Source organism: Cervus elaphus, chromosome 14 (genome assembly GCF_910594005.1).
Source record: "Cervus elaphus chromosome 14, mCerEla1.1, whole genome shotgun sequence".
NCBI lineage: Eukaryota > Metazoa > Chordata > Mammalia > Artiodactyla > Cervidae > Cervus > Cervus elaphus.
The window spans coordinates 50455106-50743463 of record NC_057828.1 but is presented as its reverse complement, the minus strand read 5'-3'; the positions used below and the strand labels follow the sequence as shown (position 1 = coordinate 50743463).

The window sequence follows — 288358 nt, the reverse complement described above, 5'->3', positions numbered from 1 at the left end:
GATGCTGAAGCTGAAACTCCAGCATTTTGGTCATCTGATTCGAACAGCTGACTCATTGAAAAAGCCCCTGATGCTGGGAAAGATTGAGGGCAAAAGGAGAAGAGGGCATCAGAGGTGAGATGGCTGGATGGCATCACTGATGCAATGGACATAAACTTGGGCAAGCTTTGGGAGATGATGAGGGACAGAGAGGTCTGGCATGCTGCCGTCCATGGGGTTGCAAAGAGTAGGGTGACTGGCCAATTGAACAACAACAACAACAATAACTGAAGCTTTGGTCTTCCCTGGTGGCTCAGTGGTAAAAAATCTGCCTACCAATGCAGGAGATGGAGGTTCAGTCTCTGTGTTGGGAAGATCTGCTGGAGAAGGAAATGGCAACCCACTCTAGTATTCTTGCCTGAGCAATCCCATGGACAGAGGAGTCTGGTGGCTACTGTCCACAGGGTCACAAATGAATTGGATACAACTGAGCGACTAAACAACAACTGAAGCTTTATATCCCTGAACTGAGGTGTCCCATTCCCTTCCCCCCAGCCCCTAAAAGCCCACCTTTCCATTCTTACTTCAATGAATTTGTTTCATTTTTAAAGCATTTATTGAATTTATTATAATATTGTTTATGTTTTTATGATTTTTTTGTTGACTACGAGACATGTGGGTTCTTAGCTCCCCAACCAGAGATAGAACCTGCACCCCCTCCATTGGAAGGTGAAGTCTTAACCAGTGGACCAGCAGGGAAATCCTATATTTGACTATTTTAGATATCTCCAATCACAACAGCCAAGACATGGAAAACAGCCTAAATGTCCACCCTCAGACGCATGAATTAAAAAAGTGCTATATCTATACAATGGAATATCACTGAGCCTGAAAAAAAGGAAGGAAATCCTGATATATGCACAGCATAGATGAGCCTTGAGGGCATCATGCTGTGAAATGCATTTATCACAGAAGGACAAATGTTGCACGATTCCATGCCTCTGGAGGAATCTGCAACCTGTCATCTCTGATTGTGAAATAATAGAAAAATTGCGTGTGTGTATGTCTGTGTGTGTGTATTGGTCTCTGCCACCAGTTTCTGGCACATGCATACATGCTAAGTTGCTTCAGTCGTGGCCCACTCTTTTCCACCCTATGAACCCTGTAGCCCTCCAGGCTCCTATGTCCATGGGATTCTCTAGGCAAGAATGCTGGAGTGGGTTGCCATGCCCTCCTCCAGGGGATCTTCCCAACCCAGGGATTGAACACGCATCTCTAATGTCTCCTGCATTGGCAAGCAGGTTCTTTACCACCACTGCCAAGGGACTAGTCAGGAGAAACACCAAGCTGTAATTAGAGACTTGAAACTTTCAGCCCTGCCTCCCATCTTCCAGAGACAGGGGAGGGGCTACAGAGTGAGTTACTGATAAATCATGCTTGTGTGATGAAGTCTCCATAAAAATCCCTGAAGTGTGGGGTTTGGGGAGATTCTGGGTTGCTGAATGTGTTCACCCTGGAGGGTGCCCTCTCCCCTACTACAGGAGGACAGAAGCTCCTGTGCTCAGGACCCTCCCAGACCTTACCCTCTGTAGCTCTTCATCTGGCTCTTCCTCTGTGTCCTTTATCACATCCTCTATGTGCTTGGCTGCTCAGTTATATCTGACTCTTCACAACCCCATAGACTGTATCCCTCCGGGCTCCTCTGTCCATGGGACTTCCCAGGCAAGAAAAATGAAGTGGATTGCCCTTTCCTTCTGCATTCTTTATAATAAATGGTAAACCTAAGTGTTTCCCTGAGTTCTGAGCTGTTTTAGCAATTTATGGAATCGGAGGAGCGGGTGGTGGTGACCTCTGATTTGTAGCAAGAATACTCCGGTATTCTTGCCTGGAGAATCCCATGGGCATAGGAGCCTGGATAGGGTCATAGGGTCGCACAGAGTGGGGCACAGCTGAAGCAACTTAGCATGTATGTATGTGCCAGAAACTGGTGGCGGAGACCAATACACACACACATATACACACCTGCGTCTCCTGCATTGCAGGTGGTTGCTTTACTGTCTGCGCTACTAGGGAAGCCAGCCCCCACACATGCAATTTTTCTGTTATGTCACCTCAGAAGTACAGGTGAGAACCTGGGACCAGGGACCAGCATCTGATGTGGGTACAGCCTACTGGGACTGAACCCTCACTTGTGGGGTCTGAGGCGGACCCCAAGTAGAGTCAGAACTACTTTGGCGAGACTTCCCTGATGGTCCAGTGGCTAAGACTCTGTGCTCCCAATGCAGGGGGCCTGGATTCCACCCCTGATTGGAGAACTAGGTGACACATGCCACAACTAAGACCTGGTGAGGCCAAATAAATAAATATTGAAACAAAGACAAAAAACTGCTTCGGAGTGTAGCACACACAGGTGATGTCACAGAACTGCTTGGTGTGGACAACCATGCATCAAGTGTCAGGAGTGCCCTGGAACCATGAGCAGACTCAGAACTCAAAGTTTCCCCATATACTGCTCATAACCATGTTGGTCCTGCATGGATGCTTGGAAGGCTAGTTTGGTTATTTCCCTATTGGTGCCAGAAAGGAAATTTTAACTTACAGAGAATGAAGGGGCCTCAAGGGGTCAGACTGTCAGGACACTGAGTGATGGACTGTTTACTAAGCCTCCAGGAAACTCTCTGATGTCCCACATACTCTGTTCAGCCATTGCTGATGGTTCTTGGTGATGTTCTTGGAGGTGTCTGTGAGTCTTTCCCCCACCAGCCTCTGCTCAGCCCGAGTCCACGTCGGCGGGGCCACCAGGCTCTGGGCGAGGGAACACAGCCTCACTGCAGGCAGTGGATTGTGGGGGCTCTGGAGCTGGAGCACCAGAGAGGCTGTTTTGAATCCTGCTTCAACTTTGCAGGGCCGAGAATGCCACTTTTCTGGGGAGGGTGCAGGGCTCCGGGCAGCAGCATCGTCCTGGCAGGAGGCGGCAGAGATACCCACACCCCAGTACAGACGGAGCAGCCTCGGAGGAGCAGCCCGGGAGATGACACCAGGGCACCGCGCTGTTTCCAATGATGTAGCTGAAATGAAAGTCACCGTAAACCGTGATGTCAGGACATTTTCCCCCAGACCAAAAAGAAAAAAGAGGGAGAAAACCATGGTTCAGCAAACTTTCTGCTTCTTGCTCTTCAGGGTGATGGTGACACAACCAGCAAGGGGTGGTGAATTAATTCAAGGAGAATTATCAGTGGAGAAGCGGAGACTGGACTCGTGGTGATAAGAGTGCACTTTTGTTTAGGAAACATTTGTCACTTTACAGCATCACCTCATCAGAGCCCCTCCCCCACCCCACGCCCTCTCCCGCCCCAGGGCAGGAAGTGAGAACAGGAGTGAGTTCTTACCCAGTTCCTGGGGAGCAGCCTGGTTCTCCCAGGGACACAGCTGGGCCACGGAAACCCTTAGGAGTGAAGTCCATTGGAGCCCCTGCAGGGAGCCTCACCCAGATCAAAAGTCAAGGCAGGCTGGTCACGAGCGGAAGGGAGGTTGGTGGGACTGAGGGTGTGGAGGTGAGACCAGCAGGACCCTGTTTAAGATGGGGTCACCTGCAGGACAGACGCAAACCCCCTCGTTTGTTTTCATAGGGCCTGCCCCCAAGAGTGGTTTTCACATTGTCAGATGGTTGAAAAAAAATATCAAAAGAAAAATCCCCTTTTATGACACATGATAACTATCTGAAATCCTCATTTCTGAGACCATGAATGTTGTTTCACTGGAACAGAGGGATGGCCACGCCCTTGGGGGTCTGGGTGGCCTTTGCCTGCAAGGGCTTTTCTGGGCGGGTGGTGCAGCAGAGACAGTCGTTTGCTCCGGGCCTTTCACAGACAGGGTTGCCACTCTGGTTTAAGGCAAATACTGGGGCCGGAAGGAGGGTGGTGAGGGGCGGGCAGGGGACAGGCAGGGAGCCGGATGGATGGCTCAGACGCTGGCCCAGGAGTCACCCAGCAGTGGCACCCCTGCAGTTTGTGCTCTGGGCGGGGGCTGGGAAAGAGTGAGGTGTTCGGAGTAAACAGATGTCTGATGGGAGCTGAGAGAGGGGTGATGGGAGCCCGTGTAGAAGGATCCGCCCTCCTCCTGTGAGCCCAGCTCACTGCCCGGCTCAGACAGCATCCAGGACAGCTGCTGACAGACACTGGACTCGGGCAGCTCAGCATCCCAGCACCTGGCGCCTGCCCAGCTCACCAGGGATGAACGAATGGGTGAGCGAGAGAGGGAGGAGGGAGCTGAGCACGTGGCCCATTTATCCTGAGATCCCCACAGATTCTGGTCTCCAGGGACAGCCTTGTCACCTCCTCTGTTGGTCCTGTGATCTTAGGTGAAGGTCAGCATGCCTGGTTGGAAGGAAGCTCCCCCCTGTCTCCTCCAGCTCAGCCCTGAGCAGATACCGCTCCCCCAACACAGCCCATATCTTCCTGCTCTCACCCTCTCTCCCCACACCCCAGCTGCTCCTCCAGCGACTGGCCTGGTTTAGTTACATCAAATAAATTAGATTTCAGGGCTGGAAAGGCGGGGCTGTAACATGGGACAGTGTCTCGCTGTGGAATTCCCACTCCTGTGATTCCTCTCTTTGTCTCCGCCCTTTCTGATAGGTTCCTGGGCAGGGAGCTCATTCAAGGCTGATGTTGTTGCAGATCTGCAGTGAAAGTCTCCATCTGCTCTGTGCCCAATGCCCCCCCCAACCCCGCCCCTTCCTGGGGGCCTGGCTGCCTTCAAGAAGAAAGCACTGGAAGCTGAGGCCTGAAGGGAGGGAGACTGGGGGCATACATTGGCTCCTCCTGTTATTTCCAGACCCTCAGAAGGAGGGGTGGCCAGGAGGACTGTTGGGAATGGGAAGAAAGAAGACTGGGACCCATCTCCCAACAATATCTCCCCAATATCCCAGCGATGCCCACCTGAAGCCTGATCCATGTCTTCAAGTTCACCCTCAGTCCCATCCAGGTGGCTGGATGACCAGGAGACAGGGCTGGGTGGGTGAACCAACAGAGGCTGGGGGAGGTTCTAGGGCCTTCAAGGTGGGAGAGAGTATAAACATCCACTTACACCAATCTTGCCTTTGAAAATGAGAAATGAGGCTACAGAGTGCTTCACCATGCCAGATGGACCGCGTGAGATCCATCTGACCCTGATTCCCAGATACGTGCTTTCCACACCACAGGGAGTCTGCAGCCCTCCTGTCTGTTCCAGTTTGCTGCCTGTGTTAGTTGGGTTCTATAGAGGAACAGAACCAACAGGATGTGGGTAGATAGACACATTCAGTTGAGTCCAGTTCAGTCACTCAGTTGTGTCTGACTCTTTGTGACCCCAATGACTACAGCACGCCAGGCTTCCCTGTCTATCACCAACTCCCAGAGCTTACTCAAATTCATGTTTATTGATTCAATGATGCCATCCAACCATCTCATCCTCTGTCGTCCCCCTCTCCTCTCACTTTCAAACTCTCCCAGCATCAGGGTCTTTTCCAATGAGTCAGTTCTTTGCATCAGGTGGCCAAAATTTTGGAGTTTCAGCTTCAGCCTCAGTGCTTCCAATGAATATTCAGGACAATTTTCCTTTAGGATTGACAGAATGGATCTCCTTGCAGTCCAAGGGACTCTCAAGAGTCTCCTCCAACACCACAGTTCAAAAGCATCAATTCTTCAGCACTCAGATTTCTTTATAGTCCAACTCTAACATCCATACATGACCACTGGAAAAACCACAGTTTTGACTAGTGGACCTTTGTCAGCAAAGTAATGTCTCTGCTTTTTAATATGCTGTCTAGGTTGGTCATAACTTTTCTTCAAAGGAGCAAGTGTCTTTTAATTTCATGGCTGCAGTCACCATCTGCAGGGATTTTGGAGCCCCCCAAAATAAAAGTCTTTCACTGTTTCCATTGTTTCACCATCTATTTGCCATGAAGTGATGGGACCAGATGCCATGATCTTAGTTTTCTGAATGTTGAGTTTTAAGCCAACATTTTCAGTCTCCCCTTTCAGTTTCATCAAGAAGCTCTTTAGTTCTTCACTTTCTGCTGTAAGGGTGGTGTCATCTGCTTATCTGAGGTTACTGATATTTCTTCCAGCAATCTTGATTCCAGCTTGTGCTTCATCTAGCCCAGTGTTTCTCATGACATACTCTGCATGTTAGTTAAATAAGCAGGATGACAACATACAGCCTTGATGTACTCCTTTCCTGATTTGGAGCCAGTCTGTTGTCCCATGCCCAGTTCTAACTGCTGTATCTTGAACTGCATACAGATTTCTCAGGAGGCAGTTCAGGTGGTCTGGTATTCCCATCTCTTGAAGAGTTTTCCACAGTTTGTTGTGATCCACACAGTCAAAGGCTTCAGTGTAGTCAATAAAGCAGAAGTAGATGTTCTTCTGGAACACTCTTGCTTTTTCGATGATCCAGCAGATGTTGGCAATTTGATCTCTGGTTCCTCTGCCTATTCTAAACCCAGCTTGAACGTTTGGAGGTTCATGGTTCACGTACTGTTGAAGCCTGGCTTGGAGAATTTTGAGCATTACTTTGCTAACGTGTGAGATGAGTGCATTGTGAGGTAGTTTGAGCATTCTTTGGCATTGCCTTTCTTTGAGATTGGAATGAAAACTGACCTTTTCCAGTCCTGTGGCCACCGCTGAGTTTTCCAAATTTGCTGGCATATTGAGTGCAGCACTTTCACAGCATCATTTTAGGATTTGGAGTACCTCAACTGGAATTCCATCACCTCCACTAGCTTTGTTTGTAGTGATGCTTCCTAAGGCCCACTGAGCTTCTCATTCTAGGATGTTTGGCTCTAGGTGAGTGATCACACCATCATGATTATCTAGGTCATGAAGATCTTTTTTGTACAGTTTTCTGGGTATTCTTGCCACCTCTTCTTAATATCTTCTGCTTCTGTTAGGTCCATACCATTTCTGTCCTTTATTGTGCCCATCTTTGCATGAAATGTTCCCTTTGTATCTCTAATTTTTTTTAAGAGATCTCTATTCTTTCCCATTATATTGTTTTCCTCTATTTCTTTTCATTGATCACTGAGGAAGATTTTCTTATCTCTCCTTGCTATTCTTTGGAACTCTGCATTCAAATGGGTCATGCTCAGTAAATCTTTAATCCAATTTTCTGCTGATGGGCAGGGCTGTGTTCCCTCACTGCTGTTTGACCTGAGGTCAAACTATGGTGGAGGTAAGGAAGATAATGGCAACCTCCTTCAAAAGGTCCTGTTTCTTGGAGGGCACAGACTAGATAGACATGCTGCTGCTGCTGCTAAGTCGCTTCAGTCGTGTCCAACTCTGTGCAACCCCATAGACGGCAGCCCACCAGGCTCCCCTGCCCCTGGGATTCTCCAGGCAAGAACACTGGAGTGGGTTGCCATTTCCTTCTCCAATGCATGAAAGTGAAAAGTGAAAGTGAAGTCGCTCAGTTGTGTCCGACTCTTAGCAACCCCATGGACCACAGCCTACCAGGCTCCTCCATCCATGGGATTTTCTGGGCAAGAGTACTGGAGTGGGGTGCCATTGCCTTCTCTGAGATAGACATGAGGGGAGGTTTATTATGTGGAGTTGACTCAAGTGATGGCAGAGCTGAGAAATCCCACAGTTTGTTGACTGCAAGCAGGAGACCCAAGAAAGTAGGAGGTCTAGGCCCAGTCTGAGTCTCAGGGCTCAAGAACTGGGAGCACAGATGCCTGAGGGAACGGGAGGGTAGACATCCCAGCTCAAGCAGGCAGAGTGAATCCACTTTCCTCCATGTTCTGGTTCTGTTCTGCCCCTAGTCCATTGGACGATGGACCTCCTGGTCTACCTCCTAACACCATCACACTGGGGATTGGGCTTGCCCATATATATGTTTAAGGTGGCTTCTCTGAGTGACTCAGCGGTAAAGAATTCTCCTGCAATGTAGGAGGCACAGGAGATGCACAATTAATCCCCCGGTCAGGAAGATCCCCTGGAGAAGATCCTCATGATCTGAGTACAGGGACCCTATACCCTGCAGGATGGTCCCCACTCCCTACTTCCACCTTCGGTTTTGTTTGTTAATTGAACTGATTTCTATTCATGCCCGACTAAAAGGGAAGTAGAATTCTATGGAAATGCAATTTGCATATAAAGCCACACGGTGAAGCAGGCGGAGTTTCTATTACCCAGCTGGTAAATGAGCTCTGTCCCAGCAAAATGGCTTTCAGCTGGAAAGCCATTGCTCCCATGGGGAGGGAGGCTTGCTCATGGCACCAGGGGAACTTTGGAAGGACCTGCCCATATGGGTCACTGCAGCCTGATGTCAGGAGCTGGTCTCACGGGTGGGGGGTGGGGAGTGGTCATTCCTGCAGAGGTGACAAAGCAGGAGCCCTCCCTGTTTGCCCCTGGGGCTCTGTCCTGAAGCCTGTGTTCTCCTCTTTGGTCTCCTCGAGTTGAAGGGCACAAGTTTCCATCCTGGGTGGGGCATTGTCTCTGGGGATGGGTCTGGGGCCAGGAGTTCCAAGACGGTGCTGGTTAAATCTTCTGTTCTTTAGACCAGGTGTTAACAGGGCTCCCAAAGTCATATGGGGGCATTTCCTGGGCCTGGGAGGCAGGTCAGGCCTCCAGAATCTTCTCAACTTTCTCCAGGATGATTCTCAGATCTGTCTGTCCCTTCAATGGCCTCAGAAGTACTCACAGAGCTGCAGGTAAAGTTCACATTGGGCTTGGAATAGTCGTGTAGCTTCTGGAAAGGCCCACCTTCCTGTGTTACAGGCCAGGAGACTCTATCCCGGGATACTGTGAGCAAGTCATTTGTCTGTGAGTGTGTTGCCTTTAAGGATTATGGGCTCTCCAGACATGGGCCATCATGGTTGGTTTTGTTTTTCACATCAGAGGTGCCTGGATCTTAGAAGAATTGTGGATCGGGGATGCCGGCTTGGCAGGTGACCCCACCGTGGAGCATGGCCTCCAGGATCGGGAGCCATGAAGAAGGTCACTGAGTGGCCCAAGGGTAGGGTCCAGGGGAGAGAGCAGTGACCAGACCATGGGGTTAAAGGACAGAGATCTCTCCACAGCCCCTGTGTGGGACCAAGCTTTCCACCCTCAGCCTCATGGTCTTTATGAGCTGTGTTCATGACCTAACTCAGAACCTGTGAAGGTGGCTTTATCTGCCCTCTGTGCAGATGGAATTAGGGTGAGGGTGTTGATGTAAGGCTTTCCTGGTAAGGAGCAAGCTCAACTGACAAAGAACCTACCTGCCAACGAGGGAGATGCAAGAGATGCAGGTTTGATCTTTGGATCAGGAAGATTCTTTGGAGGAGGAAATGACAACCTACTCCAGTATCCTTGCCTGGAGAATCCCATGGACAGAGGAGCCTGGTAGGCTATAGTCCATGGGGTCACAGAAGAGCTGGATATGACTGAGCGTGCATGCACATGTGCACTCAATGTAAGATCATCCTGGATTGAGGGTGGGTCCTGAGTCCAAGGACAAGTGTCTTTATAAGGACAGGAGGGGCTAAGGAGATACAAGGAAGCCACCTAACCACGGGGACAGAGGTGAGAGGAATACTGCCACACATCAAGGACCCCTTTAGCCCCTGGAAGCTGGCAGAGGCAGGAAGGATTTTCCCTCAGAGCTCTCAGAGGGAACTGGCCTTGCTGACACCTTGATTTCAGGCTTCTGGCCTCAGACTGAATGAGAATAAGTGATGTGCTAAGTCCCCCGCCTGTGTTGCTTTGTCACTGCAGTTGTGTGATACCCATACAGATTATAACACAAACCTGAGCTCATGGGACAGGTGTCTGAGCCTGCTGCTGCCACTAGCTACTGTCAGTCGGCATTGGGACGTTGCTCCCCTGGGCTGAGGTATAAGAGCTGTTTCACAGGTATGAGCTATTCCTTCTGTTCTCAGAGCCACTGTTTCCTCCTGGATACCAGCCAGAGTCCCCCAACCCTATCTCCATGGTCTTCTGTGTATGTCTTCCCTCCACCCCCTCAATCCCTGTCTCAGTCCTTTGGAGCTGTTAAAATATAGTCCCAAAGGTGAGGGGTTGATAAACAGCAGACATTTATTTCTCAATCTGGAGGCTGGAAGTCTAAGATTAAGGCACTGCCAGGATTAGTGTCTGATGAGGCCTGACTTTCTGGTTCACAGACAGTTTCTTCTTGCTGTGTCCTCATGTGGAAGAAGGGAGCTCTCTGGGATTCCTTTTATTAGGGCACTAAGACCATTCATGGGGGAATCTACCCTCATGACCTAATTACTCCAAAGGCCCTACCTCCTAACACCATCACACTGGGGGTTAGGCTTCCCCATATATATATTTAAGGTGGCTTCCCCGGGTGGCTCAGCTGTAAAGAATTCTCCTGCAATGTTGGAGGCACAGGAGATGCACAGTTGATTCCTGGGGCAGGAAGATCCCCTGGAGAAGGAAATGGCAACCCACTCCAGTGTTCTTGCCTGGGAAATCCCATGGACAGAGGAGCCTGGTAGGCTATAGTCCATGTGATCACAAAAAGTCAGACACGACTGAATGACTGAGCATGCACACATGAATATAGACTTGGTGTAGGGGGCACAGACATTCTATCTGTGCCCCAAACCCACATCCAACCAAACTTCAGCTAAAGTCTGCTGAAGCTCCCACTCCTCTTTCTTTCATGATCGCTATTTATCTAAAGCAGAGGTTGACACTCCTTTTCTGTAAATAGCCAGATAGGAAATACTTACTGATTGGCAGAGAAGGGGAAGTGACCAGACTCTCAGTACGTGAATAGGCGAGGCTGAAATTTGCCCTTCATGTCATTTTTGCATGACACAGACAGTATCTTTCTTTTAATGTTTTTCCCCAAGAATTTGACAATGTAAAAGCCACTCGACTCACAGGCTCCACAGACAGAGGCAGGGGCTAGATTTGGGGGCAGCTGTGGTTGGCAGACCCCTAAGCTACAGGAATCAGAAGGGGAATGTGACCACAGAGGAGGGGATAACAGGCATTATGACCTTGGGCAGAGCTCAGGTGTGACACCTCATGTCACCCCCTCGCTGGGCACAGTGCCAGGCACTGGGTGTCCACAGCCAGCTGTCCCCCTGCGAAAACCTGGTTGTTTCTGGTGGTTGAGCTCAGCGTCTCTGTCTCCACATGTGCTCACACATGCTTCAACCTTAAATACAGAACATTTTGAACATTAAAGGACTTAGTAAGAAACAGCTTGAGACAAATTTGAAAGAGCTTTGGATGGAAAAAATGGGCATATTAATTGCCTCCTCTGGTGAGCTGCTTTTTTCTCTCCATTCACAATCAAAAGCCTTGCTGTGTTGAAATGTTAAATGTTTTTCCCACACAAGGCCGTGGATACCTTCCCTGACTCCACACGCAGTCCGATGGCTGGAAGTCAAGTGTGGGCTGGTTGAAGGGGATGCCCAGGGCTCCTGCACTGCCAGCCCCATGCACCCTTTGGCTGCAGTGTGCACATCTGGAGTGATAGGGAGGGCAGTTGGTCACTGGGCACGTGGGCAGGCAGCCAGCCCTCTGCTGCCTCTGACCCAGGTGAGGACAGAGGGCAGGATGAAGGGGTGGTGGTACCCGTGGCAACATGAGATGCTGATGTGGTGCTGCTGGGGACAAGGGTTGATGATCAGAGGGAGGGTGCTCCCTGGAACAGCCCTCAGGAAACACCCTTTCTCCAGCAAAGCACAAGACTATCTGAGGCAGGGGTCTGCTGAGCCTTTTTATTTGCAAAAAGCCAGTTACAATAGTGAAACCAAATTGCCAAACATGAGACATTGCAGGCACCTGCAGCCCTCTCCAGACTGTCTCTGAAGGTGGCTGTACATCTGCTCTAAGTGAGATGGTTCGAAATAGCCAGATACACAAGGAGGGCAGATGCTAATAAAGACCGTCCAACAGGATGGAGAGAATCTGAGGCTCAAGAAAGACAAGGGTAAATATTCTAAAGGCTTTATCCAACAAGGCAATTAATCATTCATCCGGAGAAACACAGTGATTCCGTCAAGGCCAAGCGCGTGTCTCCCAAAAATGTATGAATGCATCAGACCCCCAACCCCTACTAAGTGTGGGCAAGAGGGAGCCCCATCGTGGACAGTTTGACATGTTTACAGAAGTCCTCAACTCGGAGGAGATGGTTGATCAGGCATGCAGGAAGCGAAGCCTTAATTGCTGCCGGCTGCCCGCTTGCAATTCCCTTAAATCATCACCACTTTGTGGAGTTTAACCTGGACGCAGACCCTGCCATGGCAGCTGTCTGCAGGAGCTAGGACTGGACAGGGAAAGTGCCCTGCCTGGGTCTCCTGGGAGATCCAGGGCCCGTCTCTGCCATCCAAAGCTGGGCAGCTGGAAGGGGCACGACCAGAACAGTCAGCACAGCCGACAGGTCCCTGCAGCTCTGCAAACGCTCGGGTCACAGGTGACCCCCCCAGGAGCACAGCAGCTTGCAAGGGCTCCCTGACATCTGAGGAGACAGGCAGAGGATAAACCATCCCCAGGGCAGGAGGAATGCATTTGACGTCTTTCCTCACATCAGGTAGCTCTCACAGACCGGGCGACCTTGGCTTCTGAGACCAGGATCACCCTGACCTCAGAGTAGGAAGTCCTTAAGGAATCCTCCTGGGAAGAGCCAGGAGAAGGGGAGGGGGCAGAATGTGACAGATTTCGCCAGTGTCATCTCCAAGGGTCATGGTCTCCCCAGCTGTACCTGCCTGCTGACTCTGGTTGGACTTGCCTCCTACATGGTCGCAAGCTTCTCCCATGAATTCTGACTTGGCTTCTCAACACAGCTTCCCTAGAACTTCAGAAATGCCCTCAGCTTGATACTGACCAGGATTCTTGGTCTTCCCCAATCTACAGAAACAGACAAAAATTCAGGCAAGGCTTTACTTGCCCCTGCTGCAGCAGAGGGGAGTGAGAACAAATACCAGGTTTCCTTGTTCACTCCATGAAGGGGGGCAAGCTGGTCCCTTATAAGGATGAGGGTAGGGGTGGGTCCAGAGGTCAGGCTGGAGGGGTGGCTTAGGTGGTTTGCCCACCCCTTTGGTGATGTGTGCAGGGGGCATGAACCGTACCCTGTTTTTGCTCCTGATTCTTCAAACTTGGCAGTTGGGCTTTTTTTTGTTTGTTTTTTTGGACCTTTTGTCCAAAATTTGCCCCAACCAAGCAAACATACAGTTACTTTTGGTCCCACTTTCCTTGTATTTTGCTCTAGTGGAGAGGTGTATCTAGGTATAGCACTGCAGCAGAGGCCCCAGGTCCCAGCCCATCTCAGACCCGCCTGTCTGACCTTGTGTCTGAATTCTCTGCCCGAGGGAATCGAGTCTGCACTCTCCCCTGCATGTAGATCTCTTTACCTTCGTTTCCTTTGGGTCCATTCTGCATGCTGGTCTTCCAGAAAGGCTTTCTGACCTTGCATCAAAGGCACGGTCAGCCCCTAATATCCTTAACCCAGTCTGCCACACGTCCACATACATTGACCCAACCCTCCCCTCCACAAGCCTACCTGTCTCGCCCCAACCGATACTCCACCCATCTAACCACCTCACCACAACCTGCCTTGCCACACACCTACCCATCTCACCCCATTTCTCCCCATCTGCCACTCCGAGGATGGCACAAGGTCACCAAGGCACTTTGATACCATGAGGCAAGTGGTGTCACCCTCCAGGTTCTGGAGGGGACAGGGGGCAGGGCAGGATAAAAAGTGAGAGTGTTGGTCACTCAGTCATGTCTGACTCTTTGTGACCCCATGAACTGTAGCCTGCTAGGCTCCTCTGTCCATGGGATTCTCCAGGCAAGAATACTGGAGTGCGTTGTCATTTCCTTCTCCAGGGGATCTTTCTGACTCAGGGCCTGATGTCAGGTCTCCTGCCTTGCAGGCAGACTTAAATATCTGAGCCACTAGGGAAGCCCCTGGCCAGGGGGAGGGGGAGGAGGACAGGATGGCTGCTCCTAATGATTTGAATTCTCTACCCTACGAGCTCATTAATAACTCTTCTCTTGGGTCATCACTGTGTGATGTGAACAGCCTACTCTGGGCTGAAACAAAGTGAAGTCTCTGGAAATAGAGACATAGAAGATACAGGGGAAAATGTTTCAAGATTTCCTTTTTGGAAGAAAAGATTGCAAGAAAGAACATGAAATTAATTTGGATTAATCAAGTCAGGGCACAAAAATGAGACACTGTCTGGAAAGTGCTAGGTTGTTTTCCGGAGCAGTCAGTCTGATTTCCTACCACACCTCTTGTGGTCTGGCCGGGGTTACTCCTGATGTTCTCCACACCAGGCCCTCAGATCAGGCAGCCCTGGGGGTGGGTGGTCTGGCCCTGTGGTGTCAGCACTGGGCTGGGGTTAGGTGGAAAGACCAGCCTCATCCAGGTAGCTAGTCACAGTCTTCCCAACGTGGGCTGCCCAATGAAGGCCACAGCTGTGAGTGGCAGAGATGTGGGCAGACCGTCAGTTCCATGTTTCCCATTACAAAGGCCGATCCACACAGGAATTGAGGGGCAGCCAGGTGTCTGGCTGCTCTTTGGGTTGCTTTCCAGATGCCTGAGATTCACTGAGCAGAACACATCTTTCTGGGACTGGAAGAGGGTTATGAATTGAATCATGCCCCCTAAACAGTATATGGAGGTCCCAGGTACCTCACAATATGAATCTATTTGGAGATAAAGTCTTTGAAGAGGTCATCACAATAAATGGGGTCAACTAGTCTGGACCAGGTGGCTAGTGGTAAAGATCTGCCTGCCAATATAGGAGATGCAGGAGATGTGGGTTTGATCCTTGGGTTGGGAAGATCCCCTGGAGAAGGAAATGGCAACCCACTCCAGTATTCTTGCCTGGAGAATCCCATGGACAGAGGAGCCTGGTAGGCTACAGTCCATAGGGGTAACAAAGAGTCAGACATGACTGAGCATGAGCATAATCTAGACCCTAAACCAAAATGATGGCATCTTTCTGAAAAGGGGAAATGTGGACCTGCGAGGTGGGGGAGAAGATGTGAAGACACAGAGAGAAGACGGATGTGACAGGAGTGATGCAGCCACAAGCTAAAGGATGCTGAGGATCACTTTTAACACCTGGAGGAGTCAGGAAAGATCTTCCCCTACAGCCTCCAGAGGGACTGGCCTGCCTACACCTGGATTGAAAACTTCTCATCTCAGAAACCATCAAAGAAAAATCTGTTGTTTGAACCACTCAGCTTGTGGTATTTTGTTACTACAGCTTCAGGAGATGGATACAGTTAGCTTGCAGGGTTGGATCAGATTCTGGTCCCAAATGAACAGCTGGTGTCTGGGAGAGGGTGATGATCCAGAGATCTTAGAAGGGAGGGTCTCTGTGGAGGACCTAGGGTAGAGATGGCTTGAGGATGAGCCCCAGCACTGAGATCTGTGTGCTGAGTGGAGCAGGCTTTTTCCACGGAGCCCCCAAGGCTGCTCCAGAGAGAGCCAGGCACAGGAGATGCCCCTGCACTAATGAACACCTGCTGGCATTCCCTGGGGGGGGTCAGAGGATGCTTGTCCTAACTAGCCTTCCCCGGGGCCTCGAATGGCCACGTGGCCTCTGGTTCTAACTCGCTGTTGATCTTGGCAACACCCCAAATGGCGTGCTCAGTTGTGTCTGATTCTTTGCGACCCCATGGACTATAGCCCACCAGGCTCCCCTGTCCACGGGATTCTCCAGGCAAGAATACTGGAGTGGGTTGCCATTTCCTTCCAGACTGCTCCAAATCAGAGACTGACTTTCTTTAAGTCACAATGAAATCACCAACACGTATTAAATTTAAATCTAGCACATTTTGCCCTCCTCCCTGCCTACTGCCTCTTCTCCACAATATGCTTTCCTGTGAAGTGATCTCAGTCAGAGGACCATGGACAGGTCGTTTTTAAAAAGGTCAGCATTTCCTATTAAGGCAACTTTTATCAGCTGATTTTAGGGGTGCTTTCCTCCCTCTGGAGCAGGTCAGCTGCAGGGTGGGCTTGTTCCATGAGGGGAGAGTGTGTGCCCCAGACTGAGGAATCCATTGGCTGTGAGCCCAAGGTGGTTGGGACTGTCTTGGTTCCAGGGCTAAAAGTCCTGCCTCCCAGGGAACCCTTAGAACTCAGCACACAGGGATGATTTGTCTCCCAGCTGAGGACAACCTCTGTCCTCCACCACACAGCCTCCTCCTTCTCCACCATGCGCATGAGTCCTTGCTCACCTATCTTTCTCAAAGTTTGGTGACTCAGCCCTGAAGCCATCCCCTGCCAATGGGTTTTGCAACTTGCTGGACGTGAGGAAACTCTGATCCTTTGTGCCAACACAACACAAAAGAATTCTGAAACCCATTTGTCACAAGAATTTTAAATTCGTTCGTAAATCTTCTAATCAAACCTAAACGTCAAGTGGCTTTGTATTGATGAACTCCTGAAGACCCAAGCAAAGGCTATCTAATTCTGGATCATCAGTATCCAGCCAGGCTTCTTTTGTTAGCAACTGATTTGCATTGAAAAATTGGCAGGTTTTTGGAAGGACAAGCTTCAGGAGTATATCAATGTCACTTATGGAGGGAGAAAAAAGGCTCGGGGCTTGTTTTTGCTAATCAGCTTATCTTGAGTGAGCTCAGCTATGACCTGGATCGAAAATCAGAGTTGCTTTGGGGTCTAAAGATGCCCCAAGTCTTGGTGGATACCACGGTCCACTATCCCAGGTTGCAGTGAGGTTCCTATAGGCTCTGCTGAGGAGGCTTTTTCACCTACAAGTGATAGACATCCAATTGGCTTATGCAGGAAAGAGCCATCATTGGTTCATCCATTCACTTGACATGTGATCACTGAGCTCCTACCATGTGTCGGGCTTAATTAGACACAAAAGATGAATGTAAACCAACTCTAGTCCTCCTGGAGCTTGTCTGTGATTTATTCTCATAATGGAAAGTCCAGACCCACTGGGTCAGGGGTTCAAGTAATATCAGAGCTCTCTGAAATTTTTCTTTTCTCCAAAAGGTTCACACAAAATCATTAGAATGGGGTTTCATGGGGGCTGGGCTTCCCCGGTGGCTCAGACAGTAAAAAATCTGCCAGCAATGTGGGAGACCTGGCTTTGATCCCTAGGTCAGGAAGATCCCTTGGAAAAAGGAATGGCTACTCACTCCAGTATCTTGCCTAGAGAATCCTGTGGACAGAGGAGTCTGGTGGGCTGCAGTCCATGGGGTCACAAAGAGTTGGACATGACTGAAGTGACTTAGCACACACAGACACTCATGGGGGCCACTTGGGTTTCAGGACAACTCTGCATCTATCACTGTGGCTGCGAGTGGAGTAAGTGGGCCGAATGATCTGACTGTCCAACTTGGATGATGTCCCCACTCCCAAACCAATCCTATAGCAGGTGATGAGGATGAGAGCTGCCAAAGGAATAAGTCAATTGATCAGGCCTGACTCAATTGTCTAGGCCTGAAACTCAAGGGGCACTATCTACTCAAACCCATGGATCCAAGGATTGAGTGGAGGAGAGTAGGCTCCTCAAGGAAAGTATGGGTGAGTTACCTGCAGAAGGAAGATAGTGTGCTGGCAGACAAAATCAGCAGACCACCTTTGTAATGGTTAGTTTTATGTGTTAGCTTGTCTAGAACATGGTGCCTTGATGCTTGGTCAAAACCAGTCTGGATATTGCTATGAATCTTCATCTTTTAAATAAAATTAACATTTAAATCAGACTGTAGCCCACCAGGCTCCTCTGTCCATGGAATTCTTCAGGCAAGAATACTGGAGTGGGTAGCCATTCCCTTCTCCAGGGAATCTTCCTGACCCAAGGATCAAACTAGGGTCTCCTGCATTGCAGGTCAATTTTTCACCATCTGAGCCACCACAGAAGCCCAACATTTAAATCAGTAGACTTTGAGTAAAGCAGATTATCACCATTGGGTGGGCCTCACCCCATCAGTGGAAGACCTTAAAAGGAAAGACTTAGATTCCCCCAGAGAGGAAGGGGTTCTGCAAACCTACTGCCTTTGGACTCAAGTCTGCAACATGAACTCTTCCCTGGGTCTCTATCCTCCCAGACTTGCCAACTCCTAGCAATGATGTGAGTCAATTCCTTAAAATAAATCCCTCCCTCTGTGATAGATAGGTAGATAGATAGACAGATAGATGGATAGATTAGTATGTTAGGGAACCTTTAGGATAATGATAACCAGATATATGAGTTGCCTCACAACAAGAGATCCTGATGAGGAACATGGTGCTACCACTGAATACTAAGAATTTGGGAGGGATCACAAAAAGGAGGAGACACTGGTCCACAATACATCCTACCAATCTCCCAGAATTCTTTGTGCTGAAATCCATCTTGGCTGAGTGATGAGTCTGCCACCAGGAAGGACCCTGAATCAGAGTGATTGGCCAGAGACAACCCAGAAACTAATCTCATCACCATAAAACCCCAGATTGCGAGCCATGTGACAAAGCAGTCCTCCTGGGTTCCCTTGCTCTGCTGCTCTCTGCCAGGGTGCCCTTTCCAATAAAATTTTTTGCTTTGTCAGCACATGTATCTCCTTGGACACTTCCTTTCCAGGTGTTTGGCAAGAACCTACTCTTGGCCCTGGAAGGTCTTCCCCTTTCCTGCAACAGATGACAGAGTAGATAGATAGATATATAGATGATAGGTATACCTCTATCTCAATCTATCTATCCTAATCCATATCTACACACATCCTCTGGGTTCTGTTTCTCTGGAGAACTCTGACAGTTCTACAGGGGTCATGGGGGCAGAGAAGGAGCTCACCATGTCATACGCATTCTGGCCTTTGGACACAACATTTGATGAATCTTAAATTGCTGGTTGCAGGACCACTGTATCAGGCCACTCAGGGCATAGACTGCCCAACCACACTGAGATTACAATATGAACACCGCCCCCTGGAGCTGTGCAGTGTAAACCCCCCATCTGCTTCTGACATCAAAGGCACACCTTTGTGGGTTCATGACTCTTAAGGGTCCCTTGGACTGCAAGGAGATCCAGCCAGTCCATCCTAAAGGAGATCATTCCTGGGTGTTCATTGGAAGGACTGATGTTGAAGCTGAAACTCCAATACTTTGGCGACCTGATGCGAAGAGCCGACTCATTTGAAAAGACCCTGATGCTGGGAAAGATTGAGGGCAGGAGGAGAAGGGTGTGGCAGAGGATGAGATGATTGGATGGCATCACCGACTCAATGGACATGAATTTGAGCAAACTGTGGGAGATACTGAAGGACAGGGAAACCTGGCATGCTGCAGTCCATGGGGTCGCAAAGAGTCAGACATGACTTAGCAACTGAATAACAACAACAGCATTATAACCAGTTAGAATGGAAACAATTTACTGATTAAATAATTTATCCAGATTCCACACAGAAAGTCTTTTGCTGAGATGGACCAGCTAATAAGGAACATTGATTTTATGAACCAAAGTCGATATGAGGTTAGGGAAACGTTCTGCTCTTTGCATGTTCCTGTCTCCTGAGACTTGGTGTCGCCTTGTGTGCTGAGAAATCAGCCAGGAAACTTGATTACAGTCTTCTTCCATTTGTTATTTTTCAGGATTCGTTGTAACTGTATGTCTCAAGTTGGAACGGGTAATGGTGTGGGGATTTCATTAGCAATTTATCAATAAAAATGAAAATTTCTTTCCTCAGGTGCTCATTCTAGTAGATTACTTGCTAGTTTGAGGGGGAAATGGCCTGAATAAGTGGGGTCTAAATTAGAGGGTATTTGCCCAGATCACATTCAAGGCTGAGTAATGAGCCAAATTGAGTACTCAGACTGTGTCTCAGTGTATCTTCTCCATAATCAAGACTACTCTGTAATTGGAAGCAATGATTTGCATATAGACAATTAATGTAATAAGGTATCCAAAAACAATTTTTTCCCTTTGAATAGCTCCCTTGTAATTTGGTTCATCTAATTCCTTACTTAGCCCTTTTGTTTACCTATAGTGAAAAGGTGGATTTCAGCCCATCCAGGAGGAATTTACAATATTTTGTTTACTGAGGCTTCCCCATATTGGGGTCCCCCTGACCCCAGAAAACATACAGGCATGGGTGGGTAGGTGGGGGGAGGGGTTCAACTGTTGCATCCAGAACACAGTTTCCCAAGTCTAGTGTAAAGCAGGATCTCCTGGAAGTCTGTTCAAGCAGATTGCGAGCATCCTACCCCAGGGCACCAGGGTCAGCCACTGGGGTGGAGCCCAGTGAGAATTTGCATTTCCAACAAGTGCCCAGGTGATCCAGAAACTCTGAGAACCAATGGTCTAGAACTCACAAATTCTTCAAAGATGAACTGATGAAGTCATTGCCTGAATGGGTTCAGGTTAATGAGTCACAGTGTTTGACTGAGATCTGTCTGTTCTGAACCCTGCACAGGTAAAAGGTGGTTTAGAAAAATTGTACTGATTTTTACAATTTGCTGTTTTATCTCTTGTCTTCCTTTTCCAAATCCTGGCATGTTTAGAAAAGCTGATCAGTGATTTCTTTTGCCCAGGTCCTCCATTAGGATGGGGACACAGAATTGGTTAAATGAACCTGATGTTTACCCTTCAAACCACTTCCTTTCTCCTCTGCATCCAGCTCCAATTAGGCCATTGTCAACATTCTGGAATAGAAAACAGCTGTAGAGAGCAGCTGTCGGGGCCACGGGGGTCTTGAGGACCCCAAAGGGGGGTCAGGGAGCACTTTCATGGCGGCAGAGGACAGAGAGCTAAATGCCGTCTGCTGGGGCTGGAAGTTTAGGTTGATGATGATGGTGACGATGATGATCATGATGATGGTGGTGATAATGACAGCACAAATTAAAATAGATTGGCACAGGCACCGGGGGCCCTGAGGACTGGGTTAAAATGTTTATTCTGATTGGTCTTGAACCCAAGGGGCAGGGCTTTGCCAAATGTTCTCAGAGAAAGTGATGAATTTCAAAATGAGCCTCTGTATTTATCTGGCTCTTGGTTGCACAAGTGGTGACTGGCTGTGCTGAAGTGAAGCAGCCTCATCACTCACAGGGCTGCACCGAGACTCGCAGGGGCCTGATTTTGAGGTGCATGGGTCCAAGGAGCTCCCTACCCTTCACCTGGAACAGAGCCAGAAGAGAGGAGGGCTCCAGGTGGGTGTCCTGCAAGGGGTTGCCCAGGCCTCTGCTGGGCGCTCTGCTCAGGCATAGCGAGGTGACGCGTGCCAAGGACATTCTCGCTGCTGAATCCTGGTCTCTCCCAATGCTCCTGACCATGGAGCCATGGTGTGTTGCAACCTTCCGGGTCACAGTGCCAGCATCCCCAAAGTGGGACAGGCTTGGTGCTCTCCACCCCTGGCCCATCCCCACCACCATGAGAACATGGTAAGAAATGTAGATAACTCAATTTAGACAAGGGAGTGCAGTGTAAATCTAGCTGGGTTGGGTGCACAAAGAGCTGGAGATGAAGACAAAGTGGACTTAATAAAGGCCTGAGGAAATGGACGGATCTCTGGGGCCTTGGTGGGTCACCCTGAGCCCTGTGAGGCTGTGAGGCTGCTCTAGCCTTGCTCCTCAGCTGGGGCCTCAGGCCAGCAGCATTGTATCACCTGGAATCTGGTTAGAAATGCTGATTAGGAGATCAGGACCAGGCTAGAATCTCCAGACTCAGAATCAGTATTTTTCACCAGATCCCCGTGATTCCCAGGCATGTGGAAGCCCGTGGAACTTCCAGTAAGAGCTGAGCCTTCACACCATTTGAGTCAGGTGGACTAAGGAGTTGGATTGATTGGTTGGTGACCACTCTATCGATCTCTAGTTGAGTGCTGGTCAGTGTCAAGTACTGCCCCAGTGTGGGGGATGCCAGCCCATTGTCGAGACAGTTGTGAACTATTCATAGAATATTGCTGCTGCATCAGTAAGCAAAGGATGTTGCAGCCATTAAGCCATCACATCACAGCCACCCTGACTGTGCACCCTAAGGAAGCTCAGGATGAGAAAACACAGGCTGCTGGCCCCAGAGAGCTGAGGAGCACATCAAAGGAGTGATGTCACTGAGCCTGGAATCTTGCATTGTCCCGTACATAGAAAAATGCTAAATTCCTCAAATTGAGTAATTAACAGCAATTTTTTGATGCTCCTACCTGGTCTTTGACATGAAAACTCCTATATATCCTGGTTCTTTCCTTATTGCTTCAGAGCAGGTACCCCATGCCCTGGGTCCCACAGCTCCAGGAAAGACTATTCTCTTCCTAAAGAACTGTTTGATGCTCCAGAAGGGCTCTGCAGAGACAGCCCTACTGTGTGGCTTTAAATCACCACTGTAAGGATTTAGCCCTTTTTGATGATGGAATTTGCATGAAGCCAGCACCATTGAAGCTAGGGTAATCACTAGGATTGGGTGGGGTGGGGGGAATGGAGAATTTGTCAATCCAAACCCAGGCCTTTACCTAAGAATCTGGTGACACATGATAAACAAAGCATGCCTTGGGAATTGGCAAAGAAATCAAAGATGATGAAAATATTGATGGATCTTACAGCCAACTTTCATTACTCATAGTACTTATAAAAAAAGTCACCATGAATAATGAATTGATGAATACGGGCCATGGCTCCTAGGAGAAATACAAGATTAGGTTCCTAAATGTCTCTCTTTGCAACATTTTAATCAAGCAGTCAGTATATAACCCTGTTGTATGTGTGCCTCTGTTTAAAGCTTTGTTGTTGTTCAGTTGCTAAGTCATGTCCAACTCTTTGTGACCCCATGGACTGCAGCATGCCAGGCTTCCCTGTCCTTCACCATCTCCTGGGGCTTGCTCAAACTCATGTCCATTGAGTCAGTGATGCCATCCAACCATCTCATCCTCTGCTGCCCCCTTCTCCTTTTGCCTTCAATCTTTCCCAGCATCAGGGTCTTTTCCAATAAGTCAGCTCTTTGCATTAGGTGTCCAAAGTCCTCATTTCATATATATTGTTGGTTCACTGCAGAGACAGTAGGGCAGTAGCTCATGCCTGATAAAGCTCATCTTACTCATGTTCTTTCTTCCGGAGGCACATCACACACTCCTTGTGCTTAGGACACCGGGCAGCCCTTCAGGGCTACACATGGGGGCCATTTTATACAGCAAAACCGCCAAGAAAAGCTCAAAAACGCAACAACAACAAAAAATGAGACACTGAATAGACCGCAGAAGGAATGCTTACTTAGGGTCTGAGTGCTGAAACCAGAAAGCAGAACATCCCTCCAGACACCTCAGCTGGACACGTGCATGGATTTTGTGACAATGTCTGCCTTGACATGGAAACAACATAGGTGTCCATCATAGACAGTAAAGAAGATGTGGTCCATATATTCAATGGAATATCACTCAGTCTTAGAAAGAACGAAATTTTCCATTTGCAGCAACAAGGATGAGCTTGGAGGGCATTAGGCTTCATAAAAGAAGTCAGAGAAAGACAAATGTATGACATCACTTAAATGTGGAGTATAAAAAAATGATACAAGTGAACTTATTTACAAGATAGGAGCAGACTCACAGATTTAGAAAACAAATTTTATGGTTACCAAAGGGGAAAGAAGGGATTTCCCAGGTGGCACTAGTGGTAAAGAAACTGCCTGCCAGTGCAGAAGATGTTTAGAGACGTGGGTTTGATCCCTGGCCCGGGCAGATCCCCTTGAGGAGGGCATAGCAACCCACCCTAGTATTCTTGCCTGGAGAATCCCCATGGATAGAGGAGCCTGGTGGGCCCCAGTCCATGGGGTCACAAAGAGTCAGTCATGACTGAGTGACTAAGCATAGCACAAATACAAATAGATAACCAATAAAGACCTACTGTACAGCACAGGGAACTGTACTCAATATGATGTAATAACCTAATGGTAAAAGGAGCTGGGAAAGAACAGATATCTGTATGTGTATAACTGAATCACTTTGCTGTACATCTGAAACTAATACCACACTGTAAATCAACTCTACTCCAATATAAGATAAAAAAAATAAGAAGTACAACAAACCGATAGTAAAGAACCTGCCTGCCAATGCAGGAGACACAAGGACATGAGTTCGATCCCTGGGTCTGAAGATCCCCTGGAAGAGGGCATGGAAATCCACTCCAGTATCTTGCCTGGAGAATCCCGTAGACAGAGGAGCCTGGTGGGCTACGGTCCATAGGGTCACAAAGAGTCAGACACAACTGAATTTAACACACACACACACCAAAAAAGAAGCAAACTCACAGGTATAGGAAGCAAACTGGTGGGTACCAGTTACCATTATAAGGATGGGAGCTGGGGGGATACAGTGGAGGGGATGGTGGGTGTAAGACAGGCTCAAGAATGAATTCCCCAATGTGAGAAATAAAGCCAATATTTCATAATAGTCATAAATAGAAATTAACCTTTAAAACTTATATAAAAATTGTCACAGAGCACTGGGTTTGTGTTCCCTGTGTCATCCTAGAGGGATGAGATGGGGAGAGAAGTGGGAGGGGGGTTCAAGGCGGGGGGAACATATGTATATGTATACGGCTGGTTCATGTTGATGACCATCAACAGATGAAGATGGTTTCTGATGACAGAAACCATCACAATATTGTAAAGTAATCATCTCTAATTAAAAGATTATATAACAACGTTTAAAAATTACAAAAATGTGTGCTCAGTGTCTTTGGAGAAATGTCCAGGCTCCGCAGTTAAAGCACATCTCATCCTATAAAATGAGGGTGAAGTGAGGTCACCGATCACTGTAGCTTACTTTCCAGTGACAGTTTTTAGAAACAATGACTTAAAAAACAGTGATGGCAAAGCTATTGCAAAGTAAAGGTCACAGAGCGTCACAGACGGTGATATTAGCACCTCGGTCCCGAGAGCTTGGAAGGTTGCCAACCACCTGCCTTTCAGGAGAGCAGCCACTGAGTCCTAGCTCTTGCTCCCAGTTTTTCACATGATTCAGTTGCTTATTTTTGCCCAGATTCTAGCCCCAAATCTGCCACTGGGGACCAGCTCTAGCAGCAAAATGAAGCCATGCCCAAGTGGCTCATTCCCTCCATAAGGGAATCTAGCAGTCCTGACCAAAACTACCTCGGCGGTTACCCTCTGAACCAGGAGTCCCTGTCCTAGAAACTTACCTTGAGGGTGCACCAAACAATGTCAAATAGGCCTTGTATATTGGCAGTTCTCTGTGATGGCACCGGCTGTGACTGCAAAGTGCTGGACACAACCTGAACACTTACCTGTAGGATAGGTTGGATAAACTCTGGGGCATCCACAGGACAGAGGGGCCTGCAGCTGTAACAAGGATAAAGAGGCTGCCTGTGGGTGAACACAGGGTGGTTTCCGGGATCTCTTGCTTCGTGTAAAAGAGCCAGCATTCAGCAAGAGCTTATTGTGCTGCCCTCACCTGTGTCAGTTAAAGCAAGAGGTGTAACCAGAAATGATAAAGCCACGCCCAGGTGGCAGCGGTTCCTCTCTAGGAGGACTGTGTTCTCCCTGGGCTCTCAGAGGAGATGCTCCTGACCTCAGACTGTGGATACCATGAGGCATGGCCGGTTCACCGGGGCTGTGACATGGGAAAGAAGTTGAGTTTGCAGGCGATAAAAGCTGGACCGGGGTCTTCCCTCTTCAGAGTCACGCAGGTGTCTCCCCTGCCACACCTGGGGTGCCCTGCATGCACCTACTCCAGAGGAGCATGAATAGTTAGCTTCAGACCTGACCACAGCTGGGACTCAGGCTTCTCCAGCTCCGACTCTGAAGCAGGCTTACAGCAAAGACGGAAAGCTGAAAAATTAATTAAAACTCCTGTGCCCTTTCGGCTGCCACCTCAGAGAACAGAGAGCCTCGTTTTTCTTGTTTAATAAGCAAGTGTCTAGTTTACTGCTGTCGGCCAGCTCTCTGTAAACATCTCCTCTTACTATTTCCCAAGCCTGGAGCCAGCTCTTCCCTGATTGCTGTCTGCGCAGAAACGTGGTGACAGACACCTCTGCCTGTGGGCCCCTCCCACCCCAGAGGGTCCTTTAAAGGGGAGGCCTCCAGCCCAAGGGGTCTTCGCTCCTCCTGCCTATGTTGGTGTCACACACTTAGAACTCATTCTCTGCCGGAACACCTTCCTATTAAGGACTATGGTTTTTCCAGTAGTCATGTCCAGATGTGAGAGCTGGACCATAAAGAAGGCTGAGTGTCGAAGAACGGATGCTTTCAAACTGTGATGCTGGAGAAGACTCTTGAGAGTCCCTTGGACAGCAAGGAGATCAAACCAGTCAATCCTAAAGGAAATCAACCCTGAATATTCATTGGAAGGACTGATGCTGAAGCTGAAGCTCCAATACTTGGGCCACCCGATGCGAAGAGCTGACTCATTGGAAAAGACCCTGATGCTGGGAAAGATTGAAAGCAGGAGGAGAAGGGGATAACAGAAGATGAGATGGGTGGATAGAATCACCGACTCAATGGACATGAATTTGAGAAAATTCTGGGAGATTGTGAAGGACAGAGGAGCCTGGTATGCTGCAGTCCATGGGGTGGCAGAGAGTCAGACACGACTTAGCAACTGAGCAACGATAATGACTGATTTCCTCTCTGCCTCATGCATAGGTCAGAAATGACTCCACAGCAGAGGGTGGCTAGCAGCTGGAAGAGGTTCCTGCTTTTTTCTTTCCTGTTGTAAAGTTGTCTCAAATTGGAGGAAAGAAACCCTTTGGGGGGTGAAGAGTGGAGGAGGGGGTGCAAGGGAGGTGGGGGATCCAGAGTCATCACAAGCCTCCTCTTCCTTACCTGGTAAAGAGCAAGGTTGTGGGGAGCCTAAGGGGTAGCCAGCCTTAGGCAGGCAGTGCAGCAGGAGATCCGGGCCAGGCAGAGTTCAGGGGCTTGGGTATGAGGTGATGCCACCAGAGGGCATGATGGACAGAACGGATGCCGAAGAGGGTCCTCAGGAGGGTCCTGGGCACCAGAGCCCTCATCTGAGTCTCTGAGGTGATGGACCCTTCCCATTAGAGGTCTTCAAGGAAGATGCCACTATGATTCATTTTTCCTCTTAGTAGAGTCATGGAATGCCGTGGGTCTGGAAGTGACCTCTACCTGCGTACCTGAGCCTGCTGCATATGTTGGCCTGCTTGTAACCTCAGCCCCTCCAGAGTTGTGCCCCTAGACCCTCCAGGGTTTGTGGCCCCCAGCTCCTTCAGAGTTCATTCTCATAGGAGACCTCATTCCTTGGCCTCAGGAAGTCCTCAAAGGAACATTACTGAACCCTGAATTCAGCAAGTTTTCCCAAATAAAGAGAGGTCCAGGGTCTTTTGCTGGGACAACTAAGAGAAGAGCCAGGATAAAAAGACTTCTGGAGAAATAAGAAGCTTGGAAAGATGTGCCCACAGTTGGGGGTAAAAGTAGAAGAGAGGAAGGCCCCTCCAAGCTTATCGGTGGGCGCCCTCTCACAGGGAGATGGAAACTGGTCTTGCCCTCTTGTGTTCTGTACCTCCTGGGACAAAGTCTATGGTCCTGATTTGCTTAAAGACATGAGGATCACATAGTCAGATCACCAAAGATACCCTGAGGCTCTGATGCCCACAGGACCCCTTGACTGCTGGGTGGTTTGCACGGTGTTGGGACACAGGGCACAGGCTGGCCTTCCCTCCTCCAGCCAGGATGACATACTTGTAACATCCCGCAGCCCAGCAGTATCGGATGTGAAGTTCTGGGCTCCTGATCCATCCTCAAGGGCACAGTCGAAAGCTCAGGACAGATCACAAAGAACGTCTGCAAAACTCCTAGCTGTGGTCCAGTCTTGTTAGGCTTGCACTTTTTAAGTGTATAAAGAAGATGCAGATCATTTTCCCGTAGCGAGAAAATACAGTTCTCAAAGATGCGTGGGGAAGGTTCTGTGTGATGCACAGCCTTGTTGAAACCCAGGCAAGTGTCTGCACTTCTGGTGGTTTGGAGACCAGAAAGCAATTGTGTCTGCTATTGATTTCTCCCCACGAGAGCTGCTTTGGAAAGCTGAGCGCACACAGCGAGAGTCGTCAAAGACAGGTGAGAAGGTTGAGGATTTAAACCCCGAGTAGAAAACCAACGGCAGTTCTGAGCAATTGCTGTGAAGTTTGTAAGCAACAGTTGAAAACGGGCATGTGTAAGTGTTTTTCAGATGAGGGCTGTGGGGTAACACTGAATATAAATGACCCAGCTTCACCAGACATTCTCAGGCTTTTATTAGCACCCAGCATATCTGGAAGCGATTTTTAAAAATAACCTTAAAGCTCCTAAGTTTGTTGGCTAGCAGAAGCCAGTCTTTAGTCCAAAGGTTATGATCAACCCCAGATTCAGTAGGAAGTTTGTAAAATATCCTCCTCATAAAGCAAATATTTCATCTTGACTGGGTAAATCGAGGGGAAAGATGATACTGATGAATAGAAAGGAATTGTGTGTGTGTGTGTGTTTTCTGGATTTGTTCATTAAAAGCAGATGTGTGTGAGGAAACCGGATGACATTTAAAGCAGTACTTGGAGCAATCTCGTAAACTTCTAGCATCCTGAGTGCCTGCATGCTCAGCTGTTCAGTCATGTTCGACTCTTTGTAACCCCATGACTGTCACTTGCCAGGCTCCTTGGCCCATGGGATTATCCTGGCGAGAATACTGGAGGGGGTTGCCACTCCAGGGCATCTTCCTGACCCAGAGATCGAATCTGCCTCTCCTGCATTCCCTGCATTGCTGGAGGATTCTTTACCACTGAGCCAACTGGAAAGCCTATAGGCTCCTGATGGCATCTTCATATAATAGAAACATCTAGAGCCACTCCTGGGGTCCCCTGGCAAAATCCCAGCAGAAGATAAACATTAGGAAACAGAAACTGGCTACAGGTCTCAGCTCTAAGAAGTTGCAAGAGGTCTGTCGTGACCACCCAATAGTATGACAGGCACGTTTCAAGCTGATATGTTATTCATCTGAGATGGATCAATCGGAGACCAACATCAGTTGGGCTGGGCACGGGGCAGCCCTGTGGTTTTGTAAGAAGGCTGCTCTAAGACACTGCACAAGCCTTCCTATCCACACTCCCAGGAATCATATGCCTCTAGGTTGAGGGTAAAGACAGTGATGCTTCCCAGGTGGCTCAGTGTAAAGAATCCACCTGCCAATGCAGGAGATGTGGGTTTGATCCCTGGGTTGAGAAGGTCCTCTGGAGGAGGAAATGGAAACCAACTTCAGTATTCCTGCCTGGAGAATCCCATGGACAGAGGAGCCTGGTGGACTATAGTCTGCAGGGTTGCAAAGAGTCAGTTGAGTGAGCACACACAAGAACAGTGATGAGAAAATCCCTATGATGGTTAATTTTGTGTGTCAACTGGGCTGGACTACAGTATCCAGGTTTTTGATCCAACACTACTTTAGATGGTTTGTTAAAGTATCTTGGGTGGTGAGATTAATTAACTTTAAATCATTAGACATTAAGCAGAGCAGATTATACTGTGTAATGTGGTGGTTTAGTCACTAAGTCGTGTCCGACTCCTGCGACTCCATGGACAGTAGCCTGCCAGGCTCCTCTGTCCATGGGATTCTTCAGACAAGAATGCTGGAGTGGGTTGTTATTTCCTTCTCCAGGGGATCTTCCTAACCCAGGAATCAAACCCGAGTCTCCTGCATTGCAGGCAGATTCTTTACCAACTAAACTATGAGGAAAGCCCATTCTGTAATGTCGGGGTTCTCATCTAATCTAATGATGGCCTTTACCAAGTAAACTGAGATGCCCCGCCTGATGAAAAAGGAATTCAGCCTCCAGGAAGTTTTTAGACTGGAATTGCAACTCTTCCCTGGGTCTTCAGCATCCTGGCCTGCTCCATAGATTGTAGACTATAATCTATATATGTGTCAGGATCCACAATGCTATGAGCCAATTCCTTAACGCCATGAGTCAATTCCTTAAAATAAGATTCTTTCTCTCTGTGTGTCTGTCTTTGTCTCCCTCTGTCTGTCTGTCTCTACATAGTTGTTGTTGTTGCTTAGTTGCTAAGTCATGTCCTACTCTTTTGCCTCCCCATGGACGGTAGCCCTCCAGGTTCCTCTGTCCATGGGATTTCCCAGGTAAGAATACTGGAGAGGGTTGCCATGACCTCCTCCAGGGGATCTTCCCAATCCAGGGAATGAACCTGCATCTCCTGCATTGGCAGGTGCATTCTTTACCACTGAGTCACCAGGGAAGCACCGCCCCCCATGTGCGTGTGTATGTGTATGTGTGTAATACACACATACACATACACATCCTATCAGTTTTGTTTCTCTGGACAATCCTGATCAGTAGTATTCTAAGGCTTATAGGACTTTGAACTGTGGAAACAAGCCTCTCAGGAGAACACAGGTCCTGAAATATCCTCCTTCCTGTGGATCACATACAAGGGGACACATTGAGAGCTGTGACCTGTGACATCCACGAGGGACCCCATTGGCATGCTTCATCTCAGGGCAAGGACTCTGGGGTCCACATGAGGACTTCCCACTGACTGGCTGTCCCTGGACAAGGTGCTCGACCTCACTCAGCCTTGATCGCCTTGTCAGTGGTACAGAGATGATGAGGCTTCCTTCAGGGGCCCCAGGATGTTCACCCAAGATGCTGAGCATAGCAAGCACTTTGTAACCCACACTGGTGGTGTCGTTATTTCTGCTGGGTATTATCAAATTACCTCGCTGACAACTAATCAAGTTGAATGCAATGTATCATTTCAGTTCTGTTTAAAAGAAAAATGAGGTCCTTTTAGATTAACTCCTCTGCAGGGTGTATTCGGGGGCAGCCTGGCTACTAAGGATGCCAGAGGGGCTGGCTGCTTGTGCCCAGATCATGGGTGTTAAGTGAACCCAGTCCCTGAAGAAGGCACTCATTTAAAAACATCCTCTCTGCAAGCTTTCCCAGTCTCCATCATGGAGATGCCAAAGGCATCCGCGATAAACACCAAACTGGGAAAGTAAAAAAAGAATGTGAGAGAGGAAGGTGGAGAAGCTTAGAGACAGCTATGAGCGATCCAATCTTGAAGTGCAAAATCAAACCCACAACTTTTAACTCCAGCATGTCGCAGCCAGAGCTGTCACGTGACGGGCTGCGGAAAGAAACCCACAGAAGCTGCTGCAAATTGTATTCACTCCTGCTTGAGCCAGCAGAGTCTCATCTGTGAACACAAACTCATTAGCGCAGTGATGAGCAGGGCTTGAAATGCAGGGTGTGTTCGAGCTATCTTTAACTCCTATCTTGGCCTGAAGTTGCAAGACAGACGGAAGAATCTAGCGCCTCTTCCCTTCTGCTCAACTGACCATGAGGAAAAGGGAAGGGACTTAGAGAACAGAGGCTGGGATGGGGCGGAGGATGACACAGAGAGCACTCCTGGGACTAGAGTGTGCATGTCAGCCAGAGGCTTCCCAGAATCAGAGGCCAGGAACAAGGGCAGTGTTAAAAGGACATTTAAGTAGATTTGGTGGAGGAGGAAATAGCAACCTACTTCAGTATTCTTGTCTGGAGAATCCCATGGATAGAGGAGCTTGGCGGGCTACAGTCCATGGGGTCACAAAGAGTTGGAAATGACTGAGTGACTAACAATAAGTAGATTTGGGGTCCAAAAGGCGACATCCCAAGCAACGTGTCACAGACTGAATGTTTGTCCCTCTAAAATCCATATATTGGAACCCTAACCCACATTGCGATAGAGCTGGGGCTTCTGGGAGGTCATGAAAGTGGAGCTTCATGAATGGGATTAGTGCCCTTTGAAGAGGACCGCAGAGATCTCACCTGCCCTCCCTACCACATGAGGATCCAGCTCAGTCATCTTCTTGCTGGAAGCGAGTCAGGAAGCAAGTTCCAAATCTGCCAGTGCTTTCATCTTGGACTTCAAGCCTCCAGAGCTGTGAGCAGTAAATGTCTGTTGTTCATAACCTGCCCAGCCTACGGTATAATCATTATAGCAGGCTGCGCTAAAACACAAAGATGGATGCTGCTCATACTGATCTCATCTGCGAGCTCAAGAATAATGCTCTCAAAAGTTAGAAAACCTTGAGATTAAACCTTGATGCATGCAGATACCAGTTATAGGTGCATCACTTGGCTTCTCTGAGCCTCAGTTTCCTCTTCTGGGAGAAATCAGCAGAAATGATCACTTACCCCATCAGATTGTTGAGGAGAGTCATCAGGAAGGAGCCCAGGGGAAACACCTGGTGCAGTTTGCCAAGTAGAAAACACCATTGCACATTAATACCGACTGTATTGGTGATCTAGTTTTCAAATCTGGGGCTTTTGAGCCCTGCTCTGTGCTGCCCTGAGGTTTATTCAGGGGTTGCCTGAGGTAGGAGGCAGTGGAAGCCCTCCCCCTCCAATGAATCAGGTCTCTAGGAGCTCACTGTTAACCGGCCATCTGTCTTTTTTTAAAGATAGTTTTATTTATGGTTATGCTGGGTCTTCATTGCTGCATGGGCTTTCTCTAGTTGTGGCGAGCAGGGTCTACTCTTGGTTGCGATACACAGGCTTCTCTTTGCGATGGCTTCTCTTGCTGTGGGGAACAGGCTCTAGAGAGTGGGCTTCAGTAGTTGTGATGCACAGGCTGAGCTGCCTGGTGGCATGTGGGATGTCCCCAGACCAGGGCTCAAACTCGGGTCCCCTGCATTGGCAGGTGGATTTTTTACCACTCTACCACCAGGGAAGCCCTTGTCATCTGTCTTTTATGTAAGGTTTCACTTGGGGGCACCTCTTGCGCCCACTTGGCAGCCTCTCAGCTCACACAGGTGTCCCCAGCTCTGCACAGGTGCCTACCCTCCCCTGGCAGATTGGCAGAAATATAAAACGTTGGCAGAGTTGATGTGTTTGGCTGTGGAGAAATATTGCTGGTAGAAATTCAAAATAGTAGAACTTCTATGATAGAGAATTTGGCAAAATCTAGCAAGATCTTATATTCTTGTACCTTTTGTCCAAGGAACCTACTTCTTGGGTCTATTTTCAAAGATGCACTTGGAAAATATGAAAAGATAGGTGCTTGGTCCTATCCATTGTAGCACTACTCGAAGGAGCAGAAGATGGTCACAGTTCAAATGCCCATCACTAGGAAATGACAGAGGAAACCGGTGTGTATCCATACAATGAGTTATTTTGCAGCTGTGAAAAGAAATGAGGACTATTTCTTTGGGTAGGTTTGAAGCAATTCTAGAGTATAGAGATAAGTGAAAATAGCAGGGTGGAAAAGTGAAAACAAAACAGTACATTTTTCTTGCTTAAAAAATTTATTTGTTTGCCAAAAGGAGATGGAATCAACCTGAAAGGTGACAAAGCTGGTACCATATGAGCAACAAAATAATAGTAATGATATTATATTATAGCCTAAAGAATAAAATGTTAGTATTATGAAAATTGGGATGCTGACTCAAACGACTTGTAAAAGAGGGGAAAAAATGGAGACAACTCGATAATTTGAAGAATGAGAGGATATTTTAAGATATTATGGAATTACTCTTAAATTTGAGGTATGCTGATGATACTGAAGTTTGTGTATTTTAAAAGAACCCTTATCTTTTAAAGCTACAAGGTAAAGCATTTACATAAGAAGCAATATAATGCCTAATATTTGCCTCAAAATAATCCAAGGGAGGCAGGGATCATTGTAGCTGGATGTTCATTATACAAGACTTTCTCATTTTGTACTTGCTTGCCATTTTCCACAATAAAAGGATTTTATGATTACATACATTTAAGCCACATTCAAGGCATGGAAACTTGTCCTACATATCCTGAATTTCGGCTTCTGAAGCAAACTCTTGGAAACTTTCAATTATGTTGTCAAGCAAAATGAGCCATGAGGACCCTTTGGTAGGTCCCCATCCCCTCTCCCCACATCACATGGCCGCACAGCAGTGATGGGCAAAAGCCTGGCCGAGGGTGGATGCAGGAGCTCAGGGTGTGGGTGGTACGGTCAGTCATGACTATTGTTAACAAACATGCAGAGTCCGGGCCGAGGCAGGTTGGGGGGGGGGGGGGCTTGGCCAAGCAGCAGTGCAAGAACCTGCTGTCATAGAGCTTACACAGCAGGGAGGACAAAGGCTGTGCACTTGATGCAATAAACAAAATCTCCATCTAGCCACATGTGGGGCCGTGATCATAGACTAGGCACAGGCATGGAGGTGTCCATGGTCCTGGAAGGTCTCACTGAGAAAGGGATTCTTGAATTCAGAGCAAACACAAGAAGGGACCAGCCTTGCAGAGATCTGAGGAAGGGCTCTGCCTCCTCTGGTCCAGCTCCAGGCTTCTCCTGGTTCCCTGGGCTCCAGCCATGCTGACTGCCTCCCAGGAGGCCCTTGAACAATCCTGGCAAGAGCAGGACTCCAGAGCCCTTCACCTGCTGTTCCTCTTCCCTTCAACACCCTTAGCCATCTACCTGAAAAACCCATTCTCTCCTTCCTAACTTCAGTTCAGTTCAATTGTTCAGTCATGTCCGACTCTTTGCGACCTCATGGACTGTAGCACACCAGGCTTCCTTGCCCATCACCAACACGTGGAGCTTGCTCAAACTCATGTCCATTGAGTCAGTGATGTCATCCAATCATCTCATCCTCTATCGCCCTCTTTTCTTGCCTTCAGTCTTTCCCAGCATCAGCGTCTTTTCTAATGAGTTGGCTCTTTGCATCAGGTGGCCAAAGTATTGGAACTTCAGCTTTAGCATCAGCATCAGTCATTCCAATGAATATTCAGAATTAATTTCCTTTAGGATTGACTGGTTTGATCTCCTTGCAGTTAGGGGACTTTCAAGAGTCTTCTCCAACACCACAATTCAAAAGCATCAGTTCTTTGGTGCTCAGCTTTATGGTCCAACTCTCACATCCATACACAACTCCTAGAAAAACCACAGCTTTGACTAGAGGGAACTTTGTTGGCAAAATAATGTCTCTGTTTTTAATATGATGTCTAGGTTTGTCATAGCTTTTCTTCCAAGGAGCAAGCATGTTTTAATTTCATGGCTGCAGTCACCATCCACAGTGATTTTGGAGCCCAAGAAAATAAAGTCTTTTACTGTTTCCATCTTCTCAAAGGCCACATCATCAGAGTAGCCTTCCTGCTGGAATTTCTTGAGATCCCATTTCCTCTTCCCTTTGCTTGGCTTTATTTTCTCCATAGCATTTGTCATTATCTGACATATCAGCTCCAGGAAGGCAGGGATTGAGTCTGCTTTGAACACTTGTGTACTCCCAGCCTCTGGAATGATATCTGGCTTAAAGTGAGTACTCAAAACATGTTTCTTGGACAAATAAACAAATACAAGAATACTGTAGAAACTTTCAATTGTGGTGCTAGAGAAGACTCTTGAGAGTCTCTTGGTATGCAAAGAGATCAAACCAGTCAATTCTAAAAGAAATCAACTTTGACTATTCATTGGAAGGACTGCTGCTTGACGCTTAAACTCTATTACTTTGGCCAACTGACTCATTGGAAAGGACCCTGATACTGGGAAAAATTGAAGGCAAGAAGAGAAGGGGGTGGTAGAGGATGAGATGGTTAGATAGCATCACCAACTGAATGGAGATGAATTTGAGCAAACTCTGGAACAGGAGAAAGAGGAGCCTGGTGTTCTGCAGTCCATGGGATCAAAAAGAGTCAAACATGACTTAGTGACTGAACAATGACAACAACAATACCATATATCAGCTCTGAAAATGAAATACAAATTGTTTTTGTTGCTTTTGTCAATGGAACCTGAAAAAAAAAAAACCCAGTAGGAATACTAATGGAAGATATGAAGGAATTTTGTGGAGAAAATTACAGAAGATTTGTTTTAAAATACTACAGAAGCATAACTAATGCATCATGTTCTATACAAATAAAAGTTATCTGCAAATTAACTCATAATGTCACACAATTTCAATAAAAATTCCAATCTTTTGTAATGAGAAAATCAACGAGCTGATTCTATAACTTAAATGTAAAAGCACAATGATAAAAATGGCCAAGAAAATTTTGAAGAAATGAAACAAGCTCCTAGTGATAACTTACAGTGAACAGTAATGGTCTCCGAAGAAGATTTAGCTTTGGTACCAAGTACCACACTTGATCTGGAGAAGGAAATGGCAACCCACTCCAGTGTTCTTGCCTGGAGAATCCCAGGGATGGCAGAGCCTGGTGGGCTGCTGTCTGTGGTGTCGCACAGAATTGGACATGACTGAAGCGACTTAGAAGCAACCACGCTTGATCACCCAAGAGCTTTTGTGTAGCAGAGTTTTATTAAAGTATAAAAGGGACAGAGAAAGCTTCTGACATAGACATCAGAAGGGGAATGCGAGTGGCCCCCTATCTAGTCTTATCAAAGCCTTATGTACATTTGTTAGACCCATTCCCACAACATACATCTTAAATTAACAAGATTAGAACTAACAATAGAAAGATCTTTCCAGACACACTCCCATAATATATATTTTAAGATAACAGGATTAGTCAGAAGCTTTTCAAGAAAGAGAAACTGTCCTCAAGCAGTATACATTGTTGCTATATAATCCTTAGATTGAACCAGTCAATCCTAAAGGAAACCAGTCCTGAATATTCATTGGAAGGACTGATGCTGAAGCTGAAGCTCCAATACTTTGGCCACCTGATGCAAAGAACTCATTGGAAAAGACCCTGATGCTGGGAAAGATTGAAGGCAGGAGGAGAAGGGGACAACAGAGGATGAGATAGTTGGAAGGCAGCACCGACTTGATGAACATGAGTTTGAGCAAGTTCCAGGAGTTGGTGATGGACAGAGAAGCCTGCTGTGCTGCAGTCCATGGGGTCGCAAAGAGCCGGACATGGCTGAGTGACTGAACTGAACTGAACTGAACAGAGTTTAAGCTGAATTGTTTTGTTGTGTAATCAACAGCTCCAGGCTTAGAGAAAATAAAAAAAAAAAAACACAAAAACATTTTATGTGACTAAGACTAAGGAATGCAGAAAAATCTTTGTCTTTTCTCCTCTTTGAGAGCCCTAGACTCCTCTCTCCTCCTTGGGGAAACTGGACTTCTTACCAACCTGCCTAGGAATTGACCCTCTCACTAGGAAATATGTTGGGGGAGTTGGCCATATAAGATACCAGAATACATCATGAAGTTATGGTGGGTAAGCAATGTGATACTAGTAAAAGGCTAGTGGAATGGAATACAATGCCCAGAATACAGATGCATGCGTGCGTAGAAAATTAAAATATAAGAAGGATGCTCTTTTAAATCAGTGGTAAAGCAGTACCTTATTCAATAAATAGTGCTGAGACAACTGACTGTCCCCTTGGGAAATAAAAATTAGCTCCCTATCTCATTATCTCATGCCACAGCCAATATTCAATCCCAGCTGCATAAAGGTCAAATCAGAAAAGCAAAAGAATTTCAATTTTAAAAATATCTTTAAACTTTCCAAATAGGGTTGTATTCTTAAGCAAGCTGTTGTTGTTCATTCTCTGAGTCGTGTTGACTCTTTGTAACTCCACGGATAGCAGCATGCCAGGCTCCTCTGTCCTTCACTATCTCCCAGAGTTTGCTCAAATTCATTTCCATTGAGTCAGTGATGCTATTTAACCATCTTATCCCTTGCCACCCGTAAGCAAGATAAACATGCAAAAACTACTGTCAATAATTGCTAATGATAAAAAAATAATTGTCAAATACATGAAATTAAAAAAAAAAACCTTTCAGTCATCAGGATGTACTATTTTGGAAAGGCAAGGATTTGAGAGAGAAGTTTACATGTAAATCAAAGCAAGACTGCCATGTGGTCCTTCTCAGATGCATCTTCCATTGCCCTCGTCTCTGCCACGGACACAGTTAAGCAGCCAGGCCAGGTCCTCCTGCTGTCTTCAGCCCAGTTGATTCAGTTTCCCCACCCTTTGCTGGCTGGTGACTATATCCTGCCCAGTTCAGCCCATAGATAAGTAGCAGCTCCCAGTTTAGTGGGAGCAAACCACAGCCACTCTAAAGTACGTTCCAGGTGGTCTGATCCAAGCTGTGGAGAAGGTCCACACATTTCTCCAAACAGAAAAGACAGGCCCTATGGTCACTTGGGGGCTTCCCAGGTGGTGCTAGTAGTAAAGAAATCACTTGCCAATGCAGGAGATGTAAGAGACAAGTGTTCAGTCCCTGAGTCGGGAAGATCTCCTGGAGGAGGGCGCAGGAACCCACTCCAGGATTCTTGCCTGGAGAATCCCATGGACAGAGGAGCCTGGCGGGCTACAGTCTATGACGTCCACAGAGCTGGACCTGACTGACGCGATTTAGCACAGAGCACAGTGGCGTGGTCACTTGCAAAAAAGACATCCTTAGAGCTGCGAGCCACTGTGCCCAGAGGCCAGGCGAAGGGAGTTACAACTGCTCTCAGCAAGGAGGCTCAGCCTTTAGGGATATCCTATTAGCAAAGCTTACCTGTGCATGTGACAAAGAATGGAAGTCACTTCTCGCTCTCTACAAATCAGAAAAGGGGGTAGTCAATTCATGTGGTCCAAGGGTGATGAGGGGAGCAGGTAGAGGGTAGATGCATCCTTTTTGTCTTGAACACTAGGGACTAAATTGGCTATAAAGAGGCCAGATCTGGAGCAAGGGAGAGGAGTCATGTGAAAGGCAAACATTTTGCCCTTGTTAGTTCAAAGGAGGCAGGAGAGGGATGAGAGGAGAAGGGCAAACTGGGTGTTAAGTCCTTAAATGCAGTTATAGTGGGTTATAGCTAAATTGGAAGGACTGATGCTGAAGCTGAAACTCCAGTGCTTTGGCCACCTGATGCAAAGTACTGACTCATTAGAAAAGATGCTGATGTTGGAAAAGATTGAAGGCAGGAGGTGAAGGGGATGACAGATGATGAGATGGTTGGATGGCATCAGTGACTCGACGGACATGAGTTTGAGCAAGCTCCAGGAGTTAGTGATGGACAGGGAAGCCTGGCGTGCTGCAGTTCATGAGGTCCCAAAGAATCGGACACAACTGAGTGACTGAGCTGAACTGAATAGCTAAATCACACACTCTTACTGTCTAAATTTCCCATCCTCTAAAGGAGGTGGTGGGGGTGCTTATTAAATGTTCTGAGAAATAAGGATAGATGCCATAAAAATCATCTGTATAACAGCTTCATTATATTAAAGCAAGTAATTGAAGGGCCTACATTACGTTACCTCCAAATATTTTGCATGCACATCTCATCTTTTATCTGTGTATCCATAAATGCCTTATGGATAATGACTGCTATAAAAATAATGAATTGCTTAGGTGAGTTCCTTTTAAAAAAAATAAAGGAAATATCATTTTCAGACATTATTTCCTTGAGGGACACCACAGCAGAAAATGAGAACTGGCTTCTCCAACTTTGTCAGCTGCTTTTTTTTTTCTATTTGGTTTTGTTGTGTTTCTGAAAGAAAACGTCCACATGCACCAACATCTCTAGATTTGCAGAAAATTAATTCTGTAGGTGATGTGGAAACGATAGCCTATAAAGTTAATGAGATATTACTGAAGGCTGGATAAACAATTAGCAGTATTAGCTGCGAAGATAAACCAAGACCTGTTGCCATCTAACAGAACTGCAACTAATTAAATCGAAAATTACAGCACAAGCGGGTGAAAACAAAAGCCAGTGGAATGGGGGTGAGAATTAACAGAGCTAATATTGCAAATGCAACAGTGTTATTAAAAATAAGAAGGAAGGTGGTGTATTAAAACCATCAATCTCCCCCTCCCCCATTCTTCCCTGGATTTTGTTTGAATCATTGCACTTCCCCATTGTCCCTGTCTTTCCAGCGTCTGTTTATGGCCACTCCTCAGGTCTCCAGAGATGCTAAGTCTGCATTTTCTCCAGTTCAAAACCTGCAGAACAGCTAGCCCACCTGAGTGAAAGAGTCCTTCCTGACCCCACAGACCATCCCCAGTTCCCTGAAGCATGAAATTGGCTTCCTTGTTTCTGAACATGAAGAACTGTAGACCTTCCTGGGGAATATCCATTGTGTTGCAAATTGCATCATTTTGCCTTAGGTTTGGGAACTTCATGGCCCATGTTCTTCATGCTCTCAGGGCCATGGAGCTGTATTTCTCACTTAAAAAAAAAAAAAAATACAGTCTTCCTCTTTCATAGCTTTGTCTCAGTTCCTCCTTGTCTTGGGGAGCCTGGAGCTTCTCAGAGAGCCTGCTGGAAATGGAGACAGAGGCGGTGCCACAGGTAGATTCTTCCATAAGACAGGGACCTGGGCAGGGTAAACGAGCTAGAGGCTGCTCTGCCTCCATGCCCCAGCTATGAAGTAGAAGGTGCAGGAGAAACAACTGTCTCTTTCTGAGACCCAAGATTGACTGCAGTCAAGATTGTCATTGTTGTTCTGTCACTCAGTCATGTCTGACTCTTTGTGACCCCATGGACTGCAGTATACCAGGCTTCCCTGTCCTTCACTATCTCCCTCAGTTTGTGCATACTCATGTCCATTGAGTTGGTGATGCCATCCAACCATCTCATCCTCTGTCATCCTCTTTTCTTGCCTTCAGTCCTTCCTAGCATCAGGGTCTTTTCCAATGAGTCGGCTCTTCCCATCAGGTGGCCAAAGTATTAAAGCTTCAGCTTCAGTCCTTCCAATGAATATTCAAGGTTGATTTCTTTTAGGACTGACTGGTTTGATCTCCTTGCAGTCCAAAGGACTCTGAAGAGTCTTCTCCAGCACCATGGTTCAAAAGCATCAATTCAAGATAGGTCAAGATAGGAATGTAAAAAAGGAACTTTGTTCAACTTTGTTGAGTATGTCCAGGCATCCTCAGGATGCTGGCATCACCTATACCTGGGTTGACTTACATGAGATTTCGCCTGTACTGTGGGATCACACGGTCACCTCACTTCCATGAGAGCCAGGCACCAAAACTCAAGAGTTTCTCTCTGAAGCTGCATAGGGTGCTCTACTGACAGACAGGGATGTCTTGGCGGGGAACAGTCATTGCACAGCTCCACCTTAGCCCACAGAAGAGGGACAGAACTACAGAGATCTCCTGAGAGGACCTCAAAAGGTTAGAATTGGGAGGGTTGTGTGCTGTCAGTACCGTTCGTCTGATGACAGCATCCAGAGAGAACCAAAGGACATTTGTCCCATCAGAGGTTAAACCTGCACAAGCCACACTGCCCAGGGGTCTGAGAAGGTCCATTCCATGGTTATGAGCATCTCTGCTTCCCATAGAACATCTCTGCTGGACCTGGAATCTTAGACCCTAACTCCCAGTGGAAGTGTTTCCCCAGTATTCCAGGCTTCCTCCTCCCATTATCTCTGGCTGGACTGATTCCTTCCCTCAGGGCTCCAGAGTCCTTTCCATGTTATTGCAAAAGGAGAGCATGTGGTGAGGACCTTCGCTGGATCATAGTGTCCTGAGCATGGACCACTTAGCTTTGCCCTTATATTCTATCTTGGGCCTTCCCAGGTGGCGCAGAAGTAAAGAAGCAGCCTGCCAATGCAGGAGACCCAAGAGACTCAGATCTGGTCCCTGGATCAGGAAATCCCCTGGAGGAGGAAATGGTAACCCACTCCAGTATTCTTGCCAGGAGAATCCCAGGGACAGAGGGGCCTGATGGGCTACAGTCATGCTGTTACAAAGAGTTGAACATGACTGAGAGACTGAGCACATATTCTGTCTCATATTCTTTTCTAGTTGATGATGGATGCAAATTTTCCCTGAGGAGTATGCTTCAGGGATTCAGAAACTATACCTTACACCTTCACCTCCACCCCCACCCCCACAGATGCACACCACCACCACCATGGCTAGTCTTGGCTGGGCGTGCCACAGGGGCTCACGGATGCTCATCATGAAATCAACACATTTTATTCTGTGACATTTGACTCTCTTTAGACCAATCTAGCCTTGCTGCCATTCTAGAAGAGAGCAAACCCAGCATCTCCTCAGAGCCTCTGCCTCCCCTCAGGGTCTTCCCTACTGCTCATGACAACCTTCTGACTTGCCACATCTTTAGATAAAGGTCAGTTATTGACAATCTGGCTGGAGAAGTAGCATTATCAAAGAACCCAGTGGATGGGGGCTGCCATGTTTGATGCATACAGTCTCTTTGATAGATCGCAACATGAAGGTTTTTTGCTCCAGGCAAAGTGCTCTAAACTCTCTGGTTTCCTGCAGGAAAGTGGAGCTTGTTTGGGAGAAAGTTGGAGAAGAGTTCACTGCTCAGCAGTGTCCCACAGATAGGCAGCTATCTCAGCCCGCGTCAAGACTGAATGACTGAGTAAAAATAGAGCAAAGCCTAATGCCAACCAGAAAAAAACTCAAAGAGCAATAGGAGTTTCTGCTTGCAATGGAGCTCTTACTGGACCCACAAAGGCCTGGGACTTGGTGTTAATTGAACCCCCACCCTAGGCTGCCTCCCACAGGAAGGGAGCTGGGGACTGAGCTTTTAAGACTTATTCTGATCCATCTCAACTTCAGAGCACGTCGGAATGGTGACCAGTTGGCCCTCATTATTTTTGCTTGTTTATTTATTTTTGGCTGCCCTGGGTCTTGGTTGCTGTGCGCAGGCTCACAGTTCTGGCGAACCAAGGCCACTCTTAGTTACAGTGCATGGGCTTCTCATTGCAGTGGCTTCTCTTGTTGCAAAGCTTGCCCTAAGGAGGGCAGGCACAGTAGCTGTAGCACATGAGCTTAGTTGCCTCATGGTATGTGGGATCACCCTGGACCAGGAATCAAACCCATGTCCTTAACACTGACAAGCAGATTCTTAACTACTGACCCATCAAGCAAGCCCATAGCCCTCATTAGTGACTTTTCTATCATCACAGACATAGATTCCAAACATGCCTATCACTTGAGAGCCGATGACTCCATTTGCTCAAAAAATTGTATTAATTCAGGCAAAAATAATGATCCAAATGAAATACCAGAAGGGACTATACTTGGAAATCTTTCAGCGATGTATCACACATGAGAATAGAGCTGCATAAAAGACTTCAGTGTAAATACTGTAATTCTGCCGATAATTAAATAACCTTAAACTGACTCGTTATCTTCAGAGCTACATGTTAATAATTTTACTGGCAAACATTTCATAAGTTAATTCTGAAAAGACTTAAGCATAGATAGATTTAATTAATTCCATATTTGCAATAGCTTTTGCGCTTTTAACTTCAAATGATTTCTTGAAAAGTCAAGGAGTGTGTAGACATGTTGCATAAGTGGTGAAATGACAACATCATCCTGAAACTATTTGGAAGAGGAGCTCTGTGTTAGAGGATGAGGCTGAAGAAAGACAGAGCTCTCAGTCCATGATTCTGACAATTGCAGGTCACACTTGGGCAAGGGAGGGGCCCCAGGATGGAAAAACTTGGTATCAGTGATTTTCCACACCCAAGGTTCTTGTAAAATACTGGGAAATGCATCATTCTATAAAGTGTCTCCCAATGCTTTTTCCATATGCCCATAGACGTGCTGTATATAGAAGGAGCTGGTGGCCAAACAGTGATTCATGGCATTTGATGTAAAAATTTAAAATGAAGCCTTAGTCCTTTTCTCAGAAAGACATTCAATATACACTCTCAAACTATCTGCTCTTCAAAGTGTCCAATTCTGGATCCTGAAGGGAGAACAAGTGCCATGAGACTGGTATTTCAAGGTGTGAAAAAGTGGAAGTGTTAGTCACTCAGTCATGTCTGACTCTTTGCAACCCATGGACTGTAACCCACTAGGCTCCTCTGTCTATGGAATACTGGAATGAATAGCCATTCCCTTCTCCAGGGCATCTTCCTGACCCAGGCATCAAACCCAGGTCTCCTGCATTGCAGGCAGATTCTTTACCATCTGAACCACCAGGAGGGTGTATCTAGTATCATTTCACTGAAATGCTTTCAGCACTGAGATCTTTGGACAGCTCCCCAGTCCCATAGATGCTCTATCCTCTCTGGGAATAGATAACACCCAGCCCCCAAACCTGCATGGACCTGATGGTGGGGTACTGTCTTTCTTCTCCTGGTTTCATCTAACCTGATGAGAAAAATCTAACCTGAGTGATGGACACACACACCCTTCATTTTGCTAAGAACTCTTGTGATCATCGCTCATTGCTCTCATCTCTTGTCTTCATTTACTTGGAGTAAAAGATAGATATTGGCTCCTAATTAACCCACCTAACCCTGCAGTTTTAAATATCTTTGCTTTTGTGAAACTCTGGATTAAGGTTAATGATTCAACTCTGCTTCTAAGCATGTTCTTTACGAAGGTAATTCACTCGTACTAGAGGAAGCATGCCAGGGCATACCATGGCTGTGCTCAGGGTCAGGGCAATTTGAAGTGACTTTTATTAAGGCAACAGGAAGAGGGCTGGAGGTTGGGTCAGATCCTCAGCTAATTACAGGCACTTTTATTCTGGGACCAATTAACATTCAGAGGCAGGGCCAGACCTGGAAGGGAGAAAGGACATGATAAGAAGTGTTTAAACCAAACCCATATATTTCTACTGTGTAGAAGGAAGATTTATCCTTGGGATGAATCTAGCCATGACTTTGTGCTTCCCTTGTGAGTTTAGGAATTAACCTTTTCACTTAGAGCCCTCAAATGAGCCTTACTGAAAGGGAAGAATGCCACTGAGCAGTGAGTGGAGGTGAAGATGGTCTGGGAATGTGGTTTAGCTGCTTTCTCTGAGAGGCTGAGGAAGTGGCAGACTCCAGACCCAAACTCCCTACAGTTATCAACAATACTGAACTCCATTATGGATAGAAACAGGCATCATTTCTTGGCTGTGTTAATTTTTAATAAGTGAGTTTCATCAAATCTAATCATGCCATGGAGGGCAGTTTTTATATTTTATAAGCAAAGATAAATCCCTTCCCAATTCACAAGCTCCTTGGTGGCAGCTTGCAGAGGCCTTTGGGGTAGCACACTTTAAACCTGCATCTCCTATTGTCATCCCCGACTTGTAAGTACCTCTGCAAGATTCATTGTTGCTTAAATAATTGAATCTATTTAAAGACATGAAGCCAATTAACTTTTCAGTTTATGACCAAGAAATAATTTCACCATGTGTGGTCAGACTCTGCTGAGTATCTGGGGATTCAATTATTGTTCACAGCTTAGAAAAATCTAAACAGGATCTTAAAGTACGTCAGACTGCCTTTTCCATGGCATTTTTCAGGGTAACCTCTGAGTCCGGATTTGGTGGGGACCTAAGCAAGCAGAACTCTATCTAACATCTGTAAATCCTATTTGGCTTTTCTACCAAAACTCTTAGGCAAGATGTGTGGATTAGGGATCCGCGTTCCCATGCTCTAGTTTTGGTGTCATTGGGTTTTTTCCTTACCTAGTGCAATTCTTTTCTTTTCATAAGACACTTAGTGCACTCCTAGGTCTCTTTCTGGTTTTCTTTTTTTTTTCTTAGGCTCTCTATGCACATGGGGCTTTCCTGGTGGCTCAGATGGTAAAGAATCCACCTGCAGTGTAGGTGGATTGATTTGATCCCTGGTTTGATCCTTGGTTCAGAAGATCCCCTGGAGAAGGGAATGGCAACCCACTCCAGTAGTCTTGCCTGGGGAATCCCAAGGACAGAGGAGCCTGGCAGGATACAGTCCATGGAGTCACAAAGAGTCGGGCACAGCTCAGAGACTAATACTATGCACATTAAGGTGTCAGTGGTGGATGAGAAGTTAAAAAAAAAAAAGGTAAACTTTTCTTGTGGGAATTTGTATTTTTAATAGGAAATGCCATCTGAAAATAAAGAGGAGAAAATGTGGGCAGTTGGATTATTAGAAATTACTGCAGGGTGAGAACCTTGAGGACATCTTGGTCCTCTGGGGGCTGGCAGCTCTCTACCATGTGGGCTGAACTCTCTGCTTTACTCCTTCCCTCCCACATGGCCCACAGCACAAAGCCACGGCCCTGGGGCAAAGAGGAAAGTTGAGATCTGCATCTGCGGTCCAGGTGCTATGGAAGTGAACAATCTCCTTCGCCTCTGAGGTTTATCCTTTTATTTCACCATCAATTCTAGACTGACTCCTAAATCTGTAACACTGGTCCAACGCTTCTCTCAAACTTCAGAGATGTCTCTAGAATTTTTTAAGTGACATCTCCACTTGCACACCCTCCTCTCTTTACAAACTAAACATGCCCAACTTAACGAATATATGGCCACCATTTACCCGGCTGTCCAAACTAGAAACCCGGGCATCACCTATATCATCTTCCTCTCATTCATTCTGTATATCCAACCGGTCACAAACAAGACCATAGTTATGACCTGAGTCTTTCCTACGTTTGACTCCTTCCATTCTTACCACCACCTCCAGGCTTACTGCAAACTATTATCTTTGCTTTCTGTCCCCTGCTTGTTGTTACATTGCTTATCTCTCAGTCATTCAACACCCTTCACAGATGGCATCTCCTCCATGAAGCCTTCCCTGAAATCTTCACTCCCAACCCCCCATCACCATAATCATTCCTTCCTTTAAACCTGTTAACCTCCTTCTGTCTTGTAGCACACATCCTTGCCTGCCTTACATAAAGGTTATTCGGGCACCTGTATCGACCCACCTACTTTTTTCTTGAGAAGGATCAGGGATTTTCATCTCTGTACTCCCTTCACTTAGAATGGCCCCTGGTATATGACTGTTAAATGAACAAAAGCAACACTCAGCTAAGACCAGAAGTTGAAGACAGTTTGGAGGAGGAAACAGGTGCCAGCTGTCTCACTGTTCTCAAGAGAGACTTACGGGGGATTTGGACATTTCTGGGGAGTTCCCTTTTGCTGCTACAACCAACTCTACAAACGAGGATTAGAGGGTGCAAGGAAAGCTGAAGACCCAGGGCCCAAATCTCTCCAGCCTATCTTAACACCAGAAGAGTCTACCATCATGGAGAACTTACTCTGGAGCATGATTGGGTTTGATGTCACCAGAGATCATCCCATAACTCGCCAAAGCCTCTACCAAGGTGAACTCTGGCTAGGAGCTGACCAAGTAAGAGCAAGACTCTTGGGAATGAGCCCTCAGGCAGGTGGCTCTGTGGGTCGGGCTGGTAACGATGGATGGAAAGACGACAACCAGGAGTACTAGAGCCATGGAGACAACGTGTGGTTCACGTTGGGGCTGCCTTCCTTCCTCTTGGCTCATTCAGGGATCTGTAGTCCAGATTGTCCACACGCAATATAACCACAGGGTCCCTTTGTCTTCCCAAATGGGCATTTCCAATGGCTTCTCTCCTGCGGGGTGCACTTGGGGAGGGGCCCTACACCAGAAATGGTTTCTACAACAATCTGTGAACAGCGGACCCTTTGGCAGGTGGGGTTGTCAAGCATCTGGTTTGTTAGTTGCTCAGTCATGTCCAACTTTGTGATTCCATGGACTATAGCCAATCAGGCTCCTCTGTCCGTGGAATTCTCCAGGCAAGAATCCTAGAGTGCATTGTCATTCCCTTCTCCAGGGCATCTTCCCAACCCAGGGATCAAACCTAGTCTCCTGCATTGCAGGCAGATTCTTTAACACCTAAGCCACCTGACTCAGTACTATTGAAGAGGAGTTCTGAAGGGTTCCCAGGAAGAACCCACACAAAAACCATAGTAACTTCTCCCTGTTTCTGGGATCCAAACAATGTGAGTTTCTGAAAGCGAAGTCTGACCACATGGCAAAATCATTTCTTGGTCATAAACTGGAAGTTAATTGGCTCCGTTTCATTAAGTGGATCTAATTATTTAAGCCCCAGCAAAGGTTGTGGTGAGAGTTACTAATGAGGGTGCTCTTAGCTGTCCCCTGCCTCGGGGACTCAGCTGGCACCCCGGTGGCCTGGATGAGTTAATGTAGCAATGACTAAGGGGCCCTGGGGGCCAGGAAGGAAGAGGTTTCACAGAACTGGGGCCTTGGGAGCCAACTGCATAGATTAAGAACTTCAAATACCCCCATGCCTGAATTGGAAATGAGTTTGGAACTTTATCCAACAGCATAAACCAGCGCAAATTGTTCTTAGAGACAGAAGAAGGCAAGGGGCTACCGAAGAAATGAGGCCATCAAACCCTGGCTGTGTGTGGATGGCAGGTCCAGGATTTCAGTCCAGAGCCGAGCTTGGCAGGTGCTCGTGAGCTTGGCCAAGCTCCAGGGCGGGTACTGAGGCGTGCCATCGCGATTATTTTCCTTTCAGCTGTGCTAGTGAAGAACCACCCGTGAGCCTTTAAATGAACACAATGACCACACAACAGGAATAAAAGATAGTGCAGAGAATCAAGCAGCGGCTCCCAAATGCCTCATATCCAGGAAAGAATTCGTTTCTTTCTAGGCATGGCTGCGTGTTGCCCACTGAAATAACGAACTGCTGTTTGCTATTCTGTTTTATAATTAGTTATTAAAATCCTAAATTTTGGTGTATTCTTAATCCCAAGTCCAGCGGATGAGGCCTACTTTAGGAAAGCATTGTAAAGCATTTTATTCTTGTGCCACTGGAAACAGACTTAGAAGCCTGTTGTTATATAGGACTTCCCTGGTGACTCAGGGGTAAAGAATCCTCCTGCCAATGCAGGAGATGCAGGAGATGTGGGTTCAATCCCTGGGTCTAGAAGATGCCCTGGAGGAGGGAATAGCAGCCCACTCCAGTATTCTAGCCTGGAGAATGCCATAGACAGAGGAGCCTGGCAGGCTATGGTCCACAGGGTCACCAAGAGTCAGGCATGCACACATATAGACTTTAGGGGGTGGTGTGTGTGCGCATGTGTGTAATTGCTTCTCAATGACCACAGTCACTATTTTTACAAAATTAAATGTCTTGAGTGTAATGAATGATGAAGATGATGTCAGCAGCCATTGGGATCTTCAGATACCCTACTGTGACTCCCTCATCCCCCCACCCACCCAAGTTCTGACCAAATAGAGAAATAAAACAAAAAGTAGCAGATGAACTCACCTGTAAACTCTCTTATTAGTGGAGGCCAGATTGGATGATCCCACTCTAGCTGTTCGTGTTACAAGCTGACAGTGGTGGGCAGTTCTGTCTGTTTCCTGTGCCCCATGTTGGACCCAAGAGGAGCAGAGACAAATGTGCACTTTTCCATGAGCATTCTAGGTTTTTCCTCCCAAATTTGCCATACAGATAAGTCACCTGTCTTCCTGGTGTAAATGAAAAGTGGTCCTGCCATATCAGTAAACAAGGGATGCTGCAGCCATCAAGCCACCACTTTACAGCTGTCCTGACTGTGAGTCCCGAGGGAACTCGGGATGGAGGCAAATGGGCTGCCCACTGCCAAGTCCTCAGCCACTGTAACTATCACCAACAGTGCGCCCTCGGGGGACTCAGGATGGAGAAAAAACAGGATACTGGCCCCAGAGAGTTAAGGTCAAAGGAGTGATTTCAATGAGCCTAGACTCTTACATCTTCCCATATATAGAAAAGCACTAAATTCCTTAACTTGAGATGTCTGGTTTTCTGTAATAAACAGTAATCTTTTGGTGTTTCAACACCGTAGTCTTTACAGTAAAAACTCCTATAAATCCTGGCTCCCCATTCGCCTCTTAGGAGCAGTTTCTCAGAGAGATCCGAGAGTCTTGTCTCCTGGGCTTGAAATCTTCAGAATGTCCACCAAATAAAACATAATTCTCAACTGCTGCATGCCTGTGTGCTAAGTTGCTTCAGCCATGTCTGACTCTCTACGACTCTATAGGCCATAGCCCACCAGACTCCTCTGTCCAGGCAAGAATACTGCAGTGGGTTGCTGTGACCTCCTCCAGGGGATCTTCCTGACCCAGATATCGAACGTCTCCTGCATGAGGAGGCAGGTTCTTTACCACCAGCACCACCTGGGACACCTTCTCAACTTTTAGGTTGTACAGCTTTTCCATTGGGCACTGGAGAAGACAGTAAAGACCCTCAGTGTGGGAGAAAGCATCCTGGTGGAGATTTTATAGAAGCCAGGGATGAGCCAGGTGTAGCACTGTACCTACAGGGAGTCTAATCTTCACAGAAACATGCATTAGGAGTCCCATCGCAGAGAGGAAGAGACTGATGTGGTCAGAAAGTCAAATGACTTGCCCAAGATCAGCTAGTTAGCAAAGTGTGTGTTCAGTCACTCAATCATGTCTGACTCTGCAGCTCTATGGACTGTAGCCCACCAGACTCCTCTGCCCATTGGATTTCCTAGGCAAGAATACTGGAGTGGGTTGCCATTTCCTCCTCCAGGGGATCTTCTCGAACCAGGGATCAAACCCGCGTCTCCTGTGTCTCCTGCCCTGGCAGGCACATTCTTTACCACTGTGCCCCCTGGGAAGCCCCAGTTAGTGATAGGATGGAGATCTAAATGCAGGGTTTTAAAGCTGTAACCATTTCAAAAGCTCAAATGTTTATACTTGAAAATTGTGCAGAATCATGGTCTTCAGAAAATGGCCCAGGACTCCTGGGAATTCCCCAGACCCTTCCAGAGTGGCTTCAGGGTCAAAACTATTTTCATCAGGGCACTAAGATATCATTTTCTGTCTTCATTCTCATTCTCTCATGGATGAACAGCAGAGTTTTCCAGAAGCTATGTGACATGTAGCATCACAGTTGATTGGAGAAACAGCAAGGGGAGTTCAGCTGTTAGCCAGAGCTTAAAGAGATTCTCAAAAATTGTGAAATGATGCCACTCTTCTCACTAACTTTTTGTTTGATGAAACATATTTCACTTTACAAAAATATTTATGTTAATATGTGGTAAACTTTTTTTAGTGAAATAAGGAATGTTTAACTTTTTTCTCAGTTTTCATTTCGAGTATGATAAATCTGAATAGATGTAAATAAAACCTCTTGGGGAGGGCAGTGGTTCCTGCATGTTTTTAAGAATGTAAAGTGTTCCAGAGGCCAAGTTTGAGAACCACTGGTATATACCCTAATTTAACTAGATAAAATGTGTGTCCCCTTTGGATTTCCATTTCTATGCACTCCAGAGGACTAGTTCAGCTAACAGCCAACTAAAAATAAACTTTGGAGCCTGGTGTCACAGGGAAGTGAAGAGATGAAGCCATCCTTTCGTATGACTTATGTATCTCAGAACTCAGGAAAATCTGAAAAACTTCTTTTTTTCTCTTAAAAACTATTATGAGCTCTTGTGAAGACACATCCAAGACCAGGAAATCCCAGCGTAGAACAGAAATACATAGTTGGAAATTTTTTTTTGTTTTCTCCACCGTTGATCAGGTAAGCAATCAGGACTCAATATTTACTCTGTTCTTTCTGCCTGAAAAGAATCAAGTAATCAATTTGTGAGCTTCTGATGAAAATCAACACTTTTTGGAGCAAAGTTCATGTATCCCACAGAACCACAGAACCAAGGTAATGGTTTGACCTTGGCAAAGACACAGCCATGTGGCCTCTCTTTACCAGCTGCTCCCTAACTTCTGAGGGGGGAGGCTGTGGGGAGTACTATAATTGTGTTGGATTTTAAGTAGCTCAAAAAACCCAAAATAAGTCTTTTATTTGTGTCAACCTTATTGTCTTCTGAAGAACTTCAGTGCCTGCAGAGTCCTCAGTTATTAGCTTGGTCCAGTCCTCTCATTTTACTAGGAAATAAACAGGATCCACAGGAGGAGAGCACCCAGCCCAAGGTCAACACCCACCACTGCTTTGGATGCCTGTTGTGGGTTCTTTAGAAAAACTTGGGGTTCCAACCCTGCTTTGGCAAATGTCCAGTGACCAGATAGCTACATGTCACTTGGATAGAGGGGCCCAGCAAGGAGCTCTCCACACTCATAGACTGTGTCCTCTGCCTGGTAAACCTTCCACCCAGACAATGGACCCGGCATCAGAGTTACGTGTTTAATCCCCTGTTCTCATATTGGTCTAGGAGGTCCTTAGTCTGTGTCTTTGGTCATTATTGTTTTCCAGCATTTGGCATAGATTCCCTAGCACACACCTGATACTTCATACATGTTTGGTGAATGAATGAATGAATGAATGCATAAACATATAACCTGATGGTTGATAGGAGCTGTCTTTTATTTAGACAGGAAAGGGCAGTGTGATTAAAACATTTGGTCCTCTTTGTTGTTTTTGCTCAGTTGCCCAGTCGTGTCTGACTCTTTGCAACCCCATAGACTGCAGCACACCAGTCCTCCCTGTCCTTCACCAACTCCCAGAGTTTGCCCAAGTTCATGTTCATTTCATCAGTGATGCCATCCAGCCATCTCATCCTCTGATGCCCTCTTCTCCTTCTGCCCTCAATCTTTCCCAGAATCAGGGACTTTTCCAATGAGTCATCTGTTTGCATCAGATGACCAAAACACTGGAGCTTCAGCTTCAGCATCAGTCCTTCCAAATATTTAGGGTTGATTTTCTTTAGGATTGACTGGTTTGATCTCCTGTCCAAGGGGCTCTCAAGAGTCTTCTCTAGCACCACAGTTCAAAAGCATCAGTTTTTGGTGTTCGGCCTTCCTTATAAACCAACTCTCACATCCGCACATGACTACTGTAAAAACCATGGCATGCTCCATAGTATTGTCAACTCTTTTGAAAATTATAAAACAGGGTAGATTGCCTTTAGGAGTTTATATTTTCACTGCTTGAAGACATGAGGAGTTGGAATCACCAAAGATTCTTTCAGGTTGTATGTTCCATGATTTTGTGCTCTGAATTCACTATATTCAACAGTATTTGGTGGGCATCCAGAGTAGGCCAAATCCTTTACCAGATATGGGAATACAACAAACCAGGTAAGGTCTTGATCTCAGAGTCTTGCCAGGAAGAAAAGAAGGCAATGGCAATTTAATGGCGTGAGGGGCTGATGGAACCACAGAGGGGAACAGCTAACCCAGCACTGGAGAGACATCCCACAGGTGGAGACATCAGCAGAAACTGGAAGGATGTGTCCAAATGAGTGAGGAGAAGGTGGCCAGAGTGAGATGGAGGCCTGAGGTTGTTCTGGGAGGTGCAAACTGCTTGTGTAAGGCTAAGAGGCAAGCAAAGTCCATGTTCAAGGACACGGTTTGGCTGGAGTGTCGCGCTTCCTGTCCACTTTGGCAGACAGCCACCTCAGCAGCCCTGCTGGCGTTTATCTGGTCTCTGAAATAATACAACAAGATAGGAATGGTGCAGAGGAATGAAATAAAACCCTCTCACCTCCATGAACTGTCCTGACCAACCTCCCCTGAGAAGAACATTTTACAACCTGTCTCCTCCTGACTTCCCCAAATTAGGGAAAATTGCTGAACAAGACAAAATATGGTCACAGGTGTGACCAAGAGGGAGATTTGACCTTGTGACTCTGTCTTTAAGGAAGGGAGGGTATTCTTTTTGTGCTGTTGTCCCAGTTTGGCAAATTGGCATTCCCATTCTTGCTACACCAGCACTTGGCCTGAAAGTTGCAGTTTCATGCAAGAGACCCATCTATCAAGGGCAGGACAGTTTTGATGGTTATGAGAATATATGAAAGTGCTGTTTGGATGATATTAAATGGAAGCAAAGTAGGTCAATATTGTCTGGAATAATGAACTTGAGTTTAATCAACATATCATAAGCAAAATTATTTGGAAAAGCCTAGCAAGTTATTGTTGCTGTATTTGGTTATTTGACTGTTTAATCTTCTAATGTATGCACATAATAATAAAATAATTTTACATGTGGATAGAGCTCATTTTTCTACAATCATACAAGTGTATTTAACAATATGTTAATAATGCATCATGCTGTATTTGTGGGGAAAGGTTTTTAACATCGTACTCATCAAGTGACATTGAATTGTTCTGCTTGTTCATACCCACAGGCAGCCTAGTGGTCTTGAATGTGTGTGTGTGTGTGTGTGTGTGTGTGTGTGTGTTAGTCACTAAGTCATGTCCAACTCTTGTGAGTCCATTGACTGTAGCCCACCAGGTTCCTCGGTCCATGGAATTTTCTAGTCAAGAATACTGGAGTGTGTAGCCATCCCCTTCTCCAAGTGATCTTCTTGACTTAGGGGTCAAACCTGGGTCTCCCACACTGCAGGCAGATTCTTTACCATCTGAGCCACCTTGGAAGCCTTGTCTTGACCATAAGTGAAGTGAAGTGAAGTGAAAGTTGTTCAGTCGTGTCCAGCTCTTTGTGACCCCACATATTGTAGCCTGCCAGGCTCCTCTGTCCATGGAATTCTTCAGGCAAGAATACTGGAATGGGTTGCTGTTTCCTTCTCTGGGGAATCTTCCCAAACCAGAGACTAAACCCAGGTCTCCTGCATTACAGGCAGATTCTTTACTGTCTGAGCCACCAGGGAAGCCCTTGAATATAAGAGGTATTTAGTATTAATAAAAATGGGTAGAATTAAGTGGAGAAGCAAGCTTGTTTCCCAGATCATCAGTTATAGCAGGACCAAGGAAAGCCTTCCTTTTGGAGTACTTTGATTGTTCCATGGTGCCTAACAACCTTCACAAGTCCAAAGACACTTCTGCCAACCTTGAGGGGAAAAAAAAGCAAGATGTGAATTATTTACCTTAAACAGGACAGTTGTTGTTGTTGTTTTTAAACCATGCTGATTCTTATCTTCGTCCCTCTAAACTCTTGCAAACCTCAGAGGAAGAATCTGAGTGAGGCAGGCAGGAACACAGAGAAAGTTTCAGGCGTTTCCACTGTTTGTTTGACCTCAGGAATAGACTGGTGCCTGAGTACCAAGACATCTCTCCTGGCTGCTCTGTCTCAGGAAATTCTCTTACCCTGGGTAAGTCTTGGCACCTCCAGTTTTGGAAAATGTGAGGTCTAAGTGGAGGTATTCCTGATAAGTAAGTACCTGGTACAGGTAAATGCCTGTACAAGAGACATTGCACCTCCTGATTGCTTTTATTATTGTCACTGTTATTGTCATTTTCATCATACTTAATCATCATCAATATCACCAAAGCTATCACCATCCTCACCATCACCATCAGCATGGTCAGAATCAGTATCATCACCATCATCTCTATCATCATGACCACCACCATCATCACCATCATCCTCACCATCATCATTATCACTAACATCACATCACTGTCTTCACCAACACCATCCTCACCACCATCACCAGCCTCACCATCAACATCATCACTATCATCACCACCATCACTATCATCACCATCATCATCACTAGAGTCAAAGAGGAGTCATCTCCATATTTAAGATGCGTTTGACCCACTGAACTTGATGCATTTCCTTTGGCCAAAACAAAACACATTGGCCAATTTATCTTTGTTCTGCCCTGTTGGCTTGAGGTCTGGCACCATTTTGCAGAGTGTTGCTATTTCTGTTGACATTTCAGATTCCCTTGGGTCTATGACTTAGGTAGCAGAAAAGGTGATAAATTAGTTTGGGAGATCAGGGCATTTATTACAGTCCTGAGGACTGACAGTTTTGAAAAAAAACTGTGCCTCTACACATGCCTGGACCCTTGACTGTAGTCAGCATCATCCATCCATTCCAGGTTAAAAGGAAAAAGGGGCTGGACCCAATGGTTGTCCAGCACCCATTGCTCTGCTCTCCTTGTGAAAGTGACCTTCACAGTTTAATCAGTTGGTAGCAGAGAACCAGATTGCCTCCTAGTAAAGCATAGTTTAAGATCAGTTTCAGGAATTTTCTGGATGTTTTTTATCTTTGCAGTGAAGCCATAACAGCCCTTGCAACAGCTGGGCAGGCTGAAAAGTTGATGCTTCCAAGCGGTTCATTAGGGTGTAATGGCATTTCTGAAAGTAGATGCTCCTGCGAGCAGCAGGCAGAAGCCTCTTGCAGCAACAGCTTGACGTATATTCCTCATCAATGAGGTTCTGGCTGATGTATGAACCGTCAGGGACTGAACTCAGGCAGCTCTGGAGTCTGAAGGGGTGCTGAGAGCTCTATTCTCGGGGATAGGGAGTGGGGACTGTTTCTGGGTGTGCAGGTGCAAATGAGGGGCGAGAGGGGCTTGGTGGGTCTGACTGGAATTATACAGTGGTGGTGGAAGGATGGGTTAGAAGCAATTTAAAGTCTTCTTCTCCAGCTTAGATTGAGCTGTAAATTCTGACTCTAACGTGGCTATTGTATTTGATGGGATTAAAGTTTGGGAGGAAAAGTGGTCTTTGAAGTCAGTTAAAATTCTGGATTCAACCTCAGTTTATTTTTTTAATAATCTTATGACCTCAGATAAATCATTTCCTCTTTCTGGGCTTCACTTTCTTTATCAGTACCACCGTTACAATTGAGCACAATTTCTTACATCTTTCGCTACACAGTAAACCACCCTAAGACAGCTTAATCGTACCTGTTACAGTTCCGTGGGTTGACAGAACTCAGCACTGTATGTTCATTTGGGAACTCTCATGGTTACATTCAGACTGTGGCTGTGTTTAGATTCATCCAAAGGTTTGGCTAGACTGGAAGGTCAAGACTGCCCACTTCACTTATGTCTTAGCATCTAAGCTGGGCTGGCTGGAAAGAATGGGGGTGGGTGGGATGGAACATCTTTCTCTCCATGACTGGCTTGAGCATGCTTGAAGTATGGCTGCCTCAGATTAGCTGAGTTCTCACATGGAAGTCAACTTTCCAAAGACTGAGAAACTAAAGCTGCCAGTCTCCAGTGGCCCTGGCCCAGACAGTGGCAGAATCAATTCTGCTGTAGAGCAGCAGGCAAGCAGTCACTGAGTCTATTCAGAGTCAAGTGGAGGAGCAAGGACACCATCTCTCCACTGGAGGATGGCAGAGAATCCTTGTGACCATCTTTAATCCTCTTCTACATTGAGAAAATTCTGTTTACCCACAAGTACCACGGAAAAGCCCTGGGTCAGGAAGATCCCCCGGAGAAGGGAATGGCCACTCCAGTATTCTTGCCTGGAAAATCCTATGGACAGAGGAGCCTGGTGGGCTATAGTTCACGGGGCCACAAAGAGTTGGACACAACTGAAATGACTTAGCATACACATGCACACCACACACACAAAAAAAAATAATAATGGAGGGAAAGAATCCTTCTGAGTGCCTGACGCAAATACTCAGTCAATAAACACCCGTTCCTTCTCTTTTCACCCTCGTCCTTTCCAGATATCTTAAAACTAAGGTTCTCACCAGCACCATGGTCCTGAGACAGGATGTCCCTCATTTTCCCTCCTTAACTGGCAATTATGGGGAAATCTGTCCTTCTGGATTTTATTAAGATGGCCATTCTCAGCCCTGGATGCACATTAGAAACACATGGGAAACTTCCGTGAAAGCCAGCTCTTGTCCTCTCCCTAGAGCTTCTATCTTGGCTGTTTGATATGGACCCCTTATGTATCAAGCCCTTCCCCCTAGTCATTTTCATGTCTGCAGTGAGAGGGTGGGTGCTGAAGTTCCAAGATTTCTGTGTGCACTTGCAGACATGTTACCACGAGAGGTAACAGGTTGACCTACCCCAAAATCTGCCAGTACTGGGTGTCAGGGTCAGCCCCAGGGAGGCAAAACTGGGCTCCAAGAGATTGGGACTCTGCAAAATGCCTTTGATAACAGGTGGTCATTGGAAAAGACCCTGATGCTGGGAAAGATTGAAGGCAAAAGGAGAAGGGGATGGTAGAGGACGAGATGGTTGGATGGCATCATCGACTCAATGAACAGGAACTTGAGCAAATCTGGAAGATAACGAAGGACAGAGGAGTCTGGCATGCTACATGACTTAGTGACTGAATAACAATTAGACACCCATTTCTAGGAGTTCTTGGAAAGGGAGGAGGAGACAGGCAAGAAAGAAGCAGACTAGTGATGAGGGCTCCAAGAGGATGTGAACTGTGCAGAAACCCAAGAGGCCACTGCTTATGATCACTGGGTGATGCCCTGCCCCCTGGTCTCTCTGGTGCCCAAAGCAAACGGAAGGTGTTGATAAAGTCACGCCAAGGTGGGCGTCTCCCCATCACCCCATCTCCTTCAGTGACTGCTTGAGCAAGCTCTCCTTCTCTCAAGGTTTAGCAGTCATATTCATAAAAACAAAATGGTGACATGAGACCCCTATTAAAGCGAACAACCACATTTGGTTTCCATCAAATCTGGAATGGCGGTGATGGATATAAATAGCTGGCTTTTTGGAGGAAAGTGCTGAGCAGGTACAAATATCACCCACACCTTGAAGGTATCTGCTGAGTCTTATTATTCTTGGGTAATTGGGGTTGTGGCCAGTTGCTCTCTCTTATCAGTCAGAGTTTCTGAAGCTGGCACCTCTAGGGTGAATTAGTGCCCCCTTCATAAGCTGCCAGGAGCCAATTAAAGCTTTCTCTGCCCAAGCAAGCAGAGTTTCTCCTAACCTCTCCAGCTTTCCCTCCTCCACGATACCCGCCCTTCCCTGCCCACCACAGCCATCCAGGAGTGGGAAGGCTCTGGACAGAAAGATGGGTACGAGTGGATTCTGCAGGTTGCAGAAGCTGGAAAGTGGACAGGGAATAGAGTGCTGCGATCAGTTTCTAAAGAGAAAATGCATAACCAGTTAAATGTTCTGACTCACCAAAAATAGCTCTTGTCAGGTGGGAGCACAGTTTGGGAGAGTCAGTTAACCTAAATGAAATGACTCAACTGTCCATGAATGCCTTGATCATCCAATATGACTGAGCAGTTGATGTATTAGGAAGAGAATGAGGCAGAAATTAGGGTACTTCTTCCTCATCTTGAGTTTTACTTTTCTCTGTGAGTTCCCCGCCTGTCTTTAGCCTCTTGGTGAATAAAACAGTCCCACGAGGACTCCATCCTGGGTGCCACCCAGCACCAGCTTGGAGGGTGACGAGGACCCCAGGGAAGAACGTATGATGAGAAGAGGCATCTCGAGACACAGAGGGGAGAATCTGCTAACATCTTTCGAAGTCGATACCATGTGCATGGTGGACTCTAATTCTTACAAAGCCTCATGAATTTATTTTATCTCTTAATGAATAATTCATTTTTGATAATACGAGGTTTTATTAACTTTGACCGTCCATGCTGTGAGCAACGGATTCGTAACCGGCTGCATGACCTTCCGTTGGCCTTAGCTGTGGGACGTGAATGCACATGTGTACCATCTGTATTAGTGTCCTGGGATGACCGGAGCAGAGCCCTACAGACTGGGTGGCTTAAACAACAGACATTTATTTTCTTGTGGTCCTGGAGGCTGCAGGTCCTAGATCAATGGGTGAGCCGGGTTGGATCCTCCTGAGGACTCTTTCCTTGGCATGTGGACACCACCCTCCCCCCATGTCCTCCTGTGGTCGTCCCCTTGTGTGTCTGTGGTCTGTGTCCTGACCTCCTCTTCTTATTAAGACACCAGTCCCATGGGATTAGGACCCACCCCCCCAATAATCTTATGCAACTTAATGATCTTTATAAAGACCCTCTCTGCAAATGTAGTCACATTTTGAGCTGTGAGGGTTAGATTTTCAGCATGAATTTGGGGAGGGGTTGGTCATGATTCAGCCCATAATGCCACCAAAAGCCAGCATAGCATCCTGCCTTGGGGTCAGCAGGGCTGGGCCTGCAGAAAGGCCCCCTCCTCTCTGTGACCAGCTGCCTTTTCTGTCCTCTCTGCAGGCTGTCAGCTGCTGCAGACTTGGTTTGGGAAGGTTATGCACCTTATAGTAACGACCTTCACCTCCTGGCCACTGGCTTATTTAATACAGCAGTTTCCTTTTCACCCTCCATGGCCATAAACAAAGACAGATTGCTCCTCTCAAGTTTAAGGCCTTTGAATATAGAACAGAACCAATTTTATAGATGGGAGAGGTCGACCTCCTCTCAGGGGAGGTTGCGTGTGATGAGAAAGCCCCTCGCTCAGCGAATTCCTCCTTGCAGGAGATCTCCTATAAACTCGCTTCCACATGCGGGTGAGTACAGCGCAGACAGCATGCTTAGCTCTTGCCCCGACGGGTCTGAGCAAAAATTTTATCTCCCTGATTGTTCACCAAGGATCTGCTGCCTCTCCAGGAAACACTATTTGACACGTCACATAAATCAAGTCCATCAGCAGATTCAAGCTCATTTGCTTCACTGTTTTCTGATGTCATGCATCTCAGTCTTCCTGGGTGAGCACCCTCCTGGTTCTAGAAATGTCAGTGGTCCCCCATTGCCCCTGCCCACCAAGCACCTGGCTGGTGCTCCTACTTGCAGATCAAAGCTTTCTTCTCTGAACAGACTGACTCCTGGCCACCCAGGCTCCTCCCAGCCACTAACTGCCCTCCAGATACCTGCATTTCCCAGTTGCTGGTGTTCTGACCTGGGAATTCAGAGCACGAAAAGTGTTACCTGGAGTGCGTTTGTTTCCTGAATATTCACCTCATTTCTCTGAAGTTGTAGAAGGCAGAGGAGAGTGAAGAAGTGGCTCTAATCTTTCTGAGTGATTACAAAGGGCCGGGCTTGGGCAGAGAGAATGCGTTTTCTGGCCATAGCACTGTTTTCCATCTTGGCAATCGGGGTTTTAGAAATAAAAGCATTGTTTATTTATTGGAATGCTCCAAGTATTTTAATCTTCAAGGTTTACTTCCAGGTGACTCAGCACAGCTCCCAGAAATAAAAGCACACAGAGGCAATCACTGTCTCCTCTCTCTGCTATACCCCCCACCCCAGGGGCAGGATGTCCAGCACTGGCGTAGAAAGGACAGGGTCCCTGTCACCCCACTTGCTGAATGATGTCCCTCTCATTTCTAATTAAACCTTGGGCTTCCTGGAAAGCTCCCCTCTCTCTACAAAGTGGCCTGGCTTCTGTTTCTCCTTTATTTGTACTTGTTTTTGCAAATGGCATTAATGTAGAGATCAAGAGCATGCTGGCCAATGTAGAGGCGTGGGTTCAGTCCGTGGATGAGGAAGTTCCCCTGGAGAAGGAAATGTCAACCCACTCCAGTATTCTTTCCTGGAGAATCCCATGGACAGAAGAGCCTGGGGGGGCTACAGTCTTTGGGGTCACAAAGAATCGAACACAACTGAAGGATTAAACAACAATACAAACAAGAGCATGGGTCTAGAGCCGAGCAGCCTGGGTTCAAATCCCAGCTCTGTCACTCACTAGCTGGTGGCTTTGGACAAGTTACTTAATATCTTTGTGCTTTATTTTCTTCAATGATTAAATGGGAGATAATCATAGTACCTACAATTGTTCAGTCGCTCAGTTGTGTCCAACTATTTGCGACCCCATGAACTTCAGCACACCAGGCTTTTCTGTCCTTCACCATCTCCTGGAGCTTGTTCAAACTCATGTACATTGAGTTAGTGATGTTATCCAACCATCTCATCTTCTGTCATCCCTTTCTCCTTTTGCCTTCAGTCTTTCCCAGCATCAGGGTCTTTTCTAATGAGTCAGCTCTTCATACCAGGTGGTCAAAGTATTGTAGCTTCAGCATTGGTCCTTCCAATGTATATTTAGGATTGATTTTCTTTAGGATTGACTGGTTTGATCTCCTTGCAGTCCAAAGGACTCTCAAATCTCCAACACCACAGTACCTACAATAGCTCCTACTGAAATGGTGCAAGACCCTACAGTCCTTGCCCCTTTCCATGTTCTCTGCCTGCCTTTTATCTGTGGAAAAATTTTAGTTGAAGAATAAGTTTAATCAGAGAAGTGAGAAAATGCAGAAACAAAGGAAAACAGCCTAAGGAAACCAAATAATAATAATGTAGTCATTAAGCATAGTCAAGGACCTTCACTTCCTTCTCAAGGGCTATAGATACTATTCTGAGCCATGTCCTGAGAGCTATCTTATAGATACTGAAACCCTAGGTGGAGAAGTTAACTACACGAGGACCAGACTGTACCAAGGACATGAGCTGCCACAATTATGAGAATTGACCACGAAGAAATGGGAACAAATGGACCTTGGAGCTGAAGATTAACTCTACCTAAAACCATCAAGATGATGCTGGTCAGACCACTGCATGACTAGTTTTAAGATGACTGTCAGAGTTGACTGTGCTGTCATGAACCTCTGTCTACAAAAGCTGTTGTCCTCTGATTGTCTGGGAGGGAGGGAGAGTCAGCCTTTGGAAAGGTGTCCATCCTTTCCCCCACTTTTTGGCATCTGAAATAAAACAAACTTTCTTTTCCACCAACCTGGCCTGTTTATTGGCTTTTAAGCAGTGGGCAGCTAGACTCTACCTTTCAGTAACACTACCACAAATGATTTGTCGTGATAGCTGAGAAGTGAGACGCTTGCAGCTTATTTAGCAGCCTCCAAACTCAGGCATTTGCCCCAATATCGCTCTTCTATTTGTTCCATGAAATTCTTGCCCAGGAAGATAAAGCTGCAAACACATAAGTCACAGAATCACCAGTCTCAGCAACATCCTGAAAATCTGTTTTTCTGAACAATAGATTGTTCAACTGGGCAAACATACTTATTCATCAAAAATTTGGTCCAAGACCCTGGCCCAGCCATGTCTGCCAGTCCTACACTATTATATCATGAACATTCTACTCAGGTCTATGCAGTGAATACCCTCAAACCCAGACCTCAAATCTTGTAAATATTCACCTTTCACCTCCTATGAATTTCTGCCAAGGTGTGTTCTCCTCCACCGTCTTAAATCATCCACTTGACTCTGTTCCATCAACGGGTCTCTGGGGGAAAAGGTGGCTAATAGGATGAACTGAGTGTCATTCATTTATAATATCTAATAAGCACTTAACACTGCTTGACACTTTTCAGGCAAGCAGGTGTTAGTTTTCCTTATTATGCTCCATTGTGAAAATAACTTTGGTGCATTCAAAACATTGATTTTTTACACTCTTTGCACATGTCCAGTGCATGCTCCAAAGGAACCCTAAGTGGACAAGTGAAAAGGACAAAGAAAACATGCCACAGGAAGGAAGTTACAGGTGGGTTTGGAGGACACTGGCAGGGCCTTTCAGGAAAGGAGAGACTCCAAGGACATTTCCCCGCCTCCCTTCTGGCTCCCTCCCGGCTGTCAGCACGAGTTGCTTTGGGCTATAATAATTGCCCTCAGATTCTCATGCGGGTGATGGAGAAGGTGGTCTTCCATGTCCGGCCATCTCAGGATTCAGGGTGGGAGGACTGTGATAAAGAACACACTCTCATCCCCATCACCTCGTGGAGATTTGAGGACCTCTGGCCCCATCGCTGCCTGATCACCTGACAATGGAAAAATCTATAGGGTGGTGGCACTTTCCTTTTTCCCTTCCTCCCCACTTTTCTGTGGGGACTTGATCTTGTGAAATTCTGTTTTGCCTCCAGGTTGGCAGGAGATGATGAAGCTCCATGGTGCCTTCCATAAGAGGAGCCCACGGGAGGGACTCACTTGCAAAGGCGGGCAGGCAAGAATTCCAGAATATTCTCTTGCCACCTTTTCTAAACTTTCATGTCTGGATGCCAAGTCTCTCCAGTGAAGGGCATCACAAGGATGTTTCCTAAGAAGTGACAAAAGGTACAAGAAGAAAACATCCTGGCACACGGGCCACTTTTCACGTTTGACCAACAGCATCGATTTTTGTCTGTGTTGCCGTTTGATGCTTTTAGATCTGACCCGGCACTGGGAAAAGTTCGAATAGGGGCAGGGAGGTGGTCCCTGTGCTGCTCACAGTCAGCTCAGGGAGTGACTGTTGACAGGGTTGCCTCAGAGATGCATTCTGTCAAGGGCTGACACCTCCGAACCAGAAACATGGAGAGAAACCTCCTCCTGATGCACAACCCAGTTTCCATTTGGAGGTGGGATTTGACACTGCTTTTCAGATTTGCCAGACTTAGTTCTTTCTTTTTCTTTCCCTTTCAGTGTCCACAACTAAATTATCTGCATTTTCTTCTGAGACAGACTTTATCAGAAAAACAGCTCCCCTCATTCCCTTACATGCCCTGTCCTAACAGACAAGTTGTTGAAATCCTTTTGAAATTCGTTTTCCAGAGTAGGACATCCCACCTTGATAAGAGATTGCAGGAAGGGCAGAAATGTCGAAGCCTCTCAACCATTTTATTGTAGACTTTCAGGCCCTGGAGGGCTGGGCTGCTTTCTCCTGCCTGCCTGCATCTGCCAGGAGGGGAGAGAACCCTCTGAGGCCACTCTGGATGTGAGCTGAGCTCCCATTTCCTCAGTGGCAAGTCTTAGCTTGTTTTGCTGGAAAACAAAAACCAAGTGAAAGACTTCTTTGTATGGATGTCACTAATATGAAATTTGGGTTTCCCCAGTGCCTCAGTGGTAAAAAAAAAAAAAAAAAATCTGCCTGACAATGCAGGAGACTCAGTTTCAATCCCTGGGCTGGGAAGATCCCCTGAAGAAGGAAATGGCAATCCACTCCAGTATTCTTGCCCAGGAAATCCCATGGACAGACGAGCCTGGTGGGCTATAGTCCATGGGGTTGCAAAAGAGTAGAATGGGACTTAGTGATAAACAACAATCGAAATTTATGATAATTTAGTTAGAAAGGAGCTGTGGTGATGGAAAGTTTAGACAAATTTATAATGCAAACAAGCCTGCAGAAGGGAGGGCTAACTGCCTCTAGCTGGCTGCCTGTCTGCAGGAACTGAGGGGACACACCATTTATTTTATCTGTAATTGATTTGCCAATGACGCATCTATCTTGTTTTCTACTAGACTGGGAGGCAGGAACCTGAGTAGGCTGGGATCAGCACAATGCTTCAGACTTAAAGTTATTTGCCGATTGAAGAAATGCATATTTTAATCAAAAGAAAGACCCAAGGGAAAATACTTAGTTTTGGTGATTCAATACATTACTTGACTAATTTGTCTCCATTTTCCTTAAAAACATTCTATAGTTCAGAATTTTCACTCATTTAGATCAATGGATCTCAACCAGGAGCAATTTTGTTTTCCAGAAGATATCTGGCTATACCTGGAGGTATTTCTGGCTGTTGTAAATTGGGAGAGGTGGGTTGGTGCTACTGGCCACCGCTGCCCCTCTCCCTCCTGCATACCGCCCCCCAACAGCAAAACGTTATCTGCTCCCCACTGTCAACAATGCTGGTGACCTTGACAGAGAGGGGCCTTCCTCTCAGTTCTTCTGGGTCAGGGAACTTGAACTCTGAGACTCTGTGTTAGGACATGTGTGGTTTTCATCGTGCCTCTTGAAGGATTTTGACATTTCTGCTTCCTGTCTACCCTCTTAGACTCAAGAGGACCTGTAAGATGGTAAGCTTACTTACGCCTCCCTTTTATTTTATACGTGAACAGGCTTGGATAGAGAAGGAAAGGGACAACCTTCACCATCAGTGAATGCGTGTGTCAGGTGAGACATCTCATTTGTGCCCTGGGAGAGTTTCTCCTGGAGAATGGTACTTGGGAATGACTGGCATTTGTCTCCCACTTTTGAACAAACCCTGGGGTGGAAGAGAGGCTGAGTGAGAGCTGGCGCCATGCAAGGATTGAAGCCCAAAGACTGAGAGAATGTTCTGGGTGGCCCCCTCATGAGTGGTATGAAACAGACTCCTGTGGTGACCCTGCCAGTTTAATAAATTAATCGCTTGGATGGGTGGGGAATTTGTCGTCTTGCCATCTCTTCCTGTCTGTTTGGCCAAGAGTTTCATAAAATGCAATTTGAGGCTGTGAGCATTTGATGGGAAGTTGTCCCATGGCCATGAGTTTGCATGGATTTTTGTCACCTCTAGGAGGCCCTGATCTTCACTGTCCCCCCATCCCCTCCACTCCCAGGCAGGTGGAGCCTGAGGTGGGAAGTCAGGCTCCGCATGGGGCAGACTTTTCCATTGGGTTCACTCAGCTGAGAAACCAAAAGCAGGGCTTAGACTGAGGCAGACATGGAGTTCCTCTTCCAGCTTCATTGTTATCCACATCAATGGGGAACCACTTCTTCCTGGCCTACCCAGTATCCTTATATTAAAAACTGGTGTAGTGATGCCCAGCTTCTCAGGTTGTCATGGAGACAGAGATAATGTGTGCACAATGCTTAGCCCAGTGTTTGCCATGAGGAAGCTCTTAGGAAGAAAGGCTGCAAATACCCAGAGGTAGCATTTCCTACCGTGGGCGTTAATAGGGTGGAATGCAAAAATGGTGTCTTGTGTTCAAAAAAGGCTGGGAAGTATGAAGTTACGTACGTTTCTTTTTTTACACTAGGACTCCTCAGCAGCATTAACATGTAATGCAAATTGTGGCACTCCAAGAGAGATAAATAGTGGGCAGCATTTTCCAAACTTGCTTTATTCATTTCACACCTAATTATTATGTTCATATATATGCAAAACACTGTTCAAGGTATTCAGGATCATGCAGGAACAAGACAGAGTGTCAGCTTCATCTCAGGGAGAAATGTGAAAGGAAGAAGGAGAAAAGCAGAATTCAAATGGCTGAGAGGGATGGTTGGTTACTTCAGATGATGGAGGGGGGCAGCAGTCAAGGTAGGGCTCCAGGAAGATTAAGTTGAGGATTCAGTGACAGAGATGCAAGTCAGGGACAGTCAGGGTAAAAGACATTCCACATGGAGGGGACAGAAAGTGCCAAGCCCAAGCCTTGAAACAAGAATGAAGTTGATGAAGGATGGAGAGATGGGAAATGGGGTCAGAAAGGCAGGAAGGACCCCATTCATATGAGATTTATGTTTTGAAGGATCAATCTGGCTTCACTGCTATGACCGACACAGCAGGAAGCAAGGCGAGAAGTAGAGAGGCTATCGCGGAAAGCCTTGGAGATGACAGGGCTGACACAGCAATGATGGGGTCGATGAGAGGTGGGTGTACTCTAGACCCATAAATGTTGTGTACTTATATGTTCATTCATACAGAATTCCTACATCACAAGCTGCAAGAAAGCAGCTCGATGCATGATTACAAACAGAACGTGTCCATGGAACGACCCCCACCTCTGGGTCTGGAGGGTCCCCCTACCACTCCCCTCAAAACACCCACTTTTCCAAGGGGAAGCCATACCCAGGGTTCTAAAGTCAAAGAGGAGCTTTTGAATGTGTACAATGGACTCATACACTATGGAGGCACTTCTGGTTAGCTCCTTTGGTTCAATATCAGGAAAGGTTCACCCACGTGTTAAGCAAGTGTTGCCTGTTGACTGCTTTATAGAACTGCATTGTTCCACTACACCAGGACACATGCGCCTTCCACCTTGGATGGTCATTTGGGCAGATTCCCCTTTTTAACTCTTATGAGTAATGCTGTTAAAACATTCTGTGGTATGTGTGTTAGTCACTGAATCATGTGTAACTCTGTGATTCCATGGACTCTAGCCCATCAGACTTCTCATTCTATGGGATTTTCCCAGCAAGAATACTGGAGTGGGTATCCACTCCTTTCTCCAGGGGATCTTTCTGATCCGGGGATTGAACCCATGTCTTATGCATTGCAGGCAGATTACCATTTAGGCCACCAGGGAAGCCCATTAAAATGTTTTATGTGTGAATTTTTGTGTGTACACTTAGTAGTGGAGTTTCTGGGTCATCAGTTCAGTTCAGTTCAGTCGCTCAGTTGTCTCCAACTTTTTGTGACCCCATGAACTGCAGCATGCCAGGCTTCCCTGTCCATCACCAACTCCCGGAGCTTGCTCAAACTCATGTCCATCACGTTGGTGATGGCATCCAACCATCTCATCCTCTGTTGTCGCCTTCTCCTCCCACCTTCAATCTTCCCCAGCATCAAGATCTTTTCAAATGAGTCAGTTCTTCACATCAGGTGGCCAAAGTATTGGAGTTTCAGCTTCAGCATCAGTCCTTCCAATGAATATTCAGGACTGATTTCCTTTAGGATTGACTGGTTGGATCTCCTTGCAGTCCAAGGGACTCACAAGAGTCTTCTCCAACACCACAGTTCAAAAGCATCAGTTCTTCTGCACTCAGCTTTCTTTATAGTCCAACTCTCACATTCATACATGACTATTGAAAAAACCATAGCTTTGACTATAGGGACATTTGTTGGCAAAGTAATGTCTCTGGTTTTTAATATGCTATCTAGATTGGTCATAGATTTTTTTCCCAAGGAGCAAGTGTCTTTTAATTTCATGGCTGCAGTTACCATCTGCAGTGATTTGGGAGCCCCAAAAATAAAGTCTCTCACTGTTTCCATCGTTTCACCATCTATTTGCCATGAAGTGATGGGACCAGATGCCATGATCTTAGTTTTCTGAATGTTGAATTTTAAGCCAACTTTTTCATCTCCTCTTTCACTTTCATCAAGAGGTTCTTTAGTTCTTCTTCACTTTCTGCCATAAGGGTGGCGTCAACTGCATATCTGAGATTACTGATATTTCTCCCAGTAATCTTGACTCCAGCTTGTGCTTCATCCAGCCTGGCATTTCGCATGATGTACTCTGCATATAAGTTAAATAAGCAGGGTGACAATATACAGCCTTGACGTACTTCTTTCCCTATTTGGAACCAGTCTATTGTTCCGTGTCTAGTTCTAACTGTTGCTTCTTGACCTGCATTCAGATTTCTCAGGAGGCAGGTAAGGTGGTCTGGTATTCCCATCTCTTTAAGAATTTTCCACAGTTTGTTGTAATCCACATAGTCAAAGGCTTTGGTATAGTCAAGCAGAAGTAGATGTTTTTCTGGAACTCCCTTGCTTTTTGGATGACCCAGTGGATGTTGGCAATTTAATGTCTTGTTCCTCTGCCTATTCTAAATCCAGCTTGGACATTTGGAGGTTCATGGTTCATGTATTGCTGAATCCTGGCTTGGAGAATTTTGAGCATTATTTTGCTATCGTGTGAGATGAGTGCAATTGTGTGGTAGTTTGAACATTCTTTGGCATTGCCTTTCTTTGGGATTGGAATGAAAACTGACCTTTTCCAGTCTTGCAGCCACTGCTGAGTTTTCCAAATGTGCTGCCATATTGAGTGCAGCACTTTCACAGCATCATCTTTTAGGCTTTGAAATAGCTCAACTGGAATCTCATCCCTTCCACTAGCTTTGTTCTTAGTGATGCTTCCTAAGCATCACTGCAAATACAGTGGTGTCACCGTTTAAAAAATAAATCAAAAAACAATTCTAGAACTGAAAAACAAACATCCATAAATTAAGCACTTAGATGTAATGGAAAGTGGGAAAATGTTTAAAGAGGTACTTTACAAACAAGAATATCCAAGTTAGCCAATTATCTGGGTCATATGCACATATTAATAGTAACTTCAGTAGATACTGGGCTTCCCTGGTAGTTCAGATGGTAAAGAATCTACCTGCAGTGTCAGAGACCTGGGTTTGATCCCTGGGTCAGGAAGAGCCCCTGGAGAAGGGAATGGTGACCCACTCCAATACTCTTGCCTGGAGAATCCCATCAACAGAGGAGCCTGGTGGGCTACAGTCTATGGGGTCTCAAATTGTCAGACACGATTGAGCAACTAACACTTTTCACTTTCAGTAGGTTTTATAGAATACTTTTCCAAAGAGGCTGTACTATTTTTTTCTCCCATCATCAGGGTTAGAGGGTTTTAATTTCTCCCCAGGTGGTGTAGTCAGATTTTTTAATTTTCACTGTTCTGGTGGGTCTGTCGTGGTACTTCTTGTAACTATAATGTTTACTCCCTTGATGATTAGTGAGTTTGAACATCTTTTTCCATTTAATAGGCTAACTTGGATATTCTTGTTTGTAAAGTACCGCTTTAAACATTTTCCCACTTACCATTACATTTGACTAACTGCTTGATTTATGGATGTTTATTTTTCAGTTCTCGAATTGCCTTTTGATTTATTTTTTCTTTTTTTAATGGTGACACCATTGTATTTGCATATAACTCTTAACTCTGAGGGGGGAGAACATTCTTCCATATTTTCTTTTTTGTTCTTTTCATGTAGCATTATTATTTTTTAATTTATTTTTTTGAGGTATAGTTGATTTACAATGTTGTGTTAATTTCTACTATGCAGAAAAGTGATTCAGCTATACACATATATATTATTTTCCATATCCTTGTCCATTATGCTTTATTGTTATTGTTCAGTTACTAAGTCATGTCCAACTCTTTATGACTCCATGGACTGCAGCATGCCAGGCTTCCTTGCCCTTAACTACCTCCCAGAGATTGCTCAAATTCATGTCCATTGAGTCAGTGATGCCATCTAACCATCTCATCCTCTCCCTCCATCTTCTCATTTACCCTCAATCTTTCCCCGCATCAGAGTCTTTTCCAAGAGTCAGCTCTTCATATCAGGTGGCCAAAGTATTGGAGCTTCAGCACCAGTCCTTCCAATGAAAATTCAAGGTTGATTTCCTTTAGGACTGACTGGTTTGATCTCCCCTCTGTCCAAGGGACTCTCGAGTCTTCTCCAGCACCGCAATTTGAAAGCACCAATTCTTCAGTGCTCAGCCTTCTATTTATGGTCCAACTCTCACATCCACAAGTGATTACTGGAAAAGCTATAGCTATGGTTTATCCCAGGATATTGAATATAGTTTTCTGTGCTGTATAGGAGGACCTTGTTGTTTATCCATTCTATTTGTAGCTGTTTGTCTGCTAATCCCAAACTCCCAATCCACCTCGCCCTCATCTGTCTTGATTTATTTTCGTGGTTTCCAGTTCTCTGCCCAAATTCTTTTATCTTTTCTTAAATTTCCTGAACATACTAATCACAGCTACTTCAAGGCCTGTATGTGAAGTCTCAACATCTGTGAATCACTGTGGGTTTGTTCCATTGTCTGCTTTCTCTTGGTTTTCCCCAACTCTTGCATTTTTTAAAGCAACAAGATGTCAGAAGCCATGTGTGTTTAAGAGGGCCTCTCAAGTTTGGAAGGCCCTGACCTTCAGTTTTACCTCCTAAGCACTGTGAAGTTGCCAAAAGCTAGACATATCTTCTTCAACATCCTTTTCTCCCTAGTGTTTTCAGCCTTGAGACTTTCGCTTAATAAATCAGCAAATTCCGTCACAGGAAAAGCAGCATCCTTCTGTTCACCTCTCTTCTCTCTGGAGTATGTGCAGGTCACCTAGTCCAGGTCATATGCAAGCTATTCGGAGTTCAAGTTTATGGTTTTGTTGGGGCTGTTTCTTCTTTCTCCTTTTTCTTTTTCTTTTTTTTTCATTTTTCCTTTTTTAGAGGGGGATAAGCTAGTCTTTGCCAACAAAGGTCCGTCTAGTCAAGGCTATGGTTTTTCCAGTGGTCATGTATGGATGTGAGAGTTGGACTGTGAAGAAAGCTGAGTGCCGAAAAATTGATACTTTTGAACTGTGGTGTTGGAGAAGACTCTTGAGAGTCCCTTGGATTGCAAGGAGATCCAACCAGTCCATCCTAAGGGAGATCAGTCCTGAATATTTATTGGAAGGACTGATGCTGAAGCTGAAACTCCAATACTTTGGCCACCTCATGCGAAGAGTTGACTCATTGGAAAAGACCCTGATGCTGGGAGGGATTGGGGGCAGGAGGAGAAGGGGACGACAGAGGATGAGATGGCTGGATGTCATCACCGACTCAATGGACATGAGTTTGAGTAAACTCCGGGGGTTTGTGATGGGCAGGGAGGCCTGGCATGCTGTGATTCATGGGGTCGCAAAGAGTCGGACATGACTGAGTGACTGAACTGAACTGAACTGAAGCTAGTCTGTTTCTGGTCTCTTCTCATTCTTGGTTACAGCCTTTCCTGGGTCTTACCTTGATGTCTGCATGTTTACTGGAACACATCATCTCTGGTAGATTGAGCATTCCTCACCCGCCCAGCCCTATGGGACTCAGAAAAGCTCTTCTCAGCTTCTTAGGTGCTCAGCCTCCTTTCATCAAATCAGCTGATGTTTCAAGTGAAAAAGTCAGACCAAATCCTTGGCTCTCCTGCCCTTACTGGCCTTCTCTAAGGGATTGTGGTTTCACACATCCCTGTTACTGTGGTGGCACTCATTTGCCTTCAAACAGCTGTTTTACTTAAAGATAATTTTCCTGAATTTTCTATACACACACGAAATTTTCATACAAAATTTGTGATCATCTGAAACAAACTCATCTGTCATATACAGATGGGAAACATCTGGATGCGTTTTGAAGAGAAGTCAATAAGATGGCCTGAGAGATTGAGGGTGTGAGAGGAAGAGAGTCTTCCTCAAGCTTAACTTTAAGGTCTATGGTGGAGAAACTGAAGAATGGAACTTACATCCTCTGGAGGAAGCTGGAGAGAGATGAAGAATTAAGTTTTGACCTGTTGGATTTGAGATATTAGATATCCATGTAGAGATGTTGATTGAGCACTCAGATACATCAATCTGGAGTTTAAGGGAAGGATTCAGGCTGAATGAGCAAATACAGTTATTGAGCAGGCAGTGGATAATAAACTTGAACTTCTGGAGATACTCTTCCTGAAGATGTAACTACAGAATCATTGGCACATACACTGATGCTATTTTAAACCACAGAATTGATCCATCACCTAGGGAATGAATGTACGTGTCAAGAGAGGAGAACAAAGATTTGAGCTCTTTGGCACAACTTTAAGAAGCTGTGGAGAAGATGAGATGAGAAGGAACCACGGCTGAGACAGGATAAAAGCCAAATAGTACATGCTGTGTTGGAAACTAGGAAGAAAGAACTACCAATGAAGAAAGAGTCATCATCAATCTTGACAAAGATGGCCTCAACAGGAAGAACGTGTAGCAATTTCTGGAACCCTTCAAAAATTTTAGGTCAATCAAAGAGTAAGGAGCTGAGAAAGAGGCTAAGAACTTCCCATTAAACAGAACAAAATCTAGCAGTGTCAAAAAATCATGAAGAGACTGACTTCAAGAGGGAGAGAGCATTGGGACTTTCTGGGTGGTTCAATGGTTAAGAATCTGGCTTGCAATCCAGGGGACACAGGTCTGATTCCTTGTTGGGGAACTAAGATACCACATGCAGTTGGGGAGCTAAGCCTATATGCCACAACTAGAGAAGCCCGCAGGCTCTGGAGCCCCAACAGCACAACAAAAGGTCCCAGATAATGCAAGGAAGACTCTGCATTCTGCTGCAACTAAGACTCAGTGCAGTCAAAACAAGTAAATAAATAGTTATTGTTGCTGCTTAGGCACTAAGCTGTGTCTGACTCTCTGCAACCCCATGGACAGTAGCCTTCCAGGCTCTTCTATCTATGGGATTTCCTAGGCAAGAATACTGGAGTGGGTTGCCATTTCCTTCTCCAGAAAATTTGCCTGACTTAGGGTTTGAACCCACATCTCTACTTGGCAGGTGGATTCTTTACCACTGAGTCATCTGGGAAGCCCAAATAAGTAAATAAATAAAAGAAGGAGGTAGCGTCAAATGAGCCAAAAACTGCTGAACGTTCAAATAAGATAAAAGCATAAAAACCTCCTTTGGTTTTGGCAATGTGGTGGTCACTGGTGAGCCTAACAAGAGCAGGTTCCATAGAACAGTAGGGATGGATGCCCAAGGCAAAGAGTTAAAGAAAATGTGTTACAAATTGTATTAGTCGGGGTTCTCCAGCGACATAGAATCATTAGGATGTGTAAGTGTGTTCATGTCTGTGTGTATGGGAGAGAGAGATGGATTTATTTTCAAGGGATTGACTTGCACAATGGTGGGGGCTGACAAGTCTAAAATTTCCAAGGCAGGCCAGCCAACTGGAGACCCAGGAAAAGCTGACGTGGCAGCTCAAGGTCAAGGCCATTTGGAGACAGAGTTTCCTCTCCCTTGAGGGAACCATAGTCTTTTGCTTAAGGCCTTCAACTGAATCAATGAGGCCCACCTACACCACGGAGGGTAATCTGCTTTACTCAGAGTCTGCCGATTTGGATCTTAATCCAAAAACACCCTTACAGAAACATCTAGAATAGTATTTGACCAAATATCTGTGGGCCATGGACAAGCTAAGTTGATGCATAAAATTAACCATAAGAGATTAAAAAAGAAACAGAGCATAGATGATTCTTTGAGCTGATTCTCTGTGAACAAGATAGAACTAGAGAAGCAGGTGGAATTTGAGCATTATTTTGTTTCTCCAGAGGAGATATTTGAATATGTTTGATCACAAAGCCTTTATCCTTGGAGTAATTATTAATATTTCCCTGATACAGTATTCTGTGAATATCAGTCTGGGAAATTCTGGCTTAAAGACTCAAAACTCAGTGTGTATCTTTTTTTCAAATAATCAGGGAATTAATCACACAACAAACAAAACCCCACACTGCTTTCCAGCTTTCTCTGTGCTCCATCTATGGATTCTATCTGATGAATTTATCCATTGATTTCTGCTAGTGGGCTGTTGTTAATCTCTTTAGGTTTACGTTATGATGGGGTTTCCTGGGAAGGAACAATACCTTTCATACTGAATGTAGTGACCTAGATATCCAATATCATGCTCCCAGACAATTGATGGGTTTGAGTGTGGGATGATCAGCTGTATCACTGGGGTACGTGGCAATGGCAGTGGAGATTGAGCAAACACACGCCCGAGTGTTAGTTGCTCAGTTGTGCCCAACTCTTTGTGATCCATGGATTGCAGTCTGCCAGGCTCCTCTGTCCATGGGATTTTCCAGGCAAGGATACTGGAGTGGGTTGCCATTTCCTTCTCTAACTGGGGTAAGAGACTATGCCAATGAGCCTACCCCACCTGGAAAGGGGCAGTCTTAGTAAATTCTCAAACACACATAGTGCTTTAAGGTTTTCATCATTCATTCCACCATCTAATTCTATATACTGGCAAGTATTTATTGTAAAAAAAAAAAATTATTGGGGAAAAAAACAAAAACAATTTGAATATCACCCGAGTCTGTGCTTAATTCCCAAAAAGAAATATTAAATTTTGACCAGAAAAAAAATTCATAGTGACCTCAAGGTCCTCAATGCTGATTTTATTATTAATGGGACAGATGTCTTTGGCCTACAGTTATGTCATTAAGGAATGGAAATTTCCATTTCCAGAAAGGGATTTCACCTGCTTCTCACTTTTGGAATTAGCCCAGACTCTTAGGTGCAAGCAACAGAAAACAGCATCATCACTGTTTAAATAGAAAAGGAGTTTATTCAATAGAGGTGGAGCAGCTCATGGAATTGTTGAGATTGGAGAGATAAACTCAAGGCTTGAGAGCCAAGGACAGCACACATGTTCATGCTGCAGAACAACCCGGGAGACATTTACTGCGCTGGCACTGGCTCTTAGCTCTCAAAGACTGCACTGCCAAGTGTCCACTAGGGTTAGATCTTGGACACAGGAGCCACAAGCTTGCAGCCCTGGTACCATAGGAATATTTTCCTCCCATAGACATCTGTACCCCTGTAACTGAGCAGGACCCTATGGGGCCTTCTGGGAACAGACCACCTCCCCCCAGTGTCCTCCACCTGCCCCTCTATAGAATAACAGCTGCCTCCTAGGCCTTCCCTGAATTCCAAAGAGTATTTAATCAGAGAAGTGACAAAATGCAAAAAAGGAAAACAGTCAAGTTAGGTAAAATAATAATAGTTCAGCCATTCAAGGTGGGGGCTTCTCTGGTGATCCAGTGATTAAGAATCTGAATTGCAATGCAAGGGACACCAGTTTGATCCCTGGTCTGGGAAGATCCCACATACTCTAGGGCCCAGGAGCTGCAACTACTGAACCCACAAGCCTAGAGCCTGTGCCCCTAAGCAAGAGAAAGCAATGAAGCAGCAGTGAAGACCCGCTGCAGCCAAAAAATAAAACAAATAAATAAATCTGTTTAAAGAAATGTCAAGGGCCTTTAGTTCCGCTCTAAGGGCTATGGAGATAATATTCTGAGCAATGTTCTTCTAGCTGTTTTGCAGATGCTGAAATCCCCACCAGGTGGAAGAAGTTAACTTTATGCTGCCCACAATCACATAGACCCCAGAAGGTTGATGATGTAGACTCCCGATTACCTCACCACCAACCAATCAGAAGAATGTTTACAAACTGATCATATACCTCACGGTTCCCCTCCCTCACCCTGCCTTTAGAGGGGAGGAGAGGGTGAGATGTATGTAAAGAGTAACATAGAAACTTATATTACCATATGTAAAATAGAGAGCCAATGGGAATTTGCTGTGTGGCTCAGGAAACTCAAACAGGGGCTCTGTGTCAACCTAGAGGGGTGGGATGGGGAGGGAGATGGGAAGGAGGTTCAAAGGGGAGGAGAGATGTGTATGCCTATGGCTGATTCATGTTGAGGTTTGACAGAAAACAACAAAATTCTGTAAAGCAATTATCCTTCAATAAAATAAATAAATTAATTAATTAAAACATAAAAAATCTTTCCCTGAAAACTTTCAGGAAGTTTGGGACTTTTAGATACTAGCTGCCTAGATTCCTTGCTTGGAGCCTGCAATAAATGCTGCACTTTTTTCACCACCTCATGTCAACAGATTGGCTTTACTGTGCTTGGGCAAGTGGACCCGAGTTTGGTTCAGCAACACCCCCTTCCCTACATCAGCAGATCCTGACTCAAGTCTGACCAGATGCCTCTGGTTGGTGGACTCTAGGTCACGAAGTGGTGCCCCAGGATGGCCAAAATTGTGAATATTTGCCTTTCTCTACTTCTATGTAAAAGGTGTCTCTGTCTCCAAGATCCCTACGGGAAAATTGCTACAAGTAGGAAGGAAGATAAAAAGCTTGGTAACAGAAAAACAAATGACAACAACTTGTTCAGCCTGCCCACCTGGCTTCTCAGCATCAACATGTACTCTCATCCCATTCTTAGATTTCTAAAGCAGTGCTCCCATCTAGCATTTATTCCTCTGACATCACTGCAAATGTACTCCTTGTAATTGAAAATAAAAGCATGACTTCAAGTTCTATTCATCATTGTGTCTACCTCCACGTACAATCATGATCTAATCTTGATGTTCTGTAACCCATGGTCCAAACCACAGAAACAACCAACAGCCATGGAAATTGTTTGTTGCCATTGTTTAGTCACTAAAGTCATATCTGATTCTTCTGTGATCCCATGGACTATAGCCTGCCAGGCTCCTCTGTCCATGGAATTCTCCAGGCAAGAATACTGGGGTGGGTTGCCATTTCCTTCTCTAAGGGATCTTTCTGACCCAGGGATCAAACCCACATCTCCTGCACTGGAAGGCAGATTCTTTACCACTAATCCACCAGGGAAGCCCACCAATAACATACCATATAGATAATGGTGGAATCAACGGAAAGAAAAGAAAGAGAAAATTCATAAAAAAAAAACCAAAACAAAACAAAAACAAAAATATATACATGACTCAGAAAGCAAGAAAACACAGAAATAAGCTACAGTCCTCCTGTCTGTAATTGATGAAGAGATAATGACTTCTAATTATGACTCCTCTCCCCCACTGTTCATCCCCTTTGCCTTCAGCCAACACTTTGGCTGGTTACATTCTTTTTAAAATAATTTTTCTTGGAGTATATTTGCTTTACAATGCTACTAGTTTCTATTGTTTAACAAAGTGGATCAGCTGGACATATACATGTATCCCCTTTTTGATCTCTTTCCCATTCAGATCCCCACAGAGCATTACGCAGAGTTCCTTGTACTATGCACTAGCTTCTCATTAGTTATCTGTTTCATCAATAGTGTCAATTGTTTATACATGTCAACCCCAATTTGCCAACTCATCCCACTCTCCTTCCCCTTTGGAGTTCATATGTTTGTTATCTACATCTGTGTCTCTATTTCTGCTTTGCAAATTGGCTCATCTGTACCATTTTTCCAGATTCTACATATAAGCATTAATATATGATATTTGTTTTTTCTTTCTGACTTACTTCACTCTATATGACAGTCTCTAGGTCCATCCATGTCTCTATAAAAGACCCAATTTTGGTCCTTTTTATGGCTGAGTAATATTCCGTTATATATATGTACATCTTCCTTACTTAAATCCTTCATTCCTGAGGTCTCTGAGCCCTTGGTGGAGCTGCCTGCAAACAGTAGCTCTAAGGTTTCATTAGATGTCAACACTGGACTTGGCAGTCCTAGGAGGCTCCCACTAACCCCCAGAATTCCCTACCCCTCCATCTTGCAATGTTTATCAACAACCTACTTCCCCTTCCTCATTTCATGGTCAAGATTCATCTTTGAGCTAATATCATATCATTTTTGTTTGTTTGTTACCTATTGGCTTTAAGATCACAGAAAGTCCTCATAAACGGTATTTGCTACCACACAGTCCTACAACTATAGCTCTTCCTTCATGGGTCAATATGCAATTTGGGAATTTCTCCTCATACTGATGTGTTTCTTGCAAGCATATGTTTAGAAACTGGATTGGTTCAGGGTTCCCTTGGACATACAGAATGGGGATTAGAGTCACTCTCTGTGTATCACTTGATCCTCTTAATTCTCCACCCACAATTAGGATGAGATTGGCCCATTTCTGGGCTTTCCTGGTGGCTCAGATAGTAAAGAATCTGGCTGTGATGCAGGAAACCTGGGTTCAATCCCTGGGTCGGGAAGATCCCCTGGAGAAGGGAATGACTACCCACTCCAATATTCTTGGCTGGAGATTCCCATGGACAGAGCAGCCTGGCAGGCTATAATCCATGGGCTTGCAAAGAGCTGGACATGACTGAAGCAGCTTAGTATGGCCCATTTCTGACAATCCCTGAAGGTCTGAGCATTTCCTTTTTTCTAGTGAATAGCTGAATAGTCAAAAAGCTGCTGGTCTTTTTTGGAGAGGATTAGGAGAAAAGTTCATAACTCTTTTTTGTAAGATTATTCCTAGATCCCTCCTCAAGGGTGTGTAGCCAACTGATCATTCAAAAGGTCCTAGGCTTGTGAACTGACTCCAGTCAGGGCCTCAGGTGAGGGGCCGAGACTCTATGTCATTATGGCTCTATTTAGGCTTTGTTCATCTGGCTTATTCAAATCAAATAGGATCTTAGGTGCTGTGTTCCATTTCTGCAGGACTCAACATGCACGAGCTACCTCTAGTGATTTATGAACAGCAGACCCTTCCAGTTACACTGCTTTGGGTCTTAGAAAGTAGCCACATTCACTTGGCCTGGATGGTGAAGTGTCACCATGCCCTTTGCCTGCCAGGCTCCTGGAATTCCTGTTTAAGTCAGGAAGCCCAATTCAATGGCAGCATCTCTGCATTGCCAGCCTAAAGACAACTGCCACTACAGTTCTTTTTAAAGTTTCAGGTCCTTCCATCATCAAAGCATTTATTAATGCATTGGTGAAGGGCGTGCTCTGAGCCTTCTGGTAGGACATAATTAAGGAACTGGAAAGCAGGTAATAAATCTGCTCCAGTATTTTAATTTTCCTCCTCATGGAGTCCTTCCTCTATGGTAAACAAAAGAAGGCTGGCATCCCAATTTCATTTAGCGTGAGCCGCTGGTGAAACGCTGGGTCCAGGTTTTGTTCAATCAACTCAGCAAATAGAACAATTTTCAGAGGTTTAACTTACCATATTGCTATACAAATCTCTGACATATACACCCATATTAGGAAAAATCTAGCCTGGTCAATATTATGTGCTTCCCTGCTTGGACCACCACTATGAAATCTAGTGCCTCCTTCCCTTCCTTCCAGACATAATTCCTATCATTAATTTTCTGGCTATCAATTTCTTACTGTTCTTTAGATATTTACCATGTTTTAAAATCACTAAGCATAAAAAAAGAAAAAAAAAAAGAAAATCACCAAACACTATATTAAACAATATATTGAATGTCTGCATGCCTTCAACCTGACACAAAATTAGTCTTATGCTTTATGTCTTTTTTGTGAATGTTGGTTTTATTAGTCAAGGTTAGAGTTGCAACATAGTCTTTTTCTGATATAAATGAACCAAATCCTGAAAGTTCTTTGGTGTTTCAGCTTATCATTGGTCCTGCTAGGTCTGGAGGAAAGAAAGGTCCATGTAGGCATGGCTTCTGCTCACTGTGGTCCTAAGGCAGGGTCGTTAGGGCATCTTCAGGCAAGTGGGGACCACTCTGTCAGAGAGGGAAGTAGAGCTTCTTCAGCTGGCAAGGAGAGTCAGTGTGGTGCAGTAACTCAGGCTCTTATGGTTCATCACACTTCCCCCAAATGTCTCCGTTCCAGGTCTTATCTCCAGGGAGGACACTGCTGCCGAACAGTCATGCCGCTGTTTGTCTCATGAATGTTACTAGACCTGTTCCAGGAACTCAGGTTTCCTACATTCACCCCACCACACCATCCTCATACCATCCTCTCTGGGCATCACTGGCTCCCAGGTTTGGTCAGGTGAGTGCATCTGATGATGGAGCTCAGGTGACATGAATACCTGGCATGTTCAGCTTTTCTAATGGGAAGTAACTCTTCTGCCCATCAAGACCCAGAAAGGTGGAGGATTCTCTGCACATGGGAAAGGGTTTAAGTGGCCAGGCAGCCAAAAAATGACAAATGCCAACCACTTCCTGGAAAAACTGAGTTTGTTTCCTTTTCTTGCTAGTGAAAATCAGCTTTCAGATTTTTATTTATTTGTTTATTTGTACTGGAGTGGGTAGTCTTTCCCTTCTCTAGAGGATCTTCCCCACACAGGGATTGAACCCAGGTCTCCCACATTGTGGGCAGATTCTTTACCAGCTGAGCCACAAGGGAAGCCCAAGAATACTGGAGTGGGTAGCCTATCCCTTTTCCAGAGGATCTTCCTGACTCAGGAATTGAACCAGGGTCTCCTGCATTGCAGGTGGATTCTTTACCAACTGAGCTATCAGGGAAGCCCTTTTATCTGTTTACCTAGTTATTTATTTTTGGTGGCACTGTGCAGCTTGGGAGATCTTAGCTCCCCAACCAGGGATCAAACCCAGTCTCTGGCAGTGAAAGCGCTGAGTCCTAACCATCAGAGCACCAGCAAGCTCCCCAAAATTTTAATTTAAAAAGAGTAAAAATGAAAATTTATTGGAAAGATCCTAACTTTTTTGATTATGATGGTGATGAGGCCCTTAGAGATTTCAAGGTTCAAATGGTTAATCCACTTAAGCACTTATTTACTGAGCGTTACCTACAAGTCATGTATTCTGCTGAGCCCAGTATAGTTAACCCAGAAATGGTCCCAGACCCACTAGATTATTCTCTAGTACCAAAGACATGGGCTTCCCAAATGGCTCAGACAGTAAAGAATCTGCCTGCCACTGCAAGAGACACAGACTCAATCCCTGGGTCTGGAAGATCCCCTGGAGGAGGGCACAGAAACCCACTCCAGTAGTCTTGCCTGGAGAATCTTATGAACAGAGGAGCCTGGTGGGCTATAGTCCATGGAGTCACAAAGAGTTGGACATGACTGAGTGATGTAGCACAGCATAAGATACTCCACTTTTGTTTTCTTGAACCATCCTCCCCAACACACATTTTTCAGATCCGCTTCTTGGGACTTGCATTAGTCAGGATTCTCCAGAGAAGCAGAACCCACAGGAAGTGTATTTATTGTTGTTTAGTTGCTCACTCATGTTCAGCCTTTTGCCACCCTGCGGACTGTTGCCTGCCAGACTCTGTCCATGGAGTTTCTCAGGTAAGAATACTGGAGTGGGTTGCCATTTCCTTCTCCAGGGGAGGTGTATATAAAGAGAAAAAGATGGAAAGGAATTGGGGTGCCTGATTGTGGAGCTCTTGGGTAGCTTGACAGGCTAGGGACTCAGGAAGGAGTTGGAGTTCAAGTCCAACACTGCCTGCTGGTGAACCTGGAAGAGTTAAAGTCGCAAAGTCTGATGACAAGTTTGCTGCAGAATTCCCTCTTGCTTGGAGGAAAGTCAGCCTTTTGTTCTATTAAGGTCTTCAACTAATTGCATGAGGCCCAGATTATAGAGGATCGTCTGCTTTACTCAAGTCCGTCGATTTAAATGTTATCCTTATCTGGGCTTCCCTTGTAACTCAGTGGTAAAGAATCTGCCTGCCAGTGCAGGAGACACAGGTTCAATCCCTGGTCCAGGAAGATTCCACATGCCATAGAGTGACTAAGCTTGTGCACCACTACTATTGGACCTGTGCTCTAGAGCCCCTGCTCTGCGACAAGAGAAACCACCACAATGTGAAACCTGAGCACCACAGCTATAGAATAAACCCTGTTCTGTGCAACTATAGAAAACCCAGTGCAGCCAATAAATAAATAGAATGATGGATTCATTATAAATTTTGATGCATTGTCTATAGATATTAAGATAAAGGCAAGCCTGTGTCTGCTGATACTTTGTAAGCTGATCTGTCTTTGTACTTAGAAAAGTCTCTTAATAGTAGGATTCCCTGGTGGCTCAGATGGTAAAGAATCTGCCTGCAATGTGGGAGACCTGTGTTTGATCCCTGGGTCGGGAAGATCCCCTGGAGGAGGAAATGGCAACACACTCCAGTATTCTTGCCTGGAGAATTCCAAGCACAGAGGAGCCTGGCAGGCTACAGTCCACTGGGTCTCAAAGATTTGGACACAAGTAGTTGTGTTGGACACAGTGGACACAGTTGGACACAGTGAGTGATAGACGGACTATCACTCACTCATTTTTAGAAAAGAAAAATAAATGTTACCCCATCCCAAAACATTCCCACATAAAATAGTACTTGACCACATTCCTGGGCACCATGGCCCAAGCATGTTGACACGTAGAGTGAACCTTACCTTAAGTGCAGATGCCTCTGAGAGCTAAGCCCTGCAGGCTCCTTGGTTCACCCTGTGTTAGGGCTTTGCCATGGCTCATGGCATCATTGACTCAATGACCAAGAGTTTGAGCAGACTCCAGGAGATAGTGAAGGACAGGGAAGCCTGGCATGCTGCAACCCACAGGGTCACAAAGAGTTGCATATGACTGAGAACCTTAACAACAACAATGGATCACTTCCAGGAATTCTCTCTCTCCACCCAAATGCTATTCCCTGAAAGCTCTTATTCTCTGTGAAAGAAAGTGTTAATTGCTCAGTCGTGTCCAGCTCTTTGTGACCCCATGGACTGTAGCCCACCAAGCTCCTCTGTCCAGGAGCTCAACTCAAACAAACTAAATGGCCAGGCAGCAGTAGGTGACCTGGGAAGGTGTGGCATCCACCTCCATGGACCTTCCTAAGAGGAACCAAATCATCTGTCCTTCTGTGCTCAGCTGGAGCCCCACAGGCTTGTGCAGGAGACAGAGCCAGATGTTCTCTTGAGACCTTTTCTTGATCAAGGATTTGATGACACCAGCCCTTCAGTTCTTCTGAACCAACAACTGCTGTTTTCATTCAAATAGTCTAATTTGAAATTCTGTTTCTGGAATGCAGACAGCATTTTCCGCCCAAGCAGAACAAAGAGAGTGGGACAGGGGGCTTTCACAGGGGATATTTTGGGTGCTTTCAGACATGGAAATCAACAATCTGTTCATTCATGGGGGCTCTGACCTCTTGTTTTGAAGGACAAGAAGAAAAACACGCTGGTTACAAAGAATGTAAATATTTTGCTTGCACCAACTCTCCAATCTGGACTGAAACAAATGTCACCACTGAACCTGCCCCCATCCTCTGCCCTCCCCCAAGACATCTTTGAAAAGCCATGATCAGATGATGAAAATAGGTTTAAAATGTAATTTACCAAGTTTGAAGAAATAGGTGAAGATGCAGCTCTTCATTTCAGGGAGGAGGAGGGCATTCTCTCAAATGCTTACAGGAGGCTTTGGAGGACAGACATAGACCTCTTCCCAAGTCAATATGAGACAGGCTGGGATCTGGGATCCTTTGCTGCAATGCTTGTACCTAGACTCACCTCTCCTTGGGCAACAAAGAAACTATAAGGGATAAAAATAACCGCTTGTATGCACAGCTGGAGCAAATTATAGACAAGATATAAAAAGACCAAAATGACCAACTGTCACTTCTGAAGAGCCAGGAGCAAAAGAAGGGGTTCGGGCCATTGGACATGCCCCTTGCATTCAGCACCACCGAAGGGGTGGGCAAACCACCTAAGCCGTCCCTTTAGCCCAACCCCTGGACCCACCCCTCCCCTCACCCCATATGTAAGGAACCAGCTTACTGTGCCCCCCAACCCCAGGGAGCCAGCAAGGGCAACTGTTACTTGTTTTCACTCTCCCTGCTGCACCACGGCCCCCAGTAAAGCCTTGCCTGGATTCCTTGTCTGGCCTCTTATCAATTTCTCTTGTTTAAGGAGTCCTACAACCCTGGTTGCTGACGTGTGCTTGGAGCTGTCCAGGAGGGAAGGAGAAACAGCTGGAGGCAGGGAGGTGGGCGGACAAGCTGTGGTCACTCCGTGTGAGGACCCAAAGTGTGAATGCATGAAGGGAACAGAATCTGAAGACTCACACACAAATGGCTACTGTATGTTTTAAATCTGTGTCTTCGTGATGGCCCTGGCCTTCTGCCTTTGGTGATGGTCAGAGGTGATGTTGATCAGGAATGCCTCTGCCTCCTGTCCTGGGTAGCTTCTCCATCACAGAAATCAGAGCTTCATCTCCTTTCTCTGCCATCTGGGATTCCTCTGGGAAATTTTCAAACAAAGGCTCTGGCTAGATCAGGGACAACTACGGAGACTGGCTGGATGAATGTTTGCCTGGGTGGGGACACTGGAACAAGGCGAGGATTGGTTGTGTGAGTTACTTACAGATATTGTAAGATTATTAAGATTCTCTTTCTAGGGAAAGAAAAAACTGAGACAGTTTTTCCTATTATCACAGAAACATACCATCAGATTGTTTTAATGAAAAAATTATTATGTTCAGATGATAGAGTATTGTGGATTTCTGCCCTTTGGGAACAAGTAATTTATGGCAAAGGGGTTCTTTGAGAAAAGTCAGCTGCTCCTGGCACATTCCCACCCACACCTCCCTCCCTCCCCTGTCTGGGGTCCAGAGAAGGGATGCCTTCCACTTGACATAGTCTTTGGGTATTCTTATCCAGGAAGCTTAACCATCCAATTAAACCAGCAAGAGTCTCAAATACCGACTGTGAACCCGACATGATGTAGGTACCGACCATGTGCTATGCTTAGTCGCTCAGTCATGTCTGACTCTTTGGGACCCCATGGACTATAGCCCGCCAGGCTGCTCTGTCCATGAAACTCTCCAGGCAAGAATACTGGAGTGGGTTGCATGCCCTCCTCCAGGAGATCTTCCCAACCCAGGGGTCGAACCCAGGTCTCCCGCATTGCAGGCGGATCCTTTACCACCTGAGCCACGAGGGAAGCCCGTGTGAGGATAATAATGTCCCTCTTTTCAAGGAGAGTAAGGCTTTGCTAAGAAACTAGATGCATGTTGTGTTGTCATTTGTAAAACAGAAAAGGAAAAATATGTTGTGTGTGAAGCATGGGGCGAGGGCACATTTGCAAGAGGGCTTCAAGGAAGGCTTTGTAGCAGAGTGAAGTTAGGACTGGATGCCAAGAGAACTGTGGGGAAAAACGGATCTAGGGGCGGGGATGAGGGCTTGCTGGTAAAGCTTCATGGAGGAGGCGGGAAGGTTGTGCTCTGACTGATGATGATTAAGGAGCTTGAAAGGGACCCAGGGGCGATGAAGGGGGAAAGGAATTGAGAGGCAGAAGTGAAACCCTCAAGTGGTCCGCTAAGACACTGGAGCAAAGGTGGATGTCCACCTTGGGGCAATGGTTTGGGCAGCTCCAAATACAGGGCTGAATTTGTGCCTAGTAAGTGACCTGTCCTGGGTACAGGGCCCACTGGCACACAAGCAAATCCCTGTCTTCCCAGCAAAAGGTGATGGATGAAGATGCCTCAAGCCAGGAGCCACCTGCCACAGATAGAGGAGTCTCAGAAGGGAGTACATGACTTCACTTATTCCTTCACCCATTCATTGATTCATTGGCATTATGATCCATGTTTCTTTACCTTCAAGGAATTCAAATAAATGTGCTCAGAGAGAGTGGGAGAAAGATAGAGAGAGAGTGCCTGCCTGACGGAGGAATGTACTTTTACTGGTAAAGAGGACCCTGTCCACAACCCCACCAAAGATGATGGGTTCCAGGAGCTGGGAGCTTGGACCTGCTGCACTCTCCAGCCATGCCACCTACACCAGCATCTCCTGTCTCACTGAGTTAGTGAGACTCACTTGTGCTAAGGTTTCTATTTGGCTTCCCAGGTGGCTCAGTGGTGAAGAACCCACCTTCTTCACCCAAGACTCAGGAGACTTGGGTTCGATCCCTGGGTTGAGAAGATCCCCTAGAGGAAGAAATGGCAACCCGCTCTAGTATTCTTGCCTGGAAAATCTCATGGACAGAGGAGCCTGGCAGGCTACACAGTCCATGGGGAAGCAAAAAAGAGTTGGACATGACTGAGCAACTAAACAAAACATATCATGGTCCTCAAGTGCATGCCATCTACTTGGTGAAAGTGAAAGTCGTTCAGTCATGTCTGACTAGTTGCAACCCCATGGACTATACAACCCTTGGAATTTTCCAGGCCAGAATACCGAAGCAGGTAGCCTTTACCTTCTCCAGGGGATCTTCCCAACCCAGAGATCGAACCCAGATCTCCCACATTGCAGGCAGATTCTTTACCAACTGAGCCACAAGGGAAGCCAAAGAATACTGGAATAGGTAGCCTATCCTTTCTCCAAGGGATCTTCCCAACCCAGGAATTGAACCAGGGTCTCCTGCATTCCAGGCAGATTCTTTACCAACTGAGCTATCAGGGAAGCCCCTGATAGCTACTGGGTGGGCAGGTGCAAACCCACAGATTCTGGGCTTTAGGGCTAATATAGATGTTCCAAGATGATCTTTACTAGTGACTGTTCTTATTCAGGCAGCTTGGGATGCCCACACTCCAGTAAGAAGTGCCCATGGAGTCCCTGGTGTGTGACCAGCCATCTGAGACACCAACCCCCCATTCACTCCGAGGGCTCTGACCACACCCACCAGATGATATCATCCAAGGGGGCTGATCTTGATCCTACAGTTTAGAAAGAGGTCATCACTGTCCAGTGACAGTCACTCTGTCCTCTCCCTGACTCTCCCTGTTCTCCAGCATCCTGCAAATACAACAGGACAGGCTCCATCGGGCCACCTGGTTGGACTGAGCATAATGGTGCAGTTTCAGAATGAATTCTGAGTCACTTTGATGAAGCTGCCACGTGCCAGGGCCTCAGGGTGGCCCCTGCCCAGATCACAGAACCCCAAACCTGTACTAAGGGTCAGATGGAGCTGTGGCCCCAAGAGGTGCTTTGAGGGCAAGGACAGACACAGGGTCCTCTAAACTCTGAAGCTCTGCAGGGCAGCACCCCATCAGAGAAGTCCCATCCTTCTCCAACCTGTGGAGGCAGTGGCAGATTTTATTTTCTTGGGCTCCAAAATCACCGTAGATGGTGACTGCAGTCATGAAATTAAAAGACACTTGCTCCTTGGAAGAAAAGCTATGACAAACCTAGACAGCATATTAAAAAGCAGAGACATCACTTTGCTGACAAGAGTCCATATAGTCACAGCTATGATTTCTCCAGTAGTCATGTATGGATGTGAGTGTTAGACTGTAAAGAGAGTTCAGCCCCATGGACCACAGCATGCCCGGCTCCTCTGTCCTTCACTGTCTTCTAGAAGATATTTGCCATGAAGTGATGGCACCAAAGAATTGATACTTTCAAATTGTGGTGCTGGAGAAGACTCTTGAGAGTCCTTTGGACAGCAAGGAGATCAAATCAGTCAATTCTAAAGGCAATCAACTCTGAAAGTTCATTGGAAGGATCCAAGTTGAAGCTCCACTATTTGGCCACCTGTTGTGAAGAGCCAACTCATTGGAAAAGACTCTGAGGCTGGGAAAGATTGAGGGCAGAAGGAGAAGGAGGCGACAGAGGATGAGATGACTGGAATCTAAGTTTATGGCCCAAGGGGAGCCCTGGTGGCCACTGACTGCACTTGTTCTCAGCACACATTCTTGAAGCATCCACAGCACCGGCCATACAGAGATAACAAGGCGGGGCTCTGCCCTCCAGAAGCTCACCCACTGCCCAGAGGAGCTGGCAAGGATGCTTCTCGCCAGCAGGAGTGGTTCCATCAGGAGCACAGAGGTGCTTCCTCCCTCCCTCTGTGTGGCTGACTAGAACCCCAAGTCCCAGGAGTGTTGGAGGATGTGTTATAATCAGGGCCCAGGGTCATCATTACTGGTCTTGAGGACCCTCCTGGATCCCCCTCAATGCTTCATCCATTTCTGAGGCCACACCACCTACAGCAGGGTTCTGGGGCTTCCTCCCACCTGTGCTAAGTGATGCGTTGCCAGCCAATCATCCCTGTGACTGTGATCTCAGGGGCTGTCCCAGACAGAGCCAAGCCAGGTCGGCTGTGGGGAATGTGTCTTTGTCAGAGTCCCAGGCTCAGAGTCCAGCAGACATGGTCACAGGCAAACCTTGAATCACCCAGATTTGTGTTAAAAAGAAGGTCACACGCAGAGGCATTAAGAGCGTTATTGTGGTGGTCTTTGCACCCTGGGCTTCCCAGGTGGCTCAGTGGGTAAAGAACCTGCCTGCAATGCAGGAGATGCTAGGGGTATGGGTTCAATTCCTGCCTTGGGAAGATCCCCTGGAGGAGGCAACCCACTCCAGTATTCTTGCCTGGAGAATCCCATGGACAGAGGAGCCTGGTGGGCTACAGTCCATAGATTGACAAGAGTCAGACATGTCTGAAGCGATTGAGCCCAGCATCTGCACTCATAGCCACAGAAGCCTGCCCCTTGCAGGACGCTGAACGAAGTCCCTCTGCAGCCCTTCAACTGGTCCTGACCTTTCCCCACCCAGCACATGGTGCCAAGTCCCAGGGCAGGGAGTCAGTGGGCGTCCCTCGGGCTCCCCTCTTCTCTTGGGGGTGTCAGACCCTGCCTCAAACAAGCCAGATGGGCCCAGATCTGGTCCAAGCATTGGAGGACCAATGGGCTCCTGGGGGCAGAACCACAGCACATCCATGTTACCAGACCTCTTCCCCAAGGTTCATATATGCCTCCCCATCGGTGTCCCAGAGGAAAGCCCAGCTGGGTGCTGAGAGCTGTGTGACCACATGTGAAGGCAGGTCCTACATGAATGGGCTCACATGAACACAGGAGATATTCAGGCCCCACAAACCTGTTCCTTCTACGTGGTTGGGTGGACATTAAGTGTCCCGTGTCAGAACTGGCCATGCTCCTGAGCAATCCAACCCCAGTGTCTCTGGAGACCCTCGCTTCAGCTAATGAAGCCCTGGACTGCTCAATGCAACCACGGTGTTCATAAATAAAACCACATTTTAGTTGTCCCTGGAGTCATATTATTTAAAGGAACTTTGCAGGAATTTTTTACCAATTCAGTCATGACATAAAAGTCTCCAGCCCTGGGCCAGGCCACAGTCCACAGATGCCAACCCCCACCCCACCTTCACAGAGTCTATGGACCCTTGGAACAGAGGGCTTGTGCCCGCACACAGCCACCCGAGGATGTCAGAAGGCATGGGTTCCCCATCCATTTAGCATCCTGACACCAGCAGCTGGCTCTCATTCCAGAGTCATTTTTCACCAAGAAATAACATTTGATCATGTCATCAGATTTTCTAGGCAACACCTAGTAAATTACTGGGTATTTACTTTCTTATTAAGTACTAAGTATTTAAATATCTGCTATTTAAGATCCACAGACATAGAAAACAAACATATGGTTATCGAAGGTAAAAGGGAAGAAGGGATAAATAGGAGTTTGGGATTAAAATATACATACTCTACATAAAATAGATAAACAAGGGCCTACTGTATATAACAGGGAACTGTAGTCAATATTTCATGATAACCTATAAGGGAAAAGAATCTGAAAAATTATTATGTATATGCATAAACATACACGGGCTAAGGCTCTTCAGTTGTGTCCGACTCTGTGCGACCCCATGGACTGTAGCCCGCCAGGCTCCTCCATCCATGGGATTCTCCAGGCAAGAATACTGGAGTGGGTTGCCATTTCCTTCTCCAGGGGATCTTCTCTACCCAGAGATCAAACCCATGAACCCCTTCTCCTACATTGGCATGTGGATTTTTTACCGCTGAACTACCAGGGAAGACCCAAGTACCTGGTGTTTAAATACCTGTAATGTAAACACCTAGTGTTTACACGGTGCCTACCAGGTGTTTACCTACCTGTTCCCTAGTAAAGTACACATCACCTAGCATGTAACACACTGCTAGGTAGTCTGTGAAAAGCAGGACACAGGTGGGTGCTTTGTGGTCTGCTAGACTCACCGCTTAGCTAAGTAACTCACTGTCCCACACCCACCTCACTGTCCATAACTTAAACCCAAATCCTAACAAAATTTCAGTGATCACTGTAGGACCAAGTCAACTATGCCTTGACTTGTTGTTGCTGTTGTTTCACCTGTTATCTGTATCTTGCGATGCCAATCACAGAGGAAGGAAAGTTACTGAGTTGGGCCAGGGGCTGTCAAGGACAGCTTTGGGACTGGAGATGTGGTCAGATACTCCTAGATGGGAGGAGACCAAAGGAGGATGGGAGGGTCCTGGTGGAGGGGGGCGTGGTCAGGCTGCAGTGAAGGAGGAAGTGTGGAGAGGCAGGCAGAGCTATGTGCTACAAGCAGGGCCTTGGAACCAAGGCAGACGCTTTGTCCTCCACTGGAAGCAGTTTCAGAAAAGATGAGATGGGAGAATCACCCCGTCCGCAGTCTGAGCTCTGGTGGGGCAGGATGAGTTTGGCTCAAGTGTAGCTGGGCCAAGACAGCAGGGAGGCTCAGCAGCTGGATAGACAGGGATTCCACCCTGAGCATCATTTATAGCCTGCTGTGTGCCCTGAACTAATGGCTTGACTTCTCTGAGCCTCAGTTTCTCCATCTGTAAGATAAGAACCATAAAGGGACAGAGCAAACTTGCAGCCAATGCTCCATCCCCTATTATTAAGTGGCTTTCTTGATGGTCTGAAAAGAGCTCGGATGGGGTGGGGGCATTGGGGTAGAGAACTGCGTCTGTGGTCACTCACACCTAACACTTCATGTACAGAGCTCACCAGCATCTCACTGGATTCTCAAGGTGCCCTTGGAAGGTTGCCAGCAGGTGTGACATTTCCCTGGGCCCAGCTGCCAGGGTTGGGTGTACAGAGTGATGTGTGAATTTAGACCCAGAACCCACTCATGCTCATCCCTGCTGAAAGCAGAGCTGTTCCGAGGGTGGGCAGGAGGGGGTTGAGACCCTTGGCCAGGACTTCAAGTGGATCCATTTGGATCTGTTGAGTGAGTCTGGGCTTCTGCATCCAGGACCGGCCTGAGACTCCCAAAACCAGCCTCCGGGTTCGAGTGATGAATTCTATCGGTGAACTAAAGATGCCTCTTTCTGAGCTTCTGCAGTTTTCTTGGAGCTTGCTGATGAGGGCAGGCTCCAAGAGGGCTTCCCAGGTGGCACTGGTGGTAAGGAACCCACCTGCCAATACAGGAGATACAGGATTCTCAGGTTCAATCCCTGGGTTGGGAAGATCCCCTGGAGAAGGAAATGACTACCCATTCCAGTACATTGCCTGGAGGATCCCATGAACAGAGGAGACTGGTGAGCTACAGTCCCTGGGGCAGCAAAGAGTCAGAGCAACTGAGCACAAGACCCAAGATGAGGGCGACGGGCACTGTGACTGAAAGCTTGTGGGTCCGCCCACAGCAGCTTTAGGAACAGCCTGGAGAAAGCAGGAGGCAAAGCCCGGCTCAGACCTGGGAGCTGGGGGACAGGATCTGGGCCCTGCCCCCTCCTCCAGCTCCCATTTCCAGAGCCAGATCCTGGAAGTGTCTCTAGTGGCCGGGACAGGCCCCCAGGCATAGTGATGATGAAACATGGGTCCAGGGAAGAGCTGTGGCCAGGCCTGGGGCACTTGGTCAACGATGATCGCCCTATGTCAGGGTCTGGAACAATCCAGTTCCACCCAGAACCCACACAAAGCCTGGCTCAGAATAGGCACCACTACTTCTGTGCTGGTGAGTGAAGGAAGTCAACAGAAGGAATGTCTACGGTTAGGTGGATCTCGCTCACGGATATGCCCAGAGAGAAAAGAAAACATCTCTGCCCCATGGGCCTGACCTGGCCCGAGGCAGTGTGACCCATCCTGGTATCTTACAGCCTGAGGTTTTGCTTGGAGACCCTGGCCCAGAGCCCCAGCCTTGGCCTGGAAAGCACACAGGGTGTTTATTGAGGATGGGCTTGATGCCAAGGCTCACAGGTCCTGTATACACGTTAACAAAGGCTCAGAGAGGTTAAGTCTTACGCCCAGGAAAACACAGCAAGCACATCAAATCCAGGTCCTTCTGATTCCATGCCCTCCAAACCCCTTGTGCCAACACCACAGGCTCTACCCAAGAGGATGGACCAGCAACTCAGACCCTCCAAGCCCTCTTCCCCAAGAGCCCCGGCCACCTGCTCTCTGCTCCACTGTGTCCCTCCCCAGGCCACACGCCTGCTGTCTCCCCCTCCACCCCCTCCAGCTGGGCTCCGGGAGGTTCTAGCCTGAGGTTCCAACCTGTGTGCCTGGACACTCACTGTCCTGGGTGGGGAGTCTGTGGCCCTTCAGAGACGGGAACTGTGATCTTCCCTGGCCTCTCTCAGGGCAAACTCAGGGCATGGTGTGAAGTGGGACTGCTCCTCTGTTGATCAAAACACCTTGCAGGAGGCAAGGAATAAAAAACACTCCTCTTTGGCTGTCGCGTTGCCCAATCCATGTTTTCTGTGAAGCAGCAGACAACTGCCAGGTTCCCAAGTCACTTTATTATTATTATTATTATTGGAGTAAAATTGCTTTACAAAGTTGTGTTAGTTTCTGTTGTACAGTGAAATGAATCAGCTATGTAAAGTGTGTTAGTCACTCAGTCATGCCCAACTCTTTGCCACCCCATGGACTCTAGCCCTCCAGGCTCCTCTGTTCATGGAATTCTCAAGGCAAGAATACTGGAGTGAGTTTCCATTTCCTTCTCCAGAGGATCTGCCCCACCCAGAGATCAAACCTGGGTCTCCTGTATTGCAGGCAGACTCATCTTTTGAGCCACCAGGGAAGCCTGAATCAGCTATCTGCATACATATATCCCCTCCCTCTTGGGCCTCCCTCCCACCCCATCCGCATCTCACCCCTCCCCAACCTCACCCCTCCAGGTCATCACACAGCGTGGGCTGAGCTCTCTTTGTTGTGCATCAGGTTCCCACCAGCTGTCTATTTACACATGGGAGTATATATATTCCAGTCCAGCTCTCCCAATCCATCCCACCATCCCCTTCCTCCCATGTCCACATGTCTGTTCTCCATATCTGTGTCTCTATTCCTGCCCTGCATATGTGTTCATCTATATCATTTTTTTCTGGGTTCTATGTATGTGCGCGTGGTTTAGATTCTCTGCATATGCATTAACATATGACCTAGGGACCGCTCCCCCATTCAAACACCTGCCTCCACCTTGTTCTTTACCCCCTCGCCTTTTCATGGTTCAAAAGTGGCTGTGTAACCCAAGTTAACCCTGAACGATGAAAAGGGGAGGGGGTGAAGAACAAGGTGGATGCAGGTGTGTGGGTGGGGGCGCGGTCCCCAGATGCAACGTCCTCCATCTCCATTTCACTTCTCCCCCCATCCCAGCCAGTGAGTGAAACAAACCAGACCCAGGGCTTGGCTCTGTTGTCTTATTCCAGAAGACTGTTCATCCCTCTTCGTCTCTCCCTTTTTGTCCTGAAACAGGAAATCACATCCTCCAATTTCTGATGCACCTGATCCCCCGGATTCCTCATCTGTTCCCCTCCTCCCGCTGCTGTCAGGAGAGTTGGCCACTGATGGAAACACGTCATGGGTGGATATTACCCTTAATGCTGAGAAAGCCAGAGAATCAAGGTCAGCATGTTTTTGTTTGTGACCAGGGGCAAGCAAAGGGGAGTCAGAATTGTTTGTGGAACCCCTCCCAATTAACCTGGCAATCCAAGGGTCTCAGTATAAACTGTACTGCTCAGGATGTGTGTGTAGACTGGGGACCCCTCCCTGATCCTCTGCTGTTGAGATACTGTCCCCATTGGGGGCTGCTTTGCCCTGGCAGGCTCAGCAATGCACCCCTGCCTGAATGAGACAGGGGACCCCTGCCATAGCCTGAACTCACGCCACCTCAATTCTCCCCAGACCCCAATGGGACCACAGTATTTTCCCCCAGAGAGTTCTAGAATTACCGCAATGTCTCATCCACTTTTTGTTTTGTTTTTTTAAATATTTATTTATTTATGGTTGCATGGGGTCTTCGTTGCTGCATGCAGGCTTTCTCTAGTTGCAGTGTGTGGGCTCCTCATTGCAGTGGCTTCTCTTGTTACAGAGCACAGGCTCTAGAGTGTGTGGGGCTCCGTGGTTGCGGCTCATGGGCCCTAGAGCATGTCACCCGCTCTCTGTAAACAAGGACTCCCAGATAACCATGGTAATAACTTTCACAGGTGTGGATTTCCACCTTAACCTTAATTCCCCTAATAGCAGAATTTCTATGGGACAAGAGGCCATAAAGCCTGGCCACAGAGGGGCAGCCTTCCCAGCTCACTCCCTTGCCCTCCCATCCATTCCTTTCCTTCTCAGAGAAAGAGAAGGAAGCGGCAGGCAGACAGCTTCCCACCCCCGCTTGCAGCCTTTGTGCTGTAACTAGGCTTTGTCCCGGATCAACCCAGGCTCTTGGGGAAAGGGCTGTCCTGAGAATGGCTTTCCTTCACTGGGGTGGATACCTGAGCTGAGGCCCAGATGAGTCATCAAAGGCCAGGCCAGGCATGTGAGCTTCCATCTGACACCCTTCTAGACCCTTCTGGTCTCGGGGGACACTTTAAGTTTCTGCCAGTACCGTCTCTGTGTTATTTGTTTTCACACTTGTCAGCCTGGTAGGTTTCCAATTGTTTTTAACAATCTTCTGTTTGAAGAGAAAGGGACTGTACCCAGTGGTGTCATAAAACCCAGCATCTCAGCTGGCAAAACACAATTCCCTTTAAAGCCTGAGAATGAAGATTGTCTCAATGGCTCAAGGCAGAACCTGCACAGACACGGGAGTGCAGACTCAGGCAGTGAGGGAGAGGTTTGTGTCATGAAAAAAAAAAAAAGGCTGTGAATGTGGATGTGGGTGCAGGAAGGGTGGATGGAGCTGACCCGGTACCTTTTTATGGCCACCCTGCATGGCATGCAGGGTCTTAGTTCCCTGACTGGGGATCAAACCCCAGTCCCCTGCAGTGGGAGCACAGAGTCTTAACCATCAGACTACCCAGCACCTTTGCAGAGAAACTACCACTAAAACTCAGATGAAGGGAACACCTTCCTTGTTAAAACCTTAGAAAAAGACCTCTCGTTTTGAATGGCACCTGTGTTCCAATAAATGGCTGGCTTCTGGGCAAGTGGGTGGGTTTGTTTAGCAAATTTTATTTGAAATAATTGAGCTATCTAATGCTGATGAACAAAGTCTCTCACATGTGAGTTTCTACACAAACCCTGAGGACCAGAGGGGTACTTGGGAGTCCTGTATTCGTGGAGCACAGCTGATGGGGACTGGGAACCCACTGGCAGGAGAGGCCCTCTCATCCTTTAGCCAGAAAAATGGGAGGAAATAGTCAGACTCAGCTTGTTTGATAAGGAGGCTCAGATTCCAACTTCTTTACGCCGTTATTCTTCACGCCCACGGGGCTGTAGGAGCTGGATGTCTGCAGAGGCAGAGAATGGGGGATGTCAGGCTATGACAAGGTGAGACCCACTCACTGTCTGCAGAGCTTCAGAGAAAAGTTCAATCCCTGATTTCATAGTTGTCTGTCCTCTGTTCTCGAAAAAACAGGGGCTTTGTGTCTTAATTGTCAGGATCGTAGGCAGTGATTTTCCAGATAGAGGTCAGGAGTATGTACACCAGCCTTATAGGTACAGTGAGCATCATTGTTTGGGGAGCAAACTGAGTCTGCTTGGTGTCAGATGTATCCTCCTGCGAATGGAATTTGGCTGCAGGCTGTGGACACTCGGGTTCAACCAAGGACAGCTCCCCATAGCCAAGTACCCCCTGGGATCTGTGAACACTGCTGTCTGGAGGGGTTCCCTTTCATGTTTATGAAAGTTCCATCATCTACCCTAGACAGGAAAGTATCAGAATTTATTGTTCAGTCCAGCTGTATTTTGGGGGCATCTGCTCAGAATGAGTTTGATATTTTCAGGTTTCAAGGGGTCATAGAAAAGAACATGAGACTGAGACCTTTGGTTCTGAAGTTACTGCACATGTGCAGAATTCAGTTTAGTCCATTTAGTTGCTCATTGGTGTCCGACTCTTTGTGACCCCATGGACTGCAGCACGCCAGGCCTCCCGATCCATCACTAACTCCTGAAGCTTGCTGAAACTGACGTCCACTGAGTCGGTGATGCCATCCAACCATCTCGTCATCTGTCGTCCCCTTCTCCTCCTGCCTTCAATCTTTCCCAGCATCAGGGTCTTTTCCAATGAGTCAGTTCTTTGCCTCAGGTGGCCAAAGTAGTAGTGGAGTTTCAGCTTCAGCGTCAGTCCTTCCAATGAATAGTCAGGACTGATTTCCTTTAGGATTGATCTCCTTGCAGTCCAAGGGACTCTCAAGAGTCTTCTCCAACACCACAGTTCAAAAGCATCAATTCTTCAGCACTCAGATTTCTTTATAGTCCAACTCTCACATCCATACATGACTACTGGAAAAACCATAGCTTCGACTAAACACAGAATTAGGAATCTGTGAATCCATATGCATATAATTATATTAACATAATTGAAGTATATGTAATATTTAATAATCATATTAAAGCAAGGCGTGAGGAATCCATTGAGCCAGGTGGTCCTTCCAACCTTAATGACCCTCAGGAACGTCCTGAAAAGGAACTTAGCAACCTTGAGTTCTTGCTTCCAGGTGTTTTGCACACCTGATCTCAGTGTCTAATCCAGCAAATGGGGGTCCAGGGGCAACTCCAGCAATCCAGCACAAGATACAGCTAGGGTATCTTTTTTTAAATATAGACTTTATTTTTCAGAGCAATTTTAGATTCACAGAAAAATTTAGCAAAAGGAAATGGCAACCCACTCCAGTATCCTTTCTGGGATAATCCCATGGACAGAGGAACCTGGTGGGCTCTAGTCCTTGGGGTCACAAAGAATTGGACATGACTGAGCACACATACACACACAGAGTTGCCATGTACCCCTGCCCCTACACACAGAGCCTCCCCCACCATCAACCCACCCACCAGAGAGATGCGTTTATGCATTTGCTATAGTCGGACATACCCGGATACCCACCTACCTGGATACCTACCTACTCGGATACCTACATACCCAGACCTAATACCCAGATGGACAGAGGAGCCTGGAATGCTACAGTCCATGAGGTTGCAAAAGAGGTGGACATGATTTAGTGACTAAACAGCAATGTCTGTCTTCTTACTGTTGAGTTTTACAAGTTCTTTGCATATTTTGGATCACAGTCCTTTATCAGTTGTGTCATCTAGGGGATATCTACAACAGGATGAGACCCTGTGATTGGAAAACAGTGACCTTGGTTATCAGAGCTCTTAATGAGTCTCTGCCCTGGGTCCAGGTGCTGACCAGGACACTGGAAAGGAAGAAATATGATGTTAATGATGTGGTTCCCATATGACCCAGCAAATTTACTGAGCAAGCACCCAGCAACTGCTGGGTAAAATTGAGGACACATGCACTTGGGGGAAGGTCCTTGTGCTCAGGCAGTACTTACAGAGACCTCAAGGCTAGAAGAATCTCAAGCGTGACTTCATAATAACTTACTCTCAGGAAGGTAGCTGATGTGACCAATGCTTTGCCAAGCTTCAGGCTAAGTGGATTCCAGGAACCGTTTCTGCTTCTCATCAGCAGCAACCTATCTGGCACATGGTCAATTCCAGCCTCACCATTAAAAACTAACCTTCCCAAGGTTGCCAAGGACTCCACATTGCTGCATATAAGAGACCTGTGTGTCCTCATCTCATTAGAGCTTTCAGCATCCTTAGCACAGCAGACCCTTCATCCTCCTTGAAACCTTCTCTTCTCCCACTCCCACCCTCTCCTGGACTCCTCTTACTTCCCCACCTACTTCTTCCCAGTATACTTCTCTGTCTCCTGTTCCTTGATCCCATCTTTAAAGGTTAGAGTCCCCCAGGTCACCATCTTACCTCTTTTAGTCTCTATCTACCCCCATCCTAGATTTCCATCAGCATTAAACAGTCCCCATAAGTGATGATTCACAAGCATTTTCTATCTTCTCTCTGGGGCTCTGGACTACACACTCAGCTGCTTGCTTGACTTTTCTACTTGAAAATATACCCTGTGCCTGAAGCTTGACCTGTCTAAACAGGGGCCCCTTTTCTGCCCATCCCTATCTCTCTACTGGTCTTCTGCACATCCGGGGTCTATTTTCCATAATCCTCCTTTCAGAGCAGGCTTGGTTGAACTTAATGCTCTTTTATGTAAATTAGACCTGACATTCCTCTCCTTAACACTTCGATTATGACCTGAGATTGGTCTTCCCTGGTGGCTCAGTGGTAAAATCCACCTGCCAATGCAGGAGACATAGGTTTGATCCCTGGTCTGGGAAGATCCCCTGGAGAAGGAAATGGCAACCTGCTCCAGTATTCTTGCCTGGAGAATTCCATAGACAGAGGGACCTGGAGTGCTACAGTCCTTGGGGTCATAGAGTCAGACACGACTTAGCTACTAAACAACAAGAACAATGTCCTGAGAGCTTAGAATATACCTAATCCCCTTGGCAAATCCAACATGATCCCCTGTGGACTGGTCTCTGCTCCTCCCCCAGACACTAGCCAGCCTTGGGGCATTTTAGGTTCCTTAAGGGGAGTGGGCTTCGCTCTGCATTTCTCTCCCTGGAAGGTGCTGCCCCAGCTTGTCTCCCCTCATCTGGCTCCCAGGACAACCCTCTCCTAAGCCTGAGTCTCGGTCTGCACCAGTGGCTGTGACAAAGTACCCCGGATGGACTTAAAACAACAGAGGCTTATCCTCCCAGAGCTCTGGAGGCCCGGTGTTGACAAGGCCATGCTCTCTCTGGAGGCTTCTGGGAGGATTCCTGGTCCATCCAGCTCCTGGGGAATCCAGAGGGTCCGTGGCTTGTGGCCACATCCTCTGATCTCTGCCTCATCTTCTGTGGCTTCTCCCCTCTCTATGTCAAACTCCCTCTGCTTCTCTCTCATGAAGACACACGCGAGTGCCTGTAGGGTTCACTGGGCCGATTTAGGACAAGCTCCTCCTCTCAGGGTCCCTCTGCCATAGAAGGTCGGGTTCACATGTTCTGTGAATAAGGATGTGGTCATACCTTGGGGCCACCATTCAACCCACTACACTCTGTCTTGTGTTTCTTAAATAAACAGGAACCACTTCCTATATGGGTCTGTTGGGGAGGGGGAAATTACCCCCTCTAACCTTTTGAGATCATGTGGCTGGACTAGTAAATAAAATTGACATGAGACAGATGAATAGGAGAATAAGAAACAAATTTTACTTCTTTCACATGGAGGTTCCACAGAGATGGGGTCTAAGAAGTGACCAGAGCAGGCAGCTTTTATACTTTTTATATGAAGAAACAATACATTTGTGTGGAATGACAGGACAGAGAAACTCAGGTTTTGGCGCTCATTTTGAGAAGAATATAAACAGCTTTAGTCCATGAAAGAGGTCACCAGGTTTGTTGACATATGTTTCTCAGCCCCAATTTCCAGATCTTTCGTGGTAAATTTGTCCTTCTACCTCCAGACTCAGGGAGAGCGCCCTTCACATGAGAGATGTATATCCTGCTTTCAGAGAGACAGAAAGAGACTCAGGGTGTTCCTCTTGGCTTGGCTGTTTCTTAAGTAATGTTAACTCAAAATAATCATGAGCCATGGAGGCACATTTAGGGGTGGGCTGCCCTGGGCCCCCGTAGGCTTTGGCACATCTTACAGGCAGGTCCAACCGCCTCTTTCGGCAGCATGACATTTGCAGTAGCTTTTCTGTGTGTGGCAGGGATATTCTCAATATGAAAAGGTAAGAATTCAGTGTTTGTCTAGAAAATAACACCCTGTCCTTCAGGGCAGGAGGGGAGGTGGTGGGGCCCTGAGGGGCTGTGGCTGCTGAAAGGGGTGAACTTTGCCTGGAAGAAGTGAGCAGGAAACTGGAGAGACACAGTTTGAAGGAGAGGATCTCAAGGAGGCCGGCCAGCAGACTTTGGATGGAAACGATGAAGCCATGAAGGGTTCCCCCCAGCAGTGGGGCCTCCTCTCCCTTCATCCAGAGTGGGTGTATGGGCCTAATTGCCAACCCGGCCCCACCAATGACAAATGCCTCCAGTTCCCCCTGGAGTGGGCAGCTGGGGACAGAGGCCAGAGAGGCTTGTCCCATCACAGTCCTCCTGGATCTGCTCCGTGGCGTGTATATCAGAACATGGCTTAGTTGTCTGCTTTCTCGGGACCCAGAGGCCCCTTCTTTCCCTCTGCAGAACCCCCTCCAGATCCAGCTGTGATGTGCATGGATTGTCCATAGGGAAAAAGCTCAGATCACAGACACTGAAAAGTGAAAGCCCGTTTTCCTGCTAGGAGTAGGAAGGACAGACCATCAGCAATGAAAACACATTTCCATCCCTCCCTTCTTGGAGCTTTGCTTCTCCGAAGATGAGACCGAGAGAATGCTCACTATTCTCTTGCTAGAAAAGCAAAATGCAAATAAGTCTTCTGAAAGTTGCTTCCATGTATAAGATTTTTGTGTGGCTTTCTGCAACATACAAGGAAGACAGAGGGACACACAGATGGTGAGTAGGAATTGACCAAGTGAGTCCTTGACTGTTCCTTCAGTTCTACCCCAGACCTTCTGCATAAACTGCAGTCAGGCTATAACCACAATGGGCCTCTTTCCTTTATGTTAAAGCATGACCTGGTAGGAAAAAACAAAGCAAACAAAAAGCCAGCATGAGTTTTCAAACCAGGCAGAACTGCATTCAAATGCTCTCTTGCCATGTCATCTTGGGAAAATTATTTGATTACTCTATTCCCTGAGCTGAAATAAACAAGTATTAGAGTCCTCATCAGATTGTTACAAAGACTGAATCTGAAAATGTACCATCCAAACTTGCACAAAAGCCCTCAAAACCAGTAGTTTTTCCTCCTTTCCTAAATGAAACCAAGAATTAAATGACAGAGTGTGTAGCCCTTTGAAAAGTGATCCTTTGCTCTTAGCAGTAAGGAGCAGAATATTTTCTTCTCCATCAATAGGAACTAATTTTTTACAAGTTTTAGTAATTTAAGTTGAAGGAATATTAAAACACATTAAAAAGCTGCTCAGAAATGGTATATTTTCCCCATTGCTTAAGAGGAGGGATTGAAATGTTTTACTTTCTAAATGTGGTGTTCAATTATCAAACCAGCCCAGGAGGGTCAAAAAAAAAAAAGTTTGTCACTCAGTTGTGTCCAATTCTTTGCAATCCCCTGGACGATAGTCCTCCAGGCTCCTCTGTCCATGGAATTCCCCAGGCAAGAACACTGGAGTGGGTAGCCATTCTCTTCTCCCGGGGATCTTCCTGATGCAGGGATTGAACCTGCATCTCCTGCATTGCAGGCAGATTCTATACCATCCGAGCCACCAAGGAAGCCCTAGAAGGGTCAAGCCATTCGTGAATTCCTGCAGTGACTTTTCTGACCGGTGTACGTGTACTGGCCTGCATTCTCATTACGTGGCCTCTCTCTCCATCCGCAACAGTGAGCTCATTGAAGGTGGCACCTTGTTCCGTCATCGTCTGGGGCCATGAGGGCTCCAGGGAAAGTGCCTGGGACTCATTTCAGTGAGTTGAAGCACACACATCTTTGCAGGAAAACACACGTATTACTTTCTCCTGCCCAGCCAGACATTAGTTAGTTCAGTTGCTCAGTCATGTCTGACTCTGCAACCCCATGGACTGCAGCACACCGGGCTTCCCTGTCCATCACCCACTCCAGCCAGATGTGGCCTTTACTAACTCTGAAGTTTGTGTTGGTTAAGAATCTTCTGGTCATAAACTGTCAAGGTGAAAGTGAAGTCGCTCAGTCATGTCCGACTTTTTGCGACCCCATGGACTATAGCCTACCAGGCTCCTCCGTCCATGGGATTCTCCAGGCAAGAGTACTAGAGTGGGTTGCCATTTCCTTCTCCAGGGGATCTTCCCGACCCAGGGATTGAACCCGGGTCTCCCGCATTGCAGGCAGATGCTTTAACCTCTGAGCCACCAGGGAAGCAAGCTGTCAAAACCCCACTTCAAACCGGCTGAATCCAGGAGGGACGTTTATGAGCCCTCCTAACCCTATGGCCAGAGGTGGAAGAGCGCCAACATCCAGCAGCACCCGATATTTTCTGACTAGTTCCTGAGAGCTGCTGTAACTAAGCACCTCAGACTGGGTGGCTTAAAGTACCACACACTTGTGCTGTCACACTTCTGGCTGCAGAAGCATCAGCAGGTCCACATGCTCATTCTGGAGGCTCCAGGGGAAACTCCTTTTGTGCATCTCTCCTGGTGGCTCCTGATGACCCTCAGTTTGCAGACCCGTCACCCAATCTCTGCCTCCGTCCTCACAAGGCCATCTTTCTTCTGTGTATGTCTCTGTGTGTCTCTCCTCTTCTTATAAGCCCCATTACATTGGATTTGGAACCCACTTTGCCCCAGTATGGATGCAATCACACCTGCAAAGATCCCACATTTGGAGGTTCCAGGTGGGCATGGATTTGGGGATCCAATTCAACCCATAGCGCCCTCCCTTGCTTGATTTCTCTTGGTCTCTCCTCACTGCTTCAGGGTCTCATTCTAAGGCTGATTCTACCCCCATCATTGCAAAATGATGCTAAGCCAATGCCGTCAGCCCTGCATCCTCCCTTAGCCAACACAAGAGTGTGTCCAGCTGCCAGGAGGAGGCCCCCCTCCCCTGGCTGAAATGCTTCTCCCTGACAATACCCAGAATCAAATGGTGCTTAAACACCTGAATAATTTAAATGGCAATTCAAGGAGCCCTGCCAGCAGAGACAACAAAATGACACTCCAGACCTCATCCAGCCACTCTGCCTCACCCCTAGGGGGCTAATCAGGGACCTGGCTTTGTCTTTCAAAGGGCCCGAGGCACTCTTATTATCAACCCTGTTTTGTTCCCTACCACATCTGAAGTGCTTTCCTTGTTTCCAAATAAATAAAACAGCAGTGATGAACTGTCATTTCACCAGCTTTCAATTAGAAGGGAAAACACACAGGAAGGTGGGAAGGTGGAAATCAACTCAGAGGTGGGGGAGGTGGCCTCACATGCTGGGTCCCTCTGACTGGGATGGGGTGGGTTAGAAAGAGAGCAGCTGTACATCCCGTTTGGGTCAAAGGTGAGACAGACAAGGCGTTCAGAGGTTCTGAAGTTCTGTGGTCTCCTCTTGGCTCTCTCCTCTGCCCCTGCCCCTCCTGTTTGCCCTGCTCTCTCGGCCTCCACCCACCCCGCCCGACCTGTCCTCTGCCTCCGCTCTGAATCTGTCTGCAGGATCAGCCCAGGACAACAGTTGCTTTGACAACCAAGGTCACAGTCTTCTCTGGGCTGTGCACAGCTGGGTCCCAGGTGGCCCCAAGCCATCAGGGGGTGTGCTTTGCAGAGAGACAGTCTGGGGTGGGGCTTGGGGTTGCTCACACTAGAAGACCACCCCTGAGAACACTGGGGTGGGGGAGCTCCTGGGCAGAACAGATAAGGCTGCATGAGGTCTCTCCACTTCTGTAGAGCAGCCCACCTCCCAGGTGCCAAGTCACCAGCATGGGGGCCTGCACGGTCCAAGTGAGGGGGACGTCGGCAGGGGCGATGCTGGGGACACGTGCATGAGGGCCTCTCCTGCTGTCCTCCTACTGCCCCCTGCCCTACCCCACCCTGGGGCCTCAGCCAGCCCTGCATTACTCCCAGGTATCCACAAGGTCCCCTGAGATAATCAGCAACACGATGAAACGTGCACCATTCACTGCCATGATGAATTCATCATTCCATGATGGCGTCAACCTCTAGAAGGGGTCTCCTGTCAGTAAACAGAAAGATAATGTTAGAACCATGCAGGGAGCAGCATGCCAAATGAAAACACATGAATTGTCAGGTGCACAAGGAGGACAGGGAGTTAGCAGTTCTGCTGTAAATCAGGTCTACGCTTTGCACTTTACATGTAATTGTTACCTTGCTCTACAAGTAACTGATAAAACAAACAGTGATCCAGTTTGTCTCACCACTCCTCCCGCCCACCTCCGCCCCCCACCCCCCCACTAGCTTCAGCTAAGAGCTGATATAGATGCTATGCTTCTTACACCCTATTAGGTAGGGGCAGAGAAAGTGCTTTTAACTCCACTCGGTCAGTTTGGGATCCACTCAGTGAAGGAGACTTAGATTCCAAAGTCTGCAGAGGCTCTAAGTGGCAACTTGTCGCCTTGGCACCATAGGGTGCTGCCTCCTTCTCCACTGTCAGCAGCCTGGACCGCCTCTCTGCACCTGCGCAGGCCTGTCCTCCTGACTCTGGTCCCTCACCAGCCATTCTTTGTACTCAACTTTCTTGCTCACCTATTAGATGGTTCCTCAGTTGAACCCAGATGGATGCAAGATATCTGGACCCAGAAGAGAAGCCCCAGCCCTCAGACAGTACCGTCAGCCTTAGGAACACATAGTCACCCTGCCTCTGAGAGGTGTAGCCTCTAGTCCACATCCCCCTCCTTGGCAGGTCCACACCTGCATCCTCACGGGGCTTCAGGATGCTGCCAAGTCAGTGGGGACATTGGGGCCTGTGAGAACAGGGGATATGGAAACCCAGCACCTCCAGGTCATGTTCCCCATCTGTAGAAAGAGACGTGAAAACTGGCCTGCAGACCGTCGTCGTGGGGATGTGGTCAGACAAAGTGTGCCCAAGGCTGCATTCGTTTAACTGGGCCTGAGTGAGACCTGCCCTGTGGCCGGAACGTGGCTGACAGCTATTATACTTCCTGTTTGAGCTCAGAGCCAGCCTGTGGAGGCTTGTGTGCATGCGTGCGTAGTCACTTCAGTCGTGTCTGATTCTTTGTGATCCTGTGGACCATAGCCCACCAGGTTCCTCTGTCCATGGGATTCTCCAGGCGAGAATACTGGAGTGGGTTGCCATGTCCTCCAGGGGATCTTCCCGATCCAGGGGTCGAAGTCACATCTCCTGCACTGGCAGGCAGGTTCTTTACCACTAGCACTGCCAGGAAAGTCTGCGGAGGCACCTGCCTATGAACGTGATGTGAAGGCAGGCCTGGCACCAGGGGTTCAAAGGTGAAGCTGTGGGGTCTTCGGCCCAGTCTAAGAGCACGCGGTCCACATCCCTGGAAGAAAGGATTCCTGCAGAAGAGTGACTCACGCCGGTGCCCTAGGAAACCACACACAACAGGAGGGCACCAGCTTTGGAAGCCTGGCCTGGGGGAGGGGCTGGATGTGGGGGCAGGAGGAGAAGGGGGTCCCCAGGAAATGGCTCCAGAGCTGAATCTTCAAGTGTGATGGGAATATAGACAAAGCAGGAACACGGGGACAGTCGGGGAGGCTGAGCATTTGGACCACAGAGGACAGCGTATGCCAAGGTCCCATCCCATGAGAAACTACAGGGTGTGTGACCATGTGGCGAGAACTCACTGTGGTGAAGTGTCACGTCTGAAGCTGGAGCAAGTAGCCTGAGCTGGAGGGGAGGCTGGATGTGACTGTGGGGGGCTCTGTGTGCTGTGAAGGAGCTCAGCCTCTACCACCCGGGCACTGGGGAGCCACAGCAGACCTAGAGAAAGAGCAGCAGTGGGCTCAGAGTGGACCCCGAGGCAGAGAGCCTTGAGGGGCAGGTCGGGGGCAGGGAGAGCGAGCGGTGGGACAGGCAGAGCTGATGAGCCCTGAACCCAGATGGAAAGGGTTGAAAACAGACAAGGGAGAAAGGCCAGAGGTACAGGGCAAGATCTGGAAAATCGACATTGATGATCAGGAGTGAGGAAGAGAAACAGAAGCAACATATATCAGGGTATATACGGTAGAACTGGTGCTACATGATCCTAACACAAGTGATGGATGTCGTAGGTTTATTACAGGATTCTGCACACCCAAGTTCCACTGCTCTTATTCCTGTGAGCCTCTTTCCTCTACCGCACACAATTCCACTACCTGGAGAATGAAGATACAGCCCATGGACCCAGAAGGTCCCTGTGCTAGCAAAGGAAACAGACAAATAGACAGGTGTCCACAGACGCAACTTTGAGTTCTGGCTCAGCTGGAGGGCAAGAGGACCCTACCTGGAGGGGGAGACGGTTTAAGCCAAATCTCGGAGGAATCAGGACAGGAGCCAGGAAAAGGAGATGCGGGGCAGTGGGGGGGTCCTGGTGGAGGGAATGAGGGGAGCGGTTCAGTTCAGTTCAGTCACTCAGTCGTGTCCGACTCTTTGTGACCCCATGAACTGCAGCACGCCAGGCTTCCCTGTCCTTCACTATCTCCCAGAGTTTGCTCAAACTCATGTCTATTGAGTCGATGATGCCAGCCTACCATCTCACCCTCTGGAAGGGTGCGCTAAGAATAGTCAGCTCACAAGGGTCGAGAAGCACATGGAGGATACTTGGTTAGACTGCACTGGTGGGAGGAGGGAGCACTCTGGGGAGATGGGGGCATCCTCCCAGTGGGCTGGCCTCAGGTGTAGACATGGACTCGGGTCATCCTCCAGGTGACATGAACCCCCTGCCCCTCTGGACCCCCTCATGATCCCGCCCTGAAGGAAGGCCCAGGGGGCTCGGCTGCTGCAGAGGGGCATCTGCACCAAGAGCCAGAACATCCCTGAACCCGTACCTGCAGGACTCAGAGGGCCAAGGCCAATTCCACCAGGACCCCCACCCCCTCCTGCCACACCTGGCTGTACAGGAAGCCATCAGGAGGCTGTTTTGATTGGCTCATTTCAGCGGGCTCATTATTTTCACAGGGAACAATTTCTAACAATTTTCCTTGTCACTCAGGGCACTTGCTGCTAGCTCAGTTTCTCGGGCCGTTATAAATACATTATCAGACATGTTCCGCAAGCACTTGCAGGTAAAAATAAACCCCCAGCATTTGCATCGCGGGGCACAGATGTGAGACGGCTTGGGTGAGACGTTCGCTCTCCGTGTCCTCCCTCCCTGGGGGGGTGAGGGGTGGAGGTCGGGAGTGAGCCACCCCAAGAGGCTGGGCCCAGGGCTCAGGGGCTTAGAAAGCTGGGTTGTGTGAGCCTCGTCCTCATTCCCCTTCATGGTGGAGGCTCAGGTGGGAACTGAGTGTTTGCGATGTGAACCATTGGACAGGGCCCCGGTGACATCAAGAACACACGGGACCCACAGGCTGATGGCACCTGCACCCTCTGCTTTAGACTCTCTCGGGAACTTCCTGACCAGCAAACCCTCAAGGCAGACCCACTGAACTTGGGGCTCTGGGAGTGGGGCCAGGAATACTCCCAGGTGGTTTTGAAGCCCAGGAAAGAGTGAAACCCAAGCAGGAGTCCACACCCACATGTCCTACGGGCCAGACAGGAAGGACAGAGTCAGATGGCAGAGCCAGAAGAATCAGCCCCAAAGCACAGTCTGGCACCATCTCACTGGGTGCTGTGGGTGGCCTGGGCTTCCCAAGCCTCAGTTTTGTCATCCATGAAATGAGCATCGTCAGGCTTACCATGTAGCACTGTCTGATGTTCAGTTTATGACACAGCCTTTCACAGTTGTTCTTAAATGTTGTAGTGTTATTGACCGCGTCACAAGGAAGGAAAGGGGCCCACTCTCATCTCTTAAGAATGTGACCGAGAGCAGATTCGGTATCTTGCTAAGGCTCATGGCTGTTGCCTGTGAATTTGTGTCTAGTGTTAAGCCCAGTGGTACTGAGTTTATCTCTATGGGGTGTCTAGAGCTGCAGGTGACTTGGGCCACAGGAAGGAGCAGGGGCCACGTATCTGGTAGGGGGGACATGGATCCCTGTTGGAGTGTCAGAGGAGTAGAGCTTCAGGGATGAGACAGAACTCCAGACAGCAGGGAGAGGTTGCAAATCTTTGCCTGAAGAAGGGAGGTTATAGGCAGGGTGGGCAGATGTAGGCAGACAGGTAGGACACCTGGACCAGAGTCGGGCCCCTGGCAGGAGGGTAAGACACCTGGTAGAGAGACAGGGTGGAGCAGGATATCTTGACAGAATTGAGTCCTTTCAGACCACCCATGGTGATGGAATTCTACACGGGTGGAAACCTCTTCTCTCGCATCCCCCTTCACCTCTGACTGTGCTCTTGTTGGCTGAGTACTAACCCCATGCCCACACTGCGCCTTATCAACTCATGGCATCTTAGCAACCCCAGACTCTGTTCCATGAATGGATGGCCAGCATTCAGGAAGCTCGAGCCACTTCCCGGGTCTGGGACCCAGATCCTTCTGAATTCAGTTAACGGGAAGCATAGTTATCTATGTGTGTGTGTGCTCAGTCATGTCCGACTCTTTGCAACCCCATGGATTGCAGCCCTCCAGGCTCCTCTGTCCATGGGATTTCCCAGGCAGGAATACTGGAGTGGGTTACCATTTCCTTCTCCAGGGGCTCTTCCCTACTCATAGATCTAACCCACGTCTCTTGTGTTTCCTGCCTTGGGAGGTAGATTCTTTACCACTGACTCCAGAATAGGGAAATAACAGCAAAGGTACAATGAACTTTCTAGAGTGATGGAGACATTCCATATCTTGGCTGGGTATTGGTCACATAGGTGTGTACATATGTCAAAGTTTATTGAAGTGTACACTTAAGAGCTTTTAATTTCAGTGTACTGTAAATTAGACCTTAATTTAGCAACAACAATGTAACTGTCAGATTGCCTGAATCAGAACAAAATAAGCAGAGCTTGGATGATGTGTGGCTGATCATTTCACCTGTCCTCCCTTCATAGTGAAAGGAGGGCATTAAAGACAATTAAAATGACGCATTTTTGAAGTATTTTTTTGATAAGTGGTTTTTCATATATGTTTGTGTGTGCTCAGTCATGTCCAACTCTTTACAGCCTCATGAACTATAGTCCTCCAGGTTCCTCTGTTTATGGAATTTTCCAGGCAAGAATACTGGAATGGGTAGCCATTTCCTCCTGCAGGGGATCTTCCCAATCCAGGGATCAAACCTAGGCTTCCTGCACTGCAGGCAGATTCTTTATCACTACACCATGGGAATTCCCTAGGTAGATCCATTGGAATTTTTCTGAAGAACAAGCATTTTTTTCAATAGACTCTTAACATCTAAAAATTTTCCGTAAAATTGCTTGGGTCTTTCATCAAAATTGAGTATTCTTTTGCTAATACATTTGAAATTGTTGACACCTTACACTGACTTCTCTCTCCTAGACCATAACATATTTAATTGAGACAATTATCTCTCTGCGGGTGCAGGGGGATGTGGTAAGCTCAGAACAAGCAAATTTTGCTCTCTACAGAGGGCAGGTTCACGGGTTTTGTTTTTCCATGGTTGAAATGTGTAAATATTTTACCCAAATGCATTTACAGAGGCTGAGAGTCTTTCTTTGACAAACAGTCTTACAAGATAAAACTCATCAAATAAGTTGTCTGTTTTGAAGTCATTTCTATATATGATTCTCTTGAATGTTTCTCCAAATTTAGATGCTGCAAACTTGTAGATCTTTTAATTTGGTTCCATTCTGGCATGGAATATAAATTTGTTTAATTAAAAATAGGGTTTCATTAAAAGATGCTTTCTACTAGTTGAGATATTCCAAAGCACAATTATGTAATTTTTAAATTAAATCTGAGGCTGTCAGGGCTCACATGGTTTCATTGGTTCTCTCCCTCCCTTGCTTGCATGGGGATAAATTTAATGTCTTCCTGTTTGCAAGCTTTGTTTTCAATAATGATAATTTTCCAAAAGCCTCAAAAGCTGAAGTTTTTGTTGTTGTTTGTGCTCTCCTCGTTGGATTATTGAATGCAGCCAAAACACAGAGGATTTGTTTACAAAAGGGTTCAGTGCTGTTATAGGACACTCGAGATTGATTTACAAAGAAGCTCTTCAAAGGCTCAAACATTTCCAGACTCTTATTCATGGCAAGTAGCAAGAGAGAACCCGTACTGCCACATTGAAGGGCTTTTTAAAATTCAATATCTGCTTCTCATAAAATGTTGCAATTCAGTTACTCTAAGTATATACAGATACACAGTTGTAAATTTCCAACAACTGTAACTTCTATCACTTGACTGTTAGATTGTCTCAACTTTTTGGACACAAGTTTGAATTACCTGTGCAGCACAACATGTTCCTCTACTTTTGTTTCATATGTTTTGTGAAATGGAGTATTTCCTGCCGTACCAGTAAACAAGGACGTCACAGCTATCAGCTATTCTGACCCTCCAAAAGTGAGTTTCTGAGCCTGGAGGATGCCCAGAAAGAACAATGCCTGCGTTCTGGCAACTGTGAGGCTGCTGCCACTCCCTATAGAGAGCGAGAAACTAAGAATGTGAAAACTCAGAAGGATGCTGGCCCCTGATAGCTGAGATGCGTATGAAAGCAATGATTTCACTGAACCCGGACCCTTACATCTTCTCATACACAGAAAAGCACTAAATTCCTTAACTTGAGATATCTGGTTTTCCTTAATTTACAATAATCTTTTGACGTTCAGACTACCTGCCTTGTTTCTAACTTCTATATAACCTGACTCTGCAACTCCACGCCAGCCCCCCCTCCCCCGTCACCTCCTTGGAGCAGTTCTGAGTTACTTGAGATGCTCTCTCCCAGGCTTGAAGTTCTAAAAATTCCCCCTGAATAAGACATAACTCTCAATTTCTAGGTTGTGACTATTTTTAAGTCAACAGTTACTTACTTTAATAAGAATGTGGCTTCCAACTTAAAACTCATATCAAATATATATTCATATTACGACCGCATCAACTAAACAATCAAACAAATTGCACAACCTAAAAGTTGAGAATTTGAAAAAACTGAGCACTCAAGCTTGGGACGCAACCTCTCAGTTCAGGGGTCCTGTTCCTAAGAGGTAAAGGTGGAGCCAGGATACACAGGGGTTTTTGCAACAAAGACCAGGGAGTCAGAACGTTAAAACCAGACATCTCAAGTCAATGAATTTAGCACTTTTCTGTAAACGGGAAGATGCAAGAGTCTGAGCTCATTGAAACCATCCTTTTGACTTGCACCTTAGCTTTCTGGGGCCAGAATGCTCTTCTTCCCCATCCTGAGTTCCCTCAGGACTCACTGTAGTGACATGGGGGCAGCTGTAGTGCCTTGATGGTTGCAAAGTCCTTTGTTTTCTGATAAGGCAGGCAGCCTTGTTTTATTCACGACATAATACAATCAATTCATTTTACCCTCAATGTGGAATTTTCAACCGATTTTGCAATAGCACTCAGCGTAGTCTCAGGTGATTTGCTTCCAACAGAATGAAACCCCTAAAGGTGTAACTTTTTTTATTATTTATTTTTGGTTGTGCTGGGTCTTTGTGGCTTTCTGGGCTTTTCTCCAGTTGTAGAGAGCAGGGGCTGCTCTCTGGTTGTGGTGCGTGGGCTTCTCATTGAGGCAGCTTCTCTTGTTGCAAAGCACGACCTCAAGGGCACACGGGCTCAGAAGTCGTGGCTTCTGAGCTCTAGAGCACAGGCTCAGTAGTTGTGGTGCACAGGCTCAGTTAGTCCGTGGCATGTGAGATCTTCCCAGATCAGGGATTGAACCCATGTCTCCTGCATTGGCAGGCAGATGCTTTACCACTGAGCTACCAGGGAAGCCCCTAAAGCTGTATTTTTAGTTTAGCAATTGAATCACGAAATACTGAGCCATTCTTGGAATTCACAGATTTTGTATCAGGAGTATCTGATGTCATGATGTCAAACTGGCTTCCTTTCCACTTCCCAAAGCCTTCTTGTGCCAGGGGCCCTGATATATTGATGGCTAACTGCTTCATCCTTCCTCCATGCCCAAGGAAACTTAAAATCTGAACTGAGCAGCCTGCGTTTGGGAATGTCGATGGAAAACCTAATGCTCAACCTAAAAGTTAGAGTTATGTTTTATTTGGCGGACTTTCTGAGGACTTCAAGCCTGGGATGCAGCATCTCAGATAACATTGAGATAACTGTTCTGAAGGGGCATGGGGAGGGGAGCCGGATATACAGGGATTTTTGCAACAAAAGACTAGGTAATCAGAACATCAAAAGATTACTGTTAATTGAAGCAGATCAGACATCTCAAGTTAATGCATTTAGAGCTTTTCTATGTATGGGAAGATGCAAGAGTCTGGGCTCACCGAAATCATTCCTTTAATGTGCACCTTAGCTATTTGGGGCCAGGAGCCTGTGCTTTCTCAAGCTTAGTCCCTTCAGGGTGCACCATCGGGAGGGTGTGGCTCTAGCAGCTGCCTGCTAAATGTGGATGGGGAGCGGGGGTCCTGCTGCCTCCATCCTGAGTTCACTCAGGGCTCACAGTCAGGGTGGTTAGAACGTGGTAACTTGATGGTTGCTACATCCTTTGCTTACTGATATGGCAGCACTATTTTTCATTCATAGGAAGAACAGTATTTGATCTAAATTAACAACAACAAAAAATCAAATCAGCATTTGATCTAAATGAAAAATCCGGCCTTACAGACACACGTGCAAGAAGCCTTCTACAGCCACACATGGTAAGTACCCATCTTAGAGCAAAATCTTCTTAAATGACCATTAAGGTAGGAAGTAGGGGCTGCCGTACAGTCAGCATCCTGCCTGTGGCCCACAGGCAGACGGGCCATGTGGAAGGGCTCCGCACCAGCTGCAGCTTCATCATAACTTTAATGATCGACAGAAGCTCAGTCCTTGTTTTCTCATTAAATGTGTACTTTCATTATTTTAGCTCACTGCTGCCCAAAGAATTCATTATGAAATTTTAAAAGCATTAGCAAATAATAAATACTTGGTAGTATATTTGCTCTGATGATAAAGAAAGGCTCGTTTGTAGCTGAGTCTATGGCTGCTCCTGTTCATTTGTTCTGAGCAGGACTGTGAGTGCATGCTAAGTCCCTTCATCCATATCGAACTCTTTGCAACCCCACTGATTGTAGCCTGACAGGCTCTTCTGTCCATGGGATTCTCCAGACAAGAAGATTGGAGTGGGTTGCCATGCCCTCCTCCGTGGGATTTTCCTGACCCAGGGATCAAAGCCCAGTCTTATGTCTCCTGCATTGGCAGGCGGGTTCTTTGCCTCTAGAGCCACCTGAAAAGCCCCTCTGAACAGGATCACTGACCTCTGATCTTTACTGGGCTTCACGCACTTCTGCTTGGAGGGTCCCTCCGGCCCCACTGGCCCCATCAGCTACCATCTGGGGGCTTTGAGGTCTTCCAGGTGGTGGTCCTAGCCACAGCACAGCTGGCCATCCACCAGGTCCGTCAAGGGAGGGCAGTAACTCAGGACACTCCTCCCTTTGCCTGAGGGAGGCCAGAGGGAGGACGTACTTCCTGCCACTCATGCCTGAGAGGTGCTCCCCGGTGGTCATCACTCAGAGGCAGGAGAAACGTCCTGGGACTGGAAAGGGTTGAAAGCAAAGCTGGTCCGTCATCATCAGTGGTCTTTCAGCTTGAGCCCCATGTTAAATGAAAACTGCTCACTGCCTGCTTCTCATGCACTAGGAGACAAGAGCATCATGGAAGCCTGGGGCCAAAAGCTGGCATCTGCTGGACCACATGGCTTATTTCAACATGAACATTCGTCATAATACTCTGTTTGAAAATGAAAAATCTGGCATAAATGCCAAACTGATGGGGTGTCTCACAACACATGAAGACTGAGACAAAGGTCACCCTTATGGACTCAATGCTTGTCCCCCCCAAATCCATATGTTGAAATCCTAACCCTTAATATGATGCTATTAAGAGGTGAAGTCTTTGGGGTTGATGAGGCCATGAGGATGGAGCCCCATGAATGGAATTTGTGATCTTCTAAAAGGGACCACTTCTTTGCCCCTTCTGCCACATGGAGACAGAGCGTGGAGACGGCCATCTATGAACCAGGAAGCTGGTCTCACCCGACACCAGGTGCCTCAGTCTCAGACATCCAGCCTCCAAAACTGTGAGCAATAAATCTGTTGTTTGTAACCCCCCAAGTCTGTTATAGCTGCCGGGATGGACGAAGACAGTCTCCCTCCTGAGGGACAGTTGACCACCCCTATCTGGGGGTGTCCATCTTCCTTGAGCAGCAGCAGCTGAAAGCCTCTCCCCTCCAGCCCCTCCGGATGGTTGAGCTGACCCTGTACCTACTATCAGCCCCTCCTGCGATGACAGACGCAGTCTTCAGTACTGCCTGTCTTTCCTTAACACACACCTCAGAACTCTGGCCAGATTTTACACATAACTTCCAACTGCAGGAATACCAGCTCTCCTGGGGTCTTCTCCATCCCAAACCCCTAAATGGGAAAGTCCAAGGCAGGGCTCATTCGGGAAGTTTGATGAGCTGGGCCTGGACTTGGGGTCCATCTCTCTGCTCTGCTGGCTGACATGTGCCTCAACTCCAGAAAAAGAGGCGGGGAAACCTGGCTCATTGGGTGGGGATGAGGTCCTGTGAATGAAGTGGCATGCACTCATGGCCTGCAGAAGTTCCACCAGCCCTGCTCCTGTTACTTCTTCTCATAGCTGGGATGCAGCTGTCTGTATCCTCTCATCAGGAACCCACGGGGCTGGGGCACATGTCTCCTCCTAGGGAGGGAGGCTGTACAAACATCGCCGCCTTTGAGCAGGTAACATCTCCCATCCTGCTAGCTTTTGCAGACGTGCAAATGAAAACCCAGTTTTCCTCTGTCTCAGCCAAAGTCACACAGCTTCTTGGCTCAGGGTGGAGGTCTGAGCTCAGGTGTGTCTGACTCCTGCATCTGTGTCCAGGTGAGCATCTAATCCTACCTGCTCTATCTCGTTAGCTCACTCGAAGGTCACCCCAAGTCTGGGGCAGCTGTTGCCTCTGCACGCGGTGTGCTGCTCTGCTCTGCTCACTAGTCTCACCTTGTGCCCCCCACTTGCCAGCATGAGCAGGGAAGGTGGGGAAGTCACCTCCAGATGTGGCTCCCTCCAGGATCCTCTCGCCCAAGCAAGAGAGACTGTTTTCAGCGCACAGGAACCCCTGTCTGGAGATGGGCTGTGTTTGGAGCTTCTCCACTGGAGCAACCCTGGGAGGAGGCTGCGGCTGGCATTCCCCAGAGCACCTCCCATGGAGGGTTAGTCTCTCTTACGACAGAAAAGAAATCAATCCTCCTGGAGCTGCTTTGCACGCGACGTGCGTTGAGAGAGGATACAGGGCAATTTGTCCAAATTACAAACAGGAAGACTTTCCAGACGGATCCATTGCAATTAATGGTGAGGCTTTAATTCTAGGCGCTTGTGTGACAAGAGTGACAGATGCAGAGGAGCCCAGCCCTCCCCTCCCTCCCCGGTTCCCAGATCTGGCAGTGAACTGAGACGCTGAAAGCTCCTGTGGGAGCCTACCCCTCCATCACCACGGATTTTGCTTTTATGGAGCACCTACTATGTGCCCAACAGAGCTGAATACAGAGCTGTTTTCAGGATCTGTCCAAGCAGGTCTGGAGCAGAAACATAAGGCTGGACCTGACCCCAGGGGTGAGGTGAGGACAAGGTGACCAGGCTTTAGAGTCTTCCTCCACGGGCTCCTGCTGCCCCAGAGCTGAGTTTGGGGTTCTTTCATTCCACCAGAGTTTACACCTCCCCCCTTGTCTGGACACCGAGCTACCTGCTGTGCTTGTAGAGACGACAGAGGTGTGAGCTGTGGCCACCCATGTGGAGGAAGCACGAGAGAGAATTATCAAGTGAGCTGCAGAGGACGCCCTGGAGTCTGCACAGGACTGGGGGCCTTGATCTGGCCAAGATGTGACTGGGCAGGGTGGGATGCAAGACTAGCCAAGCTGGGGTGGGGTTTGGGGAGGGCAGGCCCAACATGGTCACCAAGGAGAGGGGAGAAGCCTGCACAGGGGATGCCAATGCAGAGAAGGATGAAGGAGATGAGGGTCCCGCCCTCCGGAGGCAGAGATGGAGCAAACACAGCGATTCAGCTTCCACTCAACTAACTGTCCTTGTGCAGAGGGGGTTCTGAGAGCTGATGGTCGGATATTCAGGAGTTTTGTGAGCAGGTTGCTCTGTGGTTTGTGGCTTGAACTGGCTCCCATGGGAGTATTGACACCATGGAAATCGGCAAAGACAGCAAAACAAAGCGTGTCCTTTTTCCCTCCTTTTCCAGCCAATTCGCCAGCAAGGATGGGGAGGCAGCTCCCCAGGAGGAGGAGAGCAGGAGAGGCATGGGGTGCAGCAGTCCAAGGGGGTTCGCTGGGGGTGACTCTGGGGAGTGGACCTCAAGGAGAGGTGACCGGGCCAGCTCGTGGAGGAGCAGCAGCCCCGCCCAGGTACAGGCCAGCATGGCCCACGTGCAGCCATCTGGCTGTTTCCTGCAGCTTTGCAGGGACTGTGGGTCACATCTGAGAGGGCCCTTCCTTTGTGGGGACAGGAGCAGTCAGTTCCACAAAGGAGCCTGTGCCTTCATGGCTGTGCTGGGGGACAGGTCGGCTGGGAAGGCTGGACCGGCTGCACGTGGAAAGGCCACCCCTTTCCCCTGCCATGTGGACGTGAAAACACTCCCACGGTCAGCTCTGTGTCTCCAAGCAGTTAGCATGGATCCTGAGGGGGTGGGTAGAAAGTAGGGACACTGGCCCCAGGCCACACAACAGGGCCGCTCAGCGGAACAGAAACAGGTCCAGGTGAGCTGGCTCTGCACCCCCACGTGGAAGCCAAGGCCCCCCCTCTACTGAGAAGTCCAGGCCCTGGGTCCCTCCAGAACCTGCTTACTGGGTTTCGAAGCAACAAGGTTTTTATTGTGCCACTTGAAATTAAAATCTCTCCATTTTGCAGAATTGTCAGCTGCTGGAGGAAATAAAACTTCATCGTCTTAATCATTTCAAGACAACATTTCAAGGAGGGCGGTGACATGCTGGGGAGTGCAAGTTGTCCCACTTTCAGCAGAGACAGATCACGGAAAACGATTACACCCATAAGTTCCGTTTGAGGGTTTAATGGAACAAGCCTGCCCTGCATTGATAAATAGCTCAGGCAGAGAAGCAGACCATGGGGGCGAGGCTTCAGGGAGGGAGGAGGGAGGAAGAAAGGAAGAGGGAGGGGGGAGGAGGGAGGGAAACAGAGGAAGGAGGGGGTGGCCTCTGCAGGGAGGAGGGAGGAGGAAGGGAAGAGGGGAGAGAGGAAGGAGGAGGAAGGGAGGAAGGAGGGGTCATGGCCTCTGCAGGGAGGAGGGAGGAGGAAGGAAGAGGGGAAGAGGGGAATAGGGAGGGGGGAGGAGGGAGGAAGGAGTGGGTGGACTCTTCAGGGAGGTGGCGGATCTGTCTGCTGTGGCTGCCATAGCAAATACAGCAGACTAAGGGCTTAAGAGGAGAAGGCAATGGCAACCCACTCCAGTACTCTTGCCTGGAAAATCCCATGGACGGAGGAGCCTGGTAGGCTGCAGTCCATGGGGTCGCTAAGAGTCAGACACGACTGAAGTGACTTAGCAGCAGCAGCAGCAAGGGCTTAAGGCAGACACATGGTACTCACGGTTCTGGAGGTGGACACATGGTACTCACGGTTCTGGAGGCGGCACCTCCAAGGTCAAGGCCGCTGCAGACATAGTGTCTGGTGAAGAACTGCTTCCTCTCTCACAGACCTGCCTCATCTCACTATCTTCACCTGCATCTCTCCTGTCTTTCATAAAGGCACCAATCCATCAGGAGAGTCCACACTCAGGACCTCCCCTGGCCCTGTCTCCTGATAGCAGCCCATTGGGAGATAGGGTTAAAACTTTTTTTTCTTTTTAAAATGTATTTATTTACTTATTATGCTTCCCAGGTGATGCTAGTGGTAAAGAACCCACCTGCCAATGCAGGAGACATAAGAGACTTGGCTTTGATTCCTGGGTCAGGAAGATCCCCTGGAAGAGGGAATGACAACCCACTCCAGTATTCTTGCCTGGAGAATCCTCACAGACAGAGGAGCTTGGCGGGCTACAGTCCATGGGGTCGCAAAGAGTTGGACATGACAACAACAACATTCAATCTGCAGCAGGAGGTCCCCAAGACAACACTTGCCGGGAGTCATCCAATAACCCTCAGTGGCAGGGACCTGCTGGTTCATCGACTCTCCGTTGGCGCATGGCTTTGCCTCCAGGCTGCCCAGGGCTGTGGCTGCAGGCCTCACGTGCAGGGAGAGGAAGGCAGGTGGCATATGCCGACAAGTCCTGTCCTCAGGCCGAGGGGAGCTCCATCTCTGGGGGCAGGTCCCAACTCTCCTTCTGCTCCCTCATCTGTTACCAGCTGTGCAATGCAGGATGCCCAGCTGAATGTGAATTGCAGATAAACCACACGTACGCACATGCTGGTGTAGACAACCCGTGCTGAACTTGCAGTATATTCATAAAAAGTTACTGTTGTTTATCTGAAGTTCATGTTTCACCAGTGTCCTATATTCTATCCTGCGGCCATTGACCCAGGCAGGCCTCAGCTTTCCTGAACCTCAGTTTTCCTCCTCCCCAGACAGTGTCTACCTGCAGTGACAGGATGATTCCAGAAGGCAGGGGGCAGAGCCCAGGGCAAGCCTGCTTAGCCTGGTGGTGAGTAGGTCTTGGTTGTCCTTCCAGGGTCGCAGACGCCAGGTAGACCACCACATAACCAAGCAAGGTGACCACATGGGGGCAGGCTCAGGGCAATGGTGGAAGAAGTGCATTAGTTAAAGCCATGGAGCTGGGGGATGGACAGGAACAACACCACAAAGATACAGGCTTGAGAGAAGGTTCCAAGTCAAGGAAGACATGCCCTGGGGGGGGGGGGGGGCAGGGGTTGGGAGTCAGGTGTGGGAGGAGATGGAGGCCCTGGGCTGCTGGGAGAGGCTGTGAAGGCATCTGGGATGGAGGCCTGGGCAGGCTGGCTGGTGCCCTGGAGGTGGGGTGGGGTGTTGAGCTGAACTGTGTCTAGGGATTGTCCTGGGTCCAGGAGAGAAGAGGGCAGAGTAGGGGTCAGGCCACAACGTCCAGAGTTGCCAACCATGATGTAAGTTCCTAGCATGGGATGGGAAACTCCAGGTATCCCAGCAGATAACGGAATGGCTGCTGGCTGCCTTGTGAGACCTGCAGGCAGAATTCCAAAGTGGCTGAATGATTGTGGTTCACCCTGGAGCCTGGTCAGAATGGTGACTTGCCTCTCGCCCATGGACCTTTGGACTTCTGTAGATGTCATTAAGGTCCCTAGTCAGCTGATCTTGAGCTCAAGTCCATGGAATTCTCCAGGCCAGAATACTGGAATGGGTAGCCTTTCCCTCCTCCAGGGGATCTTCCCAACCCAGGGATCGAATCCAGGTTTCCCACATTGTAGACGGATTCCTTACCAGCTGAGCCACCAGGGAAGCCCAACAATGCTGGGGTGGGTAGCCTATCCCTTCTCCAGCAGATCTTTCTAACCCAGGAATCAAACTGGGGTCTCCTGCATTACAGGCAGATTCTCTACCAGCTGAGCTACCAGGGAAGCCTTGTCTAGGGTGAGACTGACCCAGCTGGGGGAAGGTTCTTACAAGAGGGACTGGGGCCCTTCCCAAGTCACAGGCTGTGTCTCCTGCTGGCTTTGAGGAAGGAAGCAACGTGAATTCTACGGCAGCAAAGAACTGAATTCTGCCAACTATGGGAGCTCAGATGAGACCCTGCCCCCATCAATACTGTGATGAAAGCCTTGTGAAACCACACCAAGGACCCAGCCTCTGACTCACAGCCATTGTGAGGTAACTGACAGGTCTTTTATTTGCTGAGCAGGTGATGATCCTGAAGCACCAGAGAGGCTGTGTGTTTCCATGCATGAGCTCAAGGAGTGGGCAGGTGGCCACCAGACAGGTGTGTTGGGCTAGGACTTTGGCCTGGGTGAAAGGGTGCACCGGACCACTTGCCCTTGGGATCCAGAACCCATTATTCCATGTCTCTGGACAGACTAAGAGATGGGCATCATTCATTCATTGCAACACATTTTATGTAAAACAGAGCAAAAACCTGGTGGTGCTGCCCTCAAGGGGCTTAGACGCAGATAGAAAGGACCAATATCAACAGGTGGGCAGGTGGCAGTTGGGGTGGGTGGTCAAGGACTTGCAGTGCAGGGAGGGTCCTGGGAAAGGGTTGACAGTGCTGGGGCCCTGGGGCCGCCTGGAGGAAGGAGTTTGGTGCGATTGATCGGGAGCTTGGTGAGTTACCCCCAGAGAAAATGGAGGTGAACCTTTCTCAGATCCACCAGGGAGGCAGGCTGGGTTGGACCCCAGGGCCTTCCCTGACCTGAGCCAGCTGCTCCCCTCACCTGGGCCTGGTACACCTCAGGGAGTGGCCTCCCAATGCTTTCATCAGGTCTCCTCCGACATGTGCTTCTACCTGGGAGTCAGAGGTTCTCCAACCGCCAATTTCTCATGAGGAGGAAAAGCAGGGGAAGGATGTGGAAGGCAGTGAATGAAGGGAATGGGCCCTTCCTCTTTCATTTAAAGAGGCCCACAGGCACAGGCTTGGCCATCGGCCCATTTCTATAACCTGAGGACCCAGGTGGTGCAGCCATGGCCACTCGTGTCCCCAGCTCTGCTTCCTTCTCTGTCCCAAATAAGCTCCGAGTTTCCACGGGGACCCAGAAAGGTCCTCCTGCCATCCGAGTCTTCTTTCTACACAAGGCACTGCTCTTTCTTGCTCTCTGCACAGCAGGAAATTTGCATTTTTAATGCTCAGTGCTGCATGTATTGATTGAAATTATACTGATTTGCATTTTCGAGGTGGTCAGCCACTGGAGCTGTTTTTTTCTGATGTACATTTCTTAGAAAATGAAGCCATAAGCCATAATCATGAGTGATAGCGGACCTGGAATGTGGAAGCAGCTTCCGGAGCCCTCCTTGGAATAGGGTGTGCTGGGTCTCCTAGGGACACCAGCTCTCGGCCAGGAGCCAACGCTTGGCGCCTGGGATAAGTGCTGAACATCCTTCCCTGAGGGGTGTCTCTTGCAGTGTTTTATAGGGAGACTGACAATTAGCCAGACTGCCAAGGTCAGAGGACTCTGGGGTCATTCACCCAAGACCACATTCACTTCTGACACCAACACCAATCAGGGAGAATCCTCAAATCACCTTTAGGTTAAGACTCACAGAACCCACTAAAGCTGTAACTCATGGTTACAGTTTCTTACGGGTCAGAACCAACCAGGGGCAGAGGCATGGGAGGGTAGAGTCTGAGTGGGCTCCAAACACAGAGCTTTCATTGTCCTTTCCACATGGGGTCAGGACATCCCCTCCTGACTGACAACACATACCAGGCATCACCCACCAGGCAAGCTCTCCTGAGCCCTGTGCCCAGAGCTTTCTCAGGGCTCCATGGTAGTCATGATTGATTGACTGACAATGGTTTGATTGGTGACTGACCCGTTGAGTGTCCACCAGGTCCATCTCAATCACCAGGTTGGCTGAGATGGCATGACCCAGAGCACCTCTACCAACTCATTTGGGTGGCCTTTCCAGCAAGGCCAGCCCCATCCTCAATGGTGGCCCTCCTGTCAGGATGACAGGCCACCTTCCAGGAGCCAAAGACAATTATCAGACCACTCTTTGTTGTCATTCAGTTGCTAAGTCATGTCCAACTCTTTGCGACCCCATGGACTGCAGCATGCCAGGCTTGCCTGTCCGTCACCATCTCCCGGAGCTTGCTCATACTCATATCCATTGAGTCAGGGATACCATCCGAGCATCTCATCCTCTGTCACCCCCAGACCACTCTTTAGGCAAGGCCAAGTTTTCCACCATGCAGAGGACTTCACTGGACTCACCCCACCCAAGGCCAGGCCACACCCCTACAGCTCCCTCTGAAGGACCCCAAGGCAAGGAGGAGTTTAAGACCATCGGATAAAGAGCCTTGAAGTTAAGTGATGCCGCTGTGGGCAGGGGCTATGGGGCTGTCTGCTGCCAAACAAGAAGGATGAATATACCCTGAACCAAGGCAGGGGGTGGAGACTGGCATCCCAGCAACATTTTCCAGCTGTGCCCCCATTCACCCACCCGCCCCAGCTCTTGCTGTCTCCATGATCAGGAGAGCCTCTGACCTTAGCTACGTTGGGCTGGCCCCTCCTCCCCAACTCAGTCTCCTGTCTGGGGTCACTTGCACAGTGAGGCTCCCTGATCACCCTGCCAAGGAAGCCACAAGCCCACCCCTTCTCCTACAGTTGCTCTCAGGCCCATTGTTATTGTTGTTGTTTAGTTCCTAGGTCATGTTCCTCTCTTTGCAACCCCATGGACTATAGCCTGCCAGGCTCCTCTGTCCATGGAATTCTCCTGGTAAGAATACTGGAGTGGGTTGCCGTTTCCTTCTCCAGGGGATCTTCCCAGACCAGGGACAGAACCCGGCTCTCCCACATTGCAGATGGATTGTTTACCACTGAGCCACCAGGTAAGCCCCTTGGGCCTATTACTTTTATTTCATTCATAGACTTGTGTGTGGAGGGTGGAGGGATATTAGTTTCCTACTGATGCTCTAGCAAAAGTTCATAAACTTGGAGACTTAAAACACTTACTATCTTATTAAATATGTAAAAATCTATTCTCTTGCAGTTCTAGATTTCATAGGTCCTGTAATCAAAGCGTCAGCAGAACTTCCTGCCTCCTGGAGGCTCTAAGAGAGAGCATTCCTTGGTTTGTGGCCCCTCCCTCCATCCTCAAAGCCAGTAGGGCAGCATCTTGCAGTCTCTGACTCTGACCCCCAGCCTCTCTCTTATGAGGACCCTGTGATGCTGCTGGGTTCTCCAGATAACAGAACAATCTCCATCTCAGGATCCTTCATTTACTCCCATCCATGAAGGTTACATACTCACAGGTGCTGGAGATGAAAATGTGGACATCATTGGGACCATTATTCAGCCTCTTATGGGACAGATTATCTATGCATTATTTATATCTACATGGGCTTCCCAGGTGGCACAGTGGTGAAGAACCCACATGCCAATGCAGGAGAATCAGGAGATGGGGTGGAGGGGGGAGGGAATTTGATCCCTGGGTCAGGAAGATCCCCTGAAGGAGGAAATGACAATCTACGCCAATACTCTGGCCTGGAAAATTCCATGGACAGAGGAGCCTGGTGGGCTACAGTCCATGGGGTTGCAGAATCAGACACGACTGAGCACTCACGCATGCATGCATATCTATACAGTGTCTACTCACTAATTATCTGCCTTCACTAACTGCCTCACACCCCACACCAGCCTAGACATCTCCTGAGGGCAGCAGCTTGTTCATCACTGCACACCCAGGTCCTGTTATGAGCTGGTACATAGTGGGGGTCCATTCAGATGCATGAAGTACAGGAGAGAATTCCGTGTGAGAGGCAATGGGGGCGCTTGCTTCCTGCATGTCACCCAGCCAGTTCAGAGGGACAGTGGAAGTGGGACCCAGAGAGGGTGGGGGTGGTCCCTGTGCTGTGAGCTGCAGAGCTTTGCCTGGGAGGCCTGCCACGGGACTGGTGGGTTGTGTACCGGAGTCTGGACACGACAACCTTGCTTCTGAGAAGTGTGGGCAAGTGGTCCAGGGGAAGGGAGGCTACAGGAGGTCACAACCCACCTCAGAGTTTGGTTCTTCCATCCTTGGCTGCACGATATGGAACATAGAGGTACCCCCTCTCTCTGGCTGTGCCCCACTCTGGGATGCTATTCAAGCAGCAGATCTGTGAGCCACAAATAATACCATGACCAGACTGGGTAACTGAACCCCAGGAAGAGCTCAGGTTTGGGGATGCCCGGTTCCCTCTTACAGCCTTGTACCAGGAAAAGAGCAGAGAGAGACTCAAATTCAACAACGTTTGGGATCAGAGGGTTTGGGGGTGCAAACCCCTCCCATCCCATCAGCCTCCTCTCAGGTTCCAGAAGGTACAGCCTCACTGCTCTCAGATCACCGGAGAGGCCGCCGGGAAGCGTGGACGGCAGTGGGTGGACTCGTGTTAATCGGAGACAAACAGCTGTCTCCACCTCCTTCTCTGTGGTCCTCCCACCAGGATCCCCATCTCTCCTCTCCTAGAAGGTGGGCTTGCTTCCCTTCTGAGTGAGTCAGACATCCTGAGCTATTGTGTTTTGCTTTTCATTTGTTTTTAAAAGTCTCCAGAGCCCAAAATAGCATAATCTTCCTTGGGCATGTAAAGATAATTTATGAGAACTTGGCCTATCTCTACAAGCATGGCTGGCAGAAAGGAGGAACCACCTGGGGACAGTGTCTGCAAGCAGCCCTCATCCAATGTCTCCTCTTGGCTAAACTAACCTCTTGTTCTCCGCCAGGTAATCCCAGAGTGCAGCAAGAGCCCGGCATCTAGCCAGATTCTTGTGTGTCATTTGCTTCTAGGAGGAATCCATCACTTACAATATTTAATGGCAATGAAAGGAGTCGTCTCCTCATTGGGGCCTCCCATCCTTTAATTTGTCAGAGTGTTTTATGTGACATAGGGGAGGGAGTGTTCCAGGTGACCCCAGGGACCTTCCTGCAGGCCAGAGTGGGTTTAAGAAAGCCTACTCCAGCCTCGTCTGGGGTGACCTGCACTGCCCACCTTCACACTACCCACCCGTTCACACTGCTCATTCACCACCCACACAATACACAGCTACTCAGCACCTGAACTGAACCAAGCAGTGAGGGAGGGGCTTTCCAGGGTAGTATCTGGGCGTTTGCAAGGGCCAGTTACTAAGAAGGTCAGTTCCAGTTCTTCCCTGGAGGAAATGATGGTCCAGCAGGAGGAACAGAATATGACAAAGGTGAAGATGAGGATGATGGAAGAAGACAGGACAAGGATGGGGAGGAGGAGGCTGGCAGTGGATTATGGCAACAAAGAGGACACATGAGGAGCTGTGGGTCCACAGAGGTGGGACACCTAATCTGACAGGTAGGCTGGGAAGGCTTCCCAGAGGAGGTGACACTGTACTGAGTCCTAAACGACCAAGACAAGCTGGCCAAGAAACAGAGGAGCAAGGAGGAGGCACTTTCCAAGAGGGTCCACTGGCTGATGCACAAGCCAAAGGGCCAGTAAGACCATGCAGAGAGTAGGACATTGGCAGTGTGGGCATGGGACAGGTGGTGTGAGGCTGAGCACCAAGGAACGTACCTATAGGGAAAGAAAGGCCAGGCCCTGACAAGCCCGCTGTTCTGCATTGTGTGGGAGAAGCTGAAATCCACTGTTGAATTGTAAGCCAGGAAGTGACTTCACCAGGGCTATCATCCACTTCACCATAGTTACTGAGTTTATTGAGTATTTATTATGTACCAAACACTTGCAAGGGTTGAATCTATGACGTCTCATACAATACTTAGAACCCTCAAGAGGTAGAAACTAGTATTTAACCTCTTTGTATGGAGCACAGAAAGGTTAAGTAACTTGCCTGAAGACAAACAGTTAAAATTTCTGATGCAAAGCCAGGGTTTGAACCCAAGTAGTCTGGCCAGCACCTACATCTTCACTGTGCTTCCTTATGACAATACTGTTCGGGTTTGCCCGTGGTCTTTGATTGATGCCATGGATCCTGGGAAGAAGGTGGGCTTGAGAGGGACAGAGTTGGCTGCAAAGGGTCTCAGAAGCTTAGACTCTCAAGGAACTGCTTTCTGTCATGTTATGGGGGGAAACCTTTTGCCCCTGATATCAGTGCCTGCACCCCACTTGGCAGACACATCTGCTCTCAGCTACCTCCTCAGCCTGTTAATCATGCCAAGTGGAAATCAGAGATTTTTCTATCAAGAGTCTATCAAAAGCCCTGGTTTCAAAGGATGCCTCTCATTGTACAAATGAATAGCCATCTCCTTATAAAGCATTCTGCTTTGAAATTCTGGGATGAAAAGACGAGCCGAAGTGATTGGAGCGATGGTGATAAGTCACACAAATCACCATCCTCGTATGGTACAGGATTCTCATTTTGAAGCTGGGGGTGGGGGGAGTGTGGCTAATTAGTGTCCTCTGACTTCATGCTCCAAACCTGAGCTGTGCCCTTCCTACAGCAGGAAGACTGTCAGCCGAGGAAAGTAGTGCATGCAGAAACAGGGCTCCGGTGAGGTGATGCTCTCACCTTAGGCTTTCTCCTCCCTGCCCCCGGGCCTTTTGAAGATCTGGCAAAGATGCTTCCGTGTCACAGCAGGAACCCCTGGGACCCCGAGGACTTCAACATATTGGAATTCAGGACAAACACTTCTCAGCAGCTCAGGCCACGTGTCGAAACTGCACTGCCGGCCTCAGGAGGCGGTGATGTCTGTTCTGCCCCAAATACGGGGAAATCCCTCACCTTGAACCAGGTGGCGCATGCGTGAAGTTGCTGATACCCAGAGCAGGGGTTGGGGAGCTGTGAGCCATCATCCCTGAGTGGAATGGTCAGGCCAGTCACTTAGGATGCCCTTGGCCCTCTGAAGTCCTCCTCCATTGCTCGCGGGGAGCACGGAAAGCTGCCAGCAGGAAGGGGAAGTCACAAGATGCTTGCGTCACCAGACCATCCCTGTCGAGCTGCAGAAAAACAAGGAAACACCAGCAAAGAGAGAAGGACAGAATCTTGGGGACTGAGATGTGACCTGCAGCCAGGAAACTCACTCAGGCATGCTCACCACAAAGACTGATCTGCAAAGAACAGGCAGGATATGGTATTTCCCAGGCAAGAATACTCGAGTGGGTTGCCATTTTCTTCTCTAGGGAATCTCCCCAAAGCAGGATTGACCCCGAGTCTCCTGGTTAGCAGGCAGATTCTTTACCACTAGCCACGAGGGAAGTAAAAGTAGCAGCATGCACCTTGCTCTCCAAGCAAAGTGAGTGCCAAGTGGTCATTCTGGTCGAGCGGGGTGACCAGAGGCTGCAGGAGGGTTTGGCTTCAGGAATAGTCTGGTTAACAGAGGAAGAGACAAAGATTCCATCTGAGTTCCAAACCTTGCAGAAAATCCTCCTGAAATGCCTTGTCGCTTGGCCTTCACTGGAAATCTTTGCATGGACACCAGAACAGGACTCTTAACTGTGGGCAGAGGCTCCTGTGGTCAGTGCTGCCATTGCTTGGATCAGAAGCAGCCGGAATGCACAGAATTTGATTGATTAGCCCTACATCTCCCTGTACAGCCTGGCATCACCATCCATGCATGGCCCCTTTTAAAAATATATATATTTTTTGAAGTATTGTTGATTTATATCATTGTCAAGTCTTATATTTAAGCCTTTAGGTTTTAAGCTTATTTTGAGTAAATTTTTAAAAATTTAATTGGAAGATAATTGCTTTTCAATGTTGTGCTTGTTTCTCTTGTACAACAATGTGACTACTATAAGTATATATATCCCCTCCCTCTTAAGCCTCCACCCCATTACGCCTTGAGTATATTTTTGTGTGTGGTGTGAGGGAGTGTTCTAACTTCATTGATTTACATGAGCTGTCCCGCTTTCCCAACACCACTTGCTGAAGAGACTGTCTTGTCCCCCATAGTATATTCTTGCCTCCTTTTGTTGAAGAGTATGATGTATGGGTTTATTTCTGGGCCCTCTATTCTGTTCCATTGATAAGTTATGTCTATTTTTGCAACAATACCATGCTGTTTTGATTACCGTAACTTTGTGGTATTATTTGAGGTCTGGGAGGTCCAACTTTGTTCTTTTACCTTAGGATTTATTTGGCAAGTTTCAGTATTTTTTGGTAATTAGTAGTTCCATATAACTTCCCTTGTCTTGAAAAAGGAAGGCCATGACGCTGAAGAACAAGGAGGTGATGGAATCCTGGACAGAAACCCAGTCGGTGGGGGTGGGGAGGGATCAGATCCACTCTGATTTCATCAGCTTCTTGTAAGGGTACCAACCCCATCATAGGGTCCCCACTCTCATCTTTATCTAAACCCAATTCCTCCCAAAGGACACACCTCCAAATACTATTGCACTGGGGGTTAGTGCTTCCACACAGGAATCTCCAGGGGACACAAATGTTTGGTTCACAACACCTCCCGACAATCAAGAGGCCAGCCGACAAGGAAGCAGGCAGGTGGGAGCCAGCAGCCATCAGGAAGTGACTTTGTAACTCTGCCCCCAGAACTAAGTCTCGGCACTGCAAGTTCCCTCTGGGAGCAGGGGGATGTCCCACACCACCTCCCAACCCATACTGATGATGGGGAACAGCCCCTGAACACTGACTCCACACCCCACTAAGAACAACTTGACTGCAGTGTGCATACCCACTTTGCCACACTGGCTGGGGGAGCTGTGTGTCAGCCACAAGGGCTGAAGGGCTATGTGTCTATGCTGCCCGCCTGCCAGCAAAAGACTGAACTAGGCTCCAGAACACACTCTGCGGCCCTGCCCCTGGGGGCCTCCCAGAGCAGCTGCCTGGGCTAATAATGTCCTCACTTTAAGGGGTGCTGTCAGGATAGATGGCCCAAATTTATCAAGCACTTGACTCATCGTTAACTAGTTTATAATGTTAGCTGGAATTACTATAAGGTTCACCATCATCGCCATCACTCACGCAAAGAGTGAGCATCTGATGAATTTTTGAATGAAGGGGTGAAGGGCTATGCTAACACTGGTCAGGTTTTACAGGCTGAGCCAGTTATTGAGTCTGCATCTCTTTCTTCACTTAAAAGCTACCATTATTAATGTAACTAACATTCTTACTAAAAACAACATTTCCAAATTAAAAGGACATTGTGTGAGACATCCGGATCGTCACATCTGAATCTCTGTTCAGTTGGTTGCAACATGCCGTTTTAGTTGACGTATCTAAGGAAAACTCAGCGTCAGACATCAGTGTAGCTAGAAAAGAGACAAATGTCTTAAGACATCAGTGTAGCTAGAAAAGAGACAAATGTCTTAATAGGTTTTTCAAATAATTGTGGGCATCTTGTTTGAAACCACATGGAAATTTGACAAGTGGTGGTTTCTTAATGGTTATTTGCAATGTGGAATTCCATATCTGTGCCTTTTGTACTGTATTACATTAAAATCCACTGGTTTATCTTACTTTGAATGGATTTTTACTCATGCATGATTTTTAAACAGCTTTTTTGAGATTTAATTTGCATACTACAAAATTCAGCCATTTAAGGTGTACAATTCAATGGTTTGGGCATATCCACAGATATGTGCAGTCATCACCTAGTCTGTTTCAGAACATTTTCCTCACTTTTAACCGTCTTAAACAGAAATTGTCCCCTTTAGTTATCACTCCCTATCCTCCCCCTGCCCCAAACCCTGAGCAAACAGTAATCTACTTCCTGTCTTTGTTGTTCAGTCACTCAGTCACGTCCAGCTCTGCGATCTCAAGGACTGCAGCATGCCAGGCTTCCCTGTCCTTCACCATCTCCTGGAGTTTGTTCCCTGTGCCGGACATTTCTCATCAATAAATCACACGTGCCCTTTGCTTAGTTTCTTTCACAAGCATCATGTTTGCAAGGATCACACATGTTGCAGCAAATGTTGGTGCCTCATTCCTTTTCAAGGTTGAACCGTCTTCCACTGTATGAGGATCCACATTTCGCCGTCCACTTGTCTGTTCATGAACATTTAGGCTGTGTCCACCTTTTGGCGATTGTAAACAAAGCTGCTCTGAGCTTGCATGCCCACATTCCTGGATGGACTTTCACTTCTCAGGCTTAAGACCCCTGTTGGCTTCAACCTCCCCGTTGTGGGCTCCGTTGCTCAGTCATGTCCAACTCTTTGCGACCCCCTGAACTGTAACCTGCCAGGTTCTTCTGTTCATGGGATTTTCTAGGCAAGGATTGTCATTTCCTCCTCCAAACTCCTAGGTGGTGTCTCTTTAATGCTCAATAGCTTTTGACAGCATATTAGAAAGCAGAGACATCACTTTGATGACAAAGGTCCGAGTCGTCAAAGTTATGGTTTTTCCAGTAGTCATGTACCAATGTGAGAGTTGGACCACAACAAAGACTAAGCCCTGGAGAACTGATGCTTTCAAATTATGGTGCTGGAGAATAGTCTTGAGAAGCCCCTGGACGGTAAGGAGATCAAACCAGTTCATCCTAAAGGAAATCAACCCTGATTATTCATTGGAAGGAATGATGCTGAAGCTGAAGCTCCAATACTTTGGCTACTGGATGCAAAGATCAGACTCGTTTGAAAAGACCCTGATGCTGGGAAATATTGAAGGCAAAATGAAAATAGGGTGGCAGGGATAGTTTGTTAGCATCACTGACTCAGTGGACATGAATTTGAGTAAACTCTGGGAGATAGTGAAGGACAGGGAAGCCTGACATGTTGCAGTCTATGGGGTCACAAAGAGTTGAACATGACTTAGCGACTGAACAACAACAAAGCTTTTGATGTGGGAGCATTTGACTGAGTCATCATAGAACTTAGAGTCCAAGCCCGGATACCTTGAGAATGAGACGAGCAGTGTGAAGAGTTACTCCAGGACAATAGTCCCAGCCTGTCTAGGTCACCCTGTGTCCTGAGAACTTCCCCTTTAGACACCTGTGTGTCCCTGGTTGGCAATTTCCTTCTTTTAATTAGTTAATTAATTTGGCTCCGTTGACTCTTAGTTGCAGCCCGTGGGATCTTTGGTTGTGGCTTGCAGGCTTCTCTAGCTGTGACCCCCAGGCTCTAGAGCATGTATGCTCAGTAGTTGTAGTATGCAAGCTTAGTTGCCCCGTGGCATGTGGGATCTTAGTTCCCTGACCAGGGATAGAACCTCTGTCCCCTGGCTTGGAATGTGGAGTCTTAACCACTGGACCCTCAGGGAAGTCTCAACAATCAACTTAGACATTATACAGATGAGGCTACTTGCCCCTCTCCCAATTTTCAAGCAAGTTTTAATAAGCCTGTGATGCCTTGATCACAGAGAGCTTACTAACCTTCCTACATGGATGTTTGGGGCTTGGAACTTGACCCAAGGAATCTGGGAATGAAGACAATCCAATCTCATCAGTCCCTTAATCCCAAATCTGGGTTCCAAAGTGAGGTCTAGCCCACATTTTCTGAAACTCACTAGGCTGAACTAGAAAACAACCTGAGAGAAGGGCTCTCATTTGTCTGGTGCAGCAGTCATGGAATACAAGTTGGCTCAATGAACATGTGAATCGAGGAATGGCTGACTCTAAGCTGCTGACTGCTCTGCCTGGAGAGAAGTTGACCCAGATCTGTTTGTTCTTGTTTTCCTACCAAGCTGCTCAGAGGCACGGGCAGCTTCAGATCCCTCACAGCACTCTGCAAAACCCTGCCTACAGCAGGTCTTACTGTTCTGTTGAGACACGTATTACTCTCATCAATATGCATGGGTGTCATCCTGGCTTTCCTATCGTGTGAATCTCTAACTCTCCTCTGAGATCCAGACACCATTATTCCACAGCCAGTCACAGGACCATTTGCTACTGTAGGAAGGAGGGCCAGGGATGTAGTTTGCAGGCTTTTAGCCCCTAAGAGCAGGAGACAGCTTAGAAGGGAGGCTACTGTGCCAAGTACCAGACAACAGCCAGTCAGTGACCTTCAGAAAGTTTCCAGTGGACAATTATGCATTTCTATCTTGTGTATCTGTTTACAGTCTGGATTCTTCTCTGAACTGTCTTATGAAGAAGGTGTGTTTAACTGATCAAAGTTTACCTGGTACCTAGAATCATGCACAATTAATCTTTAATGCATGAAGGATAAAGTAATAAGCAGCTGATATCTGTCCTCAGATGTACACCAGTTGCACTGACAGCAGCTCCTTCCTAATCATGGCAATGATTTATGAGCATCTAATGTGGCAGGAGCATCGCTCAGGTCATATGATTTAAATCCTCCCGAGGTTTGCACCTTCCTGTCTCATTTGCAAGATGTGAGAACCATGGTGAAGGAAATGACATAACCGGTCTGAGATCTGGTAAGTGGTGAAGGCAGCACTTGACATTATTTGTTTGATGTGAAAAAAAGAGGAACAAGTGGAACCCATATCCTTCTGATTACTGTAAGCGTCTTTTTTTGGATACAAATGTCGCTGCTTATTATGAGGGTGTGGGCAGTTCTAATGGTATCCGGGCTATTGCCTCAAAAAGATACCCTGGACTGCTGATGTGTTTGGGAAGTCTAAGTCCTCAAGCTCACCGGGGATGCTGTGGGCCTGATTCAGCTTTTAAACACCTGCTTCAGACACGGCAGACCAGGCTACCTTCTCTGGAGCCCTTTGCTGGCTCCTGCAACAGAGGAGAACTCTGAGCATCAGATGTGCGACCCAGATGAGCCAGGATTCACCGTATCCTTGGAGACATGCACCTCCTTACTCAGTGAAGTTTCCAGAAACATCAGAACAAAGGAATGATGGATTCCTTAGCTTTAACACTCCCATCCCCAAGGCAGAAAGAACTCAGCAAAAGAGGTGACATTGGTGAATCAGGTGTATTTCAAGATGTTGAGGGGAAAAGGTAAAGCCGATACAGGAAATGCAAGAGCCCCAGGTTTGATCCCTGGGTTGGAAAGATCCCCTGGAGAAGGGAATGGCAACCCACCTCAGTATTCTTGCCTGGAGAATCCCACGGACAGAGGAGCCTGGTGGGTTCCAGTCCACAGGGTCGCAAAGGGTCAGACATGACTGAGCAACTGAGCCCGGCACAACCGTGAAGACCCTGTGTTGTTTCTGTTTAGACTCTTGATTCTGGATTGATCTCAGTCATTCTTTTTTATCTTAACTTTTAGTGACAGCTGATAAAATTCTACCGTAGGAAATTTAGAATCTTAAAACAGTGAAGGCCTACAACTGAATAACTACCAGCCTTACGGGTAAGAACTGGCATGCTCTCAGTGAGGATTACATTTGGCAGAAATCTACAGAAAACTGGGACCAACTGAAGCTTGAACTAATGTGAGATTTATTTCCCTTGCCAAGCAGGAAGTCATTAGGCAGGTACTTTGGGATGCATGTGGCTGTCCACCATGCCCCAGTGGCCCAGACCCCTTCTGTCCCTTTACTCTGACATTTTGACATGCAGCTTCCGCTCACATACCTGTCACCTCATGGTCACAACATGGCTGCTCCTTCTCCTGCATCCTATCTGCATTCCAGGAAAAACTAAGGACAAGAAAGAAGGCAAAAACAGATGCTAAAAAGTCAGCCCCCTTCTAAAGAACTGCACTAGGTATCCCATCAAACAATTTCTTCTTACATCTCTTTGGCCAGAACTGCATCACAAGCCACCCTCAGTAAAAAGGAGGTGGGGAATACATGAACTTTCAGCCAAGCACATTTATCACTCCTCCCCTCCTCCCACCAAAGTTCTGTTAGTAAGACAGACAAGGGCAGTGATATGGGGTGGTCATCTGGCAGTGTGTAAATGCAGCCACATTCCCTAGAGGTCCAAACAAAAGTGAACCTTTTGTAAAAGCACAGTTCTAAAGGTGGAATTAGGGCCAGAGTTGATTATGCAGAGGACCAGCTCTACTGTGCATAAGAAAATCATGATCCAGGGTAGCGATTGGTAGAACTTGAGTGTTGAACTGCCTTGAACACAGGTTGCCTTCCAGGGCTTTTTAACAGACTCAGAAAGCAGGTGGTGAAATGGGTCTCCATCAAGAGTCCTTCGTGTGTGGTACTAGAGAGAGCTTCGGCATTGGACATCCCAGACTGGATCACTGAGTCATCCCTCCCCTGCAGGGGGATCCTGTACAATCAGCTTTGAAGTTCTGATGCATATGCATGTGATCAGGCCTGGCATTCAGTCAGCATGGCTGGGAGCAGCCACTCCAGATATTACAGAATTGAAATAACTTCCTACGAGCTGCAAACAGCCCCCCTACTCCCCAGCACCCCCTGACCGCCGCCTCTGGTCCTTTCCCAGAAGCCCTGCATGACCCCATGGCTGTGGACAACCTTCATCCCAGTGCCCAAGCTGCACGGTGTGAAATGCTTTCAATATAAGCCCGTGTATGATAGTATCACCAATCTCTCCGGGTTGCGGCGGCACTTAAATGAGGTCAGAAATGTAAAATTCTTCATGGTGAAGAAGAATTTAAAATTCTTCATTCATCTTCCATGCAGGGGTGACTTTCAGGCTACACTGAGATGAACCAGCTAGGCATTTGCTCTGCACCAGTGCATTCAGGAAACGACAAGTCTTCCTCCCTCCTTGGCATGTTCTGGAAACCTCTTCAAGCCGAAGATAACAGCTCCGACAAGGCACTGTTAGAGGAAGTGGCTTTTCTGCTCAATTACTTTCTAGATTGGCTGAGTGCAGCCCAGATGAGCTGCTGCTGGGGGAAGGCAGGGTCCAGTAATTACTGGCTGAGAAAGGAGGCCATGGAGGTATCTCAGAAATGATAGTGATGACGATGGTGACCATGGTGATGATGGTGATGGTGATGATGGTGATGATGATAATGATGATGGCGATGGTGATGATGAAAAAGATGGTGATGAAATGATGGTGATGGTTGCTTTTGACTAATCCCAGCTCTCTCTTCTAGATAGAAGTACATGCCCTAAAGATTCATTATCTGACCATTTGTATAGTTAGGGATAAAGCCAATCAGCTCCACCACCCAATCATTAGTGACAATGGTCTGCCTCTGAGTTTCCAGCATTAACCAGGTGCCTGACTCTTGGGTAGGGGATAATGTCTAGATGAATTTTTGCAGCCTTGAGGCTCAAAAATCCATCTAGAGTTTAGAGATAGAAAAAAAACATGCAAGCACAGCATGCTTGCCAGAAAACATGCTACCTTCCTTTGAACAAATTCTGGCATTGTCAAATTTAGGGGCTCTGTAAAAATGAAATATTAAGCCCTCTGGAATTGTTGGCACCTATCAACTCTGAGTATTCATTGGAAGGACTGTTGCTAAAGCTCCAATCTTTTGACCACCTGATGCAAAGAGTCGACTCATTGGGAAAGACCCTCATGTTGGGAAAGATTGAGGGCAGGAGGAGAAGGGGTTGACAGAGGATGAGATGGTTGGATGGCATCACTGACTCAATGGGCATGAGTTTGAGCAAACTCTGGGAGATGGTGAAGGACAGGGAAGCCTGTCTGTGGGGTCACAAAGAGTCGGACACAACTCGGCAACCGAAGGACAACAACAATAACTCATAAGTCGAGGTGTTGCCTGCCTTTCTCTGGGGGAGGTTTCCGTTTCCTCAGCCTGCTGATGCCAACCTGGCTGTGCCACCTCCTGGGGTAGCCTTCCAGGTCATGGTGAGGTTCTGCCATGACTCTGCCCCGCGCTGCATGGCGGGGTGTACAGGTAAGAGCAGCTCCTTCAGGCTGGTCCTGAGTGAGGACAATGTGCAGAAGGATGGATGGAGCGACATGGTGGTCTCGAGCATGAGTGAGAAGCCAACCTGTATCGGGTTCAGTCACCAAGCTCTGCAGGTTGTCTGTTGATGCAACATTTTGTGATCTGGGCTGAACAATGCGGTTGATGAATCGATTTGGAAGAGACAGCAAGCTCAGAATCCAGGGCCATCTAACTCGGCCCTTTCTGCTTGGAGCCAGGGGTCCCTGGACCTGCCAGGAGCAGCGACCCCTCCAGGGTCAGCCCTCCGTCCACGTGCACCCACCCCTGTTTGGGGAGCTTGTTCCCAGGGAGCCTCAGTCACTGGTATTTTTTTCCTGCACATCCTCAGGGCTCAGTCAACACAATGAGGGCATCCTCAGTCTCTCTCCTCTCCTCCTAGAAGGAGTGGGACTTCTGGGGCTAGCAAGCGACGTCCCCCAGTCCCTTACTGTATCAGTGAGTGTAACCAAGGGGCCCCTGAATTGCCCCCACCCCTGTTGATTTTCCTTAATACCCAGTTCACCCGTCTAGAGCCCCATCCTGAGAACTCAGTGAAGTTGGGCGGCCCTTCTTGCCACCACAGTCCCCATCCACCCAGGGACCAGAATCTTTTGGAATGTGAGGCAGGAAGGAATTTTCCTCACATCCCTTCTGAAATTAGTCACCATGTCCCAGTTCTTCCTCCTGGTCCCTCTGGCCACTGTGGTCTCCCCCAGGCCTCACACCCCCACAGCAGAGGTCATCCATCCATTACCCCCCAACTCCCCTCAATGCAAGCACAGTTGCAGAAACTTTGCAACACAGGACAAAAACCTCAGACTTCGCTTCATTTAAAAATTAAAAAAATAATTGTTTATGTATTTTTGGCTGCACTGGGTCTGCATTGCTGTGTGCATAGGCTTCCTCTAGTGTGGTGAGCAGGGGCCACCTTTGTAGTGGTGCAGGGCCTTCTCGCTGACGTAGCTTCTCTTGTGATGGAGCACAGGCTCTAGGGCGCTTGGGCTTCAGTAGTTGCAACTCGCTGGCTCAGGAGCTGCGGCTCATGGGCTCATGAGTGTGGGCTCAGTGATTGAGGTGCATGGGTTTAGTTGCTCCATGGCATGTGGAATCTTCCTGGACCAGGGATAGAACCCATGTCTCCTGCACTGGCAGGCTGATTCTTATCCACTGCACCACCACGGAAGTCCCAAACCCTCAAATTTCGGACTCAGTCACAGGAGAATGTGTAAGGATTCAACTGGGTAGCCCCACCCCCAGGCACCTCACTGACTGGCTTCCCTTCTCTCCAGCTTCATGCCCCAAACCTCCAGACCCTGTAATGTCAAAGGACTGCTATCAAACGGTCACTTTATATGGGAATGGATCCACTCCAGTATTCTTGCCTGGAGAATCCTGTGGACAGAGGAGCCTGGTGGGCTGCTGTCCATAGGATCGCACAGAGTCGGACACGACTGAAGAGACTTAGCAGTCTTCATCCTTGCCTATCTAAATAGAACACAAAAGTTGGTCATCACAGAGAATTTCCAAAAGGCTTGAAGTGAGGGTTTTCTTTTTCCCAGATCAAATTCTCAGACAGCAGCCCTCACAGGAGCCCATTGGTTGATCAGAGGAAGCAGAGGGACCATATTTTTCTCTCTCTGATACAGGAGTATTTGACGGGTAGTAGAGACCCAGCATTTCCTCTGGCCAGACCCGGGTTGCTGGACAGTAGTCCTCTGAGTCATTTTATCAGAGGGAATCTCAGTTCCCCCTCCCAGGCTCTGACCTGCCCAGCTGGAGTGGACAGCTGTGTGCAGCATCCCTGGGGAACAGTTCAGAGGTGGGTGGGGTCGGGGCAGGACTGCAAAGTCAGGGGCACTTAACCTCCCCCACTTAGGAGCAAAAGTGACTTGGACATCCTTTCCCAACCCTCCGACCCCTTGAAAGTTTTAATGGGTGGAGGAAGCTGGAAAAGCAGGGGGGCGGGGGCAGAGAAGACTGTGTGAAGGCTTTAAAGAAACTTATAATAATTTCAATCAGCATTTCCCTTCCATTTAAAATCACAAACATAGCCACTTAATCAAATGTCATGCTTAAGACACATTTACCTCCTTGGGAGAAAAATGAACAATGGCAGCTCAATTGGCTTTGGATGGGTTTTAAAAATAGTCAAGTCTGTGAAGGCCATTAGGTAAATGGTCTAAGAGCTTCAAAGAGGACCTCCTGCTGGGGGTCGGCCAGCTTCTTTGTTGGGAAAATAGTGCAGGGGAGAGGGGGCTCCCAGAGACTGGGGCCAGCCTGGGATTCCAGGTCCCTGGGTGCAGCCTTCTCCTGGGTGGGGGACCTGGTGATCTTTCAACAATGGGTACATCTGAAAAGTTCCCTTTTGCATTTGTTGGAGCTTGTAGGTATGTCTGTGCCTGTGTGTGTGTGCACACGCTGGTGTGCTGCGGGGGAGATGACTTATACCATCCCCTCCAAACTCCCAAGAGAGGAGAAAAATGGACTGGTCAGAAATATGAGATGCCACCCAAGCACAAGAAACCAGTTACATTAACAGTGAAATATGTCATTGCTCTTAATGTTAGTTGCTCAATCGTGTTCAACTCTTTGCGATCCCATGGACTGTAGCCCATCAGGCTCCTTCTGATTCTCCAGGCAAGAATACTGGAGTGGATAACCATTGCTTTCTCCAGGGGGTCTTCCTGACCCAGGGATTGAACCAGGGTGTCCCTCATTGCACGCAGAGATTCTTTACCGTCTGGGCCACCAGGGAAGCCCAATACAACATGATTTTATTCTTTTTCAGCACATACAAATGACTGTGTTGAGACTTCCCTGGTGTTCCAGTGGTTAGGACTTCACTTTCTACTGCAGAGGTTGTGGGTTCGATCCCTGGTCAGGGAGCAAAGATCCCAAATGCCTTGCAGCTGGAAAAAAACAAAAAACAAAAGCAAAAAACAAAACAGAAGTAATGTTGCAGCAAATTCAATAAAGACTTTTAAAAAAAATGGTCCACATTAAAAAAACCTGTTAAGAATGACAATATTTGCATCAAGAGAAAAAAAATAAAAACAAAATAAGAGTTGTTCTCTTTGGAGGATTTGCAGCGGAGTGGTCAGTGCCCCAGGGAAACAGAAACTGGTAGGTCTTCATCCTAAATCTGACTTTCCAGCCTGGGTGAGGGCAACCCCCCTCCCCCAGGGGTGGAAGGAGCCTCACCAGGTCTTGGTGATTCCCTGCTGGGTAACTTCCCCTCCTGACTGTCCCTGCCCCCAGCTCTTTCCAGAAAACACTTTCATTTACTGTCTTCTCAGCCCTGAGGTGCCTACCTGAGGTCCGGGGACCCCCTGAGTATGTGGGTAGAATGCAAGGGGTCTTTATACTTGGATGGTGAAAAAAATCACGTAAGTCCAGCATTTCTTTCTTTTATAAACATAGCAGCAGAGCAAGGCGGTATGACATACCTTCGACGATCAAACAGAAACTGCAGACATTTCTCTTGCATCACCACGACTGTGGATGGCTCAAAATATTACTGCCCATGTCCGGACACAGCCAAATCATGGCACACTTTGGATCTGCCAATTCACCCTCAGCGTAATAAAAAGAACATTCACTGCTATATGAAAAATGCATTTTAATATTTTGTGTTTCAGCACACTTGGTTTCCTAACAATCCTGTGCATTTTAGTCTATGCACTTAAAAATGTTCTGAGAGGAGGGTTTGCATAAGGGTGCTGAAGGGGTCCTTGGAGCAGAGCTGGTCAGAACCCCAGGCTCACCTGGCCTGGCAACCTCATCAAGGGTTATTCTGGCTCCTGAAGGGCCTCCCTGGTGCAGCACTCCCACTTTATCCCGCTAGGTGGCAGCAGTGAGGGCACTGCTTCTCTCCAGGCTTCAGGGGCCCAGTCCATTGTTTCAGGACCTCCCTTTGGGATCGGTCCACCCCCTTAAACCCTCAAGCGGAGAGAGGAGTCCAGCGGAAGACCCGCCAGGGGTGGTCAGGTAGGTGAAATGCTGATTCAGCCTGCCGCTTCTTCGGACAATAATAGTGAAACAGTGTGAGGCAACCTCATTTAACCCCCACAGAAATCTCTGTGTGGAAGGGAATATGAAACCCATTTCACAGATGTGAAAACTGAGGACCCAAAGAGGTTGATAATGTGCCCAGGATCCCACAGCGAGTAGACAGTGGCACCTGGGCTACCTGCGTCAAAGATTTGGGGGTGATCTGGCCACCACACCACCCTGTCCCCTGCCCTCTCCTCTAGGACCTTCTCAGAGAGGCAAGTCACCCCCTTCTGTCCTCCTGCCTGGGTAGAGGAGACCCCTATGACTCTCAAGGTCCTGGAGGCTCAGGGATAAAGTTGCCGGCCTGGGAGTCCACAGTTCCAGGGACAAGCACCGGGCCTGGCTCCACCCCACAACCATCTGCCCCCTCCCAGGGAGGCCTCTCCAGATAGAGGGGGTCTCTCACGTGGGCTGGGGGTTACAGAGCTTCACTGGGATAGGCACCTGCATAGACCACTGGTACCTTCCCCTCCCTGGACCCCCGCATCCACACTTGCCACACAGGAGCTTCACTAGCTGATTTCTAAGGCCTGGTTTGTGCACCTCTTCGGGCCGCTGAGAGTTGGAAGCAGGGCTTTGTCGCGGCTGCTCACGGAGTGAGCAGGTCTGGCCTTCAGCGCGGAGTTTCCCAGGAGTCTCTTCCCGGTGTGAGGGACCCCGCCGCGGGCCCTTTCGCCTCTGGTCAAGGCCTTGCAAGGACAACCTAACCAGGTAGGCACGGGAAACTCCGGGGACCGACAGTCCGGGACGCCGGGGTCCTGGAACTCTCCGGGGTCCTCCTCCTTCGGGGCCGGCAGAGGAGCAGCTGCAGTCGGGCGATCGGGCGCAGTCTGACTCCCAGTCCAGGGGGAGGTTGAGGTTTCGGGATTCGGGACGGGACGGGACGGGACGGGTCGGGTCGGGACGGGACGGGTGGGGGGACAGAAGATGGCTCCACGGGTGGGGGGACAGAAGATGGAGCTCCGACCAGGGACGCAGAGACTTCTCACCGGCGCCAAGACAGGGGTCCAGGCCGCGGGGAGAGACGCGTGCCTAGCAGCGGACCCTCCTACCTTCTTGACTCCCGCGGCCGCTTCCGCGCACCTCTGCCTGGAGGAAACTTTTCTCCCACTCCCCGCCCAAGGCACCCCCCACCCCCCCAAGCACTTCCTCGGGAACGTCCCCTCCCCCAAACCAGCTCTCCTGGGGCACTGGGCGCACCGGTAACCGGGTCAGAACCTCGAACCGCTTCGCGTGCCATCCGGTTACCGTGGCAACACCATCCGGCGGCGCCCGGCGGTCCAATCCGAGCCCGCGGCCTCTCTCGAGCTTTTCCCAAGGTGGGGACCGGGACGAGGCCAGAGCTGGGGAAGGGGCGGCCGGGGCCCCGCCTGCAGTGTCGCCGCGGCCGGGCACAACCCCGCGCGGAGAGGTGGGCCACCGCGAGGCGCGGCGGGCGGCAACCGGCAGCCGGGGCCGGGCAGGGGGCTCGGGCTTCAGTTCGAGGGGCGGGGGAGCGGGTGACGTGAGCCGGGCCGGGCGGGCGGAGTTGGGGCCCGCTCGGGGAGGCGGGGGCGAGCGCGCGGAGAGGCAGACGCGCGGAAGGAGGCGGCCGAGCGGCGCTGGCGGCTCTGCGGCGGGCGCGGTGGGCGCGGGCGGCGGGGCCCCGGGATCCCCGCGCGCCTCCTCGGCGCGGCGCCGCCGCCGCGCGTCCCCACGCCCCGCGCTCCACGGCGCCCTCGCCCCGCGCGCCTCCCCCGCCCGCCTCCTGCCGGCCTCCGGCGCCGCGTCCGTCTGCGGAGCGAGCGCTCAGACGGAGCCCCCGGCCAACTTGAGCGGCGCCGAGCGGCGGCGGAGTCCCCGGCAGAGCCCCCCAGTCGGTGGCGCGCGCAAGGGAAACGCGTCCGCCAGCGTCGCCGCCGCCCGCACCCCCGGACCTCGCCGCCCCCTCGGCGCGGGGCTCGGGCCGGATCGAGAACCGCGCCGCGAGACACGCACTGTGCGCGGCGGCGCCGCCCGCCTCCCTCTTCGCTGCTCCGGAGGACGAAGCCGCTGCTACCAGATCCTCGTCGCGCGGCCGCGGCGCCGGAGTGCGCCCCTCCCGGGCCGGCAGCCGGCTCCCTCACCTCACCGCTGCCTTCGCCGGGTCGCCCCCGGGGGGTCGCGAGCCCTGCACCCGGGCCAAAGGATGTGCGCCCCCGCGGGCCGCCCCGCCTGAACCATGCGCCCCAACGGCGGCGGCGCGCCGGCCGGCATGGAGCCCCGCGCGGCCGCGCTCTGACTCGCTCTGCGCCCCGCGGCCGGCGGGCGGCGGGCGGCGGGCAGCGGGCGGCGGCGGACCGAGAGCCGGAGACCGGCGCCGCGGGACGGAAGCGAGCGGGCGCGGGCGCCGCGCAGATGGCCGGGGCGAGCGAGATCTGAGGCTCTGCTCCCCGAAACGTGACCATGTGGATTCAACAGCTTTTAGGACTCAGGTGAGCGACCCGGCCAGCACCGGGGTGCGTGTGGGCGCGCGGGTGCGTGGGTACCGAGCCGGGCTGAAACGGCCCTTTCCTGTGTTGCGAATAAAGCGAACCCCTCTCTGCTCCTGCGAGCGGCCAGCCGGTGCCCCGGGATCCGGGTCGGGGCGCTGCTCCGGAGCTTGGAGCCCCGGAGCCCCGCTGCCAGCGACCGGCTGTCCCGAGTTCCGCGTGTCCGGGTCGGGGCGCCCGGCCCATTTCTCCCGGTTCTGGGGCCGGCCGGGCGCGCCCGCGGCTCCCGGCGCCAGCAGCGCAGTGTCCTGGCCGGCCGCCCCGGCGCGCCGCCTCTTCGGGGCCCAGGGGAGGCGCGGACCGCTGGGCGCGGCGGGCTGTGGACCTAGGGCGGGGGCCGGGGCTGCCAGGGAAAGCCAGGGGGCTCCGAATCTGGCGAGAGCTCGGCTGGCGGAGTTAGAAGAAACCGAAACCTGATAGCCACGCCGCCCCTCTTTTCCCCTTCCTCGGGGCCCCGGGGCTGAGCAGGGGCCTCCTGGGCTCCCAGCTGCCGATCCAGCTGTTTGCCGGTGACCTCTGGGCCCGACGGGCGCGCACAGCTGGCGGGCAGCTGGGGCCGGAGACGTTGAGGCTCTGGGGGAGCGCGGGAGGGCACCCTTTCTCCTCTAAGGGCAAACACCCTCCAGAAACGCCCTGGGGATTGCCTTTGTCCCGGATTCCAGGGCTGGTTGAAACCGGGGGTTCGAGCTCGATGCTCCCAGCAGGGGTACCCAAGAAGACCCTTTGGAGCAAACTTTGCTTGCCTGCCACGGCGCTCGGGTTTTAGCCCTGCTAGGAGCCAGTCGGACACACTTGTCCCCTTGGCGGGGCAGACGGGCTCCGATGCGTCGCCCTCCCTCCGGGGTCTCGGCGGAGCTGGTGCGTGTGGGTCCCGGGTTGCATCGGAGAACTGGAAGGACGCAGGCGGAGGCTGCAAGAGCCAGCGTGCGGTTCTCGAGTTTGTCCACTGGGATGCACTGCATTCCCGCTTTGGGGAGAAAGGGGCCCGGTCGTCGCCGGAGCCTGTGCCTGAGCCGCCCCCACCGCCAGCCGATAAAAGCTGGGGGGAGCGGGCTGAGGGGGGAATCGAGTGCGCGTCCTGATTTTGAGAAACTGGGAGAGGACGGCGTCCGCAAGGCGTCTCCTAGCTACCCTTGATTTATGAGACGATTCTCCAGTCCCGGGGCAAAGCCTGTTGGAAACATCTAGTGAGAATTGTCCAGTGTTATCCTTGGTCTTTTTCTAGAAAGCGGCGTTTCTTGTCTGGGTGGCCGGGTCGTGTTCAGCGGCCTGGGCTTTAATAGGTTAATAGTGAAGCGGGTTGCTCTGGATATTGGCTCAGCCTGAATCGATGTCCCGTGCTTAGACTAGATAAGGTTTAGGCTCAGCCGCTCTGGGACAGACTCCATGGAGCGTCAGGGCAGCTCTGCCCGAGTGACCCCTTCCAGGTGCCCTCGCCTCTGCCTGCCGGGTTTCAGCCAGACTCCAGAGCCTTCTGAAAGATCAAAGGGGTCCCCCCTCTTTGGGAGAGGGTGCTCCTTCAGCTCCCAGACACCTCCCCAGCTGCTGTCTGGCACTGCCTTCCTGATTGACTGCCTGCAAGTTATTTGAACCAACGTCTTTCTTTATTACTAACTTGCTAGATTGAAAGATTAGTATATTTTGATAAAGAGAAAAGAGAATAAATATTACGGGAAAAAAGAACCTCTCTGCTGGTTCAGAATTCACTAAAACAGTTCATCTAATGCATCCCTGAGTGAGGTCTACTTGGGATTTTGCTTTAGGAAATAGTTCTGTTGGTGATTTTGAAGTTTGACCTTTTGTTTTTTTCCCTTCAGTGTTAGCACAAGAGATTTTCTGTAAATGCGCCTCTGAGGACCGGCTGTCGCCTCTCGGGGAGGCTGGCAGGAGAGAGCTCTGTCATGTCTGAAAGCCATCCCCTGGCCGGCTGGCCAGGAGAAGGGGCCGTGCTTGGAGGGTCTGCGTTTCTGCATCTCACCAGGCACATCCTAACAGTCAGTGAAAGCCAGGGATGGCTTGCCTGGGACCTGCTAATGCGTTTTTCCTTGAAGGCAGTCCATTACCTCTGCTCCCAAGCCCCTCCATGGCTCCCCCAGGTGAGCACCAGGCATTGTGCTGCCCGGCTTCAAGCCTGGTTGGGTCAGGCAAGCGTAAGACATGGGGCCCAGGTGACGGGAGATGGCCCTGGGCGCGATCTGAGTGAAGACTCTCAGCTCTGGCTTGTGAGACAAAGTCTGGGCTAGGATTTCTGCTTCTGCAATGGAAAGGAGCTGTGCGTGGTGCCTTTTCTTCCGAGGAGGAGGAGGAGGAGGAACAGATTGAGTGTTTTGGAGCTGTTTTTATGCCTTTTTGGTGGTGGTTGTAACAGAGCTCCAAAGATACCTTCCATCCGCGCAGATAAAGGTATCTTTTGAAGGTGGCCTCGGAGCCCTGCCAGCTGCGTCCGAGCTCGATCTGGGAGCAGCTTGAAGGGGATGCTTACTCAGCAGGCGGCGCAGATTTTAGAGTTCGGCCGCCTGCTTGTGAGTGGCCTCTGAGGCCACAGCCCTCCACGCAGCAGCTCTATCAGGGGCTCGGAGCCTGCAAAGCACTTGCCAGGTGTCCTCAGGGGCGCAGTGGCTGACCAGCACCAGGCTCCTTGCAGGCCTGGTGCCTGTCCTTCTGCCTGTTCTTCCAGCCTCAGGCTCTGTTGCCCATTCTGTTCTGGAGGCCCTGGGTGTGCCTGCGGTGGGGGAGGGACTCTAGCAACATAAGATGACTCTTCTTTCATGGGGGTTCACACAGGTCCCCGCCAGCCACACGGTACCGTGTTTGGGCCTCTGTGCACGGTCCCAGTGGCTTGGTTGTCCCCATTGCTGCCTGTAAAGTCCTCCAGCAGCTGGGGCCCTGCAGCTGGGCTTTAGAAGACCAGGTCAGAGGCCCTGTCCACAGACGTCACCCTCCTGTTCAGTCTTGGTTCTCACCCACTTCCAGCTGCTGGCACCAAATCGATTACCACTGGAGCCCCTCGAGTGTCAGTGGCTGTGATACTCATCCAGGACAATATTGCTGGAATAAATCATCATTTTAGGAGACAGCTCACATCTTTTCTGCCACGTGGGTGCATCTCCCCCCACCACTCAAAGCTCCCCCACCCCCCAGGGGACTCACTGTCCAAGCAGAGGAGGGGGCAGTAGGCTTCTCCCAGCCTGATGATTGATTTATTCTTTGGTTGATTTATTCTAATCACCTGCTTCTTCTTCTTCTGTGCATCAAAGAGGCCAGTAAGTGGGGAGCAGGGCACAAGCTGAGACAGCTCCTCTCCTCCCCGAGATGTCTGTCTCCCAGTCCCTGGAGAGAGAGCCGCTGTCTTCCCCATGCATCCTGCATCCTCCTAGCCGGGTCGCTCAGGCGGCTGTGGGAACAGCGGCATCCCATCCCGCTTGTGGTCCCCAGCCCCCCAACCCAGACACCATCAAGGTGTTTGGGAGGTGTGGGCTGGGTGTGCTTCTTGAGTTCTTCATCCCCCAGCCATTGTTTGGGGAAACCGCAGGGTGCACAGGGCACGTGGGTCAAAGCTGCACCCTGGGTCACGATGAAGTGGGCAGACACCAAACCCCGACCCGGCCGACCACTGCCGAGCCTCCCAGAGGCCCGGGCTCCTGTCTGGGGTTACGTAAGAGTCATCTGCTTTCCAAACGTAGTTGCCAAGTTTTCTTCAAAGGGCTACAACTCAGTAGAGACCAAATTGATGTAGAGATTAGCTTGGAAAGCCAAATATATCCTTGATCTAGATTTTCACGTTTGAAGTCTGGCTCGAGAGGGTTTCTCCTGCCCGATGCCAGTCAGCCAGGAGGGGGAGGCAGGAGGAAGACTCACTGGGGCTACAGCAAACAGACCCTGTGGCCCCCGACTCAACTCTCTCTCAAGACCCCCCTTCCAGGAATTCAGAGGAGCTGGTGCATCAGGAGGCCACCCAGCGGGAAGTGGTGGTTACATAACTCAGATTAACTCAGTTCGTAGAAAGTCAGAGGCTGCAGTGTTCCCATGTCGGAGTTCTGGGAGCCCTTGAGTCCTGGCTTCCCCAGCGGCCATCCATATAGAGCCTGGATTGTTTCTGGCTGCTTGGAGGAGTCTGCTCTGGTCCCCTGTTGGGAGCAGCACTCTCTACCAGCAATGAGCCAGGCACAGTAGGGTGCTTCTTCAGGGCCGCTTCCAAAACCCCTTCCAGAAGAGCATGCAGGACCCATCCCCTACTGCTGCTGCTGGTGGGTGGGGGGGAGTGAGCTGGATTGTCTCCTAGCAACCTCTGAACCAGCGGAGTTAATTGGGATGTCCCAGCAGGCACAGTGAAGTAGCCAGGTGATGAGTGATGTTTCTCTGAGGATGCTAAGAGGCTAGAAGCCCCCCATTCATCTATGGGCATCTTCATGCCTCCAACATGACCCAAAGAGAGCTCGGAGTGGAGGACAGTGGGAATGGTGGCATCCATTTTGCCCTTGTTGGCCCTGACCCACTGACCTGGGCACCATCAGAGTATCATGTGCTGGCAAAGAACAGGGTCCTGCTGCTGTACCATGGGAGACTAGGGAATCGGGGGGCCAGGAGGGATCAGGGGGCCAGGGGAGATCGGGGGGGGCTAGGCTGGAGGGACTGGGGATTGTATTTGCATCTCCATCCCAGACATGCACTCTGAAAGAAGCTATTACCTTCTTTCTTTCTCCCCTCCCACCCAAGACAAGGTGGGTGGCAGCCGTGCTGGGTCCATCTGTGCATCAGCTTTCCCCATACGCCGTTCACGTGCTGATTCTGTCCACTCTCTGTGGCTTTTGTCATTGGTGCACTTTCTCTTGGGTGGTCAGCCAACAGAGCCCACTGTCTCTGCTCTCTTGCCATTTCCAGCCCAGAATGGGCAGTGGCCTGGACTATGTGTCTGCTGAGACCGCCTGCCGGAGTCCCCAGCAAGTCCATGTTTGGGCCCCATATGTGACCTCAGGGGTTTCAGCTGGCACTGGGGCCTCGGGGGGTGTGTCTGCCGGGGGTACTGGTGCACTTGTGCTCAGGCTTCCGGGGGGGTGCTGGAGAGCAACCCTGGTCTCTGGCTGTGGGTGATGAGGGCAAGGGCCGTCTCATCCTTCAGCACCTCTTGAGAAGTGTGCCACTACTGTGTAGATGCTCAGGAGCTCTCTCTTGAATGAGTAAACTTGTCCGCCTGGCCCAGTGCCCATGCTTTGTCCAAGGGTTGCCCTTGTAGTTACTCGGCCTTGACTCTAAACTAAGACCCAGGAAAGGAATGCACAGCCAGAGCCAGGCTTAGGTGGAGACTCTCTTCAACCCCACTTACTGCTGCTCACAATCCCACCATTAGAGATTCATTCCTTTGGCTGAGAACTTCATCACAATTGGAATGCAGGCATATTCAGGAAAAACTATCTGAGCTACTGATCTGATAATAACTGAAAGCACTAGTTTTCAGTTATTATCAGTTCAGTAGGAGTGAGAGCATCCAATTTTTAACTTTCTGAGAGGAAAGGTGAGTGTAGAAGAAAAGAGAACAGGAAGGCAGGCGGCACAGGCTGGCAGTGGGAGCTAAGGTGCCACAAGGGAGGTCTGAGAGACGTGGGGTACAAGTTGAGGGCAAAAGGCAGACTCACTGGCCATGCCATGGGCTGAGGTCTCCCCTCCACTGGACTGTCTTGGGGGAGTAGGGACAGTTAATGTGCCTACTAGGGATTAGTGGAAGACAGGGCCAGCGCATCTGAAAGAGAATATTCTGATCAGTATAGGAGTGCAGGTGGGCAGCTGGAGGATGTTGAGGAATGTTAGTGACACACAGACACCTTAAGCCATTTCTGTTCCTGTCTTAAATGTGAGCTGTGAAATTGTACTGTATTTGGATAAAATATGCACTCTTTTTTTTTTTTAAATTGAGGTATAATTTTCATAAACATTATATTAATTTCAGGTGTATAGCATAATGATTCCATACTTGGATACCTGTGAAATGAGCAAAAACAGTAAATCTAGTTAACATTTGTCACCATACATAGTTACAGAATTTTTTTCTTATGATAAGAACTTTGGTGGGGGGGATAAATTAAGAGGTTGGGATTAACATATATACACTACTATATAGAAAATAGATAGTCAACAAGGCCCTACTGTATAGCACGGGGAACTATACTCAGTATTTTGTATTAACCTAGAAGGGAAAAGAATCTGAAAAAGGATATAGACAGATAGATGCATAGATAGTTGTTTAGTTACTCAGTCTTGTCTGACTCTTTTGTGGCCCTGTGGACTGCAGTGTACCAGACTTCTCTGTTCATGGGATTCCTAGACAAGCATACTGGTTTGGGTTGCTGTTGTCCTTCTCCAGGGGATCTTCCTGACCCTGGGATCTCACCCACTTAGGCTGCATTAGCAGATGGATTCTTCACCATAGAGCTATTGGGGAAGCTTCCTAGATGGAACTTTATGTATATATCTTTGCTGTATACTTGAAACTAACAAGACAGGGTAAATCAACTATAATTCAATTTTAAAAAGAAATTAAAAAACAAAACAAAAAAGAACATTTAAGATCTACTCTCTCAACAACTTTCAAATATGTGATTCAGAGAACAGACTGGTGGTTGCCAGAGATGAAGGGTGAGGGGTGAGGGGTGGGGAGTAGGTGAAAGGGTGGACGGGTCAAAAGGTACAAATTCCAAGAATAAAATAAGTCCCGGGGGTGTCATGTGCAGCTTGACACTGTAGTTCAGGAAACATATCTGCTGTAAATGTCTGTATAGCACAGAAAAATGTCCTGATCTCTGTTTTCACTTGTATCTTTCATTGAGTTTGCTCCTCAGTTTCTGAGTGCCTGGGCATGCCCAAACAACCCCAAGTAGATGCCGTGCAGACCCAGAAATGAGTGGATTTCTCCTCTTCAAGACTCCTCACTCCAATAATGGGGGCGGGCAAATGAGGGGTAAAACATCCTTATTGGGGTGGAGAAGAGCACTGTCCAATAGAAATATAACACGGGCTACATTCGTATTTTGAAAATTTTCAGTAACCATATTAAAAGAAAAATGTAATAGGTGAAGTCAGCTTGAATGATATATTTAATTTTTCAGTATATGCAAAATAGCATTTCCATGTGTCATCAGTCTAAAACAGGATTAATGAGGATTCCTTTTACATTCTTACCCTGCTCTGAGTCTTGGAGATCAGGAGGGCAGTTTACTTTCGTCTCTCCCTCTGGACTGGCTGCATTTGGGGGCTCACATTGGACACTTCCGTATGGAAACTCAGAAGTGAGAAAAGCAAGTGTTTGGAGACTGCCCCCTCCCCAACCACTGTGTCATGTTGGCACCATTGCTCCATTAGTAAGAGCTCCGAGGAGGGCCAGTCTGGCCAGCAGCCCTCCTGATTCAACAGCGGGCATTTGCTGATGCCAGCTCTGTGCCGGGTTGGCGCCAGGGCCAGAGACAGAAGGATGAGCTGGAGTGGGGGCAGTGGCTGCTGCTATTAGGGGCCCTCGGCTTGGAGAGGGAGGTGGGCTGTGCTAGCAGGTCCTCCATACCTACGATACCATCAGGGGCCCCCCCACCAAGCTGTAATAAAATGCTTCTGGGGGCTTGAAGAGGGGATGGCAAAACTGTTCCTTTGTAACAGAGGTGTCAGAGGCTAGGGTCAGCTGATGCAGAGGAGAAAACCAATGAAAGAGCCTAGTGAATACAGAAGCTGTGTCGCCCGCCAGAAAGGAGAGCTGACACCCAGGAGGGGGCATTCCCCCCGCCCCTCTGCCAAGTGTGCCCCAGAGCCAGTGCCTGGAGTGAGCACACCCTGGGGGACAGACCTCCTGGTGGGCCCGTCTCACGCCAGCAGTGTACATTCACGTGATCTGTCCTGGTGGGGGCCTCCATCCTCCGCCCTGCCCCCCAGCACTTGTCAACAGTGCTGAGAGTCGTGATACCCAGGCCCATGGGAGGTCGAGAGATGGGGAATCACCAAGGCCTGGTTTCATTGAAGATTTTAGGAACATTTTTGTAGAAACAGGTGTGTGTGTGTGTGTGTGTGTGTGTGTGTGTGTATGGTGTGGGTGGTGTGTGAGTGGAGTGAGCATGTCTCTTGGGGAGTTTATGTGGGAATGTATTTGGGGAGTTTAGGGGCTAGTGGGCATCCAAGCACTTATCAGGAATTCCAGCTCCAGGTGAAGAGATTAGTTTTTAAACAAAACTCCTCCTGCAGGAGGGAATTTGGTGTGTTCACAGAACTGACGATCTGGATAAAGAAGCCTGAACAACCACATCAGAATCTGGCTTCTGACAAATGCTGAGAGAGACAGCTGACTCCAAGGGGGCTGGTGGGCAGCTGATCAGAGCTGCGCAGGTACAAGGGGGCTCTTGAGCAGTTTGGGGTCAGGGCCCTTGCAGTGACCAGCCCACCCTGGGCTTTCAGGGTACACTGATGGGGAACACGCTAAGTGTAAGACCTTGGCTCTGGGCACACTTCCGGGCAGTGGGGTGTGATCTGGGAAGGGACTGCACTTTGCTGAGGTGCCCTGAGTGGTCATTTGTAGTTACCTGTTCTTGAGTATTAAAATAAAGAGTTTGTACTGCGGGGCAATTCCACAGTATGGGAGCTCTGTCTATATTAAATGGTAAACTCTTTGAGCTCTGAGACAACTCTCTTTTTGATACATCTAGATCTTTCTTTTTCCCCACTTATTTTTATTAGTTGGAGGCTAATTACTTTACAATATTGTAGTGGTTTTTGTCATGCATTGACATGAATTAGCCATGGATTTACATGTATTCCCCATCCAGATCCCCCCTCCCACCTCCCTCTCCACCTGATCCCTCTGGGTCTTCCCAGTGTACCAGGCCCAAGCACTTGTCTCATGCATCCAACCTGGGCTGGTGATCTGTTTCACCCTAGATAATATACATGTTTCGATGTTGTTCTCTCGAAACATCCCACCCTCGCCTTCTCCCACAGAGTCCAAAAGTCTCTTCTGTACATCTGTGTCTCTTTTTCTGTTTTGCATATAGGGTTATTGTTACCATCTTTCTAAATTCCATATATATGCATTAGTATACTGTATTGGTCTTTATCTTTCTGGCTTACTTTATTCTGTATAATGGCCTCCAGTTTCATCCATCTCATTAGAACTGATTCAAATGAATTCTTTTTAATGGCTGAGTAATATTCCATGGTGTATATGTACCACAGCTTTCTTATCCATTCATCTGCTGATGGGCATCTAGGTTGCTTCCATGTCCTGGCTATTATAAACAGTGCTGTGGTGAACACTGGGGTGCACATGTCTCTTTCAGATCTGGTTTCCTCAGTGTGTATGCCCAGAAGTGGGATTGCTGGGTCATATGGCAGTTCTATTTCCAGTTTTTTAAGGAATCTCCACACTGTTCTCCATAGTGGCTGTACTAGTTTGCATTCCCACCAACAGTATAAGAGGGTTCCCTTTTCTCCACACCCTCTCCAGCATTTATTGCTTGTAGACTTCTGGATAGCAGCCATCCTGACTGGTGTGTAATGGTACCTCATTGTGGTTTTGATTTGCATTTCTCTGATAATGAGCGATGTTAAGCATCTTTTCATGTGTTTGTTAGCCATCTGTATGTCTTCTTTGGAGAAATGTCTGTTTAGTTCTTTGGCCCATTTTTTTATTGGGTCATTTATTTTTTTGGAATTGAGCTGCAGGAGTTGCTTGTATATTTTTGAGATTAATCCTTTGTCTGTTGCTTTGTTTGCTATTATTTTCTCCCAATCTGAGGGCTATCTTTTCACCTTGCTTATAGTTTCCTTTGTTGTGCAAAAGCTTTTAAGTTTAATTAGGTCCCATTTGTTTATTTTTGCTTTTATTTCCAATATTCTGGGAGGTGGGTCATAGAGGATCCTGCTGTGATTTATGTCGGAGAGTGTTTTGCCTATGTTCTCCTCTAGGAGTTTTATAGTTTCTGGTCTTACATTTAGATCTTTAATCCATTTTGAGTTTATTTTTGTGTATGGTGTTAGAAAGTGTTCTAGTTTCATTCTTTTACAAGTGGTTGACCAGTTTTCCCAGCACCACTTGTTAAAGAGGTTGTCTTTTTTCCATTGTATATTCTTGCCTCCTTTGTCGAAGATAAAGTGTCCATAGGTTCATGGATTTATCTCTGGGCTTTCTATTCTGTTCCATTGGTCTATATTTCTGTCTTTGTGCCAGTACCATACTGTCTTGATGACTGTGGCCTTGTAGTATAGTCTGAAGTCAGGCAGGTTGATTCCTCCAGTTCCATTCTTTTTCAAGATTACTTTGGCTATTCGAGGTTTTTTGTATTTCCATACAAATTGTGAAATTATTTGTTCTAGTTCTGTGAAAAATACTGTTGGTAGCTTGATAGGGATTGCATTGAATCTATAGATTGCTTTGGGTAGAATAGCCATTTTGACAATATTGATTCTTCCAGTCCATGAACACGGTATATTTCTCCATCTGTTTGTGTCCTCTTTGATTTCTTTCATCAGTGTTTAATAGTTTTCTATGTATAGGTCTTTTGTTTCTTTAGGTAGATATACTCCTAAGGATTTTATTCTTTTTGTTGCAATGGTGAATGGTATTGTTTCCTTAATTTCTCTTTCTGATTTCTCATTGTTAGTGTATAGGAATGCAAGGGATATCTGTGTGTTGATTTTATATCCTGCAACTTTACTATATTCGTTGATTAGCTCTAGTAATTTTCTGGTAGAGTCTTTAGGGTTTTCTATGTAGAGGATCATGTTATCTGCAAATAGCAAGAGTTTCACTTCTTCTTTTCCTATCTGGATTCCTTTTACTTCTTTTTCTGCTCTGATTGCTGTGGCCAAAACTTCCAAAACTATGTTGAATAGTAGTGGTGAGAGTGGGCACCCTTGTCTTGTTCCTGATTTTAGGGGAAATGCTTTCAGTTTTTCACCATTGAGGGTAATGCTTGCTGTGGGTTTGTCATATATAGCTTTTATTATGTTGAGGTATGTTCCTTCTATTCCTGCTTTCTGGAGAGTTTTAATCATAAATGGATGTTGAATTTAGTCAAAGATGTTTTCTGCACATCTAGATCTTTTTGAATGTACTGACTTAGTTAAGCAGGGCACAGGTTCACTGTTGTTCAGAATTTTGTCCTACTATTTGTGACTCCATAGCCTGCAGCACACCAGGCTCTCTGTCCTCCACTAGCACCTGGAGTTTTCTCAAATTCATGTCCATTGAGTCAGTGATGCTATGTAACCATCTCATCCTCTGCCACCCCTTTTCTCATTTTGCTTTCAATCTTTCCCAGCATCAGTGTCTTTTCCAGTGAGTTGGCTCTTCCCATCAGGTGGCCAAAGTATTAGAGCTTTAGCTTCAGCATCAGTCCTTCCAGTGAATATTCATGGTTGATTTCCTTTAGGATTGACTGGTTGGATCTTGCTGTCCAAGGGACTCTCAAGAGTCTTCTCCAGCACCACAATTCAAAAGCATCAATTCTTCATCACTCAGCCTTCTCTCTGGTCTACCTCTCACATCCGTACATGACTACTGGAAAATCATAGCTTTGACTATATGAACCTCTGTTGGCTAAGTAATGTCTCTGCTTTTTAATATAGTGTCTAGGTTTTTCATAGCTTGCCTTCCAAAGAACAAGCGTATTTAATTTAATAGCTGCATTCACTGTCCACAGTGATTTTGGAGCCCAAGAAAGTAAAATCTGTCACTGTTTCTACTTTTCCCCCTTCTATTTGCCATGGAATCATTGTAAAACCCCTAAACTCAAACTTAGGGGACTTTGGGGCAACTTAATCGAAGATTAAGTGCCTTCTTATACCCAAATCCAATGATGCAGCCTTTTCAAATTGACCTATACACACTACCAACTGTTGTGAAGATTCCAGCTTAAGAAGGGTGAGGAAGGAGTAGCCATCAGTGTCTGTAGAAGAGGGATCTCAGGAGTTCAGTACTGATTGATGGACCTCAGTGTACCAGGGCCTGCACAGACTTTTCATGCTATCTCATGGAATCCCTGGTCCTGAGAAAAGAACATTTAGGATGGAGGAATGGAAGGTCTCACAGAGAAGTTCTGACAGCAGGAAAGTGCTATTAAAAAACTAGCATTCTCAATTCTGTAGATAATATGATTTATGAAAATAAACCAAGAAAATCCTTAACAAAGTGTTAATAAATAGATAAACCTAGCAACATGGAAAAGAAGCATTTGGGGGCTTACAAGGTGCCTCAGTGGTAAAGAATCCGCCTGCCAGTGTAGGAGATGCAAGTTCGATTCCTGAATCGGGAAAATCCCCAGGAGATGGAAATGGCAACCCACTCCAGTATTCTTGCCTGGAAAATCCCACGGACGGAGGAGCCTGGTGGGCTACAGTCCATGGACTCGTAAAGAATCAGACATGGCAGAGCAACTGAGCATGCATGCAAAAAGAAGTATACACAATGACAAAGTGAAGTTTATACCGTGGATGCGAGGATGGTTCAATATTTGGAAATCAGTTAATGTAACTCAGATATGCAGATGACACCACCCTTATGGCAGAAAGTGAAGAGGAACTAAAAAGCCTCTTGATGAAAGTGAAAGAGGAGAGTGAAAAAGTTGGCTTAAAGCTCAACATTCAGAAAACTAAGATCATGGCATCTGATCCCATCACTTCATGGGAAATAGATGGGGAAACAATGGAAACAGTGTCAGACGTTATATTTTGGGGCTCCAAAATCACTGCAGATGGTGATTGCAGCCATGAAATTAAAAGATGCTTACTCCTTGGAAGGAAAGTTATGACTAAGCTAGATAATATATTAAAAAGCAGAGACATTACTTTGCCAACAAAGGTCCGTCTAGTCAAGGCTATGGTTTTTCCAGTGGTCATGTGTGGATGTGAGAGTTGGACTGTGAAGAAAGCCGAGAGCCGAAGAATTGATGCTTTTGAACTGTGATGTTGGAGAAGACTCTTGAGAGTCCCTTGGACTGCAAGGAGATCCAGCCAGTCCATCCTGAAGGAGATCAGTCCTGGGTGTTCATTGCTGAAGCTGAAACTCCAATACTTTGGCTACCTCATGGGAAGAGTTGACTCATTGGAAAAGACCCTGATGCTGGGAGGGATTGGGGGCAGGAGGAGAAGGGGACGACAGAGGATGAGATGGCTGGATGGCATCACTGCCTCGATGGGCATGAGTCTGAGTAAACTCTAGGAGTTGGTGATGGACAGGGAGGCCTGGCGTGCTGCGATTCATGGGGTCGCAAAGAATCGGACACGACTGAGCGACTGAACTTAACTTAATGTGTCATAAGAAAAGGCTAAAGGAGAAAAATCAGAGGATCATATATGTTTAATAAATTTGGCACTTATCTATGATGAGAACTCATAGAAAAAAGGACTAGGAGTGCATTGCCTCAACTTGATAAAGGACATTTATAAAAACTACCACTGAATTGATACTTAATGTTGAGAAACTTAATGTTGAGAAACTGGATGTTTTTCCCCTGAGATCAGGAAAAAGTCAAGGATATGCACTCTCACCACTACTACTCAACACAGTGATAGAAGTTCTAGCCAGTGTGCTACAGGAGAAAAGGAAATAAAAGACACACAGAAAAGGAGAAATAAAACTGTTCTTATTTGTAGATGATACAATTATCTCTATAGATATGATTATCTACATAGAAAACCTCCTGTAATCTATTTTAGAAAACTCCTAAGGTTAATAAGTGAATTTAGCAAGGTTGCAGGATATGAGATAAATTTACAAAAATGAATTATGTTTCTATTATCAGTGAACACATGGACACTGAAATTTAAAAATGCCAAACTATAAGTGGTTGCAGTTGCTAAAAAATGAAATATTTCAATGTAAATGTAATAAAACTTGTTATGCTGACAGCTTTTATGCTGGGAACTACACAATGCCAATGGAAGAGTCAAAGAAAGCCTGAATATATGAAAGACATACCAGGTTCATGTATAGGAAGATTCAACATAGTGTAAGTTGAGGATGTCACTCCTTAGATTGATATAGAGGTTTGGTTTAGCACAATTCTAATAAAAATCCCAGCAAAATATTTTAACATATAGATAATTCTAAAATTCATATATAAATGTAAAGGTACTAGAATAACTAAGCCAGTTTTTAAAAAGAATGATAAAATAAGAGGCATCAGTCTATCAGATTGTGACATTATATAACTGCTGTTATCAAAACTGTGTAATATCAATGAAGGGTTAGATTCACAGATCAGTGAAACAGAACAGAGAATCTAGACTCCCACAAATACGCACAATTGATTTTTGACAAAGGTACAGATTCAGTGGAGAAAAGACAGTCTTTTCAATAAATGATACTAGAACAAAAGGACATTTATAAGCAAAGATAAAATCCTTGCTTTATACAAAATTAACCTTGGATACAAAATTCTGGATCACAGAATTAAATATAAAACATGAAAAAACTAAAACTTTTAGGAAAAAAAAATCTACAAGATGTGAGGCTTCCCAAATAGTTCTTAGACTTGACACCAAAAGCACAATCCATAAAAGGGAAAAATGATAAATTGGACCTTGTCAAAACTTTTAAATTTTCTCTGTGAAAACTTTTTAAGAGGATGAAAAGATAGGCTGAAGAGCGGGAGAAAATATTTGCAAACCACACATCTGACAAAGGACTAATATCCAAAGTACAAAAAGACTCTCAAAACTCACAAAGACCTCTTTAAAAAAAAAAGATACAAGCTAATTAGAAACAGGTAAAGCCATGATGGGACAGTTCATCAAAGAGGATGTTTAGATGGTTTTAAAAAAAAAAGGCATGTGAAAAGATGTTCAACATCATTGGCCTTTAGAGAAATGCATTTAAAACTACAATGAGACTTCCTTATCCATCTACCAGAATGGCTAAAATAAAAAGTGCTGACACCAAATTCTGACCAGAATATGGGGGCCCTGGATCACTCGTACACTGTTGATGGGAAGGTAAAATGTTATAGCCAATCCACAGAGCACTTTGGCAGTTTTTTATTAAATTAACCATGCAACTGCCTTGAAGTTGAGCATTCCATTCTTGGGCATTTATGCCAGAGAAATGAAGATTTCTGTCCACATGAAAAATTGTATATAAATGTTTATAACAGCTTTATTTGTAAATAAAGTCTTAAATTGGAAACAACTCAGGTGCCCTTCAGTAGGTGACTGGCTAAACATATCATGGTACCTTTACACCATGGAATAGTGTTGAGCAATAAAAACAAGAAAACGCTTAGTACGCGCAGCTGCCTGCATGAACCTCCAGAGAGTTATGCTGGGTGAAAAGAGGCAACCTCAAGGGTTACACACTGTATGGTGATTCCACAGCCTTCTTGAAATGGCAACATTATAGAAATTATAGTTCCTGTAATTATAATTATAGAAACACGGTAATAATTGTCAGAGGTTAGAGAAAGAAGAGAATGGCTATAACAGGACAAACTCAGGGGCCCTCATGGTGACGGGAAGCTTTCTGTCTTGATTGCATCTGTGTCAGTATGCAACTTAATTTGTTGTTGTTCAGTCACTAAGTCGTGTCTGACTCTTTGTGACCCCATAGACTGCAACACGCCAGTCTGTCTGCAACACTATCTCTCAGAGTTCGCTCCAATTCATGTCCATTAAGTCAGTGATGCTATCTAACCATCTCATCCTCTGTCAGCCTCTTCTCCTTTTGCCTTCAGTCTTTCCAGCATGGGGGTCTTTTCCAATAAGTTGGCTCTTCCCATCAGGTGGCCAAAGTATTAGAGCTTCAGCTTCAGCATTCAGTCCTGAATATTCAGGACTGATTTCCTGTAAGATTGACTGGTTTGATCTTGCAGTCCAAGGGACTCTCAAGCATTTTACCAGCACCACAGTTCGAAAGTATCGGTTCTTTGGCACTCAGCCTTTTTTTATGGTTGAACTCTCACATCCGTGCATGACAATTGTAAAAAATCATAGTTTTGACTATATAAACCTTCATTGGTCAAGTGATGTCTCTGCTTTTTAATACACTGTCTAGGTTTGTTGTAGCTTTCCTTCCAAGGAGCAAGCGTCTTTTAATTCCATGGCTGCATTCACCATAAGCAGTGATTTTGGAGTCCAAGAAAATAAAATCTGTCACTGCTTCACTTTTTCCCCTTATATTTGCCATGAAGTGATGGGACCGGATGCCATGACCTTAGTTTATCCAGTTTATACATTGTACTGTAGTTTTGTAAGATGTTACTGCTGGGGAACTGGGTAGGGGTGCGCAGGATTTCTTCCTATCATGTCTTACAACACTTGTGAATCAGCTCAAAAAGTATCATTAAAAAAACTAGCATTCTCTACTTCATTGTCAAAGGTTAGCATCTGATTGTGTGTGTGTGTGTGTCCCCTCTTTAGGTACCATGTATTTGAGTTTAATGACAGTCATGGGTGATGTGAAAACAGGTAAAAAAAAATTACAAGATTTGCTATGTTGTGATTCTTTCACACTTTTTATCATGCTAAATACATCAGCATGTGAACGTGCAGTGTTGCTAATGTGATGAAATCTGTTAGCAGTGACAGTAATAAATGACCTGGTGCATAATTATTGGATAAGAAGAGCTGTCCAGATTCATACATAAATCAGGTCAGCTCTGAAAATAGTGCAGCCTTTCTGGGGACAGTCCTACTTGCCTGCCCTGGCACATAGGATGGTAGCAAGACCATGTTCCAAGAAAACACAAACAGTTGGTTTCCTGTTTCTAGATCAGTAAGACAAGAGCCTCAGGTTTGTGAAGGCACAGTGTTCCTTTGTGTCTTTGCTGTTTTCACTTCCTTTGGTCTTTGTGATAAAAGAACTGGTGTGTAAGTGTGTGTGTGTATGGTATGCACACATGTGCTCTATTAATACTTGTGGAATGAAGTTGGATGATGCAGTGGGAAACTCCATGTCAGATTTGGCTGTGAACTGCCGTGATTCCAAGAACTAGACCCTTGACTTCTCTTTCTCTCTCCTTTTCTGTCCAGCTAGGAGGCGCTGGAACACAGTGTTCCAGACCTTTCCATAACCTGGACTTTTGCAAATGACCAGCCAATCAGCACCATCTCAGTCTGTCCTCAGGATCCATGTGACGACCCTGCAAGGCAGGTGTTGCCACTCTGATTTTACAAAGGAGGAACCTGAAGTTCAGAGAGATGAAGTGATTTGCCCAAGGTGACTCAGCTGGCTAGTGGGGGAATGTGCTCTTCCCACTGTCTTTTATGGCTCTCATGTTTTATATAAAATCTACTTCTCACTCCCCTGATTTAAGTCACACTTTTCCGATCTAGGAAAAATAAAAATGCAAACAAAACCAAACGTAAAGTGGAGAAGGACCCAGCCACTATGGTGTCAGGTTAGCACTCTGTGGATCTAGCTAGCCCTGACTCTGAGGTTGTAAGTCCTTCCTGCACCCAGAATTTTAGGTAAAATTTGTAGTCTAAGTCAGAGGTTATTTTGCAGCAAAGAATTCATGCTGCTGCTGTGCTGCTAAGTCACTTCAATCATGTCCGACTCTGTGCGACTCCATAGATGGCAGCCCACCAGGCTCCCCCGTCCCTGGGATTCTCCAGGCAAGAACACTGGAGTGGGTTGCCATTTCTTTCTCCAATGCATGAAAGTGAAAAGTGAAAGTGAACTCTCTCAGTCGTGTCCCGACTCTCCACAACCCCATGGACTGCAGCCTACCAGACTCCTCCATCCATGGGATTTTCCAGACAAAGAATTCATAACATGTCATAAAAAGATGAAAACATACCTGTGACACAGATACAATTATCTAGTCTATTTGATAATTAAAAATAAATATGTTACCAAATTCAGGGAAGCCTCTTTTGAGAGCTCTTGTGAAATTAAACTTGAAATTAATGGATTGAGAAAGTTTGGTTTAACATAACTTGTAAATCTGGTTTAGTACCAAAAGAATTCATAATGGAAGTTGGCACATCCCATAATAATCAAAAGCTCTCAAATGCTGGATTTTCTGAATGGTTGACTCTGATTATGATGTGTGTGTATATGTACATGTAGATGTTTAGTATGTAAACCTAAATAGATGGACATAACTAAATATAGTACATTGAAGACAAAAAAAAAACAAAAAAGCTTAGTATGGATAAAAAGGATTGCCCACCATGTGTATGTTTATTGAGGTATAGTTTATGTACCATAACATTCATCCATGTTAAATGTAAAATTCAACGTCTAGTGAACTTACTGTGCGTGCAACCATCTTTGTACTTATCTTAGATCATTTCCACCACCCTCAATAAGATCCCTTGTGTTGTTTACAGTTAATCCCATTTCCATCCCCAGCCTCAAGCAACCTCTTGCCTGACTTCTGGCTCTAGATTTGCCTATTCTGGGCATTTACTATGAACAGAATCAGACTTTCTTGTCTGGTTTTCTTCACTTAACATAGGGTTCTTGGGGTCTACTTTGTGAACTTTTTTATTTCTGAGTAGCCTTCCATTTTTTGGACATACCACAGTTGGCTTATCCATTCATCTGTGGATGGATCTTTTCACTTTGCTACTTTGTGGCTAATACAAATAGTGCTGCTGTGAACATTATTTCCATTTCTCTCCTGATACCATATTCTTTGTATCCATCCATACAAATGCTTTGGCAGGGGTGGGGTTCAGAGATGCCCTTAGGGTGTTACTCATTTGGTGGAAATGCACAGGCCAGGTATCCAGGCTCCACCTCTTGGTTTGGATTTGCTCCTTCCCTTTGCTCTGAAGAGAAGATCTGACTGCGCAGAAACCTTGGTTAATTCGTTCAGTTTTCATTCGATACACATTTATTGAGTGTCGGCTGTGTCTCACCATGGTGCCACATCTTGGCGAGATAAAGACCAGGACAAAGGTTTCTGTTCTGCCTTGGTATAAAGATACTGTGAAGGGGAACATTTTGTTCGTTGGAACAAGGGCTCCTAACTGGCCTGGGGCTGGTTCCCATGGCTGGAGGGAGGCAGCCTGTGGCCTAGGGGTAGAGGTGTCCTGCAGATGGTCCTGCAAAAAGTCCCCTAGCCACAAAGCACCCTCCTGCTGCATGTGGCTGGCGTGGTCCTCGGGCCTCCCAGGGAGTCTCAGGGAGGCAGCTGTGCTTTTTTGGGGGTCCTGTGCTTCCTTCCGGGGGACAGTGGCCATTTTAAGGAAATCCACCACCATGGGACATCTTAAAACAAAAGCTATCATTTCAGGTGAAAGAGAGAGTGCGGGTCTGAAAGTTCAGAACAGAGTTTTTGGTTTGGTTTTGCTGTGTTGGCTGCAGAACCCCCAGACCGTACTCTCCTGCTGGGGGTGGGTGGGGAGCCTCATTCTCAGCAACTCAAGGTTGGCCCTGAGAGGTGGCTGTGATTCGGGAGATGGAGCTGGGCAAGTCCTCACCTGCTTCTCTTTCTGTAAGTGAATCTGTTGGTGAAGCTCCACATGGTCCCATTCGAGCATCCATGTAACCCACTTTGACAAGTCTCATCACTCCCCCTTTGGCCCGGATGTACCTGTGATCAAAAGTGAATGTTCACCCTGGGGACCCAGTCTCCCAAACTGTTGCAGAAAGCCACCTTAGGCCAGGAATTACCCAGGGATGCCCGATGGGCTTCATTTGCGCACAGCCGCTGTTTTATAAAACTGACTTTTCTAGATGATCAGTGAGCAGGCAGGGTTCGGCCTTGCAGGCTAGCACGGAACCTCCAGAAACCACGAGGCCAGGCTGTGACAGAAGCCTCAGCCTCCGGACCAGCTGAAGACCATGTTCTCATGCTTAGCAAGGAGCAGGTTGTGATGAGGAAGGATCCACCCCAGAGTTCGTTTCTCTCACTCCTCCCACCCCCTGTCTTTCGTAAAGAGAAGATTCAGGACTGTACCCAGATGCTGAAGAGAACTGTGCTTCCTGCTGAGGGACACAGTGGCTTTCAGAATGCAAGGATTCTTTAGGGAGTCAGTTATGCAAGACAAGAGTAAGCATGTTTATTTTTATGACACCACATTTCCAAACCCCAGAAAATGTCCCCGGAATGGCCCCATGAGGCGCTGGTCCCTAGAGCTGTGGCATGGCACTGCCCAGGTTTCTGGGGGTCACTGTCAGGCCCTTAATGAAAGCCCGGCCTGGGGCTAGTCGACTGCCTGTTACTGCTCTGGCCCCAAATTCCACCTTCCCTCAGCATCTGCAGGCCAATTCAAGTGTTTTCACAGAAGCCCGATGCCTTTGAAAACCCGAGCCTCAAGCTCACACGGCTGGCATCTCTTCCAGGTTCTTGTCCCCAGGGTCACGGGAGAGGTCAGGGCTGTGGCTTTGTCACACCAGCCACCAGCTGGCCCCCTGAGGGTGGGATGCCCCAGCACTGCAGCCCAGGCCGACTCTGGCCTGGTGGGGCCAAGGGAGACTTTCTCCTGCAGCTTCGTTCTGCGGTGCTGTGCTAGGCACGGAGACAGGGGACTTCCCTCAGCCCTGCAGGAACTGTCCATTAGAGTGGGAGCAGCGGTGCAGCCGGGATTGCAGGAGCTGAGAGGAAGAGGCAGAGGGCTCTGCCTGGAGCCACTGGGAGGACTTCCTGGAGGAGGTGGCACTTGGCCCTGTCTGGGAAGAGGAGGAGGAAGAGGGTGCATCTAGGCAAAGGGAAAGGGTGGCTGCTGTTGATCACTGCCAGTGCATGTGACCTTCAAAGGGTCAGTGACTTTCGGAGGACACCCCCACCCCCAGGAGTGTGGGTGCAGGAGTAGGTAGAGCCGGGTGGTCAGCCAACAGCACAGAGTCAAGGTGGAAATTTCCAGTAGGAACGGGAAGATTGGAGATTGGATCCTCCTCGAATGATGTCAGAGGTGGCTGCTTCCTCTGTCCACGTATGGGTCCAAACCTGTGTAGCAGAAAAGGTGAAGGCCTTCTTAAAGTAACTTCAGAGAGAGAGCTGGTGTGTGTGTGTGTGTGTGTGTGTGTAGGTGTGTGCATGGAGGTGTGTATATGGGGTATATTTGTGTGGGGAATATGGGTATGTAGGTGTGTGTGGGTGTCTGTGTGTTGTAGGAGGTGTGTATGTGTGTATACGCTTGTCTGTGAATGTGATGGTGTATGTAGCTTTTGTGTTTTTGTGTGTCTGTGTGTGTGGGGATTGTGTATATGTCTGTGAGTGTTTTTGTATGTGGTGTGTATGTTGTGAATGGGTGTGTATGAGGAGGTGTGCGTGTGTCTGTGTGTTGTGAAGGCTTGTGTATGTGTGTGTACGTCTATCCACAGGTATGGGAGTGTATGTAGTTTTTATGTGTCTTTCTGTGTGTCTGTGTGTATAAAGGTGTATATGTGTAGATGTGTGGATTTTTATTTCTGGGTCTGTGGGGTGTGTGTGTGTGTGTGTGTGTTGTGTAGGGGAGTGGGCGTGTGGCATCAGTGGACTTGAAAATCACCAATTAACAAATCTTTGCCCTTTTCATCCATCAGCTCTCAAGCAGTGCAGAAACTTTCACAAAATCTCTTAATAGCTCTCCAGGGTCAGGAAACATCATTAGCCTTATTTCACAGATGGGTAAACTGAGGCAGAGAAAGGGTAAGCAGTTTATCTAAGCTCACGCAGAGTCACGGAGGATCTAGACCAGACTCTCGGGCAGCCAGCTGTCCAGCCCTGGTCCTGGGAGGGGGACCCCGGGGACAGCATGGCATTTCCTTGTCTTATTCTGTGTGTCCTTGGGAGCCCCAGCCTAGGAGATGGGAGCATCAAGGGCTGATGTCTATGGAAGCTCTGAGAGATTGTGGGAAGGGTGGATTTCGAACCAGCTCCTCCCATCATCCTAAGACCCCCCTCCCTCCCACCTTGTAAAGGAATTCCAGAGTCCTTCTGAGCTACAAGCAGAAAGAATTTATGTCAGTGGCCACAGGGAATATTTGGATCTCACAGGAGGGACTCAGACTCAGCCAACGCTCCTTTTTTTTTCTTTTGTTTTTTTTAACTGATATGAAATTCAATGGTTAACAAAGTTAACCATTTAAAAATCTACTTTTCAGTGGCGTTTAGTGCATGCACAAGACTGTGCAACCATCACCTCTAGCTGGTTGCAGGCTATATTTGTCTTCCAAAGGGAAGCTTGGTACCCATTAGCTGTCACTCATTCCCTTCCCTCAGCCCCTGGCAACTACCAGTCTCCTTTCAGTCTCTAAACTATCTATTCTGGACGGTCTGTGTAAGTGAGATCATGTAGCAACTGACCTTTGGAGTCTGGCTCCTCTCACTCATCTGCACTGCAGCCTGAGTCAGAGCCTCATTCTTTATCTTGGCTGAATAATACTCCACTGTATGGGTGGACCACATCGTATTTTCCATTCATCCACTGATAGTGATTTGTGTTGCTTCACCTTTGGCTCCTGGGAATAGTGCTTCTGTGAATGTGAGTGTACAACTGTCTGTCTTAGGCCCTGCTTTTGATCCTCTGGGGTGTGTGTAGGTGTCAGCACTTCCCACACACAACGTTTATGCACACCTCCCTGGGTTGGAAGCAGCCGCACTGTTTGTGTGACCTTCAGCAGCGCCTGTGGTCCGGTCCCTCTGAGTTTCTTTGTGGGCTTGGAATGGGTTAGGGTTAGGGGGCTGGGAGGAGGGTCACTGTGTGAGAAGCACAGCCCGGGGCCTGGCTGCCCAGTGGGAGAGCCACCCCCATCCCCACGCCACTACAGAGAGCCAGGCTTTCGCTTTGCCTGTGGTCCCAGTGCTGGAGTGCCCGGCACAGAGCAGCTGTTTTCTTCTTTACTCCTGACACATCCCCAGGGAAGAGGCTCGGGTGAGAAGCAGCACTTTTTATAAGCTCTGCACTAAAGAGGGATTATGAGCCATTTTGGGAGTGGATTAAAGCAATTGCCCCTGGGATGGATCTTATTCTCGGTGACTTCTGCTTTCCCCTCTTCCTGGACCTCAGAGCTGAGTCGTTTGGTCTATTGAAAAGCACCTGAACCAACGTTTATCCTTTTAGTTGAAAAGCCAGCCTGGACCATGCAATCACCTGGGTCCTCTGTGACCCAGCCATGGGCTGTGAACTTGAAGCGTCACCGTAGTGACTTCATGAGCCTGTTGCCTTTCCTTGAGAGCTGTGTCTTACCAGCACAGAAGTTCAATGCCCACTCTGCTGCTGGCTCCTGGGACACTGCTACCCTTCGAGTCCAGGGCCTGGGTCTCCAACGAGCGAGCGGGTGGATGTCTCCCTGTCCGACCCCATTCATCTGCAGTTTTTTAAGAACCTGCTGGGCAACTTGTCCGGATAATGTGTGAGAGCAGGAGCAGTTCCAGATTAACTGGAATATGGGTTCCCAGAATGTTCTTTTGTCCTCTCCCTTTTGGAGGAGGGGGAAAGGCAAATGACTTACCCAATATGTCGACAGCAGGGTTTAAGTTTTAGGGAAATGTCTTTTAAGAGATGCCCTGGCATGGAGATGGTTTGAGAGAATATCCTGAACCTTATTCATCGTTCCCCGTCTTGGAGATGATGGTGATAGTAACACTTGCTGGTATTTTATAGAGTTTGCCTCACACTTCCCATGCATTGTTTCCCTTGTTGTTCACAGGCACGAATAGAGCTGGGTGATTTTGTTCATTTTATAGTGGAAGAAACTGAGGTCCAAAGCATAATAGTGATACTAATAATGACATGAGGATGACAGTCTTCATAAAAATAGCAATAGCAGGCAACTGTTACCAGGAGCTTACAATGTATCATAGCACAAATGCATCATCTTTCTTAAGCTTCACACAGACTGATGGGAGCATCAAAACGTGGGTCTTCTTATCTGATAGCTGTGGGACCGCGGGCTCAGGACATGCCCGCCTTTCCCAAGCACAGCCTGGGCGGTGGAAGAGATGGACCTCTCCTAGATCCTTCAGTCCCCCTCTAAATGTCTTCCTGATTCTGCGCTCACAGCATATCTCCATTCATCAAAGGATGCTGGCATGATGACATGGAAACCTCGTTAGGCATGCTTCTAATCTAAAAGATATTGGCCCATTATTTTTCCTGCTTTTGTAGAACCGGAGACTGAACAAAATTGAATCCCTGGGTAACCAGAAAATGTAATTAATGGGAACGCAGAGTTTCACAGAGAAGCTGGTTGGAGCCTGCTTTCATTGTGATGGTCTGAGCGGGGACCCACAGTGCAGACCTCCCACGTGCACTTGGGTGCCGTGGCAAGAATGAGACTTTTGGAAATGAGCATTCTCCTGAGCACTGTTCTTCCCCATTGAGTGGAGTCTTCCAGAATCCTCCCACACTTCCCTGGTTTCTGTGGTTTGAGGCTTTCTGAGCTGCCTGAGCATCACTGCAACTTGTACATTTAAGCTAAGCACTGCCTGATTCCTGGATGTGGACCCTTGGCATTGGGTGGAAGTGCATTCGAAGTCACTCAGACCTCCCGTGGCTGGACCTTTTGGTTGCTGAATGTTACCAAGGTTATTGGACCCCATATCAGTGCAGTATGAAAAGCTGCAGGCACATTGAACAAAAATGAAAGAACTGAACCTCTAGGGGCCACAGGGCTACAGGTGGTCAGATGTTCCAACCTTAGGGGCACTACAGGAATGGAAGACTGTTTCTGTGGGAGCTTCGTCCATGTGGTGTTGGGATATGGTATGGCTCTGTTTGGTACTCTGCGTTGTGCTTCTGATGAAGTCTGGGGGTCTGGGAAGCAGGATGTCTGGCAGAAGCTCCTCAGATGGCCCCAAAGCCACCATTTCTGGGGACCAGAACCCACTGTAGAGGCACTTCCATTGCAAATGCCAGCTGTCTCCAAGGCCATTTCCAGAGACTGGACCATGTCTCTCTGGTGCTCCATGGGGTCTCCAGGGGTGAGTGTCCCAGTGGGTGATGATTGAGACTTGTGGCCCCTTTGCAGGTCCTGGGCTTTGACTGTGATGTGATGCTCTGCCCTGAATCCATCACCTGACACAAAGGTGACTTTACAGAAGTAATTAAGGTCACTAATAGGTTGGTCCTATAATAAGATTTCCCTGGATTATCCAAGTGACTGTAGTGTGACTGTGCATACCCTTAGACACTGAGGCAGAAAGATGGAGAGATGCAGAAGCCAGGCAGGGAGATTCCAACCATCAGAAAGATGTGACATGGTGTGGAGTTGGAGAGAACCACCCATTGAGGAAACAGGGACTTCAGTCCTGCAACCATGGGGACTGGGTTGTGCTGGCTGTCTGCATGACCTCAGAAGAGGCTCTTTCCCCGGGGTCTCCAGAAGGGGAAGCAGCCCAACAGTGCCTTGATGGGAGCTTGCACAGCGCTGAGCAGAGGATCAGCCATGCCCCTCTGGACTTGGACCCACAGAAGTATGGGCTGGTCCCTGGCTGGTGTTTCAAGCTGCTAAATTTGTGGTGATTTGTTACACAGTGCAGCTAACTCATACAAATGACTTAGGTAAAGAGGTGTCCTTGATGTCCAGTTTTCTTACGCCTGCTCCTCCCCTCTTGCCTTCCCCGCATTGTGTTCTCTCTTCCCTTCTCTCCTAAGGCTTTATCAGAATTAGTGGTTCAGGAGAGGTGCCATTCCTGAGATTTGGGATCTCTGTAGACTGTATTGAACTGTGTTGCCACCACATACGGCTGTCAGGTAAAATACAGGATGCCTAGTTAAATTTGAATTTCAGACAAACAACAAATACATTTTTGGTAAAAGTTTGTCCCAAGTTTTGCATAAGATATCTGTATATTTAAAAAAAAAAAGCTAAAGCTGTTGTTTTTCAGAAATGCAATTTTATTTTCATTTGCTAAATCTGGCTGTCCTGGACCCCAAGATTGCACCCAAGCTGAGAGATTGGTTTGCAGCACAGGCTAGTGAGTGGAGGGAGGGCACTGGAGAGGGGATTCATGGAGAACCTCTGGGGCTTTAGAAGCTATTATGTAGGTCAGGGGTCAGCAAACTAAAGTCTGAGGGCAGTATCCCACTGCTGACTGATCTTGTAAATAAAGTTTTATTGGCACATGGCCATGCCCACTCATCTGCATATTGTGATTGTTTCGTGCTGCAAAGGACAGGATTGCATGATTGTGCTGCGAAGGACAGGATTGCATGATTGTGCCAGGGAGCCCTGCCCAGCTCAGCGGCCTGAAATACTTGCTCTCTGCACTTTTCCAGGAACAGTTTGCTCACCCTTGGTGAGTTCAGAGGTCAGAAGGAAGGCAGAGATGCTGGTAGTGAAGTGAAGGACTGAAGTCAGATACAAGGGGGGACATTCTGACACAGAGCACAGCTGGCCAGGCTTTTGCACACAGCAGGCAGAAACTCTTGGCCCCTGGGGCTCTGGTTTGATGAGAAGCTTGTCAAGCCCTGTTTTTGTTTGCACAGAGGACAGGGCAGAGTAAGCAGGCTACACTCTTCCCTGCCTCCCCTTCTCTGTATTTTGGGGTCTCTGGCAGAAAGTTCTGTGCAAACAAAAGCCTCCTTTCATCTGCATGTGCCTATTTCTGTCTCATTGCCTACTTCTGCTCTTCCTTCTTGACATTCAGCGTTTTCAAACACAGATTCTGCACAGGGCATGAATCATGTTGCCATGTGGCCATGGAGACGTTGTCTGGGGCGCTGGCTCTAGCATCTTCCTGCAGGCTGGAGAACACTCCCTTCCCCACAGGATCCAGGTGTCAGAGCCTCAGGACAGGAGGAGGGGGCAGGATCTGGGACATAGACTGTGTCCTACTCTCCAGCGCCTGTTCCTCTCTTGAGCCCCTTGAGGACCAGTGATGGGAGCTGTCCCCAGGACCACCGTCTCTTCCTACCTGGGCTCCTGTGTTTGGGAATCCCCGGACCACTCCCACTTCTGACACCAGCTGCAGCATTTGAAGGTCCTCAGTACCACCCTCAGGTTGGGTAATTTACTAGAGGGGCTCCCAGAACTCGGAAAGGCTCTTGCACTCACAGTTGAGGTTTATTACAGGGAAAGGATGCAGGTTAAAATTGGCAATGGTAAGAGATGCATGGGCAGAGCCCAGGAAGAAGCTAAACCGAGACTCCCAGCGGGCCCCTCCCCATGCAGTCAGGACATCTTCCTCTCCTGGGGACAGTGTATGACAGTGCACCTGCAGTGCTGTCCCCCAGGAAAGCTCACCTGACGCTTGGTGTCCAAAGATTTCACTGGGGCTCAATCACATACACCTGGTTGACTGCCCACGTGACTGGCCTCCATCTCCACCCTTTGAAGGTCAAACAGATACCATGTGATGCACCCCCTGAGTCATACTCTTGGACTATTTGGTGGCCAAGCCCCCCAGGAAAAAACATAGACATTCTTACCAGGCAGGTCATTCCCAGGGCCTGGTCCCACCTCCCAATAACCAAACGGGCAAAACCAGACCTCTCAGGTCAAGGTTAAATCCTTTACTGCACAATGTACTTTGCACCAGGGTCTGAGGGTCTCGCAGAGTCTCACCATGGATGGAGGCATAGCCAAAGCCAGTTAAACGCTGGTCTGGAAACCTTCAGGGCAGAGGAACTGGGAGAAGGTAGAGTGGTTTGTCCCTGAGTCAGCAGGACGTCCTGGGTGTGCAGTGGAGTTGCTTCGAGAAACATCATCAGAGCTGCCTCGTTTCCTGTGGGGACTCAGACACCTTCACTGGAGAGGAGGCTTGCGTCCTTGCCCAGGGACAGCAGCTCTTGCTGACCACTCACTGCCCCTCCTCCTGCTCTGTGGAGGTCCGGACACCAGCCTCTCTCAGAAGAGGACTGTGTTGCTTGGTTCTCGAGCTGCACAGATCGGTGGGCACCACGCGTTGGCCTCCTCGTTTCATTTTCGGTGCCTGTGTGTTAGTCACACTGCTCCGATTTCCTCATCTCTTAGGCACTCGCTCGTGGTTTTTTTTTGTTATTTTTTTTTCTTCTTCTCTTTTTTAACCAGTTCCAAAAAAAGATGATTTGTGTGAAGGGAGTGAAAATTGAGTTTATTTACGACAAACTCAAACTTCGGCGAAGAATTCCAGAAGAGGCTACTGGCTCCTGAGATGGGTCTGGTTGCGTCATCACTGTACATGATGTTTCCGGTCCAGCTGGCCGGTGAGACGCTGACCCTCACTCCTGTCCTCCTGGGGTCCCTGAGGTTGCCTTCTGCACCTCCCCTTCTCAGAGTCAGTAAAGTCTGCTTTCAAATAATGCACACATCAGAGAGAAGAGAAGGTGGTTCCTTGGGGACTCCAGCCCACAGGGTCCCTGGACATTTACCTGGGGGTGGAGGCAGACAGGCTGAGAGAGGGAGATGGGAATTTTGGGTGCCCTTCCTGTCTGTCATCCAGGCTCTGGGGCTGACAGTGCTCAGACGGGCCTTGTCTTCCAGTGTCTCACCAAGGGTCAGGCACCAGAAAAGGGCACTGTGAGGATTTCTAGATGCCAACTGGCATATGGCATTACTGAATTTGCTAAGAGTAGGGACTCTTGAGAGTCCCTTGGACAGCAAAGAGATCAAACCAGTCAATCCTAAAGGAAATCAACCCTGAATATTCACTGGAAGGACTGATACTGAAGCTCCAATACTTTGGCCACCTGATGCAAAGATCTGACTCATGGAAAAGACCCTGATGCTGGGAAAGATTGAGGGCAGGAGGAGAAGGGGGCGACAGAAGATGAGATAGTAGGATGGCATCGCCGATTCATTGGACATGAGTTTGAGCAAGCTTCAGGAGAGGGTGACGGACAGGGAAGCCAGTCGCGCTGCTGTCCATGGGGTCGGACACAGCTGAGTGACTAAACAGCAAAAGCAGGGAAAAGAGATGCAGTGGTGCTGGCTCCAGAAGTGTCTTTCAAAAAGAGCAGTGAAGACAAGACTTCCACTGATGAGTTGCTATTCACTGGGTGTGGGCAGAAGGTCGGGGCTTCACCCAGCCGTGGGTGTTGGAGCTCGATTTGTAGGTGGAGAGGGGAAGAGATAAGAGTCTCCCCTTGCAGGAGCACGAGCTCACTCCCCTTTCCTTGAGTCATCCTGACTCCTTGGGACCAACCATGATGCCCTCCCAGCCCTGCCTGTCTGGCCCAGCCCTTTGTGGAGAGGCCAGCAGCCCTGCTGGTGGTCTTGCCCACTCCCTGGGGGCAGGTCAGAAGGCAACTCAGACACCCTAACCTACATCACCATCCTCCTTCCTGTTCCCTGGCAGAGATGACCAGTCCCACTCAGAGCCATGGAGAGAACATTCCAGAAGTAGGAGTGACCATCTATAGGGCCCTGGTGCCCAGCATTTTCCTTGGCTCCTTTGTCCTCACCCTCAGACCTCTGTCTCTACATATGTCCCTGGCCATCTTGTGTTCAAGGACCCGCCCCCCAAGACAGTTCCTTGTTTGTAGGACACTGGGGACATCTGACATGGCCTCGTTGACTCTCTGGTTCCTTTCTCAGGGACAGGTAGATGTTCCAGGAGAGCAGGGCTGTCAATCTCAGTCCTGCCGGGTCCCCGAACCCAGCACAGACCTGGTGTGTCCCCAGTGGGTGTCTAACACAGGATTGATTGACTCAGGGATGGACGGGTGGGTGTTAGATGGACTGAATACACAGAGACATGGGGGATGTTTGTGCATCTAGGAGGAGGGAAGGCTTGGGAGAATCAGAGGTTAACCTGGGCCATGTGAGCTGAGGTCCCCCATCAACAGAGCTGTTTGGGAGGCAGGGTGGGGTGTGTGGACTTTGTAATGGGATGGGAAGCGTGGGCAGGACTCACAGGGTGGCTGAGATTAGTTCAGGTAAACAATGACGTCGTCATTGCAGGAGGTGTCCAGTGATGCAATGAACAGCTCATAGAGTGAGTTCCCAGACAGAAGAGGCATACAAGCCCAGGCTGAGTTATCAGGGACAGTGCAAAGGGGCACCCCTGTGGAAAGTTGGGGTGGGCTGTGATCTCTGGTGCTTTCCAGCTTATCAGGCTCCCAAAGGCTGAGGACTCTGACCTCACGACCTGCTTCTTTTAATAGAGAGGCTGCCAATGTGTGTGCAGCCCCTGCCCAGCCCGCTGCAGAGATTAATTGCGTTTTTTGGTCATAAATGAGCTGTTCAAATAGAGGAGGGTCTCCACAAGAGCTGGCCAGCGGCTTTTCTCTCCTCTTCCAGAGGGTACCCCGCTGTCTCCTGGCTTACTCTGCTATGCCAAGTGGATGGCAGAGAGGGGATTAAGAAGGAAAAGAAGGATTAAAAAGAAAAAACCCAAAACACTCTAACATTTGAAACCAAAGCTGGCCATGCAGTGGGCGTGAGGCCCTGGTTTACGGGAGACACTCTTTTCAAGTTAGTCAGCCAAGATTCACATGGGGTGGGAGAGACTTGCCTCATACAAAGGAACCAGCAAATATTCCAAATGAAAATGACATAAGTTAAAAAAAAAAAAAAGTGTATGTGAGTCTGTGTTCAGGTCATTAGGAGTCTGTAGTGAATATGTACCATAAGTGATGAAAATGAGCCACTGTATTTGTCTGTCCGTGGTGGTTTTGGAGCTAACTGTTGGTGCAAATCAGAATGTCAATTCACTTTTTTTTTTTTAATGTCTGTTTTTTATTTCGGCTGCATTGGGTGTTAGCTGTGGCCCACAGGGTCAGTAGCTGTGGTGTGCAGGCTTAGTTGCTCCGTGGTACCTGGGATCTTAGTTTCCTGGCCAGGAATCGAGCCCACATCTCCTGCACTGGAATGCAGGTACTTAACCATTGGACCACCAGGGAAGCCCCTTGATTCACTGATTTTAAGAAGAGATATTAGGAAATTCCCTGGCTCTTGCGTGGTTGGGACTCGACCTTTTCACTGCCAGAGCCACGGTTTCAGTCCCTGCTCGGGGAACTAAGATCCCACAAGCTACATGTGTCAGCTGCTTCAGTCGTGTCCAACTCTTTGTGACCCCACGGACTGTAGCCCCCCAGGCTCCTCCGTCCATGGGGTTCTCCAGGCAAGAATACTGGAGTGGGTTGCCATGCCCTTCTCCAGGGATCTTCCCAGCCCAGGGATCAAATCCACGTCTCTTAAGTCTCCTGCATTGGCAGGCAGTTTCTTTACCACTGAGCCACTGGGGAAGCTCCACAGACTGCGCAGCACAGCCACAAAAATAAACATTAACTACATATTATAAATACAATGCAGAACTATGGAGTGGGGTGCTTTTTGTTTTTGTGAATAGTGGGTTTTCTCCCTGAAGACAGCTCTTTGAGTGAGGATCAGCCTGGGGCCCAGTAAGTGGTGGGTTTAGCAGCCCCCAGTGGGACTTTAAGGCTTCCCTGGTGGCTCAGAGGTTAAAAAGCCTCTGCCAGGCATGCTTGAGACCCGGGTTCGATCCCTAGGTCGGGAAGATCCCCTGGAGGAGGAAATGGCAACCCACTCCAGTATTCTTGCCTGGAGAATCCCATGGACGGAGGAGCCTGGTGGGCTACAGTCCATGGGGTCGCAAAGAGTCGGCACAACTGAGCAACTTCACTTTCACTTTCTTTCACTTTCAATGGAACTTAAATGGAAGAAAGTAGGGAAAACCACTAGACCATTCAGGTACAACCTAAATCAAATCCCTTATGATTACACAGTGCTAGTGACAAATAGATGCAAGGGATTCGATCTGATAGAGTGTCTGAAGAACTATGGACAGAGGTTTGTGACATTGTACAGGAGGCAGTGATCAAGACCATCCCCAAGAAAAAGAAAGGCAAAAAGTCAAAATGGTTGCCTGAGGAGGACTTACAAACAGCTGTGAAAAGAAGAGAAGTGAAAAGCAAAGGAGAAAAAGAAAGATATTCCCATTTGAATGCAGAGTTCCAAAGAATAGCAAGGAGAGATAAGAAAGCCTTCCTCAGTGATCAGTACAAAAAAATAGAGGAAAACAATAGAATGGCAAAGACTAGAGATCTCTTCAAGAAAATTAGAGGTACCAAGGGAACATTTCATGCAAAGAAGGGCACAATAAAGGACAGAAATGGTATACACAGAAGAGCTATGTGAAAAAAATCTTCATGACCAACATAACCATGATGGTGTGATCACTCACCTCGAGCCAGACATCCTGGAATGTGAAGTCAAGTGGGCCTTAGGAAGCATCATGACAAACAAAGCTAGTGGAGGTGAACGAATTCCAGTTGAGCTATTTAAAATTCTGAAAGATGATGCTTTGAAAGTGCTGCACTCATTATGCCAACACATTTGGAAAGCTCAGCAGTGGCCACAGGACTGGAAAAGGTCAGTTTTCATTCCAATCCCAAAGAAAGGCAATGCCAAAGAATGTTCAAACTACCACACAATTAACACTCATCTCACACGCTAGCAAAGTAATACTCAAAAATTTCTAAGTCAGGCTTCAACAGTATGTGAACCGTGAACTTCTAGATTTGAACAAAACTGGATTTAGAAAAGGCAGAAGAATCAGAGATCAAATTGCCAACATCTGTTTGATCATCCAAAAATCAAGAGATTTCCAGAAAAACATCTGCTTTATTGACTATGCCAAAGCCTCTGACTATGTGGATCACAACAAACTGGAAAATTCTTAAAGAGATGGGAATTCCAGACCACCTTACCTGCCTCCTGAGAAATCTGTATGCAGGTCAAGAAGCAACAGAAGCAGACATGGAACAACAGAATGATTCCAAATAGGGAAAGGAGTATATCAAGGTTGTATATTGTCACTCTGCTTATTTAGCTTATATGCAGAGTACATCATGTAAAATGCTGGGCTGGATGAAGCACAAGCTGGAATCAAGATTGCCGGGAGAAATATCAACAACCTCAGATATACAGATGACACCACCCTTATGGCAGAAAGAGAAGAAGAACTAAAGAGCCTCTTGATGAAAGTGAAAAGGAGAGTGAAAAAGTTGTCTTAAAACTCAACATTCAGAAAACTAAGATCATTGCATCCAGTTCCATCACTTCATGGCAAATAGATGGTGAAACAATGGAAACAGTGAGATACTTTATTTTTTTGGGCTCCAAAATCACTGCAGATGGTGATTGCAGCCATGAAATTAAAATGCTCGCTCCTTGGAAGAAAATCTATGACCAACCTAGACAACGTATTAAAAAGCAGAGACATTACTTTGCCAACAAAGGTCCATCTAGTCAAAGCTATGGTTTTTCTAGTAGTCCTGTATGGATGTGTGAGGTGGACTATAATGAAAGCTGAGTGCCGAAGAATTGATGCTTTTAAACTGTGGTGTTGGAGAAGACTCTTGAGAGTCCCTTGGACTGCAAGGAGGTCAAACCAGTCCATCCTAAAGGAAATCAGTCCTGAATATTCATTGGAAGGACTGATGCTGAAGCTGAAGCTCCAATACTTTGGCCACCTGATGTGAAGAACTGACTCACTGGAAAAGATCCTGATTGATGCTCAGAAAGACTGAAGACAGGAGGAGAAGTGAACGACAGAGGATGAGATGGTTGGATGGCATCACTGACTCAATGGACGTGAGTTTGAGCAAGCTTCATGAGTTGGTGATGGACAGTGAAGCCTGGCATTCTGCAGTTCATGGGGTCACAAAGAGTTGGACACGACTGAGTGACTGAACCAAACTGAACTGAGTGGGACTGACTGGAGCATCTCCTACACATGTAAGGTCAGCTCTACCAGCAAGTATAAAGGGTTGACCCTTGCTTCAGTGCTAGGGGCCGTGTGTAATGTAATGACTCCCTTATGAGTCTTCCCTGTGGCCCCTAGTTCACAGCATTCTTATGGTTCCAAGTGAGGAAGAGTGTGCGTTTGTGACTCACTTAGAAATGTGCATGGGACGAAAAGTGTATGCTTCACTAGTATCAGTGACTCTGGCCCAGCATTGTGCACTGCGGGGCCTATCCTCTTTGTAAAGATGAGCAACCTTTGTGTTAGTTATCCGTGGCAGCCTAACAAAGCACCACAAAATCAGTGGCTTGAAACAATACACATACATGATTTCCCACTTTCCGTGGGTCTGGAGCCCAGCCTGGCTTAGCTGGGCTCAGGGCAAGGATGTGTCCACTGTAGGCTGGGACTGGTTCATCTGAGGCTCGGCCGGGGAAGGACACACTGCCATGCCCCTGGCCGTTGCAGCTCCTTGTAGGTTCCCTGACCAAGGGTTCCATATCTTCCTGGCTATCGCTCCTTCACCCTGCTGCCCTCTCCACATAGCAGCCTGCAACGTGGCAGCTGGCTTCTTCAAAGCCAGTGAGAGGGAGCATCTCCTAGCCAGAGGGATATTAGACTCTTGAGTGATGTCATCCCAGAAGTGACATCGCCACCTTTCCTGGTTTCTGTTGGTTAGAGGGGTGTCCCAGCTCCTGGCCATACTCGGGAGAGTGCATTATACCAGGCATAGACACCAGGAGGTGGGTAAACCACTCTGCTGGGGATTCCAAATAATCACTGACATTTATGGACACAGTAGGACCATACACCAGTCACACCTACCTTGAAAGCATCCTGTCTCTACCACAATTTAGTGAGATGATCCTATCACCATCTCCTTTCAACAGCTGAGAAAACCAGTCCTCAGGGTCTCTCTGGGGGTCCAAGGCTAAGACTCCCAGTTCCCAATGCAGGAGGCCTGGGTTTGATCCCTGGTTGGGGAACGAGATCCAACATACTGCAACTAAGACCCAGTGCAGCCAAACAAACAAATAAATAAAAATATTTAAAACAACAACAATTCTCAGAGAGGTTCTGTAACTTGCCCAAAGACACACAGCAAGTCTCTGAAGTCAGGTGTGCATGGCTATACCTCTTTGAGCCCTGAAGGTCAAGAGCAAGCTGCTGACTAGGGCCCTGGTGGGCAGCTCTGTGCCATGCACCCCCCAGCTCCTCCCCATCTTAAACATACCATCCAACTTCAGACAGCACCCTTGTGCATGTTCTGTACCCCACTTCCTGATGCAGCCATTTTTCTCGACGGCCCTCTTTGCCGTCTGGTCTGCTGTACTTTTTACTTGATTTGTGTCTTGCCTGTCTCCCCTTCCTTGAATGTAAACTCCACAAGGCAGAGGCTTGTATCTTGTGTCCCCAGATGCCAAACAGAGACGTTTAAGAGCAGGCCTTCAGTAAATATTTGATGGGTCAATGGATGAGTGAATGAAAATCCTCATGTCTTTGCCTCTTAGGTGGGGGCCACCTGAGATAATAAGTGACCCCAGCTGATTAGTTTTCTGGGACTGTCATAACAAAGGACCCCAGTGACCCAGCTCTCATGTCTTTGGATATTTACCCAGAAGAATGAAGCTTCTGCTTACACAAAACTCCAGACATTATCCTTTACCACAGCTCTATTTGCAATAGCCAAAATGTAGAAATAACCTAAATGTTCTTTGATACAAAAAAAAGAAATGTTCTTTGATAGGTGAATGGTTAAGCAGACTATGCTGTCCAAAAGTCAGCAGCCTTGAGACCCAGAGAAGAGCTAAGATTTTAGTTCAGGTCCAAAGACAGGAAATGCCTGAAGACCCAGGTCAAAGCAATCAGGTAGAAAGAGGTCCCCCCTCCGCAGCTTTTTGTCTTTTTCAAATCTTCAACTGATTGGGTGAGGCCCACCCACAGCAGGGAGGGCAATCTGCTTTACTGAGTCTTCAGATCCAAATAATGATCTCATTCAGGAACCCCCTCGCAGTCACAGTTAGGATAACATTTGGCCAGATGTCTGGGCACCTCGTGGCTGAGACAACTTGGCACATAAAATTACACATCACACCAGTCATTAGACTGGTATGACCTCTTCTTGATTACATCTTCAAAGACCCTATTTCTAAATAAGGTCACATTCTGAGATTCCAGGGGGACATGAATTTGGGAGGATGCTGTTCCCTCCCCCTACTACACACCCAGGGGACTCCTCTTGTGACTCAGCTGGTAATGAATCCATATGCAATGAGGGACACCTGAGTTTGATCCCTGGGTTGGGAAGATCCCCTGGAAAATAGAAAGGCTACCCACTCCAGTATTCTGGCCTGGAGAATTCCATGGACTGTATAGTCCATGGGGTCACAAAGAGGCGGACACAACTGAGCAACTTTCACTTTCACTATACACCCATGGGAGGCAGAGGCTTGGAAGGAGTTCAGTTGTGGGTCTGCTGGGCCCACAGCCTTCTCCTCAGTAGATGCTTGTGTGTGAGTGAATGTCATGGGACTGCACAGAAGCCTGACTCTGCTGGCCCCAGCTCTGGGCACCCTGCAGGCCATGGCTGTTGTCTTCACTCCCTTGCAAAGCCTTTCTTGAGGCTGGTACAACTGCTGGGCAGAATTACAGATGTATTTTCAGGTGTGCTGGAGTTTTTATATCTAGACAAATAAAATTTGTTTCTTCCCCAACAAGAATGGCAAAGTCACTGTAGCATTGCTACTTAGGTGCTTGGGTTTCAACACAAGCCTCTTTCCAGACTTGTTTTTATGTGGACTTTTGGCTGAAGGGGAGTCTAAATAGGCCATTTCTCTGCAGGATTATAGTCTTGTGTCTTATAACCTATACAATATACGAGCTAAATAACAGGTCTTTGACATTAGAATTCGGGTGGATTTGGAAATATTGTGAAGATAAACTTCTGAGCAAGTTCTGTTTGAAATGGAGTGCTTTCCAGCACCTGTTATTGGCTTAAAATCCTGAGGGGAAGAGTTAAATAAATCAACGAGACAGGTGCAGTTTTTAGATTAAACAGCCAAACTCGTACAAAATCCCTTTGTCTAGACTGGACAAACGTCAAGTGTTATTTCAGACGTTTTGATGAAATGCCCACTGTTAACCCGCAGCCCGCTGAATGCCCACACTGTTTGGAAAAGCCCCTTGGACGTTCGTGTTTTCAGCACCGCGGACAGTGTGCAGAATTACCGCAGACCTCGATGAAGAGGGGTATGCGCTGGGCCACGCTGGCGTCCCTGTCTGCCAACTGCAGGCCGAGGAGAGGGGCCCAAGCGCCTGCCAGAGTCAGCCTGGGATGCCAGCCACGCCTGCCCCTCCGGCCAGCCTCCAGGGAGACCCATGAGGGGCCAGTGCCTCTGGGGATGGCCCGAGGCAGGGCTGGGTGCTGTCCTTTCTGGGCCTCTCTGCTCACACTTCTAAGACGAATCATCTGGGGCAGAGGGGACTTGACTGCACAGAGGCAGTCCCAGGGCAGAAGCCAGCTCCTCATTCTGGGAATCTCTGTGCCCCTTCGTGGGTGTGGAGGAGAAGCCCTCTCTAGAAACGGTGCATCTTGAATTGTCACCTCTGGCTGTGTCCCCACACAGGAGAGGCAGGCCGTGGGTGGGAAGCTGTGTGCTTGGGATCTGATGGACCCGAAGGGGGATGTTGCTCAGCTCGTGATGCAGGCAGGCTTGTCAGGGCCTCTGCCCGAGTCTCCCCACCTGCAGAATGACGAGGGCGACGCTAGCCGTGGTGACAGCGTCTCTCAGCTTGCTTCATGCTGGACACCATGCAGTGGTCAGTCCTCAGCACCCCTGCTGTGACGTTCATGTTACTCTCTTGAGGCACAGAGAGGGTGAGTAAGTTCTTAAGGCCACACAGCCCAGAGAGCCCAAAGCTGGGATTAATCTGTGGAGTCTGGCTGAGGGTCTGTTATCAGACTATGATCTGATAACACCATAGTCCCTTGGGGCTCTGATGCTGTGGATTGGGACCTCGTAACTTCAGAGATGCTAAGTGTGCAGGCAGTTCGTGTCTTAGGATCATGGAAGCAGAGGTGTTGGTGTCATGGGGCTGTGGGGATGGTTGATGAGGGTCTCTGTGAGCGGTGACCCGTCGTCACTACTGAGGTTGTCATTGCTACAAAAGCATCTCCATGCTGGTCCAGCCTGACCACCTGTCTGGCTTCTACCTTCCCCATGTGGCTTCCTCTTCTGACCCCTCCCGGGTCCACCCACATCTGTGCCTGCACCTGGAACACTTTTCTTCTGCTCTCCTGGTGGAGACCAACCACATCAGCCCTCAGAGGCCAGCTCACGTCCCTACTGCCGCAGCCTGGGGCGTCCCAGCTCCCTGTCCCAGGCAGCTCATTGGTGCCTGCGGAGCATCTACCTGGTCTTGTACGATTTCAAACCCAAGGTGTCATCTGTGCTTCCTGTAGCCCCACCCCCATAGCACCCAGAGCCATGCTGAGCCTTCGTGGGGCTTTGGACGTGGGTGTGATGGTGATGATGATGGCGATGATGATGACTTTGTATGGAGTGAGGATGCATCATTGTCATGGCCAGGTCCCTTCTACCGCATGGAGCTCAGTGGGTGGTGTGTGGGCTCCACCTGCCCCACCTGCCAGAGCGCCAGTGCTGTGTTACTGGTGAGAGTCAGATGTCTGCGTCTCAGATCTGGACTGTTACCTGCTGTGTGGCCTTCCGTGCATTACTCACCCTCTCTTGGCCTCATGCCCATCATCTGTAGAATGAGCTAATAACAGCATCCATTCGTCAGGGGCACAGGAGAATTAAGTTAAGGCCTTTGAAGTCTGTGCAGAGTGCCTGCCGCTGGTGCTCAATCAGTGAAGGGCCACTGGCATTCCCACTCAGCCTCAGAGCCTGGAACCCCCAGCCCTGAAGAACTTGTGAAAATGCAGATTCCTGGGCCCAGGGCTTCTGATTCCGTGGGTCTGAACTGCAGTCTGAGAATGTGCATTTCTTACGAGTTCCCGGGTGATGCTGGTGCTGCTGGCCCTGGACTCATCCTGAGAACTTCAAAGCCGTCCGTTCTGCTTCAGTGGCTCTTCTGTGACCTTGGTGTGTGAAAGACAAAGGAACTCTGCAGACGTAGGGAAGCAGAGACGTGGGAGGTGCATCTCGGTGGTGTGAGGGCATGGCTTCCTGCACCGGGTGCCCTGAGCCTGGTCCTCGGGGGACTCGAGCACGTCTTCTGGCCTCAGAGCTGGAAAACTGCCCTGAGACTCAGGACAAGATGAAGTCGTCACTCACCCTTTGTGTCGTTCAGTCCGCTGTCATCTGAGGTCCCTCCTTGTGCTGGCTCCAGAGTGGGGTTTGGAGCCTTGGGGGCAGGGAAGGCCACCCCTGCCTGAGAAAACCTCGTGAGAAGGGTCAGGAGAGCGTGATGCCCAGGGCTGGGGGCCTGGGGAAGGCATCCAAGGTGGGCAGGAGGCTGAGGAGCAGCCATGAAGCCAGGGAGGGTGGGCCCCTCAGGTGTGAGAGGGCAGCAGGCCTGGCTCACTGGGCCGATCCAGTTTCCTGTCTCTGCAGAGCTCCGGTATGTACAGGGCATTGAAGGAGGGGTGCAGCCGGGCTGTTTTGGGGCATCTGTTATACAGTTGATAATTGTCCTCAGTGGAAACTGTTCTCCATTTCGTTTGCTGCTGGCTCAGCGTTTCTTGCAGGTTTAAGAGTTCACAGCACGGGTGGGCAGGAAGGAGTGGGCCAGGAGACCCCCTCGCACCTGGAGCTGCCCGCCACCTCTATGAGCGCGGCTTTCGAGCTATCAGCTTCATGAACTGCGGGAGGCAGAGTTCAGGGAAGTGAGATGAGACCCAGGGCAGCTCAGCAGCCTGGCTGCCTGGGGGAGGCGGAGGGTGGAGTGGAAGGGTGTGGAGAAGCTGTGGCGAGGGGAAGGGAGGCAGCAACCTGAGCAAATTCCCTGCACATCCTGATTCCAGGGAATGGTTTACCTCCTGCTTCTTAGACATCCCAGATCCACGGCTTTCCTGGGTGGAATCCTGGGACAAGTAGTTTTTGCAGGTCACCTAGAGGTCATCACCGGCTTTCAAATAGAGCTGCATTCTAGCCATCAGAGACAGTCTGGCATCTCTCCATTTCACAGACGGGAAGGCTGAAGCACTGGATATCGACTTGTTCAAGGGCAGCTTCCCAGTTGGCGCTAGTGGTATAGAACCTGCCTGTCAATGCAGGAGACATAAGAGATACAGGTTCAATCCCTGGGTCAGGAAGATCTCCTGGAGAAGGAAATGGCAACCCACTCCAGTATTCTTGCTTGGAGAATCCCATGGACAGAGGAGCCTGGTGGTCAACAGTCCATGAGGTTGCACAGAGTCAGACACGACTGAGTGATTTAGCAGCAAGGGCAGTTAGTAAACAGATCAGATATAGCCATTGAACAGAGATGGGATCGGACCATCTTGTGAGCTCACCCACCCCAGGAGGGCCGGCCAGGTTCTTCTGGGATAGCAGGGCCTCATGGTGGCCTCGGAGGATGGACTCAGACCTGGTCCCAGGCATTGTTCTCAGCTCTCTGTCACCATAAGTCATTGTGGCAGGTGGAAAAAGTCAGAAGGACCACTCTAGCCTCCTGCTGCTGGAGTATCCCCTCTCAGAGGCCTTCTCTGCTGGACATGATAGTGGCTGAGAGCCTGTCCACGCCGTCCCATGTCTGTGTGACAGCCAGCCTTCCAGGGCTCCAAGAGTCTGTGTTAGTCCGATTATGTCCAGAATCGGAAACTGTGAAATGCTCCCAGCCCATAAATCATGAAAAACAAGGACATAACCTTGCTTCTTTCTGTACCATCAATACATTACCTAATTCAATCATAAAATGGAAGAGCGGTTCCATTTGTATAATTTCATAGGAAACATCAGCAGATCTTTGCATTTTAAGTGCTGCTTGCACAGTCTCTCCATGGGCCATGCGGGGTCCCCTTTGATGAAATGAGTGTCGAGCAGAAAAGGGTATCAAGGAGCTGCTAAGACACTGCCTTCATGCTTATTTAGGGGATCTTTTAATGCCTCGCTGCTGGGGTTTATTTGCAAATGGTCTGCAAGCTGCTAACAATTTGTGTTTCACAATTTGTGGGGCCTGGTAGCAGCCAGGGTCCTAACTAATAACACTGATAGGTCACAAATGTGGCATCTTTGTCTTCAAACTGCTGCCGGCAGGCACTGCTTCCTGAGAGCAGGAACTTGGGGCTGCAGCCCCCTTCCCAGGCACGGGATGGGTAGGCTGGATGAAGACCATACCCTGGCTCCTTCTTAACGAGCACTGTGGGGCCTCCCCTCATCCCCCCAGAAACACCCCCGACTGCAGGGGCAGATGCTGTGGGCAGCCTGCCATCAGCCATCTGGTCAACCTGAGGCCACAGGGCTGAAGGTCTGTTTGCTTGGTTATGGCAGCCTCTACCAGGATAGGGATGATAGGAAGGGTCAGGTGACCGACACAGGGACCCATGCAGCCATTGAAACTCTCACCAAATTTGACAGAACCCCTTTCTTTAGGGATTGCCCCTTGTTTTCCCAGGCAACCCAAGCTATAGCCTGGATGTCAGGGCCTTTTCTACTTCTCTGAGAGCTTTCCCTCAAAAGCATGTGCCAGGCACAAGAGAGCTGATGGTTGATGGTTACTGAAGTGATGAGACAATTGAGCCTCCTCTTTACTTCCTCCTTAAGTTTACTTCCTCCTTGCTAAAAAGCCCGAGACATCACTTTGTCACCAAAGTCCATGTAGTCAAAGCTATGGTTCTTCCAGTAGTCATGTACGGATGTGAGAGTTGGACCATAAAGAAGGCTAAGTGCTTAATTGATGCTTTTGAATTGTGGTGCTGGAGAAGACTCTTGAAAGTTCCTTGGACCATATGGAGATGAAACCAGTCAGTCCTAAAGAAAATCAACCCTGAGCATTCATTGAAAAGGCTGATGCTGAAGCTGAAGCTCCAGTACTTTGGCCATCTGCTGCAAAGAGCCACCTCATTGGGAAAGACCCTGATGGTGGGAAAGATTAAGGACAGGAGGAGAAAGGGGCAACAGAGGATGAGATGGTTAGTTAGCATCCCTGACTCAGTGGACATGAATTTGAGCAAACTCTGGGAGATAGTAGAGGATAGAGGAGCCTGGTGTGCTGCAGTCCATGCAATCATAAAGAATCAGACACAACTTAGTGACAGAATGGCAACAACATTACTTCCTCCTGAAAGCCCTTGGTGGGGAGGGTGTCCTCCATTCAGGGCTGCCTTAGCAAATGATCACCCCTGTGCAAGTGTGCTGGGTCAGCTGTACCACTGGCCGGGAATCTCAGAACAACAGAAATACATCCTCTCCCAGTTCTGGAGGCTGGACGTCTGAAATCAAGGTGTGGGCAGGGCCGTGCTCCCCCCAGAGGCTCTGGGGGAGGGGCAGGAAGATCCTTCCCGCCTCTTCCAGCTCCTGGAGGCCCAGCATCCCTTGGCTGGTGGCTGCATCTCTCCACTCCACAGGGCCTTCTCCTCCATGTCCGAAATCCCCTTCTGCCTTCCTATTGTAAGGACACTTGTCACTGTATCATATGTCCACCCAACTAGTCCAGGATGACCTCACCTCCAGATCTTTAACTTAATCATATCTGCCAAGACCCCCTTTCCAAATAAGGCTCAAGTTCATGTGTGGTTGGAAGTGGCCGTCTCTTTTGGGGGGACACCATTCGGCCTATGTAGCAGCTCTGTAACACCAGCTCCTGCTGTGAGCTGGGACTTTGCATCCATCATCCCTGACGTTTCTGAGATCCCATCAGACACCTCTGTCCTTTGCAACTTACAGATGAGGACACCAAGGCTCACAGTGGGCCCGATGCACAAAGGTACGGCCTGGGAGTGAGTGGCTGAACTGGCCCTTGACCCAGGATGGTTGGGCTTCAAGATCCAGATTTCTACCTTGATAACCGTCTCCCTCCCCCAAGCTGGAACCTTGAGGGGGCCTGGGGTTTAAGTTTTCTTTCTTCCCTGAGAGTGTAAACCCCTGAATTCCTTTGTGCCCCCAGCAAAACCCCTTTTCCAAAAGAGTGCCCCTATTCACAGTTATTCAGTCTCAGTAAGTAAATGAAATGATAAATCCCAATCCTCCTGGATCTCTCACTGATGCTGAGGGAGCAGGTAAGCCTGGACCAGGTCCCCACTGAGCCTCTCTGGTCAGAAGGAGCCAGTAGGAATTTATCCCCTTGCAGCTATTCTGCCACCTCAAAGCCTGCAGATAAAAAAAGGAGATTAGCTGAAATGTGGATTTGGACAGGCCATCCTTCTGGAATGTTTTGTCCACTCTTCTCAGCTGTGGTCAGGACTACTGCCTGGCTCTGGGCAAGTGGACCCCTGAGCTGTGTGTCCCCTGGCCTTCCAGCAGTCCCCAGTCCCTCTGGTGCCTTGGCATGACTCTCTGGCTGTTTCAGTCCTGCTTTTAGCATTTCAGGCTCCCAGCAGAAGGTAGTCACTACTTCTGCAGAGGGCTCAGGGTGGGCAAAGTCAGTGTTCCCGAGTTGGACCAGCATCCTTGCTGCCCACACCCTGCCCCAGCTGACCAGGGGCAGCTGTCTGTCATTGTGATCCCCTGTAAGGGAACCTCCCATCCCCCCGGGAGTATCAGGACCAAGAACACAGAGGGTGACAAGAGCCAGGAGTCCTGGTCTCTCCCTCCGGAACTTTTAGCTTGGTGTCTTCTTCTCAAAAGACTGATGAAGGTCTGTCTGTCTCCCTTCTCGCTCTCTTTGTAGAATCCACTCAACAAGCATAAGAAAGTATTTGATTTTTAGAGCCATGACCATAGTGAGGATGTGGAGTAGAGGGCTTGAAAACTTCATGAGATCTTTGTGGGCAGTCACCATGTAGCACAATCCTGGGGGCATTTAGAGAAGCCATGGATGGTTTTTGCAATTTCCCAGGATCATCTGTTGTCTCAGCTGAAAATTCAGAAATAGGCTCTCCTTAAGCCCCACACAGAAAAGTATAGAAACATGGGTACTCGCTCCATTGGCCTCATCATACCAATCTAGCCATAACATTGTGTCCAGTGTGAGGTCAACCTGAGTGGGCACAGCCTGGTAGGCAGCCTCTGGACTGGGGCTGTAACCTCTGGGTTTTACGTGCTGGATGTGAGGTCCTGGTTTTCTTTTTGATTGGAAATAAAAGTGCCTGACAGCTTGTCTGCTTTCATCATCGGATGGTGGGGGTCAAGGGTTACATGGTACCAGGTGGGGCAGGGAATGGACACAGTTCAAAGGGATGGTAGCAGAAGTTTCTGCCCTCCATCACTAAGGCTTCTTTAAGAAACGAAGATGTTCACAAGGGAATTATGACCACTTGGGCCCTGGCTGCGAAACCCTGAGCTGAATTATGTGATGAACGTGGCTGTCATTTAGAGAAGGCAGAGCACCCAAGACCTCGTGGTCAGTGCAGAGAATGGAAGGAGGCACCCCACAGACGGACCAACACAGGTGTCCATCCATCCATTCACCCATCCCATGTTTGTATATGGGGTGTTACCAGGGAGACTGGGATACAGACCAGGGCAGAGCCCAGAGCCTCGGGGGCCCCCAGCCAGGAAAGGGGTGCAGCTTTAACTGGCCGTAGATACAGGCTGTGCCTCCCAGAAACTCTCTGGGCCCACCTTTTGGGGGACATAGGATGTCACTCAAGGCAGGCAGGAGCTGCAGTGAAGACGGGAAGAGGGCAGGGGGAAGGGGCACGCTGGACGGGGCCAAGACTGGCCTTGGGAGTCCCATAGGGTCAGATGTGGGATGTGGGGGGACCGTTTGGGGTCGATGGTGCCTGGCTCAGGGGTTGGCCGAGCCATGGGAGCGTGCACGTGCACTCAGAGTGACCACAGGTGCGCAGTCTGAGAGGCGGTGTGGCGGCCCATCCCCTGTCTCTCCCAGGCTCCGGGGAGGTGATTCCTCCGCCATCTGGTCAGACCTCGGGCCATCTCAGTGGGCCCAGATATCAGCTGGGGCCTGGGAGGGTCCAACAGGGAGCTGGCCTGGCCGGGGTCTGTCAGCTCTTCGGTGGGCTGTGGGTCCAAAAAGAAAGGAGGAGGGAGGGAGGGAAGGAGGGAGATAGCAGACAGAGAGGTTGGTGTCCTTAGGTGAAATGCAACATGTGAGAAATGTAAATATATATTCAAACATAGACTTATTTAGTGACAACACTCAAGGTGTAGCTTCTCACTAAAAAACAAACAAATGATTAACTTGGAAATAGAATTCTGGAAAAAAAAAAAAAAAGAGCCCTGATTCGATGTTTTCTCTCGTCATTTTCCTCGCTGTGGAGATGATACACGTACTAGAATTGAGTCAACTCACAAAATACACAGACTCCCTGAGAGTATCATCGCCCCCATGGACGGGGAGACCGAGTCCCTGAGGCACTGCAGGCCCTGAGGACCCCCGCTCAGAGCAGGCGCGTAGGCAGCACGCCCATCGAAGGAGAGACCCGTCGGGGCTCAGCCCAGGGGAGCTTAAGAGGCTCTTGGCGAGTGGCGGGGAGGCGAGGTCCCCTCCTCTGTGACCATCTGTCTGTGGGGTGGGGGGACTCGGGCTCCTGGCTGACCTGGTATGCCGGCCTTCATCCAGGACACTCTCTGTTCCCCGTGGAATGTCCCGAGGCCATGAGAGGGAACAGAGTGTCCAGAGCAGCTCCTGGCAGAGCTCAGAGAGAGACATGCCGCCATCCTTCTACCCCAGAGAGGGTTCAGACACAATTACCGATAAATCAGAACAGCGCTCCCAGTATGAATTCAACTGATTGAGGCGGTTAAATCGTTTGCCCTTGTCAAAGGGTGGCCCGATTAACAGCCAAACAAGCAATTTGATACACCTGAATTTCCTACTTTCTGAGCTGATGGCAGAGTGAGGGGAGCCTGGCGGAGCCCCCCGAGTGGGCAGAGGCTGGACCAGAGGCCTGGCCCACCCTCCCTGTGGAAGGTAGAGGGAATTTCTGGAGGATTTTATCCACACAGCAGCGTGAGGACCAGACCCTCCATTGCCCGAGACCCTCCAGTAGATTTCCGCTGGAAGGGGCGAACACGGGAAGCCTGGACCAGATGCAGGTTGAAGATGGGGTCCCGAGACCTGGGGCTTGGATTTGCTCCTTTAAGAATGGATGTGCCTGGAAGGGGCTTCTCTGGTTGCTTAGCTGTAAAGAATCAGCCTGCAATGCAGGAGACCCAGGTTTGATCCCTGGGTGGGGAAATCCCTTGGAGGAGGGAATGGCTCCCCACTCCCGTATTCTTGCCTGGAGAATCCCATGGACAGAGGAGCCTGGCGGGCTACAGTCCATAGGGTCACAAACAGTCAGACACGATTGAAATGACTTAGACATATGCACGTGCCTAGAGGAGTTTGGATTTCACCTTTGAGATGCAATAGGGCTTTGAGCGCCTGGAGTGAGCTTGAAGAACCATGTACTTTCCACTCCATGAAGAGCTAGGCTCCCGTGAAGGGCGTCTGTGAAAGGTGGGGGAGGGGTGGAGAAGCATGCTGGTGGTCAGCATCGCTGGAGGGGATGGGAGCCCCAAGTGGAGACAGGTCAGAGAAGAGCTTTCTTTTTTCTCCCCTTCAAAGGGGAAGGGGGTACCTGCCTCAGGTGGGCTGCCTGGCCGAGGGCAGCATCCCCAGGTTATAACACGGGACCTGCTCAGCTCCAGTGCATCCATGCGGACTTAATGGATATATATACAATATTTCTTGCCTCCTGACAAGACAAAGAAGACTCAGTCTTTCTTTGGAGGAGCATAGTCAAGGGTGGGGTTTCTCCACTGCCCATGCCAGACATGTGCCCAACTTTCTCGGGAGGACTGTGGAGGGGCTTCTTCCAGTGAGACTCCGCAGAAGGGTTTCCAGGTTTTAGCCCCCATCACTAACCCCTGGGCAGGGCTGGCCACTCCTCAGGGGTCTGGGATGCTGAACTGGGTCTGCAAAGGCATCCAGAGCTTTCCTCCCTTCACGATATGTGTGACTTCTTGTATTAAAGACGGGGGCCCAGAGAGTGGCCATCAAAGCCTACATGGATGCTTCTTCTTGTCCAGAGCTGCCCTGGGCTCCCCTAGGAGGCCCCTGGGAGTAGGAGCATCACTGTTGTTCTGTGTCTGCACCTCCGGGCCTGGTGGTTGCTGGATGCAGGCCTGGTTGAGAGGGGCAAGGCTCTCCCTGTTTATGGAGCATCTGCCCACGCTGGGTCCTAGATTGACCTCGTTTAATTTACTCCTTGCCCCAAGGCATCCTGTCCATTTCACAGGTGAGAATGCTGACAGCTTAAACCCCTGCTCAAGGCCACATGGTCCACAAGAAGAGACAGGCCTTTGCAAGTTCTCTGGACATTTGAGGCCCTTGAACTGATTCTGGTGGAAGGGAAGTCCCCAGGGGGTATGGGCCCCGATCCTCTACAGGGGGACACGCCCTAGGGCTGGGAGAGTCCAGCTGTTCTTGGCAGCCATGCCTCCCTTCCCCATCCCTCTCAGGCTGGAGCTGGGCAGGGCCCCCAGTCACCTCCCTTGTCCCTCTCTGGGCATTAGGGCTTAGCTTTCAGAGTCTGTGGGTGATGCAGGTCGGTCAGCAGGGACTGGGGCTGTGGGTGGGCAGCCTGGGTTTCCCATCTCAGGAGGCCTGTCCTCCACGTTATCAAGGCAACAGGCAATCGTAGGAACAACAGTATTGGTGCTCCTGGGGGCCAGCTCTGCACCTGTCACTGCATCTCCTCACCACCACCTCCCCAAGGGTTAGAGGTTGTCCTTGTCAACAGAAGAGGGTGGGGATGTTGTTTCTTTGTTTCCAGATCCCCAGAGCCCATCACTGTAGCTGTTTAATCAACATTTGTGCAGTAATTGGATTAAAAAAGAATTAGGAAGCAAAGTGTTGTCAATATTAAATAAGAATCATGTTCAATAAGCATCCATCTTAGGCTGCAGTTTTCCTCCCTCATCCCAGCTCTGGGAGTTTGGTGGGGCTGGATTCCTTTTCCGGTTCCCAGGAGAAAGCATCTGAGCAAACCCAAGAAGCCTCTGTGATGCTACCAGGATGTGGAGACATGTGTATGGGATGGGGGTGGGAGGAGAGGCAGTGGCCACCGGTGTCATGGGCAGGCGCTGGGGGAGAGGGACTCTGAGCTTCAGAGGAAACCTGGGAGAGAGAAGGGGTGGGAGGTAGTCATGGATGGCTTCCTGGAGGTGGTGAGGAGGGGATAAGGGCTAAAGCACACCTTCCTTGGAAGTGCCAGAGCTGCCATCCCCACTGGCTGTAAAGGAGCCCTTCCTTCCACAAGTGAGGCTGACCACAAGTGCGCTGGGCACCGAGAAGCTGAGAGAGAGTTGCCTGCCTGTGTTAGGTTCCTGGGCCGCAGGGCACCTGTGATCAGGGCAGGAATGTTTGTCAAGACTTGGGGATGCCATTTGCATCTTCTGTTCTGGGTGGAGGATGACAAAGCCCTCAGGTGTCCTGCAGTGCCCAGGACAGCCCATCCCGCCCCCTCCCACCCCCGCCAGCCCCAAAGAATGGGCCAACCCAGATGTCCATGTGTGGAGGCTGAGGCTGAGAACCCCAGTGTGGGAGGGAGGGAGGCATGGATGGAACTGCTATTCAGAGTGGGGATGGTGGGGAAGGAGCAGGGGGCTCCGAGGGCAGAATTCTGACTGTGCTACGTGGTAAGCGGTGGCGCCCCGTGGCTGTGCTGACGGCAGGGGTTTTGCAGGGCCCACGTTGAGTTCTGCTGTGAGCTGGCTGTGAGGGTGGTCAGGCCCGGGACGGGAGAGCTGAGTCTGGACCGGTAAGGCGGGGTCGTGCTTGTGAGTAGTGTGTGGAGCTATGGTGCCGGGTCCCAGGTGAGAGTGATGATGGGGACCTGCGGCAGTCGCTGAGCCCTGAGCCTCCCTGGTGGGGGCAGCAAGAGAGAGAGCTCCTTGTCCTGGTCAGCTGAGGCACCATAACAGCTACCGCAGACCTTTGTCCTCTCCCGGTCCTGGAGGCCAGAGTCCAAGATCAAGGTGTGGGAGGGACTGGATTTGCCTAAGGCCTCTCTCCTTGGCGTGCAGATGACTGTCTTCTTGTGTTTCTACATGGTCATCCCCCTATGTGTGTCTGTGTCCTGGTCTCTCCTCTTATAGCACATGAGTCATAGAGAATTAGGATCCCACATCTATAAGTCATTTTACCTTAATTACCTCTGTAGAGACCTCACCTCCAAACAGTCACTTTCTGAGATACTGGGGGTCATGACAACGTATGAATTTGGGGGGACACGGCGCAGTCTGTAGCAGAGCCTCAGAGGGAGGGAAGGTTGACCCCAAGAGGAGGCATTGCTTGGGGGGATGCTGCTCTCAGAACTGCCGAGGGTTTATGCCTGATGACCCCCCAGCCCATCCCCCAGGTCTGATGCTCAGCTCCGCTGGGCTCCTTCGAGAAGAATTTCCCATGTTTTGTCCCCAGGTCGGTGGTGGCCATCCCATCAGCTTTACGCCAAATTGTGTTGTGGCCAAGCTCTGGACACCCCACTTGCAGACTCTGGCAACATGGTGCCCAGGATGGTGGGCTTCATGGCACAGCCACTGGAGGGGATGCAGGGTGAACCAGAAGTGGAATGGCTGCAGCTGTGTGGGCACCTGTATCCACGTGTCCATGTGTGACCATGTGTGTGTGCACATGTAGTCCAGGCCCGTGCAGGGGGAGCACCTCTTGTGGGTTGGATGGGTCCAGAGTCCCCGCAGGATAGCTGGAGGGGTGAGGCGGAAGTGCCCCAGGGAGGCTGTCTGCCTGAGCCCCTACCCCAGACTCAGTGCTCTTTGTATGTAATGAGTTCCCCGTCAGTGTTTGTATTCAAGCTGAGGCTGGAAAGCCATGGATGGTGGTGGTTAGAGCACAGATGTCCATCAGGCAGGATGTCCCCTGGCACTGTCTGGCTGGCTGGTGGCTGGGCCCTCCTCACTCTGTACGCAGGTCCCAACACGAGATGGGACCAGGTAGCCAAAAAGTGGGATTGAGTCCTGTAGGCAGGTGTCCGGTCCCCCAAGCATCTTGCTGACATCTCTGAAACATCCATCCCCTCATTGGTAATGTGGGATGAGTGGAGTTGCCTCTCTCGGAGGGTGTGGATGGAGTAAACAGGCAGTCCAAATGGGACCTGGGGGACTGGTCGGGCAAGCGCTCAGCTCATATTTGTCTGGTGTCTTTCCCAGCATTTGGGGGCACCATTCCCTGGTCCTGTGGGACTCATGCCAGGCCCCCCCCCCACTTCAACTGGGGATGAGTGTGTTGGGATGTCAGCAGCAGAGCCTCTGTCCTCCTCACATCCCCCTGACAGCGACATGGGAACTTGCAGTCATAGAAACAGAACGGTGACCTACATTGTAGGATTTGCACAGATGACTTCACGGACTTCCGGCTATGCCAGTTTGTTTTCAAGTTGGCACTTTCTTTCTCTCCCTCATGGACACTGTGGTATTAGATGGACCAAGGAGGAGCCCCTGACCCCTCCCTGCTCCCCAGATCCCCACTCCACAGGAGCCCTGTTCCCGTGGAGGCCACTGTGTGGTCCCTCAACCACCTGCAAAGGCCCCAGTTCATCTCAGCCTCATTTATACTCAGGTACGAAAGACTGAGGTCAGTCATGTGGTTGCAGCTGGGCGTGGAGACGGCTGCCTCTGGGCTTCCGTGCTCCCTGGTCCCCTTAGGTGGGCTGAGTCTACTTTTCACTGTGAGAGGAGGACCCTCCTTTCCCCGTCTACCTGGAATCTGCCCATCACAGACTCAGGAGGACCTTCAAGGTCATCTGCCCTCCCTCCACCCCGGTTGGCTCTAGGGGCTTCTCCCCTGGTGCCTGATGAATGGTCATCCTTCTTTTGTACGATGCTCCTGGTCCAACACTGGTGCCACCCACGAGATTCGGAACCTCCCCAGGTTCCTCTGCAATTTCACCTTCATGTCGCTTGCTGTGCGCTCTTCAACTAGCGACTTTGTCTTTCTCATGGTTTATCTTGATATTCAGGGGCCCACCATGGTCAGCCACACTGAGCCCCTCTGAGCAGAGGCTCCAACTTTCCCTAAGGGATGGTCCCACGTGCCCTAGGGGTTGGGGTTGGCCTGGAGACCAGTGGAGAGAACTAGCAGGTCGCAGCCTAAGCTGGCCCTTGGGTTCCTCCGGCCGTCCACCCTTTTTGTTGCTGGACACAGAGCTACTCTGCCTTCACCGCCCGTAGCCTGAGTCTAGCCTCCTCTTCAGTCCTAAGCAGGAGTGTGCTGGGCCCTTTCCCTGGAGTTCTGCCAGTGTCTCGTCATTGTCACCCTCTCTCGCCCAAAGTGGGCACATGAACACCCCGGGAGATGGTGCATAGGGGAGGTGGAGTGACCTGCCTCAGGCTATACACCTGGTGGGCTGGTGATGGAGCTGGGCTTTCAGCCCAAGTCCGCCTGGCCCCCAAGCTTTCCCTCAGCTTTTTCACTCTTCCTTCCTCATGCCCCACCCTCGCCACCTCCACCAGTCATCCTTTTCCTGTCTCTGCAAGTCCCACGGCAGCTCTGCTTCTGTGACTCTGAGAGGCAGAGACGCCTCCACGGTTCGCCCCTGTCGTTCCTGGTTGGCTTATAAAGTATCAGGCACCTGTACTGGACTTCGTAAACACAACGTAACAATGGCAACAAAGCTGAAACAGATATTTCCCATGAGGACAGAGGAACTTCACTGGGTATTGTGGAAGCTGACATCATTTATTCTTCTGAGTCCACTCTTCGGGGACAAGACCAGCATTAAGGAGCCATCTATCGCCAGGAGCAGCATCTGGTACTCGGAATGTTCTCCACAGGGAACACGTGTGTTCCCCAGTGCCAGAGAGGTGATGGGACGGTTCTCCAAACCTGAAACCCTGGAGGAATGCATCCTTCCCAGAACCGGCTTCCCTCCGGGCTGAATATTTACCTCCTTCAGTGTCAGCTGCTTTCAGTTGTATTTTTAAGAGTCTTCTTTCCAGAGAAAAACACAGCTACTATTTTTGTGCTTTTCTTTCTTCTGCAAGATGAGAGTAACAGCCGTTCTTCTCGGAGGGTTACCGTGCGAACGGCATGAGACAATTCGTGTTGAGTGCTGAGCCCAGAGCCCCACGTGGAGCTGGTGCTGGGTCTGCGTGGGTGATGGTTCTGGCGCCTGCCCCGCCCTTTCTGTCCTCGATCAGCTCTGTTCAGTGCAGTTTTCCATAAATATGCATCTGTGCCGTGGTCCTTATCTCTTCACATGATTGCATAAGAACTTTCTTGTGAGCATCTTTCCAGCCTGATGGCCCTGACACGTGGTACCCGGGACCCCTGTGCTGAAGGGTCACTGTCCCATAGCATCCCTCCCCCCACCCAACCCCATCTTATGGAGTGTTAGTCACTCAGTCATGTCCTACTCTTTGCGACTCCATGGACTGTAGCCCGCTAGGCTGCTCTGTCCATGGGATTCTCCAGGCAAGAATACTGAAGTGGGTTGCCTTCTCCAGGGGAGAAGATCCCCTTCAGGGGATCTCCCCAACCCAGGGGTCAAACCTGAGTCTCCTGCATTGCAGGCAGATTCTTTACCATTTGAGCCACCTGGGAAGTAGCATCCTATGTCTCTTGTTGAAAATGGACATGAGGTAGAATTAAACTGAGCCCTGGGGAGGAGCAGGGCTTCCCACGTGGCTCAGTGGTAAAGAATCCGTCTGCCAATGCAGGAGACACAGGAGACACAAGAGTTGCGGGTTCGATCCCCTCGGTTGGGCAGAGCTCCCAGAGAAGGAAATTGCAACCTGCTCCAGAAATCTTGCCTGTAAAATCCCATGGACAGAGGAGCCTGTCAGGCTACATACAGTCCATGGGGTCGCAAAGAGTCTGACACGACTGATCAATGGAGAACATGGGTGAAAAGAAGGCAGCATTCCCCAGCTGTCAACCCTGGATGCCTGGGGAGTGTCCCAAAATGTTACCGTGCTGGGCTCCCTCCCCAAAGATCCTGATTGGTGAGTCTGCTGTGTTGGGACTGGAGCTCAGAGTTTTGTACCCATCCTTTCTCCCAATCATATGGTTCTCATGTGAAGCCCAGGCTCAGAACCGGTGCTAGGGGCTTGGAGAATCGACTTTGCCCTTCCTGGGTCTTCTAGTGTTTGTTCTGAGTTGGCTTTGGTGGTGGGGAAGATTTACCAGACATCAGATTCACCTCCAGCTCCTATTCAGGTTTACCTTTGCCCTGAGAGAGATGGAGAAGACAGGCTTCACCAGTGGAGTGACCAGCTCGTGACAGGGGCCCATCTCAGACCTTTGCTTCCTTCTTGCAGAGGAAGCCCGGGAGGATGGCCCAGGGTACCTGGCAAGACGGGCTGGCAGATCCGGGGCGGCTGCTCAGCTGCTGGTCACATCCTGGGTGCTGCCCAGACAGGGCGCTGACCCCATACTGGTGGGACAGTAGCTGAGCCGAGGGGACTGACCAGGCTGGGGGGCACTTGGTGGGGCCACCTCTCTCGGATGGCCTGCCTGCTGTCTGTCCACTGCACAACGGCTGCAGGAGGGCAGTGGGGGCCTGGCCGCAGCAGCAGGGTCTGTAACATGAGACACGCAGAAGCCCTGCTCACCAGTCCCAGGGAGAGAGCGTCCCGCCCACAGGGCTCCCCACCCACCGCTTGTCACCACTTCACTCCTCCAGAATGCTTGCGGGCACGTTGCCCAGGCAACCAGAATGCCAGCACGTTGCTATCCTTCAGTCTCCTCCGAGCACCTGCGAAGCCTGTCGAGCAAAAGCCCCCGTGCCTCAGAGTTTTGTAGACGCCCTGCTCTGGAGCACCCAGGGAAGGAAGATGGGTTCCTGGGTGCCGTCCCCAGCCATCGGGGGGGGGAGTGGTGGGACCACGTCTGGGAGCCGAGCCTGAAGTACTCACCTTGGGGTCCCTGTGAAACACCATGCTGTGGGTACCTGTGTTCACCCCATTTGACAGGTGGGGAAACTGTCAGAGGCTGCACTCATGGCCCACACGCACACAGCTAGGGGGTTGGAAGTCAGGTCACCAGCCCTGAGCCCCTGTGTCAGCCCCGCACCAGGCCACTTCTGGAGCTCCAGGGCTTTGTGATGGGGGCCTGTACCGTGCATGTGGAATGTCCGGCAGCCTCCCTGGCCTCTGCCCACTGGATGCCAGTAGCAGTGCCTCCCTCCCCAGCTGCTGACGCCCAGGAACGTCTCCAGACCTTGCAGGACATCCTGTGGGGGCGTGACTCCCCTGGGAGACGCACTGACAGCATGAATGCACCGAGCTATCTGGACGGCATCCCTGACACACAAGGGCTTGTTATCTTTCGTGAGAGCTTGTGAAATGATTCCCTGGAACCCTCAGGGCCCTGATGGCTGGATAAGGTTGGGGGTAGGGGTGTGGAGTCCCACCTGCCCAGGCCCAGCACCCACCCAGGCACCTCCCTATGGGTGGAGCCTCTGTGCAGATGGTCCAGTGAGTAGAGTTGCCATGGTTACAGCTTATCGTGAGTTTGTTCTTGCTCTACTTCTTCTAGTGTGTCCCCGGTCCCACAGGTCTAGGGCTGTTGGGACCTAGTTTCTGAGCACAGAGATCATGAGTCCCTGAGTCCTGGACTCATGGTGACCCCAGCCAGGCAGGCCCCTTCATTTCTGGGTCTCCTGTTGTCCACACCTGGGTAATGATGGTTTGGGGTGAGAGCACCTATGCACAGATGCTCCAGGACAAAGGGTCTATCAGGAGACTGGTTTTCCTGTGCTTCACTCACTGTGAGGCACCCAGGAGTGGGAGGGTGCCAAGTGGAGGGTGCTGAGAGGCCCGCAGACCCCAGGACTGATCCTACTCTCCAGGGAAGGGGAGTAGCCAGAGATGTCCTGTCACCTGTTGTGTTGGAGGTGTCTTTCCAGGGCTGCTCCTTCTCTGTGTCAGACACCGTGTGTGCACCCGACATCTACGGGGGCCATGCAGTACAAAAGCTTAGGCACCCTGAGTGCCTTTCCTGAAGAGAGGGAGGCTTTAATCCCCTGAGTCCTGGGGCCGAGCACGGAGCAGCTCCAACAGGACATCATGGTGACATGGGGCTGGGAGCACTGTTTGAATGAATCAAGTCTGCATTTGTTTCCTTAGGAAAACTGAACCAGTGACCCTTTCCAGAAGAGAGTGTGTGTTCCCATCTGAAGCCAGTATGGAGGGGTGGAGGTTGAGGCACCCATGTCCATGAGCAGGGAGGGTGGGTCTCTGCTCCAGTAAAATAGCCAGAAGCTGCCGCACTGTCCTGTTGCCGTTGGGGATCCAGGGAACACAGGCTGGAAGGGGGCCCCTCGAGTGCATCTGGGCACCAGAGCGTCCCGTGTGGAGGGGGGAGATGCACATATCCTGGTGCTGGAAGTCCTTGTCCTGCTTCCTCCAGGTCAGAGAACTGGGGGCAACACTGAATCGGGATGACACAGCTTTTCCTGCACTGGGTACCAAGCTCTCCCTCCTCACCTCCAACTGATGATGCTGCTTCCAAATGGGACGTATGCTCCACCAGGAGGAGAGGGTGCTGAGTCCACCTGGAGTTTCACTTTGCCCGATGGTCAGCATTGAGCGTGGCCACCCTCTCCCCTCTGTCCCAGCCTTGAGATCTGGGACATGACCTCAGAAGGCTCACTGCCACCTCCATCCACCCCAGACCCCAGCCTGCGTTCCGTGGTCTCTGGTCTTTTTCGAAGAACAGAATCATGCCATCAGGTTCTAGGAGAGGGCAGCTCTGAATGTCCTGAGAGAGAGTCTCATGACTTGTTCCTCCCAAGCCTCCCTCCAGCTCCCTGAGGGGGAGATCCCATGGCTGGGCACCCCGACTCCTTCCTGCCAGTCCACACCCCCAAAGCATGTAGAATGTAGGTTTGAAAGGAAGAGAGAGTCCTGCCTGTCACCACTGTCCTTTCTGTTTGGGACAGTGACTTCCTCAGATTTGTCCCTTTCCACAGAGTATTAATAAGCAGAGACATCACTGCTGACAAAACTCTGTATGGTCAAAGCTATGGTTTTTCCTGTAGTCATGTATGGATGTGAGAGTTGGACCATAAAGAAGGCTGAGTGCTGAAGAATTGATGCTCTCAAATTGTGATGTTGGAGAAGACTCTTGAGAGTCCCTTGGACCTCAAGGAGATCAAACCAGTCAATCCTCAAGGAAATCAGTCCTGAATATTCATTGGAAGGACTGATGCTGAAGCTCTAAAACTTTGGCCACCTGATGCGAAGAGCTGACTCATTGGAAAAGACCCTGATGCAGGGAAATATTGAAATATTTGGAATAATATGGAAATAATGAAGGCAGGAAGATAAGGGGGCAACAGAGGATGAGATGGTTGGATGGCATCACTGACTCAATGGACGTGAGTTTGAGCAAACTCCAGGAGATGGCGAAGGACAGGGAAGCCTGGCGTACTGCAGTCCAAGAGGTTGCAAAGAGTCGGACAGGACTTAGCAACTAAGCAACAACATGGCTTGGCTGCTGAATGGGTGAGGTTTGAAGAGTTAAAAACAAAGTGAGTTTCCTCCCTCCACTGTTTGCTGTGCTTGGGGTCCTGCTTCCTGAGATGAGCATGTGGAAAGGGGGCAGTTATCACTCTTCAGTGGAGACTCCTGGCAGACAGGACGTCACAGGGAGCTGAGGTCATCAGCAGTGGTGGGTTGTGCTGACAGCAGGTGCCCCCTATGTCACGTGATGAGGAGGCTGCTGCAGTTCTGTGGTTCCTCCCAAGAACCCATCAGCCCAGTCCAGCCTTGAGAGAAATACTAGACAAATCCCAGTAGAGGACCGTCCTACAAACTACCTGACCCATCCTGCTCAAAACTTTCAAGGTCGTCCAGAGAAAGAGAGTCTGAGTATCCATCACAGTCTAGAGGAGCTTGAGGAAATGTGATACTAATGTCACGTGGGGGCCTGAGCGGGATCCTGAAAGAGAAAACTCGTGAAACCCTAATACAGCATGGACTTTGATTCCTGGTCACCGGACCATGTGTTATCTTAGTTTTGACAGATTCACGTTGGTGATGTAGGATGTTCTCATTGAAGACTCTGGGGGACTACACAGGAGCTCTCTTTGTCCTTGTGCAATTTTCTGTGAATCTAAAACTGCTCTAAAAGCTACCATATGACTCTGCAATCCTGTTCCTGGGTGTATACCAGAGGAAAACATGATCCAAAAGGATACACGCACACCAGTGTTCATTGCAGCAGTGTTTACGATGGCCAAGACATGGAAGCAATCTAAATGTCCATCGACAGAGGAATGGATAAAGAAGATGTGGTCCATATATACAATGGAATATTACTCAGCCATTCAAAAGAATGAAATGATACCACTTGCAACAACATGGATGGACCTAAAGAGTGTCATAGTGAGTAAAGTAAGTCAGACAGAGAAGGAGAAATATATGACATCCCCTTTATGTGGAATCTGAAATGATACAAATGAACTTATTTACAAAATAGAAAGAGTCACAGACTTGGAGAAGGAACTTACAGTTCAGGGAGGGGGACGGACAGCAGGGGTGGGGGAGGGGTAATGAGGGAATTGGGGATGGACATGTGCACACTGCTATATTTAAAATGGGTAATCAACAACGACCTACTGTATAGCACAGGGAACTCGGCTATGTGTTATGTTGCAGCCTGGATGGGAGGGGAGTTTTGGGGAGAAGGGATACATGTATATGTATGGCTAAGTCCATTTGCTGTTCGCCTGAAGCTATCACAGCATTGTTAATTGGCTGTATACTCCAATACAAAATAAAAGCTTTTTTAAAATTTAAAGAAGATGAAACTGCTCTAAAAAGCTTATTTAAACAAACAAACCAAGAAGTGGTGTGGAATGGAGAGGCATCTGCGCGCAGGGTCATGCTGAAAGTGGGGCAGGTAGACTGAACAGGGGTCCCAGGTGAAGAGATGCTCGAGTCTGCAGGGGGTTGGGGGTGTCCACTTAGGAACACGGACTCCCCCAGAGCCAACTCTGTGCTGGAGGAAGCCCATCTGTGTCTGTCGCACATGCATCTTCGGAGTCATTTCAGGTTGTACCCTGTCAATTATTGATCACAGATGCATGGTTCTCCTTAGAAGGTATGGAGTCCTCCATGCCACTGCTCCAACCATGTCGAATAGGATGGAACCTGGGGCCTGTGAAGTGAAAGCAACAAGCCCACGCTCAGGCCGACCTCAAACAGAATGATTCCTACTGTGACTTGTCCCTCAAGCCAACTGATGACGAGCGCAAGAGCAGACATGGAAGGTGGGGGTCTCCCTCAGTCATCCGGTGCTGAGATTGCACACAGGCTGCTGGTCACTGCCTGTGGCAGGGCTGGGGCAGGCTGGCCACCCACCTGACACCTCTAGGGTCCTGTCCCATCCTGCAGATTGTGGTATGGCCTCTGAGCTGTGCAGACTCAGGGCTCCTGTGTGAACTTGTGGTCCAGCCCTGGTGCTCGAGCAAGCAGAAGTCAGCTGCTTGCAGGAGGCACCCTTGCAGACGCCTCGCTCGAGAAAGGTGCACCCTTAAATGGTAGAGACGTCTTTGTCTCCCTTAATTGACAGTGATTTTCTTCAGTGAAGAAAATATACAGAAGGTATCGAATTGAATCTCAATTTGCTGAATCTTATTAAACCATTCTTGGGGAAAAAAGATTTCAATAAAAATTTAAAAGGGAGAGAAGCAAAAAGCCTGCAAACTAGAAAGTAAAGTGAGATGGAGCCGTAGTTCCCGATTTTGAAGCAGTCAGGTGGGGGTGGTGGGGTGTTTGTTCTTCATTTGAAAGTCTGGGCTGGGATGCTACCGCGGGGGAACCGTCTGTCATGGAGTGTAGATAGGCAGCCGGACATTCAGGCAAGGATCATGAGGACGAACCTGAAGTCTCAGCCGCAAGTTTATTGCCAAGGCCGCCTCTGAACCCAGCATCCTTTCTTTCCTCCTGCCGAGCAGGACTAGGCCCCAGTGCAGTGTCCCCCAAGCCTGTCTACTCACTACCCTAGCACACATCACCTCTTCAGATCCAGGCTACACACCCTGGATCCACTCCTTTAAGGTGTAGATGTCAGTAGTTTTAATATATTCACAAGTTTGTATAACTGTTGCCACTGTAATTCTGGAACATTCTTATTGCCCCTAAAAGAAATCCTGTAATCATTAGAGTTTAGATAGTAACTCCCAACCTCCCTGCCCCCAGCTCCTGGCAACCACCAGTCTACTTTCTGTCCCTATGGGATTGATTGATTCTGGGCATTTCATATAAATGGAATCATGCAACATGTAGCCTTTTGTAACTGACTTCTTTGGGATGCCTTCAAGGTCCATCCATGTGGTAACGTGTATCAGCACTTATTTCCTTTTTAAAGAAAAAAACTCGTTGGAGTGTAGTTGCTGTACAATGATCTTCCCAGGTAGCTCAGCTGGTAAATATTGAGTTATTTTCTACTTACAGCAAAGCAAATCAACTGTGTATTTACATAGATCCCCTCTTTTTTGGATTCCTTTCCCAATTAGGTCACTATAGAGTACTGAATAGAGTTCCCTGTGCTATACATTCAGTTCTCCTTAGTTATCTCTTTTATTCATAGAATCAGTGGTGTATATATGTCAATCCCAAATCTCCCAATTCATCCCACCCCCATACTTCTTTCCATTTTATGGACAATTGATGTTCCACTGTAGGGCTGGGCCACCTTTCTTTATCCACTCATCAGTTGATGGACACTGAGGCTGTCTCCCCTTTCCTCTGTTAGAAATAATACTGCTGTGAACATTCAGGTACACATTTTTGCTCCCAGGAGTGGAATTTCTGGGTCCAGTGGTAACTCTCAGCCTTTGAGGAACTTCCAAACTGTTTAATGGCTGCACCATTTCACATTCTCACTAATGCTGCATGAGACTTCCTGTCTCCCCACATCCCTGCCAATACTTGGGATTGTCTGTCTCTTTGCTTGTAGCCATCCATGTGGGGGTGGAGTGGTGGTATTTTGTAAGGGGTCTGTGGCGGCCCCAGAGTTTAGGGGGGCTGGCCCCACCTCTGCCTGCACTGTGACCTGACCTTGGTGTGTCACCTGCCAGCCCCGATGGTTAGTGGCATCCTCAGCAGTGTTACCAGCAGTCTCAGGCCCTCCTGGCCCCCGCAGATGTGTGGGGTCCTCTCGAGCATAGTCTGATGGCACTGCAGATGCCTTCCTGAGTGACAGGATCTGTGAGTGGTGCTTCAAGAACCCCTTCATCATAAAGTGGGTGTGGTATTGGGGGCTTCCCAGCCCTGTGCTGACCATTGTCACAGCAGAGTGTTCCTGGGGTCCTGCCTGGTTTCAGGACCAGCTGAGGGATGAGGACAGAGGTTCACCTGCTGCCCCTCGCATGGTCCTTGCAGACCTGGCTGAATCCCCTCAAGCCAAGGTGCGTCTTCAGCCCAGCGTGTCCCCATACCAGTCCAGGAAGGTCCGGATAGCACATAGGGGCAGCAGGCCTGCTGATAGAGCAGGGGGTTTGGGGCCTTTGACCCCTGTAAAGGGATGAGTGATGATGGGTCCCCTGTAAAGAGGCCACAGAATTGGCCTCTGACCTCCCTGTTGGAGGGACTCTCTCTGTCCCCAGCCTGAGCCCTGTGTTTCCTGGCTGCTGGGGGCGGGGGGTGGGGTAGGGTGGGTGGAGCCTCTGTCCTGACCTGTTCACCTGGCCTCTTGTTTTCCCTATGAACAAGTCCACCAGTTCAAAAAGAAAGAGACTGAACTGGAAGAGGAAAAATACATCCAGCTCTCCCTGCCATTGTGATGGCCTGGCTTTTCTACATAACATCTGGGTGGCATGGAAAAGAGGGGTTTCCATGGTAACCAATTACAGCTCATGATTGGTGGGAAATGGCAGAAATATCCTGTGTGTGAAGTTATGCCGGGCAGGCAGGCACAGACTCAGGGGCTGCTGTTTTAATTTCCTGGGGTGATACTTCTCCAGGTAGAGGTGGCAAGTGGGCTTGTGTATAGCTGCTCTTCATTCAGCCTGGTGAGGCCCGATGTGACTCTGCTACCTGGGCATGCTTGGTGAGGTCTGCAGGTACCTGGGGAGGCCTGAGAGTTCCTGGTCGTACCTGGAGGGGCCTGTTGGTGACTGGTGGTGCCCGGTGAAGTCTAAGGTTACAAGACAAGGCCTAGTGGTACCTGGTGGCACCTACTGAGGCCTGGTGGTACCTAAGAGGACCTGATTGTACCTGGTGAGACCTGGGGGCTCCTGGTAGTACCTGGTGGAGTCTCAGGGTGCCTGATGGCATCTGGTGAGGTCTAGTGACACCTGGTAAGGTGGTGGTACTTGGTGGTGCCCAGTGATGACTGAGGTCACAAGATGAGGCATGGGGGTGCCTGGTGAGGCCTGGTGAAACCCAGGGATACCTTATAAGGTCTAGGAGTGTCTATGAGGCTGAGGGTGCTCAGCGCTGCCTTATGGTGCCTAGGGGTGATCAGTGGTATCTTCCAAGCCGATGTCACACCTGCTGGAAGCAGTGTCTCACTTCCCTGGGGGCTGGACTTGTGTCTAGATGCACAGACAGGTGGGAGAACCTGCACTTCTAAACCTCCAGAGGCCACCTGTGGCCACAGAGGGGCCGCCCTCTGTGACCTGAATCTCTGTGTGCGAGATGGTCCCTTCATCGCCCTGGGCTGGCCACGCCGCGAATGTGCACACCGGCAGCCTCTTGATGCGGAAACATTAGCATAATGAGCAGTTTCTAGTTTCTGCAGCCAAGCACTTTCTCGTTCTGATTAAAAAACCAAGGCCTTATTATTCTGGAATCTGTCCTTTTTGGCAATTAGCACTCATTAATACAAGTTTCTTTCTTTCAACACACGGATGTCTGGGGGCATAGCACCTTCCTGGGTGTTGGCGAGCATAGGTCAGCCCCGGGCACAAGGACACCCTCATACTCACTAAGGGGCTGAATTAGTCCCTTTTAAAGTCCTATGACAGCCTGGCTAAGAAATGCTGTCCAACTCCGCTTCCATAGACCTGGTTCTGAGCAGCGTTTGGGTTGGCAGCTCAGCTAGCTCACTGAACAAACTCGCCCACCCCTGCCCATCCCTAAATTTGGCTTTGTGTCAATTTTCAGATTTGACGTTGGTGATGAGCTCTGACTTTGAAGGGCACCTGTCCTCAGCCCTCGGTTATCTAACTAAGCAGGTAGGAGGACCCGGGGGCCGGGTTCCCCTGCCCTGCGTGTGGCCACGTCCTGACCTGGCTCCATCCTGCCCAGGCCCAGCGCACGCTCAGCCCTGTGCCCTGGCTGAGGGGCGTGCCCTCCCCAGCCTTCCCACGCTGAGGAGGCAGAGGACAAGGTTTGCCAGGGCCCCTGCCAGAGCAAGCACTTGGGTGGAGTTGGCGCCTTGACGAACTTTCCTCTTCCGGGCAGCACATCTTCTGAGCGAGATCCAGAGGCAGCCACAAGTCAGCAGCTTTCCTCGTGCACACATCACGGCATTTGAGGCCACAAGGCTGCTTTCAAATAGACACATCCGACTGAAATAGGGGGCGGAGGGGGTGGGGGGGCAGGGCACAGGGCTCAGCCGGAGCAGCAGGTGTGGGACTCTGTGCCCCACGGGAAGCCCCAAGGGCTGAAACCCCTATCCCTCCAGACCTCAGGACTGGCAGCCGCGGGCTTAGCATCACTCACCCTGGAGTGGGAACTTCTGTGACCCGGAGGGCCGTGCTGGGCCTTGGACACGGTGTGTGGACACATTCCCGGCCCTGCTGTCCCCCGCCTGGTTCCCTCTTGGTACCAGTGTTTTATTCTGGGTCAAAGCAAAGTGTGATGGAAGACCCCTGAGGCCATCATCTCTTTGGGGACTCAGTGTCCCTCCTGTAAGCGGATTCTTTGACACCAGCTTGTCATCAGCTGGCCATGTATGGGAGAGCTCCTGGGAGGAGAAGTGGGTCCTGACGGGTGAGGTTGGGCCTGTTCTTCTGCGGTGCTAACAACAGACATGAGTTGGCCTTTGAAGGGGACTTAATGAAGGGTTCCATTCCTCTTTGGAAGTTGGGATTAGCGCTCATTACTAGGAGAGCATCTCCTTGACCTGGAGTGGGGGTGGAGAGAGCCCCCCGGTGGAGGCCCCCACTGACCCTCTTCTCTCTTTCCCACACAGTTCCATGTTCATCCGCTGGCCCGGCTGCTCCCTAGGAAGCCATGCTTGGATCCTTATAGCCATGTTTCAGCTTGCCCTGGATCTGCCCGCGTGTGAGTCCCTGGGCCCGGGCCCCGAGTTCCGGCTACTGCCTCGGCCACCCCACCGGCCGCCTCGCTTGTGGAGTTTTAAGAGTGGACAGCCCGCCCGGATCCCCGCACCCGTGTGGAGCCCCCGGCCACCCCGCATGGAGCGCGGACACAGTCACGGACAGATGCCAAGTCCCCGGGCCCGACGGGCGCACAGACCCAGGGACCAGGAGGCCACTCTGGGGCCCAAAGGGGGGCTGGCCAAGCCCCCAGCTGCTGCCAAATCCAGCCCTTCCCTGGGCTCCTCCCCCACCTCCTCCTCCTCTGCAGGGGCCAGCGGGGCCCCCACGGACCAGCAGGCCCTCCTGCGGCGGGGGAAGAGGCACCTACAGGGGCCCGCTTTCAACAGCTTTGACTTCCGGGGCAGCAGGCCCACCACGGAGACGGAGTTCATTGCCTGGGGGCCCACCGGGGAGGAGGAGGCCCTGGAATCCAACACATTCCCGGGCTTTTACGGCCCCACCACGGTCTCCATCTTCCAAACGCGGAAGACAACTGTGGCCTCCGCCACCACCACGGCCACAGCCACCACGGCCCCCTCTGTGACACTGCAGACTCAAGGGGTCACCGAGCCCCTGGACCCCAGGAGTAGGATCCCGGTTGGGGTAAGCACAACGGAGCCTTCCACCAGTCCCAGCAGAGACAGTGGCCAAGACAGCCAGCCCCCGCGGGTTCTGGGGGAGACCTCAGGTATGCCCACCTCTTCTCTGGTTGGGTTTGGGTTGGGTGGTGCTTTGGGAGGGTGAGGCTTACAAGTGGTGCTGGGATTGTCCGTTTTCCAGCAGGAGCACCTAAAGCCATAGTACCTGAGGGAAAGACGAGGAACTTTGTGTCCATGAACCTGCCCATGTCCATGTCCTGGCAAAGATGGGTTATGCTCTATGAGGAGGGGCCAGGCTCTTCCTGTGGATTAAGTGAGAAGGGAGAGGGTCTCTCCCTAGTAGTGACCTAGAGGTGGGCATGTACCCACCCTGCCTGTGTAGGGGGTGTCTGAGCCCCACCAGACATGGAGCAGCATCTTCTCAAATGCCAGAACTTAGTCTCTTGGACCAGCCTGGGAGTCAGGTGTGAGCATATCTGCTGATGGAGGTAGGGTGTGTGGCATCTTCAGAAACCTTCCAGGATGCACTCCTCTGGAGAGGCAACTACCAGACCGACCCAGAGTTAGGAACTACCTTAAACAGCAGGAGAGATGGAGGCCAGGTTATCAGGAGGAATTCCCTTCAGTGTTAGCTGAGGCTTTGCACATTGGCTCAGGTTCTGGGTTGTCTTATCCCTGAAGTCAGGTTAGGAGGTGTTTGGAGGATGGAGATCAGATAGATGGCTTTGGTTCTTCTGCCTGTGTCATTCTAGGTGAGTGCAGACAATTAGCATTTCTTGGTTTTGAATATGCTGCATCGTCATTTTTTTCTTTCTCAACTCCTCCAATTGCTTCAAAGGGCCCTTGGAAATCTCCCAGGCCAAAGCACTTCCCTTCTTTAGTAGCCCCCAGTATATACCTGGCTTCAGGCTGGCAAAGGGACAGCCCAGAATCCTGGACCCATTTGTTCCCACCCACTGCTAGCATCCTTGGCTTCTATGAACAGGCCATGGCCCCAGGCCTCATCACGACTTTCAGGTTTAGTCTGGAACTGTCCATGCACATTCTTGACCAGTGGCAGTATTTGCTAACTTGTAATACAGGACGCAAATTCCAGGGCATAATCAGGAAGGGGATGGGGGCACTGTGCAGCCTCCCCCACCCCCGGCTTGCCTCTCCACTTCCTTGGGGTTTGGAGCTGACACGGGTCCTCTTCAGAACCCAGAGGACAGAGAGAATTGCTCCTCAGGGTCCCTGTGCAACCTGATCGCCACGCTGTCCCTTATGGTCAGTAGTTGGACAGGTTTCCATAGAGTGGGTGGCTTTTGTTCCATGACCTACTTCCTCCCTTCACCTGGACAAGAGAGCTGCAGTTTTTATTCTGAGCAATTCTTCCCTAGAGAGCACCATATCTATGGAAGCAAAGTCAAGCTCCATCTCAATGCTGGGGGCCATGGGCCAGGATGGAGGGATGGAGGCTGTGAGCTTGGGAGCATCATGGGTGAGGGTCTGCAGAACTGTGCTTCATCCATCTCCCCTGTAGCCTCCTTCTGGAATCCACAGACACACAGAGCCTGCCGTTCATTTCTGTGCCAGGCACCGAAGAGGCAGTTTACAAAGCATTAGTTTTTACCTCAATAAACTCCCAAGCCATCATCATAATAGAATTTAGTGGTGCATTCATTTATTGTCATCTCCCTGCCTACGTCACTTACTATATAGATGTGGATGAGAAAACGAGTTCCCATTTCTTCCAAATTACATTTGTTATTACTAAAGTTAAACACCCGGGACACCATTATAAGGCTTAGCAAATTAATTCACAGTACATTGGATATTGCTAATCCAACTCGACAGATGCTTATCTTGGAAAAGATTTATGGTTCTTCATAATATAATCTGGTGCTAGATTAATTTGTTTAGCACAACAAATTTAAATGGGGGAAAATATGTGTGTTTGCTTTTAATGCAGAGAAATGCTCATTCTGGGAAGTGATACTGGATGCTGAGGAGGGGCACCCCACCGTCCTCAGCTTCAAATTCAAGGCGAGAAAAGAGAGAATATGCAGAGATGATTCCCCTAACTTGGCTCCTCCGTGCTCAACTGGTCCTACAAAAGTGACCCAAGCCCCAGAGCATCAAGAGCCCAAGCAGGGGTCCTGAGAATCCCCCTAGTGGTCAGATGCAGACCCAAGCCCCCCCACATCTTTGGAGTATGACCACTACTCACACGTCTTAGCCAGGATTTAAGGCAGCAAGGGTGGCCTTGGGGATCCCAGAGCAGTGGTCTGGGGGGCTGTGCAAGCTCTAGTGAGCAGTACCTGCTTCTAAGCTGCAGATCTGCTGAATGTAGCTGGATGATTCTGGGAAAGTTCTCTTCTCTCTTCACTATATTTTCTTCATCAGCATAATTAGAGCTTCAAAATACCTCTCCTAAAAGGTTGCTGTGAGGCCTCCATAAATCAGCCCTGAGTACAAAACATGGTGCCTGGCAACCAAGAATCCTCCATCCGCACCAGTTGTTTTTATACCCAGCAGGAGTGACTCCAAGGAGAGGGTTACAGATGTTGAGGGCAAACAGGCCCAGACTTGCCCACTCACTGCACCCCGAGTCTGGAATTAAGGCTTTAAGAAGAGATACAAAGAATTTGCTAAGTAAATTCCGTTGTCCAAAGAAGTCTCTGGAATCAGACTTAGGGAGTTATTTTTTTAATAACCTTATTTATTTATTTTTGGCTGTGCTGGGTCTTTGTTACTGTGAGGGCTTTCTCTGGCTACAGAGAATAGGGGCTAGTCTTCATTGCAATGCATGGGCTTCTCATTGTAGTGGCTTCTTTTGTTGTGGAACACAGGCTCTAGAGCAAAGGCTGGGGATGGACTTAGTTGCTCTGAGGTATGTGGGATCTTCTTGGGATTGAACCTGTGTTTCCTTCAATGGCACATGGATTTTTTTACCACCAAGCCACTAGGGAAGCCCTGGGGAGTTGTTTTATTTTTCTTTCTGTAGAGAACTGTTTAGAAGGGGAATGTTATGTTTTCCTTTCTTTGTGTAGCACAGACATTGGTGGGCATAGGAAGGGCAGGTGGCTGGTGATTTGAAGCCCTGTGAAATCTGTAAGAAGGTAACATTTTATAGAAACACTACTGGAATTGTCCAAGGGCCATAAAGTGGTTGGGAGATCTCTCCTAGTTTTAGTGTGATGGTTAAGAGTGATGCAGCCTGATGCCAATTCCTGGCTTCATTTATATTAGTTGTTTGAACCAGGACAACTTGCCTCTCCTCTTTGTACATCGGTGGGAATTACATAATAAACCATCTCATAATGTTGTAAAAATTAAGTGAGATAGTATATGCCAGATGCTCAGTGCCTCTCACGGAGCTTCCCTGGTGGCTCAGCAGTTAAGAATCTGCCTGCAGTGCAGGAGAAGTAGGAGACTCGGGTTCCATCCCTGGGTTGGGAAGGTCCCCTGGAGGAGGGGGTGGCCACCCACTCCAGTATTCTTGCCTGGAGAATCCCATGGATAGAGGAGCCTGGCGGGCTACAGTCAAAATAGTTGCAAAGAGTCAGATACAACTGAAGGGGCTGAGCATGCCTGCACAATGCCTGTCACAAAACAGCTCCTCAGGACGTGTTTGTTGCTTTTACTATGAAAATGATGATGGTGGTAGTGACGATGACGATGATAGAGATAGTAATGATGATGATGGTGCTGGTGATAGATGGTGATGATGGGGATGATGGTGGTGGTAGTGACGATGATGGTGATGACAGAGATGGGGATGATGCTGCTGCTTAGGATGTGACAGTGATGCTGATGATAGGGATGATGTAGATGATGGTAATTATGATGATGGAGATGATGGTGCTGGTGGTACTGATGGTGATTGTGATGACAATGATGGTTATTATTCTTAGATGATCACTGGCTTTCTGCTCCACTTGCTCTTCTCCTGGTGAGTTCATTTGATGAGGTCATTAGATGAGTTCCCCAGGCTCTCATCACTGACCTTGGAGCTCCGAGCAAAGATGTAGATGATGCTTAGCCAGGAGCTGCTTGGGATGGAAAATCACCTGGCTCAGGTTCACGGAAGCGTTGAGCTCCAGCCTCGCATGATGCTGGCAGAGGCTGCGTGTCAGACGGTCAGAAGTTCACCTGAGGTTGGAGGGAAGGGCTCCCCACAGCAAAGTGCCTTCCTCCTGTGACAGCCCTCTTGCTGGTTGTGTTCCGAGTGTAGAATCACAGAGTCTCCTGGGGGGGAAAATGGAAAGTCATTTCCCAGGCTTTAATCTCGATCCTCAGAAAGGGAGCCATGGGGAATTTAAGGCAGCTGGTGTCGGTCCCTGCCTTTGCTCGCTGTGGGATCTCCTGGGTGCTTGGCTACGGTTATTGTTTCAGCCACTCCATCATGTCTGGCTCTCTGTGACCCTGGATTGCAACACGCCAGGCTTCCCTGTCCTTCATCATCTCCCGGAGTTTGCTCAAATTCATGGCTACAGTTAGTACTCAGTGAAGATTTCCCAGCCCTGCCAGTCCTTGACCCAGCCTGCTGGCCCCTGGCCCCCAGCCTACACAGATACAGCTGACCCTTTTCCTACCAGCCCTCATTCACAGCTCTGGGAAGGTGCACTGCCCAGGAAGCCAAGGTCCCCATCGTCATTCAAGCTTTGTCCCCATTTGGATCAATCACAGATTCGTGACGCCCGGCAGCTCAAGGATGCAGTGGCTCAGACGTCTTCCTGGCTCTGCCTGGTGATTTTTACATTGGAATCCACTCGTGCGTTTCCAAGGGTGATTTCCAGGTTGCTTTGTCCTTGTCACCAGGGGCCTTCAGTGTCCTCTTTGTGGGATGGGCTGGTGTCGTCTTCTGTCACCCTGATGGTCATCTGACTTGAACCAGGAGTGGGGAGACCTTGGGACCAAGTTGTATAACGATGGAATAGTTTCTAGATGCCAGAATTGGAGGAGAAGGGAGTGAGAGGCAGATGGAAGGGACAGAGATGTGGTCTTCCCCTTCTGTTTGAAGCTGCAATGGTGGTTTAAATGCTGAGCCCCTTTTAATTAACTTGCTGGGTGTTTGCTACCAGGGAAATGAATCCGTCCTTAATTTAAAGATATTTGAAACAAATGACTCATGAACTTCAAAAGTTTTGAGTGGCTTAATTGGTATAAAAGCACCAACGGACAAATGAGCATGTGGAGCTTTGCTAAACATGCTAAACTCTATAGATGACGAGGCTGGTCTCCAGGGTCTTCATTGGGACCTCTGGGGTAGATGGGGTGTGGCCTGTCCTATTTGAAGTGGTTCTGCAGTGACCCATCCTGGCCACAGGCAGGGAGCCAGTGTGTCTGCCGACAGTTCCTGGACCTGTCCAGCCTCCCCAGGCACTTCCTTGCTTTTGCTGAGCAAAGCTGTGTTCACACCAAGTGGATAAATGAGCTCTGACTCATTAAAGCCGACCTCGGATTCTCCTGGAGATGACTCTGTCACTGGGTTTCTTTTATGCTCTTCACATGCTTCCTGCTCCAACCTATTGCAATTAGTGCTTCTTAAGTTCTGTTTCCCTCAGGGTTTCATTCTCCTTCTAAGAGCACCTTGGGATCAGTAAGGTTCTTCAATTCTTGTGGAACCCAGGTGCCTATACTGCACTTTCTGTCTGGAAGCCAGGGCCTTCCACACCCCTGGACTGTTGTCCTCGTCAGGCTCTGGGGAGCTGCAGGAAGAGGCCTGGATTGATGCCTCCTCACCCTGGAAACCAGTGTCCTCTAAGGGTGTCCCCGGGGCTGCCGGCCACCCAGGGTCTGGGGGTTGCAGGAGACACACCCGATAGGACACATCTCTGCTCCATGGGAATTGCACTCACAGATCCATCTGATATACGGTGGACTGCTGAGTTTATGATTTCATCCACTCACAGGGGAATGATTCTAAGTATTGTGATTCAATATTAGATAGAACATCATTTTTATTTGACTATGTTAAGGGAACCAGTCTCAAGAGTTTTCTAGCTTCTGATCAATTGCTCAGGAAACTGTTCATTCCTTAGTTGACATTAAATGTTGCACCTTGGGGTGGAGAGGGGCCAGGAAATGGAAGACCCATCCCAGTGCCCTCTTTTCAAGGAGTTTAAAAATCTCTCTGGGAAAGCCAGACAGGCAAGGGCACAAGAGAGGCAAATGACAGTTAAGGACGCTAGCGGGCATGTCACAAACACCACGTAGGCTACAGCTCAGCTGTTATTCTGCAAAGGCGGATCGGGGAGGAAGCCTGCCAGCCAGGGGGCTGAGCAGTGTTCCCAGCAGTTCTCAGGTGCAGGCGAGCTCCAGGGTCAGCAGGCAGATGCTGGGAAGGGGGTTTCAGAGCCACCATTCAGGGTGAGATGTCACCCCTCCTGTTCCCTCCCTCCCCCAGCCCAGGTGTGGCCCTGGGTTATAGTAATGTGAAATGGCCCAGGTGAATACATCTGGGGAGAAACTGTGCCCTCACCTGCAGCAGGTAGGTTCCCAGTGAAGCCCAGGGCTCCCTAGAGACCCAGCTCAGATCCAGAGACCCAGTTCCAACTGCCTCGGGGTGGCGGACATGCCTTGTGGTCACCAGGCCTTCGGTCTTTGCTTTCCATGTGGTTCAGCAACTTAAGTCTGCTGCTTGTTGTTGTTTAGTTACTCAGTCACTCCGACTCTTTGCGACCCCATGGAGTGTAGCCCTTCAGGCTCCTCTGCCCGTGGAATTCTCCATTTCCTACTCCAGGTGGTCTTTCTGACCCGGGGATCGAACCCTAGTCTCCTGTGTTGGGGACCGATTATTTACCACTAAGCAACCAGGGAAGCCAAAGTCTGTTGTTAGGAGGTGATGATTGGCGGTGGTGGAGGAGGAAGCTTACTTTTCTAGAAGTTTTCTTCAGCAGCAGGGATGCTGAGTGTGTCTAGGGAGCCGCATAGGGGATGAAGCCAGAAGTGGGAGATGCTGGGGGTGTGCAGCAGAGAGAGCCCCTGCCTTGACCGGACCTGCCCCGGGCCCTGGCCGCCCGCCTGCTGGCCAGTGGTGTGTCCTCAACAGTACACGTGACCTCAGTGGGTCCTGGCTCCCCTGCCTGCAGAGCTGGGAAATGCCTTCTGCCCACCGAGGCCATCCTGAGACTTGACCATGTTGACCCTGGTGGAGCGTGGAGCTCCTGGGAGGGCCTGGGTAGTGCTGACGTGATGGAGTCCACCTCCTTTGGGGGATGGAACAGTGCCAGTGCTGGGAGAATGCTGCTTATTTTATGTCCTTCAAATGCTCCCCAAAGGTGTTGACAGGAGGAGGAGGGTGTTCAGGTGCTCGGCCAGCTCTTCAGTGACCCTTCTCTGCCCTGGAAGGGTTTCAGCAGCCGGAATTACCCCCTGCCTCCCAAAAAATCAGCAGAACCTGCCAATGAGGCACATCAGCAGCCCATGTGTGGTTTGGGGGACATCCTACCTGGGGGAGGTCACGGGCTGGACTGTCCTTTCATGATGGCAGCTTGCTTCTCTGCAGACACACCCTGCACACCTCCCCACCCCCCAGTAAATAGCCAGGAAACACTTCCCATGCTCCATGCTCAGCTTCACTCTCCTTGTTCCTTTTTTTTTAAATTTTTTTTATTAGTTGGAGGCTAATTACTTCACAACATTTCAGTGGGTTTTGTCATACATTGATACGAATCAGCCATAGATTTACACGTATTCCCCATCCCGATCCCCCCTCCCACCTCCCTCTCCACCCGATTCCTCTGGGTCTTCCCAGTGCACCAGGCCCGAGCACTTGTCTCATGCATCCCACCTGGGCTGGTGATCTGTTTCACCATAGATAGTATACATGCTGTTCTTTTGAAATATCCCACCCTCACCTTCTCCCACAGAGTTCAAAAGTCTGTTCAGTATTTCTGTGTCTCTTTTTCTGTTTTGCATATAGGGTTATCGTTGCCATCTTTCTAAATTCCATATATATGTGTCTCACTCTCCTTGTTCTTAAACTGCATGGGGGTAGGGCTGGTGGTGCTGATGTTGAAGGAGGCTGGTGGGCCTGGGCCCCGCCCTCCTCACCCCCAGGCCAGGGCCCTTTCCACGACTCTGGGGAGGCCAGGGGCCCTCACCACCACACACCCCTGTTGCCTGAAGCTTCAGGACATCCTGATTTGAGGGGTGTGTGTGCTTCGTCACTCAGTTGTGTGTGACACTTTGGGCTGTAGTTTCTCTGTCTATGGGGTTTTATGGGCAAGAATGCTGGAATGGGCTGCCGTGCCCTCCTCCAGATCTTCCCGACCCAGGGATCAAACCCTGTCTCTCGTGTCTCCTGCATTGGCAGGCAGAGATTTGGGGGAGTCGGGTCCAGAGTCCAAAAGGAAGCTGACTGCCTTATTCATTAGGATAATCTGGGCCCATGTGTGAGGTCCAGTAATAAAAGAACCTTCCGTTTCCTCTTGGGCCTTGATGAAGCTCCGTTGTGGTGGTGGGGGGTGCTTCACCAGTAGAGCCCAACCAGGGTGGATGGAAGGGTCACATGCCCACATGATGTGATCTCACACACTGTCCGGAAGGGCCAGCAGCTCAGGCCCTGGCCAGGACTCTGGGGGCGTGTCCTGGGGCTGAGAGCAGAACCCCTGAGAGGTGCACACCTGGGTCCCCTTCTGTCCCCACCTGCACATGTGGGGGGATGCCAGTGTCCTCTGTGGAGACAGGGCGGGAGGAACGACTCGGGGGGACAGTAGTGACTGGAGGAAGCTGGGCCAGGTGGAAGATGCCGGGGGCAGGAGAAGGAAAGACCAGGGCTCTAGGTCAGGATCCTTGCTCCATCCAGATAGAGCCTGGGTTCCTGCTACACATTTGCCAATGTTCCCTTAACTCACTTGCGATGTACCTTTCTATAGAAAGTACAGCCTGCCAAAACATTTGGTTCTAAAAACTCGTGCAGTGCCCTGACTGATTCAGAGGCAACACGACGGAAGGTTACTTAGAATAAACGCTGGTCTATGCACAACTGGGAGGCAGAAGGAGGGGCTCGAAGGGCCCCCCCCACCCCCCTACCCCTGGCCTCACCAGGAATGTGATGCCACATGAGCTGAGATGGGTGTGTCTTTCTGGGCCTCGAGGCCAGTGACTTTCTGAAATGGGGAGCAGCTCTCTGGGACAGATTAATATAGTTTCCTTCCGATGTGCGTGGTGGTCAAGTTCTGGAAACTTTGGTGCTTTTTAACATCGTGCAGAAACATGGTGGATCTGTGCATGGAGCTGAAGGAGGCGCTCCCGGCTCAAGTGTTCAGAGCCCAAATGTGCGGCAGGACAGGGCATCTGTAGTCACGCAGGACAGAGGGCCGTCAGGGGACACATGTCTGTCCCGCATCCTGCAGGACAGGCAGCATCTCAGCCTCAGCCAACTAATGCCCGTCGTCATGACAACCAAACATGTCCCCACATTCCAAGATGCCCCAGTCCTCTGAGAATCCTGGATATACCAGAGGTAGCCTTGCACCCCGTGAGTCCCAGGCCCCTCCCCGACCCAAGTGCTGCAGATAGATGGGCCAGCTTTCTTCTGAGCTTGAGTGTCCTGGGGCCAGAGCATTGAGTCAACCCAAACTGGGGGCAAAAACCAAGAGAAGTTCTTTCTTTCCCAGTTCTGGAGGCCAGAGGACCAAAATGGAGGTGTGGGCAGGCCGTGCTTCCTCTGGAGATTGGGGGGACCATCCTTTCTGCCTTGTCCAACTTCTGGGGGCTCCAGCATCCTTGGCTTCTGGCTGCATCCCTCCAATCTCAGCCTTGTCCTCATAAGACTTCTTCCTTCTGTGTGTGTGTCTCTGTTTATGAGGACACCTGCCATTGGATTTAGGGTCCAACCTGATAACCTAGATGGTCTCATCTTGAGACCATTAATGTAATTATACCTGCAGAGGTCCTTTTTCTAAATAAGGCCGTATTGACAGGTTCTAGGAGTTAGGCTGCCTTGGGGGCTACCAGTGGGAGGAGCTTTCGTTGGCTCTGGCTGGCGGTTGGCAGTGCCTGGGGATTTTCTCCTGTAGAAGCAAGGAAAAGGCAGCTTCTGTCCATGCTGGTCTTGGCAATGACGAGGGCCTCTCCTGTGACCCTTCACCTGGTGAGGTGAGCTTGGCATCATTGCCTGGTTAAGTAGTGGGTCAACAGACATAGAAGAATCCATTCCAGCTGCATCCCCTCTACCAGGGCTTTGCATCCACCACCTGCCCAGTCAAGCTGGTTCTTGGCTTCTGTGATGGCTTAAGTAGTAAAGAATCTGCCTGCAATGCAGAAGACGCAGGAGATGCGGGTTTGATCCCTGGGTTGGAAAGATCCCCCTGGAGAAGGAAATGGCAAATGGCAAATCACTCCAGTATTCTTGCCTGGAGAATCCCATGGACAGGGTAGCCTTGTGGTAGCCTTGTGGGCTGCAGTCCATGGGATCTCAGAGTCAGACATGACTTGAGCAACTTGAGCACACACTTGAGCACACACACACTTGCCAAATTCACAGAGCATTCCAGGCTTTTTATGCTGCCTTCTATCTGTAAGCTGATACCAATGGCAGCCCCTTCCACATATGGAAGTCAGTTTCTCCTCTGTGAGAGCCTTTGCCCGAGGCTGGAGGCAGTGCTGGGCATGCAGAACGGCCGTCTGGAGTGCCCCCTTTAACAGTCTTCTCTAAGCCACACCAGAACTGGCCCTGCTCCTGGCAGAGACTCCATCAGAAACGAGCCCCTTACTGTTTCCTATGAGATCCAGGCTTTATTGGAAATGTATATTCTGCCCCCATGGGGACTGGGTGGACATGTAGGAGGCGTGGACCCCAGCTCCAGGGCTGGCATCGCATCCAAAAATGTGGTCAGGGGTCAGCTGCCTGTTTGGCAACACTGGGACACACCTCTGGCCTGCGGAGGACTGGCAGATTAGTGGACATCAGACTGGGCACTGTTCCCAGAAGCTCAGGAGACGATGAGCTGCCATGGATGACAATGCATGACCAATAGCATGCCAGCTCTTCTGGTGTCTCAGCAGTAGCTGAGGACGGGCTGGTGCCACCAGCCCATTATTAGGAAAACTGAAGCATCCGGGCAATGAACACACTCTAGTCTGCCCTGCTGCTGCCATGAGCTTCCATGAGGTGGGGACCATGCTAGGCAGGTGGAGGGAGGAGGGCGGCTTACATCCTCAGGGTGTCCTACAGACTCGTGCCCACTGTCCTTCTGGCCAGATCCTCAGATACAGGCTACAGTCCATAGGGTCGCAAAGAGGAGGACACGCCGAAAGTGACTGAGCACACATGCTGGCCACAGAAGCAACTTTCCTGCAAATGTCAATCTTGGCCACATCTCCTCATGGAGTTTTCCACTCCACCTTGGGCCTGGGGCCCCCATACTTCCCCTAGCCCACCCTCCTGCGGGCTCTCTGTCATCAGAACCAGCCTCGCTGGACCTGTCACCTCTGTCCTGGCTGCAGACCCCCCCCAGTCTCCCCATCAACCCCTAATGGTCACGGGACCTGTGGACCCCCAAGGCTGCTGCTGCCACTCTCTTCTCACCCTGCCCAGCTCAGGGCCCATTGTTCTCTCATGTCCCAGGAAAAAAAAAAATCATTGAAATAAATTACACATCAACAGCTAGAGATGGATCATTAATTAATACACTCAGCTGTCTCGGCTTCCTACCCGTAAATAGCACCTCCAGTGAATGGATAAGTGGCCTGGCTCCTGACCCCAGTGCTGACAAGATCTCCCTTTTGTTGGTCAGAGTGAGAGGAACCCTGGACAGGGTCTGTATCCCCCTGGGGGTCACACACTCACTGGGGCACTCAGGTAGTCCAGCTGCAGCATGTGGGCTGGGCTTCTCTGTAACTCAGTGACCTCTGCAAAGATTGTATTTCCAAACAAGGGAGCAACCTGAGGTCCTAGGGGTTAGGTCTCCAACTGAGCTTTTGTGGGGAACACAAGTCAACTAGAAAAGCTTATCATTGGATTTAGGGCCACCTAGATAATCCAGGATGATCTCATCTCGAGATCTTCAACTTAATCGTATCTGCAAGGACCCTTTTCCCCAAGGAAACTCACATTCCCAGACACTGGGAGGCTAGGACTTTAGTGTGTGTGTGTGTGTGTGTGTGTGTGTGTGTTTTAATTTTTGCTTATTTTTAATTGGAGGATAATTGCCTTACAATATTGTGCTAGTTTTGTGCTATACATCAACATGAATCAGCCATAGGTATATATTATATCCCCTCCCTCTTGAACCTCCATCCCATCTCCTACCCCATCCCACCCTTTTAGGTTGTCACAGAGCACTGGTTTGAGCTCCCTGCATCTTTATAGAGGGGCAAAGTTCAACCCATAAAAATTTCCCCTTCTTCTGGCTCCTCCGTTGCCAACCAAAAACAGCTCCTCCCTCCTGTCTGTATGAGCTTCCCAAGTGGCGCTGGTGATAAAGAACCCGCCTGCCAATGCAGGAAATATAAGAGACGCGGGGTCGATCCCTGGGTCAGGAAGATCCCCTGGAGGAGGGAATGGCAGCCCACTCGAGTATTCTGGCCTGAAAGATCCCATCGACAGAGGAGCCTAGGGGGCTATAATCCATGGGGTTGCAAAGAGTCAGATGCAACTAAAGTGACTTAGCATGCACAGACATTCTTGTCTGTGTGGCCCCACTAGAGCAAATCCTTGAGGAGGTGGGTGTTTAGTAAGACTGTTGCAGAGGGAAGGGCCTCCTTATCACCAGGAACAGAAGTTTCTAGAAGTTTCCCTTGATCACACATGGATTGTTTAACAACCTGTTGGAGGAGGAGATGGGAAAGAAGAGAGGCATGTCTGCTGCATGTTTGTGGCAGAGGTTCTTGTAAAGTTTGCTGTTGTTGTTGACTTTGGCTTTGGGGAAAAAAATGACTCTGCAAGACACTGAAAGAGAATTCTAGGCTTGGCATAGCCAGTCCAGAAGCCAGGATTAATCTTGCAGCTCACCTAGCCTAGTGCCTGGAGAAGAAGTAGGGAATGGGAAGCACTTAGCTTCCTCTTGATCTCATCTCATTTTTGCACATTTTAAAGACAAGCAAAAACATGAGCCACAGCTTCTCCTACTGGATATGTCTATCCCTGGCAGGCATGCTGTGCTACCTGCTGGTCCAGACACAGGAACGATGTGGGGCCTCCTCACTCTGCAGCTGGAGAGGGTGCCATGGAACCCGAGCCCCGCCTTTTGGGCCAGAGCCAGAGCCTGAGGGGAGGACGCCTCCCCCAAGGAGGAAAACACCTTCCCTTGCTGAGGCCACACCTGTTGGATGGAGGCAGCCCTGTGCTCCTGTAGAAACAGGCATCTCTGGAGCTTCTGTCAAGTGCAGGTGGAGTTGGGCATCCAAAGTTGTGCAGAGAAGGACAAACACTGCAGCCGCCTTCCACACTCTGTCCTTGAGCAGTTCTTGTCCCTTGAGTGGCTGGATCAAACCTTGCCTGCACTCCTCTTTTTCCTCCAAGGAGAAATTATGTCCTCTTCCTTGGGTACTTCTCTTTAGTTTCACTCATAGATTCAGCTCCCAAAATTAAAAGACAATTAAAAGAACCAGAAGTGGTTCTTCTGCCACAAGAACATTTTATTGTTGTTGTTTATGGAAGTAACTGAAGAGCTAACATTTGCTCAGACTCTTTCCAGATGTCATCTCTGGGGAAGAGCTACAGCCTCCTCTTGGCATTTTAAGTGCCCCCCAAGAGCTAAGAAAAGTAAAAAAATATATCAAAGCATCCTTTTGTAGGCTTTATATTTGACTTTCTCTGTCAATGATACCTGAATAAAGCTGAAGAGAAAGCAAAGATAAGTTCACGACAAGGCAGGCAGGCAGGTGGAGGGACCGTGGGCACAGTCAGCCTGCCATCATGTCAAGTCAAAGTTGCAGGGACAGCTTGAGAAGGAGGAAGAAGCAGGTGGTTTAAGGGACCACAACCCCAGAGCTTAGCTGGCGATGTATGGAAGTTCCCGGGGCAAGCTCGTTCCAACACTGGGTGCTATTTGTATGGATTTCCGGAAGGACCAGCTCCTGCAGCGTCCCAGCCTCCCTGGGGCAGCAGAAAAGGAGCTCAGACAGTGGCCTCCTAGCCTGGAGCTTCTAGAAAAAAAGACAAAGTCACATCGGCTCTGGAATGGTGCCCTCTCCCCATTCTTTGTCTCAGGTCTGAGCCTTTCTGGAGCACTGGGGTCTCAACATCTGCTAAGGGGCTTGGGGGGGGGCATCACCAGCAGTGTCGTCTCCAAGCTGCCCATCCTCCGAGTTTCCTCCCTGGAGGCCAGCACTTCCCCGTCTAACCTCAGCTGTGACAGCAACAGAGGGGGAGCCCCCAGAGCCTTGGGGTAGCCAGGAATGGACATGCCCTCCAGTGAGAAAGGCTTCAGGGGGAGAGTGATGTGAGTGTGTTCTCCCGCCCCAGGGGTTGATGGAGTGCATTTCCACAGCCCCCCAGGGTGCATTTCAGCCATACATCTGCTCAGAGGGCCCCTGACACATGGGTCTGGGGACAGATGTGTCCCCCTCTTCCCCAGAAAGCCTGAGAAGGGGGTTGCATAGTGAGGTAGGACCCTGGGGGTGAGAGTGTACAGAAGAGGCCATTGCAGGTCCAGAGAACTCTAATGTCATCTCATCTTATTTATTTGGCTGGTCAGGGTCTTCATTGCTGCGTGGGACTTTTCTCTAGCTGGAGTGAGTGGGGGCTACTCTCTAGTTGCAGTGCACAGGTTTCTCATCGCAGTGGACTCTCTTGTTGCGGAGCACAGGCTCCAGAGCACTTGGGCTTCAGTACTTGTGGCACGTGGCTCAGTAGCTGTGACTCCCGGGTTCCAGAGCACAGGCTCAACCGTGGTGGTGCACAGGCTCAGCTCCTCCGTGGCATGAGAACTCTTCCTAGACCGGGGATCGAACCAGTGTCCCTTGATTTGCAAGGTGGATTCTTAACCACTGGACCATTAGGGAAGCCCCGGGCTCATCTTAGGACTGGGCCAGGATGCCATGTGGCTGACCTGGGCAAGTCAAGCCTCCCGGGAGAGGGTGGGGGAAGGACTGGCATGTGGATGCTGAAGGGAAGCATCTTGTCCCAAAGTTCTGCTCCCACCCCTGCTCCAGTCCACCGGCTTTCACAAGTCCTGGGAAGTTGTGTCGGGCATGGCTGGGGCTCATAAGGGAGGCCCCTCAGAACTACGCTTTGCCCACAGACAGCCTCACGAGTGCCAGCATAAACAAGAGCGTCACCCTCACTCTGGGTGGCCTGTGGTGCGTGGTGCCATCCGGTACAGAGCAGCTTAGTAGAAGCATCTCAGGAGCGAGGCAGCTCACTGCTCCCCCTGGAGGACCTGGGGTGGGCCTGGAGCCCTGGGCCTCAGTGTGCACTCCTGTAAAGTGGGGTGACCTCCCTGCCAGGTCTCCCTTGGCATGAGGGTAATGGACGCTGGAGCTCCTGGTGAGATACGCTGCATTGCCATCCTTTCCAGAGCATCCCCAGGAGATCCTCGGAGCACTTCTTTCCCCAACATCCATCTCAGCCTGGATGTCTACCTGTGGCCTCTCCGGCTCCAGTGTCCTCACGGATGAACTGAAATAGGATCCGGGACTCTTCTCTGCCCAGTGGGGTATTTCAGAGAATGTTGGCATGAAGAACAGTTGAAAAGCTATTGAAATACTTTTACCTCGGGAATCTTCATGGGATTTTCTGGCCCCCTTGCTGTGGGCTGCTCCCAACCCAGTCTTTCCCCTTCTGCTCTTGGTGAGATGAGCTCACAGGGTTTGACTCAGTTTCCCTTGATTTAGTTATTTTTGACTGTTTATTGATTTGGCTAAGCTGGGTCTCAGTTGCAGCCCTTATAGCTGGAGGATCTTTAGTTGCAGCATGTGCGATCTCTTTGGGAACTTGAAGTTACGTCATGTGGGACCTAGCTTCCCCACCAGGGATCAAACCTGGGCCCCATTGCATTGGGAGTGTGGAGTCTTAGCCACTGGACCACCATGGAAGTCACTGACATTGTTTTATAGAAATGAAATGCTCTCTTCAGACTGCATGCATGAGGGAGACTGTGGCTCTGTCTTTGCGCAAGGCCCCAGTGGCCCTGAGAACCATCATCTCCAGATCCCTGATGTAGAAGCAGGGAGGGAGACAATGTCCAGGGGAATCCCTATTGCTTGTTCTTTAATTCATTCATTCTTTCAAACCTACGGGAATATATGGAGTGCCCCAGTCTGTGATCAGAGCTGAGGCTTTAATAGTCATCGGAATAGTCTCTGCCAGGCCCTCAGGTCTTCAGGGAGTCCGTGACTAGCCCAGTGGGAACCAAATACAACTGAGCAGGTGCCTGCCCTGTTCGTAGAGGCCGTTCTGGTTGTTCTGGAAGTGCGGTGAGGAGGGCTGACCCTGCTCCCAGGCACAGGAAATCCAGTGGGTGTGACCTGCAGGGAAGGTCCAGGGTGTCCTGACCCGCTCCTGGGTGTCCCCTCCGCGGCCCAGCAGGGGCAGGACGAGGCCACTGTGACTTGTGCCACTTCCCAGATTCCAGAGAAGATTCTAGTGTTGTGATCTGCCCACAGCCATCGTCTGTGTCAGCCAGAAATAGAACGCGGAAGAGTCTTGCTCTGATTTCTGTGCTCATAATTCTAGGGCAAGCTGCCCTTACGAAATGTGGATCAAAGGAGTCAGGGTGGGAGTGGGGAGGGCAGAGCAGATCAGTTCTCTGCGAGGGCTGTGCCGTGATCGCCCGGCATCGCCGAAGCGCCAATTAGCTGCATTTATAACCCATCACGTCCAAGTATCGACTGGGTTCAGCCCAGGGAAAAAAACGGGAGCAATTTGCTAAAGGCCCTTTCAACCATGACAATGAAAATCTACATACGGACTCGCAGATCTCCGGAACCTCAGGTGCTGGTTCCGGGGGCAGGACCGGAAGGTGCCGACTGGGATGCTGCACCTTCCTGGAAGGAAGCCACACATTATGTGAGCCCCAGAAAATGGCGGGGTGTCCCGTGTACAACTCCTGCCTTCAATATTAATAATTCGGATGTACCTCGTACCCACCAAAAGCCGAGTGCTTGGCTTGAATGAAATCTTGTTGAACTCACAGCAGTTTTAGGAGACAGACATTCCTCTGATCCTTATTCAGCAGTGGCAAAACCAGAAGCCCAGAGAGGTTAAGTGACTTGCCCAAGGTCACACAGCCTACAAGGATTGAAGTCGGGATTCTGGGCTTCAGGGATTGTATTGTAATGCAATGCATTTTGTTGTCGATAAGTCATATCTGACTCTTTGCAACCCCATGGACTGTAGCCCACCAGATTCCTCTATCGATGGGATTTCCCAGGCAAGAATATTGGAATGAGTTGCTGTTTCCTTCTCCAAGGGATCTTCCCAACCCAGGGATTGAACCCGGGTCTCCTGCATTGCAGGTAGATTCTTTACCACTGAGCCACCAGGGAAGCCTAATGCACTGCACTAGCCTGGGCCTTTTCTACTTCAATCTTCTCAGCAACTCTTTGGAGTCTATAGTACAGACTAGGAAATGGAGACTAAAAGAAATTAAGGAGTCTGTGACTGTCACCAAGGTTGACCCCAGTGCTGGCCTGGCCCCAAAGGACTGCTGTTCCCAGTGCCCTGGGCCTCTGAACACACACACATAGAGTCCACCGTCCCTTGGCTATCCTTGCCTAAGCCTCCTTCCCCTGAATCCTCCCACCCTGGGGCCCTGGCCTGCCTCCTCCTCTTGGCCCAATCAGACCCATTCTCAGGGAGCCTCTGTTCTCAGCGGCTAGAGCCCAGCTTCTGTTGCTTCTCCCAGAGGTGTGGCCCCGGGAGGTCCCAGCGAAGACGCTTAGAGCATCTGAAGAATGGGAGGGGGCGACAGTGCATGAGAGGAGCAGGAAAGTCCCCACACCCCAACATTGCAGCACCCCATAGCAGCTTTGGGAAATGCAGACCCTTTCCCTAGCTGCCCAGGGATGAGCTGCACATCCTCAGGCAGACGGAACCAACGACAGCCCCATTGCACGTGATCTCATTCTCCATCTCTCTGGGCAGAGGGACTCACAGGGCTGATGCCCCGTACGATGTGTGAGCTCTCCGTGAGCATCCTTGGAAGGAAGAAGAGAGGCAGCCCCAGGGAAGGGCCAGAGTGGGGCAGCTTTCTCACCTCCTTCTGCACAGGTTCCAAGGTCCAGGGGCTTCCTCTGCTCCCAGAGCCCACGAGGGTGCCTCCCCTACCTTCCTGTGTCCCCCTCACAGGTCGACTGGTCCATATATGCTGTCTGAACCTCCACCCATCTCTGCTGGGTACATGGACAGGGGCTCAGCTAGTTAGTAGAGGTGGGGGCCTCCCCAAAGGCCTTCAGTGGGATCCAGGGATCCTCACTGCTAGACAGAGAGGCTGAGAAGAGCCATTTGGGTTCAAATCACTTCAAACTGGATGGCAGCCTGTCTCCTGTCCTGACTCTCTCTTCTGGGAGCGGGAGGGATGGCGTGAGGCACACAGGGTCCCAGGGTTGGGGCTCTGCCTTAGAGGAGTCTGTCACCCCACCACCCTGGGAGGTACTCAAGGGCAGGCGTGATGTGTTGGGGGCCACCCATCCCTGCATCTCTGGGTCAGCAGCCAGCTCTGCCCGGCTGTCTCCTGAAGGTCCTAATTCTCTGTCCTCTATCCTGGCCACCCCCGGCCAATCCAGGGGACCAGGCTTAAGAGAAGAGGGCCAAGTCTCCTCAAGTCCAAAACCCAACTCCGCCAGGTCCTTGCTGTGATCGCCTGACTGCTCTGCACCTCACCTTTCTAACCTGTGGAATGGGGATATGAAAAATGCCTGCTTCATAATGCTGTGAGGGCAAAAGGAATCAATACTTGTAAAGGACTCAGAACATGTCTGGCACATGGGAAGAACTATAAAGGGTTTCTTCCATACAGTTCATAAAATAGCTTGCATACAGTGGCATTACTACTCCCCTGCTCAAGGATCATCAATGGCTCCCCACTGCCTACGAAGAAAGAGCATGCTCCCTCACTGGGCTCAAGGTTGCAGTCACCTACACGCATGGCCTACAGGGACCCTCCTCCTTCCAGGCCTGGCCTCTGCCTGCAGGAGGTGTCCTGCTCCAGAGGCTCTGGCCACGGATGTTCCCCAGCACAAATCTCTCTCTAATCCCCTGTAGCAGGAAGTGATCTCTTCCTTCCCTTCCCTGCTGTGCTTGTCTACAGAAAGTCCTGCAAAATAAGACTGAAATGAGACCCTCCCTTCCTAGCTAGCCCCAAACCCCATCTGAGCTGAGCCCTGATAAGCTTTCTTTTTTCATCCTCCATGTAGAACATGGAGAGTAATTGTACCTGTGGTGCTCTGTGCGTGCGTGCATGCTAACTTGCTTCAGTCGTATCTGACTCTTGGCGACCCTATTGACTGTAGCCCGCCAGGCTTCTCTCTCCATGGGATTCGACACGACAGCTGGGTGACAGCTCCTGGAAGCCAGGTGACCATCCCCCCGTGTTCCCCAGGCGAGAGTGTTCACCTGAGGTCTCATTGCTGCCTGCCGAGTTTTCTGGGGAAATAAGTCAAAAAGTTAATTTGATTTTGAACAGATTCTTAAATCAGTTCCCGAGAGGCAGAGATCAATTTGCATTTTATTTTTTCCTACTGAGTCATCTTGGCTGGTATTTCACACGAGTTGTTGGTATTTTCCGTGTTCTCTCACTGCACAGAAATGACCCTCCGAGCATATTTTTAAAAGAAGAAGCCATCTGAAGATGGGAAGGAGGCAGCGGGTTCTTCTGTATGTGTATCTTCTGTTCCTGACGGCACAGAGGGTTGCAGTGGCCTTTGTCTCCGACTTTGAGTTGTGTATTTGGTCAAAGGAACATTTGCTTCTGCTTTTCCACCAGAGTTCAGCATCTCTTCCTGTATCCTTGGCCACTGAGTATCTCCTAGAGGTTGTTGTTGTTCAGTTGCTAAGTTGTGTCCAACTCTTTGTGATCAAGTGGACTGTGGCACTCTGGGCTCCTCTGTCCTTCACCATCTCCCCTGGCATTTGCTCAAATTCATGTCCGTTGAGTCAGTGATGCTGTCTATCCACTTCATCCTCTGCTGCACTGTTCTCCTTTTGCCTTCAATCTTTCCCACCATCAGGGTCGTTTCCAATGAGTCGTCTCCTCACAGAATATAGAGTGGATAGTCATTCCTTTCTCCAGGGCATCTTCCTGACCCAGGGATCAAACCCAGGTCTCCTCATTTGCTGTTGAGCTACCAGGGAATCCCCACCTACTAGCGGCAGGGATCTGCTAGTACAGATCCTCCCCCAGCTTGGGCGTCCCCATGCAGAGCTCAGATGCCCTCATCTTGGAAGGTGGACAGGATATGGTGGGCCATAGACCCCAAAGAATGGAAAGCAGGGACTCAAGAGATATTTGTCCACATATGTTCACAGCAGCGTGATTCACAACAGTTGAAAGGTGGAAGCCACTTAAGTGGCCCTGGATGGATAAACAGATACACAAACTGGTCCATCCATGCAATGGAATATAATTTAGCCTTACAGAAAGAAGAATGCTTGCTGCAATACTGATGAACCCCAAGGACACTATGCTTAATGAAACAGTTCAGTTCAGTCGCTCAGTCGTGTCCGACTCTTTGTGACCCCATGAATCACAGCACGCCAGGCTTCCCTGTCCATTACCAACTCCCAGAGTTTACTCAAACTCATGCCCATCAAGTTGGTGATGCCATCCAGCTATCTCATCCTCTGTCGTCCCCTTCTCCTGCCCCCAGTCCCTCCCAGCATCAGGGTCTTTTCCAATGAGTCAACTCTTCGCATGAGGTGGCCAAAGTGCTGGAGTGTCAGCTTCAGCATCAGTCCTTCCAGTGAAAACCCAGGACTGATCTCCTTTAGGATGACCTGGTTGAATACCCTTGCAGTTCAAGACTCTCAAGAGTCTTCTCCAACACCACAGTTCAAAAACATCAATTTTTCAGTGCTCAGCTTTCTTCACAGTCCAACTCTCACATCCATACATGACTACTGGAAAAACCATAGCCTTAATAAGCCAGTCACAAAAAGACAAATCCTATATGATTCCACTTATATGATGCCCCTATAGTCATTGAACTCAGAGAAACAGAAATTAGAAGGGTGGGAGTCAGGGGCTGTGGGGAGAGAGAAGGGGAGTTAGTGTTTAATGGGGACAGAATTTTAGTTTGAGAAGATGAGAAAGTTCTGGTGATGGATGGTGGGGATGGTTTCTGGACAGTGTGAATATGCTTAATGCTATGGAGCTGCTTGCTTAAGGAAGATGAAGATAGATTTTATGTGTATTTTTATCATATTTTTAAATTATTTCTTTTAATTGGAGGGTAATTACTTTACAGTATTAGGATGGTTTTGCCATACATCAACATGAATCGGCCATAGGTGTACATGTGTCCCCTTCATCCTGTACCCCCCTCCCACCTCCCTCCCCCACAGCATCCCTCCAGGTCATCACAGAGCACCTGGATATCTGTTTTACACTGGATATCTGTTTTATATATGGTAACTAATGTATATGTTTAGGATGTGAAAGCAACCTAGATGTCCATTAGCAGATGAATGGATAAGGAAGTTCTGGTATATATACACAATGGAATACTACTCAGCTGTAAGAAGGAACACATTTGAATCAGTTCTGTTGAGGTGGATGAACCTTGAACCTGTTATACAGAGTGGAGTGTCAGAAAGAGAAAAACAAATACCATATATTAAAACATATATATTGAATCTGAAAAGATGGTACCAATGATCCTATATGCAGGGCAACAAAGGAGACACAGACGTAAAGAACAGACGTTTGGACTCAGTGGGAGAAGGAGAGGGTTGGGTGATTTGAGACAATAGCATTGAAACATGTAAGTTTTTAAAATAAAAAAAAAAGGACTTACAGGGTGAGGACTAGGGCATCCTGCTTCTGGCCCCAAATCTTCATCAGAAGCATTGGGAGCAGAAAGGCATTCTGGGAATTCTAACTGCAGAGTCACCATCAGACTCCACAGCTTCAGAGAAGGTGTGGTCTCTCTGCCGATGCACGTGGCTGGGGCCATTCCAGGGTGTGTCAGAGAAGGGCAGTGGCTGGTGGGATTGAGAGATCAGCCTCCTGCAGGGGACAGAGCTGGGCAGACAGGCAAGGTTTCTCCTGGGGATATGAGAGTGGGAAACTGAGGATTAGCTGCAGGGGTGGGTTGCATTTGCGGGTTGTGGTGGTTTTCTGGGCCTTCTGCAACAAAATGCCACAAACTGGGGGTGGGAGGGGGACTTACAGAAGCAGACATTTATTCTCTCCCAGTTGTGGAAGCTAGAAGTCTGAAATCAAGGTGTGGGCGTGGCCGAGCTCCGCCCCCGGAGGTTCTAGGGGATGGTCCTTCTTTGCCTCATCCAGGCTCTAGGGGGTCAGGCTGTTTCTCGGCTTGTGGTCTCTTTCCTACAATCTCTGCCTCTGTCTGCATTCGGCAGCATCTCCTTGGGTGTGTTGTGTGTCTCTCTTCTTAGAAGGGTATCGTTACAGGAAGGGGGACTCCTTCAGGGGCCCAAGAGTGGATTCTTATCTAGCACTTGGAAATGAATTGTCTGAGGAGACACCTGATGACAAAGCAAGAGACTTTATTCGTGGCTCGCAGTCTCGGGTTTTATGGTAATTGGGTTCATTTCTGGATTGTCTCTGGCCAGTCATTCTGACTCGGGATCCTTCCTGAAGGCATGTGCATCACTTGCTGGTGGATTCTGGCAAGGAGGATTCTGGGAAGTTGGTAGGACATACGGACTGGCATCTCCAGTCGTTAAGTCATGTCCAACTCTTTTGTGACCCCATGGACTGTAGCCCACCAGGCTCCTCTGTCCAGACAAGAATACTGGAGTGGGTTGTCATTTCCTTCTCCAGGTGATCTTCCCTACCCAGGGATCAAACCGGCGTCTCCTTCTTGGCAGGTGGAATCTTTACCACTGAGCCACCTGGGATGCCCCTTCACTCTTTTGGGCCTTTCTCTAATTGTTCCAGTTGGTGGTAGCTTGTTAGTTCTGCATTTCTGACCAGGACCTCCTCTTATGACCCACACAAGTGGTTACTATGGTGCCTGGCCAGGGTGGGTGGTTTTGGTCAGTGGTTCCCCTAACAATACCAGTCATTGGATGTAGGGCATCCCCTTAGTCCCAGTGTGACCTCCACTTAATCACATCTTCAAAGACTCTATTCCAAATAAGGTCACATTCTGAGGTTCTGGGTAGATAGGAATGGTGGGGGCTGTTTAAACCCCTGCAGAGAGATTGGTACAGACTCAGGGTTTCCCTTGTAATCATCAAGACGTCTCCCCAGCTATGGGGCCCAGGAGCAGCAAGACTCTAGCCTGCATTCTCCACTGGGGGGCGAGGCCTCCTTGAAGAGATGCCTGATTCCAGGGCTGGGGCAGGGAAGGAACAAGCCAGACCTGGAACCCCTTGTACCTAGGGGTAAGAATGTACTTCCAGAACTGACGGGATGTGCCCCAAAGATGGAGGCCAGCTTGAAGGGACTCCCGCTGACCGAACCTCAGACAATTCCAGGTACAAAACAAGAGAGGAGGGCATAACCCGATGAATAAAGTAGGGCTGCCTGAGTGGATAAAGAAATGAAGAGATCCCATCTTTTGTTTTTTAATTTTTTAAAATTATTTGTTTGTTTGTTTATTGGCCGTGTTGCATGTGGGATCCTAGTTCCCCAACCAGGGACTGAACTCATGCTCCCTCCTCTGGAAATGAGGAGTCCTAATCACTGTACCACCAGGAAAATCCCAAGGCCCCTCTTCTTGATGGCAGGATGCCAGCTAATAAAGGCAGAAGGAACAATAGCATTAAACAGTTGCTGCCTTCACAGGTGGCTCAGTGGTAAAGAATCCGCCTGCCAAACAGGAGATGCAGGAGACTCGGGTTCGATCCCTGGGTCGGGAAGATCCCCTGGAGGAGGAAATGGCAACCCACTTCAGTATTCGTGCCGGGAGAATCCCATGGATGAAGGAGCCTGGTGGGCTACAGACCAGGGTGTCCCAAAGAACTGGATATGACTGAGGACTAGGCATGCAGTCAGCTCTCACATTCATAGTGATAATTAACTCAGACAAGAAGCATTGATGGACCATAAAAAGAGTGGGTGAAGGTTGGGAGAGCCATAGGACTTTACATCTTAGGCTGTCTCCCAGAAAATGCTGATTTTCACAAAGGTAGGGGAGTAACTTTGCAGCAGAGGTGCTCGATGGACACCACCTGGGCCCTGTGGTCCTTGCTGCCCTGCCAGGGAGGAGACACAATGCCTTCTACTCTGGCCAGGGGGAGTCACGGAGCACACAGCCTCACTTTGTGATTTCCCCTTGAATCCACAAATCGGGGGACATGTTGGTCAAATCAAAATCACATGCTACAAAATGCCTCGTTATTCTGTTTTCTTAAAAAATGCTAAGCTTGTGAAAGTCTAGGAAAGACAGGAAAATTTTTCCCAATGGAAGGAAACTAGAGACGAGTCAAAGCCAAAAGGGACGAGTGGTCCAGGACTGGATCTTGTGGCAGGACCATTGGCAAATCCCGGGGTGGCCTCTGTGTGGGCATCTGTCCTGCCCTTGCCCCTTTCCTCTTAAGTCTGAATTTGTTTCAAAATGAGAAGTGAAATAGCTAAATATAAAAACCTCTCACCTTTTGCAGCCCCTCCCTAAGCCTCTCCCTGCATATGTGCACACAGACGCGGACAAGAAAAGTGTTCCTGTTGTTGGAATCAACATAAGGCGTAAGGGGAGCATTGTGACCCGTTGTCAGTTAAAACACAGCTCAGGGACAATACTTGCACTTTTTTTTTTCCTAAAAGTCCTAGAATTCAGAGGCCATTCCTACATGAGTTGTTTCCTTGTAGAAAAAAAAGGTGAGGCAGTGATTGGAATGATGACTGTCCCTCTGAACGATATTTTAGTTTTCAGTTACCTGAACAGGTAGATCGGGTGTGCTGGCACGTTCTGGGAGATGCCCCTCAGGTCCCATGTGCCTGGAGACCCCGTACCGGTTCCATAACTGCCTCCAGAATGTGACTGCGGGGGAGGGGGTCCTGAAATGTGGCCCCAGGATGGCTGCAGTGCTCTCTCCATCCACACCGACAGCTACCCCAGGCCAGGTGTGAGAGGCTTTTGTTAAAAAGGAAATGTGTTCTCTGCTGTGGGACCCATGGGGTCATCTGGGCTCCTTATTGTTAGGTTATAAGAATATCATCAGAGGCCCTGGGGCAATAGGATGTGGGACCGAGGTCCCTCAAGCAAAGGTTGGAAACCCAGTACTGCTTAGCCAGGAACTTGTGTGCGTGCAGTGGGGAGGCAGGGGCTGGGGGAGGAGGGCCATGATGGGGTCAGGAGACAGCATCTGAGTTTGTAGAGAATAAAGGGAAGGGGGCTCTGCACGGCTGGAGAAACAGGGAAAACAAACTGTATGGAAACTGCAGGTATCTGTCTGCTCTCCTCAATTGCACACACTCCCAGGTGTCTGTATATTCGCTCATTCATTCATTCATTAGCAGTAGGTCATCAGGCAAATGCTGAGGCTTTGCAGGGAGCTCAGGCTATGTGGACAGTATGTGAACAATTCCCTCCAACTCTTCCCTCCAGCCTTCCCCAAGGAGTTTGTCTTTTAGTTTTTGACCTGAACCCTTAAGTGCTCTGGGCAGTTGGAGCGGATTTGCATAGTGAAGGTCAGGTTGGCTCAACCTTATCCACAGGAGGTCTCACCAAGAACAATTCCTGACTTACCTACTCAAAATGGATTGGGGGATAATTGGCCTCCTGACTTCGGTAATGTTCGTGGTCTGATTCAGTCTTGATGATATAATTATGGGAGAAGGCGAGGCTGCGGCATGCTGGATGGTCCCCCAGGTGCTCTGGAGGCTGGACTGCAGCTATGGATGGGCGGTGAAGTGATCGCTATCTTTCCTTGGGATCTGTATGAACAGTGTGGGAGAGAGGATAGCAGAGACTCACCGCTTCCTGTCAATGCCACTGTGACCCTCTGCAGAACAGCGGAGTGCATGGACCAAATGGGCCCTTTGAGTGCCTGAGTCACTGTGTCCAGGGCAGTCACGTGCATGCGAGTTTAGACCCAGAAGGGGCCTTGTCTCCCAAGCACTGAACTCCATGGCTCCTGTTCCCAGTTCCAGAGAGAATCCTTATGTCTGTACAATGCTTCATGAGTTTTAAAGGACCTCTCACACATTTTCTCCTCTGGCAGATGAGTCGGCTGAGGATTTAAGTGGTTTGCCCAAGGTCAATGAATCAATCAACAGAACAATTATTGAACTCTATCAGAGAGCGTGATGCTGAGGGCCTGATGAGAAGGACCAGGGCCTGCTCGAACTGCTCAGGGAAGGGGTGGATCTCAAGGCAGATGCAGGCACACATGTGCACAGGCATGCAGTGCACACAGGCACACACATGTGCACATACAACATGCCCACACAAAGATTCCAGCCTCAGACCAAGTGCAGCTGTGTGCCAGAGGGTGAGGACGCCACCTTGAAGGGGCGGGAAAGCCAAGGAGACAGAGCAGGTGGGTCATGGGGACTTGAGAGGAGGGGGACCTGAGTCCCAGGTGTTGGGCCTGGGGACCCAGACCCCATCCCCCACCTCAAGCTGATGCCACCACACCAGGAAAGAACCCTTCAAAGTCTCCTTGGAAGGAAGGAAGGAAGGAACCAAGGAGCCAATCCCGGTGGAAGTTGCAGCTGCCTGCCCCCTCTGCCAATGGAATTGAAATAATCAGAATAATCACAGGCAATCAGACTAAATAACAATGTGTAATGATAACAAATGGTCGTCGGAGCCCCTCCAAGGTCTGGAGTCGGCTGGAGAGCCTAGGATGACAATTTCTTAAATTAATTGCTCTGGGGCCTCGGCTCAGTGCTCGGGTGCAGAAGGGGCTCGGGGATGATTGCTGCTTCTTCTTCCCAGCCTGGAGCAGGTGCTCCTGCTTCTGTTTTCTCTGCTTTCTGAGGCTTTGGGGGCATTGCTGCCCCCGCCTCCCAACCTTGACAGCAGGTACAGATCTGGGTGCTTTGATTAGAAAATAATAAAGTACAGCCCTCAGAAAGGGGTACGAGGGTTCACCCCTCTGGGGGTCCCCCTCCTTCTGCTAGGACTCTCCCACTGCCAGTCAGCTGTGCACCTCGCAGTTGATTGGTGCCCAGGAATGAATTATGCATGTCTCGGAGCCTGGGGTGGAGCGCAGAGGGGGAGATGAAAGGCCGCCTCAGAAAACTGCAAAGTCTGAGCGTCCCTTCCGCTTTTGGCTCTAGCAAAAGGCGGGTCATTGGGGCATCTCAGGTGGCATCTGGGAAACTCATTCTCTTACAGAAAGTCCTGGTCCCTGCTGCTGCTGCGTTGCTTCAGTCATGTCCGACTCTGTGCGACCCCATAGACAGCAGGCTCCCCCGTCCCTAGGATTCTCCAGGCAAGAACACTGGAGTGGGTTGCCATTTCCTTCTCCAATGCATGAAATTGAAAAGTGAAAGTGAAGTCGCTCAGTCGTGTCTGACTCTTAAGCAACCCCATGGACTGCAGCCCACCAGGCTCCTCCGTCCATGGGATTTTCCAGGCAAGAGTACTGGAGTGGGGTGCCATTGCCTTCTCCAGTCCTGGTCCTAGGTGCCTCTATCTGCTGGTCGAGTGGCCTGGCTGGTGTTTGGCTGGAACTTAAGGACGAGTGGAGAGAGCATGGATTTTGGAATCAGGCTGAGCTGAATCTGAACATGGACTCTGCCACTTACCAGGCACCTGGCAGCCAGGATCAGCTCTCTTCCCTCCTTATAGAATGAGGACAGCAAAGTCTGCTGTGATAAGTCAGCACCAAGGACAGCAGATCTGCTGCGACAAGTCACCACCAGCCCAGCAGGGGTCAGTGTACCATCCCACAGCTGGTAAAGAATCAGCCTGCAATTTGAGAGACCTGGGTTCAATCCCTAGGTTGGGAAGATCCCCTGGAGAAGGGAATGGCTACCCACTCCAGTATTCTGGCCTGGAGAATTCCATGGACTATATAGTCCATGGAGTCGCAAAGAGTTGGACATGAGTGAGCGACTTTCACTTTTTGCTACAGCTCTGGAGGTCAGAAGTCCTACATCAGGGTGTGGGTGGGGATGTGCTCTCTCCAGAGGCTCCAGGGAGGATCCTTCCTGCCTCTCTCAGCTACTGGGAGCTCCAGGCATTCTCTGGCTTGTACAAGGCTGCCTCTCTCCACTCTCAGAATGCTTCTGTTTCCCCATGGCATCCCCCCCCCCCCCCCGTGCCTGTTTGTCCCAAATCTCCCTCTATTTTCTTTAAGGATACCTGTCATTGGATTTAGGGCCACCCCTAAGTCCAGAATAATGGAGATCCTTAACTAACTACATCTGCAAAGACTGTTTCCAAGCAAGATGATGTCTTTGAGCAGCGCTGTTCCACCCTCTACACCTGTTCTGTAAGATCATTGATATAAGAGTAAGCACTACTATGTGTAATGGCCTGCCAGCTCCTGACTGTGGCCACTACCCCACACATGGTAGGTAGCTCGTCACTGTCCTGCAGAAGGACCCAAACTGTTCCATGGTTACTACTCGAAGTCTGCTGTAAGCTGACGACACACCGTGACTGAAAATAGGTGTATGCCTTAGGATGACAGTCGTCATGTTTAGTACCAACTATTTTCACCGAATCCCCTTCTTTATTTTTTGTGGGTTTTTAATTTTTTTTGTTTTTAAATTAATTTTTATTGGCTTATAGTTGCTTTACAATGTTGTTAGTTTCTGTGGTCCCTCAAAGTGAATCAGCTATACATATACATGTGCGTGTGTGTGTATGCATGCTAAGTCACTTTAGTCACGTCTGACTCTCTGCGACCCCGTGGACTGTAACCCACCCGGCTCCTCTGTCTATGGGATTCTCCGGGCAAGAATACTGGAGGGGGTTGCCATGCCCTCCTCCAGGGGACCTTCCAAACCCAGGGATCAAACCCCTATCTCCTGCTTTGCAGGCAGATTCTTTACCTATGAGCCACCAGGGAGGCCTGTATGTATACATATGTCTCCTGTTTTTTTGGATTTCCTTCCCGTTTAGGTCACCACAAAGCATTGAGTAGAGTTCCCTCTGCTGAGCAGTAGGTTCTCATTAGTTACCTATTTTATACATAGTAGGGTATATATGCGTCAGTCCCGATCTCCCAATTCATCCCACCCTCTCCTTCCCCGCTTGGTGTCCATACATTGGTTCTCTACAAATTCCCTTCTTTTTCTGCTTAGTGGGCACCAGCTTGGCTGGAGGTGCTTGAGTGGAATGAACCCCAGGCTCTTTTGTTTTGCCTGTTCATTTGGTTGTTCACAGCTTGGTTTCTCAAAATGCTCCCTGATCGAGAAATTGCCTCCCTTCGTTGGGAGTTTAGTCGACAAGGCAGCTGGTGGCCTTGGGTGTCCCAGGTGAGACAGCAGTACACCAGCGGTCACCCCACGCTCCTGTGGGAGGGGCTGTGTCCCTGTGGTCACTCTGATGCTGGGATGGACGGTCTGCCCACGAAGTCAAGGATCACAGCACCAGGGCAGTCTGCCAAGAAGAGGCTTATTCCCTGCCGCCAACAAATGAGACAGGCTGTGTCACATCCATCTGGGCCTCTTTACAGAAGCCCCTTCTGTGGAGGTTCGACTGAGCCCAGAAGTTTGCCTTTTGCATTCGTGTTAGTTTCTTGTGGCTGTCGTGACAAAGCATCACAGACTAAGAGGCTTCAGGCAGCAGAGATGGACTCTCACAGCTTGGAGGCCAAGATCAAGGTCGAGGAGGCACCAGGGGTATGCTCCCGGATGACTCTGGCTCAGGACCGAATCACTCTGATCGCCGCCTCTGGGGTCACGTGGCTGTCTTCTCTCCATTTTGTGTGCCCTCTCTGTGTCCTTGCCTGTGGACACCGGTCACCCCGATCAGAGGTCACCCCGCTGAGTGTGCCTTCACAGCTGGTTACATCCGCCCTGACCCTGTTTCCCAGTAAGGTCACATTCTGCGACGTTGGGGGCTCAGACCTCACCCTGTCATTTGAGGTCACAGTTCAACCTGTAGCATAGTTTTTCAACCCAAAATCGCATTCCCGGCACACCCAACCCGCCATGCAATTCAGCCTGGAGGGCTCTGTGGTTTCAACCCTGTTAACTTTGATTCTCTGCCTGATTGTCAAGTACCCTTCAGAAGTTTAAACAGGTGATGGCACACCTCCACCCCACCCTGTCAGTTCACGTGGGACCAAAGAAGGCTTTCGGGATGAGGGCCCCATGCAGGGCATGGCATCGGGCACCACTTTCAAGCTGCGCTGAGCCTCCTGAGAAGTTGCCTTGGAGAGGCCGTCTTGTCCCCAGACAGTAGGGCTTCTTATCCACAAAAGTGAGACCACATCGCCACCCCGTGGGTCTCTACAAAGAGCCAAAGTAGGAGACGCTGCAATCCCAGGTTCTGAGCATTTCTGTCTGCCTGACTCTAGTGCAAGGTTTCAGAGGTCAGGTGGACCCTTCCACATGCATGAGAGGGGGCTATGAACTGATAAGAGGTGGACCAGAAGGAGCCAAAGTTGGGGAGTCTGTTTGATCACTAGGAGTGTGTGCACAAAGGGGCACCGTGACCCAGATGATGGATGGTTGCAGGCCACGGGTAAGCGGCTCTGTATCAGAGAGGTGTTTCAGAAAGGCATGTGCACGTGTGTGTCTGTTTGCCCATATGTAAGTGTTCACGTGGACCCACGTGCACCAGAGGGAAGCAGTTGGAGGTGTGGACCCACTTCAAGTCATCAGGGCAGGACAGCCTGGTGGCCTCACAGTCCTTCAGGCTTTTGTGCTAAAGATGGAGACAGAAGGTGACCTTGTCATCCTTGTAACTTGTAAAATAGTTTGCACCTATAAAAGTAAAAGACACTTGTTCCTTAAAAGGAAAGCAATGACAACCCTAGACAAAGTAGACACATCACTTTGCCAACAAAGGTCTGCATAGTCAAAGCTGTGGTTTTTCCAGTAGTCACATATAGATGTGAGAACTGGACAATAAAGAAGACTGAGCACCAAAGAATTTGTGCTTTTGAACTGTGGTGTTGGAGAAGACTGTTCAGAGTCCCTTGGACAACAAGGAGATCAAACCAGTCAATCCTAAAGGAACTCAACCCTGAATATTCACTGAAAGGACTGATGCTGAAGCTGAAGCTCCAAGACTTTGGCCACCTGATATGAAGAGCTGACTCGTTGGAAAAGACACTGATGCTGGAAAGATTGAGGGCAGGAGAAGAAGGGAGTGACAGAGGATGAGATGGTTGAGTATCATCACCGACTCAATAGAATCTGAGCACATTCTGGGAGATAGTGAAGGACAGAGGAGCCTAGCGTGCTACAGTCCATGGGGGCTGCAAAGAATCAAACATGACTGAGTGACTCAACAACAGCAACAAACCTGGACTGGACGGCACACGTGGCAGTCACCTCCTGAATGGACAGGAGCATTCTCCCTACCTTTGTTACAGGTTCCACAGAGTGCAGGGCTTGGGTCAGAGGAAACTCCATCAAACACACGAGAGGTAAAGCCAGAGCGCATCATTCACCAAAGGAAGGCAGGGAGGAGGAGGGGAGCAGAAGAACCTGGGGACATCCACCAACATGGATGTGTGAAAAGGGGGCAGGCTTGTTTTGTGCTTGAGGGGTGCAGAATTTCCCAAGGGAGATCCAACAGAGGCAAGAATGTAGAAGGTGAGGAGTCTCAGTGGGAGAGGATGCCATGGACAGGATCAGTGTAGAGACAGTAATTATGGGTTGAGAGCCACCAGGACCGTCCAGATAACATGATCGACTCCATACTGCTTCTTTTATACTAGTGTCTGGACATCGTAGGCTTGAAATAAAGATGCTATGCTCCATACAACGCTGTACAGTAAAGTGCACAAACACACAACCTCTGGTAGAGGAGGCACACGCTTGACCATGTACACCAGACATGTGCACTGACTTACATGATTGGACATGGGGAGGCATGTTCACGTCTTTGAAAGTTTGCAACTTGAAAGTTCGTGTGTAGGGGACGTACTTGTAAGGTATCAGGATTTAACCAACTGTCTCTTTATTGTCTGAGCCACCAGGGAAGCCCAGTAAGAGATAGGTCACCATTATTTGAAACTTGGTGCCTGATAACTATGAAACCTGGATATTCCTGGAGACTACTTTTTTCTGTCTACTTTTGTTTTTCTCTCTTGGTTTTTTTGCACTGGGTCTTGTCCCTTGGTGTGTCTGGTAATGTTGTGTTACATGCTGGATATTGTATCTGAAAACCTATGGAGATCGTTTGAGGTTGTTGACCAGAGGCTGCCAAACTATGGCCTGTTTTTTGCTTATGTACATCATGGGACCTAAGAAAAAAAATTTTTTTTACACATTTAAATGGTTGAAAAAATAAAAAGGATATTATTTCATAATATATGAGAATTCTTTGAAATTTGAATGTCAGTGTCCACTGTTTCTTTGGACACAGCCCCACATACTTACTTGTATCAGTTTCTGGCAGCTTCTGAGCCACAATTTTTTGTTGTTTAGTCACTAAGTTGTGTCCAACTCTGCGACTCCATGAACTGTAGCACACTAGGCTCCCCTGTCCTTCACTGTCTCCCAGAGTCTGCTCAGATTCATGTCCCTTCAGTCAGTGATGCTTTCTAACCATCTCATCCTCTGTTGCCCCCTTCTCCTCCTGCCCTCAATCTTTGCCACCATCAGGGTGTTTTCCAGTGAGTTGGCTCTTCGCATGAGATGGTCAAAGTATTGGAGCTTCAACTTCAGTGTCAGTTCTTCCAGTGAATATTCAGGGTTGATTTCCTTTAGGATTGACTGGTCCAAGGGACTCTCAAGAGAGTCCACAATGGCAGAGGCGAATGGACTGTTTGGGTCACAAAACCTAAATGTTAACATCTGGCCCTTTGTGGAAAGAATCTTCAGACTCCTGCTTAGAGGCTGTTCCTCAGGCAAAGAGGTTGGAATCATGAGTTTGGAAGCCAGGTTTCCATCTTTCTGGAAGGCCATCTTCCTTAGAAAGATTCAGTCCCCATTTCTGAGTCTGCAGCCCACGGATGCCTCCTTGACTCCAAAGAGCTGTGGGACGATAATACCTTTTCTGGTCTCTGAACCTGCAGGAAATTCCTGACTTCTGACTTCCCAGACTGAACTTGAACACTTTTCTGTTTCCTGCTTATTCTCTCTGACTGGGTCTCAAACCTGTGCTTGAAAATCCTGTCTGGAGAACATGGGTTTGAATATTGCAAGGACCCCAAACCAAAGTCACAAGTTGCTGTTTCCCCATTGTCTCCCTTCTTCCTCCCCTCCCCCATGCCTCCCATCCTCAAGTCTTTCTTCTGGCTCCCTTAGAGTCATGAGGACAGGTCCCAAAGCTGTCACTGCCTGGGCTCTTTATGTGTTGACTTTGTGGCAAGCTCAGGGGGCCAAGATGCAGGGGGAGGTCTAGTCTGATCCAGGCCAGGTGCTTCTCAGCTGGACAAACAGGGGGCTCTGCCTTGGGGATGTGGTTCTCTCCTGGTGCCCCTGCTGGACACTGCCTTGCACTGCCTGCTCCCATCCTGGTGGGAGGAGAGGGGATGGACCATCACCTGAGGTCAGTGGGAGGGCCAAGCAGGGCTGCTGGGTGGAGATGGTGGTACTGGAATCCTTTACATGCAGCTTTGTCTGTTTATTGTTTTTTGTTTGTTTGTTTTAATTGGAGGATAATTACTTTACAATATTGTGATGGTTTTTGCCCTAGATGAATATGAATTAGCCATCAGTATACATGTGTCCCCCTCCATCCTGAACCCCTCTTTCCCCACTCCATCCCTCCTGGTTGTTTTCTTGTTTTAACAAAATGGTAGTTAGCAGCATAAAGACCTCAGCAGTGGCTATTGGATTTACGGATATTCCCCACCAGGAAGCCTTTCAAAAGTGGGCAAATGGTGCTGGGAGTGCTTGCCTTTCTCCTGCTCTCTTAACATCTCCCCTCTCATTGCCCCCATCAAAATTGCATTGCAATTTCCCCAAACTTTCTGGCCACAGTGAGGTTTTAATGGAACGTGGGGATAACCGTCTCCCTCCTGCTGGCTCCGCTGACACTGTCAGTGGATTCTGAAGGCAGAGCTGACAGCCAGCTGTGCCTCCCGCTCTATCTGCAAACTGAGCATCTCTGCTCCGTGGAGGCTGGGCCGGAGCCCCCCACCCCACCCCTCACTCCCAGTTTAACCCTGAAGGTTTGGCTTAGACCCTCCAGAAGGCTGTTACAGAGGGGGCTCTGTTCCCTCCACCAGTGAGCCAGTGACCCTCAGTGTAGAAACAGAGCAGCAGCCAGGGGGCAAGCCAGGGCTGAAGGTGTGGCTGCCCCAGCATGGTGGGGTCACCTGGCTTGAAGGCTGGGACCAAACCCCTGCTCTGGACGCCCCAGGCGGGGTCTGTCATGGACAGGAATTCCAGGCAGCTTGTCTCTGGCTGTTTTTTAGTCTCCAAAGCAGAAACTCATCCCAGCCAAGACTAGGCAACAAGGATGGTCCCTCGGAATGAGCAGTTCCAACGCCAAGCGTCTTGTCTCCATCCACAGGCATTTGTTGAGGGCCGAGGATGCAGCAGGAAGTAAGTGGGACGTGGAGAAGCACCAGAACCTCGAGCCGGGGTGGAGGGGGCGGGGGAGGCGGGGGTCATGCTCCTCTCCTGAGCCCACATGCTGTTGAGTTCCATCCATGGACGCTCAGTTTCCCCCGAGGTTCAGGCACGTCTGTTCTGGGGGAGGAGAGAGCAGATGCCAGCGCGTCTGGGGAATGCTGGGTTAAACCAACTTCCTGAAACAGGCTTCTTTTCTGGAGGATTCTCAGACCCGTGCATCATGAATCTTTAGGAGGAGTCTAGGCTGCATGCACAGAGCTCTTGTTTTATTGGAATGCTGAGAAGGGGCTTTGGAGAAGGCAGCGTGGTCCCTCCAGGTGAGTTGCCCACAGCCCCCTCCCCAACCCTTCTCTCTCCACCAAGAAAATCAAACCCTGTCTGTCCCATGTCCCCACCTTTTATTCTGTGTGTCAAAGCCTGGCATTCCTGAAGGGAGAGCCTGAGGGTCACATGTAAGTTGTTACTGGGGACGTGATCACAGTGAGTGAGTTGGGGAGCACTGGATGTGCATCTCGGATGACTGGTACCCTGAGCTCTGGACCAGAAACCGCCACGCCTCTCAGGAGCCCTAATCCCCCTGCATCACTGTGTCTGTGGAGCCCTCCTGCCACAAGGCCTCCCAGGGAGTCCCACACTGACCTTCACCCATGCAGTTCCTCCTCTTTCCCTGGAAGAACCATCATCCCCAGCTCCCTTCATCAGGTGTACTGGTTAGCTATGGCCCTTTCGGTGCCATGTAATAAACAGCACCAAACCTCAGGGAATTCAACCGTATGAGTGAATTCCTGGGATTTGCTCACATGGCGGGGGCTGCTCTGCCTGCTGATCTGGGTTGGCTTCCATCCCATTGATTGAGGCCATCAGTTCTGCTCTACCTGCCTCCCATCCCCCAGTAGTAGCCTGGGTATGTTTCCACAGCAATAGCAACATGCAAAAGAGCCAACCTCACACACAAGCCCATGTCCAGCCTCTGCTGCATCACTGGCCCAGCCCAGAGATGAGAGCCAGGGCAGGTCACAGTATTGGGGGTGGGGATGCCAGGAGCACTCCAGGTGCCAATGGAGGGAGGGAGAGAGGGGGAACACTTGGGGTCACCATGGTGACATTACACCAGGGTGCTAGTCTGAGGGTCTCAGGGACCCTTTCCCTGCCTTCCTAGATTGGCTCATGACAGGCCTTCTCAGTCCCCCTTGTCATTGGAGCCTTTGTCACAGAGACAATGCAGTTATTTTTGAGCGTTTTTGATGGCACCTGCCCCCTAGGTCCCCAACTGCAGCTTTAGTGTCCAGCCTGGTGCCTGCACACAGTAGGTCCTCAATAAACAGCTGCTGACAGGACACGTGGCATTTTCCTATCTAGCAGGGCCCTTCCATAAAGGAGGTATTGATCTTCGTCTGGTCTTGCTGAGGGCTCTCAAGTCTGCAGGGGACCAGGGAAATGATATTGTAGCCGTTTGAGGTCCTGCCGGCACAGCATAATCATGGCCCCACCCTGGCTTACTCATCAAAGAGCACATCACATGCCTCTGTGGGATGAGAGCATGCCCCTCACCCCACGCCCCCTCAAGACATCCTGAGTGCAGAAGGCATTCTCATGAGTGACTCCCAAAGATGCAGCAGTCAGCGGGCAGCTCCCATCTGAACTCATGTTCTCAGAACTGCATCTCAGACAAGCTCTTTCTTCCTCCTGAGACCCCAAGCCAGGAGCAGTGGCTGCACCTGCTTTGCATGGGGTGCCAGGTGGAGGTGAGAACAATTTTCGGCTGGAGTTTGTTTAAACTCATGTCCACTGAGTTGGTGATGTGATCCAACCATCTCATTCTCTGTCACCCGCTTCTCCTGTATTCAATCTTTCCTGGTATCAGGGTCTTGCTGGGTCATTAACATTATTACATCTGTCACTATCCCATGATTGTATCTGTGATGCACTGACCTGCAAGGGGTATTCTGGCTGGAATGCTGAAGCCCCTCCAGTGCTTGACCGGTGTCTGAGACCCACTCACTCTGCCCTCCACCTGGTCTCTGCCTGTCGATTATGGAGTCACGATCAGGTCTGCCCCTCTCTGATGGAGCCACTGGACAGCCATGTCTATCCCGGGTCATGGTCACCATGCTGAAATGTCACTAAACGTAAGAAGAAGATGAGGGCACACGCAACAGGGAGGTAAATGCCCTACAGTCTGGGCTCCCGTCTGTCTGATTTGGAGAGGTGTCAAGGGCACAGGGAATTTTAAAAGAGTCTCAAAAGATCAGTGGAACTGAGGCCTCTGGGACTGGACTTGCATAGGAACGTGGACTTGCTTTCTTTCTTCTATTGGAGTATAATTAATGGGCAATGTGTTAATTCAGGTGTACAGCAGAGTGATTCAGTTACACATATATGCATATATATTCTTTTTCAGATTCTTTTCCCTTATAGCTTATTATAAGATATTAAGTACAGTTCTCCATGCTCTACTGTAGGTCCTTGCTGTTTATCTATTTTATATATAGTACTGTGTATATGTTAATCCTAGGCTCCTAATTTATCCATCCTCTACCTTTCCCCACTCCCTGGGGCTTTCTGAAATGGATGCAGCACTGGTCCTTCTGTCTATTGTTGTTGTTCAATTGCTAAGTTGTGTCCAACTCTTAGCAACCCCATGGACTGCAACACACCAGGCTTCCCTGTCCTTCACCATCTCCCTGAGTTTAGTCAAACTCATGTCCATTGAGTCAGTGATGCCATCCAACCATACCATCCTTTGTCATCCCCTTCTCCTCCTGCCCTCAATATTTCCCAGCATCAGGGTCTTTTCCAATGAGTTGGCTCTTTGATTCAGGTGGCCAAAGTATTGGAGCTTCAGCTTCAGCATCAGTCCATCCAATGATTTAGGGTTGACTTCCTTTAGGATTGACTGGTTTGATTTCTTTGCTGTCCAAGGGACTCTCAAGAGTCTTCTCTAGCACCACAATTGGAAAACATCAGTTCTTTGGCACTGAGCCTTCTTTATGGTCCAACTCTTACATCCTTCTGTTTACTGGGAATGTGCTACACTGTGAGTCTGCTCTGGGCCACTCCCAGCCCTGTCCTGTGCCAGGAGGGTGGCCTGAGTCTCTGCCCGATCATGATCACCTACTGGGATGGGAACTACTGTCCTCCGCAAACCTACTGTGTGCCACCTCCTGGTCTGGACCCCTGGGAGTTCCAGGCACATGGTCTACAGAACAGGAATGTGCAGGTGACCCTGTGAGGATGGTTCTGAGAGGAGAGGCAGGCAGGCCTCACTGTTTGCTTGGAGGTTTGAGCCATTCACTGTTTTATGGGCTAAATATAGACCCCATCCTGATGGTGGGCGCTGGTTCCGCTGGTGAGTAATCCGGTCACAGACTTTGCAGCTGACACGTGGGACCCAGAGAGCTCCTGCTGCGCAGTGTGCTGTCAGCAGTGCTGGCTGATGGGCGCCTAGTGTGTGGCCCTCCCCGGCCCCTCACCCCTCCTTAGTGTCAGGCAATACTGGCTGCCCGCCTACACCTCTCCCCAGCCTACCCTCCTTTGTTGGAATATTCTCATGCGGTTGGGAGTTCAGTGAAGGAAATGGGTCATTTCCATGTTGGCTACTGAGCTCCAAGCTGAATGTCAGCTGCTTCTGTTCATCAATGAGATGAGCGGTAAATTCAGCATGCGTGCGTATGTATGTGTGTGTGTGTGTGTATCCACAGAATGCCTCATGTGCTTGTACACGTATGTTGTGAGTCCACAGGTTCTGGAGGGGATTAGGGCACAGCACGGGAGAGGAGGGGACAGTGACACATTTGAGAAGCCCCAGTGTGCACACTGCCTGGAAGTTTCGGACTCCATCCCAGCTGTGTGTTTTGCCTCTCCTTTTGTTGTTGTTCAGTTGTTAAGTCATGTCTGACTCTTTGCAACTCCATAGACTGCAGAATACCTGGCTTCCCTGTCCTCCACTATCTCCCGGAGTTTGCTCAAACTAATGTTGATTGGATCAGTGATGCCATCCAACCATCCAACCTCTGTTGCCCCCTTCTCCTCCTGCTCTCAATCTTTCTCAGCACTAGGGTCCTTTCCAATGAGCTGGCTCTTCACATCAGATGGCCAAGTATTGATGCTTCAGCTTTAGCATCAGCCCTTCCAATGAATATTCAGGGTTGATTTTCTTTAGGATTGACTGGTTTGATCTCCTTTGCACTCCAAAGGTCTCTCAAGAGTCTTCTCCAACATAACAAACAGTTCAAAAACATCAGTTCTTCGTCACTCAGTCTTCTATATGGCCCAACTCTCATATCCATACGTGACTCCTGGAAAAACCATAGCTTTGACTACCTTTGTCAGCAAAATGATGTCTCTGCTTTTTAATATACTATCTAGGTTTGTCATAGCTTTTCTTCCAAGGAGCAAGCATCTTTTAATTTCTTGGCTGCAGTCACTGTCTGCAGTGATTTTGGAGCCCAAGAAAATAAAATCTGTCACTATTTCCACATTTTCCCTATTTGTCATGAAGTGATGGGACCGGATGCCATTATCTTAGTTTTCTGAATGTTGAGTTTTAAGCAGACTTTTCACTCTCCTCTTTCACCCTCATCAAGAGGTTTTTTAGTTCCTCTTCTCTTTCTACCATTAAAGTGTTGTCATCTACATATCTGAGGTTATTGATATTTCTCCCAGCAATCTTTATTCTAGCTTTTGCTTCATCCAACCTGGCATTTCGCATGATGTACTCTGCATGGAAGTTAAATAAGCAGGGTGACAATATACAGCCTTGATGTACTCTTTTCCCAATTTTGAACCAGTCTGTTTTTCCATGTCTCATTTTATCTGTTGCTTCTTGACGTGCATACAGATTTCTCAGGAGGCAAGTAAGATGGTATGGTATTCCCATCTCTTTAAGAATTTCCCACAGTTTGTATATCCCTAGGGACTGGCTTTCTGGTGGGAAATGATGCTGCCCGTGAATGAGTAAATCTGACCCCCATGTCCGGCTGGCCAGGGTCCCAGGCTGGGGGCACATTTCCTGGACCAGCAGTGACAGCATCCTGGTCACTGCTGCCCACTGAATCAAAATTTGGTTGAGCAGCCAGGTGGATAGGTCCTGGCTTCCATGGGCAACCCATGTGCATAGCCATTGAATCCAGTTCAAAACCGTCTGAAAGTGGTGACCCTATGGCTCAACCTTCCAACCCATGTGGTCATGCTGTGGGAGAGACATGTGAGAAAAGGGTATGCAGGGTTACCCCTTGCTTTCCCCAGCTATTCACCACTCCCCACCCCAGTCATGCCACATGCGCCGTGGTGCCCACTCTGGGGTTTCAGTTGTCCCCTAGGGGCACATAGAAAGTATTTTCAGATTTCAGCCACACTGCTCAACTGCACCATTGTAGCATAAAGGTAGCCCTATACAATATGTAAATGAATGGATGTGACCTTGTGCCAATAAAACTTTATTTACAATGTCAGGCAGTGGGCCAGATGTGTCCCAGTTTTCTGACCTCTGCCCTAAGGCTTTGTGCTGGGTGTGGTATCAGGGACCCCAGGAGCAGGGGCACAGGATCTCAGCTCCTCAGCAGCCAGCTGAGTCCGTCTCTGGAAGGAATTCATTTCCAGGGTGGAAGGAGGACCAGCCTCATTGTTGTCAGGAAAGACACCTGCCCTTAAGGAGAGAGCAGCTGAAGACCACCTGTGCACTGTGTGCTGTGCTGAGTCTCTTAGTCGCGTCCGACTCCTTGCGACCCCATGGACTGTGGCCCACCAGGCTCTTCTGTCCATGGGGACTCTCCAGGCAAGAGTAGTGGAGTGGGTTGCCGTGTCCTCCTGCAGGGGATCTTCCCAACCCAGGGATCAAAGCCTGGTCACCCGCATTACAGGCAGATTCTTTACCTTCTGAGCCACCAGAGAAGTAAAGACTGCCTGCATCCCCCAAATAAACCTTCCTCCTGTGATCACTTGCTCAGTCACGTCCAGCTCTTTTGCAACTCCATGGACTGTGGCCCGCCAGGCTCTTCTGTTCATGGGATTCTCCAGACAAGAATACTGGAGTGGGTTGCCATGCCCTCCTCCAGGGGATCTTTCCGACCCAGGGATCGAACCTGCGTCTCCTGCAGCTCCTGCCTTGCAGGTGGCTTCCGTACTGCTGAGCCACTGGAGAAACCCCATTTCCTCCTGCATCTTTTTGTAAATGAGGAGACTGAGGCAAAACCAGTGCATCTGTGTCCTGGGGCACAGGCTGGGGCATAAAGTAACAGAAAGGTTTTCGCAACAGCCTGGAGGTCAGGAAGCAGCGTCTGAAGGGCCCTGCTCCCTCCTCAGCTCTGGGCAGGATGCTCCTCGTCTGCTCCAGCTCCTGGTGGCTGCGGCTCCTCAGCTTGTGGCCACATCCCTCCTTCCCCTGCCCCCGGCTTCACATGGGTTTCTCCCTTGTTCCGTGTCCTCTTCTCTTGTGTGTCTTGTAAGGACACCAGCCACTGCATTGAGGGCCCATCCTGAATCTAGGGTAACATCATCTCCAGATCCTTACGTATGTAATTCATTAAATCTGTAAAGACGCGATTTCCAAACAAGGTCATATTCTGAGGTTCTGGGGGACATGAGTTCTAGGGGTTCTATTCAATAGAACATGAGTTCTATTCAAACCAATACAGAGAGACAAAGTCACCTGTCCATTGGCTGTCATGGGACTGGTGAAGATGGGAGCTTGGGAACTTCCCTGGTGGTCCAGTGGTTAAGACCTTGCACTCTCAATGTGGGGGCGAGGGGCATGGGTTCAAGTCTTTGTCAGGAAACTTAAGATCCAATGTGTCATATGGAGTGAAGAGTAAACAAAATAGATCTTTAAAAATAAATAAAATAGAAAACATTAAAAAAAAAAAAGATCATGGCTTTGGGCACATGGTCCCCTCCCTTTGTGATGGCCCTGTCAGGGGACTGACTGAAGGGCATGGAGCAGGGGAGGCAAAAAAGAAAGTGAGACTATGGCTTTGAAGTCATCTGTGAAGTGGATCATAGGGTGAGGGCTCTGGGTTTCTTGACCCTACTGACACACCCCCTCCCCAGTTTGCCTGAGTGTCACAAAGGTCAAAAGGTGCAGTCGATTCCTGGGGTCCCCATGACACAGACCCACAGATTGGGGGGAGGGGGAGGCTCACAGGGGATTCTATCCTCTCGGTGCTCTGCAGGCCCGAAGTCGAGGCCAGTGTCTGCAGGGCTGTGCTGCCTCTGAAGGCGCCATGAAAGCATCCATCACCGGCTGTCCCGGAAGCACGGTAGTGTCCGTCATGGGCTCCTTCCCAGGCTCCCTCCCAGCTCCGAGCAGACCCTTGGCTCTTGGCAGCATCACTCCAGTCTGTCCCCTGTGTGTATGTCCACATGCCCCCTGTTTATAAGGACACCAGTCACATGGGAGTAGGGGCCACCTGACTCCAGTGTGACCTCATCTTAACTAATTGCATCTCCAAGGACCCTATTTGCAAACAAGGCCATATTCTAGGGAGGTCGGGCGGGGGAGTCAGGACTTCAGCATCTGCACTTGAGGGGGACAAGCCAACTCCATAACCCAGAGCAAACCCTGCTGCCCATGAGTAGGGTCTCCTGAAGCTCGCTGTGCCCCACACTCTACTCTTGCATGGATCCCAGGTCTGGATGGGCAGAGCTGACCCTTGGGCTGAGAAGGGACTGAGCTGAGACCTGGCTGAGAAGACAGTGCTCAGAAGAGTGAAGGTGGCCGGATGTGTTCTCTGGGGTCTGGATCTGACATCCGTGTAATGGTGTTAGGCTCCAGGCTCCCTCTGTCTCCCCATCTGCACCACTGGGTTCTCTAGTTCAAGTCCAAAAGTGAAGGACGTTCTCAACTGAGAAACTTGCTCCCAGATGTGGACAATGTGGATGGAACAGCTTTAGTTGAGCCCAGTGTCAGGGGATGTCATTCAGGGTCAAGTCCCTTTTAAAGACTCTGGACTGCAGAGTGGGTGTCATCCCACGACTGTGTCTCCACAGCCACTGACCTTCCCATGCAGAGAGAGGACTGCTATTCTCCAGTGGGCTGTGCAGGGCACCAGCTAATAGTACAAGCCGAGAACAAGCCTCTTTGGGTCCGTCCCATGTTTGCTGAGTCTCTGCTGTGTGTGCAAAAAGGGTTAAGCTTGCTCAAAGGAAAGCTCTTGGTCCCACCTCCTGGGAGGTCACCCCTCAGCTCCAGGAGTGTGCTGCCTGATATGAAGGTCTTTGTTTACCTGCGGCCTTGAACTGGGCACATAGCCTATGCTAACAAGGTGATTTAGGCGGGGACTGCAGGCTGCTATGTCAGCTTGACCTCTGGATGGGCTGGAGACCACAGCCAGCCACCTGGGAGCTCAGTCTTATAGACATGACCAAGCCCCAACCAGGACTGGACACTCGGGCTTGGAGGAGCTTCAGTGGCTGAGCATACCCCATGCATGTTGTTGCCATGGTCACTGGGAAGCATCGTGCTGTCCACACCTCCAGGAGGCGCAATGGTTGCAGGCCCCTGGTCTTTCCCACACTCTTCCTATTGCTGATTTTAATCTGTAGCATTGTGCTGTCATAAACTGTAACTGGAGTTTAATAGCTTTGCTCAATGCTGTGGGTCCTTATAGGGAGTTATTGAACCTGAGAGGGGCCTTGGGGACCTCGCAGGTTGCTCTGTGCTATCTTCCCATGGAAATGGGGAGCGTCTTTGTGCCGACTTCTGCAGGGGAGGGGGTGCTGAGCTGCACAGGAATTTATTCACTGAGGGTGGTATCTCCGCCAGCATGATCACCGGGTGGATCGGCTCTGTGGCCCCCACATCAGTCCTGCACCATCACTGCCAGTCCTCTCTGCGTGGGGACAGGGCTAGGGGGAGAAGAAACTTGATGGGGAAGGACCACATTTCTCATGTTGCAGCCCCAGAGGGTGTCATCTTGGGACGCTTCTTACCTGCTAGCTGCGTGCTGCCTCAGTGATGGTGTCTCCGGGAGTCAGTTCAGATGGTCTGCTGGGGGTTTGAGAGGTGGACGCCCGTGTCTTGTTCACCCATTTCTCCTTGCAGACAGCCTCAACACAGTTGACATTTAGGTCCATTTCTTTCTTTCTCATGAGGCCATCCTGTGCATTATTGGATGTCTGCTGGCTTCTCGGTTTGTTGTCATTGTTTTTATTGGGGGATAATTGTTACTACAATGTTGTGTTGCTTTCTGCTGTACAATGAAGTGGAGTTATATGTATACATACATCCTCTCCCTCCTGAGCCTCACCCCACCCCCCCACACCCCACCTCTCTAGGTCATCACAGAGCACTGAGCTGAGCTTCCTGTGCTATGAAGCAACTTCCTACTAGCTATCTACTTTACACACGGCAGTGTATATATGGGCTTCTCCAAGGGCTCAGTGGCAAAGAATCCACCACATTGCAGGAGATACCGATTTGATCCCTGAATCAGGAAGATCCCCTGGAGGAAGGAAATGGCAGCTTGCTCCAATATTCTTGCCTGGGAAATCCCACGGACAGAGGAGCCTGGCAGTCCATAGTGTTACAAAGAGTCGGACATGATTGAAGCAACTAAGTCTGCACGCACGGTGTATATACATCAGTGCTACTCTCCCACTTTGTCCCACCCCCTCCCCCCTGCGGTGTCCATGTGTCCATTCTCCACATCTGCATCTCTGCCTGCATCTTTGATGTCTACCTCTAGATGCAAGTGGGACCACCCATGTCCCCTGCGTCTCCTGACCTAGCCTGATGTTCCCAGCCCAGGACCACTACTGCAGTCAGGCTCTGAGGTCCTCTGGGGTGATTCCTTGAGGTGTCAGCACAGCTGTTTCCTGGGTGAGCCTCTGTTCTCTCCGCTGATGTCCTGCCCCAGGCTGGAGGGACTTTGGATGGGTGGACATGTCGTCTCAACAGTCTTGTCTCTAAACCTCTCTATCACTCACTCCTTGGAAGGCTCTTCCAGGTCAGTTAGAAAATGATGTGCCTTTGTGTCTCCACCACCAAGTAGGTGGCTTTTTCTGTGAACACCCCAGTTTTAGAAGGTGCACTTTCTCATCAGCCTGCTCCCCTCCAGGTGGCCAACTGCCTCAGAAAGAGCCTCAACCTTGTGGTTACTGTTCCTCAAGAAAGTGAGGCTGGCCTCTCACCTGTCACCCCATGGATGCTGTAATTTCTGCGGTGTTGTCAGAAACCATTTGTCAAAGATGTCCTGTGTATTCAGTGCTTTGTGGTGTTTGTAGAAAAGGAATGGTCTCTTTGTGGTGGAATTGGGTATCACAGTCACCTGTCCAACCCCTGGAGACAGACATCCTTGCATCCATTTGTCACTAAGTCTTTGTTCCCATAATGTGGGTGCATGAGAGCCCTGCTGTGGAAATGAGTCAGTGTAAACCCAGAAATGCTGTCTTTTGCCTCAATTACGGGGCCCTTGTTCCTGCCTCAGGTACCCACAGGTGAGCCCCACTGCCCCTACAGGTCTGGAAGGGAGGTCCTGGAAGGGCTGGTTCCTGCCATGGACAGTTGATTCGGCTGCATTTAATAAGAAACTCACCCCGACCCAGAGATGGATTACCAATTTCCCCATCAATCTTCAGAACCTGATCTTATTACAAACCACCACAAATATATCCATAAAAGCCCTATTGATTGATGCAGCGCTTGGTAATCCATCTGTCGCCATCCATTATTCCGGGTATAATTTTTCATTATCCGGATGGCAGCTGATTCCTAGCACATTAGTATACAGTGGCAATTACCAGGAGCAGAAAGAGCCCCTAAATTAGCAGGAACAATCACACCTGTCAGGAAGAGGAAGCGAGATTCCCCACACAGCTTGCTCTGTGCACTGGGACCATGTCTGAATGGCAAAGAGTTTGAAGATGGATTCAGGATTGACCTTGGAAGATGGAGAGGAGAAAGTAAGTTGTCTTTTCCCCTTTTTCTTGAGGGTATAGAGTGTATATTCCCTTAAGGTGACATCCTTGTCAACCCAATCACAGCCCACCCAACAGCTGGCCTTGCTCAGGGTCAGTAAGGTTTATGGCATAGATGTTGCTGCTTTTGCATTATGTAATGAGTATCAGAGACCTGACCGGAGGGAACATCACTGAAGATGGAAGTGTTGAGAGAAATTATTCAGAGAGGAGAAAAGTTGGGTGAATGCTTCCCTAAGAACAGTCCCATTTGTGGCAGCGAAAACCCTGTCCACAGACCCAGGGGTAAGATCTCTCCCAATTCAAGGATTCTATGCTCTGAGCATTCTTTTATTTTTAAAAATTAATTTTTATTGGCTCTTGTTGCTGTAGTCACTAAGTCATGTCTGACTCTTTGGACCCCTGTGGTCTGTAACTCTCCGGGCTCTTTTGTCCATGCGATTTCCCAGGCAAGAATATTGGCATGGGTTGCCATTTCCACCCCCAGGGGATCTTGCCCACCCAGGGATCAAACCTGCATCTCCTGCATTTCAGGCAGATTGTTTTACTGCTGAGCCACCAGGGAAGCCCCCTAAGCTTTTTTTAGTTGGAGTATAGTTCATTTAGAGTGTTGTGTTAGTTTCTGCTGTACAGCAAAGTTAATCAACTATGTTGTTTGTGTTTTAGTTGCTCAGTCATGTCTGACTGTTTGTGACCCCATGGACTGTAGCCCTCCAGGCTACCCTGTCCATGGGATTTCCCAGGCAAGAATACTGGAGTGGGTAACCATTTCCTTCTCCAAGAATCTTCCTGACCCAGGGATTAAACCTGCATCTCCTGCTTGGCAGGTGGATTCTTTACCACTGAACCACTTGGGAATCAGTTATTGATACACATATATCCACCCTTTTCTAGATTCTTTTCCCATATAGACCATTACAGAGCACGGAGCAGAGTTCCTGTTCTATATAACATAGGTCCTTATTATCATTCACACAGTGAAGCTTCTTTTCAACCCTAAAGGAAAAATTGAGATAGACACATGGTTGAAATATTCCTGAGGGCTATTGATTCAACTGGTAAGATTCTCCTTGATCTTTAGTCTCCAAAAAATCGAGAATCCTGCTTAATTGAGTGTCACAGAGTGATCTGTTCTCAAGCCAGCTATGCATGAACGTATCCAGTAGGGCGAAGCTGCCCACTGCTGGTAGTTTTGGCCCCACTTAATAAGACAGATGCTTGACTGTCTTTAAAATCACCTTGACAGTGACAGTGAAGATCTCAGAAGACTCCAGATCTTTGATGATAGAGCAGTAAGGTTGTATAATACCAGAAGTTTGCAGTTTGAGTCCCAGCTTTAAGCAACCATTCAAAACTGATCGTATATTTCTTAGCTGATAAGCCATATCACCTTCAGCTATTCACCTAAATCAGTTGTATGTTTTTGCAAATGAAGTTTTTTTTTTTTTCAAATGAAGTTTTATTGGCACACAGCCATGCCCACTGGTTGCATATAATGCACAGCTGGGTTGAGAAGTTGCAACAGTGGTCACGCTATCTGCCAAACCTAAAGTATTTATCATCTGGCTCCTTATGTCAAACTTTGCCTATCCAGGATCTGTGCAGACGTAAGGGACTTAACAGATGAGGAAACAACTCTTGGCATTTGGGGAACCTGAATTATAAGACAGATTCTTGAAACACTACCCAGCTTCTCATGAGAAGTTCTATCATCCTTTTAGGAGTGACCTCTCAAAGAGAGGAAAAGATGAGACATCCTTACTGGGTTTACATCTTCTAATCCGCTTCCTACAAATATCGTTCTCACTACGTATCAAAAGGCCTGGTCCTTGTCAACCATCCTGACTGTGGGGTCTTCTTGTAGTCATCAGTCCCTTATGCCTGAGCCCAGTAACCCATCACAACCCATGGGACAGGCATGGAAGCACAAGGCTGTTTGCTTTGCAAATGAAATGCATGAGGAGCAGTAAGGAGGTTGCCTCTAACTACTTTTATTCCCAAGAATGTGGTTACAAATTTGTTTGTTTGGAGCTTGACGTTTGATTTTTCCAGAGTAGAGAACTGCCTACACCCGGGCTCTGCAGGATCGGCAGTGGATTAAATTGATCATGGGTGTGAAGACAGGCGTAGAGAAGTCTTTCCAAAGACCATGGCCGTGATATTATTGTTGTACTTCCACCCAGATGATCCTGACTGGTTATTAACCCACGTATCATTTTTTCCAAATTTTAACTTGGCAAGTCCTTTGGAGAAATTTCACACAGAAGGCAGGAAAAGGACCTCTAGAACAAGGCAAACATTGGAATTATGTCATTAACTTTCTCCCTGTTCCCCTGGCTTTTTGTTCTCTCCTTTTCAGTTATCAATTTCATAATATGTCACACAGTGCTGTTGCAAGGTTCTGTATCAGGCACTTTGTGCATGGTTGGGAGTAGGGGTAGACATAAAGATGATGAAGATTGGGCTTTTTCTGCAGGGGCTCAAAGACTCATGAGAACCTTAGGCAAAGGGCTGGGCTTCTGGTCTTCCTGTCATCAATGAGGGCATTCCTTGAGCCAGCTGTTTTCCCTCTGATCATCAGTTTCTTCCATTCACCAGAAGAAGAGAATGAATGCTTTTTTCCCCATCCTTAGTCACAGAGGGAGTGGGAGGGAATTAAACATCTAAGATGCAGCTGGTCATGGAGCTCTTCCCTTCCAAGGACTTTGGTCACTGCAGATGTTCAACCCAACAGAAGAATTCCCTTGGTATGTAGGGTCCAAGTCTAGCGGTGGCCTGGGCCTCTCTGGCCCTGCAGATATTGGGGCCTGGACCATAAAGTGTTCTACTCTTGTAAGGGAGCTCTCAGTGCCTCTAGCTGGGCTTGGCTTGAAGTTGAACCAAATCCCTACTACTTTTGGCTCACTCCCATTCAGTGTGCTCTTTTATACTCCATAGATGTTGAATTCTCCTAACCTAGGAGATGGCAGGTTTAGCTCAAGAAACAATGGTTCAGTTCTTGCTGTGGACTTGGGAGTATGACCTGCCAAGATGGCTGAGAGGCTCTTGACATGGGTCCAGAGCACTCCTTAAGAGATTTATCCATGGAAGAGATGATGAGGCTTAAACACCAGCATCCATAATTTAGCAGATTATTCTCCCCAGGAATGTAGAGGGTAGTGGCGCCAGCCTCTGTCTTGGAAGATGCAAGGACCCCAGATCAAAGCCAAAACAGAAACGAATAAAGTCTGAGATCAAATCCTATAATGCTACAGGTCTTAGTGTGGGTTTAGGAGCCATCAGGTTCTATGTGACTCAAGGAATTTAAACAAACTTGTCCAGATGATTTTCACTACCATATTTATTATGACAGTATGCACCTTCGAGTGTTGTTGCAAAGAATAAATGAGATAATACGCACCTGACAGTTTCTAATATTTGAGCGTGCCTGTGATCACCGTCATTATGACCAACATCATTATAATCACCATCACCTTCATTATCACTATCAGTATCACCATATCATCATTACCACCATCATCACTAACATCATCACCAGCATACCATCATCATCAATGACATCATCACCATCACCATCACCATTTTCACCATCAACAATAGCAGGAACATAATCATTACCACTGTCACCATCACATCACCATCATCACCACTTTCATCATCACCACCATCACCATCACCGCAGTCATCATCACCAGCATCATATTACCATCATCACCACTATACTGTCATCTTCACCACCATCATCACCATTTCTGTCATCAAATCACCATCAACAATAGCAACACCACAGTGGCCATCAGCAGCAACAACATCAACATTACCACCACTGTAACCATCACCGTTATCATCACCACCATTACCATTTCCATCATCAATGTCATTGATGTCATCAATGTCACTGTCAGCAATAGCACAATCACCATCATCATCATCATCATCATCACTGTCATCAGCATCAGTACCATCATAGTCACCATCGCCATCATCAACATCAGTACCATCATAGTCACCATCGCCATCATCATCAGTACCATCCTAGTCACCATTGCCATCATCAGCCTCCTTCTCTTCACAAGAAGCACAGATGCAGGATGAGCTCATACTCTTCATGACAGCATCCTCCTCTCTTGACTGAATCAGAAGGATTGTGTAGATGGAGGGTGAGGGAAGAATGAACAGCCATCTTTCCTGATCATCCATTAAACTAGACATCCATGTCAACCTCCCTCTTCCAACAAAGTCTGAGTTGGGTCTCAGGGAAGAATCTGGTGAATATATAGAGATTACTGAGACTGCTGGACACTTTGTTGGTGGTGAGATTAAGGGTGGTCCCTTACTGGCATATGTAGCTTTCAACCCCGTTGTCAGGCTGATCTGGCAGACCCAGAGGAAAGGCAAACCAGCTCAGAGCTTTACAGTACATGTCACATTTTGGGCACAGGTGTATGGGAAGCCACTGGTCAGAACCAGCAGGGAACGCTGCCACTTTTAAAAATGGGCACCACAGCAGCTGTTCCTGAGGGCAGGCACCATGACTGAGTTAGTCAAAACTGGCCCTGCTTGGCATGAAGTAGATACTTAATAGGTGATTCTTGAATCAATGGCTAAAAGAATGAGTAAAGGGAGGCCCATGACATCTCCGGTTTTCCAAGTGTTGCTTATTCTGTGGGCTCAGGAAGGGAATTCCTCGGGGCAAACAGAAATAGCCTGGAAGAAAGGCAGCCAGGAAGAGCTTGTTTTCTGGTCATGCCAGCTTTGAATAATTTATTAGCAATTCCCCCCATGAAGATCATATTCAGTGGAGAGGTAACATCTGTTTGTGAGACTGTGTCCTTCAGAGGCTGCCAGAAAAAAGTCTTGCATCTCTGAGATGCTCCACACTGGACCACGTACATGCCATGTCCTCACCCCAGGACTGGCAGGATCCTCAGGTGTGATGGGTGGGCCTTTGCACCTGGACATTAGAAGTGGAGAGAGACAGATACTCAAGTGGCAGAGATGAAAGAATGGCAGAGAGTCAGCACTCCCAGGGGCAGGGTGCTGCCACCTGCAGGGTTCTCTGCAGAGCCCCTTATGGCTGTTAGCTCCCAGTTCCTCAGTTGTGGTTCTTGCTGATGGAAGAGTGGGACCAGAGTCCTTCCAGGTGAACCTCACTGACCAGAGGATTAAACCCTAGTGTCCCAGGAAGGATGTAAAGATGAGTTACACAGGAAGGGATCAGAGGTGTTGCCAGCCTGTCTTTTTTCCCCTCCCCCTGCATCTGTGGTTGATGGAAGGTGATGCAAGGGGATGGGGGTGGATGGACAGAGGGACAGTACAGACAGAATTCTTGTCCTCTGCCATCCTGGCCCTTGTGTGTTCAGACTACTCTCATTCGGGGCTGTGGCTGCCCTGCTCCTGGAGTGGCCAGTCCTTCTGTCCCTGTCTGCTGTTTCCCCTGCCTCCTCCCCCCATGGTGTATAACACACACAAGAGGAGACAGGACCTGGAGGCCAGACTGCAGATCCTTCTCTGGGACTTAAGGAAGCATCACCCGCTGGGCCTAGATCTCTTACTCCCTGGAAGCTCATCTGGCAGTGAACTTCTTGGAGAGGAATCTGGAAAGATGAAGATGCTCTCCAGTGACCCAAGTGCCTGAATCTACAACAGTGTCACCTACCTCTCTTCCCTCCCTTTCCAATAAATCCTGGGCTGTCCCGGCTCCTCCTGGGTCCAGGTAAATCCTGCTCCCACCAGCAGGCCAGCTTCCCTGGTGCCTAGACACAAGGAACAGAACTTACCCAGGTTGGGAGGAGAGAAAGGGGTGACAGAGCTTACCTGTGCCAGGGGAAGGGCTCAGCAGGTGCAAGAAAGGCCACTGCTGTCCAAGAGCTGAGTCATTTCTCAGGGCCTGAGAGAGGACAGCCTAGGGCCTCCCTTCCCTGGCTCCAGGTGAGAACAGCCCTGGTACCCATTGCATCTGGCAGCACCTGCATGTGGGCAGGAAACCGACCTGACCTGGTCCCATGAGGCCCCATCAACGCGGGCCCCCCTGCAGGGCTTCTCAACACATGACGGGACCTTGTGTTCAGGGCTGGGTTGATGGGACAGGTCCCTACTCCCTGTCCCTTCCTGGGCCCCTTCATCTCATGCCTCTGGTTTCACGGCTCCCCTCCTCCTTCTCTGTTTCCAGGTTTGGCCGTCCATCAGATCATCACCATCACCGTCTCCCTCATCATGGTCATAGCTGCTCTGATTACAACTCTTGTCTTAAAAAACTGGTAAGGACCCTCGGCCCTTCTGGCTGGGTAACGGGGGTCAGTGGGGGTCCCTGGGGAAACACACACACAGAGAGGTTCTTGCTTCTCAACTCCATCTCAGCTCACAGCCTAGGGAATCATTTCTCTGTCTGGGATGGAGAGTGCCACGCAGCTCCTGCCCTGCTCAACCTGCTCCCCTTTGCCCAGGCAGCTCTGCCGCCCAGTGGGAGGAGTTGTTTCCTGACAGTGGTTTTCTCTGCGGGACACAAGCCCAGCCTGCTTGGCTTAATTCCTTAGGCCGGAGGTAGCCTGTTCCTGGAGCCCATCTCTTGGATCCTAGTGCCCCTCTGAATGTCCCCCTCACAACTCAGTTTGGTTTTCCTTATTTCCTACCAGCAGCCTGGCTGGGGTCCCTGCCCGCTCCTTGCTGTCCCCCGCCTTCCTCTCGCAGCCACTCTGTGTCTGCTGAACTAGGTTACTTCTTTGCTCCAGGCGACCCGTCTTCGCCTATTTCCTCCTGGAAATTGGCCTACTTTGAGCTTGGCCTTGCTGGGTGTACACACCTGCTACACCCCTGGGAGAATCGGCAGGCTGCCAGCTGACCCCACTGCCCGCACGCCTCCTGGGCCCCTGTCTGCCTGCAGTCTCTCCTCCAGCTACCGAGGCTCCTCTTAATATCAAAGCCAAAACACCTTGGATGCAAATCATCCCCCTGCCGACCTTGGTAGGGAGTCACAGGTTGGTGGGAGGGAGGTGCTCTGAGCCTCCGGATACCAGAAACTTGAGGAAATGCAAGAGAAAGCCAGCCTCTGGGTTTACAGAGGACCAACTGTGGAGAGCCCAGGGGGGTCTTGGAGCTCCTGATGGCCAGCAAACCCTGGACCTGGGGTGTTTTCTGGGGGAGATAGTGAAGATAATGGTCAGCTCTCAGCAGGGTGTCTTGGGCAGGGCTGGCTGGTTGGAGAAGGGGTGGATGCTCGGCAGGTCCGATCCCACTGGCTGTCTTGATGAGTGAAATCCCCTCCCCACCAAGGAGGTGGCAGACTGTGATGTTGTAATAGGCAACAAGCTTCCTCTTGGTTTTCCCACACTTTGGGGTTTGCAGCAGACCCTCAAAGAGTCTTTTGGGGAAGACAACCCAGCAGGGTGAATGAGTGGTTCCATGATGTTGGGTGGAGGCGGGGGTCGCCTGGCTTTCACATCCATCTTCCCACCTTCATTTATGGGCTGTCTTCCCTGCCAGCTATCGGGATATCTCTCGTTGGGAAGAGGCAGGGAATTAACACAACTTATATGGGGACAGGCTCATGAAACCTTGCCCCTTGCAGCCCACTCACTCCACAAAGGCTCTGAACTGTGGAGCAGGTAGAAAAGAAGAACTGATGAGTTGATGAGAACCACTCCCCCCGTCTCAAATCTCCTCCTCCCTGCCCTCCTTCATGGGCATGACACTTCCTTCCATCCTTGTGAACTTACCCTAGAGGTGACTCCTGGAGCCGGGAGGGGACCCTGCACACCTTCTCTTTCAAATCCCTTGGCCAACAGGGGTGCGACCCATGTATGCAGTCTACACAGTGTCTGAAAGCCTCTGTGGTCCAAAAGAACAGGGAATGAAGGCAGGTACCCATGGGCACAAACACAGTCTTCTTCATAGACTGAAACGATCTGGTTTCATTTCCAGCTTGTGAGCCTGGGCAGAGGAGAGACTGAGGATAAGAGTTCCCAGTCTTATCTCTCCCCAAAGATAATTACGTGGTCCACGCCACATGAACCACGGTAGCCCCGACCTGTGCACAGAGCTTTCCCCATGATCATCGTTTCCGTACCATCTAGGCGTTCCTGGGGAAACTGAGTCAGTACCACCGCCGGGCTGACATTCCTTGGCCAAACCAGACCTCCGCTCCCCGATAACACAACTCCACCCCTCACTCCTTAATCCTTCCTGCAATAACGGTCGCATCTAAAATTCAAATTTTGTTTTATTTTTAAAAAAGAGCCCATTGCTTGTGGTTGATCTTTCTGAAGAGGCTGGGAATTACTATTAAATGATGTGTAATTAATGCCTGGAGGTGAAGGTTCCTTAGCGTCAGTGCGGGAGATGCTGGTGGGTCTCTGCGCCTTCGAGTCCCGCACCCCCACTCCGACCCCCACCCCGACCTCTCTCTCCCCCAGCTGCGCGCAGAGTGGGAACCCACGTAGGAACAGCCACCAGCGGAAGACGAACCATCAGGAGGAGAGCTGCCAGAACCTGACAGACTTCACGCCTGCTCGGGTGCCCAGCAATCTGGACATCTTCACGGCCTACAATGAGACCCTCCAGTGTTCCCACGAGTGTGTCCGGGCATCCGTGCCCGTCTACACCGACGAGACGCTGCATCCGGCCGGGGAGTACAAGTCCACGTTTAATGGGAACCGGTAAGCGCAGGCGCGAGCCAGAGCTGGCCGCTGCCCCCTCCTGGGGATGCTGGGTCTATGGATGGGTGTCAGGCAGCCTTCTTATCTCTTTATGCAGTCAGGCCACATGCAGGCAGCTCATTTGCTGAGATGAGACAAGAGGGACAGAGTAGACGTACTAAGGTGCCAGGGTTCACATCTGGACCCCTGCACTTGGCCAGTGGTTGGACCTGTCTTGCTTGGTGCTGGATCCCACATGCTAGAAGCTGAGCAGACAGCTCAGAGCCCAGAACCAGCCTCTTAGTCTCAATCAAGCCTCCAAAATATCAATAAATTGTGATGGGTCCCTCCCTCCCCAGTCAATATCTGTGAACCCCCAACACTAAAATGTCAGCAGCAAATCTGGCAGAAATATCAAATACCAAGCAGACTCCTGGTTATTAAATGCTCTTTTTAATGAGTCATATGTAATCCCTCAAAGAAGACATGTCTCTAAAACCATCCCTGGGAATATTTAAGAAACCCTTGAGTCAGCTTCTGAAGGTTTATCCGGAATTAGATTAAAACATCAATAAGCTATTTTTTTTTCCTAAGTGAGTACACATTCATGCATCATTTTGTAAATTAAAAGAGAAACAATTCTCCAACGACTTAAAGATCTTAGGAAGAAATGAGCAGGACAGCAGGCTGACTTGAGGGGCATGGGGTCAGCGACAGGAGTGGTGACCGGGGACACTGCCCAAGGTGCCCTACTGGTCTCCTCCCAGAATCCAGGTCGAGGAGACTCAGGGAAGCCTTCAACTGCTGTGCCTGTGGCTCATGTTGGCCTTGTCCTGTCCTGGAGAGTAAAGAGGTGTTCCTTAGACACCTCCCTGCTGCTCCTCTCCTGGTATCTCCACGTCAGACTCTACTGTATGTTCTGAGATACTGCCTCCCCAGGGGAGAAGAGTGGAGAGCAGAAACCCCAGGACCCTCCCTCTGAACAACTTTGCTTTTACTCGACCACATTTGGCGAGCCAGTGGGTTGCATCCCAGCCTTTCCAAAGGCCTAGTTCACAAAGAACTGGAGAAAAAACTTTCAAACCATTTCATTGACTGTGTGCCTGTTTGGATATAAATCTTGGCCACCCAGAACCTCAGGCCTGGGGGGAGGAGGAAAAGGGAGTGGCTGGGTCCTGGAGTTTCACTGTGTCACCCTCTCTGCTCCCATGTCCTGGGAGAGCCCTGTCCATGTGCGGGGTAGGCGCAGCTGACTGGTGTGGACGCCCTGGAGGGAACAGCTTCTTGCACTGGGGCCGAAGGTGAAGTTCTGTTGGTTCTCACTGGCTCTGGGAAACATTAGCTCAGTCTCGAAGGGGACAAAAATAACTGGAGGCAGGGGGCATTTTAGACATCAGGCCCTTCCCTCTCCATAATGTGCAGTAAAGTGGGTGGAATCTCTGATCTCGGAGGCAGAGACCCTGAGCTTTGCACTCGTCCTGCAAATGAAAAACTGAAATCCAGACATAGCATCTCTGTGCATCTTCACTGGATTCATCCTAGGCACGGAACCCTTAGACTGTGTGTCCTCTTAGGCCTCCCAGAGTGGAAGGGGACTGGCCAACACAGGGACAGGTGACCAGTGGGTCCAGGCCAGGTGAAGCATCACCTTCTGGGGGTTCTTTTTCCTGGAGAAGCCAGTTTTCTGCAACAGGTCCCAACCGGCCTGCCTGTCAGGTTTTACATATGAGCCCTCGAAAGCCCATTTTTCTGCTTGCTGCAGGCCCTCTTCTTCTGATCGGCATCTTATTCCTGTGGCCTTTGTGTCTGAGAAATGGTTTGAAATCTCCTGCTGACTGGCCGAAGTCTTTTTTACCTCCTGGGGGCAGGGCAGACGCCATGTGTCTGTTTTATGGTACGTACCTCTCTTATTGGACCTTGCTTGACTTTCCCCACCCCCCATCCCCCCCTGGAATACTGGGAGCCTGTCTGGACATGGCAGGTGGGCCTCAGCAAGGGCATCATTGCCCTCGATGCAAACCAGAGGGCTGGGCGTGTGGTCTCTCTGCTGCACTCATTAGAAATGCCCCCACATCCCGGTGGGAGGGAGCAACAGACTCAGGAACCCCTGTTCTGCAATCTTGTCCAGTTCTGCCCATGCTGCTCCATCTCCCAGGAAGGCCTGTAGGGCAGGGCACCCCAGGTCTGAAAACAAGCTACAAGTACACCCCTCGCTTCCCCAAACAAGAGGAGATCAGAGCCCTAGCCCAGTGGGCAGACACCATGCCGCCATCCTGTCTTTACGTGGGGATAGGGAGAGAACACCGAGTGGAATTAAAATACAATTTTGAAATATAAAAATAAGAGATAAGAAAGAAAATGATAAAGAGAGAAAGTGAAGAGTTGAGACATCTACTAATTTGAAGCCAGGGACCAGTACCAAAACAGGGATGAATTTGCCATGCTCTGCTGGATAGGAACATTTGGTTTGCTTTCAATGATATTGACTTTAATGCTGACATTAAATTGCTTTTTTCTGTGCTGAACCTCCTGAACACGCAGGCTGCTGTGGGGGGAAGAGCATCTCGTCGCCCCCCAGTGATTGCACACTCTGGATGAACAGTCAGTTGAGGCAACCGGGGCTTTTGTTTTTGTTTTTTCATTTTTCTTGTTTGATGCTAGGGTTTTCAAAGGATGACATCTTGCTCTTTCACAGAGAACATCTTTTTTCCTCCAGATCTTCTCTCTAAGCATGATGTCACATCCCTTCCAGAAGCAGGGAATCCAGTTTCTAGGGTTATCCATATTTGAAAAAAAAATTTTTTTTTCTTTACTTTTTCTCACCTTCTGATATGGGGACTGAGTGGGAAATGTCATTGTCAGAATTGGGGCTTCTTAGGGTCTACCCCATCTTCTTAGGGAGCACCAGGACCCTCAGAGGCCTCTGCTTACAGCACCTCTGAGGGGCCAGGGGGCCCAGATGCTTGGAGAAGCAGGTATGAATCAATCAGTTCATAATCTTAGCCCTAGCGAATTGTATGTTTGTTCCACATCAAATGTCCAGCCCTCAGTTCTGTCCTGAAGCCAGAATGACCTGATTAGCACTATGTTTAGCCGATGGGTGAAGGAATATAATGAAGTTAAAATGGAAATTGACCCCCTACTCACACAGAGGCCTTTGCTGAGATGTGTGGGCCAGGCAGGTGAGATGAGCGCTGTGCCCGACATTCAAGAGCCACATGCCCTGGGCACAGCTTCTCCATCAGATGCTTGCACCTTTGTCTGCCCGGACGTGACTCATCTCATTAAGGCCTCGGACAAGCTCCCTTTGGCGTTTCAACCCAGCAAGTGATGGGGAAGCTCCCAGTTAGCCGCGGAACTCCTGCCTGCCTGATGAGGCCTCTGCAGGGCGGCCAAGTGAGCACCTGTATGTCCCTTGGGATTTCACAAATGCATACATGCGTAAGGCATTGACCTGGGAGGCCCTAGCCCTGCACATCAAAGACTTCTGCTCTCTTCCTCCAAGAGCTGTGGACCTGCAGGCCTGAGGTGGACATGCCTTCCGCTCCAAGTAGCCCCCGTCTGGAGAGGATGAGGGGAGACACTGCCCTAATGGCGCATTCACATGGCCACTCACTGCACACCTTTGACAGATGGAGACCCATTCAAACTTCTCAGCAATCCCACTTACAGATGGGAAACTGAGGTCAGATGGGGAGGTCATGTGACTTGCCTGAGGCCAGTCCTGTTGTAAGTGGTGGGGCCACGTGACCCCAGGCCACCTGACTCAGGGGCCACACTCTGCCCACCGGTCAGACTTCCTCAACTGCTATTCCCGGTGGAATGCCTCTGTGCCCCTTTCCATCCCTGACGGCACCCTAAGTGGGAAGGGAGTCAGGTAGTGGGAGAAGAGGGAGGGGTCTCCAGCTGATTTGGCATCCTTGCAAGGAACACCCAGCCTGATTCTGCAGAGCAGGGGGCCTTGTAGTTGGGAGCCTCCAAAAGTCCTGGCCAAGGATCGAACCAGGGAGCCACAGACCTGACTTTAAAAGAAAACCAGGTTGGGAGGAAAAAGTGCTTTTTATCCACACCTCTGGTCCAGAAGACCTTCCCATCCCCTTCGCCCAGTTCTCTCTAGCAGCCCGGGACACAGAAGGACCCCATGAGCTAAACGGTGGGTTCTCCCTTTGTGCCACCCCAGATGGGCCCCAGGGACCATGCTCTCCACTAGGTGTCCAGACCCCACTTCCCAACTCTGAGTGAGGATCAATTTCAGGACCAACCCATCTATAGGAAGACACCTCTGTGTCTGGAGAGCTCGACCCTCCCACCATGGATCTCAGATGGGCATTTTGGGGAGGTGAGAAGAGGCAACAGGACTCAGCTGGAGCCTGGCCACGCTCAGCCACAGCGCCTATGGACTCAGGGCAGCGGCTTCCTCCAGCCGACTCCTCCCGGGGACACAGACCAGGAGGTCCATGTGAGCAGCCTTGTTAGTCCTTGATAAACGCTTACACACCCCTTCGCGGTGGGTCAGACGGGCTGTTTGTCACTCACTGGGAGGAAAGCATTCGCATTCGAAGTGTCCCTGATGTCTACAGTTAATGCCTGGATGTGAGGATGGAGCGGTGGAGAGCCAGGAAGATGGCTCAGATTTATTGGGATTCTTATTGTCCCTTAAATAAATAGCAATTAATACTGGAACATTTAATTAAGGTTTAAGAGCCAGCAGAGATATTTATCTCTTGCATAACTGTTAGGCCTCTCCAAATGCATTTTTAATGATGCTTCCGCAGTTTGTTACAGCACCGTCTTGTGAGCTCACGCTAACCCACATGTACGTCTGCGACCCAAACCCCGCCCACCCTGCTTCCCTGCGGGCAGCTTGATGGTGATTCTGGGGCTCGTGGACACAGCTGACCCCACCTGGGCAGAAATTTGGCCCATTTCCCTAGATTCAGCCTCTGTGATAGATTCAAGCAAACTTTTTCCCTGGACCCTCCTCCTCAGTGGAGGCTGATGGAACACTGGGAAGACAAAACGAGGCGGCCTTTCCTGCTCTGAGGAAAGAGACCTTGAACACAGGCCTGTTATTGGCTCTTGGGCTAATTTCCTGTCATTTTTCATGCAGCAAGTAAACTTCAGAAAAACCTCATCAGTGTTCAGATCTTCCCGTTTGCCAAGGCCACTTCATTCTAGTCTGAGAACTCATAAAAGCTCTTGCATCCGAAGCAAGTGAGAAATAAATCATGCGTTATTATTATTTTCAAAAAAACTCACTGAAGAGATAACTAATGAAAAAAACAAGAAGTGCACCTGAGCCTTCCTGCTTTGTTCTGAAAAATGCATTAACAGAATATCCAGCTTCTGTAATTCAAAGGAACATTTTCTTCAAAGCAACATCCAGACCCTTCTGGAAGCCGTTTTCTCCCCAAGCTGAGAACCAGCACCAAGGAAACCGGTGTGCAAGGAGCTTTTTTGGGATGTGGAGAAACTAACTAGAGGCTCACTCTCCAGGAGGCCTTGCTGCCAACTGCCTAATCTCTTTGTTCCTCAGAAGCTGATGCGGATCTTGAAGCCCAGGACCCCCGTGTGGTTTGCAGCTCCAGGGGCCATGGAACCCGAGCATCCCATTCTAGGCAGCAGAGGGCACTGGTTTCTCCCAAGTCAGGATTCATCCTGGATCCCTGATCGCTCAGATCTCTCTCCAGCCACAGCTTTCCCTTCTGGCTCAGAGTCTCCCCTACCTGCCCTCACCAGCTATACGACCTCGCCAGTGTCCTTCTCCAGGCAGGATGCACCTCCCTCTCTGCCCCTCCCTGGGTGAATGCCAGGCTGAGAGCTCTTGCTCTGAGCATTTGAATCAGAAAAAACCCAGCCCTTCCCCTCAAGTTGAGTGCAAGCAGCAGGGTTTCAGCAGGAACTAGGGCAGGCCTGGAAGGTGGCCTGGCAACTGAGACCTCTCCTCCTCCTTGCAGGGGACCATCACCTCCGCAGGAAGCCAGCACTGCTCTTCCAACAGCTACTCACGGTGCAGAGTTAGAGCCATCACTCCTTCTCTATCCCACCTCGCTCTTTTTCATCCTGAAAGAGTGAAAGTGAAAGTGTTAGTCATTTGTGTCTGACTCTTTGCTACCCCATGGACTGTAGCCTTCCAGGTTCCTCTGTTCATAGGATTTCCAGGCAAGAATACTGGAGTGGGTTGCCATTCCCTTCTCCAGGGGATCTTCCCTACTCAGGGATTGAGCCTGGGTCTCCTGCATTGCAGGCAGATTCTTTAATGACTCAGCCACCAGGAAAGTGCCTGAGATGCTGATAGAAGCAGATATTGGTAAGTTTTGAAGATGCTTGGCCCCCTCAGTGGCCCAAGAGCCCCTCCAGCCATCCTCCCAGGCAGGCAGTTTGTGAAGGTCATTCCAGACAGAGAAGGGGCTGAGGACAACGCTTCTTTCACACAGATGCCTCTTCTCTGAGTTTCATCCAGTGTTGCTCTCCCTCCAGCGGGCCAGGCTCAGAGCTGGTACCCAGGCAAACCTTGGAGGACCTGGTAGGCACCCATGACACCTGGGTGACGTGTGATGTACACACACTCAGGTACAAACCAGTGCCTGAGGAGTCACAGAAACGGATGCTCTAACAGAGATGAAACAGAACATTCTTAGGAAAGGAAGGGATATCCACGAAGGTCTCCCCAGGGAGGTAACAGTCAGCAGAAACTTGGGGGTTTTCAGGTCAGAGATTTGCTATTAAAGCCAGGCACCCGCCCAGAAAGAGGAGAGGGAGAGATGGGGCACGAGGGGCCGGGCCCTTGTCCTCAAGGATCCGAGGAGCCACTGTCAGAAGCACTGGAGACTTTTCAGCCTTTTAGCAGATAATGTCTGTTTGGAAAAACCTCAGGAGACAGCTGGCCCCAGGGAAGAAGCAGTAGCAGCTCCTCCCTCATCTGTCTGGTTAAGGTTGCCAGGAAGGATCGGAGAGCAGCCCCAGGCTGCAGTTCTCCCTTCTTAGGAAAGGAGGCCCTGTGACTCCAGGTCCCACCCTGGACACATCTGAGGGAGGGGCCAGGTGGTCAACCTGATGGGGCAGTGGGCAGCAGCTCAAACTAGAGACTGTCCCAGATCTGGGCAGATGGTCACTAGGCCTGGGTTTTACTGTCCCCTTATTTTTTCATGGGTGACAGAGGATGAGATGGTTAGATAGCATCACCAACCCAATGGTCAATGGGCATGAGTTTGAGCAAACTGTGGGAGATGGTGAAGGACAGGGAAGACTGGCGTGCTGCAGTCCATGGGGTTGCAAAGAGTCGGGCACAACTTAATGACTAAACAATAGCAACAATATTTTTTCAATATGTATATATTTTAAGATTTATGTATATATGTATATATTTTAAGATGTGGACCATTGTTTAAAAGTCTTTTGTTGAATTTGTTACCATATTGCTTCTGTTTTATGTTTTGCTTTCTTGGCTATGAGGCATGTATGATCTTAGTTTCCCGATCAGGGATCAAACCCACACCCCCTGAACTGGAAGGCGAAATCTTAACCCTTGGACAGCCAGGGAAGTCCCCCAATATATTTCTTAAGTTCCTAAAATTGTAGTAAACTATATATCACATAAAAGTGACCATTTTACTTTTAACTGTTTTTAACGGAACAGTTCTGTGGCATTAAGTACATTCACAATTGTGCAGCCACCGCCACTGTCCACCTCCACAACTCTTGTTGTTTTTCCGGAACTGGTATTATGCCCCCCTTAGAAACTGACTCCCCCCAGCCCCTGGCCCTGGCACCCAGCCTTCTACTCTCTGTCCCCAGGAACTTGACAACTCTGAGGACTTCTTATAAGTGGTATCATCAAGGATTTGTCTGCACATTTTTTAACTTTCTAAAGATTAAAAAGAAGGTGGATATACAGGAGGGACATTCTGCTTTAATGATTTCACTTTTTTAACCACACTCCCTCCCTCCCTGCAAATCCTAGAGAGCCTAGGGGTCGAGGTGGTCGGCAGGGGAGGTGAGGGAGACAGCTGGAGTAACCCTGCCGAGGGTGGTCCAGCACACAGCTGACCAGATATCCATTTCATCACACTCCTGCTCACAGCAGGGTGGACCATCCCACAGGAGATGAGTAGATGCCCCATTTGGGCCTCCTGGGGTTGCCCAAACAGATGTCACTTGTTTGGGCACGGTGACGCCCTGCCTTTCTTATCCAGACTAGGAGGGGTCCCCGAGAGGGGCAGGCACTGCCACCCCACCCCGATGCAGTAGACTTTCATGTACTGAGGCCCTCGGAGAAGATGATGGATGCAGTGCTGACCAGATGCTCGCCTGCGGGCTGCAGGTGTGTCCCTGCACCTGGATGCCCTTCAGCCCTCCGTCTTGTGGAGGCTCGCCTGGGGGGCTTAATTGATGCAAGAGAAAGAACCCTACCCCAGAGTCCATTTAGAAGAAGGGTGCCATGGTATCCTCTTTGTACCATTTGAGGGTCCGATTTCCTGTCATTGTGGGAGTGCGGACGAGGACTCTGAGTGACAGCAGAGAGACACCACCCCACCCTTGTAACAGAACAGCAGCTTTGAGCCAACCCCCTCCCCCAACCCGGGGCTGAGCTATGGGGCATTCATTCTGACTTACCTGGCCATGCCCAGGACGGCTGTATCTCTCTGTCTTCCTGGGGGATGCTGACCTCAGGGTCTGTCACTGAGGCAGGATGACTTTGGGGTCCCAACTTTCTGAGGCAGCACCCTCAAACTGGGCAAAAGCCAGCTGCTTCTTTGCAGCCATCTGACCTGGCCTGCATGCAGGGCATTTCACGTTCTTCCTCTCTCCAGTGAGATCACTTCTTAGGGAGACCCAAGGGGTGGTTTTTCTGATGCAGTCCATCAGCCTCCCCAAGTTCCAGGCCTGCTCCAGCTGAGCAGGATTAAAATGGATTCCATTGCTTCCTGCAGCCCAGGACTGGAGCTGGCAGTCCCTCTGCCCTTGGCGGCAGGAGCTGGAAGGGGAGCGAGCAGGACGCTGGATGCATTCAGTAACCTGCAAGCCTGGGGTGCCATACCTGCTCATGAGTTAGTGCAGGGGTGGTCCCAGCCCCGTCTTGGGAATCCCAGGCCCCTCCCTCAAAGGCAGGAGGACCATGCTGTCAATTACTGTAATTAACACGAGGGCCCCTCAGGATTCCTAGCATTTGTAGCCGTCCTTGGTGACCAGGTCCAGCGAGATAGCTTTGGTGCCCCCAGGATGACACTTGCGTGTCACTTAGCCAGGCAGCTGTGTACCTGGGTCCCAGTGACAGAGGCTCAGAGGGGCCTCATAGACACCTACTACTTTTGGCCCACTGCCATTTAATCTCTTCTTGTTTTCTTTCCACACAGGATTCCGTTGGTGAACCTGTAAAAAAAAATTAAAAATTACAAAAAAAACACAAAACCTAAAACTAAACTATCTAAGGGGAGGGTCCCCACCCCTACCACTTCTGTTTGCCGGTGGGGAACTCTCAGAGCAGGACGCTATAGGCCAAATATATTTTTATAAAAATGCTGACGCCTATGGGGGACTGCCTTCTCCCAGAGCTCCTTTGGGAAACAGAAAGAAGACCCAGCAGAAGGACCCGGAGACAGAAAAAGGGCAGGAGGACGCACCAGAAGCTGGAGTTTGTACTTCGATTCTGAACCTGTGCCAATAATACCATTATGTGCCATGTACTGACCCGAGAGACTTGGTGACAAAGCCAAAGCCAAGCGAACCATAAGGAGTAAAACTTACAGAAAACAGGAGTGGGCATCTCTTCTGTAGAGTCACTATTTCTGGTTAATATACATATATAAATATATAAAGACACACAGATACACACACACACACACACACCCCTTTTTTGTACCGTAGCAATTTTTGAAGACCTTCAATGTTCCTTTTTAAAAAAAAAATGTGTTCTCGGTTACAAAATCTGATTTCTTTAACATGCTTAGTATGAACAGGATGAACTGGTGTTTTCTACTTTGCAGGCTCATACACAGGCACACGCGCACATACACACACACGTCCGCACATATATATGCATACACTGGAAATGCAGTTCCACGTGTGAGCATATTCTTCTGGTGACCTGGTGTCTCATCGCTGTCCAGCCTGGGGCGGTCGTGATGCGCAGACAAGACCCTCGAATGGCATGTCCTGCGTTTGCTGTGTATTTGGTGAGTGGCACCGGGTGTGTGATTTCTTATGTTGGGCCAGAATGAAGATCGCCATGGTTTTATCTACATACATACATACATACATATATATATATAATCTCTATACATATAAATACGATCTTTTTTCATTGAGTTGTTCGGAGAAGCTTCCTAATAGCCATGTGCACACGTGTGTGGCCGGCCACTTACAAACGGGCCTGAGCATCAGATTGGGGGAGGGGGGTTGGCTGGCGGATTCTTGGCCATCTTTGTGTTATACAAGCATAGACCGAATTAAAGGAATTTTCCAGTTCCCAGAATTAAAGGAATATATCCTTGTAGTGTGTGTGCGCGTATGTCAGAGCGTAACTCAGAAATACGTGATTGCCCCGTTCATCTGGGCAGGAGCACTGGGTCCCGGGCCAACTTGCTCCGGGTCTCGTTCCCGCACACTGGCACTCAAAGGTCACCCGCTCTTTCTTGAGCCTGAGAGTGACTTCGAACCTTGGTGGAGATGGTGGCAAAGATGCTGTCTCTTGTCAGCTCCCGTTGGCCAGCCTGTGAGCTTTGCTGTTAAGAATTCCACCTTGGGACCTCTGAACCCCGACCACGCACTTCAGTGGAGATCCCCATCTTTATGGCCCCAACTTTACAAAGGCACCCTGTTGCCCCTCCGACTGTCAGTGGGAGCACTGTAAAAGATGGGGATCCATCCGGGCCTCAGACAGAGGGCATGTCCTCCTCCCGGGGACCCCAGATTCCATGCACAGGGCCTGTCTCCTGTGAGTGATGACACCAGTAGGGCATGAAATGTGACAGGCTAAGCTGAAGGGTTAAAGGTCATCAGGCAGGAAGCTAACCCCTCCTACTCACTCACTGACTAGGCAGGTGACCCAGTCCTTTCACCAGACTCCCTCCGCGACACCTTGAAATGTACTTGGAAACTTGGCTTTGGTACCTTTTAATATGTGGGAGAGTCAGACGATGCCAGCAGAGGGAAAATGTCCTTTTGTCACAGTGCCCGTTAAGATCTGTTTTGGGGATACCCCCCTCCAAGAGTGGGAAAACTGTGTTTTTTGGGTTTTATTTTGTTATCCCCCTACCCTCCAAAGTTCTGCCATATTGAACAAGATGCCGCTAAAGTCCGCTCCAGGCATTCATCATCTCCAGGCTCCTGACTCCCCCGCACGGTGCTCCTGCCACGCTGCTCTCAGCCCACACCCAGCACAGTCAGCTCTCAGCCTCCAGTCACTCTCCCACCCCAGGGAGGGTGGCCCTGGGGCCTTTGTGACCCAGGCGAGCACTGTGCAGTGTGAATGACAGGTGAGGGCTATGGGAGCCACCACTGTGCGTCAGATGAGATGAAGGTGATGGCAGGGGTGTCTGTTGGAGCACTAATAGCAGAGCCTAGGGTTCCTGATGGGGACACGGCTCAGTGACCAGGGCATCACCTCTAACTGTAGCTCAGTCCTCTCCTCTGGACCTCAGGCTGCCTAACCACTGGCTGACACAGAGCTTCCAAAGGAAGCTTCAAATAGCAGCCACTTCCTCTGCCTCCAACACACACACAAACCCCTCTGGCACATCTTCAGGGCTGACCGGGGGGATGCGTGTACCACCACCAGAAAAGCCACGCCTGCATGCTCCCCACTGGAAATTCTAGCCGTATACTGACATCTGTCCAAACAAATCCACTTTGAGGAAGGCTACCATATCACGATGATGGAGGGAATGTGTGTAGAGATGTTCATTTTTTAAATGGTTACCTGGAAACATCATCTCTATACAAGAAGATGAAAGTGAATAGGCTTAGAAAATTAAGCTCCTTCCACAGCCAAGTCTGAAATGATACAGCACAGGTTTTTTCTGACTCGGGCTCCGTGTTGTCGTTCAGTTGCTAAGTTGTGTCTGACTCTTTGAGACCCCGTGGACTGCAGCATGCCAGTCTTCCCTGTGCTCCAGTATCTCCGAGTCTGCCCAAATTCATGTACATTGAGTCTGTGATGCCGTCCAACCATCTCATCGTCTGACACCCTCTTCTCCTCCTGCCCTCAATCTTTACCAGCATCAGAGTCTTTTATATTAAAAAAAAAGTCGGTTCTCCGCATCAGGTGGCCGAAGTATTGGAGCTTCAGCTTTAGCATCAGTCCTTCTAATGTACATGTGTATATTTGTCTGAACATGTATGTATCTGTGTGTGATGAGTTTGGCCTGGCCATGCTTGCATAGACCCAGGGGTGACGCTCTGGGCCAGCCAGTGATCCCTCTTCTCAGCTCTTTGGATTTCAGAGTCCCAACAGTTACCCAGTTGTATCTTCTTAGGGCCCAGGGCCCCAGTTCTTACATTTCCTTCAGCTTTTTTCTCTTCTTCAAAAAACATAACTCAAAGGAAGCCTTCATCTTATTGTTTGGTGAGGCTGCCATCTTGGTGAGGTACTGCCCTCATGGGGTTTACTTTCTGTGACAGGCAAAGGCAAGCAATTAACACAGATGCAAACAAAATAATTTTCAGAGAGAGGGATGAAGGAAAAATTAAATAAGTTTATAAATAAAAAAAAATAAATTTCAGAGAGAGATGGTAGGAAAGCAACAGAGTAGGATGACAGGAAAGAGAGAAAAGTGGGAGCTGTCTGGGTTTCTTCACCTGGCCATCATCTCCAACTGGGAAGTCATCTCCACTTGCTTCCTGAAGGTTGGTCTGGGAATGAAGGATAAAAGTGAAGTGCCAAGAAATAAGATGTTCCAGTCGTTACAACTCTTCTACCCCCCACCCCAAGTATTCTAGCTAGGAGAAACATCCAAGGAAGCAGAGAGATGGGACCAAGAAGAGGCATATCACCCTGATGATGGACTTGATCTCTGCCTGGGGTGCTGTCTCCCCCCGACCCGGGTCCCCTCCCTACTCACATCCCTAGGTTGTCAAGTCACCATTAGGTCAACCAGATCTCAAAGAGGACACAGAAACTCAAGGAGAGCTAGGAAGCCCACAGGACACCGGGGGCCCCAGGGAGAGCCAGCCTCCCTTCGTGAGAGAAGTCAGCTGCCTTTCCCAGTGCTCAACCTCAACACAGATCATACTCAGTAACGTGGTTCTTAAACAACATCTGCTTTTATTCCAAAACATGCTGTGATTCATGTATTTCTGGAGTGGTTACTTTGGTACAGTTTGTCAATTTGCTATGCCATACTGTTTTTTGATCGTTTGTTTGTTTTCCGATGTAAATAGCACAGCCCACATAAACGAGCCAGACTCTCACCATCTGAGAATCTTTGATTATTCTTCCCAACTTGTTCTTCTTCGCCTGCTCTGAGCCAAGATGTGTGTGTTAGCTGCACTCAGCACTATTCCTGGGGCTCCCATCCAGGTCTCAAATGATCCGTTGATGTTTTGAAATATGCTCCCAGCCCTTCATTCCAAAAAATGTGAGGCCTGGGTGGGCAGTTTTGCATTTCTAGGTTTTGAGTTTGCACTTAAATGCAAAGAATGGGATAAACAGAGGCGTAGGCAGAGGATCAATCTTTTTATATCACCCCACCCATTAAACAAGGGCTTCCCAGGTGGCACTTGTGGTAAAGAATCTGCCTGCCAGTGCAGGAGAGATAAGAGAAACAGGTGATCCCTGGATGGGGAAGGTCCCCTGGAGTAGGAAAAGGCAACCCTTTCCAGTATTCTTGCCAGAAGAATCCTTTGGACAGAGGAGCCTGGTGGACTACAGTCCACGGGATTGCAAAAACTTGGACACGACTAAAGCAACTTAGCAAAACATTAAACAAACAGGAAAATTGAATTTCTTTGGACTTCAAATGATTTTAAGAAGAGCTCAGCCATCAAGCCCACAATAGACAAACTCCAGAGTTCAGAACGGTCACCACGTGAGCAAGTAGGAAATTTAACTCTGGGCACAGTCTCTCTTTATGCCAAAGGGCCAGCTGTAGCATTTGCCCTTCGTCAGGGGAGCAGTGTTACTGGAGCAACCAGCCTCTGGTAGGTGGGGCTTGCATGTACCCCCTCCTTTCTACTTCACTTTGGTTAGGGAGGTTCAGCACCTAGGCTGTACTGATGAGAAAGCTGTGAACACACGGGGCCAAGAATAGAAAAGGATGAGGAGGAAGAGGCAGGCAAGATGCTATATGGGCTCTTGAAGGCAGTAGTGCTTGGATGGGGGAGGGGGTGGCGATGTGGGTGAGGGGCTTCTCTCCATGGATTCCCAGACATTTCAGCAGTGACAGGTCCACAGTTCACACTTAACAGACGCACGGCCCACACCCGAGTGTAAAGGCAGCTGAAGAGAGTGGTCAGCTAAGTTATAATGTGTGTCTGCGTTGGAGCTGGAAGGCTAAAATCCATCCTTCCAGAAGCCCCGTTCCATTTCCCACTTGATAGATTCCCTGCTAAATGCTCCAAGAGTTACACAGCATAGAATCAAGAGAGAATCAGAGCAGTTTTTAATGAATCCATAAATCTAAGTCATATATGGAACAGCCTCAGCATAAGAGGCTGGTATCAACTGGGCCAGCCCTGCCCTCTGGGACAGCAGAGGTTTATAAGCACATAGATAGGGGTAGGGTAAACAGAGAGTGAGCAGTAGGGGAAGGAGCCAGTGAGCCTATCAATGGCCCTGCTGTCTCTTCTGTGTAGGTTGAAATCAGAACATACATGTACCATGGAGAGTATAAATGAAATAGCTTCATAGAATAAGCCAGGAGAGTTGCTAAGACGTCCCTTGGGGCTGAATTAACTTGCTCAAATCTCGAATTTCAAAGTAAAACAACTGCTGATCATATATACAGAAATGGATGCAGAGAGGGTCAGATTGTAGGAAATCCTTCTTTATAAAGTTGATTAGTTTTGTCCCATGTAGTCTCTCTTAAAAATAGAATCCCCTGGAGACCTAGGTGCTTATCAACACCCAAATACTTGCAACACCAAATAACTCCCCAGAAACTTCTTTCGTGTGTGAACCCAAACTCAGCTGTTCACACTGGTTAGGTTTTCTTGGATTTCTGAAATTCTGCAATAAATTCTTTAGTGTTGATATTTATAGATTTTGGATTGGTGAACTGGCAGCTCATGCCAGTCTTCCTGAATGTAGCAAGTTATTGCTGCCAGAGAAGCGGGGAGAACTTTTTTCAAAGGAGAAACAAGCCCTAAGTTCTACTTTTTGACATCATCTTGTACCACGAAGACTTGTTGCTAAAATGGTGGGAGACCCTTTGAAGACCCCCAGTACATTTTGTGTATAATAGTTAATGCAGGAAACTATACGAGCAAAGACTGTTGTATTAACCTTCCAGAACAATGATTCATCTTCCAAGAGAACCACGTCATCCTTCTCCACTCTGCAATCATGCCAGGCCAGAAGGGACACATTCAAAGCCATTGTGACACTCTAGATTCAATTTCCAACCTTTGGGGGACTAAATGGAGTAGGAGAGAAGGGCTTCACTGAAGTCTCAGGCTGTAGGAATCCACATGGCAGTAGAATAGTGAACCAATAGTGTTGTTCTTGACAAGGTTTTTGTGATAGCAGTGACCACCAGAAAGAACTCTCTCCCTCTGCCTCCAATGTCTATTTTGGGCTGGACACTCCACCCTGTGTCATCTCTCCCTTATGTGTATGGATTTCTAACATCAAGTGTTGTGATTGCTGATACCTTAAGGTCTACAAGGCAACATGAGTATTTTTTTCATGGACTTACAGCAAGCAGACATGAACTGACATGAAAGTTCTGGAAAGGAGAGATTTCTAAGGTGCTGTCAAGTATTGTGCTACTTCTGGCCCTAAGCACAACTGGATGGCCAGTGAAGGGCCTCAAAGATGAAGATGGACAACTGGTTTTGAAAAGTCAGCAGGAGTTACAGAACCCACCTAAAGCCACACAGTCCTTGAGTCGAACCGCCGTGACCTACAGAAAACATTTGGTTTTATCATTTTTGTTCGTTTGTTTTTCACGTGCGTTTGGGTTGCTTCCTCTGAAGCCAGAAGTGCAAAAGGACTTGAACAAAATCAGTTCTCAATTGACTCACCATGAATTTGATCCTTAAAGATGGATCCTCAGCACAAGATGACACAGAATGACTTGAGGTTCAGCAGAGCTTTCAAAGATGCTCACGTGTTTTCCTTGGCTGGAAGATGAGCACCATCTGAAGTGTTTGCTGCTCCCTGAAACATTCTCCTGTCATGGGGAGAGAGGATGTGGGGACTTAACAAAGTCTGGGAATAAAACATTGAGACTGAGGGAAAGACTGTAGTCAGTTTTGGGTTCCAGATCATTGTTTTCTTAAAAACTAGAGAGTTTGTGGGTTTTTCTAATTTCCTTTTCTTCTGGCAGCCCCATTGGAATCCTTCCTCTTGTCTCACTTGGAGAAACAAGATGGCAGGCGATGGAGCCCAGAACACAGTTATTCTTCAGTAAAAATTATTTAAGGGAAAAGCAGAACAACCAAGCCTCACCTGACCATGAAAAACTTTGCTGATTAAGTTTTACTTAACTCATGATTCATATATGGATTGACAAGAGATTCATTGATTTTCTGTCTCTCTATATGTGTGCTACTGAACTTGAGTTAAACCCTTGAACGTGAGTTAGACCCAGAAAGTATTAAACTGGATGTTGGAGGGAATAGAAGACCACACATTGACTGTATTTTCAAAGTCTTTTACATTTTTTTCTAAAGGAGTAAATGTTTACCACAAAACGTTTAGAACATAAATAGAACCAGAAAGAAGGGCAACATCGGAAACCCTTCAGTTCTTATTTAATTCAGTGGTAACTGTTCATTAAGATCTGGGGAGTGAGGACAAATCAGAGATCTCTTCATGGTAAGCATGGTTGACCCATCTTTTTCCAACATACATTTTCTGAAAAGTTAGTCTAATGTTTGAATGCATCCTTGTTGTGGACTACAGTCTTCGCTGATCACGAGAGCGTCTCCATGACCAAGTGGAAAAGGCAGTCAATCATTTGGATGTTTTGCTTTCACATCCATCATCACACGTGAGCATATCTGGCTGTTATGGTGGGCAGCAGGTATACACAGGATACTCAGAGAAACATCCAAACTCTTGGCTGAGTTTTTCACGTGGGCCATCTATCTGGGGGTCACAGATCTGATAACCAGAAGGCTCCATGCCCTTGTAAGACCCTCATGTACTTGAATCACACCCGAATTTACCAGGTCTAATCACATACATTTAAACACAGACCCATTCCGCCCTCCTCTCCCCAGCTCACCCGTGGAACTAGGAAACTCACAAGCCATGAACCTGAACCACAGGACAAGAAGGTCAAAGGTGATGGCCACACAGGCCCATTTCACAGCTAAGTCGATGTTTCAGAACTTTATTTTTCTCCCATCCCCCACTCATGTATAGCAACAATGGGTTTATTTTGATTTTCCTAAATTATTTTCTGATACAATAAACTGTTTACTGTTTATTTATACTTTTACATGGAGCACTGGTTATTTTTCCATAGAAAAACAGAAGCTTCTCTGTTTACGTGTTATGCATATATATCTACCCCACAGCTGTCCTTACAGACATATGGATATATCATCTTCCTGAAAGAGCTCAATTATTGTAGTTTATTGTTGTGTTTTTCTTTGAATGCATCTCATAATCATGTTAATAAACAGACATGACACAAGCTACGGGGGCAGGGGTGGGGGGCTGGGTGTAATTTCCATACAGGTGAAATTTTATTCCAGATTTTTTAAGTTGTTTCTGTATTTCAAAGCTATGTAATTTGAAAAACTATTGTCAATGCAGCAGCTATATCAACTTTGCTGTATATTTAGTACTCTGATGTTGCTATTAAAAAAAAACATAATATGAAAAAAAGAGACAAAAGAATCACCATTAGTTCAGGTCATGACCTCAACATGATGTTTTCAAAATGTTATATGTATATTTATTTCCTTTACCAGTATTATCTGAAACCTCCTCGAAGACTATGAGTATTCATGTCTGTATCATGGTTCACAGATTCTAAGATTTCCTCCTGGATCTTCATTGTTTCCAAATCAATTCTTTCCCAGTTCAACCATGAAGAAAATATTTCCAGGTCTCTGGTGTGGGTCCTGGGGTTGTTTGTAGCCAAGTCTGTGCTACCTGGGACAGTCCCATAATACTTTAGCTGAGATCATGAGGGCCCACAAGAGCAGGCTGGGGGCTTTCTGGGAGGTTTTCTGTGGACCATCTGAGCCCAGGTCACATCTGTGGAGATTTCCCTGCAGAGGAAACTGCCCCTGGGAGGAACAGAGACCCAAAGCTCTGATATCTGTGCTGAGGTGGGACATTCCAAAGGGCCCCCTTCCTTGGAGTTGATGGATTCATGGAATAGCAGGGTTTAAAGAGGCAGAAGATGGGCTCAGGTCAGGCCGATGGTGTGTCAGTGGCCCTGCCCCCAGTCCAGCCGTTCTTAACCAGGGACAGTTTTATTCCCCAGGGAACATCTGGCCTTGTCTGGAGACATTTGAGGGGTCACACTGGGAGGGGGTGCTCCTGGGTACTGTGGGTAGAAGCTGGGATGCTGTAAGCATCATAAAATGCACACGATGGCCCCCAAAGCAATGGCCAGACCCAGATGTTGACAGCGCCTAGAGAGCAAAGCCAGCCCTTATCTTCAGGGATTTAGGCTGAACTTTGCCCTGGTAGTGGGCAGGGGTCTTGCTCCCCTGATGTGGATTTAAAGGGAATGCCTTTGCCTCAGAGAAAGTTTCCCGGCCCCCAGGCCTGTGGGCTCTCTGGTCGAGTCTGAGACAGCAGAGACTCTCAGGCTGTCTTCTTTTTCAGCAAAGTCACGCCCTTGGCCCTCAGCCCTCAGCCCAGTGAATTGCTCTTCTGATAGTGCCTCTCCACATACCTGCTGTGGTCTCCCGTGTTGGGGATCCCTTGACCGCGAAAGTCCTACACATCATCAGCTGCCCCAAGATACCACGAGCACCCCTGACTTCTGAAGGGCCCCTAGCCCATGGAGTGGACCCAGAACCTCACCCCATCCTCCCACATCCAACAGACCTCCAGAAAAGTCTCTGCAGCACAGTTCACCTGCTGCCAAGTTTCCTGGCCCCTCTTTGTGGTTCAGTAGCTAAGATCTGTCTGTCTGACTCTTTATGATCCCATGGATGGCAGCACACCAGGCTTCCCTGTCCTTTGCTATTTCCCAGAGTATGCTCAAACTCATGTCCATTGAGTCAGTGATACCATCCAACCATCTCATCCTCTGTTGTCTGCTTCTCCTCCTGCCTTCAATCTTTCCCAGCAACAGGGTCTTTTCCAATGAGTCGGCTCTTCAAATCAGGTGGCCAAAGTATTGGAGCTTCAGCTTCAGCATGAGTCCTCCAATGATATTCAGGATTGATTTCCTTTAGGATTGACTGGTTTATCTCCTTGCTGTCCAAGTGGTGCATCCATTGCCAAGGCCACTGACTGGCATCAGAAAGACAGGAGGGAAGAGGGCAGGGAACTGTGATCCCAGGGATCAGGTAGCACACAAGAGCTGACCTGCACCCCGGGATCCCAACAAAGGTCTGCGAAGTTAGAGAAGCGAGGTGTTTTCCTAAAAGGAGAACAAGTTTTAAAATGCAGAGAAGTGAAAGTGAAATTGCTCAGTCATTTCTAACTCTCTGTGACCCCATGGACTGTAGCCTACTAGCCTCCTCCGTCCATGGGATTTTCCAGGCAAGAGTATTGGAGTGGGTTGCCATTTCCTTCTCCAGGGGATCCTCCCAACCCAGGGATCTCCCGAACCCAGGGAACCTGGGTCTCCCGAGTTGTAGGCAGACACTTTACCGTCTGAACCACAAGGGAAGTCCAGAGATGCCAACAACTGGAAGCAGGGGGTAGAGGATTCTTTTTAAGCCTGAATGAACATTCCTCCTTAATTAGCCCAGGAGAGCAGGTGGCACCCCGCCCAGCCCCCACCCCATGCCCCTACAGGACCCACAGGATATGTGAGTATCCCCTAGTTCAGCACAGGACGCATGCAGAGAGACACTTTTCTGTTCCCTCTTAGCCTGGAATGCTGCCTTGGCCTCATCTCCTCAGCGCCTGGGAGCCCCCACTGGCGTCTGAGGTTGTAAGCCGGCAGATGGCTGCAGTGACCACTGGCTCCCCAGGGAGAGCTTCTCCTCAATCAGTGAGGGGTTTAATGCCCTGAGACACATTGATGAATGGGATACATAACCGTCTTTAACAAGCAGAAAAAAAAACAATACCACTTTGGTCATTTAACTGATTTAAACAAATCAACAGCCTGGATGCCATTAAAATAAACTCAATTTGCTCACCAGTGAGAGATTCTAGGATCTATTTGCTAGTGCATAGAGCCCTTGCCTCTGAACTAAAGCCAAGAACATAAATACGGGGGCCCGGGATGGCTGGATACATTTGGCAGAGCTGACCGTGACGGGTGTCCGAATGTGCAAGCCCAGCAGAAACCTTTTGGCTCTGGAGGGCGGCTGGAGGAGTGTCCCCATCCCTGAGCTTATTGTAGGGGTGTTGCCTGTGACACAGGGTTTCTTCGGTGAGTGTCCCACCAATGGTAAGAGGGGAGAGAACGCAGGAGAAGATGTTTGCAAGGAACTAAAGGTCCACATCACTTCCCTCAAGAGGAAGTCAGGTCAGCAGTCTAGTTACCAAAGATGCACACCGGTCCCTCACAAAAGCAACTCAACAGACCACTCGGGCTGGGAAAGACCACAGGATTCCAGATCCTATGGGTCTCCCCATCTACAGGGACACTGCCTGGTTGTCATGATTAAGGAAGGGTGCCACTGGTGCGTGGAGGTCAGGGATGCTGACATATTTCTGGTTTGCACAAGACAGCCCCCCACAGCAAAGAATGATCCCACCCAAGTGACATCAGGGGAAGAATCCACCTGCAATGCAGGAGATGCAGAAGACATGGGTTCAATGCCTGGGTCAGGAAGAGCCTCTGGAGGAGGGCATGCCAACCCACTCCAGTATTCTTACCTGGAGAATTCCACAGACAAAGGAGCCTGGCAGGCTACAGTCCACAGCGAAGTAAAGAGTCAGACACGAATAAGGGACTGAGGACACAAATGTTGACAGTGTCAACATGGAGAAACCCTGCTTTAGGGAAGTTAAAAGTTGACCTTCTTTCCATGGGGAGTAATTTCGAATAGACCAGGTGTTGGTCCCCCAACCTATCCAGGCTGCCCCTGGTTGGTTCCCAGGACTTCCCTAAAACATCAGCTGTGTAGAGACACAGAAGGTGTGCCCCAGCAGCATCCCACATAGTAAGGTGTGTGCTCCCCTTTCCTGTTGTAGTATTTTTCATATATATATGCTTTTTGCTTTTTAACCTGGATTTTTGGCTGCTGGAACAAAGTACCATAAACAAAGTGGCCTGGAAGAAAAGAAATGCTTTGTCTCACTTTGCCAACAAAGGTCCATATAGTCAAAGTTATGATTTTTCCAGTAGTCATGTAGGGATGTGAGAGTTGGACTATAAAGAAGGCTGAGCAATGAAGAATTGATGCTTCTGAATCATGGTGCTGGAAAAGACTCTTGAGAGTCTTGGACTGCAAGGAGATCAAACCAGTCAATTCTAAAGGAAATCAACTCTGAATATTCACTGGAAGGACTGATGCTGAAGCTGAAGCTCCAATACTTTGGCCACTTGACTCAAAGAACTGACTCATTAGAAAAGACTCTTATGCTAGGAAAGATTGAGGGCAAGAGGAGAAGAGAGGAACAGAGGATGAGATGGTTGGATGACATCACCTACTCAATGGACAAGAGTTGAGCAAGCTCTGGGAGATAGCAAAGGACAGGGAAGCCTGGCGTGCTGCAGCTAATGCAGTGGTAAAGAGTTGGATATGTTTTAGGGAATGAACAACAACTATTTGCTGCTGGAACAAAGTATCACCAAAGGAGTGGCCTGGAACAAAAGAAATGTACTGTCTCACCACTCTGGAGGTTGAAAGTCCAAAATTAAGCTGTGGTCAGGGCCATGGTCCTTCTGAAGGCTCGGGGGAAGGACATCCCAGGCCTTTGTCCTGACTTCTGATGGCTCCTTGGCTTGTGCAGCATCACCCCAATCCCTGTGTATGATTCTGTGTCCAAATTGCCCCTTTTTATAAAGACACAAGTCCTATTGGATTAGGGCCCTATCCTTTTCTAGGATGACATCATTTTAACTTACCATGGTTTCAGTGACCATATTTTCCAATAAGGTATTGTCCAGAGGTCTGGTCTTGGAGGTTACTTAGGACTACAGCATGCTAATTTGAGAGACATAATTCAGCCCAGAGTGAAACCAACTGGGGTCATGTTGGGCTTCCCTCCTGCAATGCAGGAGACCTGGATTCGATCCCTAGGAGAGGAAGATCCCCTGGAGAAGGAAATGGCAACCCACTTCAGTACTCTTGCCTGGAAAATTCTGTGGACGGAGGAGCCTGGTAGGCTACAGTCCATGGGATCACAAATAGTCAGACACAACTGAGCAACTTCACTTCACTTCACTGGGGGCTCTGAGGAGCTGCGGTACCACTGTCCTTTATGTTTCAGTGCAGAAGAGAATTCAACCAGAGCAGAGTGATAGATAAGAAGTGATTATTAGGCTGAGATGCTTGTGGGGCTTACAAGCAGATGGAAAATGGGGTGCCTCAGCATGAGAACTTACTGGGCTATAGTTTTATGATCAAAGGAAAAGTGGAAAGGATAGAAGAAATTCTTTGTCTTAAGTAGATGTCATACTTACATCATCAGTTCTTCCTCCAGCTTGAGCAGGAGAGTTTCCTTGCCTCTATATGGTCAAGCTAGGTCCACAAATTATTGGTGTTTTATGTGTGTAGAGAGTATGTCTTAGGGGTCATTAACTTACTGGGCGGGTTATGGGTCTCACACCACCACTGTTTTATTCTTTTGGGGCATATCTTGTGCTTCTGCTGCATGGGTTCTGTTGCTAAGTAAATCTGCTTGGTTTTGTGGTTAAGAAAATCTGCTTTTGGTCTTCTCCGATGGCTTAGCAAGTAAAGAATCTGCCTGCAGTTCAGGAGACACAGGAGGCACGAGTTCAATCCCTGGGTTGGGAAGATCCTCTAGAGAACAAAATTTTGAAATCCACTTCCGTATTCTTGCCTGGAAAATCCCATGGACAGAGGAGCCTGGCAGGCTACAGTCTAAAGGGTCACAAAGAGTCAGACATGACTAAGTACGCATACTTTGAAATCTACTTTCATGAGTTACCATTAACTTACAAGAGTATCCCATATTTTTTCTACTTACAATTCACTAGTGGGATTAATACTTAATCACCTACTCTACCCCTTCACTCTGTCTGTGTCAAGAGTGCTGGGGAATCAGAGAAAGAGAGACCCTTACTAGGACAGAAGCCAACCTCATTTTTACCAATCCTGTATCTGTAAAAAGAAAAGTGAGGATCTAGAGGCAGGGAAGGGTGAGTCCAGAAGGAATGTTGAGATTTTTCCTCCCCTCATGGAAGCTGGAAGATCTGGTCAGGAAATAATAGAAGTGGTGGGAGCATCACGTTTTAATTCTGAGGCATCTGAATTCTAGTTAGAGGCCCAGCTGGGCTTAGAAAGGAGAAATGACTTCCTTTTAAAGTGACTGTCCTCAGAATAGTGTTTTGTTTTGGTTTTGGGTTGGCAGATAAAGGTGAAGCAGCTGTCAGGATTACGTGGTAATAAAATTTAGAAGAAAGGGGAACTCGGAATACATTACTCCCTACACAGAGAGCAGCTGCAAAGGCAGAGATTTGCCTCCCCCCCCCCTTTTTTTTGCATCTGTGATTCCTTATTTCTGTTTCACGTCTTCCCTGAAGCCCCGTGCCTCCAGCCTGCAGCATCTGTGGTTTCCCCATTAGGGTCTGCTGCATGGATAAAGGAAATGGGGCAGCTGTTGCTGGTGAGAAGGTCATTGTGCAACTTTGCCTTGCAATCCAGTCAGCTCTTCCCAGAGTGTCTCTCCGAACTTACCCTTGGCAGGAGGGTCTGGACTGGAAAGGATATTTCTCCCCTCTGATCTCCTTGCAGCCAGCACTTTACGACCTCCCTTCCCTACAGCTCTCTCCACATTTCCTAAATATTCAGCTTTGAACTTGGCAGAAATGAGGCAGCAAAGCCTCCAGTCTTTGAGGCTGTGGTTTCCAGTCAGACTTTCTGGGAGTGAGATCAAAGGCGCCAAAGCAGGAGGCAAGGTGAGAAAGTGCAGAGATGCAGAGATACGGGGCAAGTCTGCAGTGGTCCTAGGCTGGCACTCACAACTTCACTGAAACCCCAGCCTAGAAGGTCCCTGGAGCTCTACTTGGTGCTGGAGATGCTGGGTCTGTTTACTTGTTCTCAATGTGTTGAACACATATCTTGAGAAGAACCAGTCTGTAGACATCCTGCTGATGGTTTTAGAGACAACCCCCCAGAACACTGTGTCTGAGAACATTCAACACAAACTAGCACTGGAAAACTGTGAGATATTGCAGTTTTTGAGGGGATTGTTGTTCAGTTGCTAAGTTTGTCCAACTTTTTGCAACTCCTGTGGACTGTAGCATGCCAGGCTTCCCTACACTTCACTGTCTCCCAGAGTTTGCTCAAACTCACGTCCATTGATTCGATGATGCCTTCCAACCATCTCATCCTCTGTTGCCCACTTCTCTTTCTGCCCTCAATCTTTCCCAGCATCAGGATCTTTTCCAATGAGCTGACTCTTCACATCAGGTGGCCAAAGTATTGGAGTTTCAGCATCAGCCCTTCCAGTGACTATCCAGGGTTGATTTCCTTTAGGATTGACTGGTGTGATCTCCTGGCAGTCCAAGGGACTCTCAAGAGTCTTCTCTAGCACCACAGTTTGAAAGTGTCAGTTCTTCGACTCTCAGCCTTCTTTATGCTCCAACTCCCATATCCATACATGACTACTGGAAAAAGAACAGCTTTGATGATACACACTTTTGTCAGCAAAGTGATGTCTCTGCTTTTTAATACGCTGTCTAGGTTTGTCATAGTTTTCCTTTTTTCCCTTTTGGGAAGAAAATGGCACCAAATGAGCTATGACATGGGCGAGACCTTCCTAGGATCCCAAACCACTTCCTGTGCATCTTGTTAGCACCAGCAGGCTCCCTGAGGCTCTCATCACCAAAGGCAGCTGAGTCAGGAGAGGACATAAGAGTTCTGAGAACACTTCACCTTTTTCCTCTTGAAGTCATGCATCAAGGTGGATCAGTCTATGACCTGGATTTTTTTCACATCCTCTCCACATCGGCAAGTCCCTCCACCCCCGCCATTATGCTAGATTGCTTTGATTCATGGAGAAATAATAATGAATCATTATCATGGGCATCTGGCTTAGCTTTGTTCTTCCTAGGAGCAAAGAAATCACACCACAGTCGCTTCAAGGATGCAGCAGACACCTGATTCTGTAGCCCAGACCCTGACTGGGCTTCGAGACCTTGCACTGTGGTGAGTAATGGCTGGGGTGTGAGCATCCCTCAGCCAGGTCCTTATATATGATAACATTATGCAGAAAAATAATGAGAACCGTTGAAAGATGCTGCTCACTTTGAGATTGAATTACCGTTTAAATCAAGCTGGCAGTGGGCAGGGGGCTTGTGAAATGAAATTAGGGAGGAAGCTGTATTTCAATTGGGAAGCCCTGGGTACTTTCTGGGAGAGTGGGCCTCCTGTAAAGGAAATATAGCCCTGAGCTTGCATTCTGTCCTCTGTGATTTATCTGAGCCAAAGGGGCTTGTTTGAACCATTCTGAATGTTGTTTTCAAAGTGCAAATGAACATCTCATTCTGCAATCAATGACACAGGAAACAAGCTAGGGAGGAGGTGGCCTGGGGGAGAAGACAGGAGGGAACATGGAGCTCTGCTCAACCAGCATCCAGTTCTAGGTGGGCTTCAGGGCTTGTAAAGTGAGGAGACCCAAGGGTTTTGGTGGGGCAGAAATGTCAAGCCTAGGGCTTTTTTCCTGAACATCAACAGGCAAAAGGACTTGTCTCCTGCAGTCCATGTGGGGATGCATATGGCCTGAGAAATATAAAAGAGACCTGCCCAAGCCAGACTCCAGCCTTCCCCGTTGGGTCCTGCTGGCTCCAGAGCATCTCAGTGCTGGACAAGAGGCTCACATTCAGACTGAAATGGGTTTGGTTTTGTAAGTGTCCCATGTGAACCTTATGTACCCCACTGGAGCAGATACATTTTCTCAGGTGATGAAGAGCCATGGATGCTTCTGAGCAGAGGCGTGATGTGAAACGATCAGAGTTTGAAGAAAGAGAGCACAGGAAGGAAAGGCTGGAAGGAAATAGGACCAGAGTCAGTGGTCAGAGAGGAGACATGAACAGAGTCAGCCAGGGCACGAGGCCACCGAAGCTGACCAAGGTGACCCAAGGGGTGAATCTGCGGGAGGAAGAGAACACAGAGCTGCCTCGAAGACCATCTGGGGTGCCCACCAGGAAGATGTCCTTGCTGGAATATGTCCATACACAAGGCTGCTCTAGGCACAAATCCCAAAGGTGCCTGGACAGGGGTGGATGGTCTTACGCTGTGGTCCAGGAGAAAGCAGACTCCAGGACCCCAGGCAAGACCAGAGGGCACCATTCTCCTAGGCTCTCCCAGGCTCTCGCCAGCTCTAACCCCCACCCACTGTGATGCTGGTCTGCCAATGAAATGGTGGCCAGAGAGACATATGCCATTGTTAGGTAGTTAGAATAGGGAAAAAGAGTCCAAAATGGCGGTGGCTAAAAGACCCGTGAAAATAGAACAAAGGAAGGTGTGAGGACCGGAGTGAGAACCTCAGGTAAAACAAACAATGCTCCTGCCTAAGCCCAATTTACATAAGACAGGCCCAGGGACAGAAAAACACATAAAAAGAGGAGCCAAAGCCCTCTTCTCTCCTTCTTTTGCTCCCTCCCTCTCTCCCGCGCGATGGGGCGATCTTCTCTTTGCGTCTTTGGATCGACGTGCCCTCATGCCTTGAAGATGGATTTTCCTGCTATTATCTAAATAAATAGAGCTGTAACACTGAGCTGTAACACTGATTTATTTAAGAGCTATAACACGGTCCGTTCGAGACCTGAGAGCTATAACACGGTCTGTCCTCCGAGAGCTGTGACCCGCCAAGGGGCTTTAATGTCCGTCACTCCAAATTTTTGTTGTGACGAGACAAAGAGCCGAGGAACATACACTCGCGTGACACCATGAATGAAGAAGGGACTTCGGATGGGTTCTGGTGGAGGAAGATATCAGGCCCCAGCCGAGTCTGGGAGCTGTCGAGTACTGAGGAAGGCAACTGGCACTCAGGAATCATGCCCCCATCATTAGAGAAGCCAGTCTCCCCACAGTTCTTCTGTGTTTCTTCAGCAATGTCCCAGAGCCCTCCCTCTGACCATACTTCCCACGTCATTCTGGTCAAGACTTGCTGCCTTTTCCTTCATCCATTTCCATCCTCTCACCTCTTTGCACTGTCCATCACAAATCTGACCTCAGATATCTTCTGCACAAAATCTCCACTGGCTCCAGTGCCTTCACAGAGCTGCCAGACTCATATGTTGTCTGTGTCTGTGATTGTCCTGGAGGGAGGGCTGGCTTTTCATTCTATCTGCCCACCCAGAGGATAGACACCCTTGAATTTATTCTTGGTCTAGAAAAAAGCAGACCTTTGGAAAGTGACACCCAGGGGAAGGTTTATTTCATTCAATGGAAAATAAATCTTCATTCTCTTAAGTGGACATTTTTACCTTCCCTTGAAGGTGGGTTCTTACTCTCAGTTGCATTCAGTCTACTTTACTTTACAGGTAGACTAGTGATTAACAAGTGTTTACTGTTATCTGTGCCCCATTTGAAAGTTGATCAAGGTGAACCCTTCCCCGCAGAGGAGATTTCTTTCTTCTCCTTGGATTAAGGTTTGAACTCTGACCAGTGGTAAGTGTAAGAAGATCAAACATCACAGAAAGCATGCAGATTGAACTTCTGGGTACTTGTGGGCCTTTGCTGGGCACCTGGGAGAGACAGTCTGCCTCCATTTTATTCTTTCCTGGCTGTGTTCCAGAAGCACAGGCATGCACCCCATGGTACCCCACTTGCAGTTTGGAATGCTGAACTGAGCACAGAAGGAGCAAGAAGGAGCATCTGCCCAAGTAAGATGTTACAATGTCAACTTCCGGAAATATGATGGCACAATGACCAAAGCAAGGCTTTATCTTTTACTGCTCTAGCCCTTCTGCTAGCATCTCATAAATGATGCTAGTTCATTCTTGAGATAAGATGGTAGGGCCATTCCTCTTGTTTCTGACACTTGGGTAAGATAAACCACAGGAGAATGAAATGAAGAAATGTCCAAACCTGGGTATATCCTGCCAGTGGGAAGCTGTACTTGTCCTTCAAAAGGGATCAGATTGAAAGGACTCCTCCTCCCCTTCCCAGTCTTTTTGGCCTGTTCCCAATTTGTCCTATGCTTCAACTCCAGGGACCAAAACATTTGTCCCCTGCTATGGCTCATTCTCTGAAGTCCATGCTTAAGTAGTCTGCTTAGTCTAAATTGACCTTCTCCCAGGAAAAATGCTTTCAATTTCTCCATTCAGAATACTCTCATTTCTCCTCATTCAGTGTTCTTATCTCCAGTTCTTCACATTGTCACAAACACCCTGACTTGGGATTGGTCCACCTCTGCCCTGTGTTCCTACCATGTTTGGCATGAAGTGTAGGGCCTATCACTCTAAGAGATGAACTGGGGGCCATGGTAGAGCAATAGGCAACATCTACTGAGCACACAGCTTGTGCCCACTTAGATCAGGATCTTCCCAAACTCTGGCTAGTGTGGGGTGAAGTCAGTCATCTGATTGTCTTTGGCTGTATAACAAGCCACCTCAAAGTTAGTGGCTTAAAATAAGCACTGTCATTTTATTTCTTGTCTTGGTGGTGCAGTGGTAAGGAATCCATCTGCCAATGCAGAAGATGCAAGAGATGCAGGTTTGATCCCTTCGCTGGAAATCCCCTTGAGGAAGGGATCCCCTTGAGGAGGAAAGGGAAACCTACTCTAGTATTCTTGCCTGGAACATTCCATGGACAGAGGAACCTGATGGGCTAACCCTCTTTGGGTATGTCCATAGGTTTGCAAAGAATCAGACATGACTGAGCATAAACTCTTCTGTGGTTGACTGGACTCAGCTGGGCCGCTCGCCCTCCAGGTCTCTCACCTGGTTGCAATCAGAAGGCATTTGGGTCTGGAACCCTCTGAAGGCTCTATCACTCACAAATCTGGAGCCTGAACTGGGGGAACTCAAA

General features: G+C 49.1%; 1 protein-coding gene across 2 annotated transcripts; it reads left to right on the top strand.

The window, feature by feature from the left end:
• Window positions 1-141037: 141037 nt before the first annotated feature.
• Window positions 141038-269408, top strand: AJAP1 (adherens junctions associated protein 1). 2 transcript variants are annotated; one of them, XM_043924472.1, is made up of 6 exons: window positions 141038-141220; window positions 203989-204806; window positions 256474-256561; window positions 258713-258955; window positions 260697-260828; window positions 263190-263225. In XM_043924472.1, the coding sequence occupies exons 1-5, from the start codon at window positions 141192-141194 to the stop codon at window positions 260767-260769; spliced, it is 1251 nt and encodes a 416-aa protein (XP_043780407.1). In that variant the 5' UTR covers window positions 141038-141191; the 3' UTR covers window positions 260770-260828; window positions 263190-263225. The 2 variants fall into 2 exon arrangements, with proteins under 2 accessions (XP_043780407.1, XP_043780406.1); XM_043924471.1 differs by lacking the exon at window positions 263190-263225 and adding an exon at window positions 268291-269408 and having other exon boundaries at window positions 141039-141220.
• The last annotated feature ends 18950 nt before the right edge of the window (window positions 269409-288358 follow it).

What these genes read in the sequence shown, in the direction of transcription:
- AJAP1 (XM_043924471.1), top strand. Translation starts at nt 141,192, where the DNA reads ATGTGGATTCAACAGCTTTTAGGACTCAG. An exon ending in GGTTCTGGGGGAGACCTCAG is followed by an intron (nt 204,807 to 256,473) that starts GTATGCCCACCT and finishes CTCTGTTTCCAG; the next exon opens with GTTTGGCCGTCCATCAGATC. An exon ending in TCCACGTTTAATGGGAACCG is followed by an intron (nt 258,956 to 260,696) that starts GTAAGCGCAGGC and finishes TGCTTGCTGCAG; the next exon opens with GCCCTCTTCTTCTGATCGGC.